General features: G+C 38.7%; 2 protein-coding genes across 5 annotated transcripts; both read left to right on the top strand.

Moving 5' to 3' along the window:
* Positions 1 to 4,282: 4,282 nt before the first annotated feature.
* FAM177B (family with sequence similarity 177 member B) lies at positions 4,283 to 8,008 on the top strand (the record flags this gene model as incomplete). The annotated part of the gene is made up of 4 exons (XM_079697134.1): positions 4,283 to 4,450; positions 4,736 to 4,802; positions 7,370 to 7,467; positions 7,826 to 8,008. The coding sequence occupies 4 exons, from the start codon at positions 4,283 to 4,285 to the stop codon at positions 8,006 to 8,008; spliced, it is 516 nt and encodes a 171-aa protein (XP_079553260.1).
* A 44,176-nt stretch (positions 8,009 to 52,184) lies between these two features.
* DISP1 (dispatched RND transporter family member 1) lies at positions 52,185 to 267,633 on the top strand (the record flags this gene model as incomplete). Of its 4 annotated transcripts, none has more annotated exons than XM_079698634.1 (8): positions 52,185 to 52,242; positions 208,558 to 209,083; positions 246,961 to 246,990; positions 252,994 to 253,117; positions 253,932 to 254,059; positions 254,406 to 254,503; positions 256,434 to 256,531; positions 264,022 to 267,633. In XM_079698634.1, the coding sequence occupies exons 2-8, from the start codon at positions 208,575 to 208,577 to the stop codon at positions 267,631 to 267,633; spliced, it is 4,599 nt and encodes a 1,532-aa protein (XP_079554760.1). In that variant the 5' UTR covers positions 52,185 to 52,242; positions 208,558 to 208,574. The 4 variants fall into 4 exon arrangements, with proteins under 4 accessions (XP_079554760.1, XP_079554759.1, XP_079554762.1 ...); XM_079698633.1 differs by lacking the exon at positions 52,185 to 52,242 and adding an exon at positions 194,881 to 194,967 and having other exon boundaries at positions 208,545 to 209,083; XM_079698636.1 differs by lacking the exon at positions 52,185 to 52,242 and adding an exon at positions 194,915 to 194,942.
* Positions 267,634 to 285,059: the final 17,426 nt, after the last annotated feature.

Below are 285,059 nucleotides of genomic sequence, written 5' to 3'. Positions count from 1 at the left end.
AATTTGTCATCTACTGAACAAATTCTAACACCAAATTTTGCACTACTTTCAAAACCAAAGCCAATTAAAGCAATGAAAGAAAAAGCAGAGGAATAATGGTGAGTTGTTTTTTGAAAATGTTTTTATTTTCTTCTGATTGTTATAGAGCATGTTTTATTTCTCATGGCATTGAAAATATTTACTTTTGCAATACTGTTATACTCGGCATATTTTAAACACCAAGTTAATATCTTTTTTTTTTTTTTTTTTTTTTGCTGCTCTTTGGCATCAGAAACTAAATAGTTTTAGTTTACTTCTCACCAAGTAGTTTTAGTTTTCTTCTCACCAAGGTTCTTTTGTGATACACTGCCACTAAGTCAGTCAGGGAAAACCATGAATATATCCTTTAAGACTCCTCAGGGGACCCTGGGCTGAGAAGGTCTCACATCACCTTGCTTTGGATAACAAATTTAACCCTTGACAGGCTTTTTGTAACTCCGAGCTTTAACAATGGCATTGTACAAATAAGATTTGGTGACTGATTCATACATACATAAACATATGTATGTTTGAATATATATTTATATGTATATTCAATCCTGTGTTTATTGCCCATAAAACTTTAAAAAAGTCAATCTGCTGGTCTACATTTTGATAGGTGGCTGATAATTTATTCACTCATACGGATTATGATTACTGACTTATTTGGAATTATTTCTAATATTTTATTTGTGTTTTCATTAATCATGCTTTTCCTTTGCTCTCTTTATCCCCTTTTTCCTGCCTTCTGTTGGAGTGTTTATTTCCTTTTTTTTTGTTTGTTTTTCCTCTACTGGTTTTGAAGCCATACATTCTAATTCCATTATTTTGCTAGTCACCTTTAAATTGTCAGCATGCATACTTATCCTTTCCAAAGTATTCCAAAACAATACTTAAAGAGGTCAACCCTCCATATTTTTGTTACTGTTATCTAATACTTAATACTTCTTTGTTTTTATACTGTGCCCTACCAAAGCAGTGTCTTTAAGAGTCACTATTAAGAGTTTCACTTTGTTTACTTGTTCATTTACATTTGTTTCTTGCATCTTACTCTTACTTCTGCGTTCACTTTCCTTCTATTTGACACAGAATCTTATATTATTCATCGTTCAGTGAAGATGCAGGAATGCTTAACTCAGTTTCTATAGGTAGTAAAATGTCATTATTTTACTCTCAAAAGTTGTTTAGCTAGATATTGAATTCTTTATGACAGTAATCAACTGTCTTCCGGGCTCAGTTGTTGCTGAATTGAAGTCAGCCTTTAGCCTAATCTTCCTTATCTATTATAAATTTTAAGATTTTCTGTAATTTCTATGATCTAGGTTTGATTTTATTTTTTTACCCCTCTAGTATTCTTCATGTTTCTCTTATTTGAAGATTTGTGTCTTTCTTCAAATATGGAAAATTCATAGCCATTACCTCTTCAAACATCACCTCCTCCATTATTTCTGTTCACATCTTCTGGAACTCCCATTAAAAGTATATTGAACTTTCTCATCTATCCTTAGCTCATAACTTTTCTTTCATGTTAACAGAATATATATATCTTTATGCTGTTTATGAGAGATTTCCTCAGATTTCTTCACTATGTTTAATCTACATCCAACATATCCTATGTTCCCGTATATTTCATTTCTGGAATTTCTGTTTGGTTCCTTTTCAAATCAACCTGTTCCTTTTGGATACTATAATGTTTTGCTTCCTTTATCTCTTTGAATATATTAACCATGTTCATTTTTAAAGTTTCATGTTGTTCTATTATTCCTAATTCTTGGATGAGGACTCTCCCATTTTTTTCATTTCATTTGCTGAACCCTCCTCATGATGGTTGGTTTTCTCATGTGATTTGTAAGTTTTTGCAATGAGCGCATCCTTGGCCAGGGTTATTTGTAGTGGAGGTCCAGTGTTCCCTGTCCCGTTGAAGCCTCCCTCCAGGGTGACTTTGTGTTTGCATCTGAGAGTTCTGTGGGCTGCACTGCCTTCAGGTTACTCAGCTTCACTTCAGGTCCTTATAGGTCCTTATACCGTATGAGGGCTATGAATTTAGGCCACGTACCAGTATGGGGTCCTGGCCTCGGGCTCCAGTTTTTTTTCAGGTGACTATTTCTACCCAAGTTGCCAGGAGATGACAAATTATTTTGCCACTTTTGCAGGCCAACAGGTAGTTTTACTCGTCCATATTTTGTAGCTAAGATAGTACTTTATTATCTTAGTTTTATGTAGGTAGCTTTACTTCAGCTCCCCACACTCATGGGATTTGTGATTTAGACTTTCTCCTCTCTGAGTCGGTATTAAAACTCTAGCCCCAAGGCTTGTATCTGGCTCTGAAACCCCAGGAACTAACTCAGCTTCAGCTCACCCGTATGGTTTTGAGTTTCCTCTCTTTTTCGGACACCTGGGTTAGCTTTCTTCCTTTCTTCCTTTCTTCCTTTCCTTCTCTTTCCCCCTCCTTCTTCCCTCCCTCACTCCCTTCCTTCCCCTTCCTCTCTCCGACTCTCTTTCTTACTTGCTTAGTGCAGCCTGATTTAATGTTTTGTTTGTTTCATTTTATCCCGCATTTCTGTGTGTTTGGAACAGGAAGAAAAGTTCTTCCACATCAGCTCAGCCTGCCATGTTTGCTGATATAATCTTAAAATATATTAAATATTAAGACAAGAGTGTACTTACTACATTAGAACAGTGCCTGACATATATACATCATTAAGTAAGTGATAAGTACTTGATAATAGCCAGCTTTTATTAAATATTTACCATTTTCTAAGAATTGTTCTGAGTCCTGTATGTGTCTTTACTCATTTACTCCTTAATTTTACAAGGTTGGTACTATATTCACACACATTTTCAAATTATATTATTCTTATTTTATAGATGAAGAAACCAAGACACTGGAATATTAAGTAACAGGATTTTGAACCTAGACAGTCTGGCTCCAAGCTCCTCAGCTTTATTAAGATTTAACTTAAATAAAATTAAGTCTAGATTTTGATTCGTTTTAACAAATGTATACACAGTCGAGTAACCACTACTACAATCATACTATCTATTAGAACAATTCCATCACCCCAAAAAGTTCCCTTTGCCCGTTTGTAGTTAATCTCCTCCCACAGCCTGTCACCCCTAGCAAACACTGATCTGTTTTCTACCACTGTAATTTTGCCTTTTCTAAAATTTCACATAAGTAGAATCATACAGTGTCTGGCTTCTTTTACTTAGCATAATGCTTCTGAGATTCCTTCAGGGTATTGCAAATATTAGTTGTCCGTTACTTTTAATTGCTGAGCAGTATTCCGTTGAATAGATATACCACATTTTGTTTATCTTTTACCAGTTAATGGATATTTGGATTGTTTTCAGTTTAGAGCCCTTACAAATACAGCTGCTATGAATGTTCACATACAAATCTTTAGATGGATATATATATATATATATATCTTCATTTCTCTTGGGAAAATATCTAGACATGGAATTACAAGATTACATGGTAAGTATATGTTTGACTTCTAAGAAACTGCCAAACTGTTTTCCAAAGTGGCCATACTAGTTGCAGTCCCACTGGCAAGCAATCTATGAGAGTTCTAGTTGCTTCACTTACCCCTCAACATTTAGTATTGTTAGTCTTTTTAACTTTCTCCTTCTAGTGACTGTTGTGATACCGCATATGGTTTCTATTTGCATTTGTCTAATGACTAATGACATTGAGCACTTCTCCTAAGTTTATTTGGCATCTGTAAATTTTTGGGAAAGTGTCTATTCAAATTCTTTGCCCTTATTTTAATTGAGTTGTTTATATTTTATAAATTGCAGTTTTTTATATATTCTGAAAATAAGTCCCTTATCAGACATATACTTGGCAAATATTTTCACCCGTCTGTGCAAAGCCTGTACTCTTTGCCACTACTTATTTTTGCTCCTCAGTATTTATTGAAATGATTGAGGAATTTCCACAGGGTGATGGCCTCTTCCTACCCCTACCAGCAACTGCAGCTTTTGCAATTAATAAAGGATAAAGGAACCCTGTTAACAGTTTTGTTTGAAGACCCAAAGTTCACATTTTCACTACTAATTGAATCTTTTCTGTTTTGGTACAGAACTAAACTGTCCTCTCTTGGATTTGAAGAACTGATGAGATCACAGCCGCAATTACCTCTGAACTCTCTGTCTTTACAATCCATTGAAAATAATTAGACACGTCTCTGCTATATAAACACTGTCCTGGGCAAATTGTCTTAAGGCGTCCTGTTTTTCGTTTACCAGTTTTTTCCTTATGGAAAAAGACAGTTTCCAGCAGTTAGAACTAGAGAAGGGTAGACCTTCCAAAAGGAGGACTCCCAAAAGAGTTATCCATTTTGTTGACGGCGACATCATGGAAGAATATAGCACAGAGGAAGAGGAAGAAAAAGAGGAACAGAGAACAAATTCAACACTTGATCCTGTAAGCTTAGAATATCATTATTAGTGAATATGGGGGCTGAGTGAATGAGAGATTAAGGCAGATGAGGTTTGTGTAAAACACAGTTTTAAGCTAATTCCTTGCTCTCCTTGGTTTGCTTTCTACAGCCAAGTACAATCAACTTATAATTATGATAATCTTAGGTTTCTCATCTATGAGAGAAAATGGAACGTATTACGAAGCATTTTGAAACTTCTACACTGCAGACTCTGCAGTCACCACTCCTGTTATTAATTTACGCTGATTTGGTTTCTCTTTTTTTTTCAGTCTAAACTTTCATGGGGGTCCTACCTAAGGTTTTGGGCAGGGCAAATAGCAAGGACCTCATTTTCTAGTAAGTACTGCTAAGGTTATTTTTTTGTGTCCTAAATATAGACTTACAGACCCTCAGAGTTAGATGGGACTTCCAGTGGTTTAATCCACTCCGTGGCATTCTGAAGAAATGGTCGCTTCCATATCTACTCTTGAACATTCCCAAAGGCATAGAACCTCACATCTTCAGGCAGGCCCTGGCATCTTTTCTCAACTCTTTTTAGTAAATTCTATCTTCTATTCTATCTTCTTTTCTTTTTTGCAGTACGCAGGCCTCTCACTGTTGTGGCCTCTCCCGTTGCGGAGCACAGGCTCTGGACGCACAGGCTCAGCGGCCATGGCTCACAGGCCCAGCTGCTCCACGGCATGTGGGATCTTCCTGGACCGGGGCACGAACCCGCGTCCCCTGCATCGGCAGGTGGACTCTCAACCACTGTGCCACCAGGGAAGCCCTATTCTATCTTCTTTTAAAGTTCTTCCCGTTGATCCTAGTTGTCTTTTTACAAGCCAGACAACACCAGTCCAGATTCCTCTTTCATAGAGTTTCAAATATTTGAAGACTATAGTCAGTCCTCCCTGAGGTGACTCTTCACCTGAATAAACTTCCAAGTTTTTTCTTTTTTCAACTGTTGTTACCTGACACAGTCCCAAGTTCCCTTTTCATAATCACTCTATTATAAACAATTTTACTGATCCTTCCCAAGGGCATAATGAATGGCCTAAGTGGCTCTTTACAAGAGACAAAATGCTAAATCTTATTTTGTTTGACTTTCACCAGTTTTTTAAAAATCACAATTGGCAACATCTAATTACTCATTTCCTTCTAACTTGCATATGCTCGTGTATGTGATGGGGGGAAACAACTTTAAGAATCTGAGCAAATATAAAATATAGCTCTTAGGAATTGATCTTCATTCATTCATTCAATAAACATTTATTGAGTACTCATGTATGCTCAGCACTGTGCAGGACCCTGGGACACAAAGACAAATGACAGTCTTTGCTTTCAAGGGCCTTAATATTCAATGGGTAATATAGGCCAGTAAACATGCCTATGATGATAATTTCTTGTTACAACCTCCATGGCAGGAGGAGTGTAGGGACTACAGACTGGGATACTCAGGAATGTTGACTACAGAGGAGACATCTTAAGAATGCTATGAAAGTATGTCTGGCCAAGGCCAGCTTGGGGATCACAAAAGTGACCAGGGGGTCTTTAAATCACATTAAAAGTAATGATAAGGGAGATTTAGTCAGATGGTATGAGCCCTAAGTGCTTTTTGATCAAGGTGGAAGGTTTGTAATTTGGAAGTTACTTTAGAGACCCAGGTGAATACTGACCTTAACTCAACCAAAATATGTTGGCAGAAGAAATGTTGCCTTCCAGAGACTTCTGTGCTTTAGTTAGGGCAAGACTGTTTGAAGAAGTGAAATGTTTTGGAGGGAGGGAGCCTTAGAGATTAGATCAGGTAAAAGAAGCAAAACTCAGTACAGCAATATGAGAGTGTGAAGGAGAACAGGGACTACAGTGATTTCTATGTTGGGCTTTGACTTCAGATGACAGGGGCAGGACACACAGGGAATCAATCTGCCTTCAGGGTTCCAAATGGAACTGTAGCCTGAAAGGGCTTCTTCCGGGGGCCTCCAGATTGTAGTGAAGGCATAAATATGCTAACAGTCTGATCTTTACACAGAGACTTTGGTTAGAGCTGGGACCCAGATGACACTGGTAGTTAATTTTTTCCATGTAAGATTCTAGTAGGTCATAAACAGGAAAACTTCCTGAGATTTATTTTAATGTTTTAGAAACTTCTCTTATGCACGTGTACTAGGCACTGTGGCAAACAAACAGATTACAGAGCTAGAGTATTTTTGAAAGGATAAAGCATATTAAAAAAAGAATAGAGAGCATCATTTTGATGCACTGTATGAGCTATTTCTTCAGAAGTGGAATGAATTATGGGAATCAGAAAGTCCTACAATGGGGGGAGGCACATCGGAAGTCCTATACTTTTACAGGAGAACATCTCTAGGAGAGACCTTTTTGGAAACCCCTCATTATTCATGCTAAACCTTTATCCCTAACTCTAACAATCCCTGAGGCTGCAGACCACCTTGATACTGTAACTGAAGGCAGACAAGGAAGGTCTTAAATTGCTGCTAGAAAGGAGTTTGTTTTGATGCATGGAAGGATTTCTGACATGGGTCTCGGTAACATTGGATTTAATTTTGGGTATACTTTGCAACATACTCACAGCTGATGATCAGATGATACGCATGGGGATAGGCAACATCTGTTCTGATTGCTCAGGACCTGTATCTGTTATTAAGTATTTTGAAAATCTCCCCTGATATATTCATCTGGAAAGGATAGTTTACACGTAATCCTGTGTGAAGACAGAAGATTTAACAAATTCCCTTTGAGTCCTAGGACTTTTTGAGAGTCTGGAGCAATTGAAATCTTTTGTCAGCCTTGAAGTTAAGTATAGTAATAGACCATTTGAGGGCAAGTTGAGACTTTTGGCAGCTCCACTGAGTCTAAGCTTTAATTATTAATTCAGTTTACCAAAGCGTTTTTCTTTCTTCTAGCATGTGAATTCCTTGGTGGAAGATTTGCTGTCTTCTTTGGTCTTAATCAACCCAAATACCAGTATATGTTAAATGAGTACTATAGAACACAAAATAAGGTATGTGATATCCCGCTGGGGACACCAAGAGCCCTGAGATGGGAATGTTGGTTGCTCCTGATTTGGGCCCTTACAGAGGAGTATTTTCCCACCTGGTAATTCATGTAACTGCAGTCTCACTGAGCTCCCATGGTCAGACTGACTTCTTTTTCTAATGCCCCTCACCCCATGATGTTTATTCGTATTTGCCTCTCTTGTGTGAAGTTAGAAGGTCATGAGATAGTTCGTAGATGGTAGTCGAGTGTGAAGCCTGAGATCGCATAAAGGGGAAGCTTCTTATAAGGGTGTCTCTACAAGAGGGAGAGATCAGAGGTATTGAGTTTACTGTTAAACATTTCCTTATTTCTCTCTGTATCAGGAAAGTGACAAGGAAAGTGAAGGGAATGGATCAAAGGCCCAACCAGCCAATATTCCCAATGAAAAGTGTCACCTGGAGGCTGGGGGCCGAGAGTATGGAACGAGACAACGGGACATTGCCGAGGGCATTCCTCAGTGGAGTATCTCATCCAGCGAGGGCCTGATGGCAGATTCCAGCTCCTAATGGGCAGTGGGGCTATAGTTCCCCTGGATCTCTCTTCCTCAGTCATTGATTACCAGGGCAACAGCACCACAGGTAGCACTTCTGAGCCAGATCTGATCTCAATCTCTTTGTGATTTATTCTCCAGCAGCCAGGAATTGTAAACAATCATAAGAACAATTGTGGATTCTTTCTCAATGTAAATTTTTATTTATAAGCCCAGCAACCCAACTCCACCCCAGTGATATAAGTCCTGTCCGTCAGTTGTGGGCTACTAGTATTGACATTTGCACAGTAGTATAAATGCCTTAAGGAACTTGGGCATGGGAGTTTTAGGCTGAAACTCTTTGTCACATGGCGAGGGTATAGAAAAGAACCCTCTGTTCCTCAAAAGAAACTTTGGGCATTATGAAGTCTAAATCCTTTCAGGGTTTGACATAAGCCGTGTCCTTCGCAATAGCTATGTTGGCTTACTTGGGGCTTGCTTTGCAATAAGCAAACATTGCTAATAACTCTGTTTCAACATAGCAGTCTTTGAGAGTTGGGTGCATTTCTCCCCAAACACGTCAAAAATAAATAAATAAACAATCTAAGCTCTAGAAAAAGTATTTGGAAAAAGTGAATTATTCTCTCATTTACTTGTCAACAAATTTTCAAAAACTGTAAAGATCAAACATGGAAATCATAGCTGGATAACACAGGTTGTGCTGGCCAAAGGTAGCTGTGATATAGAAAAACACAGGTTTTGCAGTAAAAAGACCTGAGTTCAAGTCTCAATTCTGCTTTTTACTAGTTGTGTGATTTTAGGTGTCTAAATTTCTGAGTCCCCGTCTCTTTCTTTGTAAAATAGGGCTGGCATTTATTTGTTTCTCAAGGGTTACTGTTAAACGAAATGAAATAATAAATGTGAAAACTCTTTTAAAACTGTGAATATTAGTTGTTAATGCTTAATTAATGGCTGTTATAGACTGTTATATGGACGGTCCCCAAAGAACCATGCCTTCTGTAATTCATGTCCTCACATAGCCCCACCTACACTGACTCTGGCCTTGGCTATGTTACTTGCTTTGGCCAGTGAGATAGTAGCAAATGTGGTGCAACTGGATGCTTGATAAACACTTGCACCGGGGACTTGTCCTCTTAGAAAGCTTCACGTTGTAAAGAAGTTTGCGTTAGCCTTCTGAATGATGTGAGGCCACGTGGAGAGAGGACCCCAAGGATGAAAGACCATCTTCCAGCCATGCTCCCCAGCAAATGCAGCCACATAAGTGAACTTCTCCTGCCCTATGTGTAGTAGATGAACTATGCAGCTGAGACCAATCAGCTCACAGAGTCATAAGAAACACTAAGTCATTTTAAGTTGTGGAGTGGTTTGCTATGCGGCCATATAAAACTGAAATAATAACTCTAAGAGAATGGGAAGTTGGAATTGATTTGATATGAAATCAAGGACAGAAGTTGGCCTAGAGAATAATGTGTGGTTAGTTGAATACATGAGGATAAGATAGGTTATCCGGCATAAACAGACAACTCCAAAATCTCAGTGGCTTAAAACAACAGAAGTTTCTTTCCTTCTCATGCGAGTTCCACCATCGGTTCAGATGGCTCCCCAGCGTGTTCTCCAGGTGCTGGCTCAGTAGCACATACTCCTTTGATCCTATGGTTCCTCCAAACTGATGCTTTCAGGGCTGCGGAAGCAGAAGTGAAGTGGATAGTTAAGCACTGGCAATCACTGTCTCCACTAAGAATGAATCATGTCACCTCTGCTTATGTTTCTTCCACCAAAGCAAGTCACATGACAGCAACTAACTTTTAGGGGTGTGGACCTCCTTAGACAGCTGAGAAAGGGAAACACTTTTTTCCAGTGGTATAAGGGATAAATTATAAGCTGAAAAGTCACTGCGATACTGGTTTGATCTCAGTTCGGCTGCCTCTTTCTTTCTTTCTTTTATTTATTTATTTTTATTTATTATTTTTATTTTTTTGCAGTACGCAGGCCTCTCACTGTTGTGGCCTCTCCCATTGCGGAGCACAGGCTCCGGACGCGCAGGCTCAGTGGCCATGGCTCACAGGCCCAGCCGCTCCGCGGCACGTGGGATCTTCCTGGACTGGGACACGAACCTGTGTGCCCTGCATCGGCAGGCAGACTCTCAACCACTGTGCCACCAGGGAAGCCCTCGGCTGCCTTTTTCTAACCTGGTAGCCCAGGTTACTCAAATTCTCAGTGTTCCCATGTGTAAAACAGGTTAGAATAAGAAGTGAAAATTGAGGAAAAGCACATGGCTCTAATTAGGTACTCAAATCATTGTATCAATTTTAATTAGTAATATTTATGAAAATCATGGTTTCAAGGAGTGTGAATAGTTTGTCTCCATTAAGGAGTCAGTCTTAGTTCTTCATCCAAAAGGCCCTGCTAGTCCAATTTCAACATGAGGTAAATCTGAGAGCTTTATGACATGTCAGAAGAAGTGGCCAAGTCCACCAGTGAAGCATTGGTTACCTGCATCTCAGGTGTCAGGCCATACTAAAACTGTGTTTCTGGTTTATTTGCTATTTTGCTTCAAAATAGATCCTGTGATGAACTCTTTTTGACTTTTCTCAATTAAATGGTGTCCTGGAAGATAACTACTTATTGCTGATTCTAGAGAACTAGGCAAACCAAAGTGTGATATTCATAGAAGTAAATTTTATCTAGTAAATGTTTTACTCTCAATCTAATTTTCTTTTCCACTAAAAAAAGGGAGATCTCCTTGTCTTAAGGTCAGTTGCCATATGCAATCAACTGAATCTCGAGCTAAATGTAATAAGGAAAACAAATGGAAACCACTGCCCAGATATTATCAGCCTGTGGCTGCAAGAGAAGTTCACATTTCCCTTAATATTAAAATTAATTCATTCCTTTAATATTAATTGGGCATCTAGTATGTGCCAGTTATTTGATAAAAGAAATTATAAATTATAAATGATAAAAGAAATTTTTACACACTGAGGTATGGGGAAGTCATTCTGGCTTATACATGAGTTAACCTGAATTTTATGCTAACTACAACAGCCTATTTGTGGCCTATCACACATACATTGTACATCTGCTTTAATTATTAAAGAAAAGGGTGCATTGACCAGAAGTAAAGAATGTCCATGTTAAAAATAAAAATTAAATGTCTCTCCTCCTGGGATGCCAATACTGGTACTCCTTCATTGATAAGACTCCCTTCCCAGGTGCCAAGGCCATATTGACTCACCATGTACGTGCTGATCTGTTTTTTGAAACCTTGAAGAAATGTATCCCAGACTTGTTTAATGTTCTTTGTTCTGACAAGACATAAAACTGTGCTGAAAACCATGCTTCTCTGGAGCAGTTCCTCAGAATTATCTGAGAGGCTGTCTTCTGGCCTATAGCCCTTAATTTGGCTGAAATAAAACTCTTTTCTATTCCTATTATAGATTGTTTATTGATTATTTTCATGGACATACTGTTATCTATCAACCAAACAGACAAAAATCTCTGCACTCCTATTGGCCTTAAGTTTGAGATAGCTAAATTATAAGGACATCCAGTCTTTCCGTGGCCAGCCTCTCAAATGGTCCCCAATAATCTTTACCTCCTGGTATTCACACGCCATGTAGCCTCTCTCATACTGAACCAGGGTGGTCTATGTGACCTCCAGAATATGTCAGAAGTGATGTATGACACTTCTCAGATTGTTATAAGAGACTCTATGGCTTCTGTTTTGGTCTCTCTCTTTTACTCTCTTGGCTCACTTGCTCTGGGGGGAGCCAGCTGCCACCTTGTGAGAATCTTGCAGCCTGTGGAGAGGTCCATTTGGTAAAGAACTAAGGTCTCCTGCGAACAGCCAGCGAGGAATGAAGGAATTTCGACAGGTCTATTTTCCCCCAAGAGCCAACCATGGTGCCCCTAATCCTGTGAACTGGGTCCTGGCCCAGTACTGGTCCCGGGGTGGGTCATATTCCGCCTTCCTCCAGAAAATGCGCAGGACCGGCAGGCATAGTATTAATACACACACATCCCTTCAGCCCTAACCACCAACCCAGTCTTCAGTGTGGAGGGGGCCCATGCCCTGAAATCACCCTGAGGCAGCAGGGACTAACTGGTCAATCAGTCCCCTTCGGACTTGCCGCCTGACGAGACCCCAGGCTTCCCCTGCAAAACCATAGCTCTCGTGCCTCTTACTAGGGGACACACCCCTCCCCTTCCCCCCCCGCCCCCCACCGCCGGCCTGCCCTTCCCCACCCTTGGCCGTGCAGTCCAGTATCCTCCAGCTCTGCCTTCAAGGGGAATATGCGCATTTGTCTAGATTAAGCCTTGTCCCTGGACATTCTACCGTGACCTGGGCTCTCCCAACCCTTGCTGTGTCCCAGATCCCTGGCCATCCGGAACTGCTCGGCACCCGCATGCGCAGTACGTATGCCGTCCGCAGACCTGGGACGGCGGGGGCGTCCAGGTCTGGGGAGGTCTGCACAGTCACCACAGCAACCCCTCACCCCCATCACTCTGAGTGGGCAGAAGCAAGTTGGCAACAGTCCACATTTGAGCCTGCTGCCTGACTGGCTCCGGGCTTCTCCTGCAACCAGGGCTCCGGGGTGACTCTTAACTGGAGGATTCCCTGGCCCGCCCGCCGGCCCCGCCCCTCCCCACCGCACAAGGCATTCGGGTAAGCTTGAGCTCTATTCCCCATTGGGGAGGCTAGGGTTTGCTACTAGGCGTACGACTTGTCCCCCAAGAGTCCCCTCCTGTGTCCCAGCCTCTCCAGACCCTTTTCCTGTTCCAGATCCCTGGCTACCTGGAACCACACAGCAGGTGCCTGGGCAGTACACACCTTTTCAGGAGGCCTTGGGAAGCTGGGGCCCTTCAGGCCTCTGATGGCATAGCCTGGCCTAACCACCCGGATATACACCTCTTTGGAGGCGGCCCACTTGAAATGCATTTGATACTGGGCTGCAAAGGTAACAACAGTAATTCCCTAATTTGGTTTTGTGGCTGATGGGGCCCCGGGCCTCTCCAGGAACAAGGGCTCCCCATTGCATGTCATTCCTGGAAGCTCTGCTGCCATCAATCAAGACTTGAGAGTTCCTGGGATGAATGGCTTGAGGTTAACGGGAGGCTTGTGCGGGAGCTGCACACTGACAGGGTGTTTTTAGATGATCTTCCTCCAGCCCCAGTATGACTGCAGCTTCAGCCAACGACAGCTGCCTGCAACCTCACCAGATATTCTGAGCCCGAACCTTGCAGCTAAACCACTCCTGGGTTCCTGCCTCAGAGAAACTGTGACATAATAAATGTTTGTTGTTTTGAGCTGCTAATACTGGGGGAATTTTTTACATAGCAATGAATAACTAATAGGTTTTTTATTCCTAAATATGCATAAGGACTCCAGAGGTACTCATCCAAGAATCACAGTGCTCCCAGAGGGCCAGAATTTGGCCTTACTCCTCAAGGCTAGGCTGATCTTGCTGAGCTGAATCAGTTATTCCTCCTGTCTTATTGTGTTGTGTTGGGGCTTATCCAGGCAACCAGCTCCTGCAAGTTTAGTCTGGCTGTTTTATTTGCCACCACTGTTCATTCCTGTATTTTCCACCTGCTTATTTACCCAGGTGGATCTTCAGTAGACCAGGAAAACACTTCTCTGATATATTAGTCATGAGCATCCCCACCACAAAAAAAAAAAAAAAAAAAGGAGCCTCCTAGAAAGTACAACTCTTTAGTGATATTACAGACCCATAGCCGTTTTCCCCAAAGCACAATCATAATGTCAAATTGGCTTACTAGGAAGGGATTCTACCATTAGCCATACTCTATACCCAGAACACTCCCCGCCAACAATCTAGACAAAGATATAATGCTTGTCAGCAGTCCAGACCTCCCCGCTTGTATAGTGGGTTTCCTCTTGGGCCTTTATTGTCCTTTCATGCCACCTAAGCTTGGTCAGTACCATCTCCGTTCATTCTACCCCATGTTTTTATCTTTGAACCTTGAAGAAGGAGTTCCAATCCTAGTCCTTTTCCTCCCAGGAGGCATCTCTGCCTTTTGTAGATTTATGGATGCTAAAGAGTATGTGGAGAAAAAATATTGCCCAGTTCTATCTGGCAGCTTCCACGATCCAATGATACGTTGGGGAGGGGCTAACTAACTTCCCCTCCTGATGATATTTAAACCCTATATTCTTACCAGCCAAAAATATCCCCAATTAACAAATTACATAGCAAACTCCTGTTGATTTAATCAATAAACTAAATTTAAATGATTCTCCTGATTCTTGATGTTTTAGGTTATTACCACCACACTTCCTTGTGTGTAATGTAGGCAAATTAAAATGAATTTTATTATTTTTCTTTTCTAATGAAGGAGTCACCCTAAACCTTAACCTTTAGTGTGGAAATTCAAGAAGTCTGAAGTGATCAGGGAAGCTCTCTGGCAAATGCACACAGGCATCTACCCTTTATCTCCATATCTCCAAACATCATTTGAGCATCTTCCCCTGGATGAACAGCCTGCCAAGAATTGTTTGGGTCTTTTTCATCTCTGCAGGCTTGTTGGTGATGATACCTTTCAGTTATTCCTGTAAAAGTTTCTGCTCTCTGCCAAACTGCACCATCTCCAACCACAAGATATAATTATTTCTTATACCTACAGCAAAATGAAATCAACCACACCTTTAACCATTTTGATTCTCAGGCAACTTATGCAGGCTTGCCAAGAGCTAGCAAACACAATAGTAAGCTTTTCAGGCAAAAGAGGGGGGAAAAATGCTGAAATCTCTTTAGGGAAGATCTTCTGTGTACGATTTCATTTATGCTGGGGACAAAGTGGGAGTGACATCAGTCTGAATTTAATTTGGTTGGACAGTATTTACACTGAGAAAAAGAAGATTAAGGTCCCCCAACAAATCATTTGAAAGGAAGTGGATACAATTTACCTGACACATTTAGTTTGTCATCTTCAAGGCTGCCTCGGGCTGACCAGCTGTATAAATCAGGGCAAAGTGGTAGAAACGACATTCTATCCAGAATTGAGTGAATTTCTATATAAAATGTGCCCTAAGATAAATATTTCATGATGGCCTCCAGCTGTCTTGGGAAAAAGAATTAGTTTCAGTGACAGAGCAAGATGACCCCCAAGAACAAGATGGCTCCCAAGAATGTGTTGATGGTGGGAGAATGCACATCTTCATCTTCAAATTCTAGGAAAGGTAGTTCTTGAAACTTTATATACGAACTTTATTAATGTTAATTTTAGGCAATTGATTGAAATGTCAGTCTTCCTCCTTGGCTCATGTGATGGTTAGTTTTATGTGTCAACTTGGCTAGGCTCTAATGCCCAGTTATTTAATCAAACATTAATCCAAGTGTTACTACGAAGGTATCCTGCAGATGTGGTTAACATCTAAAAATCAGTTGACGTTACGTAAAGGAAATTACTCTCAATAATGTGGATGGGCCTCATCCAGTTGGTTGAAAGGCCGTAAGAGAACAAACTGGGGTTCCTCAAAGAGGAAGGAATTCTGCCTCACGACTGCAGCATCAAATGCAACCTGAGCTTCCAGCCTGCCGACCTGCCCTACAGAGTATGGACCTGCCAGCCTCCACCACTGCATAAGACAATCCCTCGAAATAAATCCCTTCCATTCTCTTTCTCTGGAGAACCTTGACTGATACATCTAATATCCAACATACATTTAGGAAGTCACTGCTACCTTATTTAGCTAACTATTACACCGCCCGTTGGTCGGTGTTTCCATTATGCAATGTGCAGGAACAGCTCTCTTCTCTGCTTCACGTTGTTTCATGCAGTCCCGATTTAAACACACTTAAACGTTTACATTTTTATGCAGAAAACTGTCATCTTAGCTCCCCATTGCTTCCAAATAAAGTTCAGCATCCTAATATTTATGAAGAAGTACCTGGGCCGGAGTTCACTCATCTCACAGATTAACTGTGATCACATAGAACTACATAACTGAGAACCAAAAGTCCTCCATTCAGTTGACTGGGAGACAATGAGTGCATGAAATACCCAGCGGATCCCAACGGAGGCTTAAAGCGAATGGGAAGGAAACATATCTTGGTGTTTAAAGGGAAAGCTTAGTGAGTATTCAAGAGCCAGGAACCCTAGATTTCAATTCCGGTTTCTCCAGTCATTAGCTGTAGCCATAGACAGGCCAAGCCTCAGGCTTGTCCTCAAAATGAGGATAATAAAAAACCACCCACCCCCAAGAATGGTGAGAATCAATTGATATCCGAACTTGAGATGCAAAAGTGTTCCAGGAAGGGGGACCCCTTCCAGGGCCCGAGAGTGGTCTCTTGTCTAACACTCGGAAATGAATTGTCTGAGAGACACACGTGCTGACAAAGTAAAAGACTTTATTGGGAAGGGGCGCCTGGGTGGAGAGCAGCAGGATGAGGGACCCCAGGAGAACTGCTCTGCCACGTGGCTCACAGCCTCAGGTTTTATGGTGATGGGGTTAGTTGCTGGGTTGTCTCTGGCCAATCATCTTGCTTGGCCCATATTCAGTCTGACTCAGGGTCCTTCCTGGTGGTGCTCACATCTCTCAGCCAAGATGGATTCCAGTGAAAAGGATTCTGAGAAGTTGGTAGGACATATTATGGACTGGCATCTCTTCCCTCCTTTCGGCCCCTCTCAAACTCTCCTGGTTAGTTTTCGGTGGCAGCACCGTGTTCCTTATGGGGACCTCTTGCTGCAAGACAACTCATGCGAGTGGTTATCATGGTGCCTGGCCAAGGCGGGTGGTGTCAGTGAACGCTTCCCTAACAAAAGCACCATTCAAAGTTCTATTCATAAGCTTCCATCAGTGTTACCTTATTCCCTTTGGTCCCCTCAGCTCCTGTGGGATAATACCCAGAAGCAGAAAACTGTACAGTGAGAATGTAAAGATTATTCCTATGCTCTACTCTGCTTTAGTTCCTGCTACAGTTATGAGTCTATGGAAAAGGGAATATTGTATATTTAACACCTCCAGACACACACATTGATATGCAGCCATGGATGGTTCAATTTAGCTGCTATCTACTGAGATGTGTCACTGTGGGGAAAACAGAAATATGACCTCAGTTGCTGCCCTCAGGAAAGCGGGATCTTGTTGAGATAGATGGTACAATTCTATACCAAGGGCAGCTAAGCTGAGGGACCTGGCCAGGAATGTGCTCCCAGGAACTGCTGTCGGAGAGCTGTCAATGTGCAGGTCCTTGTCTGCTGGGATCAGACTCCACGTGAAGGAGGGAGACAGTACCAACAATGAAAAAGGATTTGTCCAGAGAGCAATGAGCCCAAGGAGATGGATGAGGGGATATTCTTCACTTTGAAAGGAAGAGTCATGGTTTCACAAGAGGATGGAGTAGGAACTCCATTCTGAGTCAGAGTAAAATGGAGAGGTTTCCTCTCAACTGGTTCCTAAGCACTCAGCAACTTTTATCTTTCCCTAGAAAGATAGGAAGGGAAGGTAGAAAGGGAAGTTAAGCTCTTCACCCCCTGTGATATGGCAATTTATAATAAGAAATATATATTTTGTATTTGTCCCCATTTCTGGCACAGAGATCCTAAAACCCTTGGAATTTCCTGTGATGAGAGGGATAAAGGCGCCTTGTGTTATATTAACAAGGTGGCTTTTGGACCCACCTAAGTATGGGGCCTGGTTACCAGAAGGACCAGTCATGTGATTAGAGGACTGGAACTTTCAGCCCCACCACATACCCCTTGCTTCCATACCCCACCTGAGACTCCCAGGGATGGGAGAGTTCAATCACCAATGCCCACTGATTTAATCAATCGTGCCTATGTAATGAAGCCTCCCTAAAAACTCCTGAGCTACAGGGTTCAGAGAGCTGCGGCATTGTGAACACGTGGAGATGTGGGGAGAGTGACAAGCTCAGAGAGCATGCAAGCTGCATGCCCTTCCCCATAGCTTAACTTATGCATCTCATCCATCTGGCTGTTCCTGAGTTACAGCCTTTTATAATAAACCAGTAATCTGGTAAGTAAAAATGTTTCCCTGGGTTCTGTGAGCCGCTCTAGCAAATGAATGGAAGCCAAGAAGGGAGTCATTGGAACCTCCCACCTATAGCCAGTTAGAAGCACAGAGGACAAGCAGCAGAAAGGGGTGGGCAATCTTGTAGGACTGAGCTGTTAAGCTGTGGGAATCTGATGCCATCTCCAGGTGGATAGTGTCAGAAGTGAGTTGAATTGTAGGACAACCAGCTGGTGTCAGAGAATTGCTTAGTGTGGGGAAAAAAACCCATATGCTGGAATTGCATGCAGAATCATACCACTCCTTGGGAGTGTGAAGGAGCCTCCTGCCTGAGGTGGGAGGAGATCTGAGAGAAGAGGGCAGGATTAGACATATGGAGTCTTAAACCCTCTGGCTGATCCTAGTTTAGGAAAGATACACAAATCACCTGCATATGAATTAGAAATCCAGAGAGGTAGAAAGAGCACTGTGTAAGGAATTGTGAAAATTAGATTCTAGTCCTGATTCTGCTACTAGAAAGTTCTGTGACTTCGGAAATGTCATTTAGTTATCTCTGTTGCAGGAAGGGGCACTCCGTCCAGGGCCTGAGAGTGGGCTCTTATCTAGCACTCGGGAATGAATTGTCCGACAGACACATGTACTGACGAAACAAAAGACTTTTACTGGAAAGGGGAGCCCAGGTAGAGAGCAGCAGGGTGAGGAACCCTGGGAGAACTGCTCTGCCACGTGGCTCACAGCCTCAGGTTTTATGGTGACGGGTTAGTTGCTGGGTTGTCTCTGGCCAATCATCTTGCTTGGCCCATATTTGGTCCGACTCAGGGTTCTTCCTGGTTGCTCACGCATCTCTCAGCCAAGGCGCATCTCTCAGCCAAGATGGATTCCAGTGAGGATTCTCGGAGGTTGGTAGGACATATTATGGGCTGGCGTCTCCTCCCTCCTTTTGGCCCCTCCCTAATTCTCCCCATTAGTTTTCAGTGGCAGCACCGTGTTCCTTATGGGGACCTCTTGTTGTGAGGCAACTCATGCGAGTGATTATCATAGGGCCTGGCCAAGGTGGGTGGTTTCAGTCAATGCTTCCCTAACATCTCTGGGCCTGGTTTTCTAATCTATGAAGTGAGGAGTTTGGACTAAGTTAGCTTTGGGGGAAAAAAACGTTCTTCTGAATATTAATACATTTTATATTTAAGAAAGGTCTGAGAAACTTAATTTAAGAAAATGAAGGAAAGTTCTCTGCTGCAGAAGGTGCCTTGTCAAGGTGTTTAATATGTTACTGTGCACTGTGAAGCTCCAAAAGGCAGATATAGTTTCCAATATTTCCCAAGGTATTTGCTTATAAAATCACATGTGCATGGAGCATTTCAATCAGTAGCAATCTGAGGAACTTGCTTTGAGAAACACTAAACTAGATAATCTGTAAAGTGTCTTTTAATTCTAATATTCTTCTTTTTTAACATCTTCACTGGAGTATAATGGTTTTACAATGTTTTGTTAGTTTTTGCTGTATAACAAAGTGAATCAGCTGTATGTATACATATATCCCCATAACTCCTTCCTCTTGCATCTCCCTCCCACCCTCCCTATCCCACCCCTCTAGGTGGTCACAAAGCACCGAGCTGATCCTCCTGTGCTATGCGGCTGCTTCCCACTAGCTATCTATTTTACATTTGGTAGTGTGTATATGTCAATGCCACCCTCTCACTTTGTCTTATTGTATCAAGCTGGAATGGTATGAAGAAAATGGGCCTGTGTCAGGTACATTAATGACATGTTAAAGTGGGAGACATGTTTCATATTTACCAGTATCTTCTTTAGACTTCTTTCTCTTTCTAATGGCAACACCATTCTCACTGTCAGCCCAGCTGGAAACTTCAGTACTTAACAGGCAACCTTGACTCTCAGCTGTCAGTCTATCCGTTGCTAAATCCTGATAATTCATCCTTGGTGTTATCTCTGAAACTTATTTCCAAGTCAGTAACCATGCCTCCAGGCTTTACTGATGGACCTATTTCTTGATTGTTGCTTCACTGGTAGAAACACTGAAAATCTCTCTAACTCATGAGGGCATGAAAAATCTCCTTCTCTCTGCTTGTCTATTCTTTACGACGATGCCAGAGATTTTTCTTCTAAACCATGAATCTAATCAGGTTACTCCCCTTCTCAGAAATCTTCAAATGTCCCACAGTTGTTACAGAATAAAATTTGAAATTCTTCAAGGTCATTCATGCTCTAGCCCTAACTTACCCTACATTTCCTCTCTCTACGAGCCAAGTTCCCTCCTCCTTAAAAACATCTTATTTCATGCCTTTTCGACTCTGTTAATATAATTTTCTCTCTTAGGATTCCCACCTCTCTTCTCTTGTTATCAAAACATTTGTCTCCCATAAAATATTAGTATGTTCAAGACAGTTCTATCTCCGCCTCTTCTTTGAAACTTCCCTTGAGCCCTTATTTAGCCGTGCAATCTCCCTTCTCCATATGTGGTTAGAACCTCCTTTATCTAATAAGTCCCCTGCCGTATTATAGTGATTGGTAAACTCATGCTAATCATTTTTCAAAGCTTTTTTTTTTTTTTTTTTGGTGGTACGCGGGCCTCTCACTGTTGTGGCCTCCCCCGCTGCGGTGCACAGGCTCCGGACGCGCAGGCTCAGCGGCCATGGCTCACGAGCCCAACCGCTGCGCGGCATGTGGGATCTTCCCGGACCAGGGCACGAACCCGTGTCCCCTGCATCGGCAGGCGGACTCTCAACCACTGTGCCACCAGGGAAACCCTCAAAGCTCTTTTTAAAGCTCTGCCTCCAGTTCAATTATACCTGATCCCATTCATTTGCTCGCTCATTCAACAACTATTTATTGTGTACCAGGCACCGTGGAATATAAGCAGGGGTAAGATCCTGCAACCAGTCCCTTTGCTCCCCGCAGGACAGCTCCAGATACTTGAGGGGAAGCTCCAGCGGGCAGCCCATCAACGATCTCCCACGTCCTTCCCGAGCAGCTATGAGCAGAGCGCACTGCGCAAGCCCCGAATACCGCGCTGTGATTGCTCCTTTGACCCAGGTGGTAAGATTCTCTCCTTTGAGATCCTTAATGATCCTTAGAATGCAACATTAAAAAAACACCTGTTGGGCTTCCCTGGTGGCACAGTGGTTGAGAGTCCGCCTGCCGATGCAGGGGACACGGGTTCGTGTCCCGGTCTGGGAAGATCCCACATGCCGTGGAGCGGCTAGGCCCGTGAGCCATGGCCACTGAGCCTGTGCATCTGGAGCCTGTGCTCCGCAACAGGAGAGGCCACAACAGTGAGAGGCCCGCGTACCGCAAAAAAAAAAACAAAACACCTGTCCTTTGATCAATCCTCCAAAGCCTCATTTTCAGATTCATCCTATTAAGGCTCTGAAACAAGCCTATACTCAACACTCTGCAAATCCTCGCGTACTTACTAGAGTATTATTTACCGTAAAAGTGTGCGATAAACACACAGAAGTCCCCAAAGCTGAAGGCTGGAAAGATGCAGTAGGAAGATAAATAAGCTTTGATGATGATTTCAATGGATGGTAATTTCTTGCTTCCACGGATACTCCACAAACACAGCTGTCAGAAGTGCGCTGTGTGAATCAGATGCTAATTAAATTAAATTCCCACTAGAATTAAGGCAGCAAAGCATTTTGTCTTGTTTTCTTGCAACCGGGGCTCTCAATCAAGACAGCTGGGGCACTGGCATTTCAGGTCTGTGGAGGAGACACGTGCCGTGAAGCAAAGCAACTGCCCTCATAGTTAAATTGTCATCGGTAACAGGAAAATAGATGGCATTTTTGACAACACTAGTAATGTTTAAAATGTGAACGATCTAGTGGAAACAGAGCTGGTCTAGGAAAGAAGAGACCTGATGCAAGTTTTGGCAAAATCATTTTACAACTCTAGCTTCAGTTCCCTGCTTCCTGCCCCCACCTCCCATCCGCCCGTCCTTCCTTCTTTTCTTCTACTGAATATTGATTGAGTGAAAACTACTGACAGGCCATGTAGTGGGTCCTGGACATACAACAATACAAAAGACACTCCCTGTCCTCTGGATGCTCCTGGTCTTTTTGAAGAATTAGGAAGTGGGATTCTGTGATCTCAGCATCTTCTGGGACTTAGAGCTTATCATTCCAAATATGATCTCTAAAAAACAAATGAACAAATATGATCTTTCATTCAACCAGCATTTAGGTAATATCAACTCTGTGTTTCAGAGTTCCATCCCATCTCTTTGTTGAAGGATACGGAAGACACACCCCTGCCCTTGCCTTTAGTTTTTAGAGTATGGTTAGAAATAAAAGCACGCATGATTGAAACATTTGAAATATTCCACAGCTACAGATAAGCAGATATAAGAAAAATATTACATATATTATATAGAGAAGTATTGAGGCTAAAACTTGGGCAAAGAAGTCATTCGGTGAATGCTTTTTTTCACTCACTCATTTATTCATTCATGAAACATTTATTAAATACCTACTATGTATCAGGTTCTGGGCTGTGTGCTGGGGACACCAAGGAGACAGTCTCTCCCTTCAAGGAGCTTGTAGTTAATTGGAGAAGCAAATACATAAAAAGTTAATTATAATAAAATGTGGTTACAGCAATGATAGAATCATTAGAATAGGATGCACAGGGAAGAGAAGTTTTCTTTAAAAACAAACAAACTCGAAGGACTATTGAAAGTATTCCATCTCCTCCATACTTTCAATTGCCTCTAGATTTTGTTCCACAAATCACTCCCTATCAATATTCAAAGACAAAATTCTGGTGGAAGGTAACCATGTATGGTATATTTACAAGATAGACCCCAGCATAGGGTAGCAATCTCCCTCTCAAATACAATCTGATACAAATATTAATATTTACTTATTCAAGAATACATAATATTACAACAATAGAAAAATGGAAAACCAAACTGGTATATTCATAAAATGGAGTACAACCCAGCGATCAAAAGGGATGAACTGCTGATATACACAACAAAATTAAATCTCAAAAATATTGTGCTGAGTGCAGGAAGCCTTAAACAAAGAGTACGTACTATGTGATTCCATTATTATAAAAATCTAGAACAGGCAAAACTGATCTATGGTGGAAAAAATTTAGAATGGTGGTTGCCCCTGGGAAGTAGGAGAGGGGATTGATTGGGAAGGGGCATGAGGAACTTGGAAGGGGGGTGTCATGGTAATGTTCTGTATCTTGATAGTGGGTTAGATCATGTACACAGGTGGAGTCATTGGAGTACACAATACGTAATTAAGATTTGTATTACCCTAGATGGAATAAACCAATATTGAACTCGAGGTAATGATCTGCATGCTGAAGTATTTAGAGGGAAGTGTGCTGATGTCTGCACTTTACTTTCAAATGCATTAGAAGTAAGATGGATTAATGGATGGATAGAGGAGTGAATAGGTGGAGAGAAATAAAGCAAGTCTAGTAAAGTATTAATGGTACAATCTAGACGGTGGGTATCAGGGTATTCACTTATAATATTCTTTCAACTTGACTGTATTTCATAATAAAATTTGGGAGGTGGAAAGGATACATGATGTTCCCAAAGAGTGGGAGTGACACCTGTTTGGGACTCTCTTCTAGAAACCGTGCATCTCCCTAGAGTCCTGGTATAGGATCGAGCCCCTGGACTCCTGTGAGGCAGTGGTTCTTAATCCTAGGAGCATACTCCTACCCCACAGGAGAATCCCTTGTGGGAGTTTAAAAAAATCCACATATCAGGGGCACACCCTTGGAATTCTGATTTCAAGAAGTCTGGAGTGGGGACCCAGATTTCTGTGTCTTTAAAAGCTCCCCGGATAAGTTTTATAGGAAGCCCAGGTTCCTTCCACCACAAGGAATGAAATTCTCTGTCCACCAAAGGGGTCCCCAAATAGAGAGCATCCATCACAACGGCTTTCTTAAGCCTCCTCTGGGGCCCTTCCTTGCTTAGTAGTTACCACGCTGAGAAAAAAACTAGACAGAGTGATGGAGGTGATGGTGTGATGGCTCCTGCCAGGAGCGTGGGAACAGGCAAGTCAAAGGAGGTGAAGCGTGATGATGTTGTGGTATCTCTTTCAGCTCAGGACGCCTAATTCCATGTGAAAGGCAGTGCTTAAGGCTGGAGATGAAAAGAGGAGAACTTGTGTGAGAAGTTTAACCAGCTCTAGGTTTTTGGTGGCTTATTTATATTCCCTGACTTCTAAGTGGAAGTAAATTCTTCCATTTCCCCTTCTTGTTTTCGTTTCTCTTTCCCCATCCACTGTTCCTTCACCCCTCCTCCTTTCTCCTCTATCACTTTAAAATGCAAACACAAAGACATTACTTATATAGCTATGTTGATGTCTGCTTTCTGCCCCTTTCCCTCCCACTCAGGCTCTGGAAAGTTATCCTGCTCTGTTCATGCTTATAGCATCCATAACCTCTAGCACAAGACCTATGCAAATAGCAGGTGCATGAAAGAATTTAATTCAAAGAAAGGTTGGAGGTGAAAAGTAGGTGGGGACTATCTTCTACCTTGTTTAAAGATGGAATGAAAGTTTTGACAGTTTCCCTGAATGTCCTACCATAAGTCAATTCTTTATCATCAGGAGCTAATTTTTTCCTTTTTGTCACATATTTTTGAAATATAACCACTTGGAAATTATCCAGTAGTGGCATCTAGTGAGCTGACTTTAACTATTATGTAGAGTTGAGAGCTTTCTTCAAATATTGTCTTTCTTAGTTCCCAAAACAGCTGAAAAAAATATTGCTCTGAGTTGATATTTCTGCAGGGAGAAAATGAAAATGGTCCACATTGCTCGAAAAGATAAAACAACATACAGATCTACCTGTGAAACCCATTTCTAATGGTTAGTGTGACTCCATTACCTCTCACCCCAGTCCACTTAAGAAGTGTGTTATAATGTTTGTCTTTGCCTAGGAACTCAAGCTACAAAAATATTACACGCCATTTCACTGGAAGCTGCCACAGACTGATTCCTGTGGTGAACATCTGGACATGTGTTCCAGAATTGATGGGGAAAAACCTTCCATGGGCCATAGCCGAAACAAAGATGAAAATCTTTGACTGGGCAGTTATACATTAGAGAGTGAATAATAATGTAGTGTGTAAAAGGATGAAAAAGAAAGTGGATTTAAAGAAAGGTGAGCTACTTCCAAGAAACAGCAGAATAAGTGACTCCCAAAATTCATAGAATATAGTGACTAACTTGGCATTTCCTATTGCATGATCCTTAGGATATCGGTCCCATAAAATGCTCCATTAACCTGCATGCCACCACTGCCACTACATCATGGTCAAATAAGATTGAGAAATGCTGTACATCACAACCCCTCTTGGAGATCTACTCTATCATTTCAGCCTTGAGATATCCTGCAGTAAAGAATCTTATTTCATTTTTGTTTAACTCAGTGTCCCAAACTTTTTGACCTCAGAATAATAGCTAATAATATTCTGTGGATCTAGTGTTCTAAAGCATTGGTTCTCAAACCCTTTGGTCTCAGGACCCTGTATCAGTTTAGCTCCAATCAGAAGAGAGAAGCCACACAGTAATTTGAAAAAGATTTACTTAATATAAAGAATTGTTAACTATAACACGGGATTATCTAATAAGAGGTAAAGAGAACATTAAAGAATATAAGAAAAGCAGGTATAAGAAGCAGCCACTTGCTGTTCTAGGGCTTACATAGAGCCCCCAAGGAGAAGCCCCAATACCTCACAGCTCAGATATATACCTTGTTGGAGAGGGCAGCGTCCTGGCTCATGGAGTGGTAGAGAAATTACTGTGGCAGAAGGCCAGTGGAACTAGCTGGGAAACTGCCCTCTGAAATTTGCTGGAGAACCGTCCTCTAGGGTTCTTGGGAATGCTGTTCATGGAGAAGTGTCTCCATGGAAACATTGTGTTGCAAAACCACCTGGGGGCAGGGGTGCCAGAGGAAGCTGTTGTCTGCTGGGTGCTGCTGGGTACACAGCAGGAGCTTGGTGCTGGAGAAGCTGGCTGTGCTGCAAGAGCTGGCTGCTGAGGAAGCCATGTGTGTACTGCAGAAGCATATGCTTCAAAAGCTGCTCACAGGGCAGGGGCCTGTTGAGAGATCATATCATATCTGCAATATCTCTCTAGACCCAAAACAAGACCCATATATATGCTGTTTACAAGAGACCCACTTCAGACTTAGGGACAGATACAGACTGAAAGTGAGCAGATGGAAAATGATATTCCATGCAAATGGAAATCAAAAGAAAGCTGGAGTAGCAATACTCATATCAAATAAAATAGACTTTAAAATAAAGAATGTTACAAGAGACAAGGAAAGACACTACATAATGATCAAGTGATCAATCCAAGAAGAATATATAACAATTAAAATATATATGCACCCAACACAGGTGCACCTCATTACATAAGGCAACTGCTAACAGGTCTAAAAGAGGAAATCGACAGTAACACAATAATAGTGGGGAATTTTAACACCTCACTTACACCAATGGACAGATCATCCAGACAGAAAATTAATAAGGAAACACAAGCTTAAAATGATGCAATAGACCAGATAGATTTAATTGATATTTATAAGACATTCCATCCAAAGTCAGCAGATTACACTGTCTTCTCAAGAGCACATGGAACATTCTCCAGGATAGATCACATCTTGGGTCACAAATCATGCCTCAGTAAATTTAAGAAAATTGAAATCATATCAAGCATCTTTTCTGACCACAACTCTATGAGATTAGAAATCAATTACAGGGAAAAAAACATAAAAAGCACAAACACATGGAGGCTAAACAATATGTCACTAAATAACCAAGAGATCAGTGAAGAAATCAAAGAGGAAATCAAAAAATACGTACAGACAAATGACAATGAAAACATGATGGTCCAAAACCTATGGGATGCAGCAAAAGCAGTTCTAAGAGGGAAGTTTATAGCAATACAAGCCTACCCCAAGAAACGAGAAAAATCTCAAATAAACAATCTAACCTTACACCTAAAGGAACTAGAGAAAGAAGAACAAACAAAACCCAAAGTTAGCAGAAGGAAAGAAATCATAAAGATCAGAGCACAAATAAATAAAATAGAAACAAAGAAAACAATAGCAAAGATCAATAAAACTAAAAGCTTGTTCTTTGAGAAGATAAACAAAATTGATAAACCATTAGCCAGACTCATCAAGAAAAAGAGGGAGGGCTTCCCTGGTGGCGCAGTGGTTGAGAGTCCGCCTGCCGATGCAGGGGACACGGGCTCGTGCCCCGATCCCGGAAGATCCCACATGCCGCGGAGCGGCTGGGCCCGCGAGCCATGGCCGCGGAGCCTGTGTGTCTGGAGCCTGTGCTCCGCAACGGGAGAGGCCACAGCAGTGAGAGGCCCGTGTACAGCAAAAAAAAAAAAAAAAAAAAAAAAAAAAAAAAAAAAAAAAAAAGAAAAAGAGGGAGAGGACTCAAATCAATAAAATTAGAAATGAAAAAAGAGAAGTTACAACAGACACTGAAGAAATACAAAACATCCTAAGAGACTACTACAAGCAACTCTATGCCAGTAAAATGGACAACATGGACAAATTCTTAGAAAGGTATAACCTTCCAAGACTGAACCAGAAAGAAATAGAAAATATGAAGAGACCAATCACAAGTAATGAAATTGCAACTGTGATTTAAAATCTTCCAGCAAACAAAAGTCCAGGACCAGATGGCTTCACAGGTGAATTCCATCAAACATTTAGAGAAGAGCTAACACCCATCCTTTCAAACTCTTCCAAAAAATTTCAGAGGAAGGAACATACCCAAACTCAGTCTATGAGGCCACCATCACCCTGATACCAAAACCAGACAAAGATACTATCAAAAAAGTAAATTAGAAGCCAATATCACTGATGAATATAGATGTAAAAATCCTCAACAAAATACTAGCAAACAGAATCCAACAATACATTAAAAGGATCATACATCATGATCAAGTGGGATTTATCCCAAGGATGCAAGGATTCTTCAGTATATGCAAATCAATCAATGTGATACACCATATTAACAAACTGAAGAATAAAAACCATATGATCAGGCTTCCTGGTGGCGCAGTGGTTGAGAGTCCGCCTGCCGATGCAGGGGACACGGGTTCATGCCCCGGTCCGGGAAGATCCCACATGCCGTGGAGCGGCTGGGCCCGTGAGCCATGGCTGCTGAGCCTGTGCATCCGGACCCTGTGCTCCACAATGGGAGAGGCCACAACAGTGAGAGGCCCACGTACTGCAAAAAACAAACAAACAAACAAAAAACCATATGATCATCTCAATAGATGCAGAAAAAGCTTTTGACAAAATTCAACACCCATTTATGATAAAAACTCGCCAGAAAGTGGGCATAGAGGAAAACTACCTCAATAATAATAAAGGCCATATATGACAAACCCACAGCAAACATCATTCTCAATGGTGAAAAACTGAAAGCATTTCCTCTAAGATCAGGAACAAAACAAGGATGTCCACTCTCACTACTATTATACAAGATAGTTTTGGAAGTCCTAGCCATGGCAATCAGAGAAGAAAAAGAAAAGGAGTACAAGTAGGAAAAGAAGAAGTAAAACTGTCACTCTTTGCAGGTGACATGATACTATACATAGAGAATCCTAAAGATGCCACCAGAAAACTACTAGAGCTAATCAATGAATTTGGTAAAGTTGCAGAATACAAAATTAACGCACAGAAATCTCTTGCATTCCTATACACTAATGATGAAAAATCTGAAAGAGAAATTAAGGAAACACTCCCATTTACAATTGCAACAAAAAGAATTAAATACCTAGAAATAAACATACCTAAGGAGGTAAGAGACCTGTACTCAGAAAACTATAAGACACTGATGAAATAAATCAAAGATGACACAAACAGATGGAGAGACATACCATGTTCTTGGATTGGAAGAATCAATAGTGTAAAAATGACTATACTACCTAAAGCAATCTACAGATTCAATGCAATCCCTATCAAATTACCAGTGGCATTTTTTACAGACCTAGAACAAAACATTTCACAATTTTTATGGAAACACAAAAGACCCCGAATAGCCAAAGCAGTCTTGAGGGAAAAAATGGAGCTGGAGGAATCAGACTCCCTGACTTCAGACTATACTACAAAGCTACAGTAATCAAGACAATATGGTACTAGCACAAAAACAGAAATATAGATCAATGGAACAGGATAGAAAGCCCAGAGATAAGCCCACACACCTATGGTCAACTAATCTATGACAAAGGAGGCAAGGATATACAATGGAGAAAAGACAGTCTCTTCAATAAGTGGTGCTGGGAAAACTGGACAGCTACATGTAAAGAATGAAATAAGAACACTCCCTAAATCCATCTTCATCAGGATCGTCACCTGATGAAAACAAGGTGTAAAGAATCTGACAACACTGTGATCATTACCTAGAAAAATGAGGAGGGAGAGATCTTTTCAGCCAGAGGGAACAGCATTGCAAAGGCCCTGAAGTAGCAAAAAGTAGGACATGAAAAGACAAGTATGGCTGGAGCTAGGGAGCAGGAAGTAAGGTGACCATATAATTTTGTCCAAATAGGGACACTTTTGATCATGAAAGTATGTGTTATTAACAATTATGCCAGGGCAGTCCTGGGAAAACTGAGATGCATATTAGCAACACACAGAGTAATGTCCAGTGATTTGGGGCATGAAGATAGAGGCTGCACCATGCAGGGCCTATGGCCCATGGGAAGGAGCTTGGATTTTATTCTAAGTGCAAAGGGGAGAAAGCCTTTGGTGGGTTTTAAGCAAGGCAATGTCGTGTTATTTTCCAATTTATGCATGTATGGGATTCTCAGGTGAGTGCACAAAAGGTAAAATTTCACAGGTCAGAGTATGATGCTTTGATATTCATCACTGCCTTATTCTGGATGCCCCTGAAGTAGTATGTAAGCACTTGCTCACATCTCTTCAAAGTGTTCCATAGCTGCACATAAGGAGGTAAATCAGGGTCATTACAGTATATCTTGGCATCTCAGAACATGTAAGAACATTTGGCTTGTCAAGTGAATCCCAAGAAACACAGAAACCACACAAAAGCAATGAATCAAACACTATTATTTGCCTTAAGCCTCCCACTTCAAGGCAACCAAACCTTGGGCTGTGGCCACCCAACCGAGGGAGATGATTCCAGATGTGAGATCCTCCAGTTAGCTTAGCAGGCAGCACATGTTTGCAACACTGAAAAAGGAGTATCTGTACTGACATGAACTTCTACAAGGCCCCAGGAGTCAAACACTGGGTGACTGGGTGCCATAGACGGAATATTTGTGATCCCCCACTCCTTGCCCAGAAATTCAAGGTTGAAACCAAACCTCTAGGGTGAAGGTATTAGGTGTGGGAACTTTGGGAGGTGATTAGGTCATGAGGGTGGAGCCCTCGTGAACCGAATTAGTGCCCTTATATAAAGGCGACTCCACAGAGCTCCCTAGAACCTTCTGCCACGTGAGGATGCAGCAAAAATATGGCCATCTATGAACCAGGAAGCCCTCATCAGAAATCAAATCTGCTGGCACATTTGATCTTGGGCTCCCCAGCCTCCAGAAGCTTGAAAAATAAATTTCTACTCTTTATAAGCCACGCAGTCTATGGTATTCTGTTGTAGCAGCCTGAGGGACTAAGACACAGGCTAATCAACTAGCCATTTTCCAAGGAAGTGAATCCTAGTGAGGCAAAGCTCCCTAAGCGTTCCGCAGATGTTCAAGGCATTTATAGGTATCTACGAAGTACAAGGCATGATGCTTGGTGCTGGTGGTGAACTACAAAGATGAATAAGTCATGGTACCTGCCCTCAGGAGATAAAAATATAGTAAAGAGAAAACTCCACATAAGCAAGATGACGTGCTAACAACTCCAAAAGAGTTTCAGACTCAATGCTCTTGGCAACAGAAAGAGGAAGAGACTAATCTACAGGGGAGGACTGGCCAAGGCTTAATGGGTTAAGTAGAATTTATCCTGAGCATTGACAAAGAGGTAGGATTTTGACAGGTAAATAAGGCTGGAAAAGACATTGAGGCTGCTGGAATCTTGGCTCTGTGACCAATTAGCTGTGCGAACTTAGGCGAATCACTTAACCTCTCTAAACTTTAATTTCTTTATCAGTAAACCTAGGAAAATGATGATGCAAAGTGGTTGTGAGTAAAAAATGAAATGATGTGCATGAAAGCGCCCACCACAGCATCCAACACCTAAAAGGTGTACCCAGACATCTATTCTGCTGATACTGCATTAAGAGGAGGAAATAAAGTGAGTGACCTGAAGACTTTTGGGGCAAATGATAAACAGCTCCATTTGAAAGGAAGGTAGAATGAGTGGAGAACACGGCTGGAAGCTGGTCTAGGCTTAAGTGAGAGTAGCTCAGGGCAGAGAAATCTGAGGAATTTGCCTTTCATTTGCCATGTAGTGGTGGGCGTAACTGTCAGAATCCAGTCAGGACACTGTGACCAGCCAATCTGAATATTCTGTAACTAAAGATTAAGTTGTAAAGCTACCTCCCTCAAAATTAATCTCCAACAAAAATTAACCACAACTGTTCCTTTAAGAGCAACGACTTAATACAAAGAATTATTAACTAGGTATTGGGGAACTAAAAAAGTACTAAAGTAACACTAAGGGAGCATCTACCACCCCTAGGGCATAGGAAACAAAGAGAAGAGTTTGGAATTACTGAAACTTGGAAGTTTGGGACAGTGTGTTGTTCCTTAAATAATTGAAAAGAGAATTACCATATGATGCAGCAATTCTACTTCTGGGTATATGCCCCAAAGAAATTGAAAGCAAGGTCTCAAAGAGATACTTGTACACCCATGTTCATAGCAGCACTATTCCCAATAGCCAAAATGTGGAAGCAAACTAAGTGTCCATCAATGCATGAATGGATAAACAACATGTGCTACATCCATACAATGGAATATTATTCAGTCCTAAAAAGAAAGGAAATTCTGACACATGCTTCAGCATGCATGAACCTTAAGGATATTATGCTCAGTGCAATAAGCCAGTCACAAAAGAATAAATACCGTATGATTCCACTTATATCAGGGACCTAAGAGTAGTCAAATTCATAGAAACAAAGTAGAATGGTGGATGCCAGGGACTGGGAGGAGGGAGATATGGGGAGTAATTGTTTAACGGGTATAGAATTTTACTTTTGCAAGATGAAAAGAGTTCTGGAGATTGGTTGCACCAATAATTTGAATGTTCTTAACACTGTGGAACTGTACACTTAAAAATGGTTAAGATAGTAAATTCTATGTTATGTGTATTTTACCAAAATTAAAAACAAAACAACAACAAAAACACACTTAGAAATTTGGAAGAGGACCCTGCAGAATTAAAACTCAGACCACTGAGGGTTGGTGTCTCTGAGCTCAGAGGAAGGGCCCTGTGGCCCTGGGCCCTGGACATCTGAGAAGGGAGCAGTGACCAGCTGGTGCTGGTGTCTGTAAAGGCGTCACAATGAGGCTGGTTCTTCGTGTTGGAAAAAACTGCAAACTGGAATCAAGTGGTGGTACTGGAATGAAAGGAACCAAGGGAACTGCTGGTGCTGGTTAGGAAGGGTTGCTGTGGTGATACTGACAGCAACAGGAAGCAGAAAGGAGAAATCCCTTTTCTTCTACAGCGGTTCAGTCTCCCTCTAGCGCCCTCTCTTGGCGGAGCCAACTTGGAGCCATCTGGCGAGCAGAGAAGCCGTTTGCAGAGTCCCAGTCCCAGCAGCACAAAGCTGAGGATAGAAGGGTGATTTGAAGATGAGACAGTGGCAGCCACAGCAGCTACTGAACGTTTTTGAGCAAACAAGTGGCATAATCAGACTTTTAGAAACCTAACTATGGTGGCTGTGCGAGAATGAATTAACACCAGGAGAGACTTAGGAGACCATTGAATCTGTCCAGGAAAGATATAGGGGTAGTCCAGTGTTGGGTTTGCTCCAATTCTGACATCAAGTTTTTCTGCCCTATTCCTGACTCCTGAATCCTGTTTCCCTCTTTATCCTTTGTTCTAGTAAATGGATCCCTTTCCAGTTTCCTGTTGCTGCTCCTGACTTTTCAGCCCACCCAAGACTGCCCAAACTCAAAAGTTGGGGACAGCTCAGAACCCTAGACTTGAGAGCCTGACTGGATCGCCTAATATAATCTGCCTTAAGTATTGTCGGGGAGGAAAATTTTTTCCTCTACCTATCTTAGGTTCTTGGCTGGGGCTCTGTAATAAACACAGGTTAGCAAGAGAAAAACAAACAAAAGTTTATTAATATTAACATGTAGATCTCACATATACGTGGGAGAAACTAAGGGAAGAGTAACTCAAAGAGGTGGCTTAGAGTTCAGGCTTATATGGTATCTTTAACAAAGAACAATAAAGTTGTAGAGAAGTGACAGGACAAAGGAAAATGGTTTTAGATTTCCAAGAAAGGAAATTGTGGGAAGGTAAATATATGGGAGGAAACTAACGGTAGATAAGTATAGTCAGTAATGTTTGTTTTGTAGATTTCGCTAGTGCCATCTCCAGACTGAGTCTAAAGTTGCCTCCCATGATTTCCTTTTGTCTTTTCTGATAGAGAGGGAGGAGAGACACTTTTGAAAATTTATGTCCTGCCTTTAGTCAAATAGGGGGAAAGCAAGGAATTTTTCTAGTATCTGCTTCTTCTTGATTGCCTTCAGTTCAAAATAATCCTCATGGCAAAGTGGCATATTTTGGGGTGATATACTTTGATTTCCTTCAATATCATCATGTTCTACAAAACTGTTCAGATATCCTGCTACTCCTCTGAAATCCCAGAGACTAACTGCTTACCTTGACCTACTATGTGCCATCCATAAGTGTTAGTGTTTCAGAGATAAACAAAACTCTACACTCGAGGAAACCAGGCCAGGAGAAGAGAAAGAAAATGTAAATAAATAATTACAATCCAGTGATAAAAAAATAGAAGCTAACAAAAAAAATAGAAGCTAACACTTATTATAAGTTAGGCATGTTTAAGGGCTTGAGATATATTAACTCATTTAAACCCCACAACTAGACTTTGAGGTATGTTCTGTGATTATTCCCAATGTATAGATGGTGAAACTGAGACACAGAGAGATTAAGCAACCAAGTTCATGCAGCAAGGAAGTGCTGGAATTGACATTCAAACCCCAGAGCAGCCTGGCTCTGGAGTTCAGGGCTTTAGGGTTGAAAAGGTTTAGAAAGATTGCTGAGGGGAATTCAAGTGGAAATCAACAGAGGGCTTGAAAAACTGGATTCAGTTTCCACCTGAAATTAAAGGGAAAAAAATGTGTGTGTGTGTGTGTGTGCATATGTGTATGTGTGTGTCTGTGAGTATGCAAGCACACGGTGGGCATGCACTTGTATGTGTGTGTGTGTGTATGTACCTGTTTGGCTCTCCATGGAGCTATTTATTCCAATAGTGGTGAGGGGTTGCTGTGAGTCATCCCCTTTCTCCTGTCTGCCACTTCTTATCATGAACCATTTCTGTGACAGAGAGCAGAGGGTATTCAGCCATGCCAAGCAGCCCAGACCCCAATCCTCTTCTCTACATCAGCCTCAATTTTTATTCAACAATATCTATCTCAATTACCAAATGAGATAAGATATAGGAGAGTGTTTTGCAAATTATTAAGTATCATACAAATATTAGTTATTATTGTCACTACCACCAGCAGAGCTGGTCAATTACTATAACTTTCCTTCCCCACATGGGAAAGTGCTGCAAAAATCCTCACGAAGAAACTCATTGAAAAGTCCGCATGTTGTTTTTGGAACTGGTCACTAGGTGTTGCTATTTGTTAAGATAACGTATTATTAACCTTTTCCCCCCAGCTCCAAAATGCCTGTATCTTTTGGTAGAGGTACTGAGATTGCTTTTTCTCTATGTGATTTTGAGAATAACCCATTGTATTTCCCATAATTTACAGTGCGATAATTCAAAATCAAGTGAGGGAGATCAAATGTCCTTAGACGTTACTTCTCTTTTTCCTCCTTTCATGCCGTTGATTTTAACAGTGATTTGTCTGACTGCAATGCCTGCAAGGTAGATCACTCCTCAATCCCCATTTCAGTCACTCAGCAAATATGTATTGAGCATTAGATATAGGCCAGACATTGAACCAGGAGCTGCAGAAACGAAAATTAAATAAAGTTGTATCCATCATGCAGCTTACTCTGCTATCTCTTTCTCAGACAACAGACCCACATTTCCAACTTTCTGTTAGGAAACGAACTAAACAAATGCACGTCTTTCTAGTTCCTGCATTGAAAATCTCCCACAGTAGCATGCACGTAGCTCACCTGCAACTCAAACTCACTGTATTCAGCTGGAGTACCACCTCTTGACTTGAATGGAACTATGCTTTTCTGTCATCAAGCTCAAAAACTTCACTTTTCTCCTTTTTTTCCCTCCCACTTCAAATTGATTGTCACGTCCAAGCTTTGAAACAGGTTTTCCCCTCATCTCCTTCCCCAAAGCCCCTAGCATTCAAATCTTCAGTCCCCCTTGACTGGGCCACAGTGAAAGACTCCTAATTGACTTTCCTCTCTCCTTTTCCTCTTACCTACAACAAATCCTCTATTATAGCTCCGACCTTCATTCCTTATTCTAAACTATTTAAACCTCTCTTTAGCATCTAAAGCTCTTCTCCATCATCTGACTTCAGCCTATATAATCTGCACTCTACCCCTAAATTAACAAAAAGTGGGTGAAAAAATATTTATGTGCCAGCATTGGGCTAAGGCACTTGGAGTAGAGAGATGAACAAAATCAGACCCCTTTTCTCAGGCTAAGCAGAAGAAGGTTATTAAATAAGTGTTAAGGACTGAACTGTGCCCAACCCCGCCCTCCCTCCCCACCCCCGACTCCTATGATGAAACCCTAACCCCCTGTGCCTTAAAACGTGACTGTATTTGGAGATAGGGCCTTTAAAGAGGTAATTAAGGATAAATGAGGTCATATGTGTGGCCCTAATCCATTATGACTGGTGTACGTGTAAGAAGAAGGAGTGACACCAGGGAGGTGCCCACACAGAGAAAAGGTCATGTGAAGACATACCAAGAAGGCAGCCATCAGCAAGTCAAGGGGAGAGACTTCGGGAGAAGCCAAACCTGCTGACGTCTTGATCTTGGATTTCTAGTCTCCAAAACTATGAGAAAATAAATTTTTGTTGTTTAAGCCATCCAGTCTGTGGTATTTTATTATGGCAGTGCTAGCAAACTAATATAAGTAAATACAAAATATTTTTGGAAAAAGATTACTGGCCTGTATACGGGACTACAAGGCGGAAGTAGTTAACTAATTTCACTTTTATAAGCCCAATGGTGCATTATTATTTGTTATATTATTTATTGCTCTCCTAATATGTCCAATTTTATCCAGTCTCCATGGCTTTGCCCTTGATATTTTTTTCACTTGGTACACTCTCCTCTCCATCCTATCTCTGCTATCAAAATTCTACTCATCCTTGAAGGCCAATGCCATTATCAACATTTCCACAAAGTCCTTCCTTTGTTCTGAACTTGATTTGATTTGCCTTTCCTTTTGGCTTCTTTACTATTTTGGGGGTATCTTTCCTATAGTCTTCATCTTCCAAAGATTTATTTATGAATCTGTCATTTAACTTATCTATTCTTCCCAATTATAAGTGCTTTAATAGAAGGAAATGTCTCTCACTTATTTTTATATTCCTTATGGGACTTGTTGCTGCGACTTGCACACAGTAGATGCTCAATAAATATTTATTTAATTTGAACAAGAGGGGAATTTTGCTAGAATAAAGAGAATTATACATTTTTGCTTGACATTTTAATGAAGATATATTGTTTGTTCTTTTCTTTAAAAAACAAAAATAAAAACAAACCTACAGTTTCTTTTCTGTTCTCTTGATCTCCTGAAGGAAGATTCAGCCACCTTGTTGGTTCGGCAGCTTCATCAGTTTCTCTGTGTGTTCCCTCTCCTGATGATATTAGTGAAGAAAATATTTGGCCAAGTTCTTCAAAGCCATGTCATCATGGTCAAAGTAGTAATATTTAAAGATTTAAAGGGGATGATTCAGCTGAAGCTGTTTCCAAAGCAAGCCTACTTTGGATAAAGCTGACTATCCCAATTTCTAAGTCTTGAATTGTCAGTTTATCCAAATCTAGTTAAAGTTTGGATTAAACATACAAATTCAGGGGCTTCCCTGGTAGCTCAGTGGTTGAGAGTCCGCCTGCCGATGTAGGGGACATGGGTTCGTGCCCCGGTCCGGGAGGCTCCCGCATGCCGTGGAGCGGCTGGGCCCATGAGCCACGGCCGCTGAGCCTGCGCGTCCGGAGCCTGTGCTCCGCAATGGGAGAGGCCACAACAGTGAGAGGCCCGCGTACCGCAAAAAAACAAAAACAAAAACCATACAAATTCAGAACTGATCTTTGGCACACTACTCTGTGAGTATGATCTCTAAGATCTAAAAAACAGTTGATATTGAAGTTACCTTGGAAGTTTAGCTTCTGGAGAATGAGAACTCTTACCTAGAAGTCAAACTCTTTCTTTTCTCCTAGCCTCTAAAATTATGACCTCTGCTTCTGAAGACCTTTTTTTTCTACCTCTTCTGCCAAAAATTCTTAAGATCTAACCTCCACCTTAAAAGACTGCAGGGAGTCCAGAGAAGAGCTTCAGAATTCCCTCACTTAGTCTCAATCAAAAACAAGTAATCTTAACCCTAAATGTTTTCTTCTTCTTTTCTTTTAGCTAAGCCTTAATAAAGTGTAATTAAAATATCCCTAAAGAACTTCAGAAACTCAAGCATGAGTAATCCTGGAATTAAATAGGAAAAAAAGCTATCTGTTTTGCTCTGTTGTGCTGAGAACACAATAATCTTCATATAAACCTAAGCTAGGGAATCTTGTTCTCATTAACTCGATGAAATTCTATACGAAAATGAAAAGGAATGAACTAAAGTTACTCCCAACCATTTAGATGAATCTCACAGACGTAATGTTGAGTGAAAGAAGCTACTAAAAGAGTACAGACTGTATTATTCCATCATTACAAAGTTCAAGAATAGGCAAAATGAATCTCTAGTTATTGTGAGGATTAAATGAGCAGATTCGTGCAAAGTCCTTGGAACAGTAGATTAATTGAAACTGATCAATAAATGTGAGCCACTTTCATTATAATGGGGGACAGTCACTAAAACCTCTCTGAGATAAATTGTACTCATTAAAGGGCTTTAATGAAGAGCCTTAAAGTGCCCTGATGAAAGAATGACAAATGAGCCTCCACTAAGATTAAGTACTCAGAAGCAGAGTATCAGGACTTGCAGGCAGAGGTGATGCTAGCAGTGAAATGAGGCTCATTGTAAGACAGGGGGCAGAGAGGGGTTGGCGAATAAAGATCAATGGGAAGCCTTGCCTGGCTCAGGCAAGGGGTGGGAAGGGGGTGGCTAGCAAGTTATTTCTGAGAGAAGAATGGGGAGGGTGGGAGAAGCAGGAAAACATGTGTAGCAGAAGCTCTAGAGAGAGATTTAGAGGACCCTCACACCAGAGCGCCATCAGCCTTCCCCCAGCTACTCCAAATAAGTACAATCTAGGACCAGCACTTTTTATAGCTAAAAAAACCAAAACCAAAACAAAACAAAAAAACCCCACAGGCTTGCTTTGGAAACAGCTTCAGGAAAAGTCCTCTAGCCCTAACCTAACCAGATCACTGCCAGAGCCTCCCTCCTTTAAACAGAATCCTTGATCCCTCATTCCCTAAGGCGTCAGCCCACTCAGTCATCCTGCCTCCAATGCTCTGATGAGGCTGATGTGATGGATAGGACTGCAGCCCTTCATCTGGTTCCAGTTATGTTCCACAGCTGTATGCTCCATTGTACTCAGGCTGGCTACACACTGAGCCCTCAAATACATTGCTCAAGGTTGGGTCCCTTTTCATGTTCCTTAGTAAGACTATGCATGCTCAGAAATGTTGAATAACAAAAATACCATTTTTTTTTTAAGTTGGAACATTTCTTCCTACTTATTGTTCTCCTTTTCCACCTACTCTCCTTTTACTCAGGAATTTTCAGGCTCAAAGAAACTAAAATACTGGTTTGGGGGTTTATAATGTTATCAAGAAGGCTTTGAAAGTGCTTTTTAAAGTACTACATTCCTTATACTTATATTTCAATAATATAAATGTAAAAATGTCTCCATGATGTGCCAAACTGCACTTAAACTGTCATTGTCAACTTAATGGACAATCATAATCCAAAAGTAATTATAATCTTCAGTAATTATCATGGCACCATTAAGTTCTTCACATATCAAGATTTGTTCTACATGAGAATAATTGTACCTCAATTATCCTTCAACAACCTGGGTCATTACATAATCGCACTCTGAAACTCGTGACTGGTGACACCACAGATATTTAACAAATACGATTTGATATTCTTATCCTGATCATGTTTCCTTCTTCCTCACCTCTAAAAAAAAGTGTGATGCAGGGGGAGAGTATGGGCTTGCAGAAGGAAGAATAAGCTATTCAGGAAATTTTTCAAAAGAAAGGACGAATTCAAACTATGTTTTGGTAATAGAAATGGAGCCTTAGGCAAAAATCTGTAGACAGGTTGGCGTTCCTGTATCTAAAATAAGTGAGACCTGAATCTTTCACTCCGTAAACCTTGAAAATAGGCTAAGGTGAGCAGACATCTTGGGTTGGCTCAGACAGAGTGGGTTTCTGAAGACTAATCTCACAAAACTTGCCCCCCTAATAAACAGCTGTGTTGAACCATACATTTCAAAGACTTCATAAATGCAGAGTATTCTATGTCTCTAATATATTGGGTCAACTTTGTCTATATAAAGTTTCTGAAAATAAGACCCAAACCACAGGATTGTCCATGAGCACACACAAACTGTATATGAAATTGTGTGTGTGTGCACGCGTGCACACTAACGCTTTGTCTGTGGGAAGAGGTGTACATTTTTCATCATGTTCTCGGAAGGGTCTATGACTGAAATGAGGTTGAGAATCACTGACCTCTGGTGAAGTCCAGAAAACAATAACAAGCAGCCCAAAAGCAAAGGATGCTCCTACAAAGACCGCTGAAGGGGTGGCAACCACACATCCACTGGTCCTGCAGCATTAAACTGGAAATAGCTGTCCAGGAGCAGAGCCACTGGCCCCCCAAAACAGGATTTGTATATTTTAAATACTCTGAGCTCAATTTGCCAGAATCATTTTTTTTTTTTTTTTTTGGTCAGGCTCACACAAATTATTCAGGTCAAGACTCTCCACCCAAGCCCTTTGGAGAAAGAGAAAATGCCTGCTGTGGACCGTGGGCAGGTAAACACTTCAGCAAACATGCAGAGGGTGGATGAGGGGGCGATGGCCTGGCAGAATTCACAAGCTTAGACCTTAACCAAGAATGGGATAAGGGGCTCGTCGTATAGATGGATCATTTCAGGCCTTTTGGATTTATGATCTGGACAGAGGCCATCGTTCTTCAAAGTTCCACATCTTTTTCTTAGGCATCCAGTCTCAGGTAGGAACTTAAGATACATGGTGACACTGGAAGAGCTGCAGGAACTTGGGGGCGGGGGCGGGAGGAGAGGACAGAGGGAAAAGGGAGGTTGGCAGAGGGATACTACAGCATGGAGCTTCACACCTCTTATTGGGAAGGATGGAAAGGCCTGGGACTGTAGCGCTGTTCTGGTAAACTGTATGAGCCCGCGGTTACAGCTTCGTTTAGTTATTTCCTGAAGTCATTTTTTAAAAAGAAATATTTTTTCAGGGCAATAAAAATATCCCTGGGAGGATCACTGTTTAAGACTTCTTCAGCTAACACCTCAATTATGAGTGAATACCATAACAAGGGCTGGAAACAGGGAGGAAAAATGGGAGGGCTGATAAATGTTTCATAATTGAGCCTAAGGAATCCATCTCTCTCAGAATTCTTGTTCCAGCAACATTAAAATTATTAGTGGCCTAAATGTCAAGTGTTCAGTGATCATATTTTTGAAATAAAAATTTCCTCAAGTGATCTGACAAGTCTGAGTGTACTTACATGGATAATGGGATAGGATATTTGAGATTAGAGTGAACTTTAGCCAAAGGTGGCTGACTCCCATTTAGTTTACAGAGTTACACCCTTCCCAGCCTACAATTAGATCTGCTGGCTGGAGGCCACGTGAACTATAAGACAGGAATTTTTCCTCTGCTTGAAAATTGTAGGAAAATTACTGCTTTAAAATTTGGAATAATATTATACTTTTTATCTGGGAACTCCTGTTGAAAGACTTTCATTGAAAAAAAAATTCTATTTTATTTTCATATAATTCAAAAATTCAATTAAATTAAATGGGTATATTTCAAGAAAAAGTTATGACTGGCTGTAATAAATTCATTTGAGCCGCTAAGGATGAACTCTTAAAGAAGGTTCAGTGGATTGTTCTTGATGTTTTGAAGGACATGTGAAGGCCTGGAGTTCTGGGAGAGTCCTGAAGTGAGTCCAGTTTTCAGAGAAACTGATGGTTTCTGAGGTATAGAAAGAATGTTATCTACCTCTGTAAATTGAGATCTCTTTGGGACCTTGAAAAGAAAAAAAGTGGGAAAGTTTATCTTTCTCTTTAGTCTATGAATAAACAGGAAGAGAAAAGTGAAAACTGAGTTAACTGGGTAACCTAATATTTTAAGTGTGTCAAGCTGATGTGGCCAAAACAGTCTATTATTTTTGTTAATTAAAAAAAAGAGCTACATTTCACGTCATGGCTGAATGCTTTTAATATTTTAAACATTCACTTGTTTTGTTAAAGTCACTGTGAGTGATTTTATTTTCAGGCTTATTCTTTAACGTCTGCATTTTACAAAATGATTTGTGTCACACTTGTATGGAAAGTCCTCCACTCTGAAAAAGGGAGTAACTTCTTAAATGAAAAGAGGTATTTTTCAAGCTGTGTATACTGTATATCAAGGCAAAACTGCTAGTGTTTTTACTGCTTGACTTTTCTCATTTTATGTATTATTTAAATAAACACATTACTTTTAGATTTGGAACTGTTTGACAGTTTTCTGAGTCATCTAGAGTCACTCACTGTACACTTTACTGTTGAGTGTCTATTTTTTCTTGTAGTCCCACTGGCAGTTCCTTAACTCTCTCCTTGTAGCACCTACGTTCTTCACCTACCATTTTATCATTCTTCTCTCTCTGTATTTGACTTTCTTTAGTAATAGGAAGGGATTAAATTTGCATTTTTCAGATCTTCCAGTTGGAAGAATGATCCCTTGTGTGTAATACAAGTAAAGTTGAGCTCTTCCTTCTGTGAACTTTTGCAAAATTCGTTAGCTTGAAAACCGTGGGAATTCCCTGGTGGTCCAGTGGTTGGGACTCTGCGATTTCACTGCCAAGGGCTTGGGTTCAATCCCTGGTCAGGGAACTAGGATCCTGGAAGCTGCACAACACAGCTAAAAAGAAGAAGAAAAAAAAGAAAACCAATTTTTGGTATATTGTACATATATACACATTTTTTTTTAGTTTAAAAATTGAGTGACAAGATGAAATGCTAATATTAGAATCCAGTTTGAGTTCATTTACATCAAGCAAAATATATACACACATACACACACAAACTTTTCCCTGGATTCCTCTTAGAATCTTAGGCTCAGAAGTTAGGTTATCTGGTTCAGACTCTCACCCACTTCTCATTAAAGTAATGTGGCAGATGGTCCCTCAGCTTCTACTTGAAGGCTTCAAGTAATGGGCAACTCCTTCTGCCTGTTTTGAGTTGCTTTTATTTCATTGACGCATTTATTTGTTCATTTATTCATCATTTATTGAACACATACCATGTCAATCACTGTGTTACGGCATAGTTGTGAAAAAGATTTTCATCCTTTTTGGTATATTTCCTGCCCCCCAGGAAGTCTGAATTCCTGTGAAGAGAGACACATATGCAAATGTGTGAGATGGCATATAGTGTGGTCCTTAAGTCTTCAGAGATATGAAGCCCTTTAGTGACAGGAGTCATTACCTCTTCTTGGAGGGCATTGGGAAGCTTCATAGCGTGACATCTGGGATAGTCTTGAAGGTTGAGTGGGTGTGTGTCAGTTGAAGAAGAGGCAGAAGGAGGACATTCCAGGTACAGAGAGAAACACACGCAAAGACATTAGAAAGAAAAGATTGGAAAGAGTGATGGTGGTAGTGGTAATAGTGGTGGTTAGAGGTTCATCTCATGGAACCTTCTAGCAGGAAAGAAGGTTTTGTCAGAGGGGATGAAGAGACAGGTAATTACAGGGGAAAGTAGAGAGGAGGAAGGTGGAGGATGAATCTGGAAAGAGAGCTGGAGGTTCTGAGTAGGAAAACCCATATCTGCTTATGAACTGAATTTTATCCCATAAGCAACAGGAAGCCAGCTATGTTTTCAAGTGTGGTAATAATCTCTATCACCTATATTGCAGTTTCAGTGTGCTAGGCATTGTCTTTTTTAGATTCGTTAACTTATTTAGAACTTATACCAATCCTATGAGGTAGGTACTGTTATTATCCCCATTTTAGGCTGATGAAACCAAGAACAGAGAGGTTAATCAAGTTACCTAAGGCCACACAGCTAGGATGTGACAAAGCTGAAATTCGAACTAAGTAAGGGAGCTTTGGAAAAATAACTAAGAGCAACGTGGACTGTGGTCCAGGGTTAGTGGCAAGAAGTCCAGTCTGGAGGCTATTATAATAAATCAAAAAAGAGAGTTTATACTGAGACAGTGGCTGGGATGGAAAAGTACATCAAAAGGATTCTGTGCCAAATTTTCTCTCACATGCTAGTTATGGGATCTAAAGCACTCTGAGTTCTCTAGGATGATTTCATCCTAGATTACAACCTTGATGAAGAGTCTCATTCGAAGAATTTAACAACTATGTATTACATGCTTGCTATGTGCAAGGCCCTGGGCAACTTTGTTTTACTTTCAGGTATCATTTGCTTCATTTTTCTTACAACTAAATTTCCTTGCAGGAATATAGTCTAGCATTTAAAACGTGGCATGGTATTTCCTCAGTGCACAAGTATTCCTAGAGAGATGTTCTTTTATATTTTGGGACCAAACTAAAATAAGCTGTTCAGTGTCTTGCTATGAATTCCTGTCAGAAAGTGGCTAGGGTTTGGGCAGGGTTTTGGTGGGCAGTGGAACAGACACTAATGCTTTTGGTAAATAATTTTAACCCAAACACTCTCTTCTTGTTTCAAAATCTCCCTGGGCTAGTGGTAGCCTGCCTAAGGACTGATTGTTCCTGATTGCATTCTCCACCCATGCCCTCTTCATTCTGCACAAACTCCCTCTGTGTAGGGGATGGGAGTGGGAGGTGGGTGTTGCTGCTCACATTGCCACCCTGCAGATGGTCTACTCTGGCAAGACAGACCAAGGCAATTTTCTGAATACTTAAGGGAATAGCTGGGTTTGGGTGTCACGTGTCCAGGCATTGGTCTCAATTTACTTTGCCAGTGAGTGGATATGATATTTGTTCGTTATTCTTTCAACAAACTTTGATTGAGCACTATTATATGCTAGGTTTTGTGCTAAGTGCTTGGAGTCAGAGATGAATAAAACATGGTTTGTGACTTCCAGAAAGTTACATTCCAGCTCCCTTATCAGTCAAATTCCAGCCAGGAAAAAGAAACCACGCAAGTTATCTTAACAGAGAGAATTTAGTATTGGGAATTCATTAAATGGGTGATGGACTGCTGGAAAGGGAAAAGGGAGCATTGAAGTCATAGGGAGACAGTAGCTGCAGGAAGCAGCTCATGACTTTAGGGCTGTGGAAACAAAGGGAGAAGCAGAGTCTGCAGAAGTGAAGGCTGCACTCAGAGGTGAGGCTGCATTTCTGTAGCAGATACTGTGAGGGGCCTGAAGAGCCTGGCTTTGGGAGTCGGGTTAAAGGTGGTAACTTGTCATAACAGCCATTTCCAAGGTGAAGGGCCAACATAAATGATGCTGACAGGAAACAGGAAATAGACAAGAAGGAATAAGTCCCTTTCCTGCCTCTGGGCTTCCAATCTCCCTTTAATGCCCCCTACTGGCAAAACCTAGCAGAGAGCAGCTGCCAAAGGAGAAATGTCTGTGGGGCTGCCACGTGGAGACAGAAATGCAAACAAATCAGTCATTCTAGCAGGGAGTCCAGGGTGAGCCTAAGCCGGAATTGAGCACATTGGAGCATGTTGCAGGCTTGAGAGTTGGATTTCCAGAATTTGATTTGCATGCTCTGGCCTCAGGGCCTTTGCCCTGGCTATTCTTTCTGTCTCGGTATACTTTTCCCCAGACATGCCTTGTTTTCGCTTTTTTCAAGCCTCTGCCCCAATGTCACTTCTTGATGATTGTAATTGCACCCTTTTATTGGGCCCTGTTTTTTTCCTAATGTATTTATCACCATGTTAAATAAGCATGTTAGATTACAATAAACGTTTATCATCGTGTTAAATTAATATGTTAAATTGTAACAAATTTAACATTTATTTATTGCTTTATTGTTGATTTCCTTCTCCCCCCTCCCCAACCCTGCCACCTTCCCATGAGAATGCAAGCTCCACAAGGGTAGGAATTGTTGTCTCTTTTGTTTACCAGTGGATCTCTGGATATTTGTTGAATGAACAAATGAATGGATGTATGCTTAGTTGAGGAAGAATAAGAAAGTTGTGTGGGGCCAAAGGCTAATAAGACTGATTTAAAAAGACTAATAAGGACAGTATGGTGAATTAGATATGTTGATTTCTCTTCCATGTGGAAAGAGGAGTTGCAGGAAGAAAATGAAGATGGTGTTTGACGAACTGTATTTGCAAGATGGGTTTCAGCAGTGCTCTTTTGTGTTCAGGGGATAGAGCGAGACCTGGGTGGGGAGAGGACGTGGGCAAGTACCCCCACATTGCAGCCTCAAGGCCTGGCATCTTAGATGACAGATGTAGGCAGGCTCCTTGGGCCAGGGCAGCAGCGATGTCTCAGAAACTATATGCAGTTTGTCTCTGTTGGAGTGAATATGGAGGCAGAGAGGTCAGCAGAGTCCATATCTATTTGTTAATGGAGTCTCACTGTTCCATTTTCCAAAAGTGCCACATAAATTTCTCCAGCATTCTTTGGGCTACACTCCTCCAATGCCAAATGTCTACTTGATTGCCAAAAGAAGAAAAAGAATAAAAAATATAGAACGTGACTCAAAAACCAAACAAATAAACAACAAAACCCACCCTAAAGAAAAGTACTTTAAAAGTAATTACAGTGAAAAGACTAGTCTGGTTCAATAGCACGTGTCCACTCTGTGCTCAGGTAAACTCCTAGACTCACATACTAAATAACAACCAATCCATGAGTTATTACCTTATAACCACTGGGAGATCAGATCAGTTTCTCTGATTCAGTCTTACATACTTTCCATTTAATTTTTAACAATATCCATCACAGATCTTTGGTCTTGCTTCTCTTTTTTTATTGTAAAATATTAAGAAGGATACAAAGGTGGATAGTTGTCATGTAGTAGTACATCAACAGTCCAATGTTCTATTCACACTTTGGTGGGAGAAAAGTAGCCTTGATGTATTTAAGAAATCTTTCCTTTAGAAATATTTAACGAATCTTGCTTGTGTGCCATAGGGTTACCAGATTTAGCAAATAAAAATACAGAATACTCAGTTAAATTTGAATTTCAGATAAGCAATAAATAATTTCTTATTAGAAGTATGCCACATGCAATATTTGGGGACATACTTATACAAAAAATTCTGAAACTCAAATTTAAGTGGGTGTCCTGTATTTTATCTGACAACACTATGTTCAGGGTAGTTTCTTGGGCAGTAATTATTTGCAGTGGAGAAGGTCTATCTCAGGATGAAAGACCAGAGGACTCAGAAATAACCCTCTATGATTCTGTCATGTCTACTCAAGGCAGATATATCCAACATATACAGTATTGTTTGATTTTTAAAGTTTTTAAGAGAATGTTAAAAATAAAGGAAGTGACTTCTTACTAACTAATCAGGATTCTTTTGTAGAGGAGGCATATTCCTCTTTAAGACATAACATCAATTGTTTTCACAGGGAAAGTTTTGCCTCAATCTTCCCAGCCTGTAGATAATTTCTTCTTTGGAAATAGTTTGTATCATTGAAGCTCAGAGCTGAAAATTCAGTCTACCTAGTGGTGAGATTTTCAAGTTAGGAGAGGAAATGTGTGCCTATTTCAGTTACCAAACCGGGGAGTGAAATCATTATTGAAGAAGAAAGGCTTGTTTTCCTAGTCCTGTTGGAATTTAGCAGGTGAAGCTTTCTCTGGCAGGAGCATTCCTGCTTAGTTGTGATTTTCTTGGGAAGAAAACAAAGTGTGGTTTGTGCCCCAGTCAGGTCTGCGGAATGCCCATTGCTTTTGCAGAAAGAAAAACAAGGATTGGAGTTTAAAATCATTAACTGTATAAAACTCCTTCCAAACACACCCACCCAAGCTTTCTGTTAATGAGTATCATGTCAAGTTTCCCAGGTGTGTTTCTCTTTTACACATGGAATTCCCATTGGTGTGGGTTTTAAAGAGGTAGAAATATCTGATTATTATACAATGTGTCCCTGTGGAAATCACATTTCATTTAAATTCCACAAGGGAAAAGAGGTGAATAAGACACTATTTTATTTCTATTTATAAATATGTTTACCTCAAGAGGGTATGAATCAGTATTGAAAATATTTTAATGGGATATACAAACCTATAAAATTGACCAAAATTAGACTTAAGAAGGAATGGGGAGTTATTGTTTAATGGATACAGGGTTTCCTTTTGGGAAGAGGCAAAAGTTATGGAGATGAATGGGGATGATGGTTATTAAACATTTTGAATGCACTTAATGACGCAGAAGTGTGCACTTAAAAGTGGCTAAAATAGGACATTTTATGTTTTATATATTTTACCACAATAAAAAATTTAGACCAAAATATCAAAAGTCATGATTTTAAATATTTCTATTGAATTGAAACGTTCCTGGGGCAGCTCCCTCTTTAGGAAGAAACCACCACCCTCAATGTAATAAGAGTCATCTTTCACTTTAGCCTAAGCGATGTTTTTGGATCACAGAAGATTGGGATCTTCATAGAAAATACCTTGCTTTTGGTACCCTGCAGTAGAGTTGGGAATTATTAACTGGAGAGCCCTGGATGACCTTAATTCTCACTGATTCATAATCTTTTACTAATATAATTTTACACTAGACTATTTATACCCCAGGGAACATGCTGTTGTGATTACCTCCAATTATAGACTAGTTCACTTTCCACAAATGACTAAACTACTGCATTAGTGTAAAGGGAAGAGGATGTAGTTTTAGACGTAATGGCTACTGATGTTGTTGTTTATGTTGGTGGTCAAAAGAATAAATAAAGATAAGAAAAACACTCATGTATGAAATAAAGCAAATGTAGAACGTGTAACTAAACTTTTTAAACATCTAACCTTATTAGCTCTGTTAATTAACCCATCTATCTGTCTGAACCAGTCAGTGAGTACTGAAAAAAAAAGTAGGAAATTTTTCCTTAAAAATGTTCTCTCCTGGTTCACAGGAACATGTCTATTACACTCTGTCACTCACAAGTGTCTCCTGAATAGTTGTCATGGTTCTGCAGTCAGGCTGATATCATTATATAGATATGGGTAAACTCCAAAGGCCAGGAGGGAGGTGGGGAGGATGCTGGGTAGTAGTAGAATTTTAAGGATTTTACAATAGCCTCTTGGGGGTATCGGCCTCTTTCCACACCACATAATCAGGTAACCGTACTGGGAGAGAGAAGATTTTGAACTAGTCCTGTCTCTGGGACCATTGAACTATTAGACCTTAGAGAAACCACTATGTCTAGCTGGATTTTAGCTCCTGCCTCTGTAGGATGAAGAATTTGAAATACTGGTTTCTAAAATCTCCCACCATATTTGTATACTGATGATATGATTTGCCTCACCCATCCACCCCATGGTAATTCTGACAGTTTTCCTGTAGGGACCAGGTAGCAGTGGAGGTGTGAAAATCTTCCTCCTGCCATTGGCCTGGGGAGAGAAGCTGACTCCAAAGTTCTGGTGAGAAGAGAGTGATGCAGAAAAGAGAATGAGCAGGCAACCTTGTGTCTTGTGAATTGATGTCTTGGTGTTTCATTGCTAGGAATAGAAACCTAGTAACACTAACCCAAGTCAAATGGGAAATTTACTGGAAGGACATAGAATTTTCATAGAATTTAAGGACAGAAAGTTTAGCTGGACCACATGAGGGATTGGAATAAAAAACTGGAAAGATGGGAACTAAGGTGACCCTCTCTGAGATAATTCTGTCTTCTCTTTCTGCTTCTTTCTCTCTTCCTTATCCTTTCTCCTCTTCCCTCTAGTTCCCCTAGCTGTTTTTTCTCTACCTGCATGGGACACCTTGCTCATGCCTAACCCAATGCTAGGTTTACGTGACATTTCTATTTCAACATGAAAGTGAGACCAATTGGAGCGCTGTATGTCAACTCTAAAATCCATGCATGGTAGACCCACTAAGCCTATTTGGGTTGTGTCTACATCCACTTCAGTTTGCTGTGGCAATGAGTATGGATCACTTGGCTCAGGGGCTCTGGGAGCAGATTATCTTAAGCAAGATTACTTTGGTTGCAAGTAGCAGAAATCTTCTTTGGCTAGTCAGGCAAAAAAAAAAAGTTTTGGAAGTACGCAGGGATATCTCCTGTAATCAAAGAAAACAGGGCAGGTCCTGGGTCCTTCATAATGGGTGTTAATAGATCTTTTCTTTAGGGCACTGCCATTTATGTGACTCAGCTCTAATGGCCATCTTCTCTCTGTGTTTCCCTATGCAGTGTTTAAAATTCCCTGAGGGAAGAGTCTAAATGCCCTAGTTTAGGATGTATTCGTATCTGGATTAATCTGTTTACAGGGGACATGACAGTGTGACCAGTTTTCCCAGGACTATTCCAGTTTAAGCACCAAAAGTTCAGTGTCCTTGGATGCCCCTCAATCCTGGGCAAACCCTAGAACATGATCACTTGTGCATGAATATATGGCCCTTTAAGGGATTGGCCTATGTATTGGGGTCATTCCTACAAAAAGAGGAATTGTGGTGAGCTACAGGGAAACATCTCATGGAGTGTCTATTATATTTTATTTCTTGGTGGCCCAGCACACACACACACACACACACACACACACACACCCTCACCCACACAAACCCCACATACATCACACCACACATACATACTCTCTTCTTCCCTTTCTTTCAAAGACACACCTCTCTACCATATGATTCGGTTATTTCATGTACCACCACAAATGGACTGCTAACCTTCCCAGAGGGAGAACACTCAAAGCTGTGTCTTTCTACTCCACCCAGAGGTGATACTGTGCCCTCTAAGTACAGACTTTCTACATGATGTCCAGTCTTCCTTTTATTTTACCATAATCCTATCTCCATATATTGCAATATAGTTTGTTGCTGGCAAAAGGAAAAGAATTGGAAAAAACTAATATGCCATTTCTTTTCTTTTTTTTTTTTTTTTCCTGCGGTACGCGGGCCTCTCACTGTTGTGACCTCTCCCGTTGCGGAGCACAGGCTCCGGACGCACAGGCTCAGTGGCCATGGCTCACGGGCCCAGCCGCTCCGTGGCATGTGGGATCTTCGTGGACCGGGGCACGAACCTGCGTCCCCTGCACCGGCAGGCGGACTCTCAATCACTGCGCCACCAGGGAAGACCCCCATTTCTTTTTAAAAAGGAAAAATGGGCTCAGTGTGCAAGAGGGTATTTATTAAACAGTAGTAGCAAGCAAGGAAATAGAGGCAACGGCTCTCATTACTGTAGCTGGTAATGAACTTTCTTCCTCCTTGGCCCATTGATTCCATGGTTCCCTAAGGCTTCAGCTGGCAACTCAGTTGGTTGGGGTGATTTGCCCAATGGGCAACCCCAGGGGTCTGGGCCCTGGTGGTCCTGCGTTTATAGAGTTGTAATCATCCATTGTTTTTAACATCTGGGTATGACAGTTTGAGAAAGCACCCTCACTGATAAAATGTTCTCTCTGTGATTTTTCAAGTTCTTATTTTTCTTTGATGACTAGGTCAATCATCCTAGTCAACCCCATAACTCAGTATTTTGTCTGTTCCCCTAGAGATACGCACCGATTCCCTGTTGCATGGAGTCTAAAGTCCAAATCTCTTAGCATAATACACAACAGTCTTCCTGTTCTGGGCTTGCCTCCTTTCCTTATGCTTCCTCCTGCCTCTCTGATCGCAGACCTTTCTAAATTAACTGTACCCTCCTCCAGCTCCCTGATTCAGCCAAACTCTCTCTGGCATCCTTCTCCTCTGCATGCCCTTCCCCACCTTGTCTGACCTTTAACTCTTATTCATCATTCATTTCGGTCTCAACGGAGTAGCCGTTGAGTCTTTAGAGTCTTGGGTCTGCCCAGCTCCCTAAACCACACGACTGCCTTCAGCACGGCCATAGTTCCTCTGATGCTCGATGGTTTCATTGCACTTGTTTGCCCATATATCTGTCCCTGTACTACCCTAAGCTTCCCGAGGAACAGGTCGCTGTTTGATTTATTCTCTGCCTGGTTCATTGCCGTTAGTGCCTCCCTCGCTCCATAAGATAGGGGCTTTCGTCTGTTTACAGCCTACTTGTTTAATGAGTGATATATAGCAGGTGATAAAAATTTGGATTAAGGAATGAAGCAATACTGCCTTGCGGTGTGATTAACCTCTGTTTATATTTTTGTCAACTTTCAACTAGATTGTGAGGGCAGGGGTCAGTGTCTGAGTCATCTTGCTCCTCCCGGTGTGTGAACAGAGGAGACCCTTGATCAACCGACTGCAGGTCGGTTGGCTGATCCGCTGGAAAGAGAAGCAGCAGGGAGAAAGGTTTTTGGCGCCTCGGCCCTTCAGGGTAAGCCCTTGTGCTCCCGGCCCAAGGCCGGCGACCCCCTCTCTACTCCGCGAGCCCTTCTGCGAGCTAGTGAGACCCCGCTGCCGCTGCAGGCAGAGACCTCGCGGGGCGGGACTTCCGGTCCCGCTCGCGAATGCCTTCCGGCGTGAGGCGGAAGCCAGGCTCCGGGTCCTGATCGGAGCCGGAGCGTCCCAGGCACTTGTCTCCTCAGTGGATGCCTCTCCGCCCCGCCGCCGCCCCGCCGCCGCCCCGCCGCCGCCCCGCGCCGCGGGACGGGGGAGACCGGGTAGGGACGGGAGAGTCGGGACACCTCGCGCGGGCAGAGGGAGAACCGGGACCCCAGGTTTGAGGGAGGGGACCAGGATTGGGGGTCGGGGGACGGGGGCAGCCCTGAGGGCAGCCGTGAGGGGCTGAGGAGGGAGGCACCGGGGACCCTGAGGCCGAAGAGGCCCTGAGAAGGGGAGGAGGGTGGTGGGTGACACTGGGCAGGAGGCATCTCGGAGGAGAGCAGTCCCACTTGGGGGAGTGTCCCGGCACTTGGCAGATTGTCTGTGAGGGTGGCACGAGTTGGCGAAGGTTGGCTTCCAGGGGAGGTTGGAGAGGAGGGAGGCAGTCCTTCTCTGAGGGTCGTAGATGAGAAGGACGTCTTGACCTAACGGATCAGAAAGATGACCAGCCACCTACTGGATGCTGAACTCGTATTGCCTCCTTTGCAATTAATGCTGGCTTTTTGATATGCCTTTTTTTTTTTTTTAACCTGTGTGGATTTCGGGGAAGAATTTACATTCCCAGGGAAAACTTGAACTCTTCCTCACCCAGGTCCAACTTATGCTGCATTTCTTTGCAAACAGATAGTGCTTTAATGTTGTCTTCATACCAACAAGCCAACCAAAGTTTTCCTTTTGGAATCTTCTCTACCTTGCGGAGTTTAGGTTATTTCCTTTGTCATGGAATGAACTTGTAAATGCTTTTGGAATTACAGTGATAATTACGTGGAGAGCCAGTGCCGTCACGTTTGCAGTTACTATTCATTGTTTTCCTGCCTAACTTTCTAATATATTTTTACTAAAAGTTATCCTATTGTATTTAGTTTTTGAGTTTAACCAGTAAAGGCAATTTTAGATTAGGGTGCAGCCAATTACTAGCAATTCCTGTGGATTTACTGTTACTTTTTATTTCTGCTACAAAGAAAACATATATATTTGCCATTGTTAGATTGTTAAAAAATATTGATAACCCAAGTTCTGTTGTTATGTACACATTAGCATATTTAGTTTTCCTTATTGGCCACCGTGTACTGTGTGGGCTTGCTTTTATCATTACCAGAGTTTATTATTAATTTTAGTTATTGTCTACATTTTATTCATGTTTTATTGACCTGCAATTAATATGTACTTCCTAATCTACGTCATATAGTATCTCACTTCTGCATAATTACAAAGACTGTTTTAGCTTTAGATAGATGGCAAATTTGTATTTTTGTCACAAATGGGGTGAGGTACCTAGGGAGAGCCCTAACATTGTCATTGGTGGACGGTGATATCTGATGGTTGAATCTTTTGCTTGTTTCAAGTGTTTCATATTTCAAGTGTTAACGTTTTTTATTTTTAAAACTACTGTATTGGTACAGGTATCTTTTAGATCTGATTTGGTGGTCTGTCTTGCTCTAATTCAAGTAAACTAGAACAGTTTATGTTTATTGATGGCTTGGTGTCTTGCTAGCTTGTAAACTCTTTTGTCCCCTAGCTTTAATGAGACATAATTGACAAATCAAAATTGCATATATTTAAGGCATACAGCGTGATGATTTGATATACACATAATTGTAAAATGATTACCACAATCAAGCTAATTAACAAACCATCACTTCACACAGTTACTAATTTCTCTCTTTTTCTTTTTGTGGTGAGAACACTTAAGATCTACTGTCTTAACAAATTTAAAATATACAACATAGTATTATTAACTATAGCTTATAAACTCTTGATGGCCTTGAAAATTTATGCTTGAGTAAGATAGATAATTTCCTTATGTTTAGGGGCACAGCTGATACTTAAAAGTGGAAAGCATCGCCTAAACATAAACAATGCTGTAACATGGAAGTGAGCAAATTGAATAGTTTTTCAAATTAGAAAGTGAAAAGATGACACTGACTTTTAAAGTTATTGAATTAACTGCTATGTGGATTTCTATATGTTTTAATCTTATTTCTTTAAAGTAGACAATACTGTTTTTCTGAAAGGTTGATCTGATTTTTCTGTATAATCTTGATTTAAAAATGTGTTCTTCCCCCTTTTCCCTTGGTTTTGGGAGAAAGCCTTTAGGCCATTAGATGTTAGCTCATAGGAGGGGATGTGATCATTGTTGAAACACAAGAGCCCTGCCTTCTGTGGCAAGTTTCTAATTGTATATCTGAGTAGTATGTTTGAAATTTGATTGCCTTGTGTTCTGGATAATCTTTGGAATTTTTGTTATTTGTTCTAATTGTTGAGTACATTTCTTAGCCTTCTCTAGATAAATTCTGTTTATTCTATAGGATTACTCTGTGTTATTCTGTAGGATTTAGATGTATTTAACAGTTTAACCAATAGTGGTGTTTTTTTTTAATCAGGGTGCAGCAAATTACTAGTTATTCTTATGGATTTACTATTTCTTTTTATTTCTGCTGCAGTGAAATGTGTATCCGTGTATTGGAAGAATGATTAAAACAGCTGTAGTCAAAAGTGTCTTCATATACACGTACTAGCACATTTTGTTTTCTTTAATAACCTGTTTGTAATATGTGAAGTAACTTGCTATATTGAGTTTTTTGGTTCTGTACTCTCTGATTATCAGTTTTATTGTTACCTAGTCCATTTTCAGTTATCTGCATACCCTAGTGAGAAAGGCATTCCCTGCCTTTTGATAGAATCGGGGGGATTTGTTACAGCTGAGGAATACAGCTGGACAGGGAGATACCAAACAGAGTGTTGTCGATCTGCTGATTTACCATCCAGCTGCTGCATTGCCTTTGATGCAAGATGGCCCTCAACAAGATTGGCCGAGACATAGTCGATCCCTTCTTTTAGTATCTCTTTTTGTCCTTTTCCTTTCGCTGAGTTAGACCTTTTTTCTCATAGTGTCTAGGATGACCTGGCCCTCAAAGTGTGACGCAGGGCAATCAGAGCAGCCATAAAGGACTGCAGTTATGTTAGTAGAGCCTTGTCTATTCTGCTGAGTCTGATCCCATAAATCTTGGCAAATTTTCCAGCCTCCAGGCATTAAGTTATGGCTGTGAACCATTTGTTTACATTATTGTTGTTTGATGAATAGTTTTAATACTAAATCATAATTGATCTGGATTATATAAATGGACTCTACTTAGTTTTGTTTTGAGTGAGGCATCACATTAAATTATATATGAGCTTTTCTATTAAAGTGATAATGATTATACCTCACAATTACAAATACTGTAGAAAATACACTGATTGCCTTTAGTCTTTGTTGTTGTTATTATTAGTTTTTGTTTTGTTTTTAATTTGAGATCCTGAGGAAAAGAAAAACTACTGGATAAAAGATTTTGGCAGAGGTTGGGAAGGCTGACCATTACTGGTGGCATATTAAGGGGTGATGCTTGGAGCTGTCTGAAATGGTTGGAAGGAGTGTCTCAACACCAAGGTTGTTTCTAATTGCCAGTGCCTGGTGATGATAAAAGGCAGAAAGACTTTTAGTTGCTTTTATTATTGTTTTAAAATACCCTACAGACAATGTGCTCCCTCTTTGCCTGCAGCTGGCTGGGAAAGAAATCCCTCCCACCTCTCCCACCTCCTTGAGAATGACCTGGCAGAGGCTGGGAAGTCAAAGTTTATACGGTTATTAGGAGTCTTGGAGAGGTTTGAGGGAAGGGTTGAAATGTGAATAAAAAACCAAATACTGCAGTTTATTTTCAAAATTGAGAGGATGAAGCCATGGAGATTGATGAGAACATTGTAGATGTGAGAAAACCAACCACTGTATATGAGTGAACGTGTCTTAATTACAGCAGAGGAGGGAGGGCAGGCCCTAGGAAGCGATACATAATCAAGTTCTAGACTTCCCCAGAAGAACTAGTAAGATAAGAAGTATCATTCAACTCCTAATATTTTAAACCTAAATGATGACTATTTCACAGTAATTGAATAAAGTTGCAAAAATCAAAATAGTACAGGGAACCACCTGTATACCCTTTATTCAGATTCACCTATTTTTAACATTTTATCTCATTTGCTTTATCACTTAAGAATAAGAGCACTTCTTTTTTTTTTTAACATCTTTATTGGAGTATAATTGCTTTACAATGGTGTGTTAGTTTCTACTTTATAACAAAGTGAATCAGCTATACATATACATATATCCCCATATCTCCTCCCTCTTGCGTCTCCCTCCCACCCTCCCTATCCCACCCCTCTAGGTGGTCACAAAGCACCGAGCTGATCTACCTGTGCTATGCAGCTGCTTCCCACTAGCTATCTGTTTTATATTTGGTAGTGTATATATGTCCATGCCACTCTCTCACTTTGTCACAGCTTACCCTTCCCCCTCCCCGTGTCCTCAAGTCCATTCTTTACATCTGTGTCTTTATTCCTGTCCTGCCCCTAGGTTCTTCAGAACCTTTTTTTGTTTTTAGATTCCATATATATGTGTTAGCATATGATAGTTGTTTTTCTCTTTCTGACTTACTTCACTCTGTATGACAGACTCTAGGTCCATCCACCTCACTACAAATAACTCAATTTTGTTTCTTTTTATGGCTGAGTAATATTCCATTGTATATATGTGCCACATCTTCTTTATCCATTCATCTGTCGATGGACACTTAGGTAGGTTGCTTCCATGTCCTGGCTATTATAAATAGAGCTGCAATGAACATTGTGGTATATGACTAATAAAGCACTTTTGATTAAAGTAGAACGCTCATATAAAATATACTCCCAAGTTGAACTGCTAACTTTATTTCTTTTCCTAATAAACAGTTATTTATTGGTTCTAATCCTCTGAGTTCTAGTGCTAGAAAGGACCTTGGGAGACAATCTGATTTGACTCCCTTAAGGCTAGTAAATGTTGACCAATCCAGGACAGGTAGGTTTTGAATTCTAAACGTCCATAGCCTCTTCCAGGGTCTTATCATCTTGACAGGTAGGATTCCTTTGTCTTTTTGTTGCTTTGTGGCTTATACATTTTCATTTGATGAAAACAAGCATGTAAAATGTTATTCCCTAGACCTAACTGAAATCTCCCTTGCGTTCATTTAAATCCACCTCTTCTCGTTCTGAATCTTGTTTCTTCTTCCTGTAGAAAACAACTGAACAACATCCTTTTTAAGAACACACAACCTATTCTATAATAAATACCTTTTACCTTTCCTTGGGTAAGACTTTTTTCCATGAGGGTTTCTACTCAAAACATGCTTTCTATCTCTTTAGTCAAGTTACAAGGCTTTATCTTGGTTGATCTATTAGTATTCTAGATTTTTCATATCCTTTTTTTTTGAATTTTATTTTATTATTATTTTTTTATACAGCAGGTTCTTATTAGTCATCTGTTTTATACAAATTAGTGTGTATATGTCAATCCCAATCTCCCAATTCATCCCCCCCACCACCACTTTCCCCCCTCGGTGTCCATACATTTGTTCTCTACAGCTATGTCTCTATTTCTGCCTTGCAAACTGGTTCATCTGTACCATTTTTCTAGATGCCACATATATTCGTTAATATATGACATTTGTTTTTCTCTTCTGACTTACTTCCTTCTGTATGACAGTCTCTAGGTCCATCCACATCTCTGCAAATGACTCAGTTTGGTTCCTTTTTGTGGTAGAGTAATATTCCAATGTATATATGTACCACATCATCTTTATCCATTCATCTGTCTGTGGACATTTAAGTTGCTTCCACGACCTGGCTATTGTCAGTAGTGCCGCAATGAACACTGGGGTGCATGTGTCTTTTTGAATTATGGTTTTCTCTGGGTATATGCCCAGTATTGGGATTGTTGGGTCATATGGTAATTCTATTTTTAGTTTTTTAAGGAAACTCCATATTGTTCTCCTCTGTATCAATTTACATTCCCACCAACAGTGCAAGAGGGTTCCCTTTTCTCCACATCCTCTCCAGCATTTGTTGTTAGTAGATTTTCTGATGATGCCCATTCTGACCGGTGTGAGGTGATGCCTCGTTGTAGTTTTGATTTGCATTTCTCTAATAATTAGTGAGGTAGAGCAGCTTTTCATTTGCCTCTTGGCCATCTGTATGTCTTTGGAGAAATGTCTATTTAGGTCTTCTGCCCATTTTTTGATTGGGTTTTTTTTTTTTATGTTGAGCTGCATGAGCTGTTTATATATTTTGGAGATTAATCTTTTAATCTCCATTATTAATCTCCATTAATCTCCATTAATCTCCATTAATCTTTTAATCTCCAATGAATCCGTTGATTCGTTTGCAAATATTTTCTCCCATTCTGAGAGTTGTCTTCTCATCTTGTTTATAGTTTATAGAAAGTTGTTAAACTTTCTTTTAAGTTTCATGAGGTCACATTAGTTTATTTTTGTTTTTCTTTCCATTACTCTAGAAGGTGGGTCCAAAAAGATTTTGCTGTGATTTATGTCAAAGAGTGTTCTTCCTATGTTTTCCTCTAAAAGTTTTATAGTGTCCAGTCTTACATTTAGGTCTTTATTCCATTTTGAGTTTATTTTTGTGTATGGTGTTAGGGAGTGTTCTAATTTCATTCTTTTATGTGTAGCTGTCCAGTTTTCCCAGCACCACTTATTGAAGAGGCTGTCTTTTCTCCATTATATATCCTTGCCTCCTTTGTCATAGATTAGTTGACCATAGGTGCATAGGTTTATCTCTGGGCTTTCTATCCTGTTCCATTGATCTATATTTCTGTTTTTGTGACAGTACCATGTTGTCTTGATTACTGTAGCTTTGTAGTATAGTCTGAAGTCAGGGAGTCTGATTCCTCAAGCTCCATTTTTTTCCCTCAAGATTGCTTTGGCTATTTGGGGTCTTTTGTGTCTCCATACAAATTTTAAGATTTTTTTTGTTCTAGTTCTGTAAAAAATGCCGTTGGTAATTTGGTAGGGATTGCATTGAATCTGTAGATTGCTTTGGGTAGTGTAGTCATTTTCACAAGATTGAGTCTTCCAATCCAAGAACATGGTATATCTCTCCATCCGTTTGTTTCATCTTTGATTTCTTTCATCAGTGTCTTATAGTTTTATGAGTACAGGTCTTTTACCTCCTTAGGTAGGTTTATTCCTAGGTATTTTATTCTTTTTGTTGCAATGGTGAATGGGATTGTTTCTTTAATTTTTCTTTCTGATCTTTTGTTGTTAGTGTATAGGAATGCCAGAGATTTCTGTGCATTAATTTTGTATCCTGCAACTTTACCAAATTCACTGATTAGCTCTAGTAGTTTTCTGGTAACATCTTTAGGATTATCTATGTATAGTATCATGTCATCTGCAAACAGTGACAGTTTTACTTCTTCTGTTCCAATTTGTATTCCTTTTATTTCTTTTTCTTCCCTGATTGCCATGGCTAGGACTTCTAAAACTATGTAGAATAATAGTGGCGAGAGTGGACGTCCTTGTCTTGTTCCTGATCTTAGAGGAAATGCTTTCTGTTTTTCACCATTGAGAATGATGCTTGCTGTGGGTTTGTTGTATATGGCCTTTATTATGTTGAGGTAGGTTCCCTCTCTGCCCGCTTTCTGGAGAGTTTTTATCATAAATGGGTATTGAATTTTGTCAAAAGCTTTTTCTGCATCTATTGAGATGATCATATGGTTTTTCTTCAATTTGTTAATATGGTGTATCATATTGATTGATTTGCATATATTGAAGAATCCTTGCATCCCTGGGATTAATCCCACTTGATCATGGTGTATGATGCTTTTAATGTGCTGTTGGATTGTGTTCGCTAGTATTTTGTTTCATATCCTTTTTAAAGTGTGGTGAACAGAGCTTAGAAGACTCTGATCAATGTAGAATAATAACAGTGATAATTTATGTATAAATTATTTAGTCAGTGCGTTTCTTATACAGTCATCTGATCCTTAGGGCAGGACAGGTGGTATCCCTATTTCTGAAGGTGGAAAAACCTGAACTACAGAAGGGTTCAGTGACTTGCCCTACATCCTGCAGAGCTAGACTGGGTTGGAACTGGGATGCAACCTCAGTCTTCTAACCCTAAATCCAGTGCTCTTTTCCACTGCATCTCACTTTGAGTTCCTTATGTACCATGTATTTTTAAATGTACCTTAGAATCACTTTGGCCCTCTCAATTCTTCTCCCCTTTTACCAGCATAACTTGCTGTTAGGGAACTAAAGTGTTTGTTGACTCAACTTGTACTTTTTCTTCCGCCCTTAAAATGATATCATTGCAGAATTAGAGTGAACCTGTAGCAGTCCCTTAATCCAATCTTCTACCTGATTTGGGTACCCTCATAACACTTCTTATCCCAGAGGACCTTAGGCCCTTGCCTGAATACATAGAGAAACAAGGTGTTCACTTCCTTTTTATACAACCTTGCTTTATTGTTGGGTGGCTCAAGTTATAAGGTTATTCTTTTACTTGTAACAGATCCAAATTACCGGTTGCGTTTTTTTTTTTTATCCATTGGTTTTAGTTATATCAGCCAGAGAAACACAGAATATCTATTTTTTCTTTTCTATTTAAAATTTTGTCCCATATTTAAAAAACTGTCTCTTATTATCTCTTCTTCAGGTTAAATTATGCCAATACCTAGATCTCTCACTATCCTGATTGTCTTATTCTGGATGCTCTAGGTTGTCAGTATTGTGAAAATACGGCTTCTATAATTGTCTGCACTATTTTAGATGTCTGATCAAGGCAGCAAATAGTGGGACTATTACTTCCTGTAAGGTGGACACCATACTCTTTCTATTACTGTATATTCAATATTATTGAAGTCCAAAATTGCATTAATATTTAAGCAGACATATCTTGCTCTTATAGTAAGCATTTGGTAAGCCAAAGCTCCCCAGATTTTTGCAGGAACTCTCTGTTAGTCTGGTCCCTGTACTTGTATGGCTGATTTTTAAATTGAAATATATGACCTTACACCTACTCTCTATTAAATTTTTCCTGCCTGTGTTTCAGCAGTCCAGCATTTTAGCCTGTAGAGATGTATTTTGGTCTTAATATTCTTGTTTGCTTCTTAGCCATCCTTTTCAGCTGTGTCTTCTTCATTTATAATACTTATCCCTTAAAGCTTGTGTTGAGTTGGGGCTGGCTTTGGGCTGATTATAGCTAAACCGCTAATGCGCCTTGTAGGGTTTAGAAGCAGATCATTTGTGGATAATTTTATACAAAGTTTTCTGCAGAGAAGTGTGACAAGTGCTAGTTCTCTGGACCTGGTTGCCTTATTCCCTGGGAGACCCAAGAGTTACTTATAGGCCATTTCAAAGCCTTTATTTTATTTATTTATTTATTTTTGCTCCCTACCACTCACTTTTACATGCACGTCTCTGAAGAATAGAAAAAGTAAATCATTAGAATTATGTTCCAATATACCTGTCTCTCTTAGCTCTTAAAACTAAATGTCACCACTTAACCTAGAATAGTTGAAAACTTGATTTAAAGAAAGTTTCTGGGACCTGACCTTGCTTATGTTTATGGTTTTGCTTTGGAGTTTAGTCTTTGAACTATGGACTATATGGACTCTTATCGACACTCTAAAGACTTAAAAACTGCCATGAACTATAAAAAGGTTTTAAAAAAAGACTTATAGAGGGAAACAATAATTAGTATTCTTGGAAGCTAGGTTTGCCAATGGCTTTAGTCCATTAATATATCTGTGTATGTATACATATATATATTTAACATATATATATATATAAAATAGATAGACTTATGTGGAGATTACTTCCACTTTTAGTCAATGTCAAACCTTTAAATTTTAAACTAGTTGTCTCTTATATAGACAGTGCAGATATTGAACATTTCTGCCCTCTTGGAAAATGGACTCTCTCAGAGTAGGAGCTTTGTGTCTGTTGCTCAAGGGCAGTTGCCTCAGTGATGACTGGGTTCTTTCATTGACTCTATTAATCACTGCCAGTTCTCTTCACAATTGGGTAGAAGTAATCACAGCGACAGCTCCAGTGTGCTGGAGGACTTAGAGGTCCTAAGCACTTGGCTTTCACAGTCATTTCTTGTATATTTTATACAGAAGGGAAAAGGAGATTCGGAAGCCTCACCTATATTGAGAGATCTAGTGTTTTTCTGTAAAAATGGCTTCAGATAGCCAGTTAAAGTTGTGTTTGAACCCTTGAAGCACATTAGATTTGTTTCCAAATTTTGGGCAAGATTTGTGTCTGTGTTAACGCAATTTGGTCAAAAAGGCTTCATTAGTTTAGATCAGTGGTTCTTAACCTGTCAGAGCCAACACTCTATTTTTATAACAAATGTTTTATAGTCCCTCCTTTACTATCCTGAAATGAATTCATAGATATACTGTAACTACTTGCAAACCTGACTGCAAAGAAATAAATATAATGTTCTAACTGTAATATAAAGGAGAAATAAAAATAAAGCCATTAAATATACTTTTTAATATGTATATGCTCTACACATACCAAGTGGTTAACTTTTCGTACCTGTGTCTAGAATTACTGTGATGGAAATCATTACAAATGCAGGCTTATTCAGATAAATTGTACTTATATACACTGAATTATATTGCTGTCATTGAGATGATTTTCCAAAATGGTGAATAACTCTTGGCAAAATTCAGAGAAAAGTTAAGTACAGTCTTACTTTGACTTTCAGAGCAGTTACATTTTGGGAGAACTTAATGATTATTAAAAATGTGAAAAATAGAATTCCTGTTTATGTGTTAAATTGAGTTACAGTCTAGGCTTAGATAATTTAAACAGGTTTTTCATCCACATCTATTTCTAGTGGGATATTAAAACATCATGGGGGATGCAGGATAATCCTCTGTTGTGCAGTACTGTCCCTAGTGTTGCAGGGCATATGGCATTCCTCAGTACACCAAGTGCCTTCAGTGTCCTCAGTCATTGTCACAACCAAGAAATATTTTCACAAACTTTCAAAACATGCCTTAGGGTTTAAAATTAAACCATATTATTTTTCAGCTTTGTAAACTTAAAGGAAGCCAGTTTCTTTCCAGAGTGTGTGTGTAGAACTGTCCTTTTAGATTAGGGATAACAAATATGTTTTAACATCACAATTCTGATTCATTGGACATGGTTGTCTTGAGCGTTGTGTTAAAAATTCTGAGGCAAAGGCCAGCCTCACTAGGAAAGAGTATTTGATTGATTAGTCATGTCTGCCATAGGTAGAAGGGGGAATGGCTGCATGGGACAGTTGCCATATATCCCACCTCAGTATAGCTCAATATATCTTAACCCATTGGGTACCAGTACCCCTACCCCATGGGATTTGGGAATATGTGGGGAAAGTTTTGGTTGTCATAGTGATAGGTGTATATTTGTATGGGTAGCATTTACTCTTCAGGAACCAGGAATGCTAAATGACCCACAGTGCTCTGGTTAGTTCCACACTGTGGGAAAATATCCCATCCTTAAAGTCCCTCATTGAGGAATAACCAATCTAGCTTGGAAAACAGTCTGTTTATAGAAACTGTTCTGAGCCAAATGGTCACTGGCACTGGATATAGAGGTGTTTTAGCATTGAATGGGAGTGTACCATATGATCTCCAGGGTCTTTTCCAGCTCCATGATTTCATGAGTCAGAGGTCAGCAAACTATGGCCCAGAGGCCAAAGCTGGTCTGTTTTAGTAAATAAAGTTTTATTGGAATATAGCCATACTCATTCATTTATGTACTGTCATTGGCTGCTTTGGGGCTACAATGGCAGAGTTGAGTAGTTGCCAAAGAGACCTTATAGCCTGCAAGGCCTAAATACTACCGACCCTTTACAGAAAAAGTTTGTAGGTACCTGGTATCAGTAATCCTTTTTTTGTTTGTTTGTTTGTTTTTGTTTGTTTTTGTTTTTGTTTTGCGGTACATGGGCCTCTCACTGTTGTGGCCTCTCCCGTTGCAGAGCACAGGCTCCGGATGCGCAGGCTCAGCGGCCATAGCTCACGGGCCCAGCCGCTCCGCGGCATGTGGGATCGGGGCACGAACCCGTGTCCCCAGCATCGGCAGGCGGACTCTCAACCACTGTGCCACCAGGGAAGCCCCAGTAATACTTTTTGAATGGAATCAGCATGTGAACTGATACTATTGAATACTAAATATGTCATTCTTATGTCCTTAATAGTTTCTGTGTATGTTGTGATTCTAGAATATTTTTCTATGTCAGTGTAGCATGGAGGACTAACTAATTGATGGGTCAACAATAAAACTTAGAGTTGGAGAATTTCCAGCTTGATTTTGCATATGTCACTCGATAAAGTAGAGCAAAGTCTACTACTTCTCTTTGTCTGGTTCCTTAATCTTTAGAATTGGGCTGATAAGTGACTTTCTTCACAGTCATGTTATACTAACGGCTAGTTATGAAGCACTTTGAAAGCCATGAAAATGAGAAAAAAAATGAATCTCAGAATCTTCTGAAATCAGTTTTGGAGTTTAAAAATTCAGTGTGGAAAACATCACTTTTCTTTTTCTCCCTATGTATTTTAATAAAGAAAAGCAGAGTGAGATAATAGCGTCGCTAATTTGTTGGCACTGTGTAGGAAATACTAACTTAAAAAATAACATTCCGGTTACATATTTTAAATGCTCTAGTATTTTAAAGAGGTTACAAGAAACAGACATCTGTTAATCCTCACTTAAAAAAGAACAGAATACCAGTCTGAGTATTCAGTATGTTAGTGTATCAGTCAGGGTTCTCCAGAGAAACAAAACCAATATCATTTGTATATGTGTGTGTTTTTTAAAAGAGATTTGTTTTCATGAATTGGCTCACGACATTGTGAGGGGCAATTCCAAAATTTGTAGGGCAGGCTGGCAGGCTTAAGGTCAGGTTGATGCTTCAGTCTTGAGGCAGGATTCCTTCTTCTCTGGGAAACCTCAGTTTTTGCTCTTAAGCCCTTCAACTGATTAGATGTGTCCCACCCACATTATCAAGGGTAATCTCCTTTACTTAAAGTCAACTTACTGTAGATATTAACCATATCTACAAAATACCTTTACAGCAACACCTAGATTAATGTTTGATTAAGTAACTGGGTACTATAACCTAGCCAAGTTGACAGATAAAACTAATCATCACAGGTAGTATTTAGAATGCTTTTGGTATATTAAACAAGAATGTGGTATTTGAAATATTGCATAGTGATTAGTTAATAGGAGAGTGTATATTCATAGCCTAGTAGTCTTTTAAGGGATTACCTGGGTTTTCAGTCATGTGTCAAATAAAGAATGGAAAATGGACAATTTAATCAACCTTGTCACCCTTTGAAGTTTAAAAGTTTTTCTCTGTTTTTGTGGTTTTAATATGTTGTGTATTAATTTTTAAAAATCTAAGGTGCCTTAAGTAATTTTAAAAATTTATAACAATTTTTCCATTTTTATAAGTTAATGCTTTTGGTAATCTTTTTGCATAAAAAATTTGTAGATCTGGGAATTAATCTTGAGCTTATTTAGTCTAATTCCCCTTGTTTATGGTTGAGAAGCTAGTCCTAGAAAGGTGGAGTGATTTGCCCAGCTATCATATCAAGTAAAAGAACCAAGATTAGAAGCCAGATCTGGTTTCCAATCCAGGGCCTTTCTGCTACAAGAATGATTACAGTTAAATGATGCTAATCACGGGCAGGTTTTCTGAAGAGAGAGGGATTTTGAGCCTCTATTTAAGGGAGTGAATATGAATTAATAGTTAAGAGAATAGAGGTGAAATTCATGCCATTCAGTGACACTGTGGAGAGGGAGAGGGCAGAGAGAAGTGTGTATATAGTAAGATTTATCCAAATGGACAACATATACACTTGGGCACATAGTGACATGGAATATCCCTGGGACTTGAAAAGATTTTGCTGGTAAATACAAGTGAGTCATTGGATGATTCACAGGGGATATTCCAAAGGACCTTAAGAGTAGGGGACACATGGACCAAGAGAAGTTACTGAGAGAGCTTTCTTTGTTGAGAGGTTATGAATAGAGAAACGTGTAGCTGTTGAAACTCAGGTGCTCTCTGTAAGCAGCATAGGGCAAGAGTTTGGAAATCCTCTAGGAGAGGATTTTAAGGACATAAGGCATAGAGAAAATGTTATCGGATATAAATGGATCCTTTTTAGAAGGTTGCCAGGTTTCAGGTGTAATCTGAGCTTCCTTACCTGTAAAATACGTGTAATAATACTCAATGTACAGAGCTGTTATAGGGAGTAAAGGCGATAGTTTATATAATGTGCTTAGCATAATGCCTGGCACACAGTACTCAATAAGCAATAGCATTTATTTTATTATTATTACATGATGGCAGCTGGCTGAGGGTCTTATAGAAGCTATCACTAGAATAAGATCCATTTTTTCCCACTTCCCTTTCCCTTATTCTTTACGTCACCTCCACAGCTCTTTATCATGCTTTTTTTCCCTCAACTGTTTTTTATTATCCCCCTAGCAAAGGAGAAAATTATATTAAAAGACAGAAATGAGACATTAGGGAACTTTTCAGCATGCTTGTTGCTTCAGGTTTCTTACTTCCAGGCAGGTGCATATCTCTGACTCTGTATAGTACTTCTCTACCTCTGTGATCCTCAAGCCAGCTCTTTTTTGAATAAACTGTGCACCTTTGGGGGGCCATATTTCAAATGCAAAATTCCATTGCATCAAACTGAAAGGATGTACTTTACTACAGCACTATCTCCAGTTAACTTTATTGCTCCTGTCCTCCCTCCCTACACACACTTTGGAATTTAACTATGAAGATATGGTTGGAAAGGAAAATGGAAATTACAAGATTTTGAAGTAACTTCTCCCTTTCCTCTTCAGAGGGTTACTCCCTTTAGGTTTAAGGAAAAAAAAATATTTGATGGATGTCAACTCCAAAGATAACTGGTTAAACAAAATGATGTTTTCTATGATAATTGTATCTTAAGATACGAAAACACTTAAGAATGGAGACTCAGTGGTAATCAAGTGACAAATTTTTTTCAGTGTATGGACTCAGTTTTTTTTTTTTTTTGGCCACGCTGAGTGGCATGAGGGATCTTAGTTCCCTGACCAAGGATCGAACCCATGTCCCCTGCAGTAGAAACACAGTCTTAACCACTGGACCTCCAGGGAAGTCCCATGGGCTCAGGATCCAATAGTGAGACTACTAGATATGAAACATAGAGTATCTGTCTCAACTTTGGTGTGACTATTTCTGAACCAGACCTGGAAACCATTTCACTTGTGTTCAGAAGGCTGGTAGAGTTTGCAATTGACTCAGACTGACTTAGTGTGTTTAGTTATCATTCTAAGGAGCCTTTGCAGTGCTTGAAGATCTGTTAAAGAAGGTTCTTTCTTGAAACCTTAAAGCTGAAAGAGGGCTGCTCTGCACAATTTTGTATGCTAGGTTTTTGGGTTTTTTTCCAATTTTATTTATTTAGTTTTGGTTGCATTGGCTCTTCGTTGCTGTGCGCAGGCTTTCTCTAGTTGTGGCAAGCGGGGCTACTCTTCATTGCGGTGCATGGGCTTCTCATTGCGGTGGCTTCTCTTGTTGCGGAACATGGGCTCTAGGCATGCGGGCTTCAGTAGTTGTGGCTCGCGGGCTCTAGAGTGCAGGTTCAGTAGTTGTGGCGCACGGGCTTAGTTGCTCTGCGACATGTGGGATCTTCCTGGATCAGGGCTCGAACCTGTGTCCCCTGTATTGGCAGGCGGATTCTTAACCACGGTGCCACCAGGGAAGCCCCTGCATGCTAGATTTTAAATTTAAATTGAGAAATTTATGTATGTCTACATTCATAAGCAAAGGAGTTCAGAAAAGGTTGAAAGAGGCCTGTAAGGAGAAGTGAATTTGAATGTTTCTTTCTGGTGATCCTTATTTTTTTCCAAAGATGCAATTAAATAAACATTAGTTTTTGAGTGATAATGATTTTTCTATAGTTTGATCAGAAGATAGAACAACTTCAGTAAGACACGCTGGCAATTACTGTCTTTAAGAAAAAACAGGGGACTTCCCTGGTGGCTCAGTGGTTAAGAATCCGCCTGCCGATGCAGGGGACACGGGTTTGAGCCCTGGTCTGGGAAGATCCCACATGCTGCGGAGCAGCTAAGCCCGTGCATCACAACTACTGAGCCTGCACTCTAGAGCCCATGAGACACAACTACTGAAGTCCGCGCGCCTAGAGCCCGTGCTCTGCAACAAGAGAAGCAGCAGCAATGAGAAGCCCGTGCACCGCAATGAAGAGTAGCCCCCTCTCACTGCAACTAGAGAAAGCCCATGCACAGCAATAAAGACCCAACACAGCCAAAAATAAATAAATAAATAATTTAAAAAACAAAACAAAACAAAAAAACAAGTAAGTGGTGTGTTAACCGTTAACGTTTGTTCTCTGGTGCTTGGTGCACACTCTCCTGCAATCTCTTCCTTTCCCGGCTGTTATTTCCTCCATTGGATAATGATGCTTTCTCATCTCACAAGTGCCCCGTGCATTAAAATCACTCATTTCTCTCTTTTGTCCCTAATCTCTCCTCCAGATGAAATCCATTTCTCTCATAACTGATAGCTAATCCATAATTATTTGATTAAGTTAAGTCAGAGTAGGGGTGGAATGACTGATAGACCTAATCCCAAGGTACATTATGTAACTTATATGTATTTTAAAGTGAAAAAATTTGTAAAACTAAACAAAAAACCTGTTGACTCAAAGAATTAGCAGGTGGTTTAATATATAGAGATTGCTTGTTTGCCTTGTTACTTCAGACTTCCTTTTTTTTTTTTTGGACTCCCAGTGTCTAAGAGAACATATTTCTTCCTTAGAGGAGTTGAGAAGAGGAGAAAGAATAAGGGGAAGAGACAGGACCTTTTCAATTTGACAAATAGGTATAGCTACTTCTTGACTTTTTTCCTTCTCCAGATCTTCCCTCCATAATCTCACTATATATTTTTGTTTGTTTGTTTAAATACTCTTCTTGTGAAATGTAACTCATCTCTTAGTTGCAGGTTCCTATCTCCCAACCTGCCAAAAGAAATTCTCCTAATTTATATGTTGTTAAATTACATGTTTTTTTATGAAACTTATGATTTTACTTTGTTTTTCAGAATGATTATAAGTTCTATTGACACAATGGATTTTTTCCATCAAGGAGTAAGAGTCACTACTAAATGTGTCCTGTTGCTGAAAATGTCTCTAATAATACTAGTCTCTATCTATTGATAATATACTATATGCCAGGCACTGTACTGGGCATTTAATATACATTATATTCAGTTCTCACAACAACCCTTATATAAGGTAAATATTTATATTTCCCTTTTAGAGATGAGGAACGTTCAGAGAGAGTAAATAATTTGTCCAAGTTTATACTACTTATAAACGGTGGAACTAATTTTAAAGCCCATCTGCTTTTGATTATACACTGTTTTCCTCTGCATTTCAAAAGCACCTTAAATATTTTGGTGCCTATACCTACAGTGCTTTTTAGAGAGTGAGCAGCATGTGGAGTCTAGAATTGTTTTGTTTTGTATATGTGCGTACTCCTAAAAGTGTTTTATGATTCATTTATTCCACTTCAAACTTTTATTAATGCAGTCAGTTTATTATTGATGTATGTTTTTTTTCAAGGATGGTGCTATGTAGCATTTAGCATAAAGTAGTAGATGCCTAATATTGGCCACATGGACAGGAACCACACAAAAAAAAGAGGTGACAGATAATGTAGGGGGTATTCACATAAAAATTCATTTCTTTGGGAATGTGAGGCAGGAATGTTACTCATATTACAGCATGCTGCAGGGCAGGGTTAGAATGCAAACTTTGATTAAAATCACCCAAAATCTTTTATTTCTTTGCTTTACAACCACAAGTTTTTGCCAGCTGAAAAGAATAATGGAGACTAATGATGAACGCATTTCCATCTGCTGCAAAAAAAAACCCCAAAACAACATTTAGACAGTTTCATTCTTTTTAAACCTGGATAAAAAGGCTGCTTTGAAATGAAGAGTAAATTAGTGGCTACCTAGTAAGTAGTTATTAGATTCCTGGGCTAGAAGCCCGTTCAGGTGATACTGACAGTGGTAGCTGCCAGTTAACAGCTCAGTCTCAAATAGTTTCTCCCTGGGGGATAGTATAAGCATTCAGGCATTCTTGGGAGTCTTTCCTTTTCACCCCCAACTGAGAGGTTTTAGATAAAGGTGTTACTTTCCCTGAACTGCTTAGGTTTTCTTAGGCTGTCAAGGTCAAAAGCAAACCAAACTTTTAGAATTATCTGCAGTAGATGCTTTTACTCATTGGGACATGAGAGAACTAAGGTGTTTTTGTTTGTTTGTTTGTTTGCAGTATGCGGGCCTCTCACTGTTGCGACCTCTCCCATTGTGGAGCACAGGCTCCAGACGCGCGCAGGCTCAGCGGCCATGGCTCATGGGCCCAGCCGCTCCGCGGCATGTGGGATCCTCCTGGACCGGGGCATGAACCTGTGTCCCCTGCATCGGCAGGCGGACTCTCAACCACTGCGCCACCAGGGAAGCCCCTAAGGTGTTTTTAATAGCTAATATCTCGAATATATTGCCCTCCCTGCCAGCTGCTAAAGCTGGAGGATGGGGCGGGGCGCAGATTGAATTGCTGTGTTTACAGAATAGTTGATGGTTTTTTATTCTTTTTGACATTGTTATGGTTTTTCATGGTTGCCCCTCAAGATTGATTTCGGGTGGCCTTGGCCTGCAGCGGCTTGAAGCAGGGTTTCGGTTCCTGGCCAGAGATTGAAGTCGGGCTGCAGCGGTGAGAGCGCTGAATCCTAGCCACTAGACCAGTGTCCAGTGACAAGGCCCTGGCCCTTCTTCGGCTTTGTAGAAATGAATTCCCACAAAGATGGAAAGAAGTGAAACAAGTAAAGTGTTTATTAGGAGGAAAAAGAGTACGTGTGAATAGGCACACACGGGCAGGCTCAGAGAGAGTCCCACCCTCATGGTAGTTTGAATCACTTATATGGGGCATTTCTTCTAGGTTTCCTCTGGCCAGTCATCTTGCTTTGTCTGGTTCTGAGTCCATATTTGGTTTATCTCAGGGTCCTCCCACATCTGTGCACTCATCTCTTAGCCAAGATGGATTCTAGCAAAGAGGCCTATGGGTAGGTTGACATCACTCCCTTTTTGACCCAAGGAGCCTTTCTGCACATGTCTAGTCACTAAGTTCTCCTTGACTGCGAGAATGAGAAATATGTGTTCTCTATCTGTTATCTGGGCAGAGCTCAGCTCTTCTCTCGCTCCTGCTGTTTTGGAGTATCTGTCCACAGGGGACAAACTCCAGCTGCCCAGCCTGGGGTCCATTTATCCCCTGCCTCAAGATCACTTCAGCAGCAATATAGTATAGAAGAATTTCATTAGTCCCTTAATACTGTAATCTAACTATTAGTAATTAGATCTCTGGGCTCAAGTGAGTAGATTAGTAGTAACCTATATGCCTTACTAATTTTTAATGATTTAATTTGTGGTTCTTTGGTGTTGGCGTCCAGGTTATTATATTTGTGGAATGTTGTATGATGGGCATTAGGATTATCTACTTTCATCAGGGAGTGAGAACATAATTTCTTTCTTTAACTACTTAAGGTGATTTTGGACACTTCTGCTAGTGTGGTGTTATAAAACAATTTTAGAAAGAGGATAATAATTATACAAGTAGCTAATAAATACTAAGTATTTACTGTGTGCCAATCATTGTGCTAAGTGCTTTACATCTGTCATCGAATTTAATCCTCATTGCAATCTTATTAAGGGCCATTATTATGCCAACTTCACAGATACAGAAACCGAGATATATGGAGGCTAAATAGCTTGCCTAAGTTACACAGTAAGTAGAGCTGGGATTTGAATGGGAGCAACCTGACTTCAGGGCTATAGCCCTTAACTGCTCAGCTGTACATCAAGCTGATGCCTTCTGTTTTATACATAATATAGCTCTATTATTAAGATTTCCACTCAAAATTCTCCCATGTAGTTTCCTGTTAGAGTCTGTGTGTACGGATTTTCCATTTCTATTCTCATAAAACTTTCATCTTTAGTTTTAGTTTCTTGCCAGTTGGTTTCTTGCAAAACTTTTAAAGCTTTTACCATTTTTATTCCAGCTAAGAGGATCGTGTCACCTTGCTGACAATTTAACATATGTGCTTTAAAGTTGAGGGTAGTCGATCCTTCGTATCGGTAGACATGAGCAGTTAAAGCATTTACACTTTATTTTGGATTATATTATAAGTTTTTGGGCAGATTTGCCACTTGAAGTTATCTTAGACACATAGAAATTAATTTTTATTCTGTAAATGTGCAGATGAGGAAATTCTGGAAGCATCCTGTGCAGAAGAGAAAAAAATCCACTCAGAGTTTAAGATTGGTGATGCAGAATTTACAAGGTGGGTGGGGGTATGGGTAATCCATATATAAGCTGTTGAATTAAAAGTTTTTTACATTTTTTTGTCCTTAGAGTCAACCTTTATAACACTGTTATTGGGAAATATCTGACTAACTAAGCTTTTACTGAACACTTTAATTCTGGGAGCACAATATCTAAATCCATGAAATAATCTTCATACAACAAGATGTTATTTTATTGTATTTGGGGATTATATGCTCATTCTGAATTTTGACAGATTGTGATTAACTAAAGTGAGTTACACATCTTTGAGGTGACATAATTAATAGTCATTTTTTTCCCCCTAGCAAGTAGTGGATAGGAAGAGTAGGTAACTATCTAATAAAGCAGCCACTTTTATCTTATATGAAGTGTTAACCTTTGTATTTTGCTATGGAAGGGGCATTTGCTTCAGATCGAACTTAATCTTTCTTCTGAAAACCTAAATATGTTTAAGCATAGTTTTGGAGCAATACTAAGCTGGAGGTACTACACATAATATAATTTTATTTGGAAGCTTTTTAGTTCTGAATAAGGAAGGAATATAATAGAAAGCCAAGGAGGCAAGTATGACTGCATTCTATGTAAGAGTTGTGGAACTCATGATTAAATGTCTCATTCAGCCGAAAACAATGACCTGCTTATTAGTGAATGTGCTTCAGTGTCATGAAAAGAAGGGAAAGGAGAAAGGTATTTGTGCATCTTTGTGGCAGGCCCTGTGCTACTATTGTGTGTTTGCACGTTAACTCAAGTCCTAGGTTAAAAACTTTGTGTCATTTCTTTGTTTTGAAGATGAGGAAACTGAATTTTAAAAAGCAGATGACTTGTCTGTGGTTAGAACTAATACTTGCAGAGCTGGGATTTGAACCCAGGAATATCTTGCTCTAAGGCCTGAATTCATATCCTATGCTTTCTGTCTTCTTTTGGATTTTCTTCTTATTCCACTTTTACCCTTTAACTTTGTTGGAAGTTTTCAGTTTTATTTCTTTTCTTTTAGTGGTTACCCTAAGACATATTAATATGTATACTTAACAAAGTCTAAACGTAAATAGTATCTTTACCCTCTTCCTGAACAGTAAGATCAACTTCCTTCTGATATAAACTGTTTTTATTAGATGTTATAGTTCCAGGACTTGATCTTTTAACCCCAGAAATAACAGAATGACAGTGTTTAGATTTACCTATATGCATTTATCATTTCTTTTTTCCTTCTGATCATTTGCCCATTCCTTCATGTATATCACCTGTAAAATGAATTGGTTTTTAGCCATGCCCCCTCCCTGCCTCCCCACTTCCCCACCCCGTGGGGCTTTGTGTGGGAGGGCCTCTGCTCTGGCTCTTTACCTTGCACAGGCCCTTAGTTTTGCCTCCTGTTACTGTATTTCATATGGCTTCCATTCTCACCCCAATCAAGTTCTTACCATCAGGACTATGCAGATGCCCCTAGGGCATGCTGGCTTCAGAACTAACTCACCTCTCTAGATTTGTGCTTTCTTATCATTCCTGCCCTGGGAGCATTCCTTTTACTTTATTTATAGCTAGCTCTGCCATACATTTTAAAAAGAATTTTAAAATATTTAATGTAGCATTTTTAGGTGATCTCCACCCATCGGGTTGCCAGAAATAGAAGTTCATATTGTCATTGTGCTTGATTGGAGTGTTTTGCATTGGCCCTGGGGGGTAGGGAGAGGATCTTTGATTTATTTTAGTCTACTGTGCCCATTCCTAGTAACTGGCAAAATTCTTTCATTGAGAGCATAAGAAATAAACTGTTTGAAGGAGAATGATGGCGTTCAGGACATGTTACCCCAAAATGTGGCACCTGGACCTATTGAATATTTTAAGCTGAAGGAATTTGAGAAATGGCAGGTACAGGTCCTGACCTTCCCCTAAGCAGGTCATCAGACACCTCAATGTATGAGGTGTCCTCCCAGTACACTGAGGAAAAGAGCATCCTTATCTCCTAAGACAGAGGAATGCCAGAGGAATCTGAATGAACAGCCCTTGCTAAGTTTCCCCCCCGTTTACTACTCTTAGCTCATACACATTTTTGTCCTATCATATTTTCCCATGACTCTACTCTTCATCAAACTTGGTATGAAAAGACTCAGGTTTAACCATTTCTTTGGTCTTTATTTCCTTATGAAGGCTCCTGTGTCACATAAAACTTATATTAAATCAGTTTGTATGCTTTTCTTTTGTTAATCTGTCTTTTGTTACAGAGACCCAGCTGAGAACTTAGAACGGTAGAGGGGAAAGGTATTTTTCGTCCGTCCCCTACAGTCTCTGGTGACCATGAAGGGATGGCTGGGACACCCCACTCACTCCGGAAGCTGCATTTGGGATCTTGGAAAAACTGACAAAAGTCAATGAAATATAAGAATTCTTACCAAAGTCAGCTCTCTTAAGTTCTCTCCCTAAGTCTCTCTCTTAAGTTCGATCTGAAGCTCTCTCCCAAGTCTCTGTCTATAGTGCTCAGTCAAGAGAGGAAGGTAAAAATTCTTTTGTCCATTCTTTTCCAAATTCAGATTAGCAGGAGAAAAACAGTTGTAAAAATTAGCTCTTTGAAGTTTGACTCTTGTGAATTTGGTTTCTGGTAGCTATTGATTATTAATGCTTCCCCTCCCAGGGACAGCTGTTGTTCTCTTCTTTGTCTCCTGTGTGTCCTTGAGAACTTGACTTGGCTTTCCGCCTGCTGGGATTATTAAACCTGTATGTGTGGGTGGTCACCTGTCAGATTGGAGGCACCTAGAATATGGCTGGACAGAAATGTGGGTTGCACCCCACTTGTGGCTAACGTCCCACCCACCACTGCCAGTTCTCGGGTGGGGTAGGGAGTTGTCTAAGTCTTTCTTTCTTTCTGCTGTCTTTGGGAGTGGCTCTGGATCTTGGGAGGGCTGTATCTTCTGTACCCTCTCTGGGGGAGCCTCTTGTGTCCATGATTGAGCCATAAAAGGCTCATTGGTTTTAAGTCCTAAAGGGCTTAATAGTTTTGAGTTACTTAAAATAGGCATACCTTTGGTTTAAATAAACAAAACAAAACAAAACTTGCGAATATTTACTGTTTGCCTTGTGTTGAAACCTGATGATAAGATATTTGAAAGGATGTATTTTTTCCAAGAGCTCTATGAACTCATAGAACTCTTGGAACTGAGTTTCCAAGAACTCAGAAGTTGACATAATTGGAAGCTGATATGCAGCACTTTTATAGGAGTTTTTTTGGTTTGTTTGTGTTTTAAAGTCCTCTCTGTTCTTCTTCTTTGGTCCTGCTCCTCCCATGGGAACTTCTAAATTGACTAAAACTCCCTTCTGGAACTCTTGCTGACTGTATGTTCCAGCAGCTCTGTCTCCTTCACTTCTGATTGGCATAATTTTGCTGAGGATAATTTGGAACTTCATTGGCTTCTTTGGGAGACTTAAGATCTCAAACTGGCTCCTTTAAGACCTCTTTCTTCCATTGCTTATGTTCCTGTTTTCTCCTTTTGCCACCCTTGATCTTCTGTTCAATTTCCTTGACTCCTTTGATAGGTCCCTCTTCAAGCCCCTGTCTCTTCCACCCTCTTCATCTCTGCCACACCTTTTCCACTCCAGCACCTCAGTTACTTGAACTCTAGGTTCCTGCTCTCAGGGGGCCCAGGGTCCCCCCAAAAATGCTATCTGAGGTTGAAAAGGAAGAAGGCTAATTGGCTGGAATATTTTATATACTCAGAAGAGCTTTAGAGACATCCAGACAGCTGCTAGATGTCTCCTCAGTCACTTGCCTAAAATATAGTTCACAGCCTCCATAAGAGTATATATACCAAGGAAAGTGAAAATTTAAAAAGTCTTCTCCACAAATATTGGTAGAAAGCATTAGCCCCATATTGAGTAAGTTACCTTAACTGGCCCCATTTGACATAAACACAATTCAGATAAATATACAAAGAAAGTGGATAAAATCCAGTGATTTTGTATTACTGTGTTTTACTGACACATGGCTAAAATTTTAGAATGAAAGCTATAAAATCTTTGTTTGCATTTATCTGTATGTATGTGTATGTCTGTGTATGCATGTTATGTATATGTGCTGTTTTTCTATCTCTGGAAGGTATTACCAAATTAATTTATAAAATCCCTTAAAGGAGTTCTGTTCAAATTGGCTTGGAGATAAATGAGCATTTATATAAATTAAGTATTCCTAAAATTCTCAGGAATATAGAAATTAATCCAAACTTCTTTAAAGTTCACATTATCTGGGCTAAACTTTGGTAAATAAAGCTAGCTTTAATATTCTTGGTAAAATAAAAACAGGTATGCCTTCAGAGTTGTCATTATTAAATATAATGCAGACATGCCATTTTTTTTCTACCTAGGCTTACTAGTCAAACAAGCTTATATTATCTCTAATAGTTATTTAAGATTATGAAACTATAAGTCCAACCTAAGAACAAAATGTGTAATAAAAATAAATTGCTTCATGTATGTCAAGCACAACAGTAAAAAAGAAAAAACAAAAACAAACAAATAAACAAAATAACCAGGTGGGGAGAATCATGTTTAACTTTTTAGATTCTTTGCATTTGTGATATATTTTATACTTGCCTGATTTGTCAACAAGAAAAATAACCTAAAACGATGGCTAGCTTTGTTTAATGTCTCATGAAATTTTCATGAGTAAGTCAGGCATAATTGTTAAGAATAAGTGAATTAATGTAAGTAGGATAAAAGTTTATAAGCGAACTTTTCAACAATAATTATATTTTATAATATGTCTACTTAAAAATAATTTCCAAAATCTTTCTGGTAACTTGAAATATACTAAGTTATGTTAGAATGATAGATATTCATTGAATATCTAGATCATTTCCAAATAAGATAAAATACTGAAACATTAATTTGCTGAACAAAACTTATCTCCTTTTGGCTTCCTAAATTTTGTAGAGACCAAAGATATTTGGTTCTGTTAGCAAACATGTTCTATGCCACACAAAAAAGCTATACTAAGAGGAAGCATATGCCTCTAGAAATTGTGAAATGGTGTATTTATAAATTTGCGAAGCTACAACAGAATGTTAGTATGTAGTAGGCATTCACAATTGCATGTTTTCTAGTTTTCACTGAAAATTAGGGTTACTAAGGATTAAGAATTCTTATCAATTATGTCAGTGAAACTACTAGGAATAATGAGGACAAAGGAAAAAAAACCCTCTGTATCCAAAGTATACAAGGAAAATAGGATGTGTTTCTGATAAGGAAAAGTATACACAGTATGAAGAATGTGTTTTTGTTAAGGGAAAAAGAAAGTAATTTTATCCTAAAATAGAACGACTGGCTGTTCCACAATGAGAAAGAGGAAAAGTGTGGGACAAAAACAGAGTGTATATGGAAAAAAGGGGGGGATGTAAAAGGTTTGAGGAAAAGGAATGTTATGTGTGGTCAAGCTTCTAAGATTGAAGAGATTTATTTATAAGTTAAAGAAAAAAAAAGATGAGCCTTAATATCAAAAGTATACTGTGTGTAACTAGAATGACAAAGTTTTCTTGGATTATTGGTTTCTCTTATTAAGAAATTGTAAAAAGATTTTTCTTTATCTTTCAAGTAATCTGTTTGCAGAACCAAATTTTGTCTTATCAGAATGATTTCCTGTACTTCACAGTTGTCTTTACTAGATCTTTGATTACTTAAGATTAAACAAGCTAAGGGTTTGTAAACACCTGTATAATCTTCTGTATCTGCCTTTAAGATTTTTTGTCACTTTGGTTAAATAGACAATTAAGTATTATTTTATAATCATCTGTGATCCTGTTTAATCAACTGCTCAAACCTTTTGACATTTTTGACAAACTTCCCTAAATCAAATTCTAAATAAAGTCTTTTTTTTACTTAAACTAACTTTGGGGTTTCCCAGAGGGTCCTCAGAAAATCTCAAAAGATTTGTCTCCCACCTTGTAAAAGAGAAATGTTAAACTAATAGGTTTATTTGATATATTAAACTGCATGGGAAGCATTGTCAAAGTGATGATAAATCTTCTTTAGGTTTTATTTGTATGGGGACATGTTATTAATATAAGTATTTCAGAAATGGTATGAACTTGATAGAAATTTGTCAGTACTTGATGTTCAGCATTATGTTATCAGTCAAAATTCTGGTTATTGTGTTAAAACATTGTATGTCACTGAAATAAACAAATTTCCTTGTCAATTACATTATAATGACCTCTCATCAGATCTTTAACCATGGCCATTTCAAAGTCTTTTGTCATTCACAGACAGGTGTGTTTTACTCCTGATTCTTCCCTGAAAGTGTTTACAGTCAGCTACAAGTGAGACAGCTCCATGATGCCATCACTTGAATAACTTTGAGACCAGGCCAGTGGACTAAGAATTTTCTGAAGTAATGAAGAAGTTCATGGATTCATAAAACTGCTAACTCAAGATCAAACAGAACAAGTATTAATTACATGAGATTGAATGAATTGATGGGAATAATTGTAATTTTTTTAATGACTTTTGTTTGAAACATTGCTGGTTCTTTAATGTTTTGTTTTTCTCTTTTCTCTTAAGCTATCTATAAGTTACAGCAATTTGGTAAAGTATACCTTTGTGAACAAAGATGAAATGATTACTTTTCTCCCTACCTGATCCTTCCAGAATTCAGAAACTCTTCTTGAATATTTTATTTTCATGGCATTATAGTTATTTGCATAAGTCCAATAAGAATCTGTTTTCCTTGTAATAGGACATACTAAAAACACTGGTTGTATTACTAAGGCTTTAACTGGAATGTTATATTGGAGAATGATATATAAAATTATATGTGACCAGACAGATTTAAGGAACTAAGGTGGTCTTTATGGAGCTAATGCTTATAAACCCTCTTGGAAAAAAAACCAAAAACCAAACAAAACCTGGCCTGGTACCTGGTTTACAGGGTACTCAGCATTATAGGTAAGTGAGGAAGGTCACTTCCAGGGAGATGCAAGTACCTTAAAATATTTTGGGAACTCAAGAAGAGAGACATTCAGCCAAGTCTATATATATTGAAGGCAAAGTCTGGTGGCAAGTTTCTGGCTTGGGTACCCAGCCTTGAGAGGCTTTTAAAAGTCTAATTTGAGATTCCTTATTTAAAGGTCCAGCCAAGCAAACTTAAAAAAGGTCTATATGGTCCATCACTATTCTTGCTGCACTTATGTAAATATCAGGCCAAATTGAACAAGACTGGGCTTATTTTGCAAACAAATTAGTCATTTATTATCTTTGCTAGAAATGGGGGTGACTCTAGAGAGAAAAATAATGTTTCAGTAGGAAGCTATAGCACACCCTTCTGGGTCTTAAGTTCTAGTCCTGCTCATTGTCTTTAAGGTTTTATCTACCTGTTAATGTGACTGGATCCTGAATTCTTCTAGTTTCCTCCAGTATTTGGCTACAACTCTCTAAATTAACATTTCCAGTTTTTCTCCCACCCTTCTGACTTGGAATCATTGAGAACTAAAACTGTCCTTTCCTGAAGCCTGGAAGCTGAGGCTGGCTGACTTGATTTAAACTTCAGAGAAATCACTACAACAGATCATATATGGGCAACCTTCATGCCTGTTGCTGTGTGGGCCACTCAGAAAGTTCATGGAACACCTGATGACCTCACCAGAGACATTTTAAACTGCAAACCAGGAAAATCCATCAGATTGCTACTGCCTGTCCTCACTGTATCATCTAAAGATGCTTTAAGCCCAACATCTAGAAGTCTTAACTGACTGCCCTCTGGACTCAAAAACTGAGTTTATGTTGGTTCTAACCATCAACCTTTGTGGGTTTTTTTGTTTCCATAGAAATGCCCCTTATTAAATGCTTGATTAATCACACCATATACTCCTACCTATATACCACCACCTCCTGAAATGAGACACAACTGTTTGAATGGACTGACCAATTTCCAGGACGGAGGTTGATTCAGTGGGTTATGGGACATTCTGCCAACTCAGTTTCTGGACTGTGAAACTTCTTGGGGAAGCTTCATATGGAGAATGACAGGGTTTAGGACATGCTACTCCAAAATATGGCACCTTGGCATGTTGACTAATTTAAGGTGAAGGAATTTGAGAATGGCAGGTGCAGGACTTTCTGACCCTGAAGCATGCCATAAGACCCTCATGTGAGCGATGCCTTACCTATGCCCAAAGGAAAAGGAGCATCCTTATATCTAAAGATGGATGGACATTGAGAAGAATTTGAACAAACTGGCCTTGCTAAGTTTCCCCCTGTTTACTACTCTTAGCTCATACTCCTCTTTGTCCTATCATATTTTTCCATGACTCTCTACTCTTCATCAAACCTAGTATAAAAACGCTCAGACTTAACCATTTCTTTGGTCTTTATTTCCTTATGAAGTTTGCTGTGTCACATAAAATTTATATTAAGTAAATTTGTATGCTTTTATTTTGTATGCTTGTTAATCTATCTTTTGTTATGGCAACCAAGCTGAGAACTTGGAGGGGTTCCTCTTCTACAGACCAAATGGTTTCCACCAAATCACTTTCCAAAAAACTCCCTTTACTGGAGGCTTATATTGACTGCCCTCTGGAGGAAGAAAAAAAAAATCTGAAAACAGATCTTTTAATGGGACATTAAGTATTGTTTTCTTTTGCATCTTATTCTGAGATAAACATGAACTAAGGATTACTTGATACGAGCATGGATTGCCACTTGTAAAGTTCAGGTAGGAGCACATAACTCTAAGAGGATTTATAACATTAGTCTGAAATTGCAATGAACATGTAAAAACTTTTTTGTATTGGAATTTTGCAGAATTTGTTTTGTGGACTTCTTCAAGGGCCTCAGTAATCTTCAAAGAGATGATAACCATACTTTATCAGTTCTCTTTATGCATTTTAGGCTCAAAAATAGTTTTTCCTTTTTTATAAAATATTTATACAAGATAAATTTTTCTCATGTGTGTTTTAATTGATCTTCAAGTGAGAAAATCATGCATTGTGAAAAATAGTGCCTGTACTATTTTTAACTTGTTCTCCTTATTTAGCAATAAATATTAGGAGGACATCTAGAAGTAGAAAATAACTTTAGAGCAGTGTTTTCTATATTCTTGTCTTTCGTATAAACTTGTGATATGATTATCTATTTAAGATGTATGTGTTTTCCTTTGCTCACTAGATAAACACTGTAAAAATAATATTTTAATTGAAAAGATGCTTAACCCATATTTTTTTAAATGGGTTAAGGTTAATGTTTAAGTTATTATTTCTGTAGTGGGCTGTGTTAATTTAGTGTTTTTGGCAGTGACTTTGTTAGTGCTAATAGAAAAGATGAGCATTCAAAGGGAAACAGTTGTTGGCTTTGTGAGTGGTGATGTTGAGTAATGACTAAGTACATTCATTTGCACAGCCAGTATAAACTCCAGACAGATATTTCCTTGCCTTTTCCTCAAGTGGGTCATGTGATTTGGTGTTTATCACTGACTTGAGTGTCTTCAAGTCTTACAGATCACATAACTTGACCATGAAGTCAAGCGGCTGTTTCAAAGGACTCTTTGCAAGTAGATTTCATTTTTTATTTTTTGGGCCATTGCCATGAAAGGAAGATTGTGCAATTTGTGTATGCATACTGGAACTTATTTCCCTCCCTCCTTTCCTTTCTTCCTTTCTTCCGCTTTCTTTAAAGCAAGTTTCAATGGAAAGATTTCTATAGTACTTTTTGGTTGGTCTTCCCCTCATGGTCCCTGCCATTAGCAGATTTAGCTTTGTTCTATGGCTATTAGGCCGTTACATTTTTATAAATCTAATAGCGTGTATGGTAATTGGCGGCTGTCTTTTAGAGATGACAGTAAGTCAGCATCTGTGAGACTGCAACCTCTGCATTTTATTTAGATCTGCTCCCTGTCCTTTTGTTTTAGGGTTGATGGAGAAGGCGCCTAATCCCTAAAGAATGGTATCTAAGTCTGTGAAGAACCTGCCAAGGTTGTTGTGGTGACATGTGACTGATGAACCTCTTGGATTTAGATAGCTGCAGTGTTTTCAACATATGTTTAGTATTAAAATTGTTCGTGGGTCCTTTCTCTTGCAGGATATGTATACATACTAGTTGTATAGAATCTTTAATACGCTGACCTTTGATTGTACTAAAGTGAAATGCTTCTCTGATGATTATTCCCTTAAAAACTAGGTTATTTCTATTTTCTTTCTTTCTTTTTTTTTTTTGGTCCGAGTTGCTCAGCTTGCGGGATCTTTGTTCCCAGACGAGGGATCGAACCCATTCCCCCTGCAGTGGAAGCGCAGAATCCTAACCACTGTACTGCCAGGGAATTCCCTAGGTTATTTCAACATTGCGAATTTCAACATTATTATCTGGTAAAAGCTACTACTCTATTTTAAGTATTACACAGTTTGGCATTTATATACACACATACATATATGGAATTGTGAATTAAAGTTAGGTGAAAAAATGGGAAGATTATTTCAGAGGCAGGGTTTTTTTTTTTTTGATAATAAATGTATCTTAAATTTAACAGATGTATGCTAAATGCCCATATAGACTGTTTGATGCTGGATAGAATTTATAAACAGCCATAACTTCTTCTCCCTTATCCTTAAAGACCCCACAGCTGTACTTGATGAATGTAAGTGTTGTAGTAGTTCAGATGAGAGAGGGATTATCACAGGACAAAGAGATTAGAGAAAACTTTATGGACATAATGACCTGGGCTGGGATTTGAAGATAGGATTTGGAGAGGCGTAGGTGTAGAGGAGGAAATACCCAGTAGAGGGAGCTGGGGTGAAGGTGGGACATTGCGGGTGTGTTTAGTGTATGGGACACATGTTTAGGGAATAGGGAAGATAAGATTGGAGCTGGGACATGTAGGACACCGAATACCATCGTGAGGAAACTCTAAATCTTGTGAAACTGTGAGATGATTGATCATCCATTCATTAACCAACCAACAGAATAGGGTAATGGGTAAGAGCCCAGACCCTGGAGGGCCTAAACTTCCGGGTTTGAGTCCTGATTTACTACTCAGTGGCTTAGTAATCTTTCACAGGTGTCTGGACCCGCTCTGACAGGGCTTGGTTGGTTTGTGATGACAAATTTGCTAAATCACTGTGTCATTGATTTTATCAAATTTTCTAATGTTTAAGGTCTTAATAGTTCTTACAAGAAAGAACCTGCATTTTGGTTTACTGATCATAAAATATATAGAAAACTATCTTCTCATCACTAACAAAATTTTTATTATTTTACTTAGCAGTTTTTCAATTGAGGATTTTTTAAATGAAGGATTGTTTTATATAATTTTGCTTTCTTTTGGATACTGTTGAATTAATTTTAAGTTAAATTTAAAGTGAAAATAAATACAAGATAAATTAGATTAAAATTTTAAGTTTAAATTTAAATAAGTTAAAGATAAAATCGAAAAGCACCCCAGAGGAATCAGTTAATCCGAACAGTCTTGTACCCATCCAAGGAATGGAATGGAAACATCGAGGGCTCTGTGTTTGACAACTCTACCCATACCACATGTAGTGGGGAATAATTTTCACAAAGACAAGGTGGATTAATGTCTATTTGTTTTGTCATTGCTGTTGTTTTCTTAACCATAAAAGTGAGTTTGGAAGGCGTGCTGGACAGCCAGAATCATAGCCTTCACAGCCCAATACAGACTGAAAGTGGAATAGATCCCTGTCTTTGAGAATAGACCTTTAATGAAGTGGTATGGGTAGTTGAGAAAAGTCACAAGTACAACCTCACAGCAGCAGATATTAGAGTGGCAAAAATGTGGGTATTATGTAGGTCCTTCCAGACTATCTCCTTTTTTGTTCAGAGATACTTCATGGGCTCTGATCTTGGGTTCACAGTATTTAACGTTTGGATAGCCCACAACTACCTTCTTGTACCTTGCTTATTATGACCATAATAATGGTCATACTTTTTGATCTCTAACACTGTTGTTGGACAGTTGAGTTACGTATTCAAACTGCGTGGCGAGACTTGTAACGGAGAGTGGTAAACAGGGTTTGGCCTGCGGAGAAGGGAGTAGGAAAGGCTCAGGCCTGCTGCTGTGCCTCAGTCTTTAGAATTTGTGTCCCTTTGGTTCCTGACCGCTTTCCTCATAAGACCACTGCTTTGCCATGACCATGTGAAACTATGATATGATGTTGGGGTATGAGGCATTCATTTCATGTTATGAATTGGGGTCTAAATTCACTTGACAGAAACCAGACTCCTCTTCAGAGACCCTTAATGAAGTAGAATTGGAGCCAGAGGACCTGGGCTTGATTCTTGCCTCCTCCTCTTACTGTCGATGTCACTCTGTGCAGAACATGTTGTTGTTCTTAATCTATTTTCTCTTTAATAAAGGGAAGGATAGTTATTTCTATTTCAGGTTGTTGCAGTGAAACTTAAATAAGATGCTAAGAGAGGATTTTATAAAGTTTTAAAGAGCTATTGAAATGGGAAGTGTCATTGGTAGATTGTGAGTCTTTGGAGGCAGGCAGTGTGTCACAAGTACCCACAATGCTAAGGCACAGACAGGTCTTGAAGTTGTGAGCTCTGTGAGGGCAGGACCTTGTTTGTTGCAGCACTGTGTACCCAGCATTTTTATACAGTTGTGCTTATCTAACGTTCTCTATTTCTAAGTGTAAGAACTTTTACCATTTTTTTTTGTTTCCCTATTTCCTCAGAAGTTTGATTATTCCTTCTCCATCTTAGGAAAAAATGATAACAGAGCATAGCACCCTATTCTATGGCTGGATAGATAAGCTAACTCTTTGTGGGCTAATCCTTAAAGTAAAGAGGTGGGAAGTTAACAACAGGTTCTCTGTCTGCCTCAGATAAAAAGGAGGAAGATAGTAGAGGAGGACACACATATTGAAAAGAAAAATATTAGGGTAAAAGCTAGGCAGACACAGACAGGCTTAGCAATTCAGTGGAGAATCCAGAAAAGGTGTTTGGTCTGGGTCTAGGAAAGATAATCTAGATCATAATGGGGTACACGAGGCCTTACTGTGGAGACATTCTGTCACAGCCACATAGTGCAGACTTTGCTTACACATCTGACGTGTCATCCAGGCTGCATGCTTTCAAAATGCTACCCTCTTTGTATTTTTATGTATGTATACAGTGTTTGTATACTGATAGTTAAGACTTTATATTTTTAAAATCATGCTCCTATGACTCTTTTTAGTAAGCTAAGTGTATCCTTCAGGTTAGTTTTCCTAAAAGTGAACTATTGATTCATATCCCAGCTCTGTTACATGTGAGCTATGTGATATTTGGCAAGTTAGTCAATTTCTTTTGAATCTTTTATCAGCTGTAAAATAGAAAAATACCTTGCAAAATTGTTGGGGTGGAGAAATATTTAAAGTGCCAAATACAGTGCCAGGTGCACAGCAGGGATTCAGTTAGTGATGGGTAGTATTTTTTGATCTAGGCTTAATGTCTAACTATTTGTATATCATTTGGCAGTACATTCCATTAATATAATATGAGCGCTAACTCATATGAGTGTCACTCTTGGGAGTTTCAATATTTATTTTTTGATTAAATATATACAGTGTTCTTTCCTAGATTTCTGAGAGAGCAAGACCATATTAGACGTGCTGAATTATTTGCAGTAACTCAAAAGGTATATGTTAGCTGTCACAAGCAGCTTCATTGAAAAAAAGATAATTTCAAATTTTGAAAGGGTCATTTATTCTTTAATTTTACTTGGGTTATATTTATATCCCTGACAAAGATAACTAATAGTCCTCTCCCAACTACATTGGAGTCAGGCTATAAGATATACCAGTTACATCATCTTCTCTCTGTACCAGAGTTGTCATCTACCCCCCACACCCCCTGCCCATCTTTGGTAATACAGTTGATTTTCCAACCCTAATGATCACTACTGTGCTAGACAATATGGACAAAGTAAGTAAGTTGTTGCCTTGCAAACATTAAAACTTTTTTTCCCAAACTATTTAAAATATATTTTGTTTAAAAACAGAACGTCAGATACATTTGGAAACATCTCAGCGCGTACTTTGTCACTGGGGTGGGAAGAAGATAAACTTGAAAGAAATGGTGTGCAGTTGTAAATTTTATACTTCTTTTAGGTAACTTTGGCATCTGTTGAGAAATTTAGCTTAATTCAGCAGGCATTATGGATTTCTATTTTGTATTTAGGATAGTAGCAAAAAGTATCAAATAAAGCAAATAGAGCTTGTAGTTAAGTATGAATAATTTTGACTCTTGAGATAGAAGGAATATGGTGTTTCATTCTCTGAGCACAAACTTGGTACTGGGAACTTTTAGTGACTATGAAGGTACACACAACTGGGAAAAAAAATCAGGCTTAAATTCTTCTATTCTACTGACGTAAGTGAGCACACTAGAGTTTAGAAATGTTCATACGGGGAAACTACTGTGACTGTGAAGGTTTCCTTCTTTAGCTTTATGTTGGTAAGATAACATTACTTGATGAATTCTCAGTAAATGTAGAGAAGTAGTAATGTGTGACCAAACTTTAGGATTTACTTGGGACTAGAGCTTTATTATCACTTGAAAGAAAAAATTATCATTTAAACCATTTAACATCTGGGAATGATTGTAATTGTGACAGGACAAACCTTACTTTCACTGGAAGATGGACTAGGATAGTGAAAAGAGCACTGGAATGGAAGTCAGAAGTCTAGAATCTCTACTTACCTTGTGTATCTCTACTTACCTTGACAATGGTGTGTTGCTGTGCACGCCCAACTTTAGGGCTTGATGGGTCAGATAACACTCAGCTCATGATGGGCAGCTGAGGTCTCTTGGTAACTTGGTAGCCCATGGTCAAGCATTTGGTTTCTACTAAGGCCCAGTAGCAGGCCAAAAATTGTCTTGTAAAGGGAGAATGGTTATCTGAAGATGATGTAGGGTCTTGCTCCAAAATCCTAAAGGCCTGTTCCGTGATTCACTGTGGGGACCTGCAAAGGCTCACGTAGCATCCCTACCTGCCAGTGACCCTTTAGGCACCATGGGATCTGCTGGATCATTTGGCCCAAGTGGCAGAGCAGTTTGCACAGCAGCCTAAACCTGTTGTAAACCTTCTCTTGTTCTGGGCACCCCCTCAAACCAGCAGCTGTTCCAGCCGCTTGGTAAATGGGCAGGAGTAACACACCCCAGTGAGGACTGTGTTGCCTCCAGAATCCACACTGGCCCCCTAAACGTTGTGCCTCTTTCTTGGTTGTGGAAGGGGCCAGATGTTGCAACCTATCTTTCACCTCAGGAGGGATATCTTGACATGCCTCACACCACTGGCCCCTAGAAATTTCACTGAGGTAGAAGGCCCCTGAATTTTAGTCGGATTTATTTCTTGCCTTCTGGTATGCAAATGTCTGACCAATTAGTCTAGAGTAGTTGCTGCTTCTCACTCACTAGTCCAGTCAGTGTCAGGTCATCAGTGTAATGGACCAGTGTAATATGTTGTGGAAGGGAAAGACAGTTAAGATCCCTGTGACGTAAACTATGACCTGGAGAGTTGATATACCCTTGAGGTAAGACAGTGGAGATGTATCACTGGTCTTACCAGCTGAAAGCAAACTGCTTCTGGTGGGCCTTACGGACAGTCTGGAGGAAAAGGCATTTGCTGGATCAATAGCTGCATATCATGTACCAGGGGATGTATTAACTTACTCAAGCAATGAAGCCACATCTAGTACAGCCGCTGCAATTGGAGTCACCGCTTGGTTAAACTTACCATAATCCATCATTCTCCAGGATCCATCTGTCTTCTGCACAGGCCAGATAGGAGAGTTGAATAGGGAGTGGTGGGAATCACAACCCCTGCATCTTTCAAGTCCTTGATGGTGGCCTGATCTCTGCAGTCCCACCAGGGATGTGGTATTGCTTTTGATCCACTATTTTCCTAGGTAGAGGCAGCTTCCACTCAGCCTTTCCCAACATGATAACCTTCACTCCACAGGTCAGGGAGGAACCAGTGTGGGAATTCTGCCATCTGCTAAGTATGTGTATTGCAATTATGCATTCTGGAACTGGGGAACCCACAGGATGGGTTTGGGGATCCACTAGGCCCACTGTGAGATGGACCTGAGCTAAAACTCCATTGGTAACCTGTCCTCCATAAGCCCTTACTGTTGCTGGAGGGCCGTAGTTTTGGGTCTTCCAGAATCAGTGTCAGTTCGGTGTCCATTAGTCCCTGAAAGGTCTCATTATTTTCTTTTCCGCCGTCCATAGTTGCCCTGGTAAAAGGCTATAGGTCCCTTAGGGAAGGCTGGGAGAACGATTAACAGTATACATTTTTGTAGTGTACTGGGGTCCTTTCTCAAGGGAACCAGGCTCCCTTTCATTTAAGGGGTTTGGGTCTGTAAACTGGCTCAAGTCTAGGAATTGATTGAGGGGCCATGACTCTCTGTTTTTATGATTTGAGTTAGAATTTTGTTCCTTTGACAGACTTTGCTTATTCAGATCAAGTAAGAAGTTAGTAAGCTTTCTGTTTATTTCACTTCTAGCAATACCATGATTAGCCAACACCGTAGGTCTGTATGAATCGTACTGTTCTAATCGCTGCTTTGACTCTGTTGTCATTACGGTAACTATGCCCACCTTGCCTTTGGCAGCTGAGTGCTCCCACTTGGCCCCTGCCACCCTGGGACCCAATTACTCCCATTACATTTAGGTTTTCTGGTTGAATGGTTGCAGTTCCCAGTGTAAGGTCTGGCTTACAGAGAATAGTAATCAGAAAGCTCTTCAAGGATGCTGGGGCTCCTCTCACAAATTTATTTCTGAGTATTGGTGAAAGATGTGTCTTTTGGACCCTCCCATTTTGGGTGAGTAGGTCTTATTTGACAATTCACTCTAACATTCCAGTTTCCCTAAGCCTTTGAATCCCTTGTGCATTAAATCAAAGGGGACCCAGGCGTCAGGTATTTTAAATTTGCTCATGGTGGGCCATCTTTTGATGTTTCAGCCAACCAGTCAAACTATTAGAGCCCTTTCTAATGCCCCCAGCTGCAACATTAGATGCAGAATCTTTGCTTAGTGAGCCCATATCAAGAAATTCAACCTGATTCAACTTTATGTTCCTTGTAGTATTATCCCACACCCTTAAATATCCATTCCCAGACATGTTCCGTGGGTTTCTGCTTGCGTACATTAGAAAACTCAGATAGTTCTTTTGGAGTGCATGTAGCACACCTCCTTATGGGTCACACTTTGTACCTCACCTTTAGGGACCTGCTGGGACTTGAGTCTAGTTATAAATCTAGAAGAAAAGAGGGGTGGTGGAGGTGAGTCAGCATTGTCTTACATGGCAGCTCCCTCTGGGGAGACCATTACTGTTTCATTAGGCAGTGTGGGGTTAATCCCCTCAGAGGCGGAAAGGCTGATACCAGTGTGGGTGGAGAGGCTGCTACTGCTGGACACCCAGGACTATTTGGTTAGAACCAATCCAGTTCTGTCACATTTAGCAAGAAATTTTACAATATATATGCATTCCTATTATTATTTAACATGATTTAGTGGAAATAGTATAGGATCAAGATGGAGTTGAATCCTGGCCTAATTATTTTTAGCTATGTGGCCTTAGGCAAATAGTTCTGATTTTCAGTTTCTACGTTTATAAAGTAGAGATTATAATACATACCTGTGACAAAGACTGCCAACTATGCCCTAAGAGCCATTCTTTTTTTTTTTTCTTTCTTATTTTGAGAAATGGAATCCCCAGTTCTGCCCCAAGTTTTAGCCAGCCATGACCACCCAACTACAGCTGCATTTCTCAGCTAGATGCACCTAAAAGGGGCCCTGTGACTAAGTCTGGGACATTAGGATGTTAAAGGAAGAGACGTGGACAACTTTTTGGGTCATCTTCTTAAAGAGAAGGTCATTTGCCCTGGATGTCCTCTTTGGGAAATGACAAGAATTGAAGCAGAAGCCTTGGATCCAGAGATGGACGCCAGTTGATGAAGATGGCACAACCGACTAGCTAGCCTGGGTTCCCTGGAGCAGAGCTGTTTACCTGCCCTAGACTGCTCACTTACCTTCGAACTGTTATGTGAGAGAGAAATAAACTTCTATCTTATTTAAGCCCTTGTATTTTTGTTTTCCTTTGTTACAGCTGTTAACAGTTTGTTACAGTCTGCCTAAACACTACCTTAAAGAGCTGTGAAGACTAGAGATTATAAATTGCCTAAGTGTGGGACACATAGTAGGTGCTCTTTCAGTGTTTTCTATTATTTATTAAATATTTACTTTCTACCTGTTGTGGTGCGGCACAATGCTAAATATAAAGATCATGAAAATGATTTCTATTATCAGTGGGTTTAAGAAAATTAAAAACAAGGTTTCTTTCAATTAAAAAGATGTAAAGTAACTAGCAACAACCAGTTAGAGAACAAAATTTTTATGGTGTCATTCATAATAGTAACCAAAAATATACTTTATCTAGAGTGAAATAATAAGAAATGGGCAAGAGGCCCTGTATGAGGAAAATTTACAATTTAATTAAGATATAAAAGAATGTAAAAATGAATGGAGAGATTAAAATATTTAATATTAAAGTATTTCCATTCTTTTATGTTACTTAATGTTATAAAATGTTGTCTCTTACGAAGGTTAGTTTGTAAGTTTAATTAATGTTAAAGACTCAAGTAATGAGGTAAAGTGTGTAATGAAAAACATTGATCCTTGGCTAACTCCTTCTCAACCTTGGGTTGTTATCCCCAGAGGCAACTATTTTTAATTCTCTTTTAGCAGTTTCTTCTGGTATTTACTTCCATATTTTTCAATGTTACTTATGATCTCATTTCTTAATTTTTCAATTTTAGTCACTCTGTGTTGACGTTTTAATAAGGCAAATGAAGATTTAGCTTTTTTATACCCACCGTCCCCATCAGTTCTTTCCCTCTCCCCCTCAACTTTCTTCTCCCATAAGAGTACAATTTTTGGTCAGTCACTGTCTTCATTATTATAATTATGTATCATTCATAGCTGAGCCACAAAGTGATTATTATGATTACATTCACTTTTCCGCATAACTTATTTTTCTTAGAATTTATGGGAAATTTTCTTTTATTATATCTTTGATAACATCTTCTGCTCCTTTTTTTGTCTTCTATAATTTCTGTAGTCTAATATTGGATCTCCTGGATTTTGATCTAATTTTCTAGTGTCTGGGAGATTTCCTCAGCTTTATTTTCAGTCTTACTATTATATATATATTTTAAGTTTCTGCTCTCATTTAAAATTTTCAAAAGCTTTTTCTTGTTTTCTGAGTTTTTCTTTAGGTAATCCCCTGTTCTTGTTTTATGGATACAATTTCATCTCATCTCACTGAATTTTAGATTTTAAAAAATGGCTTCTTTGTGTACTGTATAATTTTTTTGTTTTTCTATCTGATTTGGTTTCTTTTTTTTCATGATAGAATCATTTCTCAGTTGTTCCTCAAATGTTTAATTAATGCTGGAAATCTTAGTGGAAACTCTGTGTGCGTGGGTTTCACTGTAGGGCTGTTAGTTGAAGACCAGATTCATTTTATTGAGACATCTCTGACTCTTAAAACTAACAATCTTTTCTCTTGGACTGATTTTTCTTCCCAAGGAGGAATCCTTGTCTCCTCCATAGGTAGTAAAAGGCTGGCCATCAGTTTATGGCAGTTGAGTAGGAGAAGAGAGCTGGGGAGTAGGGGTTGATCTCACTGCTTAGTATGTAAACTTGTATTTACTCTCCTTGTTTTCAGTACAGTATCTTATCGTCACACTCAGTGCCTTTAGTCCCTAAGTCAAGTCTGTCAGATTCAGTTTTTACCAGAGAGTAAGTGCTTTTCTCTTGCCAGAGTGAGAGTTAGTTGGAGAATTGGAAAGGAGTGTCTAGCTGTTCCTTGTGCGAACTTTCTGTCATCCTCCTGATTTTAGCCCCACTCATAACTGTTCCATTCTATGCCTTTCTAGATTCTTTATTGTGAATTATTTTCTTGTTGGCATCCTTCTCTTAACTACAGATAGTTAGGTTTCAACTTTATCTGTTCTGCTAATAAGTCAGAAAATATTCACCCCTTTGCTTTCCATCTTCCAAAATTTTATTAATTTCTTTTGTCTTTAATTTCCTCCTGTTTTTATCCTTAGTATTTAATACTTAAACGTTTTTTCCTTTACTGTCTTTTTAGTAGAGTTTTGGGAGTGAGTGGAGATAAATGTATGTATTATCTTTTAACCAGAAATCTTTCAGTTTTTAAAAATAGTAAACAAAGTTTAAATAAAAAAGCATGAAAGCAAAAAGACTGGTAAGAGGAAGTAGTTTGATGCTCTCTGGAGTTCTTCAGAGGCAAACCTCATTTAAGAATGTCTTGTTTTCTCTCTGGCTCCAGCATCTTTACCCTTTTCCACACAATTGTGTTAGCACATGCAGGGCCTCTGGTGTTTGGAATGCTCAGTTTTCCTGGCTCCTGCAAATTACATTCTTGCGACTACTAAAAATCTCCCATGTCAAGCATATTCTTTTTTTTTTTCTAAGCCATTTCTGTATGACATCTTAAATTTCTAGTCTAAAACTTGTATTGAGTCTAAATCAGTGGAAATTTTAGTGATAAATCAAATAGTGCTTTAACCTTATATCCTATATATCAGATAATGTTTCTAGTTGCAAATAACAGAAAACCTAACTAGCTGAAACAAAGGGGATTTCTTTCATTTACTTAACCGGAGAGTTTAGAAATAGGTCAGTCTTCAGGTGCTATTTGATCAAGACTCTGGCTCTGTTTCTCTCAGCTCTGCTCTAGTCTTCATGCTGATTTTGTTTTTAGGCTGGCTTTCGTCATGGTTGCAAAATGGCTGCAGCAGTTCTAGGCGTCATATTTCATACCACATCATACAGAGGAGGAGAGGTGTTCTTTCCCAGAAGTTCCCAGAAAACATCTCCAGACGTCAGGGTGAAGTGGGGGATATTACACTGAACACCTTGCACCTGAGTCTTACGCCTTATTGCTAGAGTGAGGGTGGTTGTATTCCCTCCAAACATATAGGTTGTGTGAGGCAGGAGTAGTACTACCAAAGCAAAGTAGGGGCCATGGTCATTGGGAAGGCAACCACAATATCCATTACTGTGTTTAGTTTTAGTTTTAATCTCCCTGCTTTGATCACTATATAATCATTTTTATATTTTATATAATTATGCTTTTTATAAATTAATTTTCCATAATTTTTCAAATTGCACTAGTCTTACCCATGAACAAACCATCTTTGTCTTCATCCTAGAGGCTTTTCTTGAGAATTTGTTTCATACAAATTCTTCTCCCAATAATTCTTTTGTCTTTAGAGACTTTTTTATTCTACCTTTTGATAGTCTCTTCTAAAGAAAGGTAACTTTTCATCTCCCTCCCTCCCTCCTTCTTTCAGTTTTCTTTACCTCCCTTCTCTCATCTTAATGAAGCCTGAGAAGAAAAAGAATTGTATTTTTACAGCTTGACAAGCTATCTGTCTCCTGAGAGGAAGAAGTGTTCTATGGTGCCTTCTTTCACATGCTGTGTCATCATCCTATCTCCCTTTCTTTTTTCCAGATGTGCTTATTGAATGACAGCAATATCAGTATAGAGCCTTCTTAATGTTTTACTGTGTTTAATTTTAGTTTGCAGTATATGATTTAGTTTCTTCATCTTGAGACAGTGTTTTTTTATTGCTTTTGAGATACTCTCTTTGTCTTTGGTTTTTTTTATAGTTTCTTCCTAATGCATCTTAGTGGGATAGGTTATGTTGTAGGTTCCTAAATCTGATGATTAATGCCTTCCATCATTTTTGGAAAATACTCACCTATTATTTCTTCAAATATTGCTTTTCATTCTATTTTCTTCTTGATTTGCTGTAAGGTGTTACTGGATCTTCTATCCTATGCTCTGTATTTCTTAATGCCATTTTTTCATTTTCCATCTGCACTCAGAGTAATTTTCTAAGCTTTTTCTTTTTTAAATTAATGATTTCTTAAGCTGTGTCTAATCTGCAGTTTAACCCAATGTATATTTTCTTTTTATTTCAGTGCTTATAAAACTCTATGTTCCCCCCAAAATCTGTCTGGCCTTTTTGATATGCTTTATAATGTCTTTTATGTTTTTAAATAATTTTAAGCATACTTTATAAGTGCTATCTGTACTATTAACTGAAGCTTTTATTGTCTAATTCTGTTGTTTTTTGTGTCTTCTGTTTCCCTCTTGGTGGGTTATTTCTTCATGTGCTTTGTAACTTTGGATTATAAACTCATCTTTAGTGAGGCTTTATTTTTGGGAATTCTGTGGGTCCAGAGTAGTTTTATATTTGTTTTTGCTAGGTGTCCAGGGGTATTACTGGCCTGCAGTCAGTCTTTTTATAAGTTTCTAAGCCTCGGATTTCTTGAACTATGCAGGCAGTATGAATTTGAACTTCAAACCTCTGTAAAGGCTGGCCCACAGTTCAAGTTCTCAGTGTAGACTTTTTTTTTTTTTTTTTTTTTTGCGGTACGCGGGCCTCTCACTGTTGTGGCCTCTCCCGTTGCGGAGCACAGGCTCTGGACGCGCAGGCTCAGTGGCCATGGCTCACGGGCCTAGCTGCTCCGCGGCATGCAGGATCTTCCCAGACCAGGGCACGAACCCATGTTCCCTGCATTGGCAGGCGGACTCTCAACCACTGTGCCACCAGGGAAGCCGTAGACTTTTTTTTTGTCTGTCTAGAACCCTGGCCAAGATAGTTAAGCTTCTTTGCTGGGGAACTTGGTTTTATGAGGGGTTTTATTCTAACTCTCTGTCTCTCAAGGTTAAGGCCTCATCTCCAGCTGCTTGTTAGGTGTTAAAATTCAAACCTCTTGGTTATAGAAACTAGCATATCTCCCCACAGCAACTGCAATCAATTCATGCTTACTGCTCCGGTTTTCAGTTCCTGTCTAAGTTTTGGCCTCTCAGTACTTAATTTCCTTCTATGTATTTAAGGGAATGTTCTGTTTCATCCAGCATTGTGAGATGTTTAAGATTGTTTTAGGTCTGGTTCTCCAGGGAATAGAGATTTGAGGCAGAGTTTCGCATGCAGGAGGTTTTTGAGGTGATTCTCTTGGCAACACCACCAGTAGGGAAGTGAAGGATTGTGAAGCAGGATTGAGCAGAGGGAGAAGCTAACTCCTAGTGCAGTTGCAACTAAGACTTCGATTCTATGGGGAGCTCTGGACCTGGGATCAACCTTCAGAGATATCCCAAATCCAGGCATGGGGCCAGGTCTTTGTACCTCAGGGAATCCTGCTCTCTAACAGTATTTCCTCTGGTCAAACTGGCCTAACGAGGACAGCTACCACTGAGCTGAGCAATACTGGTGCCCTTCTCAGCAGTGCATTCCTTACTGCTTTGGGGAATGTATTATGACCTCTGGACCCTCCTGTGGAGTATGGTTGGCAGGCAGCTTTTTCAGCCATACATGGTATATGCTCTCTGGGATCCCGACTTCTCTGAACCTTTCATTGCTTCACTTTACTGTCTACCGCAGTAGTTCTGGCATTTTTCCATCACTTATTGTGGACCTTCACTTATTCCAAGCTTTTAAGAGCCATCTTAGCTGTGGGGTGGTATCATTTCCAGGGTCATTGTCAAGGTGTTAAATCTTGTATCATGGGACGATACCTAGATAGCTCTCCTTTATCCAATTTTATATTCCATCTCCCTTGATCCAGCGTCTTCAGGATCCAGCCCTACATGTACTTTTCCAGCTGCTGATGGTACACGTTGGCTAAGTCAGTCCTGCAGCTCCTTCAGCATATAGCCCCTTTCTTCCTCAGCACGTTCAGCCCTTCCCAAGCATGGTTATTTGTGATTGGTCTAGAGGCCCGGAGGGGAAGTGGAGGTTGATCCTGGAGGACATAGGTTGTCTTGTAAGGTAGAAACCTCTGCATCATCTTCAGGCAAGGGAAAGTGCTAATTCCTCAGGATCAGATAGTTTCTGGCAATCTGGAGATTCAAGATTTTCAAGCACATCACCCAGATGTCCTCATGCTAAGTCTTAGGGTTCCATGCCTTCCTAATCAGAACCCTGACCTTGGTGTAGCTGATTTGAGGAGATTGAAAATTCAGCCTGGAGCTCAGCTACCCTTGTGTTCAGTCCTGGGCCCAAGCTTCAGTTTTTGTTTTTGTTGTTGTTGTTGGAGATGAGAGGCTCTCTATATGCTGCCGAGGAGGTCCTTTGACTTTTGTACTGTACCTTCCATTGGTGATTAATCAGTCAATTGCCCATTGCACCAGTAGCCCCCAACAAGAGCCATCTGATTGCATAGTTCTTATAATTACTGCTTTCCCCTACCTTCTCAAAGCCTGAGATGTGATATCCATCAGTGCATTCCCCTTTTACTGGTGTTTCATCCCAGATCACTAGCTGTGAAAGTTTTAACAACTGTACTACCACCTACCAGGGGCTAATAGTACTCCACCTCCCCCTAGTGATGGGGGGCTTTGGGTGAGGGCAATTCCTGGCGTGACTCTTGGCTGTGAGCTAACAGTAGCTAACATTCTTGCAATTGGGGGATGGAGTCTTTAGGCACAAGACCTGAGCAGTGAACCATAGTGTCCACTGCAGAAGGGTCTCAAGTATCTTAGTGTGCAGTACAGCCATAAATAAAAGCTAGTCCAAGCGTGTAGAACATACATTCTTATGTGGACTCTTTTTTTCTTAGTAGGTAGTAAGTTTGGATATGATTTCTTTGAGTCATTCAGTCCTCATCTTAGCAGAAACTTCATTTTCAAAGTGTGTAAATCATTAATCATATCACTGAGATGAGAGATCATGATTTTGAGATAAATCTAGGCATTATTGATTTATTACTTTAAGGGGTAGATACTACTTTTTGGTGACAGTGATACAATTTCTTTTTTTAGGAAGTTTTGTAATAGTGTGTCATATTGCCAGCTTATTTAAAAAAAATACTTTTTACAGAACCAAGTCCTAGAGCTTTAACTACTGACATTCCTGAAAAAGAAAAGTCAGAAAACATGATCATACAGTTCAGTGGTTTTTTGTTTATTCACATTTGGTTGTGCAACCATCACATCTAAGTTTGGAAAACATTTAACACTCCCAAAGGAAACCCCGTACACACTAGCAGCCCTTCCTCATTCTGCTCCTTTGCCCTTCCTTCCCCCCTCACCACTAGGCAAGCACTAGTCCACTTTCTGTCTTTATGGGTTTGCCTGTTCTGGACATTTCATATAAATGGAATCATACAATATGAGACCTTTTGTGACTGGCTTCTTCCACTTAAAGCTAATATCTTTTTATTCCACTGTATATTATATATTAATCCTAGTAATAATTCTCTTTCTTATAATAAGAGAGAGTTAGAACATTGCAGAGCAAAGCTGAAACTCTTCTAATACCATCTCTACTTTATGCCACTACTGCTCCATCAGCTATGGCTTGGTGAGGAGTTTCTAGTTATCTGTAGCAACCATAGTACGTCACCGAAGTGGCTATATTTCAGCAGTCTCAGTATTAATTAATGAATTAATCAGTATGAATTAATCAGTAATCGATGAAGTCATTTCAGTGATTTATTTATTAATTTATTCATTGATTCATTCATTCACTTATCCATTCAAATTGACTTTGTGGAAGGATAGGAATGAGATATTGTATATATTTCAGCCTGCTCTCAGAAAGAACTGCACTCCAAGTAATAATGGGTAGTGGTTCTGACTTTTTTTTTTTAAAAAAAGAAACAGCCCAGGTATTTTTTTTTAAAGAAATAGAACAGTCTCATTCCATTTCTTCTCTTGTTATCTGATTATAAGAGACGAAAAGTGTCTATCATCATCATAGTTGTTATCTTAGTATCATTTATAGGTTGCTTATAATGTGCTGGACACTGTGCTAAGCATGTCACATGAATTATTCTCTATTATTCTAACAACTTTGGAAGATAAGTGGTATTATCTTCATTTTAAGATGAGAAAAATGAAACTCAGAGGTTGAATAACATTCAGATTCACATCTGTGCCAGCTTCAGTGTTCATGCATTTCTAGATGGCTGTTGCCTGATTATTCCTTTATAGTCTGTAATATTAATGTTAACCCTTACAAAGCTTCTGTGTAATGCATTGGTCATGATTGAAATGATATCTTCATGAAAGCCAGTGGAACTCTGTAGTTTTGTGCCCTACAGCTCAGTAGGAGTGTTCCTACTTAACAATGTGCCCGAAGAGCTGTATGTTCAAATTTATCGCCGCATATTAATAGTGTCTTTTTTTAAGGGTAACATTTATTGAGTGTTTATAATGTGCCAACCTCTATGCTAAAGGCATTGTATCATTTGAACTTTAAAACAACTTATGTGGGGCTTCCCTGGTGGCGCAGTGGTTGAGAGTCCACCTGCCGATAGGGGACATGGGTTCGTGCCCCGGTCCGGGAAGATCCCACATGCCACGGAGCGGCTGGGCCCGTGAGCCATGGCCGCTGAGCCTGCGCATCCGGAGCCTGTGCTCCGCAATGGGAGAGGCCACAGCAGAGAGAGGCCCGCATACTGCAAAAAAAATAAAATAAAATAAATAAAATAAAACAACTTATGTGATAGTGACTTCTAGTATCCTCATTTTCCAGATACAGCAGCTAAAGCTTTGAGAAGTTAAGATACCTCCCTTAGGTACCCTAAGTTTATAACTCTGAAGAGCCAGTGCTGGGATTTGAACCCATACTTTCTAGTACCAGAGCTCACACCCTTAACACACTACACTATGCTGGTTTTCTCATTGGACATTGGTAACAGTCATTTTTACTTGTCTTGGTGAACTTGGTCTTTCTTTCCATTCCTGTGCTGTTTCTACTTAGTGATTATCTTCTTTCAAGACCACTGGTCTTGTCTTTTCAATTTTGATAGACTGGTGAATTGATATGACTTATTTACAATTGTAGATTAATTGTATTTTAGGAAGAAAATTTGAAAGATAATGCTTAATCAAGCCAATTAAAAATTTTTTATTCTAAATTTTTTTCCATAGCAGAAATAACACTTTCACTCTAAACAAAGGGGAAAACACTGTTAAACCTATTGATATATTTCTTCCTTTTCTTCTTTAAATTTTTAATTTTCATTTTAAATGCTTTTTTATCCATAATTATCATAGGAGAGTAATTATCTTCTTAAAGAAACTTTAAACATCAGCAGATAAGTGAAAAGAAGTTATTTTTAAGTGGCTGTGCATTAAAAATTGCACTGTGTATATGTGAAATCCCAAAGGTAAAGCCTGATTTATTGATACCTTTAAGGATGAAGGCAGGGAAGGGCATGCTCTAATCTAGTTTCTTTCCCTTAATTCAGATAGCCTTTGGCTCCTTTGAGGAAGATAAACCCAGAGGTGGAGGTCTGTATCTGTTAGAAGCATACTTTTCAGAGGTGCTGGGTGCAGGAGAACATGATCCTGTTTTTACTGGCTCCTCTGAGAATCTGTACCTTGCAGCCCCTTAGCGTGCATTTGCCAAGAAGGCCCTCTCCCCTTCCTCCCTTCCCTGCTGAGTACAAGTTACACAATATCAACTTTTCCTCAATACTCCTGGATATAATCAGTCAGTTTCCTGGCACACTTGTACATGTTCTAATATTTAATAATATTTTCTTAAGGAAACCCCTTCTCTGGAATGTTGGAATGCATTCCTGTGCCTCTCCTTTTTTACTGCCTATAAAAATTTTTTGATAAGGAAGTATTTCATTAGAAAACATAAAGGCTGGTAGGGGCTTTACTTATGCTCTTTCTTTTAGCCTAATTTTCTAGGCTAAATGAACCGTAAATGTGCTAAAACATCAAAAAGTTGTAATGATTGACATGTTCTCCTTTTTTTCCTCTCCTGGGATAATTCATATATGTTTTAGATACATTAGGTTTTAGAATATAATCATTGATGAGTGATTTGAGAGTATTTATCCAAACTTTTAGTACCTGTTCTCTGAACCTCATTATGTGCAATTTGGAGTACCACAGTTAAAATTTTAAAGGGGCTGATTAGAGTTGAGTACATCTTTTTTGCCTGTAAGATACAGAAACAGGAAATTAATGATATAGTCTATGTGTGGGGGGGTGATATTCATAATAATACAAAAGAATGGTGAGTATTTTGGTGGCATTAAAATTTCATGGGTAAGCATGGTTTGGGGGAAAATGTCTAAAAAAGCATCATAGGGAGATGATAATGAAAAAAGTGGTGAGAAAAAATGGTCCAGGGTATAGATACTTCTCTTATAGTATATAGTGTATAGATAGTACTATAAAGCAGGACCCACCTGTACAGGGTAATTATTATCTCTTAGTTCATATATACTGTACACTTTTATATTCTGGATGCTAACCTACTTCAAATAGCAAAATATCTAATACTGAATAGAAAGCCATGTGATTAAAATATTTAGTTCTTAGCAGTTTTAAAATTTGTTTTTCTTAGCATGCATGAACTTGTCATTTAAAATTAAACAGTACAGATTTCTTTTTTATTTAGTATACTTATTTTTTTAGAGCAGTTTTTAGGTTTACAGAAAAATTGAAAGTAAGAGAATTCCCATATTCTATTCCCACCTCCACCAGTTTCTCCTATTGCTAACATGTTGTATTAGTGTATATGTTAGTTACAATTCATGAACTAATGTTGTTACATTATTATTAACTAAAGTCCATAGTTCACATTAAGATTCACTTTTTGTGTTGTACAAGTCTGTGAGTTTTGCCAAATGCATAATGTCATGTATATACCATTACAGTTTCATACAGAATAGTTTTACTGCCTTAAAAATCCCCTGTGGTATGTTAAATGAAAATAAGTCCTTTTTTCTACCCACTTTCCCAGTCTGACTCCAAGAAACTACTGTTAATATTTTCTTGTGTCTTTTCAGAATTGTCTTGCAATTTGACTTTTTAATGAAACAATGAATTTTGGACCTCTTTCCATATAGTACATGTAGTTACCGCCTATTTTCCAGTGGTAGCAGAGTAAACAATCTGGAAACCTCTTAAAGAAAGGGATTTTTAGTGGCTGTGAGGACCAAGCCCACAATGCATTTGCTTTGGACCAGTGCTCTTAGAATGAGACTGTAAGGTAGCATAGCTAATGCTATACAATAATGCCACTTTGGTATGAAAATTGAATGTTGTAACATATAATTCAAGGTTTTAGGATTATTGAACACATAATAACATATTATTAACAGGAGATGAAGAAAGTACTCTGACATATGTGCATATATGTATTATGTTCACTTCATGAGTACCTTTGTCTAAATAGAAGAGCTTTTACTTAATATTATTCAAAAGAATAATAGTTCCTCATTCTTGATATTTTAAACCTTTAGATAGCTTTCAATGATTATGTGATTAAATGCTTGTCAAAAAAAGTGTATTATGTTTTCTCTTTGAAATGTAGAGCTTGAAAAAAAATGTCAGTCAGTCAATGAGCTTGTAAGGATGTTTCAGGAAAAAAAATCAGGCATCATTTTAAGCTTTCCCATAAAATTATAAGAGTATTTGCCACGGAAAAATATTTCTGGAGATTCCTGCATGATAAATTCTTGATATGTATTACTTTTAGATATCAAAATTAAGTATTGTTCAATTGACCTAGTAGACGTTTAAAATTAGTTATGAAAGAAAGAGAACTTAGTGACAATTCAAATAAGTAAATGGACTTTTTGCTATTTTCTGTTTACCATTTCACTGAATGGAAATTAGCACCCTTTATTAGAAAACCAAGTGTTGAATTTATTTTCCTTGACTTTGTATTTTTCTTACCTTTCATATGCATCATTGAATAATTTAGTAATATGGACTTTTGATGAATCATTTAATTTACACTCATGTTCATAGCAACATTATTCATGATAGCGAAAAGAAGCAACCCAAGTGTCCATCAGTGGATGACTGGTTAAACAAAATGTGATATATACATACTATGGAATATTATTCAGCCTTAAGAAGGAAGGAAATTGTGACCCATGTTACAACGCAGATAAACCTTGAAGACATTATGCTAAGTGAAATAAGCCAGTCACAAAAAGGCAAATAGTATAAGATCCCACTCATATGAGGTAGCTAGAATAGTCAAATTCAAGGAGATAGAAAGTGGAATGGTGGTTTCAGGGGGCTGGAGGAAGGAGAAAATGGAGAGTTATTGTTTAATGAGTGTAGAGTTTCAGTTTTACAGGATGAAAAGTTCTGGACATTGATTGTACACAGTGTGAATGTATTTAACAATACTGAACAATACACTTAAAAATGGTTAAGATGGTAAATTTTCTATGTATATTTTACCACAATTAAAAAAATTTTTTAAAGCAATTTAAAGATAAACACATACAACTAATTTTGTCCAATGGAATAGTCTAGCAAGAAGTAGAGAAGTCTAGAAGTTTGAGAGACTTTTCCTAAGAATGTACTGTCACATTTCCTAAATATTTGGGAATATGTTACTGATTCAAACTGCTAAGGCAGTGCAGAGGGAGAGAATTATTTTGGTAATTATTGTCTGCTTTTAAAAGGATTATAGACTTAAAGCTTTAAAAAATTTATGTATAAAAGTTTTCTTTTAAATGCCATTTGACCATTTATTTGTATCCATTAATTTTTTGTGCATGGTGTCTCTGATTTAAATAATCTAATCTAGAGATTATAAGGCTAAGTAGATATAAGGCCAGGTTAGAAAGAAGATACCTATATCAAAATGCTAAGATGCAGGTTGAAAAGTATAGCCTACCCACAACAAAAATTTGAAGATGTAAGAGCAACCATAAGTCTGCTTCAGAGAAAAGAGGCAAATCGCGTGCTTCAAATTACTCCTGTTCATTTTTCTCAGAGTGATCAAAATTATTTGATAACAGAAAACAGTATTAGTTTCTTTTAAGTTTAGCCACCAGAGCTAGGCTTTCGTTGCCAACATTCTTTAATCAGCTGCTGAGAGAAGAGTGAGGAGAAAAATGTGTTTGAATATGCTTGTCCGTCCATATCACCAGCCTTCAGCTTTTATTTGCAGTATGTTTAGAAGGGTTCTTAAAGAAGTGATGACAGCAACAAAACCACATTACTGTGCATAGTTATACCATTTAGTTAAATACTATATACTATATCACATTTTCTTTAAATTCTTAATAAATGCAAGAGTGAGCAGAGTACCTGATTAATCTTGGGTCACAGATTTTATCTTATTTATCTTTGTAACTAACACCTAGCCCAGTGCTAGGCAAATAAGAAGCTATTAATAAATGTTTGAATGAATGAATGACTAATGAATATGTACTCCTTTGTGAATTGGGATAAATATCATTTTCATCTGTAAATCTTTCTTTTATGAATATGTTTCATTTGTTTTGCCAAGATGTTTGACTCCTTCCTTTTGAGTTCTATAAATGTCAATCAAGTAAAGTTGGTGACAGTGTTGACAGATCTTCAACATCCTTATTGATTCTATGTCTGCTTATCCTATCAATTATTGTAAAAGAAATACTGAAGTCACCAAGTAGAAATGTGAATCTGTCTATTGCTTTTTTCAATTCTATCCAATTTTGCTTCATTATTTTGAATCTCTTTTTTTATGTGCATACATATTTAGGATTGTTACGTCTTTTTGATGAATCAACCACTTTATCGTTATGTAGTGTTCCTCTTTACCCCTGGCAATATTCCTTATTCTGAAGTCTACTTTGTCTCATTTTAATAGAGCCAGTCTAGCTTTCAGTAAGGAAATAAATAAAAATGAAAGCTTACTTAGCTTTTTTTAAAGTAATTTTCTTTTGTAATAGGATTCCAACAACTAAATAAAAGTATATTTAACAAAAATGTATATATATAGTGTTTACTTTGTGCCTTGTACTGTTCTCCATAAGTCATGTAAAACTCATAAAAACCTATGAGGCGGTTATTATTATTATTGTTATTATTGTCATCATTCCCTTTACATGGGAAAACTGAGGCACAGACAAGATAGGTAACTTGCTCAAAGTTTTCCAGCTATTAAGTGTCTCAGCTGGGATTTGAACCCATGTCTGGATTTCAGAGTCTGTTTTTAACCACCACACTAAGCAGACTCCTATTTTTAACAGATAACAGCTCTAAAAATTATTTCCATCTCCCTGGAAGACTGCCCATACTAGTGAGCTTATCTTATTATTTATAGTAAATTCTGTTAAAATAGAAATTTTCTAACAGTAATATTCACTGTACTTATCATCAAGCTTATTTAATGAGTATGCTGTGTTATTTTTAGTTATGTTAATTATAAACATATTTAAAATATACCTAGTAATATTTATAGTAATAAAATATTGACAGTGGTAAATGGGCATTATTTCAAAATGTAATGGTGTGTTTATGTGTGACTATTGGGGTGCTTTAACTTTCTGTTGTATTGGTAAAATGTTCTTTCTGTCTGAAACATCTTTTGAAGTGTCAGAGAAGAAATGGGAGGCATAGGATCAGAAGTATTGGATTTTTAGACACCTAGCTATTATTTTTGACATTTGTGCTAGATACCAAACAAAGTTTGTACCTTGTAACGCCCTTGGTCTGCTAATTGTCTTGGTAACTGTGAACTGGAATGTTTCTGTTCCTTGCCCAGTTCTGTGATCTAGAAAGGAGTTCTGAAGATTCAAGCTCTAGATGAGTTTGAGTTTGATATTTCACAAATCAAGATACTCAATTCACATTTTATTTATGGTTATTGCAACCCATCTTTAAAGCCTTTTGGGATATTTCTTAGTATTTTGGTTGTTTAAAGTCCCCAAATAGCCTACATTAAAAAAAAAAAAGTCCGAATTCACTGTGGTATCTATTTAACAAAACCTGTCATTTTTTAAAAAAGGAATTATCTGTTATATTCAAATATAGCTACAGCAGAAGGCTTAAATATGGACAGAGCACTATTTGCCTTTTCAGGTGTAACTGTTTTAGAGAAGAATAGTAACTACATTTCTTTTTTTTAACCTTTATGCCTTCTCTCTTTCCCCAAATAACTAGTACTCTTACAAATGTAGTATCTGGCAGAAATTGCTTTACGTTAAAGATTAAAAACAACAACTAATAGTGACCATTTTCTGTATAGTATTTTCCAAAGTATGTTCTGTGGGATCTAGTCTTGGGAGATGATCTGCTAGAATATGGTTTTGTAATCATAAACTGAGGAACAATTGCATAAATACTGCTCCCAACATACACAAATCCATGTGTCACCACACAGGCGTGGAGGAGTTACAGGATACATTAATATATTAATGATACAAAGAAGTCCTATAGTAATAAAAACTTTGTTAGCTTTGTTTGTTTAGCTCAACATTTCCTGCATTTATTTTAACTCAGAACCTTTTTTCCCCTTAATATCAGTTAGATGTCTGATGCCCTTTGTGCTCCACAGACTTCTCTTTGGAAAATAATGCTATCCAGTATAAAAGTATAACAGTATATTATTTCAATGAGGTTTCAAAGTACTGACCCATCAAAAATCTACCATTATTATTTCACTTATAGTTAATAAATTGATGTATTTATATTTAATAAATGTTAGAAATTGTTAGAAGCTTAAGGTGCAGTGTGGCTTCCCTGAATTTATTACACTATAGTAGCTTGTATTTATTGACATGTTACTTTCAAAGACTTTTAATCTCTTTACTTGATAGAATGATAAACTTCATTAATTTCAACTAATTGGGGAATCTATGTGAATCCAAAATAGTGTAATAAAATACAGAGTGATTTTTAAAGAAATGCAATTTTATCACTGTAAACACTTCATCTAAAATTATACTAACAAAGTATTCCCAAGTGGAAGAATCTGGGTAGAAGTTCTTTAAAGAATAAATAGCAGTATCTTGTACTTAGTTCAGGTGCAGATACAGAGGTACTTCTGAAATACTGAGATTATCTTTAAATGTTTCTTTCAAAAGTTTTAGCTTTTATTACATGAATCTTATTTGTGCTATTTGATTGCCAAACCATTTCTTTATAGATTAATCTTTTGCAAATTCTTAATATGGTATATCTTGTAAAACCTTAGTTAGTGATCCATATCCCAACTGAGATTAGAATAAAACATGGAAATAAGGCAGAGGAGAGATCTTCTCTAATGATTGCAGAAGGAAAGAAGAAAATCTCTTTTGAGCGCTGGTAAAAAAACAAGAACCAAAGACTCAGCCATTACAGCTAAAAGGAGTGATTAATAATTAATAAACCAAAAGGGAAGGCATCTGCTTGTTGAGTTCTATAAAAGTCCAGACTGAAGGTCAAGAAGTGTTAAATCGGAAGTTGCAATCAAAAAATGACAAAGAGAAAAATGAAAAGATGCTGGAAAAGAAGGATGAGATTAATAGTGGTGGCTGTAGCAACTAAGATAATTAGATGTTGGGGAAGTCCAAAGCAGGTGCCACTTCACAGAAGAGCCATCATCAAAAGGAGCCAAAGCAGCAGCAAAAGCAGATAAATGGTGTCACTGTCATGGTTTCTGCTGAAAATATTGGTGTATCACACCCCTGTTGAGGTGTGGTGTCAGGGCTAGGAAAGAAGCCCAGGGAATTGCAGTAGCTCTTAAAGTGCTTATCTTTTTACATGCTAAGCGTTCATTTCAAGAATATATCTAAAATAGCCCATTCTCTACTCTTTATTTTTGTATTTTTAAAGTAGCATTTACACATTTGTTCCCTAAAGTCTTGTCAAACCAGTGTTCTTACCAGGCTTTAATAGACGTGATGTGTTGCGATTTCCTCCAAATCCTTTTTACTTCCTTTGATACTTTATATTCCTTTGTGGTATAAGAAAGTATAGTAAAGCATAGTGTAGTATCACCCATTTTGTAGAAATGGGGAAATCAAAGCGAAGGTTAACTGGCTTTTCAAGGAATGGAGGGAAAGAGGCTTTCAAATGTAGCTTAGAAACCAGGAGTTTGGTAAATGTGCTGCCGAAGGGAGCACAGGAGTTTGGTATTTTTATAGGGAAAAAATATGGCTAATTGAGCAGACTTTCTGAATTTAACTTTTTAATGCTTGATTCTACACTTAAGTATTAAATCTTTCAAGTATTATTTATATCAGTACTAACTAATCTGCCTTTCATTATATAATGGATAGCTGATCCAGCCTTTCCTTTTAAGAAAAGCCTTGATATATTAGATCGTTAAAACAAATTCTAACATTTGGTGTTCATTAGTGTTGTAACCGAAACAAAAACATTTTAGTGGTTGATCCCAGAGTATTTTGAAGTTAGTATAACTCTGTTGGAAAGGTATTTAAACTATATAGTATCAGTTGCAAATAGGCCATGAGCCAATTTTCAAAGCTGTTTCTAAGTAAGACATTGAGTATGTCAGAATGCAAAAAATACATAATGTGGCACCGTGCCACGTGGCAAGGAAACAGTGAAGCAATTACAGTGGGATTTGTATTGATAATTGTATTTCTAAGTGAGTAGTTTAAGATATTGTTAAGCAGAGTTTAGAATAACTACCCAGTGTGTTCAACAATCGCTTTATTTTAGTTGTTTGAAAGAGGTGTTTTGAATATAAAGAAGAATGGGAATTGCTGGACAAACTTCAAGCTCAACATTTAGGGTTTATAGCTAATTGACCTGGCTAAAAGTGGGATGCTTCAACTTTTTGACTGTACATTTCAAGAAAACTGCTAATTATCATTTATCTGTCAAGGTAAAATAATGACTTTCTGTAATCTAGTGACTAAAAAGGTAAAAGTTTCACTGAAGATACCTTACTGCTTGTGTTTGGCTGGCCAAGGAGTTTGGCAAAAGAATACTCAAATAATTTACTTTGCTTGTGATAAATGCTGAAGAAAAGCACAGTTAGTGTTACATGGACTTTCAAAATTGACTTTGCACTTCGTTTGCCATTCTAAGGCAAAGAAAAGAAATGGAAGACAGAATGATTAGATTGATACAATCTAATAGTTTATATGTGTGTTTTGACATTTAACCATAGACATTACTGCTTGCAAGAACTCTTTTAAAAAAAAAACGGGGGCTTCCCTGGTGGTGCAGTGGTTGAGAGTCCGCCTGCCGATGCAGGGGACATGGGTTCGTGCCCTGGTCTGGGAAGATCCCACATGGTGCTGAGCGGCTGGGCCCGTGAGCCATGGCCGCTGAGCCTGCGCGTCCGGAGCCTGTGCTCCGCAACGGGAGAGGCCACAACAGTGAGAGGCCCGCATACTGCAAAAAAAAACAAAACAAAACGGTATTTTTTATTCAAAGTTGTTTTCATTAGTAATTTTTCAATGTAAGATAAAAGACTTAAAAATGACATAACTGTTAGATCTATTTTCAACAAGTGTTTCTGAAACGTGTAGATTTGCAGTGTTATTCACATTACTACAATAAACATTACCTAACACAGTCCATTATGAGTTTCTGGTTATTTGAACAACATGTTTAGGTTGTTTTGAATTATTTTTTTTATGACTGTGAACTGATTTGTTTTTGTGTGTGTATTTGTGTATTTTGGCTTTATCTGGACCTCAATTAGATAGTTTAATGCCAATTCTATCATAAGATAATTTTGAAGCCTTACTCTTTACTTTTTTTTCCCTTCTCCGATATACTTTTTGGTTGGAAATATGTTTTGGGATGTAGTATTTGGAATGTATGAATCACTTGGCATGCTTCAATATTTAGAATAATTTATGGTGAAGCTGAATTTTCAGTGACTAGTCAGTATCCTTTGATATTTTTACTTAAGTAAACTGTAAATTTGTCAGGTTGAATTTATAGGATACTTTGAAAAAATGTTGGTTTTCTACCAGTTTAATTTTTAATTTTGAAAAAAATTCAACTCATTTAAAATAAAGTTTTAATTTTTAGTTTATTAACTTGTTTTTTGTGTTGGTTTATTATTTATTTTGTTCTCAATCCACATGGTAGCATCTTGCTCTTAGAATAAAATGTCATTAGATCCAAATAGGCTTGAGTAATTTTTAAAATCATCCTAGTGATACTTTTGTAATTTTCTGTTGTTTCTTGAGCCTGTTGTTTTGAGTGAATGTTGCCTTCTGATTGTTTCCGTCTATGCTAGCCAGTATGATTTGTATGTAGAGTAAGAGCAGTGGGTGTTCATTAGGAAGAAAAAAGATAGAAGGTGGGTCGATTTTTTTGCAAAGCATTTTCAATGATGTAAACATTGACATACTGACTAATAAAATCAGAATGTCATTTTTATGATGATGAATAAGTATAGGTAACAAGTGTGGGAGAGTTTAAGAACTACTGTCAGAAAAAAAAAACTATTGTCAGTTTCTGACACTCTTCTAGTCAAAGGTTCAGTAAAGCTGGAAATCTGTAAAGCTATAAGAGGATATGATCTCTCATTTTCTGATTATGATAAATATCACTGTGTTTTATGGGTAATGGCTTATATATATATATATTTTTTATTTTTAATCTTAAAAAATTTTTAAAATTTATTTTTGCCTGCGTTGGATCTTTGTTGCTGCGTGCAGGCTTTCTCTAGTTTCAGCAAGCGGGGGCTACTCTTTGTTGCAGTGCGCGGGCTTCTCATTGCGGTGGCTTCTCTTGTTGTGGAGCACGGGCTCTAGGTGCGTGGGCTTCAGTAGTTGCAGCACGCAGGCTCAGTAGTTGTGGCACATGGGCTCAGTAGTTGTGGCTCGTGGGCGCTAGAGCACAGGCTCAGTAGTTGTGGCGTATGGGCTTAGCTGCTCCACAGCACATATCTTCCCGGACCAGGGTTCGAACCCATATCCCCTGCATTGGCAGGCAGATTCTTAACCACTGCGCCACCAGGGAAGTCCCTTGTATATATTTTAGCTTACTTTTAAAAATAGATACCATAAGCACATGGTACAAAATTCAAAAGAAATAAAGGTAGGATATCAGTCTCTCTAACCTTGCCCTTCAGCCAACCAGTTCCTATCCTTGGAGGCAGCAGATAATACCAGTTTATGGCTTCACAGTTTTAAAGTTTTGTAGTGAAGCTACTGTATCTGCTGTATAAAAGAATGATTTGGACTTCCCTGGTGGTCCAGTGGTTAGGACTCTGCACTTCCACTGCAGAGGGCGTGAGTTCGATTCCTGGTCGGGGGAGTTCCGCATGCAGCGCAGTGCGGCCAGAAATAAACAAACAAACAAACAAATAAATAAATAAGTAAAATGCTGAGAGAAGAGGCTTAAGAAAAATGAAAGCATGATTTAAAAATTGTTTCCATGTATTTCTCTCCTGTTTCCATCACAACATAGCCACTAATAAAGATATCTTTCAGTTTTTGTCTAGATATGCAGACATATCATACTCTTCACGTAAGTAAGATTGTTATTTTTATTTATTTTGATGCCCAAATTATACTAGGAATGGCCAATGAAAACAGGCTACTTCAAAGCTGACTCTTCTGTCCTTTTGACATGTGCCTGTGATTGAGCCCTTTCTTATATTCTTTCATAACAAAATATTCTAGGCTCATTTTGTACTTGCCCTGCCTAAACCCTGTACTCAGTCATTTCTCCAAGTAGCTCTGGCTCTTTTTAGGGAGAATGGTATTTAGAAACAAAGATCTAGATACTAGCATTGCTTTTAGGTCCTTTCAGTGGACAGAGGCCTCATTGCTTTTAGGTCCTGTCAGCAGACAGAGCTTGGAAATTATATATAAATGTGTGGGTATATACACACAGGTATATATATAGAACATATGTATCTATACTTATTTTTATATCAGTCCATCTATATAAATAACCATGAGTTTATACCTATACCTTTAATTGTAATCCAATATCATGGGTTTTTCCCCCTAGGCTTTCCTCTTTCCATATTAGGAAACCTGTCTTCCATTGACTGCAGTATATTTACTTATTTGCTCATTTCCCTTATATATGGCAAATCTTCTGGCTACAACTGGCCAAATTTTTGCTCCAGGACATGCTGACTCTTCTCTCCCCAGCAGCTGTGCTCAGCCCAGGGGAAGGGAAAAAGGATGAAAGAAAAGGGAGAGGGAGGAAGGTCCTTCTAGTGAATTTTGGCTCAATTATTCCATTGGATGAAAAGAACTAAAGGAAGAAAGGAGCCATATCGAATTTTAAACTTGAGAATAGTAAATCTCTCTTAAAAAAATTGTTTCTGGCTTTCATATCACTTTTTCTGCCTTTTATTTTAAACATTTTAATCTTTAACCTACCTAAGATTTGGGGGGGTTTATTCTAGGATCTAATTATATTTTATTTTTCCAAATGTATAGCTAGTTATTCCAACATTAATATTGACTAATTTATCTTTTCCCCAGTGAGTTGAAATGCTGTCTCCATTGGATTCTGTTTTACGTTGTTCTATTTCTGTACTTTTATGTTCTATTTATATGTTTGTTTCTTCCATTGCATGCCTGATAGTGGGGTAGTGTAATAATACTTCATAGGGTGATTGTGAGCCTTAAATGAGAATTGCATATAAAATGATTAGATGCCAGCCATATAGTAGAAAGTAGCAAATACATATTAGCCATTATTATCATCTCGATGTAAAAGGAATCAATTTTTAAAATAGTAGGGGAGTAAATTGCAAAAAAAGGGAAAAAGTATAGTAAGAAATACTGGCATCTCTTTTTTTCCATAAAAACTTAGAGCTCCTCATTTTTTATACTATGCTTATAGAAATGTCAAGAGCTCATTCTTTTTATACAGATAAATTATATTAAAAAATGCAACCAAGATTACATGACATTTATTCAGGATTATAGGTGTTGTAGATTACGAGCTCTTTGAGGGAAGAGACTATGTCTTATTTCATTTAACAAATGTTTATTGAGCACCTCAGTATGCCAGGCCCTGAGCATAAAACAAGACACATCAACCTTGAGCAACTCACAGTCTAGTTGCAGAAACAGTCATATAAACAAACAAATACAAATAATGTGAAAAGTGTATACACACACACACACACCGATGTTTTTAGCTGCCTTCCACTGATGTGGAAATACTTATATCAGAACTGCACACATTCACTGAGACATTTTCCTACACATAGGGATGGGATGATGAGAATATTTAAATAGTGTTTTTATGCTACCTTCCCATGAACTGTTTCTCAAAGTACATATTTGTCCCCGACTCCCTACCCCCTAATCCTTGTACAATACCAATGACAAAGAAGGTGAAAAGCCACATTTTTGGAATGCTTCTTTTGTATATTTTCTGCTTTTAAAGATATTAACTCTGTGTACTCCATGTTTTATCCTGAATAGTGAATGCATATACTATACTACATATTAACAAAATGATGGTGATTTCAGTACCTCATTCTAACATTATTTTCTCTGAATGCTTCCTCTAGTTCTGTGACTAAGATCATGTAATTAATTCATATTTTTGTAGGATCAAGTTGATGCATTTTAAAATCTAAGCATCTGTTCTATATATGTTCCACACCTGTGACAAGATGATTTTCACCATTCACTTATAAAAGAGAAACACATTTTTAGGAAAGGGTACCCCAGCTTTGAAGCATACGTTCTATTTTTTGCTTGGTAATCATGTGAAAAATACCAATTACTGAAACTCTGAGATGAATGTAGTTACTTGGAAACCTAGAATTCATACCAAAAAGGCCCTCTAAATCAAAACCATACTGCAATGCAATGGACCAAATCTGTATAACATAAACCTTTCAAGACCAATGTAGCTAAAAAATATATCCGTGATTTGGGAAGGCAGCTTTAACAAAACAGTGTTGTTAAAAATAACTAAAGTGAAACAGCTGGCAACCAATCTGACAAACACGGACCATGCCAGGAAGTTGTGGAACTCAAACCACCATAGTGAGTATTCAGAGTAAATATTAGTGGACTGTTAACAGGCTGTATTTCTTTACAGTTTTGATAATCTTTTAATGCATTTGAAGTATTGTGACAAGTGGAATTACGGAATTTCCAAAGATTAAAAACCTAAATAAAAGTACCATTTCAGTTGAAATGAAAATCATGACACACATGTATGGCAATTGTCTCTCAGTAAAGTTGGGATAAAAAAGAAACTCATGACAATTTCAGATCTTGATGAGAGTGTAATTTAGATTTTGGTATAGTGTCTATTAAGAAAGATAATGTATCCTGGTGTCACCTTCATTATTAGAAAATTGTCTTCAGGAGGAATACAAATAGGAGAGGTCTAGGCATGCCTTTCAAGTGTCAGAAAGACAGGCTGTATAGCGGGCATTGCTATAAAAATGTAGAGGCTGGCTTTGGGAGCAAACAACAGGTATGTTTAAAACCTAGCTCTGCTGCTAGTCCATTGAATGGTGTAGTTAACCTTTCTGTGCCTCAGTTTCTTGAGCTGTGAAATGTATAAAGTAGATCCCGTATGGTAGTTGTGAGATTTAAGTGAGTAAATACCTGAAAAATGCTTACTGTGTTATTTGCACTCCAGCAAGACTTGGTAAATGGTGGCCATAATATTCAATGTAAGCAGACATCCTCCCCTTGTGCATTTTTGCTCCAGCTTTCTTCTCTCCTCTGCTTACTCTCATTTTTCCCCTTTCTTTTTAGTTTTCTAATTTTCCCACTTCTCTTTCTACTCTCCTCGCTCCTATGTTGTTCACTCTTTCTCTCTTTCTTTTAACTCTCTGTTTTCTCCCATTTTACCCCAAGTTTCTATTATCTTTAGAAATTTCCCAATTCCTATTACTTTGTCTGACAGGCCCAGTGGGCTACACTTTCTACCCTTCATAGACCTTCCTGTATCTCTGCCTCAGGGGCTCTTAACCTGAGATCTTTGAATGCCCTTCAGAGGGCCTAAAGAACCCCTGAAATTGTATACAAAATTTCATGAAGACTCATTCTTTAAGGGACAGTTTCCGTAGTTCTTTACCAGGTTTTCAGAGGGTTTCACAAATTCTCCAAGGTTGAAAACCATTGCTCCATGGGATATAACTACCCTCCCTCCTAGATGATTTGTTGGGCCTTTTTGCCCTTTGCCTCACTGGTATTACGGTACCTCTCTACATATGAAAAGATGCTCACTACTTTGTTCTCTATGCTCAAAGAGTACATGAGATTTGTATCATAGTATTTATTATAAAGGAACTTAGTTCCCAGCTTATTCATTAATTGTTGCATACTGTGTTGTGATTTCATATTTGTATGCATCAGCTTTGTTTTTAAAAATGTTAGTGGTTTTAGAAATACAACATTATGTATTCCATAAAATTATTTTCGCTATTTCAAATATTCGTGACAAAAATGGCCAGCTTAATTTAAAACAAAGTAGATATTTCTCAATTTAATTTTATTTTTTTCCATTTCTGGAAACAAAGCACTCAATATTTTAGAAGCTAATTGTATAGTGAAAAAACAGTTGGAATCAGTTATAAATTCACTAGGAAAAAATCCCAAATTGACAGCATTTTGGGTTTTTTTTTAAGCCTTTGAAGGAAGGCATGTCAACTATGACAAAACAGTAATGTAGACTTTTAGTATTTTTTTTCTAGTTGGTCAAAGAGCCAAAGTTGTTTTCTTAACTAAAATCGTCATTCACGTGAATCATCGTGACAGCTTGAAAAATTTAGAACTCCTCTAGGAAAAGGAGATACCCAAGAAAGTACCCTAAGAAAGTATCACATTCTTCATATGTCTTATCATGTGTAAAAGTCTAGAGAAGAAAAATATTCCTTTGAAAATAGTGCTTCTTTCATCTCTGTGCTGATAATTCTGACCTCAAAAATAAAATGCCTGTTTTCAAAGGCTTTGATTCTACTGGGGAGAAATCAAACCAAATTAATAAACACAAACCCCGTGGCCCCATCTTTTAAAAAAAATACTGGTAATCAATCCTGGCTTAGCTAAGTGCCGTAACTGTGTGAGCTTAGCTAACACAGCGCTATATACATATATGACAAAAATAAATTGCATGCCTAGGTAGGTGCTAGGATCTGGGTGTACAATACTAAACATGGCACCTAAGGTTCTTGCCCTTAAGAAGAACAAATATATATATATGTATGTGTGTGTGTGTGTGTGTGTGTGTGTGTGTGTATATATACGCACACATATATATTTGCATATGCATATATATGCATATGCATGTATATATGTATACATACTGTATATATTCATATACAAATAGTGCAAAGTGCAGTGAAGAAATGAGTAGGGCCTGAGGAGGGAGTAAATTTTGCTTTATAATGCCACCTGCCAATAGTTTTTTGATAGAAAAAGTAGAGCCCTTCACTTAGTGTTGATTAATCTGTTTTCTGTGTTTTAATAACAAAGTTGATGGCAGGCCATGATTTTTGGCTGTTCCACTAAGAAGGAGCTCTAGTCATCTAAAAAATTTTTGTACCTTGAAACATAAAATTTGGTCTGGAAATGAAAACATGTAGATATATATGCAAGAGATGTTGATCACAGTCTATATGGGGGAGTAAAACTGGAAGAGCTTTATTATTTTTCATCACTGTATTTCCCTTACTAATAGATCCTTTAACAAGGCTGAATCATAGAAACTGATGTCCTAGAGTGCCTGTTTTGGAGATAGCTCTGAACGCTGGGCTCTAAGGAATAATTTTAATATTACCAAAACTAATCTGACCCTTTCACTTTTCAGGTGATAAAGTGGAGTGCTTTAGTGCCCTCCTTTTAGTTGATTAGAGAAGGATCTTATTGTGGAACCTAAGTATTCTGATCCAGTGTTTGTTTTTTTCATTGTAAACGGCTTCCCAGAAGACTGTGCTTTGAAACCTGAGTGTTAAGGAGATGAGTGGGGGTACCCAACTTCTTGAGATGCTCAAGATTTGGGGGCCTAGGAGAATGGCTTCTCTAGAGCACTAGCAATTCTGTTTGTTTCCTGGGGAACTGAAGCAGTTCAGTCTAAATCATTTTCAAACTTGTCTTGGGAGCTTAAGGGTCCCTTAGAGAACCCTCAGGGTTCTCAATGGGAGTAGGTTTATCAAGAAGGGAGAGGTCTCTGCTGGTCTCCCCTCCTCCTCTCACTTCCCTTAGCTAGGGGACTCCTACTAGATACAAAGCAAAGCAAAGCAAAGAACTTGAAAACAAAAGCAAATTCTTTGTCATAGAACCCTCTGAGTTAGAGGGTTTGTATACCAACTCTTGAAGATTCCATATGAAAAGGAACCTCATCAGGACCTTTCACCTGGACTCCCCTATTCTTTTCTCCTTCTGCCATTCCTCCTCTGCCCCTCTCCTCACACAGCCATTTTGTACCAAGGGAAGTGAGGAAAAGATATACAACACTTGAACTTTCCACACTGTGGAGCTGTATAATACCATTTAGGAATGATAGACGTAAACAATTAATATTTGAAAGCCCTGAAAGTTATGTTTTTAATTATCTAATTAAATGGGAAAATATATTATCTTCATTAAGAAGAATATATGTGGAAGTAACCAACACACTGAACTATTTAGAAAGCAACATATTTTAGCCAGTAATGAGTCTTAACCTTCCCAGGATTAGCACATGGAAATCATTATTATGTACTGGTAGATCCACGTCACCATAGTTCTTAAGTCAAGGGCGAAGTCCTCATTATAGCAGGGCATTCTGCTTTTCACAATTAATCTTAGTTGGTTGCTAAGTGCTTTCCATGCTTAATGAAACAAAATGTAGAGAGATGACTTGCTTAATTTTGCAGTGTAAAATGCTTCCTCCTTATTATTTCAAAACGTGTTTTTCTCCCTAACTTTTGAGGATATTTTGACTTATTCAAATTTTGCATAATATTAAGAGTACCATAATTTATAAGGTATAATAATAGTATATGATTTGAATGCTTCCTATCTAATGTGCCTGGAATTTTTCTCCAATTATAGGAGAGGCGAGACCATCACTCTCCAGTTTCAAAAAAAGAATGCAGCTGCTTGCAAGGGGAAAGCTAAACTAACAGAACATTTAATATTTTGAAAAATATGTCCTGGGGGAAAAGGCTTTTCTGTTCAAAAAGATATTAAATTATTTAGCTTGGCGGCTCCAGGGTGTGAATATTTTGAGCCCCATCACTGTCATTTATTTTTTGTTGAGTTCAGTTGGAAAAATTGAAAACTATTCTGACATGCAGTCCTTTATTAGATCTCATATAAACTTTTGGCTGCAACTGCCTACACATTACTGTGATCTGCATAGGCACATTCCATTTTTAGTGGATCAGTGTTTAATTTTCAAAATTCTCAGCAAATAGCAGAGCTGCAGCCAAAAATTCCTCCACTGAGATTCCTTCCGGCCCAGATGAAACTAATAGTTCCAGGCTGTGTTGCTGTCATTCATTACTAATCCAGGTATGGCTGCTTACTGTGTTTAATTTTCGTTTTCTGAACTTAAAGGCAGTGTTTGACTTTTTCCCATGAGAAGCCAGTGATAATGTGCCTGAAATTCCAGCAACTGGAGATAGTGGGCCTTTTTCATACTGACATAACTAGGCTTTGTTTTAGGGCTAGTATAGTTATGACCTTGATGATAGACATAATACAATGGAAGACAGGCTTACAGTAGGGTATTAAGGAAAAATAAGGATGTATTAGGGATTTGCCCCAAGTTTTTGAAGTTGGTGTCATAGATAGCAGCTGTTTCCCACCACAAAATATCTTATGATGCTGCTTGCCATTTTGGGACAGAATGTTGAATTGGATAGACAACATGTTTTCATTTTTCTTAGAATTCTTGTTATAAAATTAGTAGAACTTTCAGAAACATTCAAAATGTTATCACCAATTATCATTTTGTTAAAGTCAGAATCATGTTGCATTTTAATCTGTTTTAATTGATACTTAAAAACTGTGTAGGGCTTGCCTGGTGGCACAGTTGTTGAGAATCTCCCTGCCATTGGAGGGGACACGGGTTCGAGCCCTGGTCTGGGAAGATCCCACATGCCGCGGAGCAACTAGGCCCGTGAGCCACAACTACTGAGCCTGCGTGTCTGGAGCCTGTGCTCCACAACAAGAGAGGCCGCGATAGTGAGAGGCCCGTGCACCGCGATGAAGAGTGGCCCCCGCTTGCCACAACTAGAGAAAGCCCTAGTGCAGAAATGAAGACCCAACACAGCCAAAAATAAATAAATAAATTAATTAATTAAAAAAAGAAGAAGAAAAAAAACTGTGTATAATATAAAGATCATAGAATTTGGAATTGGATAAAGTTCTGGCTTTATCTCTGCTTTAGGTTAGTGATATAAGATCTCTGAGTCTCAGTTTTTTCATTTATAAAATGGGATAATAGATTATAAAGTGGGTGTGAGGATTAACAATATGGTAGATATAAAGTACCTATATAAGGCCCAGGGCATATCTGGTACTCAGCAAATGGTAGATTATATATTTATTATAAATTATCTCTGTCCAGTCTGTCCACCTGCCCAACCACGTGCCTATCTGCTTATATTTATCTTCTAGTTCTTTTTTAGGCCTCCCCATTTTTGTTAATTCAGCTCTATTCTGTTGAAATTTAAAATACGAAAATATTCATATTTTCATAAATGAAAATGAATAAATATGGAAAATGGATAAATTAATCCATTTATCCATTTAATAAAAAACAAAAGGTTTGCTGGCTATCCCCCAAAAGGCTTGTAAGGTTGTACTAGTTTAGTGTGACTTTGGTCTGGTGGTGTGTCCGCATCCTAAGTGTAGATATGTCTCCTGAGGGGACTTTGCCAAGGTCAGAGCCCAATGTATATGGAGTTACTACCTGCTAAAAAGAATAAATAGGATGAGTTTTCTCGCTATCACTGGAGTATACCTGTGTAAGAAGCCATCATTATCAGGAGATTTCCTGAAGAGCAAGGGGATGTAAAGAAGGGGAGTTGGTTGTAGGAGTCAGATATTTAGCAGTAAAGGTAAATATGGTACATTGACCACATGCTCCATTTTCTGCTCCCCACTGAAGTGACCGTAGTCTAATGGAGAGGTGAAAACAGTAGACAAAAGTTGAACAGAATTTTGGAAGATAGAAAGTGGATGGACTAGTACTTCCTGATTCAGTAGAGCGGAGAATACAGAATCCTAAACGTTTGAAGGTTGGAAGCAAATAAGAAGCAAAGTAATTGAAGAGCGGAGCCCTGGAAAATGACAGAAATTGAGGGTACCAGATATTTCTGAAAGCAGGCATGCTGGTAGAGTTGAAAACAGGAGAATTGTTTGAAAATTATATGAGGAGAAGTAAGATTCCTGGACTCCTGTTTCTGCTGCATGCTGCCAGGTGACTGCCCTTTCCCACTCTGATGGAAGACTAGAGGTATATTTTCTAGAACCGTTGACTTGGGCATAGTTAAGGACAGGGGCATATACCTGTTATGTGCTCGGCACTCTTATAGGTATTGGGTATATATTAGTGATAAAAAACAGACCAAACTCTGTTTTTGTGAGAGGAGATAAACAATAAATAGTAGACACAATAGTGATTTGTATAGTGTGTTAGAAGGTGATAAATACTTACGGAAAAAGGAAATAGAGTAGGGTAAGGGAGGTTGTGAGTGCAGGGTGGGAGGGGTTGTAGTTTAAAACGAGGTGGCATGTTAGGAGTTATTTGAGCAATGACTTGGAAGACAGGGAATGAGCCATGGTGATCATGGGGGAGAGTGCTGCAGGCAAAAGAACGGCCAGTGCAAAGGCCCTAATGTAGATGCAGGCCTGAAGCAACAAGAAAGTTAGTTGGTTGGAGGGGAGTGAGAGATGAGGAGCATGGGGTGGGTGGGAGAGATCATGTGGGGCCTTTTTGGCCATTGTAAGGACTTGATGTTCTCAGAATCAGTTGGGGTAACATAGTCTGATTTAAGTTTTAACAGGATCAAAACCAGAGTCTGCCTACTAGTTGAAATACTCTCTACCCACTTCTGGCTAGCACACGGAAGGCTGCCAGGCTTATTACCACCTCTTTCCCTCTACCCCAACAAACACACACAGGAGCACGGAGGATATCTCTTCAGGGAAAAAGAACAGCTAAAGAAAGAAGAGCCACATGTAAGGACATTGGGGTCCCTAGTGAAAAAACTGGTTTGCTATGGTGAAATCTACTAGTCAGTAAGTTCTACCTTCTACATACAGCTATTGCTCATCTTTTTATTGTCTCACGCTTAACTTGAACAGACATGTTAGAGGAAAAGTCTTTAACATGAAAGAAACCAAAACAGGAAAATTTTAAAAAAGAATGTGAAAGGAACAGAAACAATGTATGAGCAAAAGACATTTCAAAAACCTGTAATTAAAATCTCAGAGGTAAGAGAAGATATTGTATCTATAAAAAAAATAGGATACTCTAGAAAGGATCCTTTAAAGAATAAACTCTTTTGAATATTTAAATGATTATTAATTCAGTAGGAGGTTTGAGAGAGAAAATTGAGACTGTCTTCCAAAAAAGTAGATTAAAAAGATGATGAGATAGAAAATAAAATGGAGGTGGAAGAAAAAAGAAAATACAGTTAGAGGAAAACCAGGCTGTCTAATTATTTGACTAATTTAGGAGGAATTCCAGGAACAGTTTGGGGTAAATTAATATTGTCCCAGTTTGTTATACATTCTAGACTCTAAATTCTGTAAGGTCAGGAATTGTATAGCATCTTGTTCATTATCACAGTATGTGTGCATAATCGATCCTCAGATACTTTGACTGAAATTATCCTCATATCATTGAGATGTATAGAAAACTGAGCAAATTAACAAAAGCAGGGGCAGCTAATTAGAAGGAAGCATTTTTTCAAGAAACAAAATCCAGTCATCATTCTTTTAGTGGTTCAGTTGGGAATAATATTTAGTATTAATAATGTAAAACATCCAATGTTGATTTAACCAGCAGTCATGATAGAACTATATTGAGAAAGCGGGGAGGGGAATGCTATAGACAGCTAAATCCACATCCATCTGTAGTAGGAAGTCAGTGTGTAATGCTTGAAATTTAAAATTGTAAAAAGCAGTTATGAACGTGTTATCTAGAAATACTAGTGGAAGGACTAGGAAGTGATAGCTGGAGAAAGATGGGGCAGGGGACCACTTTTTCACTCCCATTATCTGCCTTGTAGAACTACTTTTAACACTGTAAATGGATTGTTTTGATAAAAATAAAAATTTAAGGTATTTAATGGCACTGGGCTACATCCTCCTCCACATTAAGGCAGTGCTTCTCACCAGAATGTGGCTGCCCTTAGGCAAAGGAACCCTCTCTCTGACAGCCCTTCTGTTTTCTCTCCACTTCCATTGCTGATGCACCTCTCTTCTGAATTAATGTATTTCTTTAGACATGTTAGTACAGTCAATCAAATCATAGCCAAGTGGCTAGGAATATTCTCCCTGTAGGTTCGCTTTATTTTGTGGTGACTCTGCATTTAATTCTGAGGATACTTTTCCCCAAGACTTTTAAGTCATTGATGGTTACGTTATTGTAACTTCTAAGTACTGATAATACATTTCACTATAAAGAAAGCTAATTTTTTTAACATCTTTATTGGAGTATAATTGCTTTACATTGTTGTGTTACTTTCTGCTGTATAACAGAGTGAATCAGCTATATGTATACGTATATCCCCATATCCCCTCCCTCTTGCGTCTCCCTCCCACCCTCCCTATCCCACCCCTCTAGGTGGTCACAAAGCACAGAGCTGATCTCCCTGTGCTATGCAGCTGCTTCCCGCTAGCTATCTATTTTACATTTGGTAGTGTATATATGTCCATGCCACTCTCTCACTTTGTCCCAGCTTAGCCTTCCCCCTCCCTGTGTCCTCAAGTCCATTCTCTACGTCTGCATCTTTATTCCTGTCCTGCCCCTAGGTTCTTCAGAACCATTTTTTTAATTCCATATATATGTGTTAGCATATGGTACTTGTTTTTCTCTTTCTGACTTACTTCACTCTGTATGACAGTCTCTAGGTCCATCCACCTCACTACAAATAACTCAATTTTGTTTCTTTTTATGGCTGAGTAATATTCCATTGTATATATGTGCCACATCTTTATCCATTCATCTGTTGATGGACACTTAGGTTGCTTCCACATCCTGGCTATTGTAAATAGTGCTGCAATGAACATTGTGGTACTTGACTCTTTTTGAGTTACAGTTTTCTCAGGGTATATGCCCAGTAGTGGGATTGCTGGGTCATATGGTAGTTCTATTTTTAGTTTTTTAAGGAACCTCCATACTGTTCTCCATAGTGGCTGTATCAATTTACATTCCCACCAACAGTGCAAGAGGGTTCCCTTTTCTCCACACCCTCTCTAGCATTTATTGTTTGTAGATTTTTTGATGATGGCCATTCTGACTGGTGTGAGGCAATATCTCATTGTAGTTTTGATTTGCATTTTTCTAATGATTAGTGATGTTGAGCATCCTTTCATGTGTTTGTTGGCAAACTGTATATCTTCTTTGGAGAAGTGTCTATTTAGGTCTTCTGCCCATTTTTAGATTGGGTTGTTTGTTTTTTTGATACTGAGCTGCATGAGCTGCTTGTATAGTTTGGAGATTAATCCTTTGTCAGTTGCTTCATTTGCAAATATTTTCTCCTATTCTGAGGGTTGTCATTTCATCTTGTTTATGGTTTCCTTTGCTGTGCCATTTGTCCCATTTCTTTATTTTTGTTAGGTCCCATTTGTTTGTTTTTGTTTTTATTTACATTTCTCTAGGAAGTGGATCAAAAAGGATCTTGCTGTGATTTATGTCATAGAGTGTTCTGCCTGTGTTTTTATCTAAGAGTTTTATAGTGTCTGGCCTTACATTTATGTCTTTAATCCATTTTGAGTTTATTTTTGTGTATGGTGTTAGGGAGTGTTCTAATTTCATTCTCTTACATGTAGCTGTCCAGTTTTCCCAGCACTGCTTACTGAAGAGGCTGTCTTTTCTCCATTGTATATTCTTGCCTCCTTTGTCAAAGATAAGATGACCAGATGTGCGTGGGTTTATCTCTGGGCTTTCTATCCTGTTCTATTGATCTATATTTCTGTTTTTGTACCAGTACCATACTGTCTTGATTACTGTACCTTTGTAGTATAGTCTGGAGTCAGGGAGCCTGATTCCTCCAGCTCCGTTTTTCTTTCTCAAGATTGCTTTTTCTATTCGGGGTCTTTTGTGTTTCCATACAAATTGTGAAATTTTTTGTTCTAGTTCTGTGAAGAATGGCATTGGTAGTTTGATAGGGATTGCATTGAATCTGTAGATTGCTTTGGGTAGTATAGTCATTTTCACAATGTTGATTCTTCCAATCCAAGAACATGGTATATCTCTCCATCTGTTTGTATCATCTTTAATTTCTTTCATCAGTGTCTTATAGTTTTCTGCATACAGGTGTTTTCTCTCCTTAGGTAGGTTTATTCCTAGGTATTTTATTAAAGAAGGCTACTAATTTTTCACTTCTGTTCCAGTGAGTTATGTATAATAGACTGTAAATTCTGTGAAATCAGGGATTATGTTGTTACTTTTGTTCACTATCTATCCAGTGTGTATCATAGTATGTGCATATAGAAGATCTTCAGATATTTTGACTGAAATCATCCTCATATCTCATTGAAAAGCAGATTATGTAATGTTTAAGAGCATGGCTTTGGAGTTAAACCAACCTGGAGTTTTGAATCCCATGTCTGTCACTTACTAGCCATGTCTCTCAACTTCTCTTCCCAAACATAGTCTCCTCATCTGTATAAGGGGGAACTTGTTCCTATCTAATGGAGGTTGTTGTGAGGATTAGGTAAAATAAAGCAGATAAAGTACTCAGCACATAGTAAGTGCCCAGTAAATGTTCACTATTGTTCTTTCTACCTTATTTTTGAGTGATGTCACTACCATTTGCTCAGTCTTTGAAAAATCCAATCTGGTTGTGAACTAAGGGTTTTTTCTATCTGTAAGCATTCAGCAAGTGTCAATGACTCGAGTATGTTTCTTTAGTTCTGTCCTATTATTCTGTGTCTGCACCCATGTCTTTCTTAAGTATTATCACTTTTTGTTTCCAATTAACACCTAAAGGCCTCTACTTCACAAATATGTTTTCACTTTTTCATCATTTGTTGTTCCTGATCATTGTGTTATTATTCTTTCAAATCACAATGAATGATTAATTTGGCATTTAAACGTAATATTTGGCATTAATAAAGCAAGTTATACCCCCCAATTCTTTAGTAATGTTACTGCAATGTAGATTATATCACAACTCAAATATTTTTTAAAACAAAAATTCTGTCTCTCAGGAGATAGATTTACTTATTTTTAGGAATGTTCATTATATAATTTCTAGTATAGTGGGGAAAATGTTCTAGTCCTTCACAATACATTTTCTTCATGAAGTGTTTTGGCTGCATTAAAAGAGAGTGGTAGTAAGATAATTCTACAACTTGTTTTTTTGAAAGGCTGAGCAACCGTTTTAAGACTGGGATGTCCTCAAGGGTAGGAATCTTGTTTTCTACTTATTTTTGTCCACTATCTGACGTATAGTAAAATCTTAACTGAACGACTACATTCATTAATGAATTAACTATAGTGTTTCGTTTGTTTATAACTTTTTATTTTGATATCAATTCAAACTTAAAGAAGAGTTACAAAGTTAGCACAAGGATATCCCATATACTGTTTACCCAGATTTACCAATTGTTTTTTTTTAATAAATTTATTTAGTTAGTTTTGGCTGCGTTGGGTCTTCATTGGTGTGCACAGGCTTTTCTCTGGTTGTGGCAAGTGGGGGCTACTCTTCGTTGCAGTGCGTGGGCTTCTCATTGCGGTGGCTTCCCTTGTTGTGGAGCTCGGGCTCTAGGCACGTGGGCTTCAATAGTTGTGGCTCGCGGGTTCTAGAGCGCAGGCTCAGTAGTTGTGGTTCACGGGCTTAGTTGCCCCGCAACATTTGGGATCTTCCCAGACCAGGGCTCGAACCCGTTTCCCCTGCATTGACAGGTGGATTCTCAACCACTGCGCCACCGAGGAAGGCCGCCAATTGTTTTCTAACTGTGAAATTTTTTATATACATATAATGTTTTTCTGAACCATTTGAGAAAAAGTTGCCAACGTGGTGCCCTTTTACCCCTAAATACTTCAGTAGGTAGTTCTTAAGAAGAACATTCCCTTATATAAAATACAGTATACTTATCAAAATCAGGAAATTTAACCTTGATATAATACTATTTTCTACTATTTTTTTGAATCTGTAGTCCATAGTCAAATTTGTCCATTTTCTCAATGGTATCTTTTGTAGCTATTTTTTTCCTCAGTCTAGTATTTAATCCAGGAACAAACATTCCATTTACAGTTGACCCTTGAATAATGTGGATTTGAACTATGCAGGTCCACTTGTACACAGATATTTTTTCAATAGTAAATACTATTGGGCTGGCCAAAAAGTTGGTTTGGGATTTTCCTTAAGGTGTTATGGAAAAACCCAGTGAAATTTGTGGCCAACCCAAAACTGAGCTTTCAAATGGCAAAAGTACTGGTTTTCTCATCAGTCTCCAATTACAGACTTGAATACACAGCAAAATTACCTGGAGTTTCTGACTAGCCACAAGAGACACATTGGACACCCTGGGCCGTATGTGAATAAATTTTGGACGCATGGAGTTCTGCTTTTGGTGAATTGGATACCGAGTTAATATCTGAGTTTGGTCTAGGCGACTTTGGATCTGCCAAATGCCTAGCAATGTTGAGGGAAAAACTATACTTTTTTTTCTGGCTGGACCTAAAATCTAGTTTTCCCAGGAGGTGAGAGTCATCTTGTATGAGATCCCAGAGGAAATTTTAGGCACAGTGTTTTGTTCAATGCAACTCAGGTTTACTCACTTAGGCACTTGAAGATAAGGCCAGCTAGAACTGTGTTCCTGAGGCAGTTTTGAAGCTGTGGACATCTAGCTATCCAACGAAGAAAGTAGTTTGTTCCCTCTAATTCTACATAGAAATACTTGATCCCAACGGCCTTTTACCCTTGATGTTGCTCAGAAGACAGGAGAGACTTTTGGTGCAGTGTGTTCTTCCATGAAAAGTAATGCAGACGCCAGAATCCTTCGGGTCCTGAATGGCATACTAGAGTTAATGCACTATATTGTCTAAGGCTTCATGAAATCTCCTGCATGCCTAACTTCATTGTTAGGAAAAACAGGACCTTACTTTGAGGCTATCAATCAAGTTCAGTTTGCCCCTTAGCTAAAGAGTGCTGTGGGATCAGCTCCTATCAAGGAATTGCGGGCACCCCGTTTTTTTCGGGAATACTCTTTCTCACGTGGCATTCCTGCAATGAATGGAAGACAGGCAAAAACAGTGTTTTTCAGGCAGTTTTGAGGTCGCAACTATTGGCCTGGCCAAAAACTTAGTTCAGATTTTTCTGTAAGATGTTACAGAAAAACCAAACGAACTTTGTGGCCAACCCAATACAGTACTACACAGTCTATGATCGATGCAGAGGAACTGCAGATATGGAGTGCTGACTGTAGGTCATATGCAGAATAACACCTGCATTGTTCAAGGGTCAACTGTAATTTTCATGTCTCATTAACCTCCGTTAATCTGGAACAGTTCTTTAGCCTTTGTTTCCTTTTTTGACCTTAACGTATTCTAAAGAGTAGAGGTCAATCATGTTGTACAATATCCCTCAATTTGGATTTGTCTAATATGTCCTCATGATTAGATTGAGGTTTTGTAGTTTTGGCAGAAAAGCAATCAAAGGAAGGTTGCGCCCTTCTCAGTATCAGTAAGCACATGATATCAGTTTGTACAAATATTACTGATTTTCACTTGTTTAAATTCTGTCTACCAGGTTTCTCCACTGTAAAATTACTGTTTTTCCTTTGTAGTTAATATGTAATTTGTGGGGAGGTACTTTGAAACTGTAAATATCTTGTTCTTCATCAAACTTTCACCCAATAGCTGTAAGCATCCATCATTCTATCTTTCCATATTTATTAGTTGGCATTTTGCTCTAAGGAAGAACTTCCTTTTTCCTCTTTATTTTTAATTAATATTATTCAAACTCATAGATTCTTTTCTTATTCAAGGAGTTATATTGCATTACCGTCATAAATTATTTCGATGCTTGAATTAGTCTGGATTTGGCCAGTGAGACACACTGCTCCTCTGTTCTTTTCATATGTCTTCATTGTTCTTTGAGAATTTCTTACTTTGGTATAACAAGATGTCTTAGGTTCTTTGTGTACTTTCCTTGCCCCAGCCCTGGACTCAGCCTTTTTCTAAGGTGCCCTCGTTCCTTTTAGTGGAGAATGGTATTTAAAAACTAAAATCTGGGTTATTGGCTCATTGCTACTAATGTGTCATTGGTTCTAGACCCTCTCAGGTCTCAGCTCTCACAGACTGAGCTAGAAAATATGTGTGTGTGTGTATGTATCTATGTCTACGTCTAAATTAAAGTTCTGTAACTAAGAGTTCATATTAATGTTTCCACTGAAATCCAACACCCCAGGATTTATTCTAATCTCCCCCTATATTTATAACTCCCATCTCCAACAGTGAGAAACTTAGCTCTGTGGTATTGTTTTGTATCTCGAGTGTCTTGTCCAGCCTTGACATTAAGTGATGAATACTTTAAGTATTTGAGTAAATGAATGAGTACATGAAATAGTTGTGGTATTATCTCTGTACATCCTCACGGCTATGACCAGTGCTTGGCATGAGGTAGATATTGATTAAAGCTTTGTTGAACAAATGGCTTTCTTCTTTCCAATATCTTCATTTTTCACTTTCATACAAGATGAGATATGACTCCATAAGAATATTCTTCTTTTCTACCATTTATAGCATGAATTTAGATAAATTATTCAATGAATATGAAGTCAATCATTTTTTCATAAGAAAAAGTCATAAATAAAAATAAAATTGCTGTATAAGAAAAATAGTTGCTTTGTTTTGTATAAAAACCCTCAAATGTGGGCAGCACCATTGAAAAGGTTTTAGCATTTCTAATTACAAAAATTGTAGCTTGCGGAGGCTGTCTGGCACATTTTTCACTTTTGTCAGCTCTGGCGATCTGAAATATGTTCTTCATCTGAATTTTCTTCCTATACACCCTGCCGTCAGGCAAAAAGAATTTCCATTTCACTGCTGCTTGTCATTAAGCTGCTATAAACAAGAATGCTTGAAGATAACTTATGAGCAAGGGATTAGAAATTTCTGATAACCTTAAGAATCATTGCCAAATTATATTACTAACTCTGTGAGTAATCTGGGGAAAAACAGTAGGGTTTCATTCACCTATGCCCTCAAAGGTTATAGATTTACAATTTAGGACAACCATTAATGATGGTACCTCTTGAAGTGGATTTTTTCCCCCTTGAACCTCAGGAAATGAGGTCTACTTTTCTCTCTGATGTAATTAAAACTAACAACTACTGGCACACAAACTCTTCATTTATCCCTAGAAACTTGCTTAAGAACTATTCTATTTTTACTTTTTCTGTTTAACTAAAGTATGTTAAATATAGCATATGTATTGTAACTTCTAGTGTAGAATTCACAATGTATAATTTCTCATGTCACAGTACCAGAAAAGTAGGAAAGAAGCAAGGGGGTTAGTTTTATGTTCAGTATGACATTTCCATCAGATTGGCCGGGAATTGATTATTTTCGTTTTAAAGAAGTTTTTCTCCAACATAGCTTCTTTAACCCTTTATAGAAACATTTATTTTAAAAAATTTCCCCCATGTATACAAGGGGGAGTGTCAAGAGCCTGTGTCTTTTAAAATGAATAGAGAAATCAAGGTATTTAAAGCACTTCAGTCTGGAAAGCCTTCTGTAAAGAAAAATTTTATAGCAGTTTACCTAAACAGTCTTCTTTCCCAAGATTGAATTGTTGAGGGCAAGGTTTTAAAGAATTTTAAAGGTTCTAAGTATTCCTCTCTTCCTATTTTTTAAACTCATGATTATGTTTTTGTTGCAGGCTAAAGGTTATCTTATTTATTGTTGTTGTTTCAGGCTTTTTATTTTCCCCTTCCAGTTTTATTGAGATATAATTGACATACTGCACTGTATAAGTTTAAGGTGTAGAGCATAATGATTTGATGTACTTATATCATGAAATGATTGCCACAATAAGTTTAGTAAACATCCATTATCTCATATAGATACAAAAAAATAAAAAGAAAATGAAGAAACCTTTTTTCCTTCTGGTGAGAACTCTTAGGATTTACTCTCTTAACTTTCATATATAACATACAGCAATGCTAATTGTATTTATCATGTTGTGCTTTACATTCCTAGTACTTATTTATCTTATAACTGGAAGTTTGTATCTTTTGACCATCATCACACAATTCTCCCTCCCCCTCCCTACCTCCTGCCACTGGTAACCACAAATCTGATCTCTTTTTCTATGAGTGTCTTCATTTGTTTTGGAAGTATAATTGACCTACATCATTATGTTAGTTCCTGGTACACAATGTAGTGATTCAATATTTCTGTACATTACAGAAGGATCATCGCTAGTCTAGTTATCATTTGTCACCATATAAAGATATTACATTATTATTGACTTAAATTCCCTACGTTGTGCATTTCATACCCATGACTCATTTATTTTGTAACTGGAAGTTTTTACCTCTTAATCTCCCTCACCTATCTCTCTCACCCTCAGTCCCCTCTTCTCTGGCAAACATCTGTTTGTCTTCTGTATCTATGACTGTTTCTGTTTAGTTATTTTGTTCATTTGTTTTGTTTTTTAGATTCCACAAATAAGTGAAATTTTGTGGTATTTGTCTTTCTCTGACTTATTTCACGTAGTATAATATTCTCTAAGCTCGTCTATGTTGTCACAAAAGTCAAGATTTCATTCTTTTTTATGGTTGAGTAATACTCCATGGTACATGTATATACCATTTCTTCTTTATCCATTCATCTATCAATGGATATTTAGGTTTCTTCCATATCTTGGCTGTTGTAAATACTGTTGTTATGAACACAGGGGTGTGTATGTCTTTTCAAATGAGTGTTTTCATTTTCTTTAGATAAATACCCAAGAGTGGAATTGCTGGATTGTATGGTAGTTCTATTTTTAATTTTTGAGGAATCTCCATACTGTTTTCTATAGTGACCACACAAATTTACATTCCAACCAATAGTGCATGAGGGTTTCCTTTTCTCCTCATCCTTATCAACACTGGTTATTTATTTATTTATTGTCTCTTTGATAATAGCCATTCTAACAGGTGTGAGGTGATTTCTCATTGTGGTTTTAATTTGCATTTCCCTGAGGATTAGTGGTGATGAACATCTTTTCATGGACCTGTTGGCCATGTTTATGTCAGATTTGAAGAAATTTCTATTAAGGTCTTCTGCACATTTTTAAATTGGATTGTTTGTGTTTTGGATGTTGAGTTATATGAGTTCTTTGTATGTTTTGGATACTAGTCCCTTGTCAGATATATCATTTGCAAATATCTTCTCCCATTTAGTAAGTGGCCTTTTCATTTTGTTGATAGTTTCCTTCACTTTGCAAAAGCTTTTTAGTTTGATGTAGTCCCATTTGTTTATTTTTGCTTTTGTTTCCCTTGCCTGGGGGGACATATCCAAAAAAAATTACTAAGACCTGTGTCAAAGAGCATACTGCCTATATTTTCTTCTAGAAGTTTTATGGTTTCAGGTCTTACATTTAAGTCTTTAATCCATTTTGGGTTTATTTTTGTATATGGTGTGAGAAAGTAGTCCAGTTTGATTCTTTTGCATGTAGCTGTCCAGTTTTAGTAACACCATTTATTTAAGGGGATTATCCTTTCTCCATTGTATATTCTTGTCTCCTGTGTCACAGATTAATTGCCCATATAAGTTGGGTTCGTTTCTGGACACTCTGTTCCATTGATCTATGTGTCTGTTTTTGTATCAGTACCATACTGTTTTGAGTACGGTAGCTTTGTAATATAGTTTGAAACCAGGGAGCTTAATACCTCCAGCTTTGTTCTTTCTCACAATTGTTTTGTCTAGTCAGTATCTTCTGTAATTCTGTACAAATTTTAGAATTATTTGTTTTGTAGTGTGTAATATGCCATTGGCATTTTGATAGGTATTGCATCGAACCTGTAGATTGCCTTGGGTGGTATGGTCATTTTAACAATGTTAGTGCTTCCAATCCATGAACACAGTATATCTTTACATTTGTTAATGTCGTCTTTCATTTCTTTCATCAGTGTCTTATGGTTTTCTGAGTACAGGTCTTTTACCTTCTTAGTTAGATTTATTCCTAGGTATTTTATTCTTTTCAGTGCAGTTTTAAATGGGATTGTTTTCTTAATTTCTCTTCATGATAGTTTGTTGTTAGTGTATAGAAATGCAACAGATTTCTTTCTTTCTTTTTTTTTGGGCTGTGTTGTGCAGCTTGCAGGAGTTCCCTGACTGGGGATTGAACCTGGGCCATGGCAGTGAAAATGCCGAATCCTAACCACTAGACCACCAGGAGACTCCCTGCCACAGATTTCTGTATATTAATTTTGAATCCTGCAGCATTACTGAATTCATTGATGAGTTCTAGTAGTTTTTGATGGCGTCTTTAGGACTTTCTATGTTTAGTATCATGTCATCTGCAAACAGTGACAGTTTTACTTCTTTTCCAATTTGGATTCCTTTTATTTCTTTTTCTTGTCTGATTACTGTGGCTAGGACTTCCAATATTATGTTGAATAAAAGTGGTGAGAGTGGGTATCCTTGTTTTATTCTTGATCTTAGAGGAAATGCTTTCAGCTTTTCACCATTGAGTATGATGTTAGCTGTGGGCTTATCATATATGGTCTTTATAATGTTGAGGTGCATTCTCTCTGTACCTACTTCGTGGACTTTTTACCATAAATGGATGTTGAATTTTGTCAAAAGCTTTTTTTGCATCTCTTGAGATGATCATGTGATTTTTATTTTTCAATTTGTTAATGTCATGTATCACATTGATTTGCAGATATTGCACCATCTTTGCATCCCTCCTACGCATCTCTTGGTTATTCCTTCTTTATATCTTTAGTTGTAGAAGAACTTTTCTGCTAGCCTTCTGGTTTTTCTCATCAATAGTTGTTCTGTAAATAGTTGTAAATTTGGTGTGCCCATGAGAGATGGTGAGCTCACTGCTTCCTATTCTGCCATTTTGGCCACTCCTCTGGATTTATATCTTTTAAGTAGAAGCATATAAAGCTAAAATCCTAAAATTGTTGTTGAAAAAGTATTTTGGCGTGAGTGGTGTTGTCATGTCATAGATTCCTTGTTGCCTCTATTGGTTATCTCTGTAAATAGAAATAGCCACTTGATCATGGTGTATGATCCTTTTAACATAATATTGAATTCAGCTTGCATCCCACAGATACAATGATTGTTCAATATCTGCAAATCAATCAATATGATACATCACATTAACAAACTGAAGAATAAAAGTCATATGAAGTTTTATTCTCCACAAAGCGGAGAATAAAAGTTCATATGACTTTTTTAAAAATTTATTTTATTTTATGGACTAGCACCGGACAGAGGCAGCCTCTATTGTTGTTATTATTATTATTTTTGTTTGGTTTTTTGACCATGCCGTGAGGCGTGTGGGGCTTAGTTCCCTGACCAGGGATTGAACCCATGCCTACACGTGGGGAGGCCAGAGTCTTAACCACTGGACCGCCAGGGAAGTCCCCTGATACACTTTCTTTTTTTTTTTTTTTTTTTTTGTTTTTGTTTTTTGTTTTTTGTTTTTTGTTTTTTGCGGTACGCGGGCTGCCTCTCACTGTTGTGGCCTCTCCCGTTGCGGAGCACAGGCTCCGGCCGCACAGGCCCCGCGGCCAGGGCTCACGGGCCCAGCCGCTCGGCGGCACGCGGGATTTTCCCGGACCTGGGCACGAACCCGCGTCCCCTGCATCGGCAGGCGGACTCCCAACCACTGCGCCACCAGGGAAGCCCCCTGATACACTTTCTAATTAAATAATTAGTACTTGAAGCTCCCAGTGGCAGAATTCTGCAAATAGCTGTAACGACTGCAGACATGCCTATAACTAGCTCCATCCATTTTGTTTGATTCTGTTAATCTTGAGATAAAAGCATGGTCATGATGTTATATCTCAATAAAGTACCTCACGATGCCATCAGGTGATCAATGCAGGTCCTGCTTCTGGAGGGCATTTTCCTGCCAAGGAAGAAGTATACATTGGGCTCTACGCCCTGGAGATGCCATTTCCGTTTTCACCAAAAGCATTTTATGGAGCCCTTGGGCCACTGCATACACAGCATTATAGATGAAATAACTGGTGACAGACATGGTCATCATGTCAATATTTACTGGCATATACTCTAAGGAAAAACTAGGTGGGCAGTCTCTGAGTATTCCACAATGAGACCCAGCAAGTGAACAATGCAAGAAATGTTTAACAAAGACGAAGAAGAATTAACAAACACCTAGCGGAATTAAAGAACAAACAAACAGAGATGAACAATACAATAACTGAAATGAAAAATACACTAGAAGGAATCAATAGCAGAATAACCAAGGCAGAGTAACAGAGAAGTGACCTGGAAGACAGAATGGTAGAATTCACTGCCATGGAACAGAATAAAATAAAAAGAATGAAAAGAAATGAAGACAGCCTACGAGACCTCTGGGACAACATTAAATGCCACAGTGTTCGCATTATAGGGGTCCCAGAAGGAGAAGAGAGAGAGAAAGGACCTGAGAAAATATTTGAAGAGATTATAGTCGAAAACTTCCCTCACATGAGAAAGGAAATAGCCACCCAAGTCCAGGAAGCACAGAGAGTCCCAGGCAGGATAAACCCAAGGAGAAACACTCTGAGACACATAGTAATCAAATTGACAAAAATTAAAGACAAAGAAAAATTATTGAAAGCAACAAGGGAAAAACGACAGATAACATACAAGGGAATGCCCATAAGGTTAACAGCTGATTTCTCAGGAGAAACTCTACAAGCCAGAAGGGAGTGGCATGATATATTTAAAGTGATGAAAGGGTTTAGGTACAAGATTTCTCTATCGGGCAAGGATCTCATTCAGATTTGATGTAGAAATCAAAAGCTTTACAGACAAGCAACAGCTAAGAGAATTCAGCACCACTAAACCAGCTCTACAACAAATGCTAAAGGAACTTCTCTAAGTGGGAAATACAAGCGAAGAAAAGGACCTACAAAAACAAACCCATAACAATTAAGAAAATGGCCATAGGAAAATACATATTGATAATTACCTTAAATGTGAATGGATTAAATGCTCCAACCAAAAGACACAGGCTTGCTAAATGGATACAAAAACAAGACGCATATATATGCTGTCTACAAGAGACCCACTTCAGACTTAGGGACACATACAGACTGAAAGTGAGGGGATGGCAAAAGATATTCCATGCAAATGGAAATCAAAAGAAAGCTGGAGTAGCAATACTCATATCAGATAAAATAGACTTTAAAATAAAGAATGTTACAAGAGACAAAGAAGGACACTACATAATGATCAAGGGATCAATCCAAGAAGAAGATATAACAATTATAAATATACACCCAACATAGGAGCACCTCAATACATAAGGCAGCTAACAGCTCTAAAAGAGGAAATCAACAGTAACACAGTAAGAGTGGGGGACTTGAACACCTCACTTACACCAATGGACAGATCATCCAGGCAGAAAATTAGTAAGGAAACACAAGCTTTAAATGACACAATAGACCAGATAGATTTAATTGATATTTATAGGACATTCCATCCAAAAACAGCAGATTACACTTTCTTCTCAAGTGCACATGGAACGTTCTCCAGGATAGATCACATCCTGGGTTACAAATAAAGTGTCAGTAAATTTAAGAAAATTGAAATTATGTCAGGGGGTGGGGGAGGTGGTGTGATGAATTGGGAGATTAGGATTGACATGTACATACACTGATGTGCATAAAATAGATGACTAATAAGAACCTGCTGTATAAATAAATAAGTAAAATAAAATTCAAAAATTAAAAAAAAAGAAATCAGACATCTTTTCCGACCACAAAGCTATGAGATTAGAAATCAATTACAGAGGGAAAAATGTAAATAACACAAACACATGGACGCTAAAATGTTTGTTACTGAATAACCAAGAGATCACTGAAGAAATCAAAGAGAAAATCAAAAAATACCTAAAGACAAATTACAATGAAAACACGATGATCCAAAACCTATGGGATGCAGCAAAAGCAGTTCTAGGAGGGAAGTATATAGCAATAAAAGCCTACCTCAAGAAACAAGCAAAATCTCAAATAAATGATCTAACCTTACACCTACAGGAACTAGAGAAAGAAGAACAAACAAAACCCAAAGTTCGTAGAAGGAAAGAAATCATAAAGATCAGAGCAGAAATAAATGAAATAGAAATAGAGAAAACAATAGCAAAGATCAATAAAACTAAAAGCTAGTTCTTTGAGAAGATAAACAAAATTGAAAAACCTTTAGCCAGACTCATCAAGAAGAGGGAGAGGACTCGAATCAGTAAAATTAGAAATGAAGAAGGAGAAGTTAACAACGGACACCACAGAAATACAAAGCATCCTAAGAGACTACTATAAGCAACTCTATGCCAATAAAATGGACAACCTGGAAGAAATGGACAAAGTTTAGAAAGGTATAACCTTCCAAGACTAAACCAGGAAGAAACAGAGAATATGAACAGACCAATCACAAGTAATGAAATTGAAACTGTGATTAAAAATCTTCCAAGACACAAAAGTCCAGGACCAGATGGCTTCACAGGTGAATTCTATCAAACATGTAGAGAAGAGCTAACACCCATCCTTCTCAAACTCTTCCAAAAAATTGCAGAGGAAGGAACATACCCAAACTCATTCTATGAGGCCACCATCACCCTGATACCAAAACCAGACAAAGATATTACAAAAAAAGAAAATTACAGACCAGTATCACTGATGAATATACATGCAAAAATCCTCAACAAAATACTAGCAAACAGAATCCAACAGCACATTAAAAGGATCATACACCATGATCAAGTGGGATTTATCCCAGAGATGCAAGGATTCTTCAATATACACAAATCAATCAATATGATACACCACATTAACAAATTGAAGAATAAAAACCATATGATCATCTCAATAGATGCATAAAAAGCTTTTGACAAAATTCAACACCCATTTATGATAAAAACTCTCCAGAAAGTGGGCAAAGAGGGAACCTACCTCAACATACTAAAGGCCATATATGAGAAACCCACAGCAAACATCATTCTTAATGGTGAAAAACTGAAAGCATTTCCTCTAAGATCAGGAACAAGACAAGGATGTCCACTCTCGCCACTATTATTCAACATAGTTTTAGAAGTCCTAGCCATGGCAATCAGGGAAGAAAAAGAAATAAAAGGAATACAAATTGGAAAAGAAGAAGTAAAAGTGTCACTGTTTGCAGATGACATGATACTATACATTGAGAATCCTAAAGATGCCTCCAGAAAACTACTACAGCTAATCAATGAATTTGGTAAAGTTTCAGGATACAGAATTAATGCACAGAAATCTCTTTCATTCCTATACATTAACAACAAAAATCAGAAAGAGAAATTAAGGAAACAATCTCATCATTGCAACAAAAAGAATAAAATACCTAGGTATAAACCTACCTAGGGAGGTAAAAGACCTGTACTCATAAAACTATAAGACACTGATGAAATAAATCAAAGATGACACAATCGAATTGGAAGAATCTTGGATTGGAAGAATCTCGGATTGGAAGAATCAACATTGTGTAAATGACTATACTACCCAAAGCAATCTACAGATTCAATGCAATCCCTATCAAACTACCAATGGCATTTTTCACAGAACTAGAACAAAAAATTTCACAATTTGTATGGAAACACAAAAGACCCCAAATAGCCAAAGCAACCTTGAGAAAGAAAAACAGAGCTGGAGGAATCAGGCTCCCTGACTCCACACTATATTACAAAGCTACAGTAATCAAGACAATATGGTACTGACCCAAAAACAGAAATATAGATAAATGGAATAGGATAGAAAGCCCAGAGATAAATCCATGCAACTATGGTCAACTAATCTATGACAAAGGAGGCAAGGATATACAATGGAGAAAAGATAGTCTCTTCAATAAGTGGTGCTGGGAAAACTGGACAGCTACATGTAAGAGAATGAAGTTAGAAAACTCCCTAACACCATACACAAAAATAAACTAAAATTTATTAGAGATCTAAATGTAAGACCAGACACGATAAAACTGTTAGAAGAAAGCATAGGAAGAACACTGTTTGACATAAGTCACAGCAAGATCTTTTTTGATCCACCTCCTAGAGTAATGGAAATAAAACCCAAAATAAACAAATGGGACCTAATGAAACTTAAAAGCTTTTGAAAAGCAAAGGAAACTACAATCAGACGAAAAGACAACCCTCAGAATGGGAGAAAATATTTGCAAACGAATCAATGGACAAAGGATTAATCTCCAGAGTATATAAACAGCTTATGCAGCTCAATATTAAAAAAACAAACAACCCAATCCAAAAATGGGCAGAAGAACTAAATAGACATTTCTCTAAAGAAGACATACAGATGGCTAAGAAGCACATGAAAAGCTGCTCAACATCACTAATTATTAGAGAAATGCAAATCAAAACTACAATGAGGTATCACCTCACACCAGTTAGAATGGGCATCATCAGGAAATCTACAAATAACAAATGCTGAAGAAGGTGTGGAGAAAAGGGAACCCTCTTTCACTGTTGGTGGGAATGTAAATTTTTACAGCAACTATGAAGAACAGTATGGAGGTTCCTTAAAAAACTAAAAATAGAACTATCATATGATCCAGCAATCCCACTACTGGGCATATACCCAGAGAAAACCATAATTCAAAAAGATACATGCACCTCAGTGTTCATTGCAGCACTATTTACAGTAGCCAGGTCATGGAAGCAACCTAAATGCCCATCGATAGATGAATGGATAAAGAAGTTGTGGTACATATATACAATGGAATATTACTCAGCCATAAAAAGGAACAAAATTGGGTCATTTGTACAGACATGGATGGAACTAGAGACTGTCATACAGAGTGAAGTAAGTCAGAAAGAGAAAAACAAATATCGTATATTAAGGTATATATGTGGAACCTAGAAAAATGGTACAGGTGAGCCGGTTTTCAGGGCAGAGTTAGAGACACAGATGTAGGGAACAAACATATGGACCCTAAGGGGGGAAAGTGGGGGTGGGGGTGTGGGGGGATGAACTGGGAGATTGGGATTGACATATATACACTAATATGTATAAAATAGGTAACTAATAAGAACCTGCTGTATAAAAAATAAAATTCAAAAGAAAAAAATAATAAAATACATATATTGTGGAAAAAAAAAGAGGAGGGAGAATGATTATGAGGAGCATAAATTATGGTACTTCCGTAGTGTGCAGTGTTTTTATAGGTATTAAAAAGACTGGGTTAATTGTGTGTCTTCTGATGGAAGGCAAAGCCATGATAGCAGTGCAAAAGGCAAGTTGCAGTGTAATATATTTCATTAAAACTAAAGCAAAACCGTATATATATGTGTGTGTGTGTATATATATATATATATATACATATATATATGTATATATATATATATGTATATATATATATATATATGTATATATATATATATGAGATGTTTATATATTATTGCGTTGACCAAAAAGTTCGTTTGGGTTTTTCCATACAATGTATAACAGAAAAACCCGAACGAACTTTTTGGCTAACCCAATTATTTGAATGAACATGGAAGAATAACCAGGCTATTAGCATTTACTATTTTATAGGGTCAAATTTGGTGGAGGAATGATTAGGTATTTCTTCATTTATTGTTATACTGTTTAACTTGCTACAGGGAGCATCTATTACTTTTGCTATTAAAGAGATCTAACAAACAAAATTTAAAATCAATCTATAGCTTTTTGTATTTATGATTTTTTAAATGAACTTGTAGTTGTGAAGTTAGTTAAGAGAATTTCCCACAGAAGAAAACAGACAGATTATCTGGCCACTAAATTGCTGAACTCTGGTAGTTTCTAGTTCACTGACATTCTTCAGTAATAACATATATACAGAAAGAAATATCTTGAAGATAATTTTTAGATGTGCTTTCCCTAAGATCAAACTTTTTTAATGCTCATATTCTTGATTTACATAATATTAAGTACTTTTTCTTATTTTATTTTAGAAATCTTTTGTGTTTAGCAGTGAACTGAATAGGTTAGTATATTCACCAATGAAAGGTGAATATTTTTTCCATGTGAAAGAAACCAAGGCTAAAAAATAATGCCCTTGATTCAGTTAAGACTCAAACCTTCCTTTTGCCAAGAAATGTATATGTAGTGTAATTAAAGTTTTTATTTTAAAAGGGAACAAAATAAACTCTTTGCATCTTGTGAATTTTCATAAGTTCTAAGGCTCTGAGTCTTCAATAACTCTAAATAAGTGTAAATGTCCTTGTACTTTTCCAGCATTAGAGATGCTTCAGGTCCTAAGAGGTTGTTTGTTTGTTTTAAATCAGAGGTACTAATAAAAGAAAAATATTTTTGAATGTAAATATTTACCAGGAGTCTGTTAGTCATAGGTTGCATGTAACATTAACAAAGCTGTTCTTCACATAAGATTTAAAAACTAGTCAATTTTAAAACTATGAAAAAAAATACCAGTAACAATTTCTGTGTATTTGGGCTGGAGAAAACAAAATACTAACCCTTTTCTTGAGTAAGGTGTGTTATGAGTTGCTCTTATAGAAAGCTTTTATTTTTTCACCAAAGTAGCTCCAAATTAATATCTTTAAGAGACCATAAGATTGTAACCTAGACCTGATTCAAGCACTACATTTTAACAAGCGAATTCTTTCTCTCTGAGGAGCCAGTAAAGCTTGCAGAAACCATGGGCGTCTGATCTAAAAGCTCATGATAACTTTAAGGATTAGTTGATTCAGGCTACAAAGGAACAAAATAAATTATACATGATGAAACAATTATAAAGAAAAATAGAGGGATCTTATCTTCTTGATTTTTTCTGCATTTTGAGATGTAACTTATAGGCATCTAAATTTGCATAGTTTAGTTTTATAAATTATAAGTTTGCATAGTTTCCTTTTCAAGTGAAACATTAAAGTTAACCCTTCATGAATTCTGACCATCTCTTATACCTACTATTATTATAACTCCAAGTGAAAATTAGATATTTATCAGGTCAAAGGAAACCATTACTTTAGTTTACTAATTTTGTGGAGGGGTTAAGGTGAAGATAGAAAATGAGAGAGAATTCTGGGCTTGTAATGGGGTTGGACTGGTGGGTCATTGAGGTTGGGCCTTACATTCTTGGAGGGCCTTAGATTTAAATTTTTAATATTATCCCCAAATAAGGTCATGATATATGATTCTATGTGTTTTGTCTTTGTGTTAAAGACATTAAACTATAAAATATACTATAAATTAGTTAAACTCTATTTTGGCTTTTTTTTCCTTTTCCATGTACTAGGAGCCTAAAAAGAGGGGAAATAACCAGAGCCTCTCTTGATCTGTTAGAGGGGCAAAGAGTATTTTGGGTAGGGAATAACATCAGAAAACATTTATTAGATGTTTTTATTATGAATTTAAATTTAAACATTCTTGATCTTACTATTGCATTTTAAGATACATACATGATTCTAAAGCTAACCTGGAAGAAAAAATATGAAAATAGCCAGGAAAATTTTGAAAAGGGGAGTTATGAAGGGAAATTTGATCTATCAGATAACAAAATGTGATAATAACAATATTTACCTCTTAGGGTTTTCTTGAAGATTAGATGGTATTATTTATTTAAAATTCTCAAAATAGCATCTGACACAGAACAAATGTTTAATAAATTTTTAACTGCTATTCTTACTTCCCTGATTTGGATATTCATTTTATTTCATAAGCATTCATTGCTTGCTATGTGTGTATGGGGAGAGGTATGACTGATTAGTCATGGTGGGGGAAGAAAATAATAAGATTAAGCTTCTGGAGTATATAATGTGACATGTCTTTATTTTTTAATAAATTTATTTATTCTATTTATTTCTGGCTGTGTTGGGTCTTCATTGCTGCACATGGGCTTTCTCTAGTTGTGGTGAGAGGGGGTACTCTTTGTTGCAGTGCCTGGGCTTCTCGTTGTGGTGGCTTCTCTTGTTTTGGAGCTCGGGCTCTAGGCACGCAGACTTCAGTAGTTATGGCACGTGGGCTCAGTAGTTGTGGCTCACGGGCTCTAGAGCGCAGGCTCAGTAGTTGTGGCACACGGGCTTAGTTGCTCTGTGGCATGTGGGAACTTCCCAGACCAGGGCTCGAACCTATGTCCCCTGCATTGGCAGGCGGATTCTTAAACACTGCACCACCAGGGAAGTCCCTGTGATATGTCTTTAATCTTTAGTAAGTAGATTAAAAATGAAAGTAGAGTACCAATACTTTGGTGAGCAGTTTTGCATTTTCTATTCACAAATCCTTCTTAACAGCAATTTCATTTCTTAAATACACTGGAGTAATTCCTACATATATACAGGAGACATACCTAAATAGGTTCTTTACATCACTGTCTATAATTGTAACAAAGCAAAACTACCTACGTGTTCATCAGAAAAGAATAGGTTAATAAATTTTGATGTCTTTATACTGTTAAGCAGTTAAAAAGAATGAAGTAGAGCTGTGTATGAACATAAATCTCAAAACCAGCATTGAGAAATAAAGTTGCAGAATGATAGGTACGGTATGATAGTATGATAGTATTTGTAACTTAGTATTTATAACATGCAAAATAGTACATATATTATTTATAGATACATATGTAGTAGTATAAGATAGGCATGGAATGAAAACTCTGAATTTAGGAGAGTGGTTACCTCTTTGGAGGGAAGAAAGGGAATAGGATTCCAGAATGATCCGCAGGGCCTCCATTTTGCTTGTAATGTTTTATTTAAACAAACAAAAAAAGGCAAATAAATCAAAATTTTAAGATTTTTATAAACCTGGGAAACAAGTACATGGATATTCATTTTATTAGTCTTTATATTTTATGTTTGAATTATTTCACATGCATGCAAATTAAGATAGATATGTGAAGATGTTCTAAAAGCAGCAAGAAGAAAGAGAAAGAACATGGCCACTGGAGTAAGAGAGGCATGGATTTGTCCGCTCTCTGCTTCCTCTTGCCTCTGTAGCCTTGGGCAAGTTGCTGTATCTCTCTGAGATTGTTACCTCATCTGTAAAATGAGGATAATAATATCTCCTTCCCAGTTTGTTGTGAGGAATAGATAACATACCTAAAGTACTTTAAGTTCTTGAGATGCAGAAGTGCCAAGCACCGGGAATAAAATACGAACAACAACAGGCACTGTCCCCACCCTTACATAACTTCAGTCTAGTTGGGGAAATAAATGATCAATTAATCACCCAAACAAAAGTAAACGGTACCTGTGATCTGTGTCTTAAAGGACAGGTGCAAGGTACTATGAGTCCTTCTAATAGAGAGTATTATGGACCATGTGTATTTGTGCCCGCCCATCCCCTCCAAATTCATGTGTTGAAACTCTTAATTCCCAATGTGATGGTATTTGGAAATGGGGCCTTTGGGAAATACTTAGGTCTGAGAGTGGAGCCAACATGACGGGATTAATGCTCTTAGAAGAGACCTGAGCGAGCTCGCTTCCTGTCTCCTAACTGCCATGCAAGGAAACCAGGAAGGGGGCTCTCAGCTGAGCCCAGCCATGCTGGCACCCTCATCTCAGCCTCCAGATCTGTGAGGAATCAATGTTTGTTGTTTAAGCCGCCCAGTCCACAGTACTCTTGTTACAGCAGCTCAGACTGACTAGGACAAGGGGAAGTCATGAAAGGCTTCCCTGAGAAGTGCCTTAGAGCTGGGCTTTGAAGAAAAAGAGCAGGAACTTCAGTGAAGAGGGGAGGGTAGAGTGGTCCAACCTGAGGGAGCAGCCTGAAATGTTGTAGGAGGGAGCACAGCCATTAGAAGGAGCTGAAGGGAGGCTGGCTGGTGGGATGGAGTGGGGAGTTCCAGGGAGAGAGTGGAGGCGCCGCATAATGCTGAAGAAGTAGGAAGGCCAGGTCTGCAGAACTCTGTAGGCCCTGTTGGGTAATTTGGGGTGTGAGAAGAGCAATTGGAAGATGCTGACCACTAAGCTAGAATTTCATAAATCAGGGTGAGCAGAACAAATGCTTGAAGGACAGTTTGGAAACAACTTTAAACAATGTGGCATTGTTAGGGAGTCCTAGAAAATGGTCTGCCTCACTGGCCCAGAGCAATCAGAGCTAGTGGTGATGGCCTTTTAGAAGACAAGAATTAAGAAGCTGAAGTTGCATCCACAAACCAATGGGTAGTTTGTTTTAACTTTTATGCAACCGGAAGAGAGCGTTGGTCACCCAATAATCCTTTTTTACCAATAATTGCTCACCTTAATGGTCATCTTCCTTAAATATCAATATAATAGAGTCCTCAGTTGTACAGATTCTAAGTTTATGCTGTATTATACAAAGTTAGAGCCTAAAATGAATAGTGAACCAATACCAAGGAATTTAACAGTATTCTAAATAGATTCCATTGTGTGTAAGCACTGTTACCAAAATGACCACTGATATGCTTACCCCTCCTTCAACTGAAGTGCTTAACACATTAATGTTTAAAATGTTTTCCATACATTAATGAATTAAACAAATACTTATTGAGGGTTTACTATGTCCAAGGCACCATGCCCTGTGTCACATGGCAGTTGATCGATAAATGAGTTTGTTGGTGTCTTGCTTCTCACTTTGAAAGATCACTCCCTTCCCTTCACCTGCTATGGAGCTGCTCCCCTTGGTTTCTGAAGCATTTCTATGTCGCCTCCAGCAACAAAGAGGTGACCAGAAATTGGATGAGAGGAGAGAAGGTGTGGGCTGGTTTTTAAAAATAGGTTGAAAAAAGAAAAACATCTCTTTCCTTATTGGTCACATTTAGAGGATGCTAAGGAACCAACTTGTTATTCTGCAAACTGGTAAGTAAAGGGAAAGAAAGAATCAAGGACTGAAAGTATAAGTTTAAAAGTAGAGAATTATGAAGGTAAACATTTTTTTAATGGCTGCATTCAATTCTGTTACAGGAAAGACCTTTAATTAACTAGTTCCCCATTGATGGATAATTTGTTTCTTTTCCCTTCTCTCTCCTCTTCCGTTTTTTCCCCTTCTTTTTCTCCTTCACTAAATAAAGAATGGTACAACAAACATCCTTGTATATGTTATTTTCATGAACTTTTAGTTTAGTCATAGGGAAAACTGTGGTAATTAGGGATTTCTGGGTTAAAGGTATTTTTAAAGATGTATTTTTACTATTAATAATAATTACTGTGTTGTCCTGTAGAAAGGTTGCACTAGTTTACATTACCTCCCACAGGTATAACAGTGTACATTTCCCCACACCTTTGCCAGCATGAGGTATCAGCAAACTTAAACTTAGCCTATGTGATAAGTTAAAATAGCATCTGAATGTTTTGAGTGTAATTTAGTTATGAGTAAGTTAATTTTAATTTATTATTATTATTAATTTCTGGCCAATTGTCCACATTTTTTAGGTAGTGCTTTTTATTACTCATTTCTAACCAGGAGTCCTTAGGTTTAATGCTTAGGTTGGCTCCAAGGTGCTCAGTGACTTTCATTATGCTCACAGACATTTGGCTTTATAAGGAGGCACAGTGGGTGTTACAGAAAGGTCTTGAGGGAAGGAGGTCTGCTCTGTGATTCGCTTTATGGGGAATCATGTCCTATTGTCAGCATAGATGCCCTATGTGAAAGATAGGGGTTATAATGATCAGCTACAACACTTTATGGATAATGCATTTTTGTAAACCCTAAGTAGTGTGGAAGTATAACATGTTATACTTTTTTTGTAAGTTTATTTACTTTGAAAGAAAAATCTTCAAATGTTCGTTTAATTCTTAAAAGATTTTTAAGGGAACTTCTGTAATCTTAAAAAATTAATTACAGGAAAGCTGAGATCTGTCCTTTGATACACTAGCAGTACGATTTTATGTGTAAGGAGATGAAATGTAAATACCTGCTTTGGGGGATATAAATAAAAGCAGCATTTTAATTAGCGTTTGTTTATGTGGCAGTTTGCTTTTTTGTTTTTTCTTCTCTTCTTTTTTTTTTTTTTTTTGCTGTACGCGGTCCTCCCACTGTTGTGGCCTCTCCCGTTGTGGAGCACAGGCTCCGGACGCGCAGGCTCAGCGGCCATGGCTCACGGGCCCAGCCGCTCCATGGCATGTGGGATCCTCCCGGACCGGGGCACGAACCCGTGTCCCCTGCATTGGCAGGCGGACTCTCAGCCACTGCGCCACCAGGGAAGCCCCTCTTCTCTTCTTTTGAGCACTTAAAGACTGCCCTATAATAGAGGAGGGGCTCTAGTAGTTTTACTTTATCCTGAAATTGACTCTCTCAAGGAAGGACTCTTGAAGACTTAGTTTTTTAATTGCACTTGTTAGTGTAACATTTGTTTTAAAAACAGAAGTATTTAGTATCTTAGGGGACTGTCTACTCTCTGGTGATAAGACAACAGGCTTTGTTGTTTAAGACCTTAGTGAAATATTTTTACTTTTCCATTTCCTTTGCCATATAAAATATGTTGAAGTGCTTTAAACCCAAACAAGCAAGTTTGATGCCTATTTATCACACGGGAGTATGTTTAGCAATAGTTGTTAAAAAATGTAGAGTAACTGTGTTGGTGAAGGAGGTGGTAATGATGAAATGAGTGAACTATGTCCTGTTTATTTATTTTTTTAGTAACCTCATGTGATATCATGTGATGACTTGAAGGACTGAAGAAATTTTTGAAATTATATAAGGAATATCCATATATTATAGAATTTGCAGTTTCTGTAAAATGCAGCTGTCTACATTTTTACCTATAGATTATGAAGAATGTATTTTAAACTTAAAGTCACTTTTTTAGGACATAAAAGTTATAAACAAAAGGAGAAGACAGAAAACAAGCTAGTCATGCTGTAGTTGCATCAAAGATGACAAGACTGATATCTATGAAATATAAATTGTTAAAAGTACAGATTGATAAGAAGACTAAAATCTTAATAGAAAAAAAGGCAATCACGAAAGAGGACATATATATTACTACTATATAACAGAAAAGATTTAGTTTCCCTAGTGATCAAAGAAGTATACGTTTAAAATAAGATACTGTTTTCACCTATTAGATTAACAAAATAAACACTCCATGTCGTTGAAGATATGTTGAAATGAACATTCATGTGTTACTTATGGAATATAAATGGGCAGAACATTCAAGAGAGCAACTTTATAATATGTATCAAGACTCTACTTCTAGGAATTTCAGGGAAATAATAATAAATTTACAAAAAGGTCATGTATAAAGGTATTCATTGAGGTTTTTTTTTTATTGTAACAAAAATCAGAAAGCGATCTAAATGTTCAACATGGGGGAATGTTTGAATAAATTCTAAGGTATCTATATGTGAAATATGCAACTGTTACAGTTTATATTTATAAAATTTAAATTAACTTGAGAAAGTGATTGTTGTGATATTAAGTGGGGAGAAAGCACAATCTGAGTTATATTTCAAAAAGAGAAACAGACATGGACCTATAAAAAAGAAAAGGCTAAAAATACCTGTGCCAAGATGTTCAGAGGGTATTCAGGCATGGGATCATGGGCGATTATTTCACTGTTCATGCTTTTCTGTGTGGTCCAGTTTTTCTTCAGTTTGCATGTACTACTTTTGTAATCATAGAGAGAATGAACATTATTTACTCAAAAGCATTTATTTGCATGATGACATTCCATGCTAGGGAATGCAGTCTTCCCAGGCTTTCGTAACAGATTCCTTTTCCATGGTGTAGGCTATTCATCACACGGGAGAACTTAGGTTTTTTTTAAAAGAGGGCAACATTATCCTCATTGATTGAACCACTCAAGAATAAAGATGGTTCTGTGGAAAGTGTGACTTTCCTGAGTGTGGAGAGAGAAGACCACATGTAACTTGGTGGATAGTCATCCTAAAATGTAATGTCTAGAAGAGTTCTAGGAAAGTGTTATATATAGGAAAATTGGTTTTAACTTGTTTGAGAAAACCAAGAGGCCTACTATATCTTACTAAAGCAGAACTTGTCAATGTCCTTTAGAGTTGTTGATAAAGAAACATTTCAGTTCTCATTAATGGATTTTAATAAAGGAAAAAGATGTTCACACAAGTGCTTTTATTTTTTTCTTCCTTCTTGCAGTTCTCTTTACAATGTTGAAGAGCTGTGTTTGCAACTCCGTAATGGATTTATTGACAAAAGCCTGCTGGCATTAGGGATAGTTCAAACTTGTAAAATTAGCAACATAATATTTTCAGTTGTTTTGCTTGAAGGTTTTTACAGGTCATTTATACCTTTGGTTTAAAGGAAAAATACTGCTTTGACCATCTTTAATTCTAGATTTTGGAAGATATTTCTATTTTAGAAAGAGTGGACTGGAATAATTTTTTGAGTATTATGTGTCTTTGTGTATCCAACATGTACACATAAAATAAGACTATTGTACCAAATTAAAACATTTATGAAGGCAGTTAACAAGAATGGACCAACAAAAGGGAAATTTTAAGGTGGGGAAGGTTATGGATTTTATTTTTTAACAATTGACATTTAATTAATGCTAATTAATTAATTATTGATTAAAAGCAGATATTTTCATTTTATAGAATTGGGATTTTGACAGATCTTTAAAGGAAATGCTGTATGAACATACAAGGAATTATCTAATTTCTATCTGAAATTGACATGAAGTTTCAGATTTTCTTAATTTTTTTCATTATGGTTTATTTACCATATGTATTCATGTTGTGAGGTAATCAAGAATAAAATACTGTACATTGCAAATAATTTTAAATAAAATGTACATTGCAAATAAAAATAATAATTTAATTTTTGATGATTTTGTCTCATCTTTTAAGATTTAACCTTTAAATTTAATTCCTCACTTGAAGGCATGTGAGTTTTTCTTTACTTCTAGAGGGCTGTTCTGTCATCTGCACTACAAAGGAGCAGTTTCTCATTCTATTTTAGTAATCTGGGAATGGCAAATATTTAGAAGAACTCCAGTACAACGGCAGAAAGAGAGGGAAATTGAAGTTTGGTGGGATCTTCTCTTGTCTGCACTATATTTAAAAGTATCTTTATCTAGGGAGGGAAGAAGAAATATTGCAAATTTGCAGGTTAATGTGAAAGAACTAAATTTTTGTCTTTGTAATTTATGAATGAATGGAGAAAAATATTCTATGTATGTTTCCTTTGTTCCAGTTTTAAAACTTCCTATATTGTATGTTTTACTTTTAGGCCATTTGTCATTTCTCTGACTTGGTTTTCTATGGAATTTGACAGAACAGAGAAAAGAATTTTATGATGGAATTATATGAATTCCTTATCTTCTTATGACATGCTAAACCTACTGGAAATAAATGATGATGATGACAATTAATATATTAAATATTAGAATAGCATATCTATGTAAATATTTAGAAATTAATATAGTGAAAAAAATTTAAGTATCGTATAAAATAAAAAGATAAATTTTTGCAAAGAAAGTTTTCGGAAAGAATGCTGAAGCCTGTCACATGTAAAACTTTAATGAAATGTGTAAGATTATGATTGGACCAGGCTTTAGAACATATATATAAATATAGAAAAATATATATAGAATATATATAAATATAGAAAAAGTGTATATCTCCATATACCAAAAAGACTTATGTGATAGTACCATTACTTAAACAAATGCCAGTTATAATAAGGTAGGAGAATAATTTCATGTCTTTTAAACTAAAATTTTTTTGTTTTTTAAAGAAGATGATAACACCCGGTATTTGTCAGGTTATAGGGTGTAGAGTGCAATTTGACAGTGCAATTTAAGCTCTATAAATATGTTCATATGCTCTGACCCAGTGATTCCAAGCATGAAAATTTATGCTAAGAAAATAATTTAAAAGATGACAAAGAGGAAAGCAGCAACAACAACCAAGGATGTACATATGTACAAAGTTTTTTACAGAAACATTACTTTTTTCAGTTTCCACATTTTCCATGATAAAGATCATACATTGTTTAGAGACAGACTATGCAAGAGTTACAAGAAATAGTTGCATAGGCATAAGCATACATGGGTTTGTAATTATACACATATGATTATAAATGTGCTTGCAAAAGGTTTATTGGATATATACATAAGACTCTGGAAATATACAATGTTTAGTGTTACAATTATATACTTAAAACAAGGAAACGTGACAGTGTGCTAAATTTGCTTACAAGTAGGCAAAATGCAAAATACATCTTCTGTACTAAAATGGAGGGCAATCATACTATAAGCTGAGTGGGACTCTGACTCTAAGAAAAGCTACCAGACTGACAGCTCTTTGATGACAAGAACCCATCTTGTCTTATTCATCTGTCAACTGGAGAGTAGTTGGCTCTCACCAAACGATTACTGATTGGATCTGTCATTTTTTTTTTCTTCTCAAAATCCTGGTTGCTAATTAGGTTCCCAGACTCCTGCCAGGTGACTACCTCACAATCACTTGGGCTATTTAAAGATGCAAATTCCTAGGTCTCTTTCCTCTGGAATTCTTGCTCATTCACCTAGGCTCAGGGACTTTCTCTTTTTTTTTTTACTTTTAATTTTGAAATAATTTAAAACCTTCAGAAAATTTACAGAGTTCCCACTTAACCTTCACTTAGGATCATTTGTTACTGTTTGTATTCAGTTTAGGGTTTTATTTATTTGTTTATATTTGTATTGTGATTATGTGAAACATCATGATTCTAAGAGTCAGAGCAGTACAAAAAGGTGTCCTCAGAGAAGTGTGAATCTATTTTTTAAAAGTCCCCCAGATGATTCTGATATTCAGCTGTTTCAGAACCACTGGCCTAGCCTATCAGATTTGAAGTCAGACCTGAATTTAAATCCAGTTTCTCTCAAGTATGTAACGGGGGTAAGTTACTTTCCCTCTCTGAGCTTCCAGTTCCTACTTCTAAGGATTGTTGTAAGGATATAAAAAAATATATAAAATGTTTATGACAACACCTGCAAAGAGTGAGAGCCCACATAATAGCTGTATTTATTCTCTCATACATCCATTTAGCAAATATTAATTACATTGCTACTAAGTACTGAGGCACTATACTGTTTCTCAGTGATACAAAATACCTAATACTTGGTTCATGCCCTTGAGTAGTGCACATTTTATGGGGCTCATAGCAGTTTTTCAGAAAATATAATGATCATTTCTTAAACTGATGTGCCATCTATAAGGCTAAGATAATAATTAAGTCATGATTTTATGGAAGCTTTTCTCTAGAAAGGCTAACTATCATGGTTAAAAAAAGGCTAGAGAAGCACATAGTTATGTATCTCTGACTCAAATATAAGTCATTTCAGGGTTTTTAAAATGTATAGATATCAGACCATTTGAAGTTGAATTTTCTAGTGAGTGCCTGTAGACAGGTTATGTGTTCTTAGGTACTAGACATTCAAGTGATATATATGTCACATGTTTTAGAACAGTGTTTTTTATTTTGGCCTTTATAATGTTCAGGTATGTTCCCTGTATACCCACTTTGTGAAATTTTTACCATAAATGGATGTTGAATTTTGTCAAGAACTTTTTCTGCATCTCTTGAGATGTTCATATGATTTTTATTCTTCAGTTTGTTAATGTGATGTATGATTTGCTGATATTGAACCATCCTTGCATCCCTGGGCTAGATCCTACTTGATCATGGTGTATGATTCTTTTAACATAGTGTTGAATTCAGTTTGCTAATATTTTGTTGAGAATTTTTGCATCTGTGTTCATCAGTGATATTGGCCTGTAATTTTCTTTTTGTATGATATCTTTGTCTGGTTTTGGTATCAGGGTGATGCTGGCCTTGGGGAATGAGTTCAGAAGCGTTCCTTTCTCTGCAATTTTTTGGAATAGTTTGAGAAGAATAGGTGTTAACTCTTCTCTAAATGTTTGATAGAATTCACCTATGAAGCCATCTGGTCCTGTACTTTTGTTTGTTGGGAGTTTTTTTATATTACTGATTCAATTTCATTACTGGTAATTGGTCTGTTCATATTTTCTATTTCTTCTTGATTCAGTCTTGAAAGATTGTACACTTCTCAGAATTTGTTCAGTTCTTGTAGGTTATCCATTATTAGTGTATAATTTTAGTCATCTCTTGTGATCTTTTGTATTTCTGTGGTATCAGTTGTAACTTCTCCATTTTCATTTCTGATTTTATTCATTTGAATCCTTTCTCTTTTTTTCTTGTTGAGTATGGCTAAAGGTTTGTCAATTTGTTTATCTTTTTAAAGAATCAGCTCTTAGGTTCATCGATCTTTTCTATTGTTTTAGTCTCTATTTTATTTCTTTTCACTCTGATCTTTATTACTTCTTTCCTTTTCCTAACTTTTGGTTTTGTTTGTTCTTCTTTTACTAGTTCCTCTAGGTGTAAAGTTAGGTAGTTTATTTGGGAATTTTCTTGTTTCCTGAGGTAGGCTTGTATCTCTGTGAACTTCTCTCTTAGAATTGCTTTTGCTGTGTCCCATAGATTTTGGATCATTGTGTTTATGTTTTCATTTGTCTCCTGGTATTTTTTAATTTTCTCTTTGATTTCTTTAGTGAACCATTGGTTGTTCAGTGGTATATAGGTTAGCTTCCACGAGTTTGTGTTTGCGTTTTTTTTTTTCATTTATTTGACTTCTAATCTCATTTCATTGTGGTTGGAAAAGATTGATATGATTTCAGTTTTCTTAAATTTACCGAAGCTTGCTTTGCGGCCTAGGATGTGATCTATCCTGGAAAATGTTTTGTGTGCCCTTGAAAAGAATGTGTATTCTTGGTGTGGACCTCTTTGGATTGATCTTGTGTATGACTCTCTTTGCTTCCTGGACTTGGATATCTGTTTTCTTTCCCAGGTTAGGGAAGTTTTCAGCTATTATGTCTTCTCTGTCCTTCTCTCTCTCTCTCTCGCTCTCTCTCTCTCTCTCTCTCTCCTCCTTCTGGGACCCCTGTAATGCGAATGTTAGTATGCTTTATGTTGTCCCAGAGGTCTCTTAAACTATCCTCATGTTTTTTCATTCTTTTTTCTTTTCTCTGTTCAGCTTGTGTGATTTTCACTGCTATATCTTCCAGTTTACTGATCTGTTCCTCTGTATCATCTAATCTGTTGATTTCTTTTACTGTATTTTTAATTTCAGTTAATGTATTCTTTAGTTCTGTTTGGTTATTCTTTGTATGTTCTAACTCTTTGTTAAAGTTCTCACTGTATTCTTCCATTCTTCTCCCAAGTTCATTGAACATCTTTATGATCATTACCTTGAACTCTTTATCAGGTAGATTGCTTATCTCAACTTTGCTCAGTTTTTCTTCTGAGGTTTTATCTTGTTCCTTCATTTCAAAAATATTCCTCTGTTGCCTCATTTTTTCTGATTCTCTATTTTTATTTTTATATTGAAAGGTTGGTTATGTTTCCCCATCCTGGAGAAGTGGCCTTATGTAGGTGATATCCTATGGCATCTAACAGCACACTCCCTTCTGTTCCCCAGAGCTATATTCTCTGCGGGGGGGGGGGGCCCAATGTGGCTGTGTTGGCCCTTCTGTCATGGTAGGGTTGACTACTGTGGGCATGCTGGTAGGTGTGACTGGCTCCCGGCCCATTTGTTTGCCAGGCCCTGCCTAGTGCAGAGGCTGCTGGCTGCTGGTGGGCAGAGCTGGGCCATGGGGCTGGCCTGCTTGTGGGTGGAGCCAGTCCCAGGGTGGCTGGCTTTGGGTTCTGGGGTCCCAGTGCTGGTGTTGGCCAGATGGTGGGTGGGTCTGGAGTTGGGGTTGTCCCAGGGCTGGTGCCACCCACTGGTGGGCAGGGCTGGGGTCTGGGGAGTACTGATCCTGGTGCATGCTGTTGGTAGGCGGAGCCATGTCCCAGTGTGCCTGGCTGCACAGCCTGGGGAGTTCTGGTCCTGGTACCAACCCACTAGTAGACAGAGCTGTGTCCCAGGGTCTCTGGCTGCAAGCCTGGGGGTCCCAGAGATGGTGTCAGCCTGTAAGTGGGCAAGGCTAGATCCCAGCTGCTAGGGGACTCAGGAGCACCTACTCATCCTGCTGGCCTGCTAGTGGTTAAAGCTGTGTCCCTGTGCAGGCAGCTGCTTGGCCTAGGGGTCTCCAGGACTGGTGCTGACCAGCTGGTGGGTGAGTTTGGGTCTTGGCACTGATAAGCTAGAGGGCATACTCCAAAATGGCTCTTGCCAGCACCAGTGTCCTCCTGGTAGACTGAGCTCCCCAAAATGGCTGCTGCCAGCATCTGTGTCATTAGGGTGAGTCCTAGTTGCCTGCTGCTTCTCTGAGAGGCTCTCCAAGATCAGAAAATAGGTCTGATCCAGGCTTCTTTCAAATTATTGCTTCTGCCCTGGGTGTCAGAGCATGTGAGATTTTGTGTGCGCTCTTTAAGAGTGGAGTCCCTGTTTCCCACACCCTCTGCCTTTCCTGAAAGCAAGCCCGTCTGCCTTCAAAGCCAAATAGTCTGCGGGCTCATCTTCCAGGTTCAGGACCCCAGGGTTGGGTAGCCTGAACTTGATGTGAGGCATGGGCTCCTTGCTTCATGGGGAAAACCTCTGCAGTTGTCATTATCTGCCCATTTGGGGTCACCTCCCTGGGGGTGTGGGTCTTGACTGTATGTCTCTGCCCCTCTTACCTCTCTTGTTGTGTTCCTTTCTTTATATCTTTAGTTGCAGAAGATCTTTCCTGCTGTTCTTCAGGTTCTCATTGCTAGTTTCTCTGTAAACAGTTGTAAGTTTGATGTGCCCTTGGGAGGAGGTGTGCTCAGGGTCTTTCTACTCTACCATCTTGGCCACACACCCAATGCTTCTCAATTTTAATATGATTCTCAGATCATGTGAGGATCTAATTAAAAAGATTTGAAGTCAGTAGATCTGGCATAGGGCCTGAGAATCTGCATTTATAACAAGCTGCAGATGCAATGGTGTGGATTACACTTTGAGTAACAAGAGTTTATTACACTTATGTATAGCCGATTCACTTTGTTATAAAGCAGAAGCTAACACAGCATTGTAAAGCAATTATACTCCAATAAAGATGTTAAAAAAAAGTTTATTGCACTGACTTTGAAACTCAGTTCTTCAACTTCTTAGATACGTGCATGTTATTAATGATTAATTTCACTCTATGTGCCTGTTGTACCTTGAGGTATTAGCTATTGAAGTCACCATTTATGGCATTTTAAGATTTTAAATTAACACTCGGTACATGAAGACAAACCTCTAACAACTAATGGGTAGAATTGAAAAATAAACGTCATGATTTGGTAATGCAGCTAAAGATATGCTTCTTCCATTTGGATCTGTATATAATTTGTGGGATTTTCCCCCCACTCTGACAGCCACTATAAATACCTAAATAAACTGAAATTGGAACCTGACTTGCAAATGCCTTTATCACAAAGGGTTAAATCAAAATTTTCTTTAAAAAAGCATATATAACACTGTTCTCATTGTATCAATATAGAAACAATAAAACAATGTTTCATGAAACAGTTTTGGAACGATTAATAAATAAAATAGAAGGCTTTATTATTTCCTTCATCTGTCCTTTTAAAATTTCTAATTTTTATGTGTTTGAATTTACCTGATTTCTTGGTACAGAAGTACATTTCTATAATTTATATTCTAAATTAGGGATATGTGCTCAAGAATACTTTTCTAATGGGGGGTAGAAGAAAAAAGTTTAGATTCTACTGCTACGTAGCACAGAAAAGATGACTTCCTTTTGAAAAAAAAAAAAACTGAGGGCAGATGTTTATAATTTACCATCTCTACTGAATAAAAATCTCCTCAGGGCGTTTCCAGGGTATCTGATATTCAGAAGCTCTTTATGACCGCCCCATGTGGTTTAGCTTGAATTTGGCACTCTTCATTCAGAACTAAATATTTATGGCAATACAAGATCCCTTCTTTCCCCCCCACAGCAGAGGATAATGGATCTTTAAGTGACTAATTAGTGTATTACATTAATTAAATTAAGTTAAATTGCTCTAGTCCCAATTAATGAGAGTTCTGGGATCTTCAAAACACAAAATAATTATTACAGGGACAGGGCTATAAATATAAATGAATTAACTCACCCAGGCCCTGTGAAAATGCAGGTTGCTTCGGTTTTATTTATTCTGAGCCCACATCTAAGTTTCTGATATACTTCTTTTTCTTAGCACTGTCCTTTCGATCTTTGCCTAGTCATTTCCTACTCTCTAAACCAGAGGCTGTCAAACTTTTTGATCTGTAGAACCCTTTATACTCTTAAAATTGGTTGAGGACCTCAAGGAGCTTTGTTTATGTGAGTCATGTCTCTCAATGTTTACCATGGTAGAAATTAAAACAATTTTAAAATATTCATTGTCATTAAAAAAAACCTATTGCATGTTAACATAAATAACATATTTCATGTAAAATAACTGTATTTCCCAAAATAAAAAATTAGAGTAGTGGCAGTGTTTTACATTATTTACAAATATCTTTACGGTCTGGCTTAATAGAAGACAGCTGGGTTTTCCTGGCTACTTTTACACACCATCTGTTGCAATATTGCACATCATGTAGCCTCTAGAAAACTCCATTGGACACTTGTGAGAGAATGAGTGAAAAAGGCACATAATGACTTAATATTGTTTCATGGAAATAGTTTTGATCTTGTAGATCCCCTGAAAGTGTCTCTGGGCCCCCAGGTGCTACCCTTCTTCCTAAGCTAAGGAGGGAGTTGCCATGGCTGTCTAGGACCTCCGAAAGGCTGTCTACTTCTCTGAAGAGGTTTGGCAGGGGCATAATTAGGGGCTGCTTCGGAGGTGCAGTCATCCCCTCTATTTTACTGTCCCTGATTATGTCATAGTTTCATTCTCAAGCATTCATATCTCACAAGCTCCTAGCTTGTGTCTTTGCTAGGTATAGTAAAGGTGGTCTTTTCCAAGTTGGCTGAAAAATGACAATTTGCTCAGTTTTGAATTTTTCTCTTATAAGTTTTCATATGTCATTACTTTCTGTTAGTAAACATTAGATGGGAAGACAAATGAACCATTAAATCATATTATCACTGATAATCATATAAAATTAATAAGCTTGTTTTGTATTGTGATATATGGACCCTTGGTTGAGTTTTGTTAAAAATCTGCTATGAAATTATTCCTAGTTCATATGACAGAATTAAACATATCCTGTTTTATGGCATCTCAGTCAGCATGGTATTTCCTAAAGAGCATCACGATTTTCTCTCTGCCATATGAGTAACTTTGAAAACCCTTGTAGAGGGCAACTTGGAAGGAAATGTATAGACTTAAACCAATCTATTTAATATAGCATATGGAGTCCTGCCATCTCCGGTATGAGGAGATAACGGGCTGAAGGAAAAGATTTTTCAGTGATGCCTCTCCAAATTGGGTAATGGCGTTGATCCACAAATTCCTTTTATGTTTCTCCTCTACGTTTTTCTGATTCAGACGACAAAGAGAGCTAGCTAGGCAGTGGCAGATCTGAATAGTGAGTGCTGAGAGATCATCTGAGGCAGGAAGCAGAGCAACATCCTGGGGTTTATTAGGTAACACTCCTGATGATGGGAGTGGCTGCCACACCCGTTAAGTTTGCCCTTGTTTCGTATGCTATCAGATTCCGGCATTCATGCATTCACAGAATGTTTATTGAGTACTTACTATGTGCTTTAAATTACACAGAAAAAGTCAACAAAGCTCCCAAACTTATTTTCAGGCAAAGCTCCGCTGACTCTAAGAAGACACAGTTTAGATCTCTCTGGTAAATAATACCTGCATTTCTTACTTAAGGAGGATTAACTTAGTATCAGAGGCAACTGAGCACAAATGTGGTTGGCTGGGGGCCAGTTCTTTGAAGTTCCTTAACTTGCATAGACTAACCTTGTCAATTCCAAAGGTATAGGAAGCTGGAGTGTACTTTGATGTCAGAACTGTTTTGAGAGACCATCTTCTGTTGCGTTTCCTTTGAAGCAGAGTGACTCAAGGCAATCTTTGCTTACACAGGGCCAATCATTTGACCTAGAAAGCTTAGAAAGAAAAATCCTTTGCCAAAAGGGAGTTGAAGATAGCTACAAGTGATTTGAAACATCATGTTTACTTAAAGAGTTTCCAGAGAGATCATTTGGAATTAATCTGGTTTACCTAAAGGCAGAGGATTAGTGTTCAGAATTATTCCTTATGGGAACTTACAGTTCGGTGTAATGCATCTCTCAGAATTCTCAGGCACCAGCATGTTTTAACTGCAGACACTTCTGAGAAGGGCCAGTTTATTGATAAATGCACAACTATCCATAAGCACAAAGTGTGTAGCTGAAATATTTTTAAAAACCAGCTAAAAAGGACTTTGAGTGGGAAAAAAAAAATCACAGAAGCTGAAGGTCCAGTTTCAGAGATACCGAGTTATCAGGTTTCTCCCCTGATGTCAGGTTAATGGGAAATTGGAAACTGAAAGCTGGTGTGTGTTACCCTCTTACACCTTAAAATGTTGCTTGTTAAGACAGGTACATTTTTAAAATACTTGTTTGAATACCTGAAGTACAAGCCCTTATTTTCCTGCCTGCTTGTCATCCTTCTGATTGGCTGTTCTTCTGAGCATAACCAGAGCATCTGGATATTTTTCAGGCAGTTGAGATTAAAAGAAACTTGTCAAAGTATTTTCTTCTCCATTATGCTGAAATTCATGGTTTAAAATACTTGTTAGTTTCAGGCATAATAGTTTCCTGAACTATTGAATAGATAATTATTTATAAATATCACATTGGTTTTGTTTTTAATATTTTCATTTTCAAAATATTGATGTCTTTGAGAATGGAAACAGAGCATTTGTCCTAATTTAGCAGGCTGGAATGGGGTTTGGAGGTCATAATAGCAGAGAAGTGACATTGCTGACCCGTTATCATTTGATTGTTTCCGTCACTAATCTGAGTTACTGATCCTGGGTTCAGATTGGGACCCTTCTGTGTCCTTGGCTACAAATCCCTAGAATATTGACTATGGGAATTTTAGGAGTTCACAGTTTTGGGTGGGTTTGCAAAGTGGATCTGCCTGAATGTTAGGAACAAGTTGGCATTTCATACCACTTGTTTCATTTAAGATCATTTCTAGATGGTTTGGCTTTATAGAGTTACCGAAAATAGTCACATCATGGCCCTACTTGAGTTTCCCCCATTCACTTCTAAGTGATGGGTGTGCAATGGAGAGAAAGACCCACTAGTAATTTTTAATTTTATATTAGCCAATCATACTAGCCAATCATAATAAGCATCATATGTGAAATACAGGCTGACTACTACATGGATGTGAATGAGATGAAGCAAGTCTCTGCATGCAAATATATAAAATACATATTGAACAAACCATCTTTTAAAAAGTAAAGATTTCAAGTTATTACATGTGTTGGACAAGCCAATCTTAAAAAGGAAAGAATTTTTAAAGTGAAATTTTCATTTTTTTATTGCATGAAAAGAATTAAAAGTTCTACTTTTTGTCAATTTTTTCTGGAGCAAGGGAATGCTGAGGGTGGGGCAGTATAAAAATGATGAAATTAGAATGTCCACAATAATGGGAGAGTCTATTTTATTTTATTATTTTTTAAGAATTAATTTTATTTATTTATTTATTTTTGGCAGCTTTGGGTTTTTGTTGCTGCACGCGGGCCTTCTCTAGTTGCGGCGACGGGGTGCTACTCTTCATTGCGGTGCACGGGCTTCTCATTGCGGTGGCTTCTCTTGTTGCCGAGCACGGGCTCTAGGTGCACGGACTTCAGTAGTTGTGATGCATGGGCTTAATTGCTCCGCGGCATGTGGGATCTTCTCAGACCAGGGATCGAACCCCTATCCCCTGCATTGGCAGGCAGATTCTTAACCACTGCGCCACCAGGGAAGTCCTCGAGGGTCTATTTTAAATTTTGAGTTTTTAAGTGTTTTTTGTTTTGTCTTTTTTTTTTTTGGCTGTGTTGGGTCTTTGTTTCTGTGCGAGGGCTTTCTCTAGTTGTGGCGAGCGGGGGCCACTCTTCATCGCGATGCACGGGCCTCTCACTATCACGGCCTTTCTTGTTGTGGAGTACAGGCTCCAGACGCGCAGGCTCAGTAGTTGTGACTCACGGACCTAGTTGCTCTGCGGCATGTGGGATCTTCCCAGACCAGGGCTCGAACCCGTGTACCCTGCATTAGCAGGCAGATTCTCAACCACTGCGCCACCAGGGAAGCCCTAGTTTTTCAGTGTTTTTATCAGAATGTATTCTGATAACAAATTCTGCTGCACATTGAAGATAGAAGATAAACCAGAAAGTGTTCAAATAGTCCTTATTTTCTCTCACAAACTGGGTGAGAGTAACTAAATCTTTCTAAACGTCAACAATGTTCACTTTTTTCAGAACTATGAAAATCTTAAGATTTCTTTTTATGTCATTTTATTAACTACCTTATCTTGAGTGACTGGTTTTGTTTAGTTTTTTGTTTTTTTTTTCTATTTGAAAGACCTTTAAGAAATTTCTTAGTTTATTTGGTTGTTTACTTCTTTTTAATCTTGAAACATTTAAGATAAATAATTTTTTCTAAGATTCTAATTATTTTAAAAATACATTTTATACTTTGAGTAGCATATGTATTATATTTCTGATTATGGTGATTTTGGCAAAGGGTGTTGAGATCCTTTATGAGGTCAAGAATTTTTAAGGTTAAGAGTGAGAGAAGGAAAACCCTCAAAATCTAAGGAAGCTAGTATTAAATAAATTGATGTTTAATCCCTTGAAAGCCACGGTTTTTCTTGGTGTCCAGTTACCTTGTGTGCCTTGTCTGTTGAACTGATTGATGATAGGTGAATCGGTTTTCCCCCCAATAAGTGCTTTTCTGCAATTCCTAAAGATTCCTGTTTAAAAGGCACTCTTTCAAGAGATTTTTCAGATTAGAGGTGACAGAAAACAAACAATAGCACTTGGGACACTATCTCTTGGCTTTTGTATACTGTTTTTGTTCCAAAATGTGGTTTTTAGTTGGTTTATCATTTTCCCCATGTGACTATTTTTCTTATAGTCATAGCCACATGTTATTCAGCTACATAAAATATATATGCTTTGGATCAAAGGCTACAAGAAACATAGAAAAAGGAAAATACCTATTATATTAGAGACGTGGGATAACGAGTGAAAGTAGTTTTTTTAAATGTCTTAATGGGGGCTTCCTTGGTAATGCAGTGGTAAAGAATCCACGCAGGGGACATGGGTTCGAGCCCTCGTCTGGGAAGATCCCACATGTCGTGGAGCAGTTAAGCCCGTGTGCCACAACTACTGAGCCCGTGTGCCACAACTACTGAAGCCCGCATGCCTAGAGCCCATGTGCCGCAACAAGAGAAGCCACTGCAATGAGAAGCCCGCGCACTGCAACGAAGAGTAGCCCCCGCTCACCACAACTAGACAAAGCCCAAGAGCAGCAAAAAAGACCCAACGCAGCCAAAAATAAATAAATAAATTTATTTTTTAAAATGTCTTAATGTTGCTGGCATTACTTCAGCAATACATAGCATTCAAAGGAAGACAATTTTCATTTTTGACAATCTTGAAAACACTTTTAAAAAGCCTTTTCGGGGCTTCCCTGGTGGCTCAGTGGTTGAGAGTCCGCCTGCCGATGCAGGGGACACGGGTTCGTGCCCCTGTCCGGGAGGATCCCACGTGCCGCGGAGCGGCTGGGCCCGTGAGCCATGGCCACTGGGCCTGCGCGTCCGGAGCCTGTGCTCTGCAACGGGAGAGGCCACAGCGGTGGGAGGCCCGTGTACCGAAAAAAAAATAAAATCCTTTTCCATTTTGCTGTTTTAGAGAAGAAACCTTAACGAAGAAAATGATAAAAAGTTTTGTATCTTCATTCCATGAATTTTGAACATTTTGAGATCAGTCATAGCTGAGCCTTTTGAGAGCTTAGCCTTTTGAATTCTTTTGTTGGCAAATATTCTTAAATATCAAATATCAACTGAAAAGCAGAGGTAAATTGATGAATAACATATTCTTACTGAAAAAGATTTCCTTTAGTATATGGAAGATTACAATCTCCAAACTTTTAATATTTTTAAGCTTCCTGATAATAAAAAGCCTATCATTAGTAAACAGGCTCATTCATTCATTCAACATACTATATAATTATTGAGTGCTTTCTATATGACCAACTTTCTATATGTTGAACACTGGAGATACAATCAATAGTGAGCAAAACAGTCATGGGTTCTCCTCTTGGAGTTTAGTTATGCCTTAGTTCATTTAATAGATAGTTATTGAACATCAACCATGTACCCAGCACTGTTCTACAAACTGGAGTTTTGCTCTGCAGAGGGAGAAACAAGCCATACATAAGAACATAAATAAATGATTATGATCATTTCAGATGGGGCTCAGTGCTTCAAAGACAGTAATGCAGGGAGAATTAATCATGTACCTGTGCTGATCTATTTTATAGACTAGAAGAGGAGATAAATATTAGTACAATTAGTCACACAGACAAATCTGATAAATGCCATAAAGGAAAAGTAAAGAGTGCTGTGAGACCATGTAAGTGAGGGAGGGGGGACTAGTCCATTTTGATGGAGTCAGGGAAGACTTTCTGGAGGAAGTGACATTTGAGCTAAGACCTGAACAATGACTAGGTGTCTTAGATTCCAAGGGCTGTCATAACAAGTGCCACAGACTAGGTGGCTTAAGCAACAGAAACTTATTGCTTCACAGTTATGGAGACTAGAAGTCTGAGATCAAGCTGTCCATGGTTGGTTGCATATGAGGGCTTTGAGAGCGAATCTGTCCCATGCCTCTGTCCTAGCTTCTGGTGATTTGCTGGCAGTCTTTAGTGTTCCTTGCTTTGCAGACACATCACCCTGATCTTTGCTTTCATCTTCACATGGCATTCTCCCTGTGTGCATGTCTGTGTCCAAACTTCCTTTTTCTATAAGGACACCAGTCGTATTGGAGGGTCCCACCCTACTCCAGTATGACGTCATCGTAACAAATTACTCTGCATCATTTACCAATGAGGTCCCATTCTGAGGTACTGGGGGTTAGGACCTCAACATATGAATTCTGAGGGGACACAATTCAACCCATAACACTAGGAGTTAGCAAAGTGAGGAAGAGGGGAGGGGAAAACACTTTTTTTTCAGGAAGAGAGAACAGCATCTGTGAAGGTCTTGTGTTAGAAAGAAGCATTGCTCATTCAAGGAATGAAGTGTAGCTGAGGCATAGAAACTTGAGAGTGAGAGTGGGCTGAGATGATTCCAGAAACATTTTGAAGGTAGAATAGGTAGACAGGACCTCACAGCCAGCCAAATGTGGTGTGAAGGAAGGAATAATCAAAGATAACTTCCTACATCTCTAGTGTTGAGTTAAAGTGCTTTTGCCATTTTCAGGTAAAGATACCAAGTAGACAGAAATTTGTATCTGCAGGTCAAGAGAGAGTCTGAGGCTGCAGATAAACATTTGGGAATCAACTGCATTTAGGTCAAAGCTGGCTAAAATGACTCAGGAAGACTCTTTCTAGATGAGGGGGCTGGGACTTAACTTAGAACCTTGAAAAGCACCTATTTAAAGAGGAGGCCAGAACAAAAAGCCAACAAAAAGGCAAAAAGCAATATGCAATAATATTAATTTTAAAAAACCTGGATCGAATACTACTTAGAAAACCAAGTTAGGAGAGAGTTTTGAGAAAGAGGGACTAGTTATTAGCATCAAATACTACACAGAGGTCAAGTAGAATGAGACCTGAAAAGAGATCTCATTTGTCAATTTGAGGTCATTAGCAACCTGGTAAGACCAGACTGCAGCCTGGTGAAAGTAGAAACCAGGTTTTTGTGTGTTGAGGGGTAAAAAGCAAATGAGACAGCGGAAGGAGTAAATATAGAAAATGTATTTATACACTATATATTTATATACTTATACTATAAATAGTCAAATATGTTAAGAATTGGCAATGAAGGGAACGGGATAAGTAGGGGGGCACAAAGTTATAGAAGATGGTATGATCAAAAGCCAAGAGCAGAAAATCAAAGGGAGGTAGGAGGGGCTGGGGGGATAGGTAGGGAGATAAAGATACCTAAGAGAAATAGTTCCATGTGGGATTTGCTTCCTTTTTTCCAGATTCCAAATGGTGGAGAAATCAGGAAAATGGGGAAAGTATAATGATGCTCCTGTAAGAATTAAAGTTTAGCTACCAAGGCAGAGATTGTGGATTCAGAGGAATCCATTGACATCAAGTCCAAAGCAAGAGCGGAAAAGACACACAGAGAGTCATGGGTTAAGGTGAACATTTCTGAGACCCTGGATAGGAGCACGTAGGAGAAGAGGATTCACAATCAGTCTTGCCTGTGGCCGTTGCCGTGTATTAGTGTGCAGTCCTTGCCCTGTCTACCGCTAATTGTTAGTCATTCTGGCAAACAAAATAAGTATTAATACGTTTACTCACATAGTCCACTTTGTGTGATTCCAGTGAGTGATGTCCCAAGAAATAACAAGTTTTGACAGCAAATAAGTTCTTAAATTGATAATTTGGACATGTGCTTCTATGTTATATTATTAACCTGCTAGGAGACCCAAACCTTATGTAATTCCCATACTACCTAATAATGTTCAGAAGTTTCCAGTGTTTGGTGTTTGCCACAGGCTATGATTATTTGTAAATACTTTAATAGAACAAATGCAAAGAGATGTGAATGTGGCCACGTAATGCTCCAACATGAAATCAGAAACTGATCTATCATCTGAATTACCAAAGCACTATTGACTTTAATGGCAAAACCAAAAACAGGGCAAGCAGACAAAATAATTTCATTGTTCAAAAAAGAAACGAGCTTAAATGAAGCAAAATGTACCTGAATGCCCACTTGGAGATCACACCATCTATGTAAAATGAAAGAAAATTTTCTATGCCTGGAGTGTTTGTCATGAAACAAAGATCAAGACTTTGTTTTGTGCGTTTTAAAACTTCCATTTAAAAAATGGTGACTTTTATATATCAAATATTTGTGGTATTACCTTTCAATTTTCAAGTGATTTCTATTGGCCATTTGTGTTACTGTTCACTTCATTTAATGTTTTCTATTATTAGATGTCTATATCAGGTACAGATCATTTTTACATGTTGTTGAAACATATAATCTTGTCACAATATATTTTGGTTGATAATAATAATAAACCACACCTTTATTATTAAATCTCTTGTGTTGTATAGAAAACCTCTGAATCTTGTAGTATAACCCTATCATGGAAAAATTATTCACTGTATATATAATTACTGCCACTTGTTATTTACAAACATAAATAAGGGTATGAAAAATACAGAATAACTTATGATATTGAAAATTCCTGGGGATTTCAATTTCTTGTTTTCTGAATCTCAGGAATGCCACCTAAGACACCAATTTGACCCAAAGGATAAAATTAAGGATATAGGTAGAAAAATAAGCATCTGAGTAGGACCTTTTCTTTTTTCTTCTCCTTCCTTCTTGGGGTGGAACTAAGGATGTGTGGAAATACAGATGAATTTCAAAATCTAAAGTGTGGTCAGTTTTCTCTCTTAAGAAGGAGTGAACTCACACCTCTTGATTGTGATGGGCAAACAGGCCGACCTAGGATGCCAGGGCTGGGTGATTATGGTTAGGAACAGCTGACCAGGGATGAGGCTAAGGAAGCATGATCCAGCTGAAGGCCAGCTGAAGCATAATGGAGAAATTCTGAAAGGCTTATGGGTGACCTTTTATAGAGCAACCCCTTACCCCTTGGTGCCTTTTTGCTGCTGTATTAAATCCAAGTAGTTAACTGAATAACAATCAACTCAAAACGAATTCAACACATTTTAGTATTACCTTGGCTTATACTTATTGTCTTAAGAATAACTGATCGTTTTAAAGAATACTGAAAATCAAACTTTTGCCATTTTTTTCCACCTGTGAGTTACTATTTCTTTATGAAGGGTTGCTGGGAATGCATCAGCAGTTACCCTGGTTCTAGACTCCTTATTTCAAGATAGAGGATATAATGTACAATTTACTTCTTTAAAAGAACATGATTGATAGACAAATGGATCAGTGGGACAGAAAGGAATCTAGGTATAGACCCATGCATATTTGGCCAATTGATTCTTCAGCAAAGGTGCTAAGGTAATTCAGTGGAGAAAAATCAGTCTTTTCAATATACAAAGCTTGGTTATCAAAAAATTACCAAAAAATAAATCATAGACCTAAATGTTGTAAAACCTAAAACCAAAAATTTTACAAGAAAACAGAAAATCTTTATGGCCTTAGGGTAGGCAAAGATTTGTCTTGGTTCATTCAGGCTGCTGTAAAAAAACAAAACAAAACAAACAAAGAAAAAGCCCATAGATTGGATAGCTTATAAACAACAGAAATGTAGTTCTCACAGTTCTGATGGCTATAAGTCTGAGATGAAGGTGCCAGCATGGTCATGAGGGCCCTCTTCCAGGTTATAGACTTATCTTGTATCCTCACATGGTGGGAAGGGCTTGGAATATCTCTGGAGTCCCTTTTATAAGGGCACTAATCCCATTCATGAGAGCTCTGCCCATATGACCTAATCACCTCCTAAGGGTCCCACTTCCTAATACCCTTATGTTGGGCATTAAGATTTAACATACAAATTTTGGGAGGATACATTCAGACCACAGCAATTTCTTAGGACCAAAAAAAGGCACTTTTCATAAGATTAAAAATATTTTGATAAATTGGATTTCAATATAATTACAGATTTTTGCTCTTCAAAAGAAACCATTTTAAAAATGAATAAGCAAGATACAAAGTAGGACAAAACATTTGTAACACAGTGCCTGAAAAAGGATGTGTATCTAGAATACTTTAAAGAACTCTTACAACACAATAATAAGGCAAACAATTTTTTAAATGGACAAAGATGGAAAAAAACACTTCAATTATTTAAAACCCACAATGAGATACGACTTACAACCACCAGAGTGGCTTAAATTAAAAAGACTTAGAATAACAAGTATTGGAGAGAAAGCAGAACAAATAGAACATTTCTCATGGGAGTGTAAAATGGCCTAACCACTTGCAAAACAGGCAGTTTTTTAGTAAACATACATGTACCTTACGACACAGCAATTCCATACCTTCATATTTACCCTAAAGAAATGATGAACACATATGCCCGCAAAAAGACTTATTCATGAATGTTCATATCAGCTTTATTCATGATAGACAAAAACTGGAAACAACCTAGATGTCTATCAGTAAGGGAATGGATAAATAAATTGCAATATAGTTATTCAGTGGAATACTCCTTGGCAATAAAAATGTACAGAAGACTGATTCATGCAACATATTATGGATGAATCTCACAGACATATATTGAGTAAAAGAGACTTGGCAGAAAAGAGTGCATAATATATGGTCCCGTTTACAACGTTCTAGAACAGGCAAAAGTAATGTATGAATACAGAAATTAGGTCATTGGTAGGCTAGGGTGTGACACACTGGGGAGATGGGCTATAATATGGTACAAGAAAACTTTCTGTGGTGGTGGAAATATCCTGTAGCTTGATTGGGTTTGTTGTTACATGGATGTATCTATCCATTTGTCAAAACTCATTGAACTGTATACTTAAAATCTGTACATTTTGTTGTGTGTAAATTATATTTCAATAAAGTTTAAAAATAACATGATAAAATTGTTTTTAAGATAACTAAAATATTGTTAGCATCTAGTTTTGTGTATTTTTGAAAAAGCATTTGTCACTTAAATTTATGGGGAGTTGGTCTGTATTTCTACGATGATTTATTAAACTTTCTAGGAGGCAATTCAGTGATCCTGTCATGAATAATTTAATTTTGTACCTAGTAGTTTTAGTTAAATCCAGAAATAATGAGGTAGGCCCCATTCCCTTAAGGAAACATTTCTTAACATCTGTAGCTTTCACTTTCATTTGAATGGTTTATATTTTTAAAATACATACCAGTTTTATTATATTTACTGTGCTGTATTTTCAGAGGCTCAAGTATTTGAGGGTTTTAGTTAAACTCACATGCCTTAAAAACAAGAGTATGCCATTTTGGACTTACTTTCAAAAAAATTCTATATCTAATCTGAATCATAAGAATATATCTTTTTCAATCCAAGTCTTAAATCTTCAGAGTCAGTAGTGCATTTTTGCTGTCATTTTTTTTCTGCTTTGTGTCTTGATGTCCTGCAGATGAGTTGTTGACATCTGATTTTCACTAGCCATGTTCTTTGAGAAAGAAACATAAGCTTTCTTATTAAATCCTCTTATTTGTAAAGTTCTGGTCACTTTCTCAGGGATTGTAGCTTATAGTATATGGAAGAAATTTAACTGCAGGGACATAAACATTGTTTTGAATGGAAAAAGTCCACACTAGCTGATGTATTATAAAAGTTTAGGCCAGTATCAAAATTTCTTTTTCAGAGGTGGTAAAGAGAATTATTTTTTTAAAGACTGAGGTCATACAGCAGGGGAAGAAACACAGTTCTTGAAGTTCCAACTTTGTTTTTAAAAATGTGGCATAGAGTGTTCTTTAAACTGTAAAAGTGATTCTATTGAAAAACAAATGGAAAATTCTTAGATAATTTATAACTCTTGAAACCCTTCCTGCTGAATTTTTAGTTTAACGATAACAATAATAATCTTTTTCAATTAAAAAATGCCTAATGGTTTAAAACATTTTCAAATGCATCATGGCAATAATAATCTTTTTCAATTAAAAATGCCTCATGGTTTAAAACATTTTCAAATACATCATCTCATATGACCCACATAGCAGAACAGCTCACTGCGGAAGGTACGGTTTCCATTTTTAATAGATAATGTGTGAGGTTGCATCAGGGTTTGGTTGTATTACATTACTTTCATTCCCTTACATCTATCTCATATATCTGAGCTCAGCTTTTGACTAGTTTAAATTAAATTATCTAGTTAGTGTACCTGGGCCCGGATCTGGTTTTTCTAAGCACACATCTAATATTGAGTTAGTTTAACTTTTGTGTTGTTTAATCTTTAATGTTTCTGGAGAAAATATTTAAATGTCTTTTTAGAAAATAAATTGTAAATACCTTTTTAAGCAGCTTCTATATAAAATAACACTTTGTATGAATATAGCCTTTTTCAGTTCATTCCTACAGTAAAGCCATGAGAAAACCAAAGTTCACAAAAATTATGTTTAAAAACACAATCTTTCCATGTCATTGTGCTGTCTCCCAAAATTTTCAACCTGCTGATTTTAGGGGAGAAATCAACAAAACAGAGTCTCAGATTCTAATGCTAAGAGGAAATTTAAAACAGTTTTAAGGTTATTTGCTTTCATTATCTGCCTGAGAAAGTTAGAATGTCTTCTAAGCTGATGAATTATCATGTGTGATTTCCAAGTTGGTGAAATGGTTAATAGTAATCAAATAAATGGTTGAGAGTAATTATGAGCGTTGAATGCCAACTTTTACGTGGACCGAGTATGCAAAATAAAATCTCCATTTTAATTATGTGTTCATTGCAAAGGGTGAGGGCCTTATTTTATATTGTCTGGCTTGAAGGTATGAGATTATTTAACTAAAGCAAGAGAAAACTTAATGTTAAGTACTATATATAGCTGTCTGTTGCCTTAATAAAAATTTTCAAGAAACAGTGGTTTGTTTTTAACACCCTCAAAGGTTTCTGATTTCAAGAGTTCAAATAATTTTATTATAAAGTTTAATTAAAAAGTATAATATGTGCTGTGTAATTAGGTAAATTAGTAAGATTAATTAAAATAAGTAAAATTCAAGGTAGTTTAGTTCCTAAAATCCTCATAGGATTCATGCATTGGATAGTGTAAATTTCCTTATTAACATTAATCCTGAGAATTGAGACTGATAGTACAATGGTTAAGAGTTTAGGCTCTGGATTCAAACTGCCTAGGTTTGGTGATCAGTTCTGCCACTTTTTCATCAAATAACTTGGGACAATTTTTGTAAGCCTTAGTTTTCTCATTGATAAAATTAGGTTAATCATAGTACTTGCCTCTACAGGTAAGAATGAGGATTAAATGAGATAATATATGTGAAACATTTATGTCATACATACAAATTTACATGATACAGTTAATTTGGATTATTATCTATATCAGTAGTTGAGATACATAAAAAAGAAAATCCAGTTGATGAGCGGTTTTGACTTTACTACACACTTAATTTGTTGATTTTCAGTACTTCTGTTTTCTTTGTTCTGTTGGAGATCCTATGGAGTAATGGATTAGTCAGAATATGGGAAAGTAGTGACCCTCAACAAATTTGCAAACTGGGTGATATATAGCTGGATAGTCTGAAAGACTGAACCTTGCTTGTAGTTAAGCTTTAAATGAAAATAGCAACAACCAAAATAATCCAGAACCTACTTTTTAAAAAAACAGACTTTTTTCTAGAGCAATTTTAATTAACAGCAAAGTTGAGAGGAAGGCACAGGGATTTACCATATACCCCCTTCCCCCCCCCACTCATGCTTAGCTTCCTCCACTATCAGTATCCCCCCACCAGCGTGGTACATTTGTTACAATTGATGGACCTACACTGACATATCATAATCACCTTAAGTCCAGAGTTTATGTTACAGTTCACTCTTGGTGTTGTACATTCTGTGGGTTTGGGCAAATGTATAATGACATGTATTCATCATTATAGTATTATACGGAGTATTTTCCCTGCCCTAAAAACCTCTGTGCTCTGCCTATTCAGAGAATTGCTTGACAGTGTTCTTTAGCAGGTGAAAGGGAATGGAATCTAATACATAAGTGTAGGGGTTAGCCTTAGAAATGAGAACAGTTTATCTCAAGAAACAGGCAAGATGGCAGAAAACAAATTTGTGTACAGGTGCTGTAGGTGAGAAGCTGTGATGGTTTGCAGTTGTGGAAGATATCTTCTGATTGCTTGTGTAGTGAAATAGATACCCAGGTCATGAGCCCAACGTGAAGATAGAGAAGGATTTGTCAGAGGGTTGAAGAGCCAAGAAAAAGTATGAAATATCTATAAGAAAAAGAGAAAGTATTAACAGTGACTAGAGACAAAAGATAGGTTTCGTACCAAGAATGAAAATTAAGATTGACCTCAGACTTCTTAACAGATGCCAGGAGGCTGTGGAAAAATATCTTCAAAGTACTGAGGGAAATAACTTAAGAGTAAAAGTGAAAAGAAGGTATTTTGGAACCTGCAGAGACTGAGGATGTATACTATTCATAGATTTTTGCCAAAAGAGCCTCAAAAGCATATGCTTCAGCTAGAAAGAAAGTGAACCCAGATGGAAAGCATGAGATGCAAGAATCAATATGAGCAAAGAAATGAGTGAATATTTTGGTATGTCTAAGTAAGCATTAATTGTAAAAAGTAAGTTTTAAAATGTATAGTTGTATATTTAAATATATCTACTCATATAATAATGTGAAGAATTTGGAACATAGGTTTTCTTATATCAAGTTGCGTAAGTTGTGTTTTTCCCTTTAGAATGAGTGAGAAAACAAAAAACTCTGTAAGCTGGTTTTGAAGAGCTCGTGTTATTTAGACTGCCTTTGTGATCACTGTTTAGAAACCTGAGGTGTAGTGTGACCTTAATCTGCACTATGTAAAATTAGAAGGTGCCAGGCATATTTGACATTACCTTCAAAGTATACCGATCGTTAGTACTCTAAATCCTTGATTTATCAGATACCAGAGACATCCTCTGGCTCTGAGAAGGTTGCTCAGATGCTAGGGAAGAGATCGATTCTTGTGTTTTTGTTTTACTTTTTGTTTTAGATATATTTTATTGAAGCATAGTTGATTTACAATGTTGTTAATTTCTGCTGTACAGAAAAGTGATTCAGTTTCATACGCACGCACACACACACACACACATTCCTTTTTGTATTCTTTTTCACTATGGTTTATCACAGGATTTTGAATATAGTTCCCTGTGCTATACAGTATACAGTAGGACCTTGTTGTTTATCCATTCTATGTATAATAGTTTGCATCTACTAATCCCATACCCCAAGTCCATCCCTCCCTTACCCTCCAACCCCCTTGGCAACCACAAGTCTGTTCTTTATGTCTGTGAGTCTGTTTCTGTTTCGTAGATAAGTTCATTTGTGTCATATTTTAGATTCTACATATAAGTGATATCCTATGATATTTGTCTTTAGAAGACTTACTTTGGGATATTCCCTCAGAAGGAGACAGAGTGAATAAATATCAAATTAGTGCTTAAATATATTTTTTAATTTCCTAGTTTGCTTCAGAATTTGTGTTCAGATCAAATAAAACCTAGCGTATATGCTGTGTACTCCTGCAATTCAGATTCCTTTTATGGAAAAGAAATGCAGTCTGCTTATTCCTTTCCCTAATCAGGGAGGATGAAGCTAATAGTTGTTGGACCACAGCTGAAAAATATTCTCATGTCCTTTATGTAAAGGCTTAGACACCTTTAGAAATCACTTGAAACATGGAAGGTGTTTGATTACCTGCCAATGTGAGGTTTTTCATCTATTTTATTTTTCCAAAACTAAAAAGTAATCTCCAAAATATATTTATGGGAGCTTCCTAAGCCTCTGCTCTTAAGTAATCATCCAGCCTTTGGTCTGTTACATCATGATGTCATTACTGAGCCATTTGTTCTCACCTATACCAAAGATGTTATTTATATACTAACATATTTCTAGACTTTTTCATTATCAATCAACACTAGCATTCTTGATGTCCAAAAGAGGCTAAAAGTTCATTTCTGACATCTTTTCTCTTACTATCATACTTTATATTACATTTAGAAAGGATAATTTATCTTTAGTTTATTCAGGGGCTCATGTCCTAATAAAGTGATTTCTACTTATTTGATTATATTATTGGAATATTTTATTTACCTTATTAAACTATATTTTACTATGTTACTAGAAAAATATAAAGTATACTCATGCTGCAAGTGATGTTTGCCGGTAAATGCAAATCCTAATTTATTTTGAGGCTGATCTGATTTACTTTTCAAATGAGGATTTTATTGTTAATATTTATAAAATAAAAAAGAAATTAAATAGCTGCCATAAACCCTTTTAGGAGCAAGTTGGAGCATAAAAAATGTAAAAATAAGATGGATTATGACATATTAAGTGTTCTGTTGGGTTAACATTTTATTTTACTGGTAGTTAAATAATTTAAGAAAAATTTCTTCCCTTCAGTGTTAATTCCAAATCAGGCTAGTATGAAATACATATTAGTAATGCTCAGAATGGAAAATATACACCTGTGGTAGAAGAATATGTCATGGTAAATATGTTTATACAGCTGCGTGATAATGTTAGTTATTACAGAGTACATTTACAGAATCATGTAACAAAACTCATTTTCAAACATCCATTAACTTTTGCGTAGAAATAGCTAATTAAAGAATAACTTCATTTTTCAAATGCAGACTGTACAAAGAGTATATAGCATCACTGTAGCTATCTGAAAACTCTGAATGCATAAATTTGATTATAAGTATATGTTGGCTAATTTCTGAGGAATTACAGACTTCTTGTAAGACTATTTCTTATTTATAATTTATGCTTTCATAGAATATAACTTATTCTTAGTATCAGACTGAATTTCTATTAAACTTTATTGCACTTACATGGACTCTTCTGTCATGCTTTAATAGAATTATAACATTGATTTAATTGGGTCTATGTGAAAGCTACTTTTAGCATTAATAATTCCATTTATTCCATAGGGTTGTTAGTTTTGGATAACTTGTATGGCTTCATTCAGATTTGTACTAGAATATGAATAAATATTATTTTAAAATTAAGTAAGCATGAGTAAAAGCAAATTTTAAAACGTACTCATAGGATTTTGAGGATTTTAAAAATATTTCATTCAAAAGAGTGAGTAAAATGTTACCATTTAATATGTATTGCTATAGCGTTATCTATAAAAATATTTTATCTGAGAAATTTAACAGATGTTGCGTGGTTTCATCCTTTTGTCTAACGTCTGAGCCTCTGTTATGTGCTCTGTGAAACTCCAGAGATACTAAGATTTAAGTTTTATTTCCTGCCCTCAAATATTTCAGTTTCCTTCTATCTGGAAAGAATACCAAGCATCAACTTATAATTACTAGCAATTACTTTTTTAAAACCTACTACATGAGAGGAAGATATTGCAAATGTATTCAGCTTATACATAATGGCATCTTTTATTAAACCTTAACTCTTTTTAGAACTTCTAAAATGTATTCCAGCTTATAAGAGGACCAGGAAAGAGAATATAATAGGTTCACTGTATATCCATTTCCACTCCTAGAAAAACCAGTTTGAAACGTTTGGGGGGAGGGGGTGTTCGGTAGTTCTTGATTGTTTAAACAATTTAATCTCTAAGATAGATATAGAGTCATGGGGTGTTTGGAATTGATTCGAGGTTAATTATGGAAGGTTTTGACCTCAGTATTTTTCACAGCACCAAGCATGTAACTAACGTATTACAGGTACTTCATAAATGTTTATTGAATCAGTGACTGAATAAATAAGGATTGATTCAGAAAATAGTGAAAATTTATTGGCAGAAAAGGAGAGTCTTCTAGCGGAGGGAGAACAGAAGTGGCAAGAATTGTGAAAGGGTTTGCTAGGTTGGACAAGAGATGAGGTCAGAATAAATGAAGAATCTAATTTATAGAGGGGCTAACATTAAACTGAGTAGCTTTAGTAAGAGAGCTCTAGGTATTACATGAATGTCTGCTATGAGGAGAATTCTTCTGATTAACTCTGTAGGATATAGTAAAAAGGGAAACAAGCTAGAACAGTGGTTCTCAAAGTTGGTTCCTCAACTAGAAGCTTCAGCCTCATCTGGGAGCTTGTTAGAAATGTAAATTCCAGGGCCCTAGCCAGAAACTACTAAATCGGGATCTGGTGAGGAGTCGGAAGGGGGAAGGCCCAGCAATCTGTGTTTTAATGGACCTTCCAAGAAATTCTGGTATCAGCAGGCACATCAGGTAACAGATAACAGCCATGAGATTCGGCATTCTATAAAAGAGATGATCAGTAAGGTAATTTCCAACTGTAAACTGAACGATATAAATATTTGATGATTTAGTGTAGTTGTGCAGAAATTATTAATCATTGAATGTACAGAGTTTTAAACAAAAAAGAGATGTTTTGTACTTTGGTGCAGTAACCTCATGCTTTCAGCTTTGCTGGTGGAAGGACACTTATCAGTTTAGCCAGAAGTAACTGGAGACTTATTTGTAAAGTATAATGTCAATTTTTTATGTTATGGTGGGAACAAAACTAGCTCAAAACAGAACAATACACTTCCATTTGCTGTGTTTATTCTCCTGGAAGGTAAAATTATAAATCAAAGAGGTTCTGTGATGGACAGAGAATTAAATCGGAAGCAATTGGATATTCTTAAGCATTATTTCTTTTGAAATCAATAACTTAATGAATTTACTTTCTCCATTCCAAGAATGTTTCAGTGTAAAATAAATTGAAGCCTTTTCCAAAATCAAAGACCATTTTCTCTTGGCCAGTGCTCAAGACCCTTGATGGATTTTTTTATTCTTTGAGCTTTTCTTTTTCTTTCTTTCTTCCCCTCTTTTTTTTTTTTCTTTTTGAGAATTTCTGGGGATTATAACTCTCTTTTTTGTGATTATTATAGTACACTTTGTAAATGTATTGTATCCTGTTGCTTCATGATGTGCTTTGGAATACTCTCTATTCTTCCTTGTAGTATATACCGCCTACAAAAATGCTTCTTGGGATGGGTTACTTCTGAGAATGACATGTGCTAAATTCAAAAGGGATTCGGATTGATTCATGTTAATTTCAGTTTCTGATTCAAGATACATTTTTCTTAAAATTATATCACCAGTAATACATTGTATGTAGAGAACAAAGGGATTCAGGAAGAGATAGATCAGGCACTGTGGTGAGCGTTTTATACCAATTAACTCACTCATTGTCTTAAAATTATAACCCTTTCAAGCTCGTTATGAATTACACAAGCAGTTAACACATTCATGTGGTTGACATGCACAGTATGGCTATTTTTAATCAGTGCAGAGAAAACATATATGCCTCTGTGATTCTTTATGAATGTGTTAATGCTCTTTTATTGTGATTCAAGATTCCATTGACATGTTTTCGTATATGCACATTTACTTGCACTTTTTGTGTGAAAGTTATTTATCTAGAATTATTCTGTAGTTGGCACCACACTGGGCACTCAGGTTCAGCTAAAGAGAGCCAAAGAGAGAAAGTAGGATAAAAACCCAGTTTAGGGACCAGAAACTGAGTCATTTTGTCTGCTGGCTCTGTAATATCCCTAATATCACCATAGAGCTGAAGTTTTACAGTATTATTATTATCTGGACTGTTATAGAGCTAAGAATTTGTACAAAATCCAGCTGGGAGAGGGAGCAAGTGCAAGCAACTACAAAAACAATTGTCAGAAGACGGGAAGAAAGAAAAACCAGGTTAAAACAAAATAAAAAATACTCCCATTAAAAAATGAGCCTGCAAACCTACTTGCCAAAAGAACATGTTAAAAAAAATTCCCCTACCTGCCAAAAATAAAAAAAAATTAGAACATGAATTCACTACTATGCAACTTTGACCAAGGTTGTAAAATAAGTATATTTGGGATGCTCAAAGAGCAGAGGAGATAATATCTTAAATTTTCCAGAATTGATGAAAGCCATGAGTCATCACATCAAAAGTGCACCCAGGTACTTAACAGGATAAATAAAGGTAAATCCACACCTAGAAACAATGTAGTAGAACTACATCAAACAAAAGAGAAGGTATGAAAACAATTGGGAGAAAAAGGCTTTACTTAAAGGAATTACAGTTAAACCTATACTAGACTTCTCATTGGCAACATAGATGCCAGAAGACAGTGAACTAATAACTTCAAAGTTCTGAGAAAAAAATAATGGTATATAGAATTTTGTACTCTGCTAAACTATTATTCCAGGATGAGAGCAAAATTAAGAAAATTTCAAATATATGAGTGTTTACCATACACCTAACCTCCCCAGAAGAAATACTAACCAAAAGTTACACTCAACAAGAAGAAAAGCTATCCCAGAGGGGAGGTGTGGGCAAAAATATAAAATAATACTGAAATTGATTAAATTTCAGAGGTGTAAGAATCTTTTCTTGTCTTTGAGAATGTGTGAACATGATACGTTAAACAAGAACATTAATTACTCCAACTACAAAAATATATGCTCTTCAGACACTAAATATTCAATACATGGTATAGAAACTAGTTGTTTGGTAATCAAGAGAGAGAATGATCTCTGTGAGGCAGAGCAGTCTAAAAAGAGAAAAGGAAATTTACCTGTACCTTGAAGAAATAGGTAGGATTCTGCTTTGTCAATCTCGTGGAGACTGAGTAGTGAGAGAGGAGGAGCAATGTGAGCAAATTGTACGTAGGTGATGAAATTCAAGACTCATTTTGAGGATAGTTTGGCTGGGCTTGAGGATTTATGTAAGAGAGTGATTGGGAGGGTCCTTCTGAACCTTTTGGAACCCTTCTGGTAGTCATGGGGGTATCTCTGTATTGAGAGAAATGGGATGGCATCGTTTTTAAAAAGTTGACTTTTTCTAGGTAAAATCTAGTATTTGTATTCTATAAATGAGCAATATACATTTCTTTAAGATTTAAGAGTATTTGACTTAGGGGCTTCCTTTTTTTAAGTTTTTTTTGGTAAATTCTATTTTAACAAGTTGTGTTTTCTTTTTTCCTGATGATTAGTTTAGAGCATTTGAAAGCCTCCATCTCTTTATGTTATTTTAGCTTACAGTTAAACCTATTTTTCACTTTGTTCATAGTTGATCTTTAGACTGAATAAATGCTGATTAAGTATTAGTATAAAGTAAGGATATCATAGTATTGGAGAATATCTTCTCTAAACCAAAGCCTCTTGCTGTTTGCAATTTGAATTGTCTAGGAGACAAAGGTATCTTTGCAACAAGGGGACTGAGAGAATGGATTTACTTTGTTTCAAGTGTAAGTCTGTGTAGAGCAAAGTTAAGGAGCTCTTAAAAGGAAGGGTGCCAATATCCCGTGCCTTTTAATTTCTTTTGCAGATGGAAGAGATCATTTTACTGAGGGAGTGAGGTTGTGGGGGCCATCTCAAGAAGTAGCAAGGAGTGGGTGCATGCTGGCAGGCAGCAACCAGCGCTCGTATGACCCTTGTCCGTAGGCCAGAGGAGGCTGACTCCTGTTTCTGGAAGTCCAGTGGTCAGGTATTTTTCATAAACTCTTACTAATGTGCTCTAATCAAGTACCTGTGTGCACAGCATTATAATGAATGATATGGGGTTCTAAGAAAAGAATCAGTTGGAATTTCAAGAAGAACCACAGTGTGCAAGAGTGCTTAGTCATACCTTTGCAGTAACTGTAGATACGTGTAATGTTGCAGTTTTCTTCATTTGTGTTTCTTTTCTCCTACTAAATTGTTTTAAAATCCCAGACTACTACTCTGTGTTAGATTATAGCATAAAACACCTAATTTTTCTTCCACCTTATCTATTTTCAGTGTTATATTTTGTCCTCTCCCCTCAGTTTCCTATTTCCCCCTCAGACTGTCTCAGTTTCTGCCTTGCTTCTTTTCTTCCCCATTAGTTGATGTGTGTGTCTTCAATTTATCACACTGATACTCCGGCTGTTTTCCATTTCCCATGTTCCTTTTACCATCTGCCTTCTGTTGTCCCTCTCTTTACTCTCTCCTCTTCTATCCCTATTGGCTTTAGTTTCCTCATATGTTGAACTCTTTTTCTACAGGGATTTCTTAATTATAGGGGGTTGACTCATGTACTAATCAAATTGTTCCTTTTAACTCTAATTTATTCTCAGAGCTTATTAGGCAGCAGAAAATAAAAGGTAACCACACTATATTCATAAGCTTCAGTAAACTTTTGTTGAACTTATTTGGTTATTTGAGGTTTCACTAAAGAATGTGAGCTAGAAAAATAGCAGTGTGATAGAGAAGTGCTTTCAAGTCTGAGTATTGACATATGACGTAGTGGGAGCAAGAATGAAGTATAACTGCCATATGCAGTGATGTGATCTTGGGATATGATGCAATGTACAGGACTCTCAACCCACAGGACCAGATTTTTATAGCAGTAATGCGAAAAGCAAAAACAAAACTGTACTTTAAAAAACTTCAAACTGTACTTCAGAGTTTTAGAATTAAATAAAAAATAGTGACTGGAACGTACTACATTAAGATTTATTCCAATGTTGTACAAAGTATTGCCCTCCCCTTTCTCCTTGGTTCTTGGTCACTTGTGTTCTCCTAAAAAGTTTAGCTATGAAATGGCTAGAAGTGAAATATAAAATTAAGACTGAATCATTTTATAAAATCTGAAAGAATTAAGCACATAAATTAATGGATTAAATTTATTTTTCATGGATCAGATAATTTGCTTTCACATATTAAAATATTAGCTTGTATGTTTCAAAAAAGAGTGGAGATGTTACTGTTAGACCCATATTATCCAAAATATGAACTTCCACGTTAGAGAGTTTATTTGAAAAAGAAGTTGGTTTACAGCATATTAAAACTACTTGAACTACATTCCTTTATGTGCTTAGCACAAGATTTTACCCTTCCTTTTCCGATTTTCCTCTCCTTTTATTAAAAAATATTTTGTCTTAAAAAAAAGTCATAAGATGTTAGCATTAAACATTTAGTAAAAGAGTAGATAGGAATATAAAAATGAAATAGGAATCTCTTCTTAGCATTCATCTTTGAGATAACTTTTATGAAATTTGGGATTCAAACATTCCTTATTTCTGTATAATTGGTACACTGCAGAGCCAAGTAGGGATAACTTATTTTATTCCCCGATTTGTACTTAAAAGTGAGAGTATTTTATTTAAAAAAATAATAATAAGATTCTAAACAAAAAATAGGTATGGTCTGCTTGTATAACTAATACTGTTTTATGTTTCTCTTACCCACACCAGTATACTCTGATGTCAGATGATCCAAAGGAAATCATTAAAATCTTCGGGCTGTTATAAAATTCCTTGTTCCTCTATTTGAAGTTAGTTTTGATCAAAGGGACAGGAATTTAATTTTTTAAAAGGAACTTTTTAAAAAATAAAAACTCTTTTAGGGAGACTTGTGCAGACCCACAATTGAACCTTCCAAGTATACTAGTACCAGAATCCAGAAATAAATGTGTGTTACTATATACATACTTAATAGCCTTTCAAAATATATTATACTAATGGGATATTAGTTTTATGCTTTGAAGTTGGGATCAGAAAAAAATTTTTTTTCTTGTGACATGGTGAGGGCTGTACATTATTACTAATTTGGATTCAAATTTTCTTTGGACCAGTTCAAGGGGCTTTGCCCTCAGAGACAAGATGACATGGACACCAGGACCTTACCTCCTTTTCTCAATCTTCTCATCTCCTTTTTCAATCTTCTCACCTCCCCGTTTTTTTCACTTACCCTCTTGAAAAGGATACAGAGTTATTTATCACTGTGAGAATAAGCACTGTCAATACTGTCCCCCTCTTAGGAGATATAATGAGAGATCTTGTAAAATTTAGTCTTCGATGGTGTCAAAAAGGGTAATGAAGTTAAGATCACAGTAGCAGAGACTGAGTATCTCTCATATACTCCTGGCTTTATAAAATCTGAGTTCAGCTGTAGCTGTCCTGGACACTGTGTTTGAGTACCAGTTGTCAGCGTGTATCAACCGTAGCCATCACTGCAAATATAATCTGAGACTAAGAAAAGCAGTTATTTCCAAAAGTTAGGTTTCTTTGATCTAAGTAAATGGTACATTTTAGCTTTATGCAAGATTAGGGATCATTTTAGAGATTTGTGACAGTTCTACTTGTTTCTATGTAGGGCATCTGAGCTGGATCCTTGATGCTGGGTTTGACTTCTTGCAAAGCCAGCAGGGTGTGGATGCGTATTACTAAGGCATTCCACTTGGCAGAGAAAGGAATGAATACTGCATTGCCTAATATCCCATAGGGATGGCAAGGGGGAGTGCATACTGTTCCTTTGCTGTGACTGAGGGCTGTGTTGATGGTGTACTATGTAAGAGAATGTGGCTTGAAGATATTAAGTAGAGCACATACTTAGGAATTCTTCGTCGATGACTGAGATATCCAGGAAAGCAAAGACTATTGGGTGACAAAACAAGGCAGACGCCTTAATTTAGGAATAAAACAAAGAACTAACTAGTTCTAATTCTTCAACCCCTCAATTTTTTCATCCTTCATTCTCCTTTAGTATAAGGCACTTTCAGTGATAGAACTTTGTAAAGTCTAAATACTGGATAATAACATTGTGATAAGTATCTCTTCTCTGTTTCTTTTTTTTTTTTTGGTGGGGGGGATATGCGGGCCTCTCACTGTTGTGGCCTCTCTCGTTGTGGAGCACAGGCTCCGGACGCGCAGGCTCAGCAGCCATGGCTCATGGGCCTAGCCGCTCCGCGGCATGTGGGATCCTCCCGGACCGGGGCACGAACCCGTGTCCCCTGCATCGGCAGGTGGACTCTCAACCACTGCGCCACCAGGGAAGCCCATGGTGGCAGGCTTTATGGTGGCAAGTGTATTGATGTGCTTCAACTGTACAGCTGCATCTGGTGGCAGGCTTAAAGTCAGAATCTGACACTTATTTTAGTCCGTGCGTGGCCCGCCCATTATTTGATTTACCACTTCTGTCTGTGCCTCTTTCCTGCACTGCACACTTGTCTCAGTCACAGTTTTGGTAAGCCCACAAGCTACCCTAGCCAAAATGAGTAAAAAACAAACGTCACGGGAGAGCTTCTTGGAAAATGGGGCAAGACCAAATGATGAGACAGCAGAAGACTCTAAGACTGCCAACCAAAAGAAAGCTGTATTTAAAAGAAAATACCAAGAGTCCTACTTAAATTGCAGGTTCATTGCAACAGGTGATTCATATTCTCGAAGCCCGCTTTGTATAATGTGTGGCGACTGGGTGTCCAACGAAGCCATGAAAGCTTCAAAACTGCTTTGCCACATGGAGACCAATCACCCTGCACTAAAAGACAAGCTTTTGGAGTTTTTCAAAAGAAAAAATCATGAACACGAAGAACAGAAGCAGTTACTGAAGGCCACCACTTCCTCAAATGTGTCTGCACTGAGAGCATCATTCCTAGTGGCTAACCGCATTGCTAAAGCTGAGAAGCCCTTTACTATTGGTGAAGAGTTGATCCTGCTGCTGCTAAGGACATTTGTTGTGAACTTTCAGGAGAGGCTGCAGTTCAAAAGGTGGCACATGTTCCTCTTTTGGCTAGCACCATAACTACACGACCTGATGAAATAGCAAAGGATATTGAGGCACAATTGTTAGAGAGGATTCATGAGTCACTGTGGTATGCAATCCAGGTTGATGAGTCTACCGATGTTGACAACAAGGCAACAATGCTTGTTTTTGTGTGATGTATTTTTCAGGAGGATGTGCACAAGGATATGTTATGTGCACTTTTGTTGCCAACCAACACCACAGCTTCAGAACTATTCAAGTTTGAATGATTACATATTGGGAAAACTGAATTGGTCATTTTGTGTCGGTATATGCATGGACAGAGTGGCTTCCGTGACTGGACGGCTTTCTGGTTTCACTACTCGGGTCAAAGAGGTCGCTTCTGAATGTGAGTCTACGCACTGGGTCATCCACAGAGAAATGCTGGCTAGCCGAAAAATGTCACCTGAACTTGACAACGTTTTGCAGGATGTGATTAAAATTTTCATCCACCTTAAAGTGTACACCCTTAACTCACGTCTGTTCGTGCAGCTCTGTGTGGAGATGGACACAGAGCACCCACGTCTTCTCTTATACACAGAAGTGAGATGGCTTCTAAAGGGAGATCACTGGCCACAGTTTTTGAGTTATGAGAGCTACTCTAGAGATTTCTTTTAGAAAAACAGTCACCACTGGCAGCACCATTCAGTGACACAGAATGGATCGCAAAACTTGCTTACTTGTGTGACATATTCAACCTGCTCAAGGAACTCAATCTGTCGCTTCAGGGGAGAACAACAACTGTGTTCAAGTTGTCAGATAAAGTGGCTGCATTCGAAACTGAACTGGAATTATGGGGGTGATGAGTGAGCACTGGGATTTTTGACATGTTTCAATCATGAGCAGAGATTTTGAAAGAGACTGAGCCAGGGCCTTCTTTCTCCCAGCTGGTGCATGGTCACCTGTCTCAGCTTTCAGAAGAGTTTGAGCATTACTTCCTAACCACAAAAGACCCCCGAACTGGGAAGGAATGGATCCGCGACCCATTTGTGAATAAGCCCGGTGAATCGACTTTGTCTGTGCTAGAAGAGGATCAACTGCTTGAGATCGCAAATGACGGTGGCCTTAAAAATTATGTTTGAGGGCTTCCCTGGTGGCGCAGTGGTTGAGAGTCTGCCTGCCGTTGCAGGGGACACGGGTTCATGCCCCGGTCTGGGAGGATCCCACATGCCGCGGAGCAGCTGTGCCTCTGAGCCATGGCCATTGGGCCTGCGTGTCCCGAGCACAGGGAGAGGCCACAGCAGTAAGAGGCCCGCGTACCGCAAAAAAAAAAAAAAAAAAAAAAAAAAAAAAAAAAAAAAAAAAATTATGTTTGAGACAACTTCATATCTCCATACGTTCTGGATTAAAGTCAAGGTGGAATATCCTGAGATTGACACAAAAGCACTGGAAAGCCTGCTTGCATTTCCAACATCCTATCTTTGTGAAGCAGGGTTTTCTGCAGTGACAGCAACCAAAACGAGATTACGGAGTAGACTGGACATAAGCAACACACTTTGGGTATCACTGTCTGCCATCACCCCCAGTTGGGACCATCTAGTTGCAGGAAAACAAGCTCAGGGCTCCCACTGATTCTGCATTATGGTGAGTTGTATAATCACTTCATCATATAGTACAATGTAATAATAATAGAAATAAAGTGCACAATAAATGTAATACGCTTGAATCATCCTGAAACCATGCCCCCCAACCCTGTGGCTGTGGAAAAATTGTCTTCCACAAAACCAGTGCCTGGTGCCAAAAAGGTTGGGGACAGCTGTAGTAGTACATGTCACAGCATACCCATGGTGGCTTTGTATGGGCATCAGACATCTTCCGTGTTGTATCCACACTTCCCAACACTGGAGCTGGAGCATTTACCAGTACATACCCAGGAGGTCCATTCTGGCTGGCAGCCCAGAAAGGTCTACCATTCAGGTATGGTAATGACCATCCAGAGCTTGCTTAGACTTTCAGCATTGGGGGTTTACAATGAATGTGCCAAAGATGCCTCGTTCCTGAGGACCACCAATCGTTGTGATGATTTTTGTTTCAATGTTTTTGAAGTGGCATTTGTCATGCTATTAAGTTAATATGTTGAATATGTTAAGATAACCTTTTACTAGGATAGAAACACAGGGAATATTTCCTAACCCATTCTATGAGGCAAGCAGTAGTCTAATACCAAAACCAGACAAAGAATTACAAAAAGAAAACTACAGACCAATATCTCTTGTTAACATAGATGGAAAAAAAACTCAACAAATTATTAGCGAATTAAATCCAATAATGTATGAAGAGAATTACAGTTGACCCTTGAACAACATGAGGATTAGGAACCCCAACTCCCTGTGCAGTTGAGAATCCATGTCTGACTTTTGACTTCCTACTGTTTACCGGAAGCCTTTCTGATAACCTAAAACGTCAATTAACACTTATTTTGTATGTTCTTTGTGCTATATACATATTCTTACAATAAAGTAAGCTAGAGAAAAGAAAATGTTATTAAGAAAAATCGTAAGGAAGAGAAAATACATTTTAAGTGCGGTACTGTATTTATTGATACTGAGAGTTTGCATTGTCTGTTTACAGGATGAATTATCTGTCAGTACTTACATCAATATTTTCTTATATGATACAAAACACTGTAGATGTTATACATGTTACTAACACTAGACATCAAAAATAAAAGGTAATGTGGAGAAAAAAATAACCTTTACTGTCCATAGTAACTAATCCTAGGTTCTAATGCACCCCATTTATAAATGTATTCTTTCAGCCAGGCCTATATTTTGAGTCTGACAGCACTGCCATGTTGGGATACTTTAGTCTTCTAGTATATATCTCATATTCTTATATTCTGATAGAACTAAATATCCTTACTCCTTTCCCGTTTGTTACTGCATTATTTCTTATCTTTTTACAGCCATCTCACAGAATTTTATTTCATATAAACATATGAAATATGTGGCCAGACATAGCATGAGTTTCATAATTTGGAACTGCTTGAACTTCTGAATAACTAATGAGTGTGTTTTCAACATATAAAATGACTCCTGCCATTTTTATGAAATATCTAACCCTAATAAACGTCTTCAGTCTTAGAGTTCGGGTAGTTTAAGGTTCTTTCCTTGCCAAACATAATATTACCACATGTTATAAAAAGTATACATAAATAAAATAGGATTAGAATTTTCATTTACTTTCATCCAGACAACTTCATTTTATATCAGAGAATGTGGTGTGTCATAGTGTTACTTAATCTAAGCCTTTAGCAGTGACGACAGGTGTTTGTACGCAAGTAACACATATATTTTCCTATAAAGTCTGACTTTTGGAAAATTAACTTGCATGTATTTTTATTTCATGACATAAGTAAAGTAAGTGTAACTTTCTCCATAAATATTAGAAGTCTAACTTACAGAAAATTTCAGTTTATTGGTCATAATCCTTCTTAACATATGCTGTAATACCACATTCATTTAGATTCATTTAAGGTTTGGTAACAATGCAGCTGAAACCATTAAAATAATGTTCTAATTAGATTAGAGTTAAGACACCCTAGTCTTCATTCTAGGAGTATATTTCATGCTAGGAGCATCTATTGTAAAAGTAAAATATCTTACTTTGAAATCCTATACTGCAAACCAAAAATATTTTGGAACCTCTCCAGAACCCATGGCTGCACTGTGCTTTGCTTTTAAATCATTGTGTGTCACGAGATTATATTCTTAGATGATCTATAGTCTAGTTATTTTGTTATGGCTGAAATGATCCAGCTTGTTTTTGATATAAAACTATCAAATCTGAGCCTCCTCTCCTCCTCTAAAATATAAAACATTCTTCATGCTTTGTGTGGGAGAAAGGTTCTCATGAAGCATGCTGTTTACGCTGCTCATGTCAAGACAAGATGTTCACCAGAATACCAACGTGAAACCTATAATAAACTAACTTGCTTGAGTTATTTTTCACATGTAAAAAGTTCTTTTTAGTAGCAATTTTTTTGTTAGGTCAGGAGAGCTGAAATTTTTGCCTGTTGTTTTGTATTGCATAGTAAGATTTTTTTTCTTCACAGAAAAAAGACTACTTTTTCTCTGAAAGTTACTAACCTCTGTGCTTTTTGCTTAAAATATATATCCCAACTTCTGATCTTCATTAAAATTTTTGGTAGTGATAAGTGAATTTCATTCTGGATGACCAAAATGCTTTCAGAATTATTGAAAAATGCATATGGTTACCTAGTTTTTAATCAAACCAAGCAAAGGATGTAATGAATAAAAATTAAGATTTCCCAGATTCACTTGTTTACAAGGCATTTTATCACAGAAATCATATTTGCTACAATAAGATCAATTGGCAATTAAACAGAAAGTCTATTGTCTATTAAATTGAATGGCTCACTGTGGGGAAAAACTCATTTAATTTCGTTGCTTAAAAATATTTTTGCTCATGCCAAGGAAAATCCTACCTTAGAAACAAAACAAAAAGAAATTTTAAAAACTGCCCAGGAATAAGCTTGCATATTAGTTTCTGGAGTGACATCTACTGGTTTGGAGAAAAGGGTGAAAAGCCAATTACTGACATCTCTTAGTATTCTGCAGAAATTTAATATTCAGAATTTAAAAGCAGAGAAAAGGGACTTCCCTGGTAGTCCAGTGGTAAAGAATCCACCTTCCATTGCAGGGGATGTGGGTTCTATCCCTGGTTAGGGAACTAAGATCCCACATGCCGTGGGGCAACTAAGCCCACGTGCCACAGCTACTGAGCTCGCGCGCCTCAGCGGGAGCCTGCATGCCATGAACTACAGAGGCCACGCGCCCTGGAGCCGGTGCGCCACAACTAGAGAGAGAAAGCCCATGCACCACAACTAGAGAGCCTGCAACAAAGATCCTGTGTGCTGCAGCTAAGACCCGACACAGCCAAAAATAAACAAATAAATAAATAATAAATTTTAAAAAATAAAAGCAGAGAAAAGTGCAACATATTGCAGTCATACTTAAAATATGTTGAATCTTGGCTGTTGTTTCTTTCCTACAACCATAGTGGAAATGGTCCTTAGGGCCCATTTAAATCAGCAGGAAAATAGGATTTTGTATATTGAATTTTATTTTGCAGACTACATTCCAAAACTACATTTGTTCTGTTTAATAAAGGGTATAGGTAATAATAACAAATTGTAAAAAAAATTTTTTTTTTTTTTTTTTTTTTTTTTTTGCAGTACGCGGGCCTCTCACAGTTGTGGCCTCTCCCGTTGCGGAGCACAGGCTCCGGACGCACAGACGCAGAGGCCATGGCTCACGGGCCCAGCCACTCCACGGCATGTGGGATACCCCTGGACCGGGGCATGAAGCCACATCCCTTGCATTGGCAAGCGGACTCTCAACCACTGTGCCACCAGGGAAGCCCAAAAATCATTTTTTCAATAAGTATTTGTCAAGTACCTCCCAGGTACTAGATCTTCCTAAGGAATATAAAAATAACAAAAGAGCTTGTGCTGTTAGGTGTAGATTAAGAGGGTAAGAGACTATACAAATGACCATGATAAAAAAAATTAACACGTGCTAAGTGCCATAAGAGAGCTCTCAGGGTCAATAACTTAGGAGAGGATGAAAGAATTCCTGGCTTAGGCAATCAGAGAAGCCTTCATGGAAGATATGTTGTTTGTCATGTGTTGTAAAGAATGGATGGGATGGGGCTTCCCTGGTGGCGCAGTGGTTGAGAGTCCGCCTGCCGATGCAGGGGACACGGGTTCGTGCCCCGGTCCGGGAAGATCCCACATCCACATGCCGTGGAGTGGCTGGGCCCATGAGCCATGGCCGCTGAGCCTGTGCTCCGCAACAGGAGAGGCCACAACAGGGAGAGGCCCGCGTATCGCAAAAAAAAAAGAATGGATGGGATGATGGCAGCTGGAAATGTGAACAAAGACCATTGCAAGTGGACGGAAGAGCATAAGCACTGAGGGGTCGTGTGCAAGCTTGTTTGGAGTAAAGCAAATTCTGTTTGGCAAGGGGACTGAGTAGGAAGGGAAAGGGCCCAGATATTGGAGGGTCTTGCGTGCCAGCTAAGTAAGATGTTTAAACTTTACTTAGTGGCATGGAGGAGCCATTAGTGTTTTCTGGACTGAGGAACAGCTTGGTTAGATCTTTCTGTTATGATGATGAATCTGGAAGCTCTGTGTTGCTTAGATTGGAATTTTAGGGGACCATAGATTAGGTCACATCTAGTAGGCTGTTGCAGTAATTCCAGGGAATAGTACATAGAAAGTGGGATAGGGAGTGGAAAGGAAGGGAGGGTTTATGTGACAATGGCTAGGTCTTGAGCACAAATCAATAAGGGTACATGGCGGTGTAAAGGTCAAAGATGCAGATCAGGTGTTCAATAAATAAATATTTTAAGTTAAAATTTGGGGGCTTAAGTGACTGTGTAAATAGAAATAGGAAAATCAAGAAGTTGTTTGAACATGATAAGATAATTTGTATTGTACTTTATTGAGTTTGAGCTGCTGGCAGGACATATATATTGAAAGGTCCTTAGAAAGCAAAAGTGGCAAAAGTGGCACTTAGAAAATAGATTGAATGTGATGACATAGGCAGCAAGTATAGAGCAGAAAGGACAAAGGACAGCACCTTGGACATTGCCTAAGATTTAGAATAAGAGAATTCAGAGGATCTGCCAAGAAAATGGGATAGAGGTTAAAGAGGTGGAGAGTGTTAGAATAATGGAAACTGAGCAAGGAGAAAAGAGATTGCCAGTGGGATTGGGAAATGAAGAAATGTAAAGAAAACGAATATTGGGACTTCCCTGGTGGTCCAGTGGGTAAGACTCTGTGCTTCCAGTGCAGGGGCCCCAGATCCCCTGGCAAGGGAACTAGATCCCGCATGCTGCAACTAAGAAGCCCACATGCTGCAACTAAAAGATCCCACATGGCACAACGAAGATCCTGTGTGCCACGACTAAGAAGTCCACATGCCGAAACTAAAGATCCTGCATGCCACAATGAAGATCCCGTGTGCTGCAACTAAAACCTGGTGCGGCCAAAATAAATAAATAAAATAAATAATAAATAAAATTTTTTTTAAAAATGAGTATTGAGAAAGGACCACTGACTTTTGTTTTTGAAGGAGCAGTTGTATTAGATGGTGAGTAAGATTGTTAGAAGTTAAGGAATGAGAGGAGGTGAGGCTTGAGTATTGCCTGGCAGTGAAAGGAAAGGAAAAAATAGACCTGAACACTAGCAGGCCAAGAGAAGGATTACTTGTTTAGGCTGGGGGAAAAGGAAACATTTTTTCTAAGGAAATAATGAAGGAGCTAGCAAAGAGGAAGAGTTGTAGATGGACTTGGGGAGGGCAAGTGAGACAGGCTAAAGAAACAGGGCAGTGATCTGGAGCATGTAGATCTAGGGGAGCGCTGTCCAATGAAACTTTGCAGTGATGGGAAAAGTTTTCTCTTTGCTCTGTCCAGTGCAGTAGCCACGAGCCACATGTAGCTGTTGAGTACTTGAAATGCGGCCAGTGCAACCTGAGTGCAAAAATTTTAACTGCATTTAATTTTAATTACTTTAAATATAAGTAGTCGCCTGTGGCTAGTGGCTACCTTATTGGGTAGCACAGACCTAGTGTGTAAGTAGTTAATTTAGGAAAGAGGCATGGACATTTTGAGAGATAAGGGATAAGTTCCAGAACAAGTTTGGGGTAGAGATGGTAATATTTGCAGGCACTCATGGTCAAAAAGATTCATTCTTTTTCATAAAATAGATAGCATTTTTTCACAGAGAAGGTTAAGGTGGGGAGCATGGGAAAGATTTCCAGCAGTCCCTGTGGGGATTTCAGTGAAGCATCTGTGATAGATGAGACGAATCTCAGTAGCTCGGAGAACCCTCCAGAGGTGAGAGTCTGCATTTGGTTTAGGTCTCCGCTTCCCTCTCTGGTGACTTTTTTCAGTAACATTCGCAAACCTTGGAGGAAAAAAAAAGAGTGGGAGAGCAAGTTTAGGGGAGACCTTTGAAAGGCTGGCACAGTAAAAGGCTCGTAAAGTAAATAAATGCTGACTATCAGATCTGTATGAAGAAAGTGCAAAGCAAGGAAAACTAGAAGAGGACACAGTTAAGGACTCCAGGGCTGGAGGTTACTATGAGGGTGAATAGCAGATTCTTTAGATGTCAGACTGTGGAAGATAAGCAAGGTGATAACACTGTCATTTGTAACAATTGTAGCTTTTGGAGGTAGAGTTTTCAACAGGAAATGAGATTTCAAAAGAAGTGATAAGATTTTAAAATGTAAATTCAGGTGAGAGGAATATGTAAGACTGACGCACGTATTTCCACCTTGATGGAAGGGAATTTTAGCATCACAGTTATTCTGTTTCTGCTCCAATTTGCTTGCATTATGGTCTTTGCTCCAAACTCGCTGACTCAACTTTGACTGTATAGCTTTTTTCTTAATCCAAATTTGAATAGTAAGACTGGGATTCGTTTTTATCTATTTGAGTGGTATCCAAATTCATAAAAACTGAAATCAGAGTCGAGAGGGACCTGTGAGATTATTTCATCTAATGTATGGACTTTGTAAGTAGGAGGCCCTAACCTCTGGATTAAGTGACTAGTTCAAGGTTACAGAGCTAGTGAATGGCAGAGCTGAGACTGCACTTTTTAGGACTCCACTGATTTCCCAGTTCTGGCTCTGACTTGAGCAACATAATAATGTTCTGGGCTGAAGTCTTTAGCGCGTACCTAACCACCTGTACTCTAGAAACACTAAAACACAATGTAGAATATTATGTGAAGAACTTTCCTGTCATTACTTTTCTGAACTTGAACTTTCCAATGACAAAGCTATTGACTTGACCCTACTGAAGTAAAAATTGCTGAAGCACAACTCTACCATCTACCTTAGACTGCGGTTTATTCATTCGTAACTGTTTTGACATTTAACACACACACACACACACACAAAGATTAATAGATGGGACTTCTAAATGTCAATAAATATAACAACATCTAGATCACATTTTGGACTGAGTTCAGATGTGAGAGTTTAATGAACCAGCAGGTGTTTTTTTCACTTTTTAAAAAGTACTAACTGTTGTGCTTCTCTGGCCAGCTCTTGTCTCTCTGTCCCTCTCCTGTAACCTTTCCGTGTTCCTAGAAATGAAGAAAGATACCTAAGTAATGTGATCCAAGAAAAAAAGGGATACTGTTTTCAGAGAACCTTAGAACTTTGTAAGGTTATTAGCATTTTCTTTTTCACTTTAATATGTTGAGAAACATACAAAAAGATTGGAAATAATCCTGATTATTATCTACAAAATGATAATGGATTCCATGTGACAATACCAGAAGTGTACTTTAGATTGCATTGTAATTGTATTTTAACATAGACCCATGTTTAAATAAAGTGATTAAATGTACAAATCAGTACCTTTGCTAAAAATGGAAATAAGAATTTACATGTTTATGAGTTGAGTTCAGGTCTTTGGTTTCTGTGACATCTTAACTAATTTAAGAGGTTTCTTGAAGTAATTTATGGGATCCACAACTCTAGAACCTTGGTTTACATCTCTTGCAGTAACCCGCACAATGAAATGGGATTAGCTGTTTTAATAAACTAAACCAAAGTACTCTTCAGATGATCAAAGAATGTTAAAAATACCTTCATTTTCATTTAAATTCTGTAATTCCTTTTGGGGGATTTTTAGGTACTACAGCATTTGGCATACATATGGCATGAAACCAGCATACCCTAAGATTTCAGGGACTCTTTCAATATATTTACTTGAGTAAATATTTCTCCTTTTCCCTCCCTCCCTCCCTGTCTTTTTCATCCCCAAGAATGGCTCTTTTCTAGGTAAATTTAGAAGATACAGAGATGAAAGTTACCTTTCCTACCCTCTAAAAGTTCATACACTGTCTTTAATACACTGGTTCTCAAAATGTGGGTTTCAGACCAGCAGAGTCAGAATCACCTGGGGACATGGAGAAAAGCAAATTCTCCGGCCCCATCCCAGACCTCAGAATCAGAATCTTTGGGGATGAGATGCAGCAATCTGCCTCCTCCCAAACCTTCTAGGAGATTCTGATGCACAATCAAATTTGAGAAGCATTGGGCTAATGGCTAGAATATTATACCTTCCTTATTTTCCTATCAAGATAGAAGAATCCACATACCATAAAATTCACCACTTTAAAGTGTACAGTTCAGTGGGTTTTACTGTATTCACAAAGCTATGCAATCATGATCACTATCTAATTCTAGAACATTTTTATCACCCCAAAAGAAACTCCAAATCTATTAGCAGTCACTCCCTGTCCTCTGTCTCCATCCCCCAACCCCTGGCATCCACTAATCTACTTTCTATCTCTATGGATTTGACTATTCTGAGTATTTCATGTAAATGGAATCATACAGTATGTGACCTTTTGTGTCTGGCTTTCACTTAGCATAGTGTTTTCAAGGTCCATCCATGTTGTAACATGTATCAGTGCTTTATTCCTTCTTATGGCTGGATAATATTCCATTGTATGTGTGTAACACATTTTGCTCATCCATGCATCATTTGATGGACATTTGAGTTGATTCCTTGGTTGTTGTGAATAATGCTGCTATGAACATTCGTTACAAGTTTTTTATGAACATACGTTTTCAATTCTCTTGGGTATATATACAGTCAATTCTCCTCATTTGCACTAGTTACATTCTTTAAAGTCTCTGCAAGCACTGAATTAGTGAATACTGAGTCACTGCTCTGCAGGGAAATACAGGGTTAGGTTCCTTCAAGACTCTGGTCACATTTTTGACATACAGTCAATACATGACCTTGCTTTGTGTGTGTTTCTGTTTAAAGATACCTTATCTAATATATGTTGTTGATTCATTAACATTGAACTCACATCCAACAGCACCATTAACTCATGCCTAAGTAAACTTATCTAACACACGTATTTTCTCTGTAAGGAACATCACAGCCTTCTTGAACTTAGGAACACTAGACAGCACTGCACGTGACACTTTAGGGCCATTTTAAACAGTGAAATTGCCAACAAAAGCACAAAAATGTGAAAAACATGGCACCAAAATAGACTGCAAAAGGAACACTTGTTTTCAGTGTGAGAACTGAAACAAGAAGGCAGTGTGTCACCTTGTTCAACCTCACCTGGGAACGTTTGTTGTAAGACTCAAATTTTCCCCTACTCTGTGTATGTACATATCTGAAGGACGGAGAAACACCGTGAGGATTATTTGAGGATCACAAATTTTAGCATGTAGGCAAATATGCAAATACGGAATCCACAAATAATGAGGATCAAGTGTACCTGGAGTGAAATTGCTGTGTCATATGGTAACTCTATGTTTAATTTTCTGAGGGACTGCTGGACCATTTTCCACAGTGGCTATACCATTTTATGTTCTCACCAGCAGTGTATGATGTTCCAGTTCTTCCATATCCTTGCCAGCATTTGTTCCCCCTCCCCCCTCCCCCTCCCCCTCCCCCTCCCCTCCCCCCTCCCCCTCCCCTCCCCTCCCTCCCCTCCCTCCCTCTCCCTCCCCTCCCTCCCCTCCCTCCCCTCCCTCCTCCCCTCCCTCCCCTCCCTCCCTCCCCTCCCTCCCTCCCCCTCCCCCTCTCCCTCCCCTCCCCCTCCCCTCCCTCCCCCTCCCCCTCTCCCTCTCCCTCCCCTCCCTCCCCTCCCTCCCCTCCCTCCCCTCCCCCTCTGTCCCCTCCCCCTCCCTCCCTCCCTCCCTCTCTCTCCCTTCCTTTTTTTTTTTTTCCTTTTTTTGCGGTACGTGGGCCTCTCACTGCTGTGGCCTCTGCCACGGACCACAGGCTCCGGACACGCAGGCTCAGCGGCCACGGCTCAAGGGCCCAGCCGCTCTGCGGCATGCGGGAGCCTCCTGGACTGGGGCACAAACCCGCGTCCCCCACATCGGCAGGCGGACTCCCAACCACTGCGCCACCAGGGAAGCCCCTCTTTCTTCTTTTGATTATAGCTATCCTAGTGGATGTCAAGTAGTCTTTCATTGTGGTTTTAATTTGCACTCCTTAATAACTAGTGATGTTGAACATCTTTTTTATGTGTCATCTTTTTTATTAGCCATTTGGATGTTTTCTTTAGAAGAATCTCTATTCCAAAATTTTGCCTATTTTTAAATTGGATTATTTGTCTTTTTATTGCTGATTTGTAAGTTTTTTATATTTTATGGTTACTAGCCTTTTAGTTATGTGGTTTGCAAATATTTTCTTCCATTGTTTAGGTTTTCTTTTCACTTTCTTGATAATGTTTTTTGATGTACAAAAGTTTTTTCTTTTGATGAAGCCCAATTTTACCTATTTTTTCTTTGATTACTCATGTTATCTTCTTTAATTTTGAAATTGCTATCAGTATAGCCTGTTAAAAGAGTTGTTTATACGTTTTTATTAAAGGAGTCATGAAAAGTTAGATTTCATGGATGCAGTAAATTATCACTTATTTGCCAATGGATGTCACCTGTAAATTTAAAGCATTTGTTTGCAGGTTTTTGTAAGGTTTTTATGTTGTTGTGGCTGTGAAATTTTAAATACTGGCATCAATAAGACCACAAATTTATAAAAAGCAGTGTCAAATTCATGTAACAAACTGTTTTTGTTTAGGAAAATTGAAAAGAAACACAACTGCTTTAAATAATACTTTCCTTTTTAATAGAAAAGACTCTGCCTCTTTTAAAAATTATGAACTTTCTGCCTTAAAAGCAGAGTCTCAAGAGCCATTTGTGAAAGAACACAAGAATCCTCGGAACTTGGAAATAAACACGGATTGGTGTTTATTTGTGCTAGTTTAAATGCAGTAGCCCTATGTGTCAGAAAACTGAATCTGTAACACTTAAGTTAGCCTAAGCAAGCAAATAATATCAGCTAGCATGGCTTTAATCTACTAAATAACTTTAAATCCAAAAGATCAAAGGAAGTTATAACTAAAAACAGTCCTTCGTGCAATTTCCCTGTAGAAGCAGGAAAAGGCTAGAAATTACATGTCACCTTCATATCCTGGCTTGCTGACCTTGTGCTCAGATCAAGCCCCTCTGTATGCCAGCTGTTACCATTATTGAGACCTTGCCCCCAGGGGTTAAGTAGGAGAAAAACTCTCCTGTCCTATAGGAGAGCAAACACGGAAAGTTCCAGCCCCGAACGAACATGCTTAATTCAAAGCAATCTGCATGTGCTTGTCATTCCGTCTGTCCCTCCGCTCCGAGGAGCTACTCCTGAGACTCCCTGGTTGCTCTCTGTGTGCTCTGTTCCTGCGGCCAGTTTCGGCTGTGGCTACTGCAATCATTTGCAGACCAAACTGAACCAGGGACGTTTCTTCTTTTAACATAAAGGTAATACATTTACTCATGCTTCTGTGAATGTGTTATTTGGGGAGAATTTATTTTAAAAATGAACTTTGCTGTGTGCTTCTTGGATTGAATTTAAAATTCCAGCTCACAATTTTTTTTCAGTGTAAGCTTTGAATGGCATCTGAATGCATTAAAATCTTACGAAGTTTCTTTGAATGATAGTCTAGCACAGTAAGGTAAGGTAAGTTGTTTCTTAAGGTTTATTCAAATGTGCTTTTTTTATGAAGTTGGGAAGAAACTTAAGATTTAAAGTTGTTGAGCTGTTTCATGATTTGAGATTCTTCTTTAACCACTATCTAGATCAGAAGTTGGAAAATATGTGCTTCTCTCATTGCCAGTTGGTAGAAAAATAGATGTAGAATTGTAGGAATCACTTTAACCACTTTTGTGAATTAAATATTGTAAGAAAATAGTAAAATATTAACATCTTCCAACTTATAAAAAGAGAAGTTGCGTGAAGATATATACTTGCGAGCCAAACTTCCACAGCAAGTTTAATTTTTATCAATGTTCATTTTAAATACACATCTCGCTATACACCCTCAAGTTGTTTTTGAGGTGATTAAACGTTTTGTGCATTGTACTCATTTTAATGGTGGCAATGATAACTGCATTATAATTGTATTTACTACATAAAGTAGAAATCAGAATGTATTTGCCATATTTACTTTTGCTTAAAATTAGAATGGATAATTTACATGTGACTAGTAGAAAATTTCAAACTAGTTTAACTTGTGAAATATTTGTATGTTTTGTAGTAAAATGTAAAAATTTTAAAAACCAAGTGGATAAAAATTTGGCAAAAACTGAGGTATTTCATGCAAATCATTGACTGACCATAAATGACTTTCTTCAGGGATAATGCAAGAAATAGAGAGCATACTTTACAATTTGCTAAAATTTTTTTTAACAGGTATTCCTGTTGAAAGGAAATGACTGAATATGTCCTTTTTACCCACAAGAGGGTTATTTTAGATGATAATTTATAATTTAAGAAAACTCCAATTCCCTTTGATGGCTGGGAAGTCACTAAACTATGTAAATAAACTCTAGAGTGTTCCACTGGTAGTGGCTTTACTACTTCCCATGGTTATAATGTCTGCTGACACATTTCTACTTTTTAAAATGTTAAATAGTCTTGGCATTATTTTTTAAAAATTATGTCTCTTAATAAACTATCTTAGGATGCTTTCTTTGCCAAATCTTAAATATTGGAGTATTTTATTGGATGATTATACTTCATTTGTCAGTTTTTGTTTTAGTATACAAAGATAAGGCAGAGTATTTTTTATGTATCTTCCGTGCTTCATATAGCTTACATTTTAGACGTGAATTATATAGAATTGTGAGCATGAACTATTTGCATTGATTATGAAAAAATATGTAATGTTTAAGTGTCTGAAATGAATGACCTACAAAACAGCTTAGTAAATACATGTTAACCTTGCCTCAGTCTGGGAAATGATATATATTATAAAATGGTTTCATTCAACACTTTACTCTAATCCCAGTTGTCTTTTTAGTTTGTATTGAACCACTCAATGCTTTTCTGGCAACTGGGGAAATCTGCTTTTCAGTGTCTGCTGTGTACCAATTCTTTACCTTTCATTCTAACTACTTTCATTTCTGGGATTGGATCAGAGCACCCTCAACAGTTCAACTCTTATAACTCTCTTATAGCTCAGTATGGGTGATAGACAGCCTTGACACACTGACTGTATGAACATTTCCGATTTTTCAAAAATTACAATTCCTGATCACATCCTAACATGGGAAATAAAACGGTATTTAGGATCAAGACAAATGAACTGCTTAACTTCTCAGCCTTTTGGGAAAAATATAAAACAAAGCAACTAAATATATGAGAAAAGCAAGACTTGGGGAAGAGGGTGGCCCTTTGTTCTCTCTCTCTTAATTTCTATTCTTTTATCATTTTAATCAGTATTCAGCAGGCTCACTTATTTCAGGCTCGCATATTAGATTCGAAGAAAACTATTCACAATAGTTTTTATTATATGCTGTCTAAATAAGGACATTCACCTATTTATATTATATGCTGTCTAAATAAGGACATTCACCTATTTAACTGAAAAATATGATTTAATTACCTTTGTGAGCAAACAGGAATCCCACTTGAACGATGTAGATGGAATTTCAGTTCACCTAATATATACAAGAAAGCAAACAGCAGAATGCACAAGCATTTATAATGATAATTTAAGTAAGGAATAGAAAAAGATTTATGAAAGGTGTACCCAGACTCTTGCTAAGAGTTACTTTACTGATCCAATTCAAATATTTGATGTTTTTCTAAGCTGAAAGTAAATCTCAGCGTCCTTTAAGTAAAGGGATGTCTTCTGTTGTCTCATACAAATACCTTAAGATATGTTTCCCAACTTGCTCAGTAGACTGAAGGATACCCCTGAGACTTGCTGGACTCTGCAGGGAAGAACCCATTTGGGGAGCTGCTCTAGGAAATTTGATTTGCTACTTCTCAAACTTCACAAAACAGCAGGGAGTGGAGCCTGGTGTCAGATACTTAGCATTGGTGGGAAAAGCTTAGATAATTCTAAGTGTAATATGAAGAAACAACAGGTTACCATCTAAATCAAACAACTTTCAAGTGCTTTATGGTGATTGATTTCAGTTTTTGTCTTTATGGAAGACGTTTTTTAAAAATCCCTTCACATTCTTTTGCCTCACAATACGTGCATGTAGAATTTTCTTATTTTGATATATCTTGGTGCTGGTTTTTTCCTTTGAGCTGCTAAATTTTGAGGTTTTTGAGATGTGTAAAGTATTAAAGATTCATGGTGTCTTTAGACATGCTTGTGATCTGTTCAACAACATGAGTTAAACTCAGTCATATGATCCTGTTTCTACTGGGAAGAGCTATAGTGATACAGATAGATTGCTCAACGTTTTGTGATTTTAGTTGAGGCAGAATAATTTCAGATGAAATCTTATGGCCTAAAGATAAACCTATCACCTCTTGGGGGTTCTGTTCATTACCAAAGCATCTTGTGATTAATTCTTTTTTTACTAGGATGTGAGGCTAGATAGGAGGCCTGGTGTCTGGAGGGTGTCTGACTCTAGAATTGAAACGTTTAAAATGCTTAAAATGCAATCAGAAGTATTTTTTCTTTTCTTTTTCCTTTTCTTTTTCTCTTTTTTTCCCTTCCTTCCTTCCTTCCTTCTTCCCTTCCTCCTCCTCCTCCTCCTCCTCCTCCTCTCTCTCTCTCTCTCTCTCTCTTTCTTTTTCTTTCTTTTTTCGGCACAAAACTTTAGGGAACATGCTCTTTTAATAGAGAGGCTTGGGACTTCATATTGGATACTGACCAGGGGTTGGGGAGATATTTTTTCTTGAGGGTTCAATAAACTTGTTAGTCCAATTGGCTATACCCTAAACTCTATCCAAATGATCTATAAATACTTGAGACTGTGTGACAAGTTGTTTTGTGTTTCCACAACATTGTCCCACATGAATTCCACACTGTTGTCTCTCAAACTAATGTCTTATTAAGGATTTCTCTTCCCTGCACCCTTGTCCCCACCCTTATAACGTCAAGGGTAACCCCAAAAGAAGTAAAGCTAATCCAAATACTATAATACATGTCTAACATGGAGTACCAGGTCCAAATGTTTTTGAATATACAGCAGTATTCTGCATTTCAAGCAGTATTTTCTGAACCAATATTGAATATTTTGAGTGGTTGTTGCTTACTCTTATAAATTGAACAGCATTAATTAAGTAAAGTATAGATCAGTCGTTCTGAACACTAGCTGCACATTAGAATCATCTGGGGAGCATTTAAAACTGCTAATGTCAGGCTTCCCTGGTGGTGCAGTGGTTGAGAGTCCGCCTGCCGATGCAGGGGACACGGGTTCGTGCCCCGGTCTGGGAGGATCCCACATGCTGCGGAGTAGCTGGGCCCATGAGCCATGGCCGCTGAGCCTGCGCGTCCGGAGCCTGTGCTCCGCAACGGGAGAGGCCACAACAGTGAGAGGCCCGCGTACCGCAAAAAAAAAAAAAAAAAAAAAAACTGCTAATGTCCACACCCCATTACAATATGAATTAAATCATAACGTCTGGGGCCAGGGCCCTGTGTCTGTAATTTTTTTTCATATTACTGAAGTGATTCTAATGTGCAGAATGGGTTGAAACCACTGTAATAGACTTGTAACTTTGTGAATATTTGTTATATTTATTGTGTTCCCTTCAAGACTTGCAGCAGAGTCCAAATGGATGTCTCAGCTGATTCTTGAGTTAAATAACAACTTTTTAGTGGGCTTTCTATAATTTTTTTTGAAAGACCAGAGATCGACATTTCTGACTATAGAAACTTCTCTAGTTTTATTTTGTATATTCTTAGTTATGCAAATGAACATAAATCTTCAGACAGGGTTAAAAGAAATTATTGCAGCTATTTAGAATTGAAACTCATTCATATCTTTGAAATAGGAACTCAAAGATAAAAGAATACTTTCTCTTTTTTAAGGGTATTGATGCTTATGGATATAACACTTGTAAGTGTGGGGAGAAGTGGTGAATATTTTGTGGAATGGTAATTTTGGTGGAGGAACTCAGAAAACAGATCTCTGAAAACTGCTTTAATAACTGCAATATAGTGATAGTGCTCTTGAAATATATAGTTAGGTAGATAAATGCTTATGCTAAAAAGATAATGTTCTCGACTATCATTTATCCCGGACTGTAAAAGATAAACTTTATTTTACACCCACATTTCTCTTCCCACATAGACCTTCTACCAAAGGTACATTAAACATAAAACATGAGAAAAATGAGACTGATGTTTCCATAGCCCTGAAATTCCTATCATTCACCCCATAAGTATAAATCTCAGCCTTGACAACCTAATTCATATCTAGCAATAAGACTGCTTTCCAAATTCAGTGTCTTCAGATTTGCTATGGCACATACACTATAATATCTTCCTAATGTTTTTTAACTCTTATCTATCAATATAGTTCTGTAAATCCGGGCAAGGGGAAAACTGTATCTGTCAATTTTAATTTTTCTTCTGTATCATTAAGCTGTTTGTAAATATTATGAATGGTTTTTGTAAAAATGAAACATGTAACATTTATAGTTTATCTTTATTGGTGCCTTTACCTATACATCTTGTGTATAATCATATTTAAAAGAGGTTATATAAAAATGTTATATTTCATTTTCAAAGATGATGTTTGTTAGCATAAGTTGAAACTACCTTCTTGATAATATAAATTTAGGGCTTCCCTGGTGGCGCAGTGGTTGAGAGTCTGCCTGCCGATGCAGGGGACACGGGTTCGTGCCCTGGTCCGGGAAGATCCCACATGCCACAGAGTGGCTGGGCCCGTGAGCCATGGCCGCTGAGCCTGCGCGTCCGGAGCCTGTGCTCCGCAACGGGAGAGGCCACAGCAGTGAGAGGTCCGCGTACCGCAAAAAAAAAAAAAAAAATTTAATAGGCAACAGTGAGCTTTCATTGTAAAAGAATGGTGATCCCTTACTTTCAGATTTCCTAGAGCACAACAGTTTGCTTTCTCGTAGTGTGATGCAAAGCATAGTAATACCTAGTGGGTTCTTATTAAATGTTTGTTAAGTGGTATAGATTCTCAAATGTATAACATTGTTTCTTTGAGAAAATGGCTTCTAATTTATTGCAGTTTATGATTAAGGGGAATGATAGCAGTAGTACCTAATTTCTGTAGAATTCTTTGCAACATATAAAATGCTTATAGGTGATTAAATGAAGATACTTAAAGTGTTCTTATTGAAGGAGAGTTTAATTGTAGAAAGTTCATGAACTCAAAGAAAAATAAGAAAATTTAATTCATCTCAGAAGGAGAGAAGATTATGTTTCTTTATTTAAGACTATACTTTTTAGTTCCTTAAGAGGGCCTGATTCTTTGATTAAAGATACAGATTTTGCTGTCAGGTCACAATTATATTATTTTGAAATAGTCCAGAACTACATGACAACAAAGATTAATCCATCACCTTGCTTTTTGGGTTTGGATAATATGATACATGGGTAGATAGCACTTCTTTTAATTCAGTGAAATATGTCTCTGACACTCTTGAATGCTGAATTGTACGTTTTAAAACTGTCTTGGGAAATATTGAATTCAGAGGATATTTTCCACGTGGACCTTCAGACTGAATTTTATATCAGTAGCCTCTAGTGGTCCTATAAAAGCTAGTTGAACTTGGCATTGCCCTAGAAGCATCTTGAGGTTGGTTGCAAAGCCTCGCTTTCAGAGACATGCTGGTCTAAGATTGAATCCCAATCATGTGATTTGCATTAGTTACACTGTAATATTTTTGACCCTCAGTTTTCTCTATAACGGGTTTAATAAAATCTTCATAGAGGTATTGTGAGGAAAGTGTCTGACACAGTGAGATGATAAAAAAACATTTTAATAGCCCTTTGAAGGGAAATATATTCCTAGAGAAAAAAACCTGGCTGATGTCCTACCATCCAGCTTTAACAGTCCCACTATAGAAGATGCCACAAATATACTTCTTTGTCTGTTTCTCTGGTTCATTTAAAGAAGCTGTTTTTTCTCTTGCCATAGCACTAGATATTAATAGGGCATCTTGGTACCAATGATAAGAGATGAGACCATCATTTTAGGATAAGTATCAAGCAATTTTAGGGGACCAATTTCATACTATAACAGGTTGGGTGCATAATGAATACAGGTACTCCCAAACTGCCTTTATAACTGGTATGAAAAAAAAGACTTCAGGTATCTCCAATATCTAGTACCACTTGAGAGAAAAAGATTGTCTCACCCAGTTAACTGGGCAAGGTGCTTCAATCCATATACATTACACTAAAAAGATTAAAATCTGATTGGTTGTTATTTCTATGTACACAACAGTTTAGGAGTCCTGAAATAAGCCATAATTAAACTTGGTTATCAATTAGAACCTCTACTATTAAAATTTGTTACTTTTCTGTCTTAATTAGAAAAACAGGACTTTATTTCTCTGTTAACTGGTATCATTTCCCTACTTGTTGCATCCATTCTGCTTTAATTGGGCATCATTTTGCCATTACTTAGGCCTGATTCTCTTGTAGCCTCCCCACCTAGTTTGTGCTTTTGCCTTGCTACACAAAGTGTGTTCCAGGGACCAACGGTATGGGCTTGTTGTTGGAAGATTCTTGTCCCACTCCAGATGGACTGTATCAGAATCTACATTTTAGCAACATCCCCAAGTGATCCCTATGTTTGAGAAACACTGTTATCAGTGTTTTGTATTTTGTCTAGTGAAACTGTGTTATAGGGAACATCACTTCTGAAAAAGATGACTGGCTACAATATGGGATCTTGTTTTTGATTCAGTCTTGCCATTTATTGTTAAGTTTGATGTGATGAAGCTGATGAAGCAAAGGGTTATTCTGGAATACATTATCTAAGCTTATGGAATGTAGTTTAGCAGAAAGCCCTCAAAACCTCGGCATCAGACTTCCCGGCCTTACCATCTGAGACTCTGTGTCTCAAGTTTTCTTTTGCAAAGTAGAGCGGTAATGCCTGCCACACCTGTTTTTCTGAGGGCTATTCGGAGTATAAACTCAAGTGAGATCATGTGTGTGAAAGTGTTTGCAATACCGCAGAGGTGTACCAGTGTAACTGTTGATGCGGATGAAGATGTTGTTCCTTCAGGCTATCTGAGCCCTGTGTTTGTCAAGGATAGTGATGGCTTTGCTGAGTGGTTACTCTGGTAATTGGAACATGTCTATGTATTCTCTTCAACAATACCTCTAGATTTTAACTTGACAGTTTTCTGGCCACAAAAACAGTTATGGCTTCCAATTGCAAGGAGCTACTAAGAGATCTTTCATAACGCTTTTTGGATGTTGAGCCACCTAAATAGTTTGATGGCATCTTTTGCATAAATTGTGTGTCATTAGCATATTTTCACATGTAATATGTTGATGAATAAAATTTCCATAATTCCAGCAGTTTCTACTATGATTATATGATAGCATTTTCAATGAGATACTACTTTTAGTCTTTGAAGCAGGGTAATTTCCTTTGATCTTATAGGGGTAAGTGTCCTGAGCCCAGAGTAGGATGTAATTGTTTGAACCTTCTAATCACATGAGCTCTGATGACTTTTCTCTTTACATTTGATTGAAATGCCTCTATATTTCTTCTCTGTATTCTCTGTTTAATGCTTATGAAACTAGTCATGATACTTTTGGTTCATAGATAGCTTTGGTCCAACAAATAATAATTAGTGTTTCCCAAAATTTGGAAACTGGGAGATAAGATAAATTGAAAACCTTTTTCCGAATAGTTTGTATTCATCTGTTCTTGCTCCTTAAATCCTTTTTGATTTCCTGCTTTATCCAGTTATTTGATATACTGTATAGGGTGCTATTGTAAGAAAGCAGATATATACTGGAAGACAAACAATTAAAAATGCATCCAGTGAAAAGATGACTGTTTACCTTTTAAGGTGAAATAAGTTTGCTTCTGTTTTTGCATTTTAATAATAATTATCTTCTGTTCATTATTAGTCACTGTGCTAGAAACTTTATATGTTGTTTCATTAATACTTTATTACTATGAAGACGGCACATTTGTAGTAAAAGTTGCAAGCAGTACAGAAAGTAAAATGTGAAAGTCTTCCCTACCCTTCCAAATGGCCCAGTCCAACTCTCCAGCAGGAAGCAATGTTAGCATTTTCTTATGTCCTTCTAGAAATTATCTGTGTATATACTAACCATACATGTGTGTTTCTGCCACTTTTTTAATGAAATGGATTCATACCACATAGGCTCTTCTGCAGTTAGGTTTTATTCACACATGAAAATGTACTTTGGACTTCTTTCCCTAGCAATAATCCTGATTTAACTCATTCTTTTTTGTTGTGCAGAGTACCCAAGGTATGGATATGACAGAATTTAAGTCCCCTATTGATAAGTTAGGTGGTTTCCAGTTTTCATTGTTACAAGCAGTGGTGAAGTCAGCATCTTTATCCAGACGTTTATCTTTACACATTGTTCAAGTATATCCAAAGGGTAAACTCCTAGTAGAATTGTGAGTCAAAGGATGAGGGTATTTCAAATTTTGATTAGTAGTGCCATGTTGCTCTTTTAGAAGGTTGCACCAATTTGCATTTCAAACAAATTTAACTCTAAGAAGAATCAAGATTTAGAGACTCTAAGAATGTAAGTAACTTGACCTAGGTTCTCAAAGTTAGTAACCCGTAGAGTCAACTTTCAAATTCAGACCCACCCAGGCCATTTCTTCTAAGCCACAGATACCTCTGATGCCATTTTAAAACATAATTTCAGCTTTGGAACTAGGAAGCATCATTCCATATTTTTTTATATTCTCATCACTCAATCAAGCAATAATAATAATTCTTCCATTATAAATACATAGCCCTTTATGGTTTTCAAAATATTTTTACATTCTCATAGTAATCCTATGAGGTGGACATTGATTCCCATCCTGATTTATACATGTGAAGAACTGAGGCTCAAAGAGAAATATCTTAAATTTTAAAATGTAATCAAAAGTTGGTCTTTGACCAAAGGCCTTATAGTCAGTCCCCAAACAGCTAAAGCACTCAGGACATAAAAATGCTAGTATAAAAAAGGTGAAATAGGAGGTGTGAGGTTAGTGGCTTCGGATGTATTGATATTGGCATGTTATATTCATGAACAACAGGAAATACACTAAAATATCTGGCCATGGGGCTCCATCACACCTCAAGCCAGTGTCTCAAGAGTAGCTTTCTTTTGTCAGTCCCTGTGTGTTATGGCCCTGGGGAAAACAGGTGATTTCATCCAAGCTCTTTTAAAATTGTTCATTATATTTGATCCAAAACTTATTTTAAACTTCCCGCATAAATACTGTTATCACTGCATTTATAATCACATAACATTACATTTATCACAATAATTCATTTTTATGATGTTGAATCTTCCACTCTCTCATCTCTTTTCCTGTTCTCTCTGGCTCAGACCAAATTTTTTCCTCATTTGTCTCATTTCTAAAGAAATAAGATCTTTCTCTGTGTGGCCTTAAGGTCAACTCTTGACTTTAAATCGAAACTTTGCTGTTCTCCTGGTCACCTGAATTCTTACACAAATACATCCACTGAACTTACAATTTTTGTCTGCTTTTGCTTTTTTATTATTTTTTACTTATAATCCACAACTTATAAAGTCAATTTGATTGTTCCCATTTTATGATTGAAGAAAGTGAATCATAGAAAACTTATATGACTTACTTCAAATACAAGCCAAAGTCAGAGTTCAAATTATTCTTTACTCTCCACTTGTACCTACTTCATTACAAGAAATCTCCAAGTTACAAAACAAGTTGTGCTCCAGAAATCATTCGTAAGTCAGTTATTTGGCACTTGAACTGCATTTTACCACACTGGGGAAAAACTGTTATAAATGGTGATTAGGTCCCTTGGCCAGCCTGCAAAAATCTATTTAACTCTTATGCAACTACAATATGATGCATTTGCAATAAAAATGAGAGAATGATAGTTGTAATTCTTGTTACAAAGAAAAAGAAAAATTATTTTTCCTGATGAAAAGCAGATTTAATTAGAAGATAGGGAAACATGAAATTTCGGAGACTCTAGAGAGGATTTCAGGGTACTTTGATGAGTGTTCCAGGTTGATGGCACTCTGTCTTAAGCCCAGTTTCACTTGAAAACTTTGAGGATTTTTGTTAGATACTTCTCACTAGTGTAACCCACCTGACAGCTGTGATTATAGTCAATAGGGCTGATTGAATTAAATACCAAAAATAGACTATCTGAAATGATATTAACCAACCTAGGATGGTCAGAACAAATCGACAAACTAGAAACAGTCTTCCTTCTATCCTGAGGGAAGGGCCAAGAGGAGGTCTTGATTTTCCCATTCAGCCTAGAAGATTGCATCAGCTCCGGTAGCTTGGCTGAGGTCTGAAGAGAAGGCTTGGGAATATGAGTCATGGGTAGAGGCAAGAGAAAGCTTATGCCCTCTGTGATTTCTGTGGAGTATTTGTACAATGAGAGTTTCTAATTCCAAGAAATGACAATTTATCTCATCAAGCAATTGCTTCTTACATTTTCTAGACTATCTTTCACTTAACCATGCAAATAAACATCTTAAATTTCAGTTAACTTTTTAAAAACTCTAGTGCCTTTTTAGATGGCCTTTGATTAATATGTTTTCTTGTTTTCAGAACATTTGCCTACAGCTTTTTCTTTTGTTAACAACAAAAAGGAGGATAATATATCCTTCAGTAAAAGGAAGCTTAAGGGAGCAGATCTTGCTGAGATGGCACGTTAAGAAAGTGATGGCAAAAAGATTAGAGTTTGTGCCTCCTGGGTCACTTTAGGGCTCTTACCAGTTTATCTACCTTATCTTCCCACTAGTTGGATAATACTTTTAACTACCAATGCTTTGTGTTGGGGATATCATTTGAGTGTTTTATAGGAGGTGCTTATACCCAGGAGTGATTTACTGAAGAAGAGAACAACTGTGTTTACTACAATTCAAAATCCTTCTCAGGGGCTTCCCTGGCAGTCCAGTGGTTAAGACTTCGTGATTCCACTGCAGTGGCTGTGAATTCAATCCCTGCTCAGGGAACTAAGATTCCGCATGTTGTGTGGGTTGGCCCCCGCAAAAGTCCTTCTCAATGGTCATTATAAAAGGAAGTCAGGATTGGCAGACTACTTTCCAAAGTGACGGTAAGGCTGATGAGAGAAGTAACATCTGCTTGATTTACGTGTATGTTTTGATATTTATAAATGCTTTGTCTTTTCCACTAAAATAATTTATGAAGAAATTTTTCAATGTCTACATTAATTCTTCCATTTCTTACAGCGTTGATGTTTATATAGGTGAATGAGTACGTGTGTATGTGTGTGTGTGTGTGTTTGAGTGTTTGATGAGCTCTATCTGAAAGGAAAATAAGTCAATAATGCTAAATTTGCATCCTAGTACAGTGAGTATCTTCTGGGTATTAGTGTTCAGGTTGAAACGTTATGCATCCTTCTGGCATTCCCTGTTCAGAAATACCCCTGTTGAGCAGTTTATAAATTGGGTGAAAATATGCATAGGAATCTTCCTCATGGGTGACCCAGGTTTGTCATTACATGTACTCAGACTGAAAAGAGACGATTTCTTCTAGTACCTGTGTGTCTGACAGAGGTGGGGAGAGACTGGAGAGAGATTTCTCCAGAAGCTGTCTTGTCCACTCAGAAAAATGCCATGCCAGAAGGGTTAGTGAGGCAAACAATGGTTTTCTTTTTTTCTTGTTGGCTTTCACGTGTAGGTTAAATAGACCACTAGCATGTGATGACCTATTTTTCTTACTGCACATTTCCACATTTTGTGTGTATGTTGGTCAGAGGGTGATAAGTAGGCAAGGGGAGAGGAAGAAGGCTGTCTGTTTTTGCCTTTGTTTGTTGACTGGACAGAAAAATATTACTGGTAATTTTAACACTAATTTTTCCTTTACATTGAAGGCCTGGACCCTTTGGTGGAGGGGAAAAACTTAATAACAAAAATCTCACTTGAAGCAAATCCCAGCCATAGTATTCTTTTTCTTATGTGCAAGCATTGCTACCTGTAGGACATAGCATAGAAAACAAATTATTAAGTTCATGGCAACTTATGTGGCATGTTTTATTATTTTTTTAGCATTACATTCATTGGTTTAGGGGATAAAACTTTTGCATCTGATATCTTGGTTGCCACAGTTCTTTGCTTAGCTAATTCGTTTTTATTTTCTTTTGTTTATTCTTATTCTAGGACCTGAGTAACTTAGAGGAAAAATCATATTTTCTTGACATTTTTCAAAGACATAAGACATTCTTAAGATTATCCACATTCTCTGAACCTACACAACTAATTGCTTCAGAGGAGCCCTTCATTTTGCCCATTATTCCTAGATCGGAACACCCCAAGCATGATATTATTGAAAAGCTAAAGAATGATATTGGTATCTTCTGTCTCTGCTACCCCCTTCCCACCCCCATCCTAAAATGTTCTAATTCTTTTTTTTTTTTTTTTTTTTTTGCGGTACGCGGGCCTCTCACTGTTGTGGCCTCTCCCGTTGCGGAGCACAGGCTCCGGACGCGCAGGCTCAGCGGCCATGGCTCACGGGCCCAGCCACTCCGTGGCATGTGGGATCTTCCCAGACCGGGGCACGAACCCATGTCCCCTGCATCGGCAGGCGGACTCTCAACCACTGCGCCACCAGGGAGGCCCTAAAATGTTCTAATTCTTAACTGATACTTGCACATCTAGGATGAGGAGAGAAGGCAGGCCCTGAAAATAGAGATGGGGCAGGGAGGAAGTGGTCAGTAGGATAGGAGAGGGCTCTCAAGGTGCATGGTGTAGCTGGGAGGAAAGAAGAGGAGGCCTAACCCATGGCTGGTTCTGTTGCAGGTGCGCTGGGCTTCCCCCAGTGCTTTCACACCTCCTGCAAGAACCCTTGTTTTCAAAGAGCTGTTTTAAAATAGTTTGCCTATCTTTTTTACACGATCGCCTGCCTGACTGTAACTGGATGACTTTATATCATTTTCTTTCTTAGGATCAAGAAATTGGAGCATGGCTATGAACAACGGAAACAACGAATTTGTGATTCTGAGCAATGGCAGCATCGCAACCAGTGCTACCAGCCCTAGTCCCCTCACCCCCTGTGATGGAGACCCTGCAGCCCAGCAACTCACCCCCAAAGAAGCGCCCAGAACAAAAGTGAGTCCAAATGGATGCCTGCAAGTTAATGGCACAGTTAAACCATCCTTTCTGCCTTTAGACAACCAAAGAACGCCTCCAATCTTACCCCAGTGCTGCCATCCTTGCCCATACCATCACCCTTTGACTACCCATGACAGTCACCAAGAGTGCCATCCCGAGGCTGGCCCTGCAGCACCTCCTGCTTTGGCCTCGTGTTGCATGCAGCCACACTTAGAGTATTCTGCATCTCTCTGTCCAAACCATTCACCTGTTTATCAGACAACGTGCTGTCTTCAGCCCTCTCCATCCTTCTGCCTGCATCATCCGTGGCCTGACCATTTTCAGCATCAGCCTGTGCCGCAGCATATAGCCAACATAAGGTGAGTGGTCCAGAAGTTTTGCTGAACTGTCTCATTCAACTACTTCCACATGAATGTGGTTGTTTGTGTTGATGTCTCCAAAAGGAGGAGAGAAAAATGTATCAGGGAAAGGAAACCAGTAAAAGCGCATATTTCAGGAATTCCCTGGTGGTCCAGCGTTTAGGACTCCACACTTTCAGTGCCGAGGGCCCAGGTTCAATCCCTGGTCGGGGAGCTAGGATCCCAAAAGCCACGTGGTGTGGCCAAAAAAACCCAAAAACCAAAACAAAACAAAATGCATGTTTTTTGGATTGTGTGAAGCCTACTAAAATGCAAATGAAGTAATATTATATCTGTTTTATCCATTAACTTCTTAGTCAATTAAACCCTTCCTTCCATTCTCTCCTTCTGTGAGCTGGTTAGATGTCCCTGCTAGGCCTTGAATTATAAAGTGCAGTAAAAGGTTTTATTGTTAGTAATTTCTATTATTAAACATGGGGGATAGATATATGTGTGATGAGGCTGCCTAAACTGGAGTCTTACATTTGCTATTATTGATAGTGATCAACATTTACAAAAAGGAAGTACAAAACCAGTTGCTTCCTTATGGGTGTACTCACAGTTTCTATTCATGTGGTTTGGGTGACTGTGTAATATGTTGAGATCGTATGAAGGCAACAATTCCTTTTAGCAGATGAAACCTATAAATGTGTAGCATAGGGCTTTAAAAAATATTTTTTGTAAAACGTTTTCAGATCTGGTAGATTGAAAAGTACTAGAAAAATCTCTATCATTGCCAGTTCTCCTTCCCATTTCAGGCCATAGTTTCTCTGATATGTGCTTTCCAGCTATTTTTTCCGTGGGTAAGTTAAATCAAATGTACTGCAAGTGAGCAATGGTAATATATTTTTTAAAATACTGAGTACTTTATAGAGACCAAGAATTATTTCACATTTTTTGGTAATAAAAAGTCTAAAAAGAGCTAGAAGACAGCCTTCTCATTTAATATTAGGCTATAATTTATATACAGGGAAATGCACATATTCAAGTGTATAGTTTGATCAGTTTTGACAAACGTATACACTAGTATAATGCACACCTCGGTCGGATGTAGAACATTTCTGTCACCCCAGGAAGTTCTTTTAGGCCACTTCTTAGTCATTCCTTCTCTCTTCACCAGAAGCACTGTTCTGAGTTCTGTTACCATAAATTATTTTGTTTGCTCTGAAACTACATATGAATGGAATCATACAGTAGGTACTCGTTTGTGTCTGGCAGTTTTGACTCATAACATTTTTGAGACTGTCTAATTGCTATGTGTATTAGTTTCCCTTTTTATTGCTGAGTAGTAATCCATTGTACTCATATAGCATATTCACTTTTAATTAAAGAGTGAGTACAGACTTCCAGTTCTAAAATAAATAAGTCATGAGGATGTAATATACAGCATGGTGACCATAGCTAATAATACTGTATTGTATAGCTGAAAGTTGCTAAGAGAGTAGATCTTAAAAGTTCTCATCACAAGAAAAAACAATTTTGTAAATGTGTATGGTAATGGATGTTAACGAGACATCGTGGTGATCATTTTGCAATATATACAAATATAGAATCATTACATTGTACACGTGAAACTAATGTAATGTTATATGGCAATTATATATCAAGTTTTTAAAAAGTCACATCCAGACGGGGATTAAGTAATAAATACTTTTCACCTTCATCAGATTTTAGATGCTGCTGAGATGATCTGGTTTCACTCTTTTGAAAAGAGAGGAAGAGAAAGATGGGGGAAATGACAAGGGGTGGGGGGCAGGGGGAGTCTTCTCTAGCGTGTTTCTACAGTTTCTGAATACATTTTTCCATATTAGATGTGAGAGTCTTTTAGTTTATAGAACTATAATAAAAACACTCACCAAAGCCATTTCTTAGAAGATTGGTCCTGACAGCATTGTGCTACATGTCCAGTTTTAGACTCTTTCCACTTGGAATGAAACAGTGTATGTGGTTAGTTTTGAAATTATATGGTCATAAATATTGATATTTCAGAATCATAAATTATATGGTTGCAGGATGTGAGATGAGATAGAGAATTCTACATTTTGAAGCTGATCCCTCCTTTAAAAAACTTCACAAAGTAGTAAAACAACGGATAAGTAACCAGTTGTTTCAATATGATAGGCATTGTCAGTATTTTCAGGACTTTGGCTTAGCATTTCTGAATGACCTAATTTTAAAGGAATGAGTGTCCTGTATACATACAACTTTAAATAGAATGGCATCAAAAAACAAACTGATAAAAAGTGCCGTATTTGTCCATCGGAACGGTTGTAGAGGAAACTGGAATTTAATGTGAGAAATCTTTCATATTAGAATTTTATCTCAAGAATTTGAGCCTTTTGATAAACTGCAACAGACGTAGAATCTTTTTAAAGATGCCTGCGAAGGAATGGTATGTGTCCAGTTGTGTGTTACATACTTTATTGTAAAATGTGTGCTTCCAGAAACACTTCCCTATCTGCTACATTTATGAATTTACATAATCAACAATACTTACTGAATATTTGTATGTGCCAGGCACCAAAGATGTAGTTCTAAATGAGATGAGACTTTATTTTTTCCTTCCTAGAGCTGTAAGCTAGTAGGAAGGGAGACAGAAAAGCAAACAGGCAGCTACAATATTGTGATAAGAGATACGAAGAAGGGACGTACAGGGATGAAAATGAAAAACATTACAAATGAAGAAGAGGTTGTCTTGTAGACAGTGGGAATAGTTTGTATAAAGATTTATAAAGTAGTGTGAGGGGCTTCCCTGGTGGTGCAGTGGTTGAGAGTCTGCCTGCCGATGCAGGGGACACGGGTTCATGCCCTGGTCCGGGAAGATCCCACATGCAGCAGAGCGGCTGGGCCCGTGATCCATGGCCGCTGAGCCTGCACATCCGGAGCCCATGCTCCGCAACGGGAGAGGCCACAACAGTGAGAGGCCCGCGTACCACAAAAAAAAAAAAAAAAGTAGTGTGAGCACAGTTCCAGCATAGCTGAGTATGACTAGGCCCTGAAGGAACAAAGAGTACTAGCAAGGGGAGAGGTATATTGGGATTAAATCCTGAGGGGCATTGTGAATCACATTAGGAGATCTCAGGACTTTATCCTGAGGCCAGTGGAGAGGCAGTATAGATTTTTGTGTGTGCACGACTTTTTCATTATGAAAAAATGTATAGAACATAAAATTTATCATTTGAACCATTTGTATGTGTACAATTCAGTAGCATTAAGTACATTCACATTGTTGTGCAACCATCCCCACCATTCTTTCTCCAGAACATTCTTCATCTTCCCAAACTGAAACCCCATACCCATTAAACAATAATTTCCCATTCTGCCCTCCCCCAGCCCCTGTCAAGCACCGTTCTATTTTCTATCTCCATGAATTTGGCTATTCTAGGTACCTCATATAAGTGGAATCAGACAGTATTTGTTCTTTTATGACTGTCTGATTGCACTTAGCATACTGTCTTCAAGGCTTATCCAAGTCTTAGCATGTTTCAAAAATTTCTTCCTTTGTAAGGCTGAATAATATCCCATTGTATGTATATACCACACTATGTTTATCCATTTATGGACACTTGGATTGCTCCACCTTTTGGCTATCGTGAATAATGTTGCTATGAACATGTGTATACAATATCTGTTTGAGTTCCTGCTTTCACTTCTTTTGGTTATATACCCAGAAGTGCAATTACTGGATCATATGGTAATTCTATGTTTAACTTCTCGAGGAACCACCAGACAGTTTCCACAGCTACTGTGCACATCCTTGCTGACACCTGTTCTTTTCTGTTTGGCTTTTTTTTTTTAATTGTTTTATAATAGCCATCCTAATGGGTGTGGCATTACAGATTTTTGAGCAGAAAAGAAACACTATCAGATTCACATTTTAGAGAGGTCCATAAACTGCATGGTGGAGAGTAGATTGAACTGGGTCAGGACTCTTGTAGGGAGGAAGACCGTTAGAAGGCTTGTTATAGTACTTCAGGTGAGAGCTGGTGGTGACTTGATCCAGGATTTAGAAGTAATTTCAGCTAGAGAGATTTATGAGGTAGAATCTACTAGATCTGGTGAACAATTGGATATGGGGGAGGAAGGGAAGAAGAATCACAACTGATTTTCAGTTTCCTGGCTTGAGCAACTAGATGGGTAGATGGTCATGCTGATCACTAAAATGGAGAGGACAGGAGAAGAACTCCAAGCAAGCAGAGCTTCTGGGGATGGAGCGTGGGGCAGTAGCAGTGGAAGAGTGTGATCCTTTGAGCTTTCTTGAAAGAATGAGGATGCTGAGTAATATGTAACAATTACATTGAGGGTAACAATACTGTTGGAGATTATCCTAGGATGAAAACTGCAGCTTTTAGGTTCAGCCCAGCATGTATTTATTTGCAGAATTGTGCCTTGGGCAAGGAACTAAGCCAGGTGCTGTGTCTGTCTTTCCCAAACCAGTAATATACCCACCGAAGCAAATGTGGACATGGTTATAGCTACTGTGTAAGGGAGAGCAGGGCAGTTTGGGATAGGTGATGCGGGATGTCCTCGCTGAGCCATTCTGTAAATGAGGATGTCATGTGATACTTTGCTGCCTTTTATTAGTTATTCTACCCAACGCTTTTAGGAAACTTAGAACAAAGGTTCTAGAGGCTGATCTCTATCAGGAATGTTAACTCTCTAAATCTATTTTCCTTTTGTGATTTCTTGCATGTTGCTTTTTAAAAAAATTAATCATCTCAAATACTTAATGAAGTATTATTCAATTAATGTTTAAGATGTATTCATGACTTGAAAGAAGTATAGAGTATTCACATCACTTAAAAAGTATCTTAAAGGTTGATGGCCTTGGAGTAAAACTGTGTACAGATGGAAGATCCTAGGCACTTTCAATTGCTATTGCTCTTTGCAGCTACACCACAAATGCGCCCACCTGGTTGGTATTTTGTTTTATTTTTAAAGTTGTTGTTTGTTTGTAAAGTACTTAAACCATAGAGAATGTTTTAAAGAGTCAATCAAATAGAAAATATAATTTTATCCCAGGTCCTTTGCTGCCTCCTTTCCGTCACTCATATTCCCATTTCCCTTTTGCCCACCTTCTGTACTACAGTAAGTTCTGTTTCATCCCTTCTTGACTCTTTAAGCTGTAATAAATCTATCTAAAAGATTCATTATAATCAACCACTTGTATATGTCTTTTGCTTTTTAAAACTCTCTGTTAAGCTTCTGGTTGATTAAATTAAGATCATTGCAAGGATCACATTTAGGATATTCTTTTTGATTCCATTTATCACCAAATATTAAGTAGTTCAAATAGATCTCATTTTAAAGCTTCTGGCTTTTTCATTTGTAGATTCCTATCCTTATACCCATCACTCAGCTGTTCATTAATGTGACTAATTGAGAACACCAAGGAATTAAAAATGGCAGAAAGTAGTCTCTCCCTACCATGAGACAGAGCCCATACTTGTAAGTCCTAAACCTAGCTGATGATCACAGTCACCAGGGGAGTTAAAGAATAAAATAAGTATGATAATAATGAAGAGAAGTTCCTTTTGCAATAGAAACAATAAAGCACTCAGGAGTTCGGAGGTGACAAGGATCCCTGAAGATTAGTAAGGTTAGGGGCAGGCTAAGTGAGAAGAGAGAATTTGAGTGACCCTTGAAGACTGACCAGGACATGATAAAGGGACGGCCTGCAGGACGCAGAACGTAGAAGGTGGGGGGAAGTTGGAAGGGGAAAGCGTACAAAAATACAAGTCTACTTAAGGAAGTGTAAAGAGAAGAGGATGGCCAGAGTGAAGGGGTCATTTGGATGGTCAGGAGAGACAGCTTTCCCTAATTTTACATCCTGAATACAGTCAAGTTATCTAACAGGCTGAATGGTAATGATTTGCTCTTTATCCTACAAAGATCTGGAAAATGCTTCTCAGGAACCAGTCACGTTCCACGTGTGCTGGTTGAAGCAAAGTTTTGAATGATTCATTTGGAAACCTTCTTACTGCCATATTAAAGTGAAAGGGTAATGGTATTACGACACAATTAATAAGGAGTTCTGCATCCAAAAATAGCATACAAGATTTCTAATCCAAACTGTACTTATGTTTTAATTTGGTGTTGCAAAAAATGTTCTTGATTGTAATAGGGGACTCCATAAATGATACTTGGCAATGGCCATAGACTCATTATCATGGTAGGGAACCTGTGGTAGTTTTGGGTACCTGCCAAATGCATTTTTATTTCTCTGAGGGTGATTTTGTAGACAGATAGTTACGTTGAATGTTCCCCATGGCACCCTGGAGGAATTCGAGCTATACTGAGTTAAGAAGGCTTGGCACAGAGGGGACCATGGAACTCTAGCATTAGCTCAGCCCCTGAAAGCTTAAATAAACATGGTCCCTGCCTCCCCATACATTGTGACTATATAATTTTTGTAACCTATATTTCCTTTCTCCTCGGGTTCTTTACTAGTTTTCCAATTTCACACTCACTTTTCTCAGAGGTTTTCTTTTTGTTTCCCCTTAGGACACTAGTTACTTTCTATGAAGGGAACTCTTTTTCCTAAAAAGTAAGAAATGAGAATTCTTGTATTATGTTAAAAGAGATAGAATCTACCACTTGAAATCTACTTCTTCTGTATATGTTGTATCATAACGTCCAGGGGTAAATTATAGACCTGAGCATCATTTTCCAAAGGGTCTTACTTTGCTACACCTGGTCTGCAATGCTCCACCCTACTCGCTTCCCTGAGCCCTGGCAGTTGTGTTATTTTAGTTAGTTAGGAAATTTGAACCAAAAATCACTCTGAACACTTCATCAGCCATGTAGCGTGAACCTTGGCATTAACACCGATCCCAGAGTCTCTGATTTGCCCAAAACGCCAGACTCAACTCAAATGGCTCTTCTAAGATGTTGGAGCAATGAATGGAGAAATTCAAGGTTGCTCACTTATTTAGCAAGAATTTAATGAATACTTAGTAAGTGTTAAGTGCTGGAGACAGAGGTAAAAACTGCAAGCATGGTCCCCAATTTCAAAGATGTAGAGGTAATGTGGACAGGGTAAGATACTTAGATTTCAGCATGGGCTGACCTCAGATAGATAGCCTTCTTTTATCTACAAATATTGACTGCTGTATTCTTTGGAGTACAAAAGTTAAATATCAGAGCTTTTGCAGGAGCATAGGCCAAAAAGAAGAACCAGACTATGTATCGTTTTCTAAATTCATTTTCTCTGCTTTTCCTCTCTTACCATTGGAAGGTTACTAATAGCTAAATAATCATTTGTCTTTATATACAATTGCCATAAATAGTAACCTGGCCAGGACTACTTGGCAGGTGTCTTTGGCAGGAAGGAATGGTTAAACTGCTTTCTTTAGACCTGTGATGTTCAGGAGGGTCCAATAAGATTAAAAATTCAGTTCTTCTGTCATGCTAGGCACATTTCAAGTGCTCAATAGCCAGATGTGACGAGTGGCTACCATATTGGACAGCACAGATACAGAACATTTCCATCATTGCAGAAACTTTTATTGGACAGGACTATCTTTCTTGCCTCTGTTAAAGCAACTGAGATCCCTTTTTAACCTCTGTGGCAGCAAATGGAGCACGTATGATGTAGAGTAACAGCAGTATTTGGCAGTAAATACCCTTTTTGGTCAGCATAACTCTAATGAATTGGAGTATGATTGCTTGTATTTTGTTTGAAATATAACATTAAGAAATGACAAAAGATAAAATCCCTTTTCTTCAAAAATCTGAAAGACTAAAGCCCCATATTATAAAAAATCGTAGCCAGTAGGCAATATCCTTCGACATCTTCTAGAAGCCACAGTTACATCTTACAAAAACTTCTGCAGATCAAGCCAAAGGCGAAAGTTGAATTTTTAGTTGCCTGGGCTTTTTGGGTTTTGTGTTTGTTTTTTATTGAAGTATAGTTGATTTATGGCCTGAGCTTTTTGTAAGTAGATCTAAAGTACAAATGTCAAAACAAATTTTTTCTGAAAGGTAGATAAATAAGTACAGCTAGCCTCTAGAAGTAATTGCTAATTGCTTTTCTTTCCTCAGTCCTTCCTCCTTTCCTCACTACCCAGCATGAGGTGGGAAGAGCATGGGCTTTAGAAGGGAATCCCTGTGTTTCAATGAATCCTGGCTCTGCCACTGAACAGCTTTGTGATCTTGGGTAAATCTGTCTCTGTAAAAATGGAATAACAGTGGTTATTTTTTTCACATAGCATAGTGCCTAGAACCAAATTATTAGTCTCCTTTCTCTTCTTCTTCTACATTTGTTCCTTCCATTTTCTTCTCTTAAAGTTTTGTTGTGGTTGTTGTCCTTTGCTGTGTGCACTTAATTCTGTTAGTATTGTGGCAGGAATCAAGCTGTTACTGAATCCTGATTTAAATGAATACACGACGTATTGCTTTTCATTCTTATTTATAAATTGCGTACTTTTTACCCCATCGACCTACAGGAAAGAGCAAGTGGGAAAGATGGTCACTAATTTGCCTTCTAGAAGAGGAAAAGGGGGGTTGTTGAGAATAAATGGGCCTCCACAGCCCCAAAGACTCAGAGCCTTTATACTTTATACTAATTGTAACATCTGATTATGACAGTTAACTTTAGAAGTCTGGTGAGATTTAATCTTGATTTCACTGAAACCAAGGTGTATTTTTACATTCCTTAAAGTAGTCAAAATTAACTTTTTTAAAACAGGATAATGTTTGTAAAATTTAAAATGTTCCAAGCTTGCTTGCCAAAGTAAGTCAGTTTGGCAGTCAGATTGAGTGAAGGCCTATTTTATTAGTGGGACTTCTTTTAGAGACTTCTTTATACTATAAATGAATTTTAGAGTGTGCTATGCCTCATGGAATGCATTGCACAGTCTGTAATACATTTCAGACTATGAGCCTTGGTCATCTCTTTCTTTAATAATAAATGTCAGGAAACAATACCCTCTTTATTTCTTGAAATTAATATAACATTTTGGAATGAAGCAAATATATTCTTTACCCCCTTTCTATAGTACTCCTACTTGTTTAGCAGGTTCTAGAGAGTAAAGAAAAAAAGGAATGCTTCAAGTTTTTCTTTTCGGTTAAAAAAAGTTTAAAAAGGTAAAATATTTAGCAAACAGTAAAACATAAAAGACATTGTTATGGATCAGTTACATCCCTGACTCCAGGAAAAAAACCAATTGTACTACTGCGTCTTCTTTCCAAACTTAAGTGGATTGTTAGGTGTAATTTAAAAGACTTTATAGAACTTAACATTTATAGGAGAATTTTCATTGCTGTACTATGTTGTGTTCTTTTGAGCAAAATTGATTCCACAAAATTATGTCTTTTAAAAAAAAAACACACAAACCAGAGAGTCAACTGCTTGGTATTTTGGAGTTTAGTGCCTGGGGCATCACTGGAACTCAAATATTTGTTGAATGAATGATTATCACTCCTCCTCCCCAATTCTCAGGACATCTTTTTTTATGTGAAAAATTGACAAAGCTTAAATTTTTTAAAAACCTCACAAAGTCAGATTGGTCCCTGCCATCAAGCCATTTATTGTCTAATAGGAGAGAGATGATTGGGGCAAAAATAACCACAGTCTCTGAGAACCAAAATCAGAGTTTAGAGAGTTATGTGAGTCCCAAAGAGGGAGATGGAGTCATAGGACAGCTTAGAGAAAGCGCCATGGGAGATGAAATGGGTCTTTCAAAAACAGACAGGAGACCAACTGCCTAAAATATGGGAAGGGAGGCCGGCAGCACATGGGCATGGGAGCAAGTGTGAGGCAGACTGGCAGGCAGTGTCCTTTGTCTGGAGAAGAGCTCAGAGGAGGCGGCCCAGGGCATTGTGCCTATTGGGTTCATCTCATTCGACCTTTGGAGAACAATATGCTATAGTTAGTCAAAGAAGACTGCTCCCCCAAAACAGTGGATTCCAAATGTTGTGGAATCATCATAAAAAGCACTTATTAAGTATCTAAGTACTTTATATGCAGTAGTTACATAGTTCTAATACCTTTGATTCATTGATATTTCCCTAGGCTTGTTTGTTGAACCATTTCTTTTGTACTGCTTTTTGTGTATCTCCAGGGCCTACCAAGGTGCCTGGCATTTAGTAAACACTCAGAAATTGTTGAATGAAATGAATAAATAATTGAACATCAGTCAAGTCCTTTTTATGCAGAACTCAATTTTGTGATGTCTTGATAGTGAAAATCAGGCACATTGGTCTCCTGGAGTAAGATATTTCCCAAACAGTGGGAGAAGGTTTAAAAGGCTTTGTTCCCTTAAAAACCCTGTTTTATTAATTGTTGTTTGAGTCTGTTTGCAGGGATAGCTCCTCCTGTCCTTTAAATCACCACCCGCCCCCCGCCCCGCAATGCCTTGGTTTCTAACTTTAAAAAAAAATTACAGCCTCATTCATGAAGACGTAAGAAAGGAAAGGTAAAGACCCTGTTCACTCCCGCAGCTCCTAAACTACTTTCATAAATGATTCTGGAGCCCTTTTGAGGAAGACAGGGAGGGGCCATGAGACTCTGTGCACTGGGGAGAGTCAGCCCAGAATAACCTTTCTGTTTGCTCAGCTCTGGCCACCTCTAGGATATTTGCAAATCTAGTATAAGAGATTTTATAAGCAGTCAGCAGATTATGGAACTGGTGGATGAAACATAAATTCCTAAATAAGAGTTGGGGTTTTTCTTTGTCCATATGTATTTTATGACTTAGAATAAAACGAGAGGGTTCAGGGCCAGATTTGATGCCATATTCTATATGAATTTGCTGAGTTGTTGGTTTAGGTAAATTAATTACTTCTCCCCATTTGAATGGTACAGGGAGGGCTCTGATAGTTATCAAATAGCTTGAGATTCAAGCATGATGATTTCTACAGGAATGTGAGCAGTTTACTCTTTCTAAACACTATTTTGTGTGTCTAGTAAGAAACAAGGATGGACAGTTAATACATTCATTCCTTCAGACCCTCTTTGTGCATCTGTGGTCACTTGGGCCTGCCCACCTCCCCCTTCCTAAAACACTGCTTTCATTATGTCACTCCTCTGCTCAGAAATCTTCCATGGTTTCCCCAAGCTCCTTGACCTGACAGTGAAGGTCCCTTTAAAGGGATGGAGTGTGTTTTGTGGGGGAAGGAAAGGTAGTTCAGGGGGAGGAATCTTCTAGCCCTGGTGAGGAACGAGGTGACAGATATCAGTGAGTAAGATTACTGTATCAGACTTTTTCCCCCTACACTTTAGAAGTTTAAACAGAAACCTGATTAATGATTGTATCTTCGTTTCCACTTATATATAATCGAGAACTAAGATAATTTTTTTGGTCCTGGCCAACACTAAATATTCTGGGTCTTTGTTTTCTAGGTATTATTCTGAAACTTTGTTTTTTAGCTGTCAGCCATTGACCTACCTTATTGGCTACCAGAAACTAAAACTACTTCATTGTAAAGCAATCACCAGGAGAGATTTATTTAAATGTATGATTTGATTGTTAAAAGGTCTCAATCTAATGCAGAATTAAACCCTACATTGAGCTCCAAATTGTATTAATTTTTTTTAACCTCCTTACCCCTGACCTCCGTCTCCCAAAGCTTAAAATTCTAAGTGAGCAGCATTAGTATCTGGTGAGTATTTTGGCTTGAGGATTTTAAACTTCATTCCAGCATTCATTCCAGCCTTTTAAGTTAAGTTTAATAAGATTTTTCTGGCTTTCTTATGAGCTTTCCTTGGATCTCCCATTAGTGATGATTATTCACATCTTATTAAGAAAAGTATATATTACACTCTCATTTAGCATGTTTTGTGTGGGGCTCACAGCAACAGTCTGGCATGGAAAGGTTTGAGTTTAAGGGCAAGTGCTTTATAATTTAGTGTAACTTTAAAATGTAACACATGGGGCTGTTTAGCTTATAACCTCCAGCTTAACTATGCAAATTTAACTCCATGGGCTGAGGAAGAATGGTTTCTTTCAAGCAAAGCTACTTTTCAGTCATTTAAAAATATTTTTAATTAACCAGTTGTCCTTTTCAGAATGCTAATTGCTTTAAACTGTTTCTCTAAAAAAAAAAGAAAAAGTCATTCTTAGATTCCTCTTTTGGAGTGTGCATTGCACAGAACCAGAACCATGTGAAATTCTGACCTCCGGTACGGCTTCTTCCTCCCCCTTATAAGTGGCAGAGGCAAAATGTATTTGAAAATGAATTTCCCATGCCTTACTTCCCTCACCGTTTAGTGAACAGCAGAATAGCTGCCCTTTGACTACTGATCTGCTAGGCCTGGAACTCTATCTTCTTAAGAAGAAATAATTATTTAATTATATAAGAGGAAATTACACCCCTCCCTGTTCTCACCCAATTTTGTATAACACAGTTCTTTTCTTGTTTACTGCAATAACTAGGGGAAAAATATAACATAATTTCTGGCTTGCTTCTTAGGGCCAGGCTCTACTAATAAGAGAATAATTTCTTATTAACTTAAATTGGAACTCAAGCTGTTACATGAAAGCCTGATTTGTTCCAGCTTTACAGAGTATTTTTTTTTTTTTTTTTTTTTGCGTTACGCGGGCCTCTCACTGTTGTGGCCTCTCCTATTGCAGAGCACAGGCTCCGGACACGCAGGCTCAGCGGCCATGGCTCACGGGCCCAGCCGCTCTGCGGCACGTGGGATCTTCCCGGACCGGGGCACGAACCCGTGTCCCCTGCATCGGCAGGCGGACTCTCAACCACTGCGCCACCAGGGAAGCCCTCAGCTTTACAGAGTTTTGAGTCTGAGTGGGACAGACAGGGAATATTGTACATTATGCACAAAGCACATTTTTCTTATGGAACATCACACAGAAATGCCTTCATGGGTTACCAGGCTCTGTCACTAATTGATGTAACGTTTAGTATATCCGATGAGTGTGCAGTTTTGCCTTTCAGCATTCCCATTGGATAGATGTCCTTAAATGTCAGGTATTTTTCTTTTGCCAGAAAGTTTGGTGAAATTGGCGAGGGAGTTTATAAATCTGTGAAAAATGTACATTTTTATCATTCTTCACAGCAGTCTTTTATCACATCTCTGCAGTATTAATGTCTCCAGGGGGAAAACTGTAAATTATATAACAGCTAAATTGGAGGTGAGTTTTTCTTAGCTAATCAGTAGCCACTGGTTGCTTAAGCGATAAAGTAGACCGAGATGTGAGACAGCAAAGAAATTCAGCAGTAGGATTGCCCATAATCCATGGACATTTCAGCAGTTTTCTGCCTTAGACTGACATATTCCTGTCAGTTATAAAGAGAACATAAATTTTTATATTTAATGTGTAGACATTAATTATTGAAGGTAGGAATGGTCATAATCGGGGTCTAGGTATATCTTGAGAGGTAAATTCAACATGGGTTTAAATATGATTTTAGTATCACATAGTTTAGAAATTAAGTATTTTATTTATCTTTAGTTAAAGGAACTAATCTCAGATAGTCTGTTTAAAAGTCATGATTTAAAAGAAAAACAGTTCATCACTGAATTAAGTCTATAAAATTTAAACTTAGAGTACACTTAAATGGAACATTATACGTGTTCCACTGATGAAATCTTCATCAAGATTTCAAAATGGGAAGAGATGAAGAACATTTTGAAGAGGTATATCTCCTCTTTCACCCACAGATATAGGCTTTGCATGGAAATATAATCACCTATAAAGCATTTCTATGTTAATAATGTACTTGACTATATCTGGTCATGTAAGCAATTAAGAATATTTAGTTCTCCATCAACACTGCAATTTAGATCATATTTAAATTATTTCTTATTCTGCTATCACATGAGTATCTCTTTTGTGTAATTTTATAACAAAATAACCTTTCTAAGAACTTTAATAGTAAGTTTTATCATTAGTACAAATATTCCAAAATATTCCAAAATAATGAATAATAGTCTCTGAGTATAAAGAATTTTTCTAAATTGTGAAGTAGAACTTGATCATGCATTGTACCTGTATTTGGTGAAGAAAATGGACTTTAATGGCATAAGGTCTCAAGTTTATAATAAGAGTATTAATGATTTTATTGAACCCTTACTATATACCAGACATTGTACTATATTTTACATGCACTCTCTGATTTAATCCTGAAAACAGCCCAAGGAATTCAGAGCTATTACTGTCATTTCCATTTTGTAGATGAAGAAACTATGGTTTGGAAAAATTAAATAGTGTTTAAAAGATTAATTAAATGGCTAATAATAAGCAGTAGAGCCTGGAATTGAGCCCTGGTCTGTCTGATTGTGAAGCCTTTCCTCTTAGTCACATCTCTGTGCTGCTCAAATGTAAGAGAATGAATTTTTTTTTTTTTTGCTAAATTTTTTAAATTTTAGCAGTAGTTCAAGAAACAATTACTGAGTGCTACCTATGTAGTAAGCACTTGTGCCGATTCATTCTTGAAACCGCAGAGCTGAGATCCCACTGATCACAGATCACACTCATCACAGATCACACAAATAATCATGAGAAGCTCAGATAACTTGCCCCAGGCTGCCCAAGTCCTTTTTAGATCACAGAAAGGGTATATTCACAGCACTTCCTTGCACAGATCCCAAGGAAGAATCCTGCCTGATTTCTCCCATCTGTTTGTACCATGTCCCTAGTGTACTTAAACGCTAGTCGGGGGACACACACAAGTAGGTTCTTGGACATGCTAGTAATAAGAAATAGATTTTCCACATTTTAGATGTAGCATTTCCTTTCTGTCTAAACTGAACTCTCTATCTAAATGTCACACTCCATGCTGTCATCATCAGGGTTTTGGGTGCCTTTGCTCCGGCTCCAAGACTACCAAACAGTGCTCGCTGTAAGAAGACGGAAACTGTAGACCTTTTTTTTTTTTTTTTTTTAAAGTGTTAGGGCTTCTCTCCCCTCTTTCTTGATCACAGTCACAATGGTATCACAGACCTTTTTTTTTTTTTTAAGATGTTTGGGGTAGGAGTTTATTAATTTATCTATTTATATTTGCTGTGTTGGGTCTTCGTTTCTGCGTGAGGGCTTTCTCCAGTTGCGGCGAGCGGGGGCCGCTCTTTATCGCGGTGCGCAGGCCTCTCACTGTCGCGGCCTCTGTTGTTGCGGAGCACAGGCTCCAGACGCGCAGGCTCAGCGGCCATGGCTCACGGGCCCAGCCGTTCCGCGGCATGTGGGATCTTCCCAGACCAGGGCTCGAACCCGTGTCCCCTGAATTAGCAGGCAGACTCTCAACCACTGTGCCACCCGGGAAGCCCTGTAGACCTTTCTTATTATGACCTCATGCAGCCTGGCATAGTTCAGTCCTCACTGCTAACTCCTAAATGTACTTCCTCCAGCAGCTTTTTCCACGTACGCCTCTGTCTCTAGTTTACTCAAAGCACAGTTTACTCTCTCAACCCCTGAACCATGGGCAGCATCACCTACTACTGTATTATGAAAACAACTGAAACTTTGGTGGAGTGTAGCATAGAGGTGAAGAGGGTGGGCTCTGCAGTAGATTGCCTGGGTTTGAATCCTGCCTCTAACACTGTGTGAGCTTGGGCAATTTATTTAACCTCTCTGTGCTTCAGTTCCTTATCTATAAAATCTATACCTACCGCATAGGATTGTTTTAAGAATTAAAAAATAGTTTAATACATGTCAAGTGTTTAGGACAGTGTTTGGCACATAGTGAAGTTCTGTAAATGTTGACTATTATTATTTTTAATATATCAGTACACTTAATGCTTTTACTTTGTATGACCTCTTTCCTTTTTAATACCTTGCAGTCTGACTTTTACCATCACTCCGTTCCTGGCGATACTGGGGTCAGTGACCTCTATGAGAAGCTCATCTCATTTCTTCTCCTCCTTAGTCCAAGAGCACGTAATCCCCATTTACCATCCCTTCATAAGCTGTCTTCTTTTTTGCATTTCATGACTCTATGCTTTTCATCACCCTATGCCTTTCCTTCTTTTCCTATGTGCTGTGACCATTTTTGCCCTCTCTCACTGTTGATGGAGCCTCCTTTTCCACCCTTCACATGACTGTCATTTCCATAATACCTTGCTTATTGTTTATTTCTTAACCCTTCTCAACTGTTAAAAATTTCAGAGCCCCATTTCCTGTCTGTAGTTCTCATGGTGATGGAATCCCTGTAATTCACAATAGGCTGTAGGACATCTTTATTTAAATATCCTGCCAAACAAAGTATCAGAGGAAGAGCACTTTGTAATCCTTCAACTGAAGCACTTGGACCCTAAGTAAGCATAGCCACGTACTGTAACTAGATATTGTTGACCCAGGAAAGATCTTGAACTTTGGAAGAAACTAAAATTTAAGGAAGCAGAACAATATGGATTTTAAAAAAATAATCTGTTCAAAAATAACATAATGACAGAGAACAATACCAGGACTAGTTTTACTGTAGATCAACAAAGTTCTGTTGCTCATCAAAGGCCTTTTATAGGTAATCTAAGATCTCTACCTTATAAGTCACTTGGACAGGTATTTCTAAAACTTCAAGAGAAAAGATCAATTAAGATTCACTAGGAGTTACCAATTAAAATGTTACTGGGGGACTTCCTTTTTATCTATGTCCCTAAACTTAAGCTATTCTGAATTTTAGCTATCTAAGGTACTTAAACTTTTATCTTTGGCTGTCTTAAAAAGGGTGATCCTTTAGGCAAAACTAATCTATGGTGATAGAAGCCTGAATATTGGTTACTTCTGATTATGTTTATTGATTAGAAGGGGCACGTGGGAGCCTTTGGGGTTTCTGGGAAATGTTCTATATCTTGATCTGAGTGGTGGTTACATGGATGTAAAACCCATCAAGCTGAACACTTAAACTTTGTGCCTCTTATTGAAGAGTTGGTGAAATAGGAATGGTTTAAAAGAATGACATAAGGGATTTAAGGATCTCTCCCCTTTAATTCTAAAATAACCTTTCACCTTCTTGTCCAGTCTGTATACACTTGGAAGGCAGGGATAATGTTCTCTTAATTTTTATATTCCTGATTGTGTGGTGGGAGGGAGATTGCAGGCAGGAGGAAGGCTTAAGGGCTGGCATACTCACCTCCTCCCAGGAGAGTTTCTTAGTAAACCAAGCTCCACTCTGAGCTACCACCTTGCTGTTTAAATTATGTGTGTATTTTTTTCCTTGGTTTGAAGTTAGCAAACTTAAGCTACATTTTTAAAAATAAATTTATTTATTTTTGGCTGCATCGGGTCTTCATTGCTGCGCACAGGCTTTCTCTAGTTGCAGCGAGCGGGGGCTACTCTTTGTTGCAGTGCGCGGACTTCTCATTGCGGTGGCTTCTCTTGTTGCGGAGCACAGGCTCTAGGCACGTGGGCTTCAGTAGTTGTGGCGCGCGGGCTCAGTAGTTGTGACTCGCAGGCTCTAGAGCGCAGGCTCAGTAGCTGTGGCGCACGGGCTTAGTTGCTCCTCGGCATGTGGGATCTTCCCGGACCAGGGCTCGAACCCATGTCCCCTGAATTGGCAATCAGATTCTTTTTTTTTTTTTTTTTTTTTTTTTTTTGCGGTACGCGGGCCTCTCACTGTTGTGGTCTCTCCCATTGCGGAGCACAGGCTCCAGACGCGCAGGCTCAGCGGCCATGGCTCACGGGCCCAGCCACTCCGCGGCATGTGGGATCCTCCCGGACCGGGGCACGAACCCGTGTCCCCTGCATCGGCAGGCGGACTCTCAACCACTGCGCCACCAGGGAAGCCCGGCAGTCAGATTCTTAACCACTGCACCACCAGGGAAGCCCCTAAGCTACATTTTTTGAGCTTTTATTTTTTTTTAATTTTTATTTTATATTGGAGTAAACTTAATTAACAATGTTGTATTAGTTTCAGGTGTACAGCAAAGTGATTGAGTTATACATATATATACTTTTTAAAATTCTTTTTCTATTTAAGTTATTACAGAATATTGAGCAGAGTTACTTGTGCCATACAGTAGGTCCTTGTTGGTTATCTATTTTGCATATATGAGCTGCATTTTTATTTCGGAATCTGAAAAGTAGAGTATTCTGTGACATAATCACATTCTCGCACATATTTTGCCTTATTTGCTTTCCCACTAGCATCTTCTGTTAGCCTCTCATCTTCCTATTTTGGTACTTGAGAGTAGAAATTGTATTTTTACTCTTTACTGCTCAAAAGTGCTTAGTGAACTGGAATTTCTAGGGTGGACAAGAGATGACAAAATGAATGATTTAATAATGCTGAGAAAATAAAGGGCTGTCCTTAGGCAGCCTTCCTTAGGGAAGGTAGTACCGCATCTTTCCCATCCTTCTGCCAAAGATTTTATGAGAGAGGTAAGCCAAGATTATAAAAAGATTTAAGTTTTCCATATGGAAGAGCCAGATGTAGGGCCAGGAAGAAGGAAAAGAAAGGGTGTTTTTAACATTTATGACAAGACAGAGCCCTTGGATTCTACATATGTAAGCCTTTTCCTCCAAGATACTTCAACCTTTGACATAAGTCAGGTTCTGGGAAAACTTACTGCGCTCAGTTGACTTAAAATTGAATGTGAGTTTACTTTGTAAGAAATGTCTGTTCACAAGGAAAGCATATGGGAAACTTGCTGTAATACTGTCCTTGAGGTTCATGCAGTTAGTTGTCTTGTTATGAAGTTGTTCTGAATGAGCTGAAAAACTTTGAAATTTCCTTTACAATCTTTGTTCTAGACTGTAATTTAGCATGTGCATGTCATTGGAGAGTTAAGGTTCTTGTATTTGGTCGGGGGCCCATTTAATAACCTCTTTTGATCTTTCACTAACTGATATTGTTTTCAAGTTACAAATGCAAGAATAATACTGTAAACCTGAAATTGTTTTCAAGTTACAAATGCAAGAATAATACTGTAAACCTGTTAGTTCTTTAAAGGGAATTAGGATTTCCTAAATATATTCCATCCTGGGACTTGGCTCTCTTGACTCCAGAGTAACTAAAACAGTGTGATTCTATGAAAAGAATTGGATCAATGGATCCACTAGGACAGGTGAAACAGACCCTAGCATGTTTAAAACTCTAATAAAGTAAAACTCCTCAAAAACTCAGTGGGCTCCCGACTTCCACCTAACCCCCATTCTCAAACAGGGCCAGACTTACCTTATCTTCTGATCACAGGCAACCCTCTTTTAGGAAGTAGGGAGGCAGAAAGTGGATCTCCATATTTCCGTTACTCTCTCAGCCCAGTTTCCCCAAATCTGGCTAACAAAATAGGCACCGACTAACTGAGAGATTTCTGTTACCACTATTGCCGTCCTGGAAGGAGCAGTCAACCTCGAAATCCACATTTGTCCCCATTGATAATTAAACCCAAGTGAACAACTGTTACTAGATGGCGCCAAACTGTGTACTAGGACGGATTTGGATGGTTCCCCCGGACCATGGAAATTCAGTCTCTTAGCTGAAGAGGTGCATCACGATCAGCTCGTTGTTCTCACAATATCAAATGCCATATATTTTATACAAAATGAATTTTTGGACTCTACTTTTCCCCTTAAAGTGAGGCCTCACAGAAAATAATAATCGAAGCATCACAAAGTCATAGATTATTACTGGCCTAGATTATTAGTAAGTGGAATTGGGAAAAACTGACATCTGGATCTAGGATATCTCTTTAACTATAAAAGTAGTCATCAAATTACAAAGGAAAATTCCAGCTATTGAAAATTTTAAAATGCATGTCAAAAAATCACGTTAAAAAACATATCACAAACTAGGAAAATTTTGATGTTTCAGAGCTTTAATACTCTTATAAGTAAAGAGGAAAGAGATATATATATAAGCAAAAGAGACATAAAGTAATATATTAATGTGATTACACTTATGAATATATATTAAATAAATTTGGGAAATATAATGGAACATTATACAGCTACTAAAAATCATGTTTTCAGAAGCTTTTAATTACATGGGAAAAACTCATAATCAGAAGTGGTAACACTTTATGCATCCAGCATGGTCCTAATTGTGTGCAGAGTTACAGCGTATACTCAGGCACAAAGGAAAAAATACTGAAAGGAAGTAGATCAAAAAAAAAGAATTACAGAGGTTAGATCGGTGTAGTAAGAGTATGGCTGATTTTTTTCTTCATAATTTTCTGCATTTTTCCAGCTTTAAGAAAACTGTATGTTAGTTTTATAATCAGAAAACCAAACTAACATCAAAACAGAAAATACATCTCCTCAGAATAACCCTTTTAACTTGAGCACTCCTTCATGTTTTCTCTTGTGCTAAAACTCACTAGGTTGGTGAACTAGATGATTCCTCACCACTTCTTATCCCACCAGCGTCTTTGATAACTTGGCATGATTTCCTACAGCGTTTTTTCCTCCTTTGATACATACTACCAAAAATGTGTTACTACATCACAGTTCATCCACCTTCATATTTACCTAACATTAGCCTGGGGAACTCCGCCCCATCCTCCTACTTAGCCCTTTTTTTCATAAACCACTTATCTAGCCATTTAGAAAGCCAGTCTCTCTAGCTATTCGTATAACGAGCCAGCATTCTCTTTCAAAGCATTTTAAAACACTAGTTCTTACCTACCTTATGGGGGGGGGAAGCGTTTATTGATTATTCATATGAAGTATTTCAACATGGAATTTTGATGAGGGGGACCTGGCTTCCCAGCTTTTGCCATGGCAGAGTGTTGAAATACTTATGTGATGACTTGAACTCTCTGAAATTCCACACGAGAATACAGTAGAATTTCACAGCAGGAAAGGACCTTAGAAATAACTTAATTCAACTCTCTTTATATTGCAGATGAGGAAGTTGAAGCCAGAGAGGTTAAAACCCAAGATTAATCCCCAGTTAATAGCAGGTCTTCTTACTTCTCACTGTGGTCTTTTTAATACATTATTCTTAGAATAAGTTCCTCAGCTTGGTTTCATGGTGTTTGGTATGATAGGTTTTGGGGTTGCAGACAGAATCTGTGCCATTATGAATTGAATGCAGTGAACTTAAAGTTTTAGCCTAGTTGCTGTAGCACCAGAATGTAACGAGGACCTCACCACAGCTTGAGAACACATGGTCCCACCATGTTGGGGTTTTCCTCATTCTTCTTCAGAAAATCCTTGTTTATTCTCAGTCTAATTCTTTTAAGCATAGTTGATTTTTTTTTTTTAACCTCAGACTTTGAGAAGAAAACCCTTTTCTGTCAGTATTATTTTTATAAAAACTGTATTAGAGTTTTGCTTTGATCTTTTTTATTAAAGCTTCTGACCATTGAGTTATATAAATTTAACTTTTTAGTTAAAGGATAAATATGAGAAAATTGAGTTAAGGAAGAAAAATCAATGTCACTATATGTTGTTGTTCTTAAAAGCATAACTAAATAATTTCTATAGAAGTTGAGGGAATAATCTATCCTCATGGCCAGTAAAATGAAGATATCACAACAGCTGCAAGATATTGGTTACACTGTTGGAATTCATTTTGATACAGTGGATTTTTATTATTTTTTTAACTTCCCCACCCCCCCAAAGTTTTTTGGTAGCAGGTGTGACTTTTAACCTTCCAAACTCAAACTTGTATGATACTGAATAACTTGATGGGGGCCAAAATATGTGGGAAATGAATTTTAAAAAGATTAATAACCTTGTAACATGGAGCTCAAATAATAGTTCTTACAATGAACAAAATGCAGACATGTTATACTAAAAATTGAAGACCAGCAATGTTGGAGAAAATAATTGGCAGTTTTGTGAATTATGATTATGTTTATAATTTTGATCTCTAGTCTAATTGATGAAGGCCTTGTCCTATTAATAAAATAGATAACTTATTTTCAGGAATGCAAATAGACCTTCACTGAGGTGGGTTTTTTATTTATTTATTTATTTATTTATTTATTTATTTATTTTTGGCTGCGTTGGGTCTTTGTTGCTGCACGCGGGCTTTCTCTAGTTGTGGCGAGCGGGGGCTACTCTTCGTTGCGGTGCTCAGGCTTCTCACTGCGGTGGCTTCTCTTGTTGTGGAGCACGGGCTCTAGGGCGCAGGCTTCAGTAGTTGTGCCACGTGAGCTCAGTAGTTGTGGCGTGCAGGCTGTAGAGCGCAGGCTCAGTAGTTGTGGTGCACGGGCTTAGTTGCCCCGCAGCATGTGGGATCTTCCCGGACCAGGGCTTGAACCCATGACCCCTGCATTGTCAGGTGGATTCTCAACCACTGCGCCACCAGGGAAGCCCTTTTACCGACGTTTTAATTAACATACGAACTCTTAGTTGTATAATTTGTATACTTTGTAATGAAAATACAAAACATTTTTACTTTTTTACAGATAAGATCCATAAAATTTTGAAAGTGGAGAAATATTTGTGTATCTTTCTTATCTTAATGAAAGAGATAAAATACATTTGTTGAATCAGGCTTAATGTAAACCCCCAAAATATACTTGTAAAACTATGCCTTCAACTTCCAGATTAACCTCTGGACAACCCCTTTGCATCAAAGTATCACTAGCTTCATTTCAGTAAACATGGCAGCTATTTTTAATTCATTATATAGAGATAAGTTAAATGTAGTTTTAGGCATTTCTAATTGTACTTAAAGTACATCATTATATATACATATTAAACAACCGAGAGTATGGAAGTGTGTTATACATAGAATATATAAACCTTGGTTTATCCAAAATTTCGCCATAATTTTTCTTGTAATATATATATTTATTTTAATATTATTGATTATATAATTATATATAGTACATTAATTGTATTAATATATTTTATAATATTATGTAATAAATATATAATTATATAATTAATAACATATTGATTATACAGTTAATAATACCATATATTATTATATAATACTATATTTATGACAATAGATACTCATATTTTGATTCACATATGTATGTATAAGGTTCTCAGAGGTCCTCTGAATCATTAAAGGAAGTTTAAAGTCTTTGCCATTTCTTTTCCTCTCAGGACTGTACACCTAGAACTCTACACTAGCTCACAACCTGATCTTCTTATCTTTAGTGTTTCCTGCACCTTGCCACCAGATCATTCATCCTAAAATAGTGTTTTCATCGTATCCATTCTTGCTCAAGAAACTTTAGCAGCTTCCTATTCCTATTGCTTGCTTCCCGCCTACTCCAATAAGCTGCCCTCCGCACTATTCCCTCCTAAGTCCTACTGACATTGCTCACGCTGCTACGGGAAGGTGTCTGGCATAGGTCTTGGCACAGTGTTTGTTTCCGTTCCCTCTGCTTCCTGTTTATCTGTCTGAAATCTATCTGTCCTTCAAGACCTAGTTCAGATTCTACTTACGTCAAGTTCAGGGGCTACTCTTTGGAGTACTCTGTTCCAATATTATCTCCCTGTTCCCCATTCACTTAATATTTTGTACTATACCTTTAAGTTCCAATTATTTTCTTGTATTATTCTCTAATTGTTTCTTGTCTGGAAGTCACATTTTCCTGGCAAATTGTCCAAAGCAGTGGTTCAAGCTCTGACTGTGTAAGCTCTATTCCAAAACCTACTGAACCAGATCCCTGGGAAGGACCCTAGAAATCCCTCTCTTTATTTAAGCTAACCAGGTGATTCCAATGAAGATCAAATTACTTGGTGTCATTTGAACTGTGCAGTAAATATTTGAATTGAACAAAATTCACTCTAGATTTTGTATTAAACGTATTTTGTTTTAAGTTCTTTGAAAATTTATGATCTGTGTGTAGTGTTACCTATTTTCTTCTAGTATATAGTTAGCTGGGATGCTTCCATTCTCCCCAAATTCTGCATCAGTGAGAGAAATTTTCAAAGAAAATCTTTCAATCACATGAACCTAAATGAATGCATATATAATTTCCCTTATAAAGTTATTTTTCACTCCTTTTTAACTTTACAACTAATTCATGAATACATTCTCATGAAGAATTCAAAAATACAAAGTAAAACTCACTTTGGATTCCTTCTCTCATGGTAAACAAGACTATGGATTTGCCATGTTCCCTTCTGAATTTTTAGCATACATTTACATATTTTGTATATCATTTTTCCCATAAATGCTGGATGAATTATTTTGAAATTTCTCACTTTGTCTTGGTGCTCTTTCCATATCAGTATGTGTATGTGTATGTGTATGTGTACGTTTGTGTATTCATTCTGTACAGTGTTCCATAGTATGGATGTACCACCATTTATTTAAGCATCCATTAAAGATGGACCTTTAGGTTGCTCTCACTTTTTTCCTTACTGTAAACCACACCTCAGTGAACATCCTTGCATGTGCACTTTCGTGAACACATACCATTTGCTCTTAAATAAGATCTTCCTGTTCTGCCCTCCTTTTCATTTTTGGTTCACAAGCAGTTTCTCATAATCTGCATCAGGGTACTCTCTTCCAGGTTGTGGCCAAAAAGTACAGGATCAAGTCAGAAAATTTGCATTCCAGACCTGGCTCTTCATTGACTTGCTCTGTGATCTTGGACCTTTTTCTTCTTTGTTAATGTGAAAACAAAGATTAGAGGGATGACTTTTAGGGTTTCTTACAGTTTTAACGATTTCTTGTTCTAATTAGGCTTGCGGGTGTGATACCATTTATTTTTATTATATTCAGCTAGTAGCAAGCACCATTTGAATCTTTTTTTTTTTTTTAATTTTTTTTTTTTATTAGTTTCTGCTTTATAACAAAGTGAATCAGTCATACATATACATCTGTTCCCACATCCCCTCCCTCATGCATCTCCCTCCCTCCCACCCTCCCCATCCCACCCCTCCAGGCGGTCACAAAGCACCGAGCTGATCTCCCTGTGCTATGCGGCTGCTTCCCACTATCTATCTACCTTACGTTTGGTAGTGTATATATGTCCATGCCTCTCTTTCCCTTTGTCACAGCTTACCCTTCCCCTTCCCCATATCCTCAAGTCCATTCTCAAGTAGGTCTGTGTCTTTATTCCCGTTTTACCCCTAGGTTCTTCATGACATTTTTTTTTTTTAATTCCATATATATGTGTTAGCATACGGTATTTGTCTTTCTCTTTCTGACTTACTTCACTCTGTATGACAGACTCTAGGTCTATCCACCTCATTACAAATAGCTCAGTTTCGTTTCTTTTTATGGCTGAGTAATATTCCATTGTATATATGTGCCACATCTTCTTTATCCATTCATCCGATGATGGACACTTAGGTTGTTTCCAGCTCCGGGCTATTGTGAATAGAGCTGCAATGAACATTTTGGTACATGTCTCTTTTTGAATTATGGTTTTCTCAGGGTATATGCCTAGTAGTGGGATTGCTGGGTCATATGGTAGTTCTATTTTTAGTTTTTTAAGGAACCTCCATACTGTTCTCCATAGTGGCTGTACCAATTCACATTCCCACCAGCAGTGCAAGAGTGTTCCCTTTTCTCCACACCCTCTCCAGCATTTATTGTTTCTAGATTTCTTGATGATGGCCATTCTGACTGGTGTGAGATGATATCTCATTGTAGTTTTGATTTGCATTTCTCTAATGATTAATGATGTTGAGCATTCTTTCATGTGTTTGTTGGCAGTCTGTATATCTTCTTTGGAGAAATGCCTATTTAAGTCTTCTGCCCATTTTTGGATTGGGTTGTTTATTTTTTTGCTATTGAGCTGCATGAGCTGTTTATAAATTTTGGAGATTAATCCTTTGTCAGTTGCTTCATTTGCAAATATTTTCTCCCATTCTGAGGGTTGTCTTTTGGTCTTGTTTATGGTTTCCTTTGCTGTGCAAAAGCTTTGAAGTTTCATTAGGTCCCATTTGTTTATCTTTGTTTTTATTTCCATTTCTCTAGGAGGTGGGTCCAAAAGGATCTTGCTGTGATTTATGTCATAGAGTGTTCTACCTATGTTTTCCTCTAAGAGTTTGATAGTTTCTGGCCTTACATTTAGGTCTTTAATCCATTTTGAGCTTATTTTTGTGTATGGTGTTAGGGAATGATCTAATCTCATACTTTTACATGTCCCTGTCCAGTTTTCCCAGCACCACTTATTGAAGAGGCTGTCCTTTCTCCACTGTACATTCCTGCCTCCTTTATCAAAGATAAGTTGGCCATATGTGCGTGGGTTTATCTCTGGGCTTTCTATCCTGATCCACTGATCTATCTTTCTGTTTTTATGCCAGTACCACACTGTCTTAATTACTGTAGCTTTGTAGTATAGTCTGAAGTCAGGCAGCCTGATTCCTCCAGCTCCGTTTTTCGTTCTCAAGATTGCTTTGGCTATTCGGGGTCTTTTGTTTTTCCAAACAAATTTTGAAATTTTTTGTTCTACTTCTGTGAAAAATGCCAGTGGTAGTTTGATAGGGATTGCATTGAATCTGTAGATTGCTTTGGGTAGTAGAGTCATTTTCACAATATTGATTCTTCCAATCCAGGAGCATGGTATATCTCTCCATCTATTTAAATCATCTTTAATTTCTTTCATCAGTGTCTTATAATTTTCTGCATACAGGTCTTTTGTCTCCTTAGGTAGGTTTATTCCTAGATATTTTATTCTTTTTGTTGCAATGGTAAATGGGAGTGTTTTCTTGATTTCATTTTCAGATTTTTCATCATTAGTGTACAGGAATGCCAGAGATTTCTGTGCATTAATTTTGTATCCTGCTACTTTACCAAATTCATTGATTAGCTCTAGTAGTTTTTCGGTAGCATCTTTAGGATTCTCTATGTATAATATCATGTCATCTGCAAACAGTGACAGCTTTACTTCTTCTTTTCCAATTTGGATTCCTTTTATTTCCTTTTCTTCTCTGATTGCTGTGGCTAAAACTTCCAAAACTAGGTTGAATAAGAGTGGTGAGAGTGGGCAGCCTTGTCTTGTTCCTGATCTTAGTGGAAATGGTTTCAGTTTTTTAACATTGAGGACAATGTTGGCTGTGGGTTTGTCATATATGGCCTTTATTATGTTGAGGAAAGTTCCCTCTATGCCTACTTTCTGCAGGGTTTTTATCATAAATGGGTGTTGAATTTTGTCGAAAGCTTTCTCTGCATCTATTGAGATGATCATATGGTTTTTCTCCTTCAACTTGTTAATATGGTGTATCACATTGATTGATTTGCGTATATTGAAGAATCCTTGCATTCCTGGAATAAACCCCACTTGATCATGGTGTATGATCCTTTTAATGTGCTGTTGGATTCTGTTTGCTAGTATTTTGTTGAGGATTTTTGCATCTATGTTCATCAGTGATATTGGCCTGTAGTTTTCTTTCTTTGTGACATCCTTGCCTGGTTTTGGTATCAAGGTGATGGTGGCCTCGTAGAATGAGTTTGGGAGTGTTCCTTCCTCTGATATTGTTTGGAAGAGTTTGAGAAGGATGGGTGTTAGCTCTTCTCTAAATGTTTGATAGAATTCGCCTGTGAAGCCATCTGGTCCTGGGCTTTTGTTTGATGGAAGATTTTTAATCACAGTTTCAATTTCAGTGCTTGTGATTGGTCTATTCATATTTTCTATTTCTTCCTGAGTCAGTCTTGGTAGGTTGTGCATTTCTAAGAATTTGTCCATTTCTTCCAGGTTGTCCATTTTATTGGCATAGAGTTGCTTATAGTAATCTCTCATGATCTTTTGTATTTCTGCAGTGTCAGTTGTTACTTCTCCTTTTTCATTTCTAATTCTACTGATTTGAGTCTTCTCCCTTCTTTTCTTGATGAGTCTGGCTAATGGTTTGTCAATTTTGTTTATCTTCTCAAAGAACCAGCTTTTAGTTTGGTTGATCTTTGCTATCGTTTCCTTCATTTGTTTTTCATTTATTTCTGATCTGATCTTTATGATTTCTTTCCTTCTGCTAACTTTGGGGGTTTTTTGTTCTTCTTTCTCTAATTGCTTTAGGTGCAGGGTCAGGTTGTTTACTCGAAATGTTTCCTGTTTCTTAAGGTGGGATTGTATTGCTATAAACTTCCCCCTTAGAACTGCTTTTGCTGCGTCCCATAGGTTTTGGGTCGTCGTGTCTCCATTGTCATTTGTTTCTAAGTATTTCTTAATTTCCTCTTTTATTTCTTCAGTGATCACTTCATTATTGAGTAGTGTATTGTTTAGCCTCCATGTGTTTGTATTTTTTACAGATCTTTTCCTGTAATTGATGTCTAGTCTCATAGCATTGTGGTCGGAAAAGATACTTGATACAATTTCAATTTTCTTAAATTTACCAAGGCTTGATTTGTGACCCAAGATATGATCTATCCTGGAGAATGTTCCATGAGCACTTGAGAAAAATGTGTATTCTGTTGTTTTTGGGTGGAATGTCCTATAAATATCAATTAAGTCCATCTTGTTTAATGTATCATTTAAAGCTTGTGTTTCCTTATTTATTTTCATTTTGGATGATCTGTCCATTGGTGAAAGTGGGGTGTTAAAGTCCCCTACTATGATTGTGTTACTGTCGATTTCCCCTTTTATGGCTGTTAGTATTTGCCTTATGTATTGAGGTGCTCCTATGTTGGGTGCATAAATATTTACAATTGTTATATCTTCTTCTTGGATCGATCCCTTTATCGTTATGTAGTGTCCTTCTTTGTCTCTTCTAATAGTCTTTATTTTAAAGTCTATTTTGTCTGATATAAGAATTGCTACTCCAGCTTTCTTTTGATTTCCATTTGCATGGAATATCTTTTTCCATCCCCTTACTTTCAATCTGTATGTGTCTCTAGGTCTGAAGTGGGTCTCTTGTAGACAGCATATATATGGGTCTTGTTTTTGTATCCATTCAGCCACTCTGTGTCTTTTGGTGGGAGCATTTAGTCCATTTACATTTAAGGTAATTATTGATATGTATGTTCCTATTCCCATTTCCTTAATGGCTTTGGGTTCGTTATTGTAGGTATAGTCCTTCTGTTGTGTTTCTTGCCTAGAGAAGTTCCTTTAGCATTTGTTGTAAAGCTGGTTTGGTGGTGCTGAACTCTCTCAGCTTTTGCTTGTGTGTAAAGGTTTTAATTTCTCCATCAAATCTGAATGAGATCCTTGCTGGGTAGAGTAATCTTGGTTGCAGGTTTCTCTCCTTCATCACTTTAATTATGTCCTGCCACTCCCTTCTGGCTTGTAGAGTTTCTGCTGAGAGATCAGCTGTTAACCTGATGGGGATTCCCTTGTGTGTTATTTGTTGTTTTTCCCTTGCTGCTTTTAATATGATTTCTTTGTGTTTAATTTTTGACAGTTTGATTAATATGTGTCTTGGCGTATTTCTTCTTGGATTTATTCTGTATGGGACTCTCTGTGCCTCCTGGACTTGATTAACTATTTCCTTTCCCATATTAGGGAAGTTTTCAACTATAATCTCTTCAAATATTTTCTCAGTCCCTTTCTTTTTCTCTTCTTCTTCTGGAACCCCTATAATTCGAATGTTGGTGCGTTTAATGTTGTCCCAGAGGTCTCTGAGACTGTCCTCTGTTCTTTTCATTCTTTTTTCTTTATTTTTCTCTGCATCAGTTATTTCCACTATTTTATCTTCCACCTCACTTATCCGTTCTTCTGCCTCAGTTATTCTGCTATTGATCCCATCTAGAGTATTTTTCATTTCATTTATTGTGTTTTTAATCGATGCTTGATTCATCTTTAGTTCTTCTAGGTCCTTGTTAACTGTTTCTTGCATATTGTCTATTCTATTTCCAAGATTTTTGATCTGGGAAATAGAATCTTGGATCAGCTTTACTATCATTATTCTGAATTCTTTTTCAGGTAGACTGCCTATTACCTCTTCATTTGTTAGGTCTGGTGGGTTTTTATCTTGCTCCTTCACCTGCTGTGTGTTTTTCTGCTTTCTCATTTTGCTTATGTTACTGAGTTTGGGGTCTCCTTTTTGCAGGCTGCAGATTCGTAGTTCCCGTTGTTTTTGGTGTCTGTCCCCCGTGGCTAAGGTTGTTTCAGTAGGTTGTGTAGGCTTCCTGGTGGGGGGGACTAATGCCTGTGTTCTGGTGGTTGAAGCTCGATCTTGTCTTTCTGGTGGACAGGTCCACGTCTGGTGGTGTGTTTTGGGGTGCCTGTGGCCTTATTATGTTTTTAGGTATCCTCTCTGCTAATGGGTGGGGTTGTGTTCCTGCCTTGCTAGTTGCTTGGCATAGGGTGACCAGCACTGTAGCTTGCTGGTCGTTGAGTGAAGCTGGGTGCTGGTGTTGAGATGGAGATCCCTGGGAGATTTTCGCTGCTTGATATTATGTGGAGCTGGGAGGTCTCTTGTGGACCCGTGTCCTGAAGTTGGCTCTCCCACTTCAGAGGCACAGCACTAACTCCTGGCTGCAGCACCAAGAGCCTTTCATCCACCCGGCTCAGAATAACAGTGAGAAAAAGTAGAAAGAAATAATTAGTAGAAGAAAGAAAGAGAGATTGAAAGAAAGGAAGAAGGGAAGTAAGGAAGGAAGGAAGGAAGAAAGAAAGAAAGGAGGGAGGGAGGAAGGATGGAAAGAAAGGAAAGAAAGGAGGGAGGGAGGGAGGAATGAAAGCAAAAGGAAGAGTGAATGGAAGAAGAGAGGGAGGGAGGGAGGAAGGAAAGAAAGAAAGAAAGACAGGAGGGAGGGAGGGAGGGAGGAAGGAAAGAAAAAGAAAGTGGAAAGAAGAAGGGTGGGAGGGAGGGAGGGATGGAGGAAAGAAAAAGAAAGAAGGAAAGGAGGAGCGGAGGGAGGGAGGGAGGAAGGGAAGGGAGGAAAAAAAGAAAGAGCAGGTAAAGTACAATAGAATAAAGTATGAAATATAGTAGCGTTATTAAAATTAAAAAGTAATTATTGAAAAAAAACACGGACCGAAAGAACCCTGGGACATATGGTGGAAGCAAAGCTATACAGAGAGAATCTTACACAGAAGATTACACATACACATTCACAAAAAGAGAGCAGGGGGAAAAATCAAAAATCTTGCTCTCCAAGTCCGCCTCCTCGATTTGGGATAATTCGTTGTAAAAAGAGGAAAAGGGCGAAAAGTCTGAAATCTTGCTAAGTCCACCTCCTTAATTTGAGATAATTCGTTGTAAAAAGAGGAAAAAAAAGGGGGGGAAAGTCTTAAATCTTGTCCTCAAGGTCCACTTCCTCAATTTGGGATGATTCGCTGTCCATTCATGCACTCCACAGACGCAGGGCACATCAAATGGACCGTGGAGCTTTAATCCGCTGCCTCGGAGGCTGCACAGAGAGATTTCCCTGTCTCTGCTCTCACAGCTCCCGGGTCTCAGCCTTGGACCTGGCCCCGCCTCTGCGCGTAGGTCGCCGGAGGGCGTCCGTTCTTCGCTCAGACAGGACGGGTTTAAAGGAGCCGCTGATTCGGGGGCTCTGGCTCACTCAGGCAGAGGGGAGGGAGGGGAATGCCCTCTCCTCGCGCACCAGGCAACAAAAGGGAAAAAAGTCTCTTGCCTCTCCGGTAGCTCCAGACCCTTTCCCCGGACTCCCTCCGGGCTAGCACTAACCCCTTCAGGCTCTCTTCCTGCCGCCAGCCCCAGACCTCTCCCTGCGCTCCGACTGAAAGCCGATACCCGAGCCTCAGCTCCCAGCCCCGCCCGCCCTGGCGGCCGAGCAGACAAGTCTCTCGGGCTGGTGTGTGCCTGAGGGCACCGATCCTCTGTGCCAAAATCTCTCTGCTTTGCCCTCCTCACCCCTGTTGCTGTGCTCTCCTCCGCTACTCCGAAGCTTTCCCCCTCCGCCACCTGCAGTCTCCGCCCTCGAAGGGGCTTGTAGTGTGTAGAAACCTTCCCTCCTTCACGGCTCCCTCCCACTGGTGCAGGTCCCGTCCATATCCTATTGTCTCTGTTTATTCTTTTTTTCTTTTGACCTACCCAGGTATGTGGGGAGTTTCTTGCCTTTTGGGGGGTCTGAGGTCTTCTGTCAGCGTTCAGTAGGTGTTCTGTTGGAGTTGTTCCACGTGTAGATGAATTTCTGATGTATCTGTGGGGAGGAAGGTGATCTCCGCGTCTTACTCTTCCGCCATCTTCCTCCGGCTCTCACCATTTGAATCTTGTAAAGTCAATCATTAAGGTTCACAGTGCTTATGAATAGAAGGGCATTACACTTTATTCCTCATTAGTCTTCTGCATTACTGCTTAACTGATGCTCGAATGCCATTTCCAGATGAACTACTCGTAATGATGGTGGTGGTGGTAGCAGAGGATGATGGGGAGGGGAAGGAGGGGGAATTAGACCTTTTTTTCTTTGGATAATGCTCAACAGTTTACAGAAAACTGTTACTCATACAGCTCACTTTCAGGTATTATCCATTTCTCACAAATCCTGCGAAATTAAAGGACTTGTTCAGATCATTCAACTAATGAGTTTCAGGGTCCAGACTTGAGCTCACATCTTTTTTCTTTCATTCATATATATATATATATATATATATATATATATATATATATATATATATATATATATATTCTTTTCCATAATAGGTTATTACAAGACATTGAATATAGTTCCCTGTGCTGTACAGTAGGTCCTTGTTGTTTATTTTAACTCACATCTTTTGATTACTTAGTTCACTACTTTCTTAAAGACAATTTCCTCATGCTCAAATATTTATTTAATTTATGCTGAATTTCTTTTTTAACATTTATAAAGAGATTGGTATTTATTACATGCTCTTTAAATATTAGTCCTCCACTCCCAACCTTATCCTTGGTCTCCTAGTTTATTTTATATTTTGTGTAGTAGTGGGACTCTGGTCGGTTACAACAGTTTGAGACAGCAAGATGACCAGTACTTCTGAGTCAACAACTCTTGAGCATTCAGGACATGCATTACGCAAGTAGTTGTGGTTATTGTTATCCTTCAAATCACTTGACACAGACCATAAACATTTAGCTCTGGTGCATGAAGATGAATTAGAGGCCGAGCTTAGCTTGTCTACAGGGTATCTGTTTCATCTTCACGATAGACCCCAAGTGTGCCAGTGATGATTCATGGAAATACTTAGTGATGAAGATTGGTTTTGTTTTTGTTGGAAATCTTTTAAAGGATGCTCATCAAAGTGTGGATTCTTTATTTTCAGATACTTTCTTCCTAACATACCAGCAATGAGCTAAAGATATTCCTTGCAGAATATCCTTTTACAAAAAGGCAATGTGGCACAATCCAATGGGACTAAAGTATGGGACTATTGAGACTAAAATGTGCTACTTTAAGCACTTTCTTATTTAAATTTGGTTACTACCACGAAGTAGAAAATATATGTCCTTCATAGCATTTTAGTTGTTCAGAAATATACAAAGCTCTTTTTTTCCGTAGCTTTGATTTTCCTGAATGCTAGGAAGAGCTATTTGGAATTTGTGAAACTTGATACTGCCCCTTTCTAAGTCGTGATATTAGTTCTGCAACTATGTCAACAATTGAGTTCTCTAGACGGGTAGCATGTTTTCATGTTTTAGTGGTCCCATTTCCCTCACCCTACAATCTCCCACTGTCTTCCCAAAAATTATCAAAAGAGAGAGAAAAGGTGAGGGAAACCAAAAAACAGGCCATTTGTAGCTTTTCTACATTTTTTTCTGTTTCTTGTTAACTTTTTCCCTCACATACAAATTACCTTTTAAAAAAATCTTCCTTGCCTCTGTGCATCCCCCAGCCCCCATTGTCATGATTACCCCACTCTGCACCCCGCACCTTCCCTCCTTCTGAGAACTTTACAGTGTCGTTAGTTGGTCCCTTGACCGATATATGTGCACATACCACAATTCACTGGTCACTGGAGCTGGAGCCAAGATTCTCAACTGCTGTTACAATTCTCAAGTGTGAAGTGCCAGGGGCAATTAATTACTTATTATGAGTACTGAGTTATAAGTGCCTTATTTAATTTTTTGAAAGCAGAGTTGAGCTTAGCCCTACAATCATGTCAGTGTCATCCACTCGCATACAGAAATGCTCTCTTGAGTGGGAGAGAGACACTCCAGCTAGTCATCTGGGGATTGTGCACAACCCAAGCTTATTTATGCTACAGCCTGTGGGAGTGTGTCATGGGGCATGCAAATGTCATCTGCCTTGGGGCTTTTTCTCAGCAGAAAAAAAGGCTACAACCCTAACCAAAGAACAAGCAGATGTTCCCAACTAAGATTATTATTTTTTATTTGTTTATTTTTTTTGGCATGAGTTTTGACCAGACAGTATTAAAAGGTGAATGAATCTTCGAAAAACATGGTTTCTCTCTTGTTTGTTTTTACCAGTTGTTATTTAGCAACACAAGACTGAGGTTAGAGGGAAAAAATCATTCTGCAGATTTTATTAGATAGCTATTAAAAGTAGCAAATCGGAAAGAGGGTACAGATGGAGGAAAACTATTTTTGATCATGAAAGTATGTGGTGGATTCCCTTGCTTGCCTCCTTAAACAGGTATGTTCTGGTAAGAGATTGTAGGGCAGAATTCAAGATGGCAACACCATAAACCATAAATCAAACAGGTTTCATGTTTTACCTGCAGTTGTGGTTTTGGTGTTTCAAACATCTGTTTGTCATGTCCATTAGTATAAAAACTTCAAAGGGAACTTATGTTTTCCCAGGAGGTATCTTTGTGGTAACCTTAGTTTTTCTTTTTCAACTGATGTCAACAATCTCTACTTATTGTCTCAAATTTAACATAAAATGAGGTCTTTACTCAAGCAGAAAGAATGTGATGAATATGTACTTGTTTCTGTCTCTTGGGAGCAAACTAGTCATAGATCCATGAATTTCTCAGTTAAAAAAAAAGTTAATGGGGGTGAGTAGGAGGAAAAAGAATATTTACATTTGTTACAACCCAAAATATATATAATAAAATATTTTTTTGCAACTGCTTGGTATGATTTAGCCCAGAGCTATGGCTCTGGGGATCACCTTGGGTCTAAAGACAGCAAAATCTGTTAACTTCTTGTGGAAATTCAAGAGGTAGTTTTGAGGATGTGTAACTTGAAAACTGGGAGTGAAAAATTAAGGCTTCGTGTACAAGTTAAGTGATTGGCTTCTTTGGTCAGTGTCTTACTCTCCCTCTCTGTAAAAAATAAATTTTCTCACAAAGCTCATTAATAGCTTCATCGTTGGTGTTCAGATAGCATGTTCTTTAAAAAGCAGTGTGTGGTTGTGGTGATGGACACACAACTCTGTGGAAGTACTAAAACCCATTAACTTGTACAGTTTAAATGGATTAATTATATGGTATGTGAATTATATCTCAATAAAACGTATATTTAAAGAATCAATATATAATTATATTTGAGAAGATAGTGGGGTTTTTCCCTTGGTAAATTTACCCCCCAAAATGAGTGTTCTTCATGAGTTCTTCAGTAGCAGACATTTTAATTGAAAGCCCCATTTGTGTAGAGCAAGTTTTCAAGTGCTTCACCAGCTCCTGGGGTTGTAGGTGTGGTCTTTCCCTCTGCACTCAGATGGCCTGGCTCGACCACATCCACAAAATTGATATTGAATTAGGCATGAGAGAAACAACTGTAAAAGATTTTGGGGGAAGTCACCAAAACTTAGATTATATATTGTAATTAGTGAACTCAGGCTATTCACAAGTATCTGAAGTCTTCCAAAACTGGAAATCATAGACAATGCAGTATGATAAGTAAGAAAAGATTGGCAGCTGAGTATACATTTAAATTTAAGTTACAATTAGATATTTAAGGAATGTATATGGCACTTTTTTTTAGAATTTTTTACTTTAACCTTCCTGATTAGCCATAAATTAATGATTCCTGCAGCACTGAGGAATAAGAGGGCCTCTATTATAGGATTCAGAGGCACAAATGAAAACTTAGAAAATGTAGTAAAGTGGTAAAGGAGCTTAGGATTGGCAGATAGGAATGGACTGAAGTTACAAAGTGCGTGTGTGTGTGTGTGTTTAACAGAAAGAGAGATAAACAAATAGAAAATAAAACTAAATTTTCCTTTGTTGATATTTATGTCCTCCTTTTCTTGCTATCCATTGACTGCTGACTTCAAAGCTGTTGAACCTAAGAAAAGTAATAAAAGATGCTCATTCATTAATCCAGCAAACTCTGATCTGACGTCCACAAAGGACCATACATTCTACTAGGTTATGGAGATGTGAACACAAATAAGATGTGGTCACTGGGTATGATTTACTGTCAGTTTTTAGCTTTTAAAAGTGAATTCTCTTTTCTGTACATATATAAGAAGAATGCACTTCGGGGGGATTTCTTTAGTAATGGTGTGAATATTCAGTCTCATACTTGCTCGTAAAGCAACAAGTTCTCTTATGCTCTTCTTACTGAAAACTCTGACTTTAAATTCCACATCTCCCAAAAGAAATAATACTTCCTTTCCTGTATGACAGATGAATACTTTATGATTATCCCTATGTCGTTTTCCCCCCTGGTATTACAGACCGACACACACAGGACTAAGAACAGCAAATTAGGAATCAAGACACATGAGTTCTCTCTACAGCTCTGCTCCTATGACTCTGAATGACCAAAGGCAAACTGAGGCCCATCTCTACAAATAGGACTGGGATGAAATTGGACTGTATCTCTTCTCTAACATTGTTCCCAGTGCTTGCAACCTCTGGAGTTGTTCCATCTCCTTGAGTTTAGTATTTTTAAGGGGCTTAGACTCATTAACGAGGATATGTACATAAAGCATGAAATTTAGAACATATGCATCTTTCATGTAAACAGATTAATGCAAAGTGCATTCTAGAATGTAAGTTCCATGAAGTTTGGGACCCTGTTGGTCTCATTCATGGCTATAACAGGAGTTAAAAAAATATTTTTTTAAGAATGAATACATGTATATTAGTGAGACATGTAATGGAGAGGGAAAATATGAAAGGAAACTTGAGATCTCAAAGAAATTCTAAAATAGGGCTCTAACTACTGGAAGAGTAATAGCTTGAAGTAGAAAGACTAGAAGATAGATTTTTCATTTTGTTTTATTTCCTCAAAGTATGGGACAGCCTGGTGGAAGATTTCAGGTTAGGAGAGAGTACACAGGTAGGAAATTTATTCATTTATTCAGCAAGTATTTAAGTATACTCTCAGTATTAGTGTAATGGTGATCAAACTTTTTGATCTCACGACCCCTTTACACTTTCAAAAATTATTAAGGATCCAAAGGTATTTTGTTTATTTGGGTTGTATCTGATATGTGCCTTATTGGAATTGAAACAAATTTAAAAATTTTAATTTAACTTATATGAAATAATGACAGTAAGCCCTTTACATGTTAACATAAATAATATTTTTCATGAAAAACAATATCATTTCCAAAACAAAAAAAAAGTTTAGTGAGATGATTAGTGTCATTTCACATTTTTGCAATTCTCTTTGATGTGTGGCTTCAGAGAAGACAGCAGGATTCTCATACCTGCTTCTGCAATATACTGCAGTCTGCTGTTCGGTTGAAATATACAAAATTATGGAGAAAACCCAGCTTTAAACAGGTATGGGGGTTGGAAAAGGGAGACCCTCACAAACTCTGTGAAGGATCTCAGGAACTCCCAGGGATCTTCATCCCACACTGTGAGAACCACTGTATTCCAGAATGGTGAAACATGAGTAGTGACTTGTAGCTGAAGAAGGAATACAGTATTTCTAGTTGAAGAAGGTATTGATGTCCTATCTAAAAAAAAAAAAAGATGTTGGGGGATCCTTGATAAGTAAGAAGCAGCCTGGATTGGAGACTTGTATGTGGCTTCTTGTTGTGAGAGAGATGAGGGAGTCTGTAGCTGTAGGTTTGGGGAATGTTACATGGTATGACTATGATTCCCTTAAGAGGGTGTGATAAGAGTCTGGGAAGATGCCACCTACTGGTGTACAAGATGGTCAACATTCATTGTTAAATCCAAAATCTCTCAAATAGAATCCTTTTTAAGCCTTCCAGGATTTTTTTGTAAAGAGAGATAACAAGTAAAATGTTAAATACATATATAAAGCATGTGTTTATATTACAATGCCTTGTTTCTGATTGTTTTTCCTTTGCTTTTTTTCCAGCCCATCCAGACCTTTCAAGTTACCAAAAAGGTAAAGTAGTCTGGATTATCTTATTAAATAAGTATATGCTTTTCCCCTTTTAGTATTTTCTTTACATTTTGCTGCTGTTTTCGCCTTCCTCGTTCATATTTTTGTGAAGGAAAACTAAATTTCTTCTGAGTTGGCTGCTTGAGGAATCCTATACCTCCAAAAGTGGTTTTAATCCCAAGGTAGACATTTAGCCTTTAAATGCTATTTGGGTTTAATCATTTATATTTGCATAATTATTTTGAATTCTTTCCTGTAATGGATTGGCTTCTCAGTGTCCTACTTATTAAGAGAAAAACTGTTCAGCCAACTACCATGACTTAAATTCATGGCAATTTATTTCAGCTGGGTTGTCTGTGTTTCTAAACATTTTGCTATCATGTTAAGATAGAGGTATTCTTTTATGTGGAAAATGTTAATTTTAGTTTTATAGTAGAAAAGCAAAATTTTAAATGGATAAGAGGTTCTGAAAAATGCATTGTCTCATCAGCTGTCCTTGTACATTGTGTACATTGTGGTTCCAGATATAATATTATTTAAGAAATTCTTAGTGATCTTTGAAATTCATTTGCTAAAGAAGCTCAGATGCTAATAACTCTGAAGCCTATCTCAGGAGAGTCATCCTTTCTTTGGAGTAAAATTACTACATAAATTTTAATTAGTAAACTCCTTTCACATTTAAAAAATATTTTAAAAATTGTAATAAAATAGACATAGCATAAAATTTACCATTTTAACCATTTTAAAGTATACAATTCTGTGGCATTAAGTACATTCACATTATTATACAGCCATCACACTGTTCACCTCCGGAACTTTTTTCAACTTTTCAAACTGAACCTCTATACCCATTAAATAGTACCTCCTCATTTCTTTCTCCCCCCAGCTTCTGGCAACCACTATTCTACCCTGTCTCTATGAATTTCATTACTCTAATACCTCATATGAGTGGAAGAGTACAGTATTTGTCCTTTTGTGACTGGCTGATTTCACTTAGCATAATGTCCTCAAGCTTCATCCATGTTGTAGCATGTGTCAGAATTTCCTTCCTATGTAAGACTGAATGATATTCCATTGTATCCATATACTACATTTTATTTACCCAAGTTTGCAAAAAAATTATGGAAAAAAGATGAAGGCAAGAGGTTTTACAAGTAACTATGGCATATGAAGAAAATGAATTTCCATTTTTCTAGAAATAATAGGGTCCTGTTAAGTGACCAGAAGTTTTATATTTTGAAAGGTTCGTATATATTTGTCTCTGCTAATAGATTGGTATTTTTAAAAACCTGAATTTATTATTTTCAGTATATATACATATAAATACAACTTCTTCCTAAAATTAGCCTTTTCTGATTCCCCTTTCCTACCCCAGCTGGAAGTACTGGCTTCCTTCATTGAATTCACAAAACATTTTATCTGTATCCTTCTGTTGACCTGGTTTTGTAGGTATTAGTGCACCTGTCTGACTTTCTGAATTAGGCTCTAAGTTCCTTGAGGATAATATCCATGTCTGCTATTATTTTATTCCCAGAATGCCTGCCTTCTTACTATGTAATGTTAATTGTTGAATGAGTTTATTACTTCACAAGAAAGAAAGAGTTCTGTACTGTTTTCCTCTGTGAAATTTCATGAGCTTCAATCATTCCTCCCACTAAATTGATAGTTGATGCCACTAGAAATGTTATGATTAATAACATTTAGAAATGGGTACCCTTAAAGGCCAAGAGGAATAAGGGAGCGATATTAAAGGAAACAGAAAGAAAGAAACCGAGGAAGAAGAGATTTTTTTAGGAAGCAAGCAGTAGCTAAAGTGTTAAATATTACTCAGGTCAAAGAAGATGAAAACCAAGAGAGTTAGTTGACTTTGGCAGTTTCAAAAGAGTCATGAGAGCAAAAGCCAAGCTATCAGGGGTTAAGGATTGGGTGGTTGGTCAGGAAAAGGAGGCCTCAAGTCCAAGGTACTCGTACTCTCTAAAGCCTGGCTCTCTGCTCAGAAAGGAAGGGGTGAAAGAGAAGAGTGTTTCCAGAAAGGCAGCAAAGGGCAAAAGAAAAAAGTCTTTGTAAGCTGAGAGGAAAATTTACTGTGGAGGGCCTTATTGTAATACAAATGGCCCATTTAAAACAGGCCCCCATATAATGTCACTACAGCATAAGTTAGCCCTGTAAGACACTTCATTTGTTTTAACAGTTATTTCTGATCTTTTCCCAGAATAAACCCAATAATAAGGTGGCTGAGAATCTATGAGGATATTTGAGGGACTTCCCATTGGATCCTCATGAAAATCCATCATGGCAGGAACATCCTGGACCAGGGTGCCAGGCAGCCTGCCCACTTACTCAGATCCACAGTTTACCCACAAACGCAATCCATTCATTCTGTTCTTCTGAGTCCTTCATACCTGTACTATTTGAGACTTAACCTACTGAGAAGTGCCATGGATACACTTTTATATAGAGCAGTGCCATGGATAGCAACTGCAGGCCTAACTTAAGCAGCTGATACAGCAGTAGGGCCTTGAGGAAAACTGTTACCTGGTCAGTCACTGGAAAATGACTGCCTGCTGTCACCCAGGAGTTACAGAAGTGGATTGCGTTTACAGTTATGTTGTGTGGTCTAAAGATTTACAAAATTAACATCAGGCAGATGAAAGACAAGTATGGTACGCAGAGGAACATACTATAGTAAAAAGAGTGGTCATTTGGAAAATTCTTCCAATGCACCGAAAATAATGTGCAGGTTCTTTATTCAAATTTAAACTTAGTTAGAATATGTACCTGGAACCCAGACTCACCATGAAGGGAATTAGCCAAAAAATATAGCAATAAATTTATAGGTCATTTTTAATTTCCTTTACTTCTCCAGTTTTCCTGCTTTATTAGATTTTTTCCTTAATATTACAACCATTGTCTGGGTTTCATATTATACATGAAACTTTTGTTTCCCACGTGGTGCCCATAGTTACACAACATCTTAGAATAGACAGCAGGAAGCAGAAATAGCCTCAGCAGTTTTGTGCTATTTAGGAGAAACCCTTGTCTGAATGACATTTACTCAAAATAGCTGGGGCTTTCCCCCATGGTGCTTTATGTCCTCAGGATGGTGATTCCATTTCTTAAGTGCGAACAGTTGTCTCTAGGAAAGGTTAGCATGTGAAACATCTGCTTTGTGAGGAAGTGGACTTGTAATATAGTAAGGTTAAACGTGTTTGGAAGAAATGTGCTGAAATCACTAATGCCGTAAAGTTTCCATATGTAGTCAATGCATGGATATGGTATAGAGCAGTGCTGTAAAATCAAAACCAAATGTTTTCAAAGGCAAGAAAAAGCAATTATTGAATGAGGTTTTTATGGTTGCTATGCATGTGTGCAGATTTTTCAAGAACACAAACAAAAAGTCATTATATGGGTAAATTAAACCACGGTATGAAAACTAAGCAATTTGGGGCCCACTACCCTCTATTGATAACATGTTTGTAGGTAAAAATGCATAACTTCTGGTTCATTTGAAAGAAAATTGATCCATTTAACATAAAGTATAATGAATAATTGTGTAAGCCTGGGGCCATTTTCATTTCATAGGGCTGATATTTTAAAGGTCTAAAATGTAAAGGACTCTTTAAGTCTGAAGCAATGAACAGAAAGTCTCAAATGGGCTATTGACAAAGGACTTTATTGCTTCAAACCGGTTACTTTCATCTTAGTTTGCATTTGGTACAAGAGGAAATAAAGTATAGAGAATATAAGCTTTGGGTGTGTTCTAGAAATACGAACGCTTCTGACCACTTGGTGTTTACATTTGAACAACAACAATCAGCGTATTGTGATTTATTTGTTTTCATTACATTCAGAATTGTTCTTAAAAAGTTATTCCATCTTATCTAGCATAATTTTTCCTTAATGAGTTTTTAAATGCAGAATTTACAGTCTAGTGAATAATGTTCAAACTTGAAGTCCTTTGGGTCTAGGTGATTTTGCATAGAGAAATTAACTATTAATGTGGCTTAGGAATTTAATTTTCAAATGACAGTTTGGGGAAGCATCCGTTTGTGGCAAGTTGACTTATTCCTGATGTCTTCTGTTTCTCTTGTGTTTGAAGCAAGAGATGATATCATAGTGGTTAAGAGGCCAGACCCTAGAACCAGACTACCTAGGTTCCTAGCTTTGTGACCTTTTTTTTTTTTGAGATATTATTGACATGTAATATTATATTAGTTTCAGGTGTATAACATAATAATTTGATATTCGTATGTACTGCAAAATAGTCACCACAATAAGTTTCGTTAACATTCATCACCACACATAGTTACAAAAATTTTTTTTTCTTGTAATGAGAACTTTCAAGATCTACTCTCTAAGCAACTTTCAAGTATGTAATACGGTATTATTAACTATAGTCACCATGCTGTACATTATACCCCCAGGACGTGCTTGTTTTATGAGCTGGGCCAGCTTGTGACTTTGAACAAGTTATTTAACCTGCCTGTGCCTCAGTTTCATCTCATAAAGTTGTTGTGAGAATTATATGAGATGATCATCTATGTAAAGCATGAGAGCAACTAGAACTCCTAGTGGGTGCAGGCTATTATTCTTTATTTTCCTAAGGTTGCTTTTAAAAGAACAATAATAAAAAAATGCCTGTGCGAGTCCTCCCTTAAAACATAATTATGTTATATTTTAACTTCCTTATTAAAATTTAATTTGAATATCTCCGCAAAGCCAGATCTATGAATTTGAGAGATCAGAATATAAAAATCAGCCATCTATTCTTAGAGACATATAATAGTTTTTTTCAGAATAATGGTTAGAGCCACTAGCTTTCTTTAAACTGCTAGCATGATTTTGAAGAAAAACTCAAAGTATATGAGCAAGAAGCCTATTTCAAATGAGCCAGAAATAGCCATCAGAGCAGCCCAGTGAGCTAAATAACACTGTTGAGAATTTGAGAATAATTGTCCACAAGTTAAATGTTTCATTTTTTCTCTAATAAAAATTCAAGAAATCTGAAGTTGGCAGAATACATTTTGAATTTTAGAAAAGTTCAGTCTAGTCAACTTCTATGGAGCACTCAGTTCTTATTGAGGTCTGGAAGCGTCAGGTTAGGAAGGCATGGTCCAGGATCTTATGGAAGGGCCCAGAAACAGATATTTCAGTGGAAGGTTGTGAATGAGGGTGTGGGAAGGGTGTTGGAAGAAATGGCTTAATGGTGGGATGTGGTAACAGAGAGGAGTTTCTGAGGCGTAGTAAGAAACTAAAGCCAGGCTGTGGTGATAGAGAGTGAAGGGAGGATAGGTACATACATGGGTGTTTGTTCATCTGATCAATAGATAGTTACCAAGCACCTTTTAAAAGGCACTGTTCTAAGCACTGATACTACACTAAATCAACCAGTCAATCAATCAATAGTCTCTGCCCTCCTGGAGCTCACAATCTAGTGAATAAGTTCATTATAGTTTTAGCTAAATGGAAGGTTAATAGGTTTATGGGGAGGTTTCAGTTTGGTTTGGTTATTCTTATGACTTACACTACCTGAACCTGTTTATGGGCTGAGCTCTTTTTCAAGAACTGATGGAGTAAAAGTAGGGAGAAAGGAATAACTGGAGAAACAAAAGTTCTGAAAGAGACTGCAAGGAGGATGGAGCCTCTGTTAAAATATATTTCTTTCCACTTAGAAAGTGTAGATTTAAGAGCTTCTTTTTCCCAGGCACAGATGTAGCAGTGAAATGTTATTTGTCAGGAATGGACATTATTCTTACTCTCAATAGCCTGTGGCATCTGACCACTGCTACTTTATCACAAAAAATGAGAGGACAGTGATTTTCCAATTTTCTACTACAATTATGTATAAATGCTTATAATCTCATGAGATCTTTTACTGATAATATCTGTGCTAGGTCTGAAATAGGTCTGAAATAGGAAGATTTAACAAATTGCTCTCTTAAGTAGCAAAAAAACTTTACTCTGCTTCTAAGAGGCTTTCTTTGTGATCTCTCTCTGCTTTTGTAGTTATGCAGCCCTGATAGCAGACTGGCCTGTGGTTGTCTTGGGCATGTGCACTGTGTTCATCGTGGTCTGTGCCTTGGTTGGAGTATTAGTGCCAGAGCTTCCTGATTTCTCCGATCCATTGCTGGTAAGGAGAATTGAGCCAGTAGAATCTGTTTATTTTCTTTAGCCCTCAATCATCTCAAAAGATTAAGTATATTAAGACATGTTGCATTATGTTATTTAGTATCCCATCTCTTTTAAAAACCTTGTCAAGCCATCAGTAAGTATACAATTCTCTTTCTGAAAAGTAGAGACATGTCTGTATTCTCAGGTTCTTAAAAGGGGTGAGGTAACTTGCTCATCATCAAAAATCTGGAAATTTGCTTCTTGGTCTCCATGTTTAAACTAAAAAGCAGAAAACTGGAGAATCTGCAGACTGTAAAAACGTCTTCAAAAAGTCTTGAAGACTGACTGTCACCTTTTTTCCCAAAGACGTTAAAGGAATTTCAGTATTACTGAGAAATAGCAGGGTCTGTTTTTAAGTAAATGTCCCTCAGAAGTGGAATAGTGAGGAAAGTATGAGCAAGGATAATGATAAACTCTTTGTAAAACACTGTTGCACGCATAACACGATTTAATTTGACCATGATTTTTTATAACATAAAAATAAATGCCAGGTATGAATTTGGAAGAGAAGCTTCAGATAAGTATTTTTTTTCCTCTTTCCTGAGACATGTAACATACCAAAGAATCAAACTGTTTGTCACAGTAAATAGGTGATCATTATTATGTCAAGTCATCTTGTCTTAATGCAGTTCGCCTCTGGAGTAGCTGTGAGGAACGTGTATATTTTCTGTTGAAAGCTATACATCACCTTGACATAGCCTTCCCAAGCTGTTATAACTATACTTAGCCTGAAATGAAGTACACTAATGGGAATTTGTAATATTTTGCCTTAGGGTTTTGAACCAAGAGGGACTGCCATAGGCCAGAGACTGGTCACATGGAATAACATGGTGAAAAATACAGGATACAAAGCAACATTAGCAAATTACCCCTTTAAATATGCAGATGAACAAGCCAAAAGGTAATCGTTTATTAACTTTTAGACAAACCACTGCTAACGAATTCCACTTTTAAACATTGTCTGAGCAAAAAGATTACATCTAAAATGTGTGGCTCAAAATCTTTGCCACTGAATTTGTTGAAATTGTCATTGTCTTTTAAGATTTTGTTGTATATTAGTGAGGGTTTGGGGTTTTTCTTCCTTTTTCAGAAGTGAGAAAATTAATGTTGGTTGCTTATGTTCATCCTTCCGACTTAATATCAAGCGCTTCCTAGGTCATGACTTTGAGGTTATATTGTTACCAGTAGGCTTCTCAGCCTTGAAATAGTGAGGACTTGATTGAAGATCAAACTGTGTTCCATTTCAGCCATCGGGATGATAGATGGTCAGATGATCATTATGAAAGAGAGAAAAGAGAAGTTGACTGGAACTTCCACAAGGACAGCTTTTTCTGTGACGTTCCAAGTGAGTGGCATCATAGATGACAAACCTTTCAGAGTTTCCTGGGATTGAACATGATTGATAACCTAGACTGTCAAGATTAGGTGGCTGGTCACACAGCCTCACTGTTTCTATCGTGCTTAAAGGGGTTTTAGCTTAATTAACTTGTAATTTTACTTCTCTAGCTCAGTCAACCACTAATCTGAATTTATTTACCTAAAATTAAAAATTAATGAGAGATGATTGAGTTATATTCGGTTTTAAGAAAGATATAAATCTAATAAAATTCTTGACCTTGCCCCAAATCTCAACGCATTTAAAAAATTCCTTGTACATTTTTTGGATTGAATCCTGACATAGTCTACAGTATTATCAAAAATGTATATCTAAATTGTTGATTCATTCAAAAAACCTATATTAATAGCCTTCTTGTGCCAGCCTTGTCATTAGACATTACAGGTAGCGAGATGAACAAAATAAAGTCCAGAGGTCCAAAGCTTGAAAGCCTCAGGGACCTAGCTCATATATGAATGAGAAAAGTGAGCTGGGTTAAGAATGCAGGAAGTGATGGTGATTGAGGAGAAGGCAGCAGAATGTGGCCTTGAAAAAACCGAGGGCCCAAAGATTGTAAGAAATTCCCGGAGGCCAGGAATCCAGATTTCATTGTGGAATCACCAGATCTCTAAATGTTGGCAGCAAATTCACTAAATAAAATTCGCTGTAGCCTAGAGTCAGCCTGGTCTCTGTGCAGCTGCCAGGAAGGAGGAGTTCATGGCCTCAAGGAAACATATGTCAGTTTGCAAGTCATTGATTAGCCCTCATGGTTACGGATGAGGAATTGCAATAACTCCAGTTTCTGATTAAGTGAATATTAACATTGAAGCTCTTCTGTTTTCAGCTTTTTGTTGTTGTTGTTGTTGAAAATCCTTCTAAAATATGTTTTTTCCCTATCTTCTTTTATTTGTCTTGAAGACAAGAGTTTACTAAAGAAAACTTTGTGACCATGAAGTTTTTCATGTAATAAAGCTTTATTCATAAATTTGCAAATTGATTTTCTTTGTCAGCACCATTAGGCATTTTAGATCATATAAAACGAATCTACTCTGTTTCAGTTGGTTCATATTAATTTTTTTAATGGCTGAGGAAGCAGAAACAATACTTACTGAGCACCCATTTTTCAGTACCTCATTTAATTCTCACACCTATTTGGGAAAGTGTTGCTGTCTTTATTTTACAGATGAGGAACCAAACCGAGGCTCAGAAAAGTTGTTAGTTGCCTAAGATCATCCAGCTAGTAGATGACAGAACCTGGTTACACCCAGTTCTAACTCTAAAGGCCATGCTCTTTCCAGGATATCACACAACCTCCCGTATTCAGAAATATATTTTGTATTAGTATAATTTTCAAAATGTTTTTTCTAGAACTCTGAACACTCAACCAGAATGAGGAGTATGTCTGTGATCCTGGCCAGCGTTCTGTGTTTAGTTGACTGTTTTTAGTGCTTTTAAGCTGATCACTTGCCGTCTTTGCTCTCTAGTTAGCTGCCAAAGAGAACATCCTTATAATCCATTCTTGATATTCCCTGGTGCATCATTCTTTGATTTTATATACCATTGGGGTGATGGGTTGTGAAATTAAGAGGGAGGCATTCAGTTGATTTTCTGCTGAAAGTTCTTATGGATTGCTCTTCCTAATTACAGTCTGATCAGAACTAGATATGTTACATAACTACTAAGATTTTTAAGATATAGTGAGTAGACAACGGCTTTGAGCTAAAGCAATATTATAGCATTACTCTTTAAAACTTTTTTACATTTTTCTCCTGGATTCCCTACTGCTAATGAATTGCCCAGGTGGTTTCCCAGTTTGAATTATTTCTGAATGCTGAGTCTTCTGAAATAAATGAATAATTTATAAACCTTTTTCTTTCTTTTTTTTTTCTCCTATCACCAGGTGACCGATATTCCAGAGTAGTATTTACTTCAGCTGGAGGGGAGACATTGTGGAATTTACCTGCAATTAAATCAATGTGCAATGTAGATAATTCAAGGGTATGTAAAGTAAAACTGAAATATGTCTAGCACAAATAAGGTTATACTTTTGAAACTCCTTTTACTGCTGACCCTGGTGCCTGATCAGATGAAAGCACTCAAGTGGCTTACCTACCGAGGAGTAAACACCAGCAGAGTGGCTTCGCATTCTTTCGGATCCCAGGATCAAAGTGTCTCTGCTTCCCCACCTTTAAAACAAACCATCTTCCTTAATAAAGAACTCTTTTTCTTTCCCACTCATGTTCTTTGTCCATGATAGTCTTTTGTATTATTTCACAGCTTATTTCCTTTCAGGATAATAGTTAAGCCTTTTTTTTTCTTCTTTTGTTGTATTTTCTCTTCCTAATCTAGTTTCATTGTTCACTCCATTTTCCCCCTGAGGCGATTATCAGCATCTTAATTATGAGATGAAATGCTCACCTTTCTGGCAATCAGTGGGTCATTTGGGCCGATGACCTCAAAGGAAAATTTAGGGCACAGGCTAGGAAAGGGAACATCAAAGGGCATAAATACAGTATCTATGGAAATGGCCAAAGTAATCCAATCCAGATTGCTCTGAACTCTAAACACCTTGCTGCATTACAAGACAGAAAGATGCATGAAGACAGCACCAGAAAGTGTTAAGTCACCTACTGAGCTTGGAAGAGCTGTCAATTTCATGTGTTCAGAGGTAGTTTCTCCAAGTATAAACTGCTGTCTGATGTCGCTAATGGCCTTGCCCAAGCACAGTAACCAGGTAGAAAAGGAACTCGTGTTCTTAGCATAATTCGAAAACGTAAAATCACTGGTCAGTTGAAAATCTAATCACATGCCCTGCTAAGAGCTAGACTGATAATCCAGTGCAATGACCTGTTCTGTCAACAGGGTTTCTTAATGGAACAGGAGGTAGAAAGGACTCTTTGAGATAACCCACAGACGAGCATCTCATTGTGCTGATATAAGTACCTTCTGAGAACTGAGTGGCTTACCCAGGTCACCTAGTTGTTTGGTCCCAGATCTCCTGACTTTATTCTTCATTCTGAAAGTCTCTTTATATATTTTGAAAATAACTTTTGCATTGATGAGGATATCGGGATTTTCTGTGAGTGACATCTTGTCTCTGTGCAGCTCCAAATAGACCAAAGTCACAAACTATCTATAAACAACCCAAAGTTTCTTCATCAGTGGTCAATTTTTATTTGTCATAATTTCTTCTGTTCTACAGCTATCAGTAGGTTATTTAGAAGCTATGAACACACTTCTTGTTGTGGGTTACAACCCTTCTCATATAGAAGGTTAACTCTAAAGTAGCATATATGTACAGCACTTGCTATGTGCAAGGCTTTATGCTGGGTACTTTACTTCTCTCACAATGGACCTGTGACCTTGGAATAACACCATTGTTTTTTTATTGGAGTAAAATTGCTTTACAATGTTGTGTTAGTTTCTGCTGTACAATGAAGTGGATCAGCTATATGTATACATATATCCCCTCCCTCTTGGACTTCCCTCCCCACCCCATCCCACCCATCTAGGTCATCATGGAGCACCAAGCTGAGCTCCCTGAGCTATACAGTAGGTTCCCACTAGTTATCTATTTTACACATGGTCGTGTATTTATGTCAAACCTAATCTCCCAATTCATCCCACCCTCCCCTTCCCCTTCTGTGTCCACATGTCCATTCTCTACGTCTACATCTCTATATCTGCCCTACAGAAGGTTCATCTGTACCATTTTTCTAGATTCCACATATATGCGTTAATATACATCTTAACAGATGAGCAGTTAAGTTTAGAGAAGTTAAGCGAGTCTGGTTACTTTATAATCACACCTTGGATGAGAACAGTTCATTAACTTCTATGCCTCTTAGATCTCGCTAGTCTACCCTTGCAGTTAATTTTGAGACCTTCCCTCCCTGGAAGACACTAGAGTGATTGAATTCACTCAGTTGATTAAAGCTGATGTTTATTGCGTGTTGTTAATATTTGTCAGGAAGTGTTCCAAACACTTTATTGAATTATTTCATTTAATCCTCATGACAGTGTTAGGAATGAAGCACTATTATTTCGCCTATTTTATAGATGAGAAAAGTTCACGCAGGTGGCAAGTGGCAGATGCAGGATTTCAACCCAGCCAAGTCTAATTCCAGAGTCTGTGCCTTTACCCACCATTCTTTCTGCTTCCGTAATGCAGATTACCACTCCCCCTATTTGTGTTTTGCCTTGTGTATACCATTTCCCACTCAACTGAACCTCAAAGAATCATCATGGCCTAGAGTAAGTATACTTTTTTTAAAGATCCAGCAATTTATTCTATGAATACGTCTTAGACTCTTATGGACTCAAAAGCCAGTAAGCAGTACTGTGCCATTATAGCTTTCATAAGTGAAAACAGTATATTATTTTATATATATTTCAGATGATAAAAATCAGCATCAATAGGTAGCTTACAAAAAGGTATACAGAAAGGATAAGATAAAGAAGTTGAATGAATTACATGAAGGGACAATAATGGGAGGAAAATAATAAAGCTAAGGATGAGATTGAACACAGAATAATGCATACCCCACAATTCTGTATATTTGAGCGGTGGTGAGCTTCAAACTTGTCTCTAACCTCCCTGGCAGCCAGAGCAAAAAGGAATTCATGATCAGAGACAAAAGTCACTTAAGTAGAGTAACAAATGTGTTTTTTAGAAGAAGCCCATCTTTTCCTCACACTAAGACAGGAAAGGATTGTTCCCATAGGCTTCATAAAAGAAGTGTGATGTTGTGAACAAAGTTCTTAGCAGGTTTACAAGAGGTACAGTATTGATTCTTGGTTTGTAAACCATATCTCAAGTAGGTTGGTAGCAGGAAAACATTATAGCAGAAGCATTTCTACAGGGATAAAGCAATGAAAGCTAAATACGGAGTTTCTAATGGTTTGGCTTGATGCATCTGCAAAATTTAGACTATCGAAAAGAATAGATATCTGCTTGTCTGAGGTTTTTTTCCTACTGGGCTCATAATAAGGATTGGATAGCTGTGAGTTCAAGTCTGTAATCCCTGGCAAGAACATAACAATTTGTGATCCTCTTGTAAAAATTTGAGGAACAGACCCAAGACACGTACATCTGAATGAATGGTCAAGCCAATTGTAGATCCACACCAATAAATGAATAAACAGAATCAAGGTCCCCAAATACTACCTCAAGGAGCATGGTTGTAATTTTAACTTTTTAAATTAAATACTTTTTTGCCAGTTGCAAATGCCCTTGGATTCTAGTCTCAAACTCTGCTATGAACCCAGAATAACATATGTTTCTCATAGAGATAATGTATTCAGTGATATCTTAAATAATAACTATTGGTCAACAGTTCAGATTTCAGTTATTACTGTACTTTTTTGAGTCTCCCAGCTCAAGACCCTTTGAGGATTTTTATTTGTTATGGCGGTTTGGGCAAAATGTGTCCTGAGGCTACTTGGCAGTCTTTCCCTTTCTTCCCCCCTCAAATCCTAGCTATTGTACCTAACCACTTGGTTATTAACAACTATCAAGTAGAATGGGACACACACCAAATGGTACAGAGCAGAAGAGCTTAATTGTTGGTGGGTTGACTCCAGAAAACATCTGGTAATCAGTGTAATGGCACGAGACCAGGTCTTTCAGTGGCCCCCTGCCTGTGCTGATAATACGTTGAGTTCAAATTCCAGATCCCATTTAAATTACATGCCACTTATAGTTCAGATGGGCTCTGGTTTCCAGAGTGAAGAGCTTCTGTTTCTGATGCTCGTCTACCTCCTCACAGAAATGCTTGGGTTTTTTTTTTAGACTCTTTCAAAAGGAGCCTCAGTTGACTCCCCTAATCTTCTTCATTACTTTTTTCTGCACTTTGACATTCCTACGGGACACACTGGCAGAGAGTCGTTAGTAACAAAGAAGTGTGTGTGTCTCTAATCTTGACTCTGCTGGAAGCCCTTTACCCTATTTCTTAGTCTTTGCATAGTGTAGATGCTGGAGCTCAGAGGAATCAGCTTGTAGAAGGGATTTGAAATCTGGTGCCTAAGACCCATTTTACTTGGGTAGCTTTTGTGGACAGCTGGAATGCCCCCCTCACACGCTTAGAGGACCCCAGAAATGTGTTTCCTGGTGCTTGTTTTAAAGAGAGCTGTGGAGCCCTTGCTTCTCCCTCTCTAGGCTCCCTTCAACTTTCAATACATGAGGAACTTGGTCACGTGGGGAAGGAGTGTCTAGCAGTTGAATGAACCTGGTATTAAGAGCTTAATTTTCTTCCCTTTATTCTTTCCTTAGCTTCTTAACATATCTCCAACTTGGCCATTGGTTTTGAAAGTTAAGGGATCATTTAAAACTCTGCTGATTTCTTCTTTTTCTCTCCTCTTCCTTTACTCTTATTTGAAGCCAACTCCACCCCTGCTACTATCTAACTAGGGAAGTGTGCAAAGACGTGTTAGCACCACGTAAGCAAAATGATCCCTAAAAATCCCGTTTGTGAATACCTAGAATGAAAAGGGCTTTCCTCATGAGAGTTGCAAGAAATTGCTCTCATTAACTCCATCCTTATTTTTATAAACTTCAAAGATTTCAAAATCATTCCTGTCAATCCCTTTCCCAAGAATATGGCAAAGGTGCAGCTGCCTTCTGCATAAAGATACACCTGCTTGCCAAGCTCTTTAAGCCCCACAATATAAAATAGGACTCTGTGTTGTGTTATCTCAGTCCCAGGTGACTAAGTTGTGCCGTTATCCCATCTCACTTACAGACTTTGGCACTCTGTCCACAGGTTCACATAGACCCTTACACATAATAAGCTGTTTCTCGTGTTGAATTGTAACGGTTTGTTTTCTTGTCTGATTTCCCTGCCTCACTGTGAGCCACTTGAGAGCAGGACCACTTTGCCTTATTTGTCTTGATAGGTGCTCAACAAATATTTCTCCTTTTGGATGGATGGATGGATGGATGGATGGGGGACATACTCCCTGAAAGCCTAGACAATCCTTGAGCTCCATTCCTTTAGATTCAGGGCACTGGCATCCAACTCAGGATAAATGTCTTCTCTCTGTCCTTATTTCTTACCCTGTAAAAGAGTCCTCAAAAACTGTTTTCCAAAGGTTGTACATCAGCCATCACCTTTGAATGTGAGGACTGGCCCTCCAGAGGCTCATTAGCTTTTTTTTTTTTTTTTGCGGTACGCGGGCCTCTCACTGCTGTGGCCTCTCCCGTTGCAGAGCACAGGCTCCGGACGCTCAGGCTCAGCGGCCATGGCTCATGGGCCCAGCCGCTCCGCGGCATGTGGGATCTTCCCGGACCGGGGCACGAACCCGTGTCTCCGGACTCTCAACCACTGCGCCACCAGGGAAGCCCTAGCACTTATTTTTGATAGCAGCCATCAAAGTAGTATTTGGTCTGTGTTTGTCATGTCCAATTTTTTAATCTTTGGTCAGATACACACATAAAAATCCCCTGCAATTCTTTGAAAGGGTTATTCAAGGACAATTCTGTGCTTTCGTTTCCAGTTTTAGCTGGCAACCCTGTTTCCTTTATCCTTGGCTTTTGGTTATTTGAGCAAGTACAAATATGGTCCTTCTAGCTGATAGTGGGTTTCATAATGGATACAGTTCATTTTCTTCCATCTGTAAACTGTCAGGCATTGGGGTTGTGTTCCCTTTCTTTCAGTTCACCAGGCTGACCCCAGGGACTTGCCTGTTATTTCTTTGTGGGGTAAACCTGGTTATCTGAGAGATGCTATTCCAGGGTTTCCTGTTATTTATTAGGTGGTTCCGTTTCCCCTGAGTTAGCCCATGTGAATATTTTAACCTAGAAACAATTCAATATTAATTATTCTATTTTATGAAATGTCAAGTAATTATCACTCTTTAAAAATGAGCTTAAAAATTAAACCTTTGTTAAAATCAACATTGTTTTAGTACACTTGTATAATAACCCTTTGACTCATTTTTCTTTACCCCCAATAGAGTATCTTAAAAAAAAAAAACCCAACTTTTTATTATGGAAATTTGCAAACAGAGGCAAAAGTAGAATAGTAGAGTGAATCCCTATGTGCAGGTCACCCAACTTCAGCAATTCACAATACGTGGCCAATCTCCCTTCATCTACACCTTGCCCCTGTAGAACAAGTCCCAGTAAACTGTCTTCATAGCCAAGTTACAAGTAACTTGGTTCTTGGATAAGTCTAAGTTCTAAAGAGGTGAATTGTGCCAACTTCTACTTTGAGAAAATATTTCAACGCATGATTGATAAAGCCTACTTTAATAAAAGGGAAAGGGTGGTTTTAATCTTATTAGAAAAAAGAATACTTATGCCCTTCTTGAACTTTGGAGTTTCTTCCCTGGAACAACCTTTGGTAAATAGAGATGAGGGAAAGTGATAGGAGTGGGTCGTCTTTAGCCCTGGCACTTCCGGAGAAGTCTCTGGACAGGCTCAAGAGCAGGGGGATATTTCTTATTCTCACCCTCAGGGAAGAGGGGCCATTTGTAATTTATAGATTTTTAAGATGATGGGATTGTGCAGGCCTCACTCTAATCTTAGCAATGCCAGCTTTGACATTGGAACAAATTTCAATTTTCTATAACAAGAACAGCTGTAAGAAGGAAAGCCTTACTCCAGGAATAGTGTTCTAAATGAAATACTATCCACGTTAAATCCAGAATTGTTAATACTTACTAATAGCAGCAGACCCCTGTTTACCAAAACAGAAAGTTCCCCAAAAGGGGGAGTTAGCCAACTTGAATAAACTTTGAAAGATGTGGAAGAAATAATTAAATTCCTACTGAAGTATTTTATTACTTTTATATGTTTATTTAAAATCATATATATATGTATATATATATACACACACATATAATTTTAATTTAGAAACATTTTCCCCCTCTACTCATATATCAGGAAACAATTTTATTCCAGGTTTTTCATGCGTCTTTGGCTTCTGATATTACCAGAATCACTTTTTTGAGTCTGACAGTTATCTAGAGACTATCATCTTTGCCTCCAAGTTGACTGAAATATAGTACCTTTGTCACCAAATATTTCACGCTGATTACCAGAAATTTTAGGCAAAGCCACAAGTTCGTTTTATATATCAATTGGGCAATTGTTCTCTTAATTAATCCCATAGGTATACATACATAAGCTTCACAGCCTATCCATTTTATTGCTTTTTAAAGTGACTTTGAAAAGGCTTGTTTACTAAAGAGGTGTTAATTTTACCTCCTTTTTGAAACCAAACTGGCATTGATTGAAATTGTTTCACACTTGTATGTCATCCCCAAATAGGAGTTTGTTGTTCAAAATGAAGTAACCTAGGGAGCCTTCTGCAGCAGAAGAGAGCAGATCTGGGGGGAAAACTCACCTTGTGTTCAAACCGATGCCTAATTCAGAGGATGATTCTATAACTTCTGTAACTTTCCTGTCCCTCAAGGCCACCGTCATTCAGACCTTTCTGTGAACTGATTTTAAACGTCAGTTCTTCCGCGTGTCTCTGTCTCTGCAGATCAGATCTCATCCCCAGTTTGGTGATCTCTGCCAGAGGACCACGGCCGCTTCCTGCTGCCCCAGCTGGACGCTGGGGAACTACATTGCTATTCTGAACAACAGATCATCCTGCCAGAAAATCGTCGAGCGAGACGTTTCTCATACCTTGAAGCTACTTCGGACCTGCGCCAAACACTACCAGAACGGCACCCTGGAGCCGGACTGCTGGGACATGGCGGCCCGGAGGAAGGACCAGCTCAAGTGCACCAACGTGCCACGGAAATGTACCAAGTACAATGCTGTGTACCAGATCCTCCACTACTTGGTGGACAAAGACTTTATGGCCCCAAAGACAGCCGACTACACACCCGCTTTAAAGTACAGCATGCTCTTCTCGCCCACAGAGAAAGGGGAGAGCATGATGAACATTTACTTGGACAACTTCGAAAACTGGAACGCTTCCGACGGCGTCACCACCATCACCGGGATTGAGTTTGGGATCAAACACAGTTTGTTTCAGGATTATCTTCTGATGGATACTGTGTATCCTGCCATCGCCATCGTGATCGTCCTCTCAGTCATGTGTGTCTACACCAAGTCCATGTTTATCACTCTGATGACCATGTTTGCCATCATCAGTTCCTTGATTGTGTCCTATTTTCTCTACCGCGTGGTGTTTAACTTTGAATTTTTCCCTTTTATGAACCTCACTGCACTCATTATTTTGGTGGGCATTGGGGCGGATGATGCTTTTGTCCTGTGTGATGTCTGGAACTACACCAAATTTGACAAGCCTCACGCGGAAACCTCAGAGACGGTGAGCATCACGCTGCAACACGCCGCCCTCTCCATGTTCGTCACCAGTTTTACCACGGCGGCTGCCTTTTACGCTAACTACGTGAGCAATATCACAGCCATCCGATGCTTTGGGGTATACGCGGGGACAGCTATACTGGTGAATTATGTTTTGATGGTCACATGGCTTCCGGCCGTGGTTGTCCTGCACGAGCGGTATCTTCTCAATATCTTCAGCTGCTTCAAGAAGCCCCAGCAGCAAATATACGATAACAAAAGCTGCTGGACAGTGGCCTGTCAGAAGTGCCACAAAGTCCTTTTTGCCATTTCGGAAGCGTCTCGAATTTTTTTTGAAAAAGTATTGCCGTGCATCGTCATTAAGTTTCGCTACCTATGGCTGGTCTGGTTCCTGGCCTTAACTGTGGGCGGGGCCTACATCGTCTGCATAAACCCAAAGATGAAGCTGCCCTCTTTGGAGCTGTCCGAGTTCCAGGTGTTCAGGTCGTCCCACCCTTTTGAACGTTACGACGCCGAGTACAAAAAGCTTTTCATGTTTGAGCGCGTCCACCACGGAGAGGAGCTCCACATGCCCATCACGGTCATCTGGGGTGTGTCCCCAGAAGACAATGGCAACCCCCTAAACCCTAAGAGCAAAGGGAAGCTGACCTTAGACGGTGGCTTTAACATTGCCAGCCCAGCTTCCCAGGTCTGGATTTTGCAGTTCTGTCAAAAACTGAGAAATCAGACATTCTTTCACCAGACTGATGAACAGGACTTCACCAGCTGCTTCATTGAGACCTTCAAGCAGTGGATGGAAAACCAGGACTGCGATGAGCCTACCCTGTACCCGTGCTGCAGCCACTGGAGCTTCCCCTATAAGCAAGAGATTTTCGAACTGTGCATCAAGAGAGCCATCATGGAGCTGGAGAGGAGTACGGGCTACCATTTGGATAGCAAAACCCCAGGGCCAAGGTTTGATATCAATGATACCATCAGGGCAGTCGTGCTAGAGTTCCAAAGCACCTACCTCTTCACACTGGCTTATGAAAAGATGCATCAGTTTTATAAAGAGGTGGACTTGTGGATTTCCAACGAGCTGAGTTCTGCCCCCGAGGGCCTCAGCCACGGCTGGTTTGTCAGCAATCTGGAGTTCTATGACCTCCAGGACAGCCTCTCCGATGGCACCCTCATCGCCATGGGGCTCTCCGTGGCCGTGGCCTTTAGTGTGATGCTGCTTACAACTTGGAACATCATCATAAGCCTTTATGCCATCATTTCGATCGCCGGAACTATATTTGTCACCGTTGGTTCTCTCGTCCTGCTGGGCTGGGAGCTAAACGTCTTGGAGTCGGTCACTATTTCGGTTGCGGTCGGCCTGTCTGTAGACTTTGCCGTCCATTATGGGGTTGCTTACCGCTTGGCCCCGGATACCGACCGAGAAGGGAAGGTGATCTTCTCTCTGAGTCGCATGGGCTCTGCCATTGCCATGGCCGCACTCACCACCTTCGTGGCTGGGGCCATGATGATGCCCTCCACGGTTCTGGCTTACACCCAGCTGGGCACCTTCATGATGCTCATCATGTGTATCAGCTGGGCTTTTGCCACCTTCTTTTTTCAGTGCATGTGCCGGTGCCTTGGGCCGCAGGGTACCTGTGGTCAGATTCCTTTACCTAAAAAACTCCAATGCAGTGCCTTCTCCCACACCTTGTCGACAAGTCCTGGTGACAAGGGACAAAGCAAGACACACACCGTGAATGCTTATCATTTAGATCCCAGGGGCCAAAAAGCTGAAATGGAGCATGAGTTTTACGAATTAGAACCTCTGGCAGCCCACAGCTGTATGGCCTCTGAGAAGACCACTTACGAAGAGACCCACATCTGCTCTGAACTTTTCAACAGCCAGGCAAAGAAGTTAGGGATGCCTGTACACACAGCTTACAACAGCGAACTCAACCAAAGCACCAAAAATGAAACCAGCTCTGCCTTGTTGCAGCCCTCTCTTGAACAGCACACCATGTGTCACTTCTTCTCTCTGCATCAGAGATGTAGCTGCCCAAATGCCTACAAACCTTTGAAATATGGCCTGCCATCTTGCCAGCAGATGCGTGACTGCTTGTGCCACCAGTGTGCTCCGACTACCAGCAGCTTCATGCATGTCCAGAACGGCCTGGCCCCTCTGAAGGCTGCACACCAAGCCCCCGAGGGCTTCGTGCATCCCATCCCACACATCCACCACTGTCCCTGTCTACAGGGCAGAGTGAAACCCCCTGGAATGCAGAATTCTCTGCCCAGGAGTTTTTTCCACCACCCGGGTCAGCACATTCAGGTCCAAGAAAAACTCGGTAAGACCAGCGTACACAGTCTTCAGAGCCTAGAAGAGCATCTTCCAAAGATGGCAGAGCCGTCGTCATTGGTCTGCAGGAGCGCTGGAGCTTCACACAAAGCATGCTGTGCTCCTGAGACACACCAAAGGGGACTCTGTAAAAACAGAGACATCGGGAACGTGGAGGGCAGTGGAGGGGCTGCAAACAAGGACTCCAGTTCAGTGAGTCCAACTGACAAGGCAGAAAGGCAAGTGGAGCCAGGCCTGTCACAGACTGATGTCATCGTAAACTCAGAACACTTCAATCAGAATGAACCCCAATTCATCTTTAACCATTTAATGGGGGAGGCTGGTTATAGGTCCTGCCCAAACAATCCACAAAGTCATGGCAGGATTGTGAGAGTTAAGTGCAGTTCTGGGGACTGTCAAATACCAAACCTTGAAGCCAACGTGCCTGCTGTATTAACACACTCGGAACTTTCTGGCGAAAGTTTGTTAATAAAAACACTTTAATAAATATTGTATTAAACCAGTGCCTCAATTGTTCCTTTGAAATGGAAGTAAAATCCAGAAGTTTAGAAAGGGAGTCCAAAAATATAGGAACAAGCATGTTTAACTTTGTCAAAAACCATGAGATATTTTTAGATTCCATATGAACAATCAACAAACTCACTTATCTAATAAGTGTTAGCTATTTGGGATTTTAGATTTTCAAAAAGTACAGTTGTTTTTTTACATTTATACCCAGCTTGAAAAGTTATTGTCTCTCTCTCTCCACCCTCTCATAGCAGTGAGTCAGAGATTTAGAGTTTGAATTATCTAGAACTTTCATTTCTCCCTGGCAGTTGTATTTACCTGATACCCTTATTCTGGTGCCTTTGGTTGTCAGTAATAAGGACTTTTGATGACTCAAAACAAACACTGATTTTAAGAGAGCTACTTCAGTTGGGCTCTAGTAACTAAACAACATTAAAATTTCTATTTTTGGTGAGGCTTCATTCAGAAATGAATCGCCAAGCATTTAAATAGTGCATTCCACCTGTCTGCACAGGTAGACTTTACATGAAGCCAATGACCCATTTATATCTAAATTGGTGTCTTTTGTCCACATTAGCCAAAATGTTCAGTTGTTCCATGGTTACATCTATTCACCCAGGAATCATGAGCACCATCTTGTGTCAGGTGACAGTGATGTTAGTGTCACAGAAGGGAAAGCACAGATGAAGAGAGGTGATTACCTGAAATTATGCTACATTTCTTAAGATAAGTTGCATCTTGACCAAAAGAGCCCCAGGTCAGATGAGCCCCAGCCCCCTGAAGCAGTCAGAATAGAGGAACTTGTTCTATGCAGGTTTGTTTCCATCTTGGCCCCTCAGGGGATGTGTTCAGATGGCTGCTTTCTCCTGGGTTCAAGTGTCTCAGGATGTGCACGGATGATTTTACTGGGCAACTAACACCTGGAAATGCTGAGCCTGCAGCCAGCACCTTAAATGACACTCGTGTGTCTTGTATTAGCTCAAGCTCCAGTCCTTGAGCTGTTGGAGCACACTTTCTGGGTAATTCTTCAGATGACATAGCCTCCTTACAGGGTGTCATCTGATACTGTGTGCATTCCTGCCCCAGACAGGAAGAGTTCCACTGCATTCTTCTTCCTTCCGGGAAGTTTGGTCCTCTGAAGGATATTGGAGGGAATATTTCTAAATACAACATTCTTTCCAAAAGTTATTTTCTAAGGATGGTTTTCCAACTTAGACCTGCGTGTTATTCAGGACCTGAAAAAAGCTGTCAAGAGTTGGAAGGGAGGGCTTCCCTGGTGGTGCAGTGGTTAAGAATCCGCCTGCCAATGCAGGGGACACAGGTTCGAGCCCTGGTGGGGGAAGATCCCACATGCTGCGGAGCAACTAAGCCCGTGCGCCACAACTACTGAGCCTGCGCTCTAGAGCCTGCGAGCCACAACTACTGAAGCCCGCGTGCCTAGAGCCCGAGCTCCGCAACAAGAGAAGCCACCGCAATGAGAAGCCTGCGCACCGCAACTAAGAGTAGCCCCCGCTTGCCGCAACTAGAGAAAGCCGCGCACAGCAACAAACACCCAACGCAGCCAAAAAGAAATAATAATAAATAAAATAAATATTTTTAAAAAAAGAGTTGGAAGGGGTCTTGTGATTCATTGACTCCAACCCACCTGCACCAAACCACATTTCCATTAAGTAGCTTTCCAGCTTTTGCTTGAATACTTCAGTGACAAGAAACTTACTATCTGACTACCTTGGTTGAACCCAACTCTGTTGTCCTGTAGTTTTTCTACACTGTTCGGTCCTCATTCTGTTCTCTGATGTGAAAACACACATCTTTCATCTCTTTGCCAGATGACATCCCTAAAGAGATTTGAAAACAGTAATCATGTCCTCCCATAACATCCCCATTTCACTCAACTGTTCTTCTCATGACCAGGTTTTAAGCATTTCAAACATTGACTGAGCAATTATGGTCTCTGGATAAGTAAGGTTATCAAACTCCCTGCCCAAGTGTGGTACCCAAAACAGACTCCAATACAGCACAGGAAGGAGGACCAGCCCCAGGGAGACAGGATGATACTTCTGGTAGTTCACTTAGAGATGGAAATAACTTTTGGCTCAAGCCTTACAGCTAGCTGCCTCTCGTGCAGCTTCAAGGAAACTCAACCCACTAGGTCTCTCCCACACATACTGCTGCTAAGCTGCCTCTTCGGACCAGTTCCTTTGTAACCCTGACTTCGGGATCATATGTGCATCCCTAGTGCACTTAATTTTTTTTTTTTTAATGGATTTATTGGAGTCTAATTGCTTTACAGTGGTGTGTTAGTTTCTGCTGTATAACAAAGTGAATCAGCTATATGTATACATGTATCCCCATATCTCCTCCCTCTTGCGTCTCCCTCCCACCCTCCCTACCCCACCCCTCTCGATGGACACAAAGCACCGAGTTGATCTCCTTGTAGTGCACTTAATTCTGTTAGAAAAATCCAAGGAAGAGAAGGGAACACTTGAAAATAGGGCTCTCAATCCCCAACACTAGATTCTTTGTTCTTCTTCTGAAATGTGTAAACATAAAGTTGGCCAGTGAAAATGTAGTGACCCAAAGTTTGTTTTGTTTTTTTTTTGCTTTTTTTTTTTTTTAATACTGAGCATGGACAGAGATTGAATCGAAGGGCAAAGGAGAAGCAAACTTCTTTCCAGAGAGTCCAACCTGAAAGACTTTCAGGTGAGCTGTCATTTCATTTAGAAAATAAAAACTGGAGTGAAAGGGACCTAGGAGGAGGAGAGGAGAAGTCCTTTGTCTTCTCCCTTGGGCCTCAGTCCTGTGCTGCTCTTGGCCTGCTCTGCACCTGCTCTGGTTCCAGGATGCCAGGGGGGCCTGTCTTCCCTCCCACCCCCACCCCTTCTGCTTAATTACCCTCAACCTTGACTGTGGCCGGAACCTTTCCACATTGATTTCATCTACAGACTTTGGACTTTGAGTTGACTGTATTTCTCATGCAGGAATTTTCTAGAGAATTTGTTACCTGGGACTAGAAAGCTTTTTAAAAAATATTATTCCTCATTGCTGGGCAGCAAAGGATCACTATTTCTAGCTCTGTTTCACAAAGACATTTCATCCATTGTCCTAGAGGGACTGCAAAGCCGAGAAGAGGCTAAATTGTAGTAGGGGAAAAGAGTCCTTTCACTGTGAAATATTTGTAACTTGAAGGGTATTTGCTTATGAAAAGGATGTTCTTACTCTCTGTTACTGCAGCAGAACACACCTCTGAGGTTCGATTCCGTGTTACCAAGTTTGTTCCTGACTTCTTCCTTGCAAGGTCACTTTTTAAATCCCTACTTGATTGAAAAGTGTAATAGGCCAAGAGCACAAAGTTTTTCACAGAGAAGAGCTGTATTGTTTGAAATAAACTATTCAAACAATTTTGAATAGTTTATTCAAACCTATTTTTTCCCTTTTTTTTTCTTGCAAGATAATATACACAGCCTCATCTGTGTAATATTCATTTCTTGCATATAATTGCTATAAAATGCACATCCTCCTAAAACAACGTCCTTTAAAGTTTGCTAAGCTGTTATTATATTAAATTTCATTACGATAATCTTTGCCCCAGTCTTAATCATTCCCAATTTTAAAACTTTTGCAACGGGTGATTTGAAGAGTAGTTTTACAAATGTGGTCTTACAGGAGATTAGGAAGTGTTCCTCGTTCACATAGTCTCACATGGAAACCATCTTTCTGCCAGGGGTTAGGACAGATTCTGAAGGAAATATGAGGAAACAATGAGTTTGAAAACAGCTGTGTCTTTTCTCTTTAATGAGGAGAGTCATTTTAGAAGAAAAAGTTAAGCCTATGTTAAAAAAAAATCCAAAGACTCCATTGGGTTTTCTTCACAAGACTCGGACATAGTCATGAAAATAGAAATTTGTTGAATCTCAAGAGGGGATTTTTTTTTTAATGCAGAAAGAACTATCGTGTTCAAATACCCTTTATACCCTAGTGGATATTTCCAAAATGTTTGCTGGCATTTAGTTTATCTCTAGTTGTTATGTTAATCTACAGTGTTTTTAATAAAACAGCCACTTTCATTAATGTTTAATTTCGTACACTAAGAAGTTTCCTATCTTTGCATTAAATATACAGGAAAGAAAGATAAGTAATGTATATCCATGGCTGATTAGTGGAATCTTGTGCCTTTTGTTCTTAACAATATTTTAACTGCCCTAATTTTGGATTTTTCATGGGAAAAAAGTGTCATTTCTCTTTTCATCGGCTTTTGAAACCACAGTATGCACACATAAAAACAACTCATTAAGTAACCAAAATCAACACAGTTTCTTTCAACTCCCCTAATCCATCAGTTAGAACATGAACTTGACAACACAAGTGCCAACTAGGACATGGTTTCCTAACTCAGCAGAGCCTAATGGATGTTTGCTGCCCATAAGTCTGACTTCCTGAGATTGGGGGCACGAGAGTGCTGTATGAAGTTGGGAGCGGGGCAGGAAATAAAGCAATGATGTTCTGAGTTCAGAAGTCATAGTATAAGAAATGACTCTTCCAAGCCTGGACATTCCACAAGGATTTTCTTTTAGGGAACCTGGGGAACCATATACTTTTAATTTTCAGTAAGAAGATAAGTCAGTGGCCCAACTTGTTAATAGGAGCTCTGTAGAGCATCTGCCCTCTTCTTAGGGGATTTAAGCCGACGTTTGAAATGCGGGTCAACACCTCCACCGTTCTCACCTGACACCTAAAATTGGATACATTTCATGATTTTGTGCTTATTATTAAAGACTCTGTGGTATCCCTGACCCTGTGACTATAGTGGTAAAGCTGGAGTTGCATTTGATGTCCTCAAATCTACTGGAATAGCTATACTGTGACATTTACCCATCTAATCATATTTTTTTCCACGTAATTTTCTGTAATGTAATCTACAGCTTCCAAAAAGTGAAGGGTAGATTCTTTGCAGCAAGAGATACTTTTCTTTGGAACCAGGTAAGGTTCTTATAAGAGCTGGTTTTAATTTGCAACAAAGTAACAATCAGGGTAAAATTTGCTCAACCTCTATCCACTAATTGGACATTTTTGATCAATGAAATGGAACTGAGCTTTCCACTATTTAAAGGGGAAAGGATTTGCTACATAAATCAATAATCTAAACACGATTACAAACAGCCCCTTCAGCCTGCTTAAGAAAACCAACCTCTAAGAGTTTAAAAAACTACTGCAGTGTTACTGCCTTTGCAACATCACATGATCATTTACAAATATCACTGATTAAAAAAAAAAAACAGGTCCAGGAGGAGTATCTCTAAGCAAAACTTTACCAGATGTTTTTAATGCTAGTTGAGAATATCAAATAGCATCTGTTTTTAAATAGTCTTAAATGTGATCGTTGTTGGAGGCTCCCCACTCCCGTGAGAGCCATTGTTCTACCTTGGGAAGCTCTCTGGTCTGCGGGGTGACCTAGTTCTCTGCATTCTGGCAGCAAGCAAGTGCTTAATTCAATGTAGCCTTAAAGGGCAAGCCTTAAAGGACGAGATGTGTAAAGCCACAAGCTTTATCCTTCCTCCCGCACAATTTCCTTTCCTGCAGAGATCTGAGGAAAGGCTTCGAGAAACATGCAAATCTCTGGCAATGTCCTCACTCAGACTGAAGTTCACTCATGTGTGTTCTTTTCTACAGTTTGATCTCTTTACCTTCAGTTTTCTGAAGAGTGTATGTGTTATTAGTCACATATTTCAGGTAGGACAGATAGATACTGAATAATCTTGAATTGTTGAATAATTCTTTCACAGATCCCAACTTGAATTTCTTTGCCCTGCCCTGAAAAGGACCCTAGGCTGTGATTGGGAGGTACAGTAAATTTCCTTTGGTGAATGACTTCCCAGCCAATCAAGACAAATTATACAGCACTTTGGTAAATATCTACACGTTGCCATCAGAGAGTAAGCAGAGGTTAGAAAAGCCCATTTTGAGACAAAATTCAATCCTTCCTCTGAATCACTATGATTCAGAAAACTAATTTAGGCAAAAATCCTGCCTTGGTAACAAAAACTGCAATTTTTTTCATCTGTGGGTTGATTCTTTAAAACCACCCTGGGCCGGGAGAACTCATCTTGAGCCCCGTCAGAGATTTGTTCTGCCCTATTACAGATGGATGGTTGAAGTAGTCTAGACAGATATTTTTGCCCTATTTAATGATGAAATTGAGGTTAAGGGACTTAACTTCATCACTCAACTGACAAGTGCCAAGCTAGAAGTCCAGGGTTTTTTCCAGGATATGAACATACCATGATTAATTAAAAATAATTAATCATTCCTTGATACTATCTTAATTTTAACGGTCTGTATAACCACTCTTATGATGCAATTATTCATTAGCCTGTTAATCTTTATTTAGTTCTTATTCAAGGTAGATACATATTTTTCTAGGTTTTTTTTTTTTTTACTATTTATACACATGAATCCTGCCACATAAAATTCGTTTCATATTTATTTTGAGGGGTTGAAAAACAAAACTCAAGATCCACAGTGGTTTTTACTGCAGTGAACTGAACTGAAAATGAAAACTTCAGAAAATGGACAAACACTATTCACATTTTTCAGAAGATACACTTTATTTTAAAATCTCCTAACGTGGAATTTTTACTAATACAGACTGACTTTTCCTTGACTTGCCTGCCATCCATTGTACAATAGATTCACTCATTTATGCAACAGATCTTGCTGAGATCCTGCACTGAGCCAACTGCTGTCTCAGGAGCGGTACCTGCAGACAATAAGGTCCATGCTTTCCAAGAGCCCAGAGGGGTAACCAGATCTTTACAAAAGACAAATGATTGCCTGGAGGAAAAAGCAGTTTTATAACACCTGTAACAGATGGAGGATGAATATCTCTAACATACGAATCGAAAAGAAAAGGACCCCCAGTTGAAAAATGGACAAATGATATAAACAAGCACTTTACAGAAGGAGGAATATAAATGGACAATCTGCTCACTAGATGACTTACCATTTTAACCAATCAGGTTGGCCAGAATCTTAAAGATGGGTAAGGTCCAGTGTTGGAGAGAATGTGGGGAAAGAGACACTGTTTGGATGAGTGAAAATCAACACAATATTTTGAAAGGGCAGATTCTGACAATGATCGGGAATGTTTATAGTCTGTGATACAAGAGTCCCTTTCTAGGAATCTTTCCTTCAGAAAGGACAGCATGAATATGATGCAGATGTTCGTGACAAGAATCTGAAACAAACTTAATGTCCACCAATAGACGCCTGGTTAAACAAAACGATGCAATTCTTTGTATTGCCCTTAAGAGATGATGCAGATATTTATAAGCTAGCTATGGTATATTGTTAAGTGGGAAAAAAAATAAAGAGTTGCAAATAAAGTGTTTAGGATGATACACACAGACCTTTTAGCAGAGGATGCCTTTGGGGAGTAGCGTCCAATGTGGGACTAATGATTAACAAAGGAGTAATTTCATGTTATTTATATACTTTTTTCAATGTGCTTATAATATAAGTGATTTTAACTTTGTTTTAAATATTTTTAAAATAAGACAATTGGGAAATTCCCTGGTGTCCGGTGGTTAGGACTCCACGTCTTCACTGCCATAGCCAGGGTTCAATCCCTGGTCAGGGAACTAAGATCCCACAAGCCACAAGGCACGGCCAAAAAAAAAAAGAAAGAAAAGAAAAACATTAAATGTCCGAATGGCACCGTTCAGCATAAGTGCTGTAATCGAGGTGTGTACGGAATGTCATGGGTAACAGAAGGGAAAGAGGGAAGAAATCCTGAAGGTTTACTCTCTATCTATGTAGCCCCTTTGCATCCATTAACCATTTAATCCCTCAATAACCTTTTGAAGTCAGCAATATTATCCCTATTTTATAGATGTGCAAACTGAGAAGAAAAATCAGGAAACTTTTGTAAGATCACATAGCTATGTGGTGGCAGAACTAGATTTTTGACCCAGGTCTGTGTGTCAGGCTCCCAGACCCACATGCGAACACTTGGTCCAGGTATTGTGGGTGGTGACCAGAGGAGACAGCTGCAGCCCAGACGGAAGAAACTGCACAGGCAAGAGTTGACTTAAAAGAATGTAGCCTGGTTAAGGGACCATCTCTAACAACTGAGGATAGTTGTTAAAATTTCTCACACATGATACAGGAAGACTATAAAAGAATGACAGACTCTATAAGTCACAGCAAAATCAAAATCTTTTTTTCTATGGACTTCCTCACTTCCTTGAACATTAAAGTCTGAACAAGAGGCTTCTGGAATGAAGGCAGATCAAGAAAATGCAGATCTGAATCTACACTTCCTGTCTCCCCCAGTGATTAATGGAAAGGGGATTCTGCATGTGTAGTGGACTTTGGCCATCCATGGGTACTCCAAATTTTAACAGTGTCTCCATATTTTGAAAGCTTCCCCCGTATTGTGAGTCTACCTTCCCATTATAGCATCCAAAACACTGCTTCCCAGCCTCCCAAGGAGTGCCACAAGGCTGCAGACACATGACAGGTTCTACTAATCCAATGTAACCACGTCAGATCTGGGGTTGAAAGTGATGCCACAAGCAGGGATTGGGACATTTATTTGCAAATGCAGGTGCTTCTGGGTTGGTAGATGACAGTAGCTCCCTTACCAGGACCATTCTTCAGTGAGGGGCCAGAAGTTGTTCCTGGGATCTTGGAACAAGTGCCTTCAGCCCCTGCGACATTTCAGGGAGTTTTCTAATATCCCTCAGTAAATCCCCACCCGCTGAAAATCAGCTAGAAGAGATTCTGTCGTCTGCAATTCAGAAACAACACCGATCAACATAACGTGGGAACTCTAAGGGGAGATGAAGAGGTTTTTACAATCTCATCAGTCTCCCCTTCATAAAAGGAATGAGCAAGAAGTGAAATAAACATAAGGTGCACTGGCCTCTCTGCAAATACCTGTCTTCAAGTCCCTGAGGTCCGTGCGTTCCAATCATGTTTAGGATTTACCCTAGTGTTTTAAGCTCTACCCAGAAGCCACTGAGTCTTCACATATTTACTAGTATTCTAAATATTCCAGTAATAATATTTGGACCTCATGGATTCTGAAACATCCACTTCCCCAGCAAATGCTAACAGTGGAAACACCACCCAAATGCATAACTGCTGGGATGGAGGCAAGGCTGTGCCTAATCCCCCAGCACCTTCCCTGTGAGACCTGCCCATCTGAAAAAGAAGAGGAGCAGGGAGGCAGAGGGATGAGAGACGCCATTAAAGTCCTTTGATTTCCTTTGGAGAAGATGATTTGTTAATGCAAGGAGCTGGGAAAAAACGTCATGGAGACAGTTCTGCTGGAGCTCACACCGCCTGCTGGGCTTGTCCGGGGCTCTTCGTCCATGTTAATAACAGGAAGTGGATTCAGAGCCCTGACATACAAAGGAGATTCTAGTCACTGCAGGTTGCCGTGCCCTAGGGGAGTCGTATCTTAAGGAAAAAACCCTGAGATAGATTTTCTGCTGTCCAGAACAATTTAGGAGAGCCAGGCCTGTCTGCAGGGATTAGTGTTGGGCCTGGAGGGGGGATTAAACCACGTGAGGCCAGTCTTGTGGGTAAATGATGCTCTAGATCTCTGTCCTCTTTGGAGTTAGAGGCAGAATTATTTTTGTTTATTTATTGAGCAAAGTTTTGTTAAAACAAAAACAAAGACTGAGACCAGCAATTGAATATTGAGTGGGACAGTTTTATTGTCCAGTAGGGAACCCAGCTCATCAGCTGAGGCTCAGGACAAGAAATGGGGTAGATCTTTTAAGCCAACAGCCTGTGACCTGTCTCTGCCATATTCGGAAAGCAAAGACTGGCGTCACCAGCTTGCCTAAAGGTGAGCTGGACAGAGGAGACAGAGCCTGCAGTGTCCACATGGGTCACAGGAATCTGTCTCTGCTGGATCCAGGAGGTGCCAGCCTGGCAGGCCATCTGCTGCTGCCCGGCTCTGCCTGGTGCTGTTACCGAGTCCAAACTGGTACTGCTCGCCACAGCACAGGCCAATAAATTGAGAGACGAGTTGTTAGGACAAGGAATAGTCACTTTATTCAGAAAGCCAGCAGACCAAGAAGATGGTGGACTAGTGTCCCCAAGAACCATCTTACGCAAGTTAGAATTCAGGCTTCTTTTGTACTAAAAGGCAAGGGGTTGTGCTTGGTTGTTACAGACTTCTTAGTGCTGGAATGTGCTGGAATCATTTGCTCTTGCAGCTGTTAGTGCCGAGATCTGGTTACAATGTTCCCATAAAGCTTCAACAAGGCGATTGCTATTCTCTGTTCTGCAACTTTTTATCTCTATGTGAATGGAAAAGTGCTTTGCCTTTAAAGGTCAGAGCCCTGAGTATGGGCTCTCGTGTGTATTTCAGGCTATAGGCAACATTCTTTTACAAAAGGTGCACAGCCAGCATGACTAAGTCGCAGGCCACAGAGCACAAGGGTCACAGCTAAGGGAATAGATCCAATATGGAGTCAGGTTTGTTCTTCTCTGTTATTGTGTCAGCTGGCTGGGTGGCCAGTGGGGTTGGTCAGCTTCTTATCTGGGCTGCCATCAGGTGCAGAGGTAAGGCGGCCCTGGAGGGGGAGAAGGGGCCTGTCTTCTGCGGAAAGTGACGTGGTTTACTGTGGGTTCATTCTTACAGGGTGCCCGGGGCCATGCTGGCCTGGGCCCTTTCTCACCACTGTCCTGCATGCTGGTACTTGCCTTGGACCCCCCATCCCCTGCTTTCTCACACTGAAGGCCTTGTGGCGCCCACCAGACCCCCTGGGAAAAAGTCCACTGGGAAGCGTCTGCTTGGAGTCGGGCAGGAAACACTCAGGGCGCCGGGAGAGAATGGACTCCTCTTCCTTATCTATGGGCCGGAACAGGTTGCGAGGAGTAAACAGGAGGCCGCCCCAGCCCTGGAAATTCCTGAGCGCGCTATTTCTTTTTAACTGGAAAGAAGGGATATCCTGACATTGATCAGTGAGATGGGCCCTGCTCGGCATCTTTTCCAGACCCACAAGAGGAAGGGCCGGGACATGGGCTTTGTCTTGTGAACCGAAGGCCAGGATGCTCCCAGGCCAGGCTTGGAGGGACAGCGCAGAGGGAGACCAAGGGCCTGGGAGCCCTGGCCGCAGGGATGCAAGTCCGGCTCCATCCCGCTCACCACTGACAATTGAAGCCCATCCCTTCTCCTGCCTGGGTCTGGGCTGTGAGTGGGAACAGCGCTGCTTGTCTCCCCAGGCTGTGTGTGACCTTGGTCCCAGGTGGGCGTCCTCTAGGACACCCACAGGCTTTTTCCCCCGTCATTCAGAAGCAACGTCTTGACTGTGAGGGCAGGAACATGAATGGGGGCCACCTGTCCCAAGGCACTTTGTCTCTCCGCACTGGTCCCTCTTCTGCAGAGACCCTGGATGACAGAGCCTAAGGGGACATAGTGGCCACCTGGTGACCAGGAACTGCAGGTCTGGGTTGGAGCCTGAGTGGAGCTGGGAACACCAGCTGGGAGCTGGCCCACATTGCTGGTCCCTGTTAGACACACGCAGACCCCAGCCAAATCTGGAATGGGGACCCTCTGAGGACGCAGGGAGGACCCCCGAGGAGGGGACACGAACCTCTACTGTGTCTGGGCAACAGGGCAGAGCTGGAAATGGACAGTGAGGCCCAATAGCCACCAGCCTCAGGTGCCTATTGAGAACTTAAAATGTGGCTCGGGTGATTGAGGAACTGAATTTTGAATTTTAATTTATTTCCTCTTAAATGGCTACACATGGCTGGTGGCTGCCGCAGTGGACAGTCCAACCCAGGCCTCAGTGGTTCTCAAACTTTCATAAACATGAGCATCACCCAAGCAGCTCGGTGAAAAGTGGACTCACAGTGGACTCTCAGACACTGGGTTTCCGCAGGTGGGGAGAGAGGCCCTGAGGGCTTGGTGATGAGCCATCCATCTGACTCGGGTCACCACCCATAGGCCCCTTCCCCTCCTTCGTTTCTCTCAGGCCCCTGCCTTCTCTGTCACTGTCTTCTTTCTTCTTTCCCTCCACAACTTAATTTCCATTCTTCTCTGCAAATCTAACTGAACAGGCCAATGAGTGCTAAAGGGCTGTGATGCAGGCTTGATGGTGGAAGACTGAGGTGCGGAGGCCAGACTGTGCCTGCTCAGCCTGGGCCGGTGGAGTCAGATGGACTTGTGAGGGTGGACACTAATTCTCTGAACCTCGGTTTCCTCATCTGAAGAGGAGGGTCGTAACACTCACGGTCCAAGACGTCTGAAGGGCTCAGTGGCAGGTGGTGGAATCCAACAGTGGCAGGTTCCTATCTGCATCCCTCAATTCCTCACTCTTTTCTGGTCCCTTTCAGTGCAGTGGCATCCCAGCAAATCAAGCGTCTCACCTCATGCTTCTCGTTAAATCACAGACCCCCCACTCAGCATCCTCTTTTGGCCCATCGTAAACACTGTCTCTACTTGCCCCTCAGCATGTTTGAATTCTGAACTTTTGGGGTTTTCCTAAGAAAGGGCTTAGCAGGTCAACTGAGGGTTTGGGCTGGGAAAAGTCTTGGGCTTTCTCCAGGAGGCTGGAGAGCATGCCCCTATCATGGTAGATCAAGGGAGTCTGAAATATCCCAAAGGCCTTGGGGAGGCCCCGGGCATTTGACAAGGGTATCTGGGTGAAGTCAGGAATGACAAGCATTCTCAGAAACCAGTAGCAACTGACTGGAGCCTCAGGACCTCAGAAACGGCCACTGCATCTCAGCAGTTTATGGGGTGAGTCTGGGTCCCGTCGTGAAGTCTGGCAACCATCCGTCCCCTGCTCTAGGGCCCCCAGGTCCCTGCTTCCCGACTGAGAGAGAATCGCTTTGCAGTGAGGAGATGACTCTTTAATCCCAGCACTGCCCCCTCCCCAGGGTCACTGTGGAGGCTGGTGGTTTCTGCCTGCCAAGCTCTTCTCAATAAATTATAGGCTTCTCAGCTTTCTCAGAGTGATCTTATTACCCCTGGTGTGTTTCAGGTTCAAATAATGCAGTCCACCTTCCTGGAAACTGGATATTGGGCTATCCCAGGGCCAAAGCACAATTGTTGCCTGATGTGGTGAAGGGGCCGGGGCTGGGAGGCGGCAGGCGGCCTCACCTCAGGTCAGGGGGCCAGAGGAAGCCTCGGATTCCTGAGGAAGGAGGGCAGCCGGCAGACCTCATGGGATCCAGACACCCCCCTGGAGCTAGGACCAAAGTCAGGGCCGCCTGTGATCCTTGCAGTCCTCTTGGCTCCCAGGACCCCCTTAGAGAGAGGTGAGAGGTCGCCCTCCAGGTGAGGAAGGCTGGGCATCCCCGGAGCTGGCCTGGCCTTCAGGCCCAGGGCTGTCAAGCTGCGCGGCCTGGGGATCTTACAAGAATGATGCGCCTGCACAGACCAGAATTTCCATCTCTTTCAAATTCAGGGGGAAGATTTTTGTGAGAGGAATCGGGGTGCCTCACGGAACCCTAGGGGAGGCTTCCCCAGGGGCTGGCACCCACACAACTACCCGCAGCCAGGCTCCGTCTCTATCTCTGGGGTGACACGATCGCCTGTCTCTGTGTCGGCCTCTCTCCATCTCCCCTTGCTTGGTGTGAATCCGCTTCCTCTGCCCTTTGTACCGGCTGATGGGGCCACTCCGAATGGGTCTTCTGCCCTGAGGCCACAGCCCCAGACGTTCCGTGACCTGGGCTCCCAGAGTCCCAGCGGCAAGCTGCACATCTGACAGCTGGGTGGGCCAGCCCGGCTCCCGGGGTAGGTGGGCCCTCCTGTTCAATCAGCCCCATGGGGGGCAGCAGAGTCACCAGAATGTGGCCTTGGCCTCTCCCCGGGCCGCATGGGGGAGCACGGCAGAGGAAGGAGGGCTGTGAAGGCGGCCACAACACCGAAAGGGGCCTGTTGCCAGAAGCTTCCTACACCCTTTCAGCTCTAAAAGCACAGAGCGCTTACCTACATTTACCTGTCAGCACACCAGCCAGGCCCTGACAGGGCAGGGAGAGAGCAGAACAGGGGGCAGACGGCCCTGCCTGGCCTCTCCTCATGGGCAGCAGGAAGCACCCTGCCCTGGCCTGTTGCTCCCTTACTCTCCCAGCCCCGTTTAAGGACTGAATTCCACCCCAGGTCATGGGTCTCCGGCTCTCCCGGGTTCTGACCCAGGGCCAGCAGGTGTTTCCCCAGGCACTTCCTCCTGGAGGGCCCTTTGGGCTGGCTTCAGGGACCAGCCCATCTGTGTGCTTGAGAATCCCCCGGAAGCTGCCTCGGTTGTTCCCTCTCCCTAATCCAGCCCCAGCAGCTGAGCTGCCCCCAGGGGATTCCCTGGCCTGTTGCCTGGCCTGGCCGGCAGTCTCCCCAGGGTCCCAGCTTCCCGGGGAAGCAGCTGTCCCTGTCCATCCCCCGCTGCGTGGTTTGCGTCCCAGAGGCCCCGGGAAACTCACAAGGGTAGGAAGGCAGAACTGGGGGCCCCCAGGGGCAGGAGGAGGCACGTGTGTGTTTCCAAGCTCCCCAAGCAGGGGCAGGATGGAGAGCCCACGTATCAGACTTCTCAAACGTCACAGGGTGTGTGTGTGCATACCCTGGGGATCTTGTTAAAAAGAAGATTCTGAATCAGTCAGGAGGAAATGGGGCCTGAGATTCTACGCTTCCAACAGGCGCCAAAGTGATACTGCTCCTGCCCCGTCCTCGGGCTCCCTGGGAAGAGAGAGGGACCGCAACAGGGGGCCCAACCAGAGCTTCAGTGGCTGCCGGGCAACAGAGACCAGGATGGGGTCCCCACGGTGTACCCAGCCTGGGGCATCCCTCCTCTTCTTCTGCAGGGATTGGGCCACAGCCCTGCAGCATCTCACTGCTGCATCCTCAGAGCCGGGGCTTCTTGCTGGACAGGCTGGGATTGGGGCTTGACATGAAAAACAGCTGGAGCCCAAGGCGTTCACACTTGCTCAGATTTCACACTGTTGTGATTTTAGGATTAGCAGGAAGGAGAGGCAGATCAGATGCTGCCATCATTAGAGGCTTATCTCCCCCGGGGCCAGCCCTCAGCCCTGCCCTTTCCTCCTTCCGGCTCCTCTCTTAGCTGCGCTGGGCCCACCCTTCCTTAGGGAGCACCAGGCGGCCACAGCTGGTGTGGGTTTCAGCTGCAGGATGTGCCTTCCTGAGTCTAGTAGCCTCGAAGCTCTGGCCCCCCATGGCCAGCGGTTCAGGCAGCCAGGTGGGCTCTGGGCTGCCCACGGAGAGGATGTTGGGTGCTGGCAGCAAGCAGGAGGCCCCTGGGTCTGTTTGGGGTGGGAGCACCCGCAGGACTATGGATCTGGGCACTTTGAAATTTATTCTGTTCAGTTAATGACTTGATGCCTGCACGCACGCAGTGATTGAACACTACCTTGTGCTAACGGTGGGGGGCTCGGTGGTGAGCAGGGCTGTGACCTTGCCCGCAGTCTGGTGAGAAGGAAACCAGCAATCAGAGTGTGAGAGGGCCCAGCCGGGGCTGTACACAGGGCAGTTCCCCAAAATTCCAAGTATAATCTAGTGCCTTAATTGAGCCCGAGGACCGGGCAGGAGCAGCATCACTTTGGCGCCTGTTGGAAGCATAGAATCTCAGGCCCCATTTCCTCCTTACTGATTCAGAATCTTTCTTTTCACAAGATCCCCATGGGATTCTCACACACCCTGTAACGTTTGAGAAGTACGCGCCTGGTAGGTGGCTTCTTCATCCTGCCCGGGAGGTTGGAAACGCACACATGGCCGGTTCCATCCCCACAGATTCTGATTGAATTGGTCAGGATGCAGCCCCAGCATCAGGGTGTTTGAAAGATCCCAGAGTGATTCTAATATGCAGGCAAGGTGAGAACCACTGGTCTAGAGGGAAATCCTTCTGGAGGAAATGACATGCAAGCTCACTGACTCACTCGTACACTTTCTCACTCTTTTGTTTGAACTGTACCATTGATTCAGCGTAGAGAGGGTGGAGAGAGATCAGAACACTCCAACCCTTCCCAACTCACGAGCAGAACAAGCATTACCAGAAACAACTAGAGAACAGAAGCAAGGGACAGATTTTAGGGCACAATTCACAGAAAGTTTAAAGCCCCCAAGGCAATGCCGTGAGTCCCACGGGCGGGAGTGGTCAGGAGGGAGGTCAGGGCGCACTGGGTCTCCTGGCCAGGGTCACGGGCACAGAGAGAGTGGGGGCAGCATAAGCACAGTCGTGGGTTTGGGATCTGGGAGGCTCGGGGCGGGGTTGGGGAACGGGATCCACTTATTCCGGGCTGCGGCGGATGGGAAATGGGCACCAGAGTGAAACTGCCCGGTGGGAAAGGTCTCGAGACCTGGTCTGGACTCAGTGGGGCGGGGGGTGGGAATTGTGGGCTGGCAGCCACGGGCTCACTTCTCTGGCAGAGCGGATCAGAAAGTTTCCCTTCCACACCCAAGATGTTCTGTCTCCTTGGCAATGAGCAGCAGAGAAGGGCTCAGGATCCCCTCAGCTTCATCAGCCTCCTGCTGCGGACTCAGCATCCCGGGGTGTCCGCTGTGTCCTTAGTCAGTGACGTGGGCAGTGGGGCCTCACGTCACTGGTGTGGCTGTTCCAGAACGCAGCCTCTCTTTGCTCTTCCTTGCAGAGCCCCTTGTGCTCAGGACACAGCGAATCCACCGCTGATTCTAGGGCCCGGACCAGGCCCATCACGGACAGTTGTTGGAAAAATCCAAGTGACCAACAGAGTCTGATCACTTTCTTTCCTGTAACTTCCTTGGATTTTTCTTCCTCCTTGGGGATGGGAGGAAAGTTGTGTTTTCAAACCTCACATCCCAGTAGCTCTTCCTTTCTGGGGGGTAGTGTGGGGAGAGCAAGCCGCCTGTGCTGGTGGCCGGGGAACAAGGGGTGCCCAGGGACAGATACGTTCCGGTGCCTCGTAGACCCGAGCCACGTCGTCCACCATGTCCGTCTGTCCTCTGCTTCTTAGCCGGGGCCCAGCTCTCCCAGGTGGAGTCCTGGGCTGCACACACCCAGGCCCCTCGCAGACCTTCCGGGATCCCAGTTCATGGCACTAATTGCTGGTCTGTCCTATCTTCCTCCAAGGAACTTCAGATGGCTGGGAAGGTTTTCCTCCCCATTTCAAAAGAAAATAATAACTAAGCATTTGGAGGTGACGATGTTTGTCTATATTCAAATTGGCTGCTCTGTCGGGAAATGACAGCAGTGCTGCCAAGAAGAGCCGCAGGCAGTGCTGGTGGCGAGAGAGGTCGTATTCAACAGAAACGTGAACGAAAGAAACATGGTCCCGCCAGGGCAGGCGCGCAGCCCCTTCAAAGCACCGTCGCAAATTCCACATCGGGTCCCGGGGGAAACAGATGCAAGGGCAACTGGCACCTCATCTCTGCCACCCCTTGGGAGTCCCGGGTA

The sequence above is a fragment of the Hyperoodon ampullatus genome, assembly GCF_949752795.1.
Source record: "Hyperoodon ampullatus genome assembly, chromosome: 2".
Classification (NCBI taxonomy): Eukaryota; Metazoa; Chordata; class Mammalia; order Artiodactyla; family Ziphiidae; genus Hyperoodon; species Hyperoodon ampullatus.
Note: the sequence above shows the minus strand (reverse complement) of the source record. Positions and strands in the feature narration are given on the sequence as shown.